Source organism: Anabrus simplex, chromosome 1 (assembly GCF_040414725.1).
Source record: "Anabrus simplex isolate iqAnaSimp1 chromosome 1, ASM4041472v1, whole genome shotgun sequence".
In the NCBI taxonomy this organism is placed as follows: Eukaryota; Metazoa; Arthropoda; class Insecta; order Orthoptera; family Tettigoniidae; genus Anabrus; species Anabrus simplex.
Genome location: NC_090265.1, coordinates 862,001,452 through 862,289,809, shown reverse-complemented (window position 1 = coordinate 862,289,809; position 288,358 = coordinate 862,001,452). Strand labels below are relative to the sequence as shown.

The 288,358-nt window shown below is 39.2% G+C and overlaps 2 protein-coding genes across 2 annotated transcripts; one reads left to right on the top strand and one right to left on the bottom strand.

Annotated features, from left to right (window-relative positions):
• Positions 1-56,637: 56,637 nt before the first annotated feature.
• Atg3 (Autophagy-related protein 3) lies at positions 56,638-107,777 on the bottom strand. Its single transcript, XM_067147874.2, has 7 exons — positions 107,576-107,777; positions 106,103-106,291; positions 105,880-106,008; positions 90,820-90,960; positions 79,532-79,687; positions 73,689-73,816; positions 56,638-57,965 (listed from the first exon to the last, which is right to left on the bottom strand). The coding sequence occupies exons 1-7, from the start codon at positions 107,645-107,647 to the stop codon at positions 57,815-57,817; spliced, it is 966 nt and encodes a 321-aa protein (XP_067003975.2). The 5' UTR covers positions 107,648-107,777; the 3' UTR covers positions 56,638-57,814.
• A 270-nt stretch (positions 107,778-108,047) lies between these two features.
• Rubicon (run domain Beclin-1-interacting and cysteine-rich domain-containing protein rubicon) lies at positions 108,048-286,579 on the top strand. The gene is made up of 14 exons (XM_067136464.2): positions 108,048-108,253; positions 126,639-126,870; positions 139,940-140,091; positions 146,260-146,443; positions 152,975-154,414; positions 162,335-162,509; positions 165,735-165,866; positions 167,232-167,440; positions 181,055-181,197; positions 191,965-192,147; positions 195,594-195,776; positions 216,040-216,193; positions 240,607-240,869; positions 281,872-286,579. Exons 2-13 carry the CDS (start codon positions 126,688-126,690, stop codon positions 240,799-240,801), a joined length of 3,333 nt encoding a protein of 1,110 aa, XP_066992565.2. The 5' UTR covers positions 108,048-108,253; positions 126,639-126,687; the 3' UTR covers positions 240,802-240,869; positions 281,872-286,579.
• The last annotated feature ends 1,779 nt before the right edge of the window (positions 286,580-288,358 follow it).

The window sequence follows — 288,358 nt, the reverse complement described above, 5'->3', positions numbered from 1 at the left end:
ATCATCATCATCATCATCATCATCATCATCATCATCATCATCTGTTTACTCTCCAGGTTCGGTTTTTCCCTCGGACTTAGCGAGGGATCCCACCTCTATCGCCTCAAGGGCAGTGTCCTGGAGCTTCAGACTCTTGGTCGGGGGATACAACTGGGGAGTATGACCAGTACCTCGCCCAGGCGGCCTCACCTGCTATGCTGAACAGGGGCCTTGTGGAGGGATGGGAAGATTGGAAGGGATAGGCAAGGAAGAGGGAAAGAAGCGGCCGTGGCCTTAAGTTAGGTACCATCCCGGCATTCGCCTGGAGGAGAAGTGGGAAACCACGGAAAACCACTTCCACGATGGTTGAGGTGGGAATCGAACCTACCTCTACTCAATTGACCTCCCGAGGCTGAGTGGACCCCGTTCCAGCCCTCGTACCACTTTTCAAATTTCGTGGTGGCAGCTAATCACACTAACCACTACACCACAGAGGCGGACCTCTTATTTTATCCCCTACCTTAACCCTAGCACTTTGTCTGTTATTCTCAGCTTCCTCGATTACAGAAAATTACAGTTTGATACTGTTTCTTTTTTTTTCCTCCGTATGTGTAATGGTGACTGGAAGAAATGAAAAAAAAAAATGCCTGAATATACGCATGTCTCTCTGAACACTGGAACAATCATTTAACAGCTCTTTGACAGACGACACACATACAGAGTTGTCCGTTAAAGGCAAATTGTCTATCACTGTCATGATTTCCTCAAGATGTTCTGCATAATACAGGGCAGCTTCCATCCATGAACCCCAACGGGTGATGATTGGCTGTGGTGGAAGGGTATAGAGGGGAGTTTCTCTCGAAAGATGGCTATTCTTGATGGAGCCTTACAGAACACTTTCTTCATTGTTGAAATGAAAGTATTTACTGCAGGAAACTCGGCCCTAACTGTTTCTGCGAATCTATGCAAGGCATGCGCCATGCAAGTAACATGAATTAAAGAAGGATAGAAGGTTTTCAGGAGAGGTGCAGTGGCAATCATGTAGGAAGCAGCATCGGAGACAAGGAGAAGGACTTTAGAATCATCAACACTCCCAGGATACAACAGTTGCAACCCCTTGTTGATGAAGTATGCAATGCTTTGACTATTGACTTTCTCAAGCTGTTTAGAGCAAAGAAGGTGAGCGTAGATGCCTGATTGGGTTCCAGTTTTCCTACTATAAGGTTATCAATGTACCTGCCCACAGAGTCGGTGGTTTCGTCCACACACAACCATATCCAAGACTCAACAATATCCTCCCTGATTGACAAAATGACCTCATTGTAACAAATATCTAAGTAGTTTTTCTTTAATGTAGATGCTGATGGGATGTGCTGCTTGGTGTATTTTTGCTTAAAAAAATTCTCTAAAAACCAGATTATGCACAGTATTCCAGGGGATATTTGCTGCAACTAGGGCTCTACACATATCAGCATAGAAACCATTATGGGTTGTAGGAGATATAGTTTGTGTGAGCAGAGTCTGTCTAATGTTACTTTTCATGGCTGCTTTCGCTTTGTGACTGGCAGTATCTGCATGCTGCTGAAGGTGGCATTTTTTCTCATGTGAAATCTAAAACACAATAAAGTGATGTCAATTAGAGACTAAGATGAGGAATAGAAACGGTGAGGTATTGAATAAAAATTGTAATTTTGAACTATTTAAATTAAGCCATTATTACTCTAAAGTTAATTAAGAACAAGAACACTACAGTCCCCGAAGGGCCTTGGCTTTCAATAACGGTTGCTGCCCAGCTCATGGCCTGCAGGTATTGGGTGGCATGTGGTCAGCACGATACATCCCTCAGCCGTATTGCCTTTCCTCCGTGACCCCTGCCCACTGTAGCTTCTCAATTGTCCTCACGATGGTGGGTCAACACCGTTCCAGACCTCATAGATTTCTAAATTAATGCCGATACTGGAAATCGAACCCAGGTCGCCTGGACTAGGTATCTACAATTAATTAGAGGAGCCAATATCAATATGAAATATTAATATGAAATTTCGGATATATGCACATACCTGTTTATTGCTGTACTGGCAGAAAATAATCTTCCCATCAAAAGTCATCCATGGAAATTGTACAAGCCATTGTTGTATAAGCGCACTCTTAGATGATTTCGTTTTAGGCATGATGAACTATATTTACTTAAAAAGGTGTTCTTTCACTGGCGACTTGACACAGTATGTCCCTTCTTACTACCTGCTCATTGTTCTTCCTAGATAATCCTCCCCCTCACCCCGTCACTCGACACAGTGCATCCTTTACTACCTGCTCGTTGTTCTTCTGAGCTAATCCTCGACCTCCAAACTTCACTCAGTATTCCTTTGGTGACAGTTGTCTGGGAAGAGCACATTTCTGTGAAAAACCCACCCTCTGTTGTTCTGCTCGTTCCAGGGATGTCCATTGTGTGATTGTAAAAATTATATAAGTTGAATTTTAAAAGTAGAAAATAGGCAATTTTAGGCACTAAAATAGTAAAATAGGCTCTAAAGGTCCAAATAGGCATTTTAGGGCACTATAAAACTATATTAATGTGAGGGATTTGTCATGAAACGTCAACATATTTTTTAAAAATCATGTTATTTCGCAAGGAACGAAATAGGCATTTGCCTTAAAATCCCAGGTCTAGTGATTAACCATGACTCGTGATTTTCTAAAAGGACGCTTTTGAGATTGTGAATGATCCACTGATCGCTTTGATTTTATATGTGATCAGTAGAAAGTAGAGGTCACAAGCTATAATTTGAGTGTTTTCACGTCATTGAAAGATTTCGATTACCGGACCTTCATTTTCAGCAGGGGCATGATATACCTCCCCCCTGATCATTTTGTCCGAAGGCTATAAGTTGAGCCAGGACCTAGATACAGTATCCCATTGTCATTTGTGTAGCTGCAGTACTCACACGTTAGGAGTGAACTTGGATATCAGTGTATGAAGTTTTGTGTCATAGAAGAAAAACATATCAGTGCGATGTAAAATATCGTGAAATAAGCCGTGTGCTACCAGATAATGTACAGTATTGATGAACAGAAGTCTTATCTCAACATTTTATATTTTAAATAACAAGAACAGTCAGTTGCGGCTCATGGTGCAATCATCAGTGAAAGGGCAAACGCGTCAGGTTGTTTAGAGGTAGTGAGACAACTAATTACGTTCAGTAATTAATATTGACCAATCTAAAGCATTTTATGAGTGAGTGACGTTCAATAAAATTAAAGAATTATTCCTGACAAAATTAGCATTTGCATACTCCATGGACACTCGTGGTGATAGACTGTGTCATTAATGGGGAAATGAACAGTGATTTCTACAAACTTGCCACTATTTTCATTAATCTATTTAAAGTTATTAGTGGATCTTCTCAACAGTAGATTCCTTTGAAAGTACATAAACAGTGTTTAATAACTGATTTCCCATTTTTGCCTGTATGTTCGTGAGTGGTCGTCGAACCCCGAGGTCTGCAGCCTACAAGAATCGTGCCTAAGTGCCTGCAGTCATTTCTACAAGGAACGTCCAGAGACTCAACTAGACCACAGTTCGAGGCATCGATCGTGGTAGGATGAAGAGGAACCCAGGATTATTAGAAAGAAGACCATTCATCATGATAGAGTAAAAACCTAAGGTGTACCTCGAGATGACGGCAAACCATACCCAGCATTTGATAAGTACAATTAATTTTGAATATATTAAACCACGAGATTTGCATGCCAGCAGCAATTTTTATTTTTGTAAATATTAGAATGTTATAATTAATAACAATATTAAATGTAGGGAACACTATACGCGTGTGACTGGGAAAAGATTATTTATTAATTTAATTAGAGTTTTCAAGTGATTTAAGAATAATCATTGATATTTAGCAGGTTTATTTGCATGAATTATTATATAGATCCCATAAATTCTTAGTGTATATGAAGCATATATTTTAAGAAGAATAGCGCTTTAGCTAAACTTCTAACGTTTTCGTAATGTTACTATCTGGTAAAGACTTACATAGTAGTTTGAAGATAAACTATATGTTTGCTTCAAGGTGATTCAGGTATTTATAAATCCCGTTTGATAATAGATGATTATTGAAGATGTCCCAAACCGAGGTATTATGTGAATTATATAGATATGCGAGAAGAATTAAATAACCTTTAAGAATAGAGTCTTCTCTGTAAATTAATAGAACGGATTTGAGATACGGTGGTATGATATAGATGGTAAAGCTTGTGAATTTTTGAGACGTTGGAATGATAAAAGATTATAATAATTATGACTGTTGTGATATATTGAATTAGGCTGAATATATAGCCAGATATGAATAATAAAAAGTAATGGCTCTCAAATGAATGCGTACTTGAGAATAAGCCGAGGTGATATATAAAGGAAAGAAAGAAAGAAAGAAAGAAAGAAAGAAGGAAGGAAATGACGAGTTCAATGTGTTTTTGTAGCCACGGAGCTGGACACACAGCTGCTGTCATGATTGACAGTTTTACTACGTGAGGACTTGTAGGGTCTGAGGAAGATTCTGTTGTCCCAAACAAGCTAAATGTTTACCTGCTTGATCCCTCGTTTGCCAATGCAGTCTCAATTCCATTCTAATGATATGTTATGAGTAACGCGGATAATGTTCTGATTTTGCGAAGGATAGATCTCTTCCCATGTTTATGCATTAAATTAGCTCGTGATTGGAGTTTTAAATGTTTTACCTTGGAAGCTGGAGAACTTGAGTTCGACTCATGTTGGAACGAAGAATTTAACCTGATACTATGGCTTGGTTGAGCTATAATCTTCGAGATGTATCGTGTGATATATGTTTGATATATTTCTATGTAATGTGTTTATGTGTTTTATTATTTCCCAAAGTGTTCTATGGTGATGGTTCGATTCCAGCGTTGGCTGATTTTTCTTTTAATATAATATTTTAGTTAAACCCAGGATACACGTATGTGTTCAGTGTAATATATAACTGTCATGGTCAAACAAACCATGTGCTTCATATGCGGCGATGCAATCTCGTGTGTAAAGTAGATGTACTTATGAAATAAATTCTTTCCAAATCATGATTAATAATTAATTAAAGACATGATTAATGATGATTTATGATAAATTAATTAATCAACAGGATGGATGCCATTTAGCGTCACTGTTATAGATAAATAAATCCACGTATCAGTGTGTATTAATCAAATGATTTGAGGTATGCCGAGGACCAACTACAACTATGAATAAACTACAAGGACATCAAGGCATACTATATAAATAATTTTTGCGTTATTCTCGATTGTTTCTTGTTTATGTGTTGTAGTATGGCAACATCTCGTGTGATTTTATCAGTATAATAAAATGTTTAGCAAATAATATTTCAACGAAGATTCTTCTCATTTAATAATATTAGTGTATTCCTCTCACATTATAGAGAATTCTACTTTCGTTATATTTCATATAGTGCCTATTTTCTTTTTCGAACATTCCATTGCCCATATGCTCTATGAGTTCGGCCGGTGACGCAATGAAAGTAGGGAGGACGAGACTTCAAGCCTGGTAAGTGACTTCTGGAGGTTCTCATCCAACAATTCCATCTATACATCTGTTTGTGAAACCGAATTATGTAATTGTTGCCCTAAATTACCCAGTATGGGTACACTAAAATGGCGCCCAGCGTGTTAAGGGACGGTTTTATATTACGTTACGGCACTAAAATGGCACTCACTGTGTAGAGGCCAGGTTCGATATTCACGTCACGGTACCACTTATATGATGCCGAACGTGTAAGAGGCAGGTTTCATACCCGTGTTGCGGTAGATTTTAAATGTCTTCGCAACACAAGGCGCTACAATATTTGCATATTTGAATCGCTGATAATGTTAATTTTGTTTCACAAATACATAGCCAGATATTAAGGCATGAGTTTGAATACCGCTACTGTAATAGGGGAATACCCAATATCAAGTAGTAATACCGAATTATGTAATTGTTGCCATAAATTACCCAGTATGGGTACACTAAAAGACAAATTGCGCCTGGAGAGGACGGAGACTAACCGGTGCCTTTCGCTTTCACAATTAGCTTGCTCCTACCGATGGAAGTGGACAGGCCACAGGGACATTGTATATACAGTGCGTTCGTTTTCTGTCCTCACCTGACGATCATATGCATGCAAGCTGTGAGGAAAAGCACAGATGTTACCAGCGTGGTGTATCGTGGTAGGGCGACAGGGCGTCAGGTCTAGGAAATATGAACTCGAAGCCTTCCTAGCCGCGAACACAATACACGTAGCTCTCCTAACAGAGACCTTCCTCCCTCCGGGGAGGAAGTTCACTATAAGAGGCTACAAAATGCACAGAAGCGATAAGGCTAATAAAGTTGGAGGAGTGGCAGTCTTGGTAAGGAAGGACATCAAGCACATGGAAGTAGACATACCAGAGCTGGTCACGCTGGAGGCATGCGGAATAGCCCTACCAGTGCAAGGAACACTTATAAATGTCATAGCAGCATACTCCAGACCGACAAGCCTAAACACTCAGGACATAGAAACAGTACTAGGGCTAAATCGAAACACAGTGCTAGGAGGGGACTTAAACTCGAAACACGCCACCTGGGATGCCTGAAACCAAACCCAGCAGGCACAAGGCTGTATAACCACATGCTATCCCAGGACTATGTGGTAACAGACCCCAGCGAACCCACGTTCCTAGCACCGAACGATCACGTATCCGACATACTTGGCATAGCCCTATTGCGACATATTCCTCCAAGGCATAGCATAAAGGTAGTGAACGACCTGGGGTCGAGGCACCAACCAGTGATATTTACACTAGATGCGAACCCAGAGGGATATGAGAAAAAACCCAGACGCCGGCTCAACTATAAAGCAGCCAACTGGGGCAAATTCGAGCGCAAGCTAGACACACTCCTACAGGGAAGCGAAGGCATGCTAATAGACAGCACAGCCCAAATTGACGAAGCAGTCAAAACCCTCGTAGAAGCAATTCGAACAGCCACAACTGCGAGCATACCGCTAAGCAAACACAGAGAATCCCCTCTTTTCGAGATTTCAGCGCACATAAAAGAGTTAATACGCAGGCGCAACAGCCACAGGCGTAACTGGGCTCGACATCACAGAGACGAAGACCGCGAGATGAAAAACGAACTAAACACGGAAATACAAACTCAACTACTGGAATACAGGTCGGAAAAGTGGAACAACCACCTCAAACTTTTCGACACCAACACCAGGCCAGTGTGGAACTTAGCGAGACACTTCACGCGAGAAACACACAACATCCCTACCATCAAGGGACCTAACGGCCCGGTATACGAGAACCGTGATAAAGCCGAAATCATAGCGGACTCCATAGAAGCGGCTTTCACTCCAAACGAAATACCATCTGACCCAGCCTTCATCAGGCAAACTGAGGCAAAGGTAGCAGAATTCCTTGAAAACGCACCTAAGCCGGAGGTTAAGAGGACAAATATACATGAAATTAAGTGGATTATAGGTCATCTTAACTCCAAGAAGGCGCCAGGCCCAGACGAGATCCAAAATATGATAATTAAGAAATTAACTCACAAAGCCCTAACACTACTTACCAGCATCTTCAATGCAATGTTCAGACTCCAATATTACCCTGAACAATGGAAAAGGGCTAGGATCCTCGTATTTGGAAAACCAGGCAAAGACAAGTCAGACCCCAACAACTACAGGCCCATCAGCCTTCTGGACGCCCTCAGTAAAGTATTCGAGAAAATACTACTGAAAAGGTTAATAGGGCATATCAAGGAAAAAGGTATAATTCGCAACGAGAAGTTTGGCTTTAGGAACGGACATTCTGCCCCACAACTGCTCACTCGATTCATAGAACAAGCCACCATAGGTCTCAACAAACGAAGAGACACAGGAACGGTTTTCCTTGATATCCAGAAAGCATTTGACAAAGTCTGGCACGAAGGCCTACTAGCGAAACTAATAGACCACGAATTCCACCCAGGCTATATAAGACTTATTAAATCTTATCTGGAGGGCCGATAGTTCAAAGCAGACGTACACAACACGCTGTCAAGTACACGCAGGATTAGAGCGGGTGTAGCCCAAGGGTCCCTTATCGACCCAATCCTCTTCGTCCTGTATACAAACGGCATGCCTACTAGAGAACTCACTACCACACACCTCTACACTGATGACACCGCTATCTCAGTTCAACATCCACAGCTAGCGTGCGCTCGAAAGAGGCTACAAGTAGCACTAAGAACTCTCGAGCCTTGGCTAACGAAATGGCGCATCAAAGTCAATGTTGACAAGTGCCAAGCAGTGCTGTTCACTAAGAAGAACAGACGCACACGCAGACCAGTCAACATAAAAGCGCTAAAGCTTTTCAACGAAGGGTAGTGTGGCATGACAAAGTCAAATACCTAGGAGTAGTCCTAGACAGAAAGCTCACCATGCTACACCACATCAATGATATATAAAGAAAAGCACACGTACGACTTAGCCAGCTATATCCTATACTGAACAAAAAGTCCAGTATAAACACGGAAGTAGCCATAAATATGTATAAGGCCCTAATCAGACCAATAATCATGTACGCAGCCCCAGCGTGGGGGTTCACTGCAATGACGAACCTGGATAAGCTGGAATTAATACAAAATAAATGCCTACGGGCAGCGACCAGACTCCCTTACGACACGCCAATACGCCAACTACGCAGTATTGCGAAAGTCAGCTCAATAAGGCACCAAATACGTAAACAGACACTAAACATGTACAGAAAGTCATGGAGTAATAAGATCAACCCGTTAATAAGCGGGATCGGACGCTACGACGTCGATCTGTACAAAAAGTATCCTACACCGAAGCACATTCTGTTCAGACACAGGGTTGGGTGGGCGAGGGGCCGATAGCCAACCCCCTCCCGCCAAGCTGACACCTATATACCACATAAACCCACACAATGCAGACACCTATGTAAATATGTAAATATGTTTCATATGTTTCAGCTGTCCTAGACCCAGGGACCAGGCGAGGAAGATTGACAAAAAGTACAACCTAAGAAGACGACGGCAACGCAGCCAGACGGCCAAGGACGTATCAATCCACCCCCGCCCCCCGACAGAGACATGGGAGCGGAACACCAGCCCGCGCCCTATAAACAGTTTAATAAGTTTAATAAGTTATCTCACTCCTATCTAGGTTGAACGCTGGACACGAGAGCAGGCAAACACCCGGCACTCCAATGTGAACTTGTATATACATATGTTATTAATAACCGTAGTTTTAGATCTGCAGTGACAAGTGTGTTCCAACAACACCGCATAGAGGGACATCGACAGGAGGAAGAAGATAGCCCCTTGCATGCAAGGCTTGGCTCTAATTCCCCCCTCTCCAAAAGGAGACTTGGCACCAGGGACTGCTGGCTGCTGGACAATGGGACGAACCTGTGGCCCAAAGCCCAGACGCTAGCAGACCCGAGCCGACCCGGCAGTGACAAGAAGGACTGATCCCCATAATAACAGAAAACTGCAAGGATATGGTTATGATTGCATGACACCTATTCCTAACTAACACAACCTCTGGACTTTATCCAGCCCACATCCTTGCATGTGCTATCACAAGATGTCAGGTTTTACATGTAGGCTCTTTCTTCTTTCTGCCTATGTGGTTTTTCCCTGACCCTTTAATACCATACTTCAACACCATATACCTAACACAAACTCTTGCCGTGGTAGCGAGTCTGACTCGGAAACCGGCAGATACTCCTTGTATCACTTCCCACTCCTCCCTGCTATCTCTTTCTTCTTCTTAGAAATAATAGCATGTCGGAGGCCATGTAGATTGAGTCGATGGTCACGCGGGGGGAGCGGGCTTCGGGGACCCCCCCGAAAAAAAAAGTGGTAGGGCGAGGAACAGGTTCCGAGGCAGCCCTAGCTTGACAATTTCCGTACACACTCAGACAGTGTCTGCTGGTCTGTGCCGAGTTATGTGCAGTGGTTTACATTTATATATTACACTACCAATTACCCGCGGCTTCACTCGTGCAGATTTCGTAATTTGATCAAAGTAATCGTTCCTCGGTATTATACTAAGACATTATCTGAAAATTCCTCAAGTATAAAAACTCACCCAAAAAGTGAGTTTCATTTACCCCAGAAATTCTTTGTAAACCATGTTTGTAGTATTACCTTTTGGGGCTAAGACGGCCATGCGACATAGAACTGTACATGTGAGAAACAATCTACTCTCAAGTCGAAAAAAATGAATACATGTTTATTTTTAAAGGAGATTCCAAATACCAATTTTCACATCCGTAACATCTTCAGTTTTTAAGATATAAGTATCCTCATGGAAAATAATTCAAATATTTTTCACTTCTTTTCACTCTCCGTAAAGTACCTCCTCCGAAAACAAACAGCTACATGTTCCTGTATTTTTAAAGGACTTTCCAAATACCAAGTTTCTTGTCTCTAACATGTTAAGTTTTGACGTATAATGTAGATATACCGGTACTCATTTTAAAAATTCGCCCGCTTTTTCAATTCTTTCCAGCCCCTTAACTGGATTTTCCGAAAACTAAAAATATGTGTTTCATTACTCTTAAGGAGATTCCAAATACCAGTTTTCATGTCTGTACGTCTGTAACATCTCCAGTTTTTGAGATAAATGTATACTCATAAAAATAATTCAACTTCTTCTTCTTCACTTCTTTCCACCCCCTCCCGCCTGAAATAGACTTTACAAAAACAAAAAAAATACGTGTTTCTTTATTTTGAAAGGAAATTCAAAATACCAACTTTCACGTCTGTAAAGGTCTCAGTTGTTAAGATAAAGTATCCTCATAGACATATTTCAACTCCTTATTACTTATTTTCAACCTCACACCCCTTATGTTGATTTTCCGAAAAAAAAACAAATGCGTGTTTCTTTATTTTTAAAGGAGATTCCAAATACTAATTTTCACGTCTGTAACATCTTCAGTTTTTGAGATATAAGTATCCTCATAAAAGTAATTCAACTCCCTTTTCACCCCTACCCTTCCTACCCGTTAAGTTGATTCCCCCTCCCCAAAAGTGTGTGTTTCTTTATTTTTAAAGGAGATTCCAAATACCAATTTTCACGTCTTTAACATCTTTAGTTTTAGATATATAAGTATCCACATACAAAGAATTCAACTAATTTTTCAATTCAATCAACCCCCTTAAGTGGATTTTCCAAAGACAAAAGAACACGTGTTTCTTTACTTTGAAAAAAATTCCAATCACCACCCTCACAGGTTAGTGCAGTAGTGAACCGTGTTGGAATTAAGTTACCTGTTTTCTGGCCAGACAGGCCGGCGCTATGGTTCGCTCAGGCAGAAGCGCAGTTCAGTGTATCCGGAATCACGCAAGACGCAACAAAATACCGCGTACGTTGTTTCCCAGCTGGACAGTCGCTATACCGCGGAAGTTGAGGATTTTATTATCAACCCTCCGGTGCAAAATGCATACGCGTATCTGCGTACCGAACTCATTCGGCGTCTTTCACTATCGGAAGAGCAACGCGTTCGTCAACTGCTCATGGAGGAGGAGCTCGGTGACCGAAAGCCATCCCAATTCTTACGACACGTTAGGTCTCTCGCGGGCAGCACACAAGTACAAGACAACCTCCTAAGACAGTTATGGATACAGCGCCTGCCGTCACAAGTACAGGCCATTTTACAAACACAGAGTGAGATGCCGCTAGATAATGTTGCCGTCCTGGCCGACAAAATTCTTGAGGTTTCACCCGTGTCACTTTCCGCCACTGTTCACGCCGTCAGTACACCACCAGTTAGTGAGGTGAGCCAGCTCGCGAAGAGGATAAATGAACTTTCACACCAGATGGCAGCACTCCAATCTTCCTTCCACGCACGCTCTCGTTACCGGGATCGGCCAAGCCGTCCCCTAGCAACACCCGCAGGTCTTCTCCGACAGCCGGTGCACAAGGTGTTTGCTGGTACCATCGCCACTTCCTCGAAAAGGCACAGAAATGCTAATCACCTTGTAGCTTTCCGTCAAACTCCAACGGCAACCAGTGACGGCGGTAAATGGTTGCCCAACAGATGGAAACCGCCTCTTTATCACGGACAAGAGCAGTAAACATCAATTTCTGATTGACACTGGGTCGGATTTGTGTTGCTTCCCGCATAAATTCCTGAAGGGGTGTCGCCATCAGACCAGTTATGAACTCGCAGTTGCCAATAATTCCACAATCCACACATACGTGACTCTGCACTTGAAACTGAACCTCGGACTCCGACGAGAACTTTTATGGAAATTTGTTGTTGCCGATTTCGCACTTCCCATCATAAGATCAGACTTTCTCGCCTATTACCACCTTCTGCCAGACTGTCGTAACAAACGCTTGGTCGACGGCATCACAGGCTTTTCAGTAAACGTCCAAAGTGCTAACTCTATACAGCCCAGTGTGAGGCTCTCAGTGTGCCGACCACGTTTCATGAAATTGTAAAGGACTTTCCTGATCTCACTCGTCCTTCTGGAACCCCCGCGAGAAGTACGCCATTCTATGGTACATTTCATCCGCACTACACCAGGACCACCTGTCTCCTGCCGAGCTCGTCGTCTCGCCCAGGATCGTTTCCAGATCATTAAGAACGAGTTTGATGCCATGTTTCTGGAAGGTACAGCACGACGCTCTGAGGGTCCTTGGCCGTCACCGTTCCATTTGGTACCGAAGAAGGACGAAGGCGGGCGGCCCTGCGGAGATTATCGTGCCTTAAACTCACGGACCATTCCTGACAAGTATTCACCTCGGCATCTCCATGATTTCAGCCATCAGCTCCGCGGATACACTATTTTCACCGTTATCGACCTAGTGAAGGCCTACACCCAGATTCCCGTGAACCCAAGTGGCATTCCGAAGACCGCAATCATAACGCCCTTCGAACTCTTTAAGTTTCCTTTCATGACCTTCGGACTACGCAATGCGGGTCAAACCTTTCAGTGATTCATAGACGAAGTACTATTTGATCTGGAGTTCACGTTTGCGTACGTTGACGACATCTTGGTTTTCTCTAAGAGTCCCGAAGAACATAGACGCCACCTGCGAGCTCTCTTCCACCGCCTCTCTGAGTACGGCATCCTCATTAACGCTACCAAGAGTGTCTTAGCATCTCCAAGAGTCACCTTTCTCGGATACGAAGTCTCCGCCGCAGGGACACGGCCACTGCCGGAACGCATCACAGCGCTGCAGAATTTTTCTCTCCCGAAAACTGCACGTGATGTCAGACGTTTCCTGGGAATGATCAATTTCTATCTCCGGTTCCTTCCCTCAGCATCGCAGTACCAGTTTCCACTCCACGCAGCTGTATCCAGTTTACGCGGCTCTCAACAGCTACCCTGGACACCAGAAATGGAACACATCTTTGCCGCCTGTAAAGAAAGCCTCGCTCAAGCTACCCTCCTAGCGCATCCCGATCCGCAAGCACCGTTCAGATTGTTCACAGATGCATCCAAAAACGCTATTGTATCTAGCCTCTACCAGTACATGGACGATGCCTGGGAGCCTCTAGTCTTCTTCTCTAGGAAACTATGCCCGAAGCAAACCGAATGGCCGGCCTACTATCGGGAGTTGCTTGCAGTTTAAGAAGCAGTGCAGCACTTCAGTGAAGCCCAGCAGTTTACAATTTATACAGACCATAAGCCCCTGACTTACGCCTTCCAGCAACGTCGCGACAAACTTCCACCTGTACAGCTGAACCAGTTATCGTTCATCGCTCAGTTCACAACGGACATTCAGAACATTGAAGGCTCCTCCAACGTAGTCGCAGATGCACTGTCTCGCATCAACGGAATTGCCAGTACCACCTTGGACTTCAGCGCTTTGGCACGATCACAGGAAGGGGATGCAGAACTCCTTGATCTGTTGAACCGCGAATCAGCACTTCGGTTGCAGCAAGTCCGTATACCAGGAACCAACATCACTTTGTTCTGCGACACTTCAACGCGTCGATCCAGACTATTTATTACTGAAACTTTTAGTAGACAAGCTTTTGACCGCCCGTTTAGCATCAGAACGCTTTGTATGGCCCCACATGCAAAAAGACTGTCGTACATGGGCACAAGACTGCCAGGCATGTCAACGCTCGAAGGTCACGCGCCATAACAATCCTCCACTTGGCAACTTAACCCCAGCGCCTGCTCGCTTCCAGAACGTCCATCTGGACATCATCGGCCCACTCCCTCCTGCTGGAAATTACAGATACTGTCTGACAGCAGTGGACCGATTCAACCACTGGCCAGAAATCTGGCCCTTGGAACGCATCACAGCCGAAGATGTCGCTGAAGCTTTCGTAGCATGCTGGATCTCTCGCTTTGAATCACCACACCGTGTCACGGCCGACCAAGGCAGACAGTTCGAATCTCATTTGTTCCGAAACCTGGGGATTCTCACAGGAACCTCACGCTCCCGATCAACCAGCTGGCATCCTTGTGCCAATGGCATGGTTGGACGTTTCTACCGTCAACTCAAGGCAGCCATCATGTGCCATCCTGATATGTCTTGGCTGCAAGCCCTACCAACCTACCAATTGTCTTGCTTGGTATCCGAAGTGCTCATAAAGAAGATCTTGGTGCTTCCTCGGCAGAGCTAGTCTACGGAGAACCAATTCGACTTCCAGGAGAAATGCTCAGTGCCACCACAAACAACCGCCTCGAGGACACTTCAAACTTCGTAGTCAGACTCCGCCAACAAATGAGTCGACTGCGTCCTTTGCCAGCCTCACGACATGATCAACACTCCACCTTCATCTACAGGGACTTGAACACTTGTACTCATGTCTACCTACGTGATGACACGGTCCGCGGCGCGCTACATCCGCCATACACTGGCCCACATCGAGTGTGAGATCGAAGTGATAGGATACTGACTGCAGATAAGAGGCAAGCCTGTCGGCGTCAGCATTGATCGCATAAAACCTGCTTTCCTCCTGGCTGATAACACACCCTTACCTGGACAAAATACCACACAGGATCATCGCATCAGTCCAGAGAACACTCCCCACAAAGACATAGCCGCAGCATCACCGGCACCTAAAAGTGCTCCACTATCCCGCGACTTGGCACCTACAACTCGCTCCGGCCGAAGAGTTAGGTTCACGGACTACTTTCAGCTGTGACTACCTCGACTCCGTGGGGGGCTGGTGTGGCGAAACCACGCCATCCCTCCGACACAAAAACCTAGAGGGCAGCAGCTGGAGTTCGCCACACTAGGCAACGCCGGTGAAAGCGTGTAGACTTCTTTATCTTTATGATTTCCATGGCAGCATAATTAAAACAAGATGGCTGACGCTTAAGATAGTAAACAAATACATGGAGTGCCTTATTACGTAATGATACACTGACTGACAGAGCAAATGCAACACCAAGGAGGAGTGGTTCGAAAGGGATGAAAGTTGGGGAAAAAACAGAGTCGGCACGGAAGAATAATTGATGTTCATTTCAAACCGATATGCAGGTTACACAATGCGCACGGCATCGACTCAGTAGGATGTAGGACCACCGCGAGCGGCGATGCATGCAGAAACACGTCGAGGTACAGAGTCAATAAGAGTGCGGATGGTGTCCTGAGGGATGGTTCTCCATTCTCTGTCAACCATTTGCCACAGTTGGTCGTCCGTACGAGGCTGGGGCAGAGTTTGCAAACGGCGTCCAATGAGATCCCACACGTCTTCGATTGGTGAGAGATCCGGAGAGTACGCTGGCCACGTAAGCATCTGTACACCTCGTAGAGCCTGTTGGGAGATGCGAGCAGTGTGTGGGTGGGCATTATCCTGCTGAAACAGAGCATTGGGCAGTCCCTGAAGGTACGGGAGTGCCACCGGCCGCAGCACATGCTGCACGTAGCGGTGGGCATTTAGCGTGCCTTGAATACGCACTAGAGGTGACGTGGAATCATACGCAATAGCGCCCCAAAACATGATGCCGCGTTGTCTAGCGGTAGGGCGCTCCACAGTTACTGCCGGATTTGACCTTTCTCCACGCCGACGCCACACTCGTCTGCGGTGACTATCACTGACAGAACAGAAGCGTGACTCATCGGAGAACACGACGTTCCGCCATTCCCTCATACAAGTCGCTCTAGCCCGGCACCATGCCAGGCGTGCACCTCTATGCTGTGGAGTCAATGGTAGTCTTCTGAGCGGACGCCGGGAGTGCAGGCCTCCTTCAACCAATCGACGGGAAATTGTTCTGGTCGATATTGGAACAGCCAGGGTGTCTTGCACATGCTGAAGAATGGCGGTTGACGTGGCGTGCGGGGCTGCCACCGCTTGGCGGCGGATGCGCCGATCCTCGCATGCTGACGTCACTCGGGCTGCGCCTAGACCCCTCGCACGTGCCACATGTCCCTGCGCCAACCATCTTCGCCACAGGCGCTGCACCGTTGACACATCCTTATGGGTATCGGCTGCGATTTGACGAAGCGACCAACCTGCCCTTCTCAGCCCGATCACCATACCCCTCGTAAAGTCGTCTGTCTGCTGGAAATGCCTCCGTTGACGGCGGCCTGGCATTCTTAGCTATACACGTGTCCTGTGGCACACGACAACACGTTCTACAATGACTGTCGGCTGAGAAATCACGGTACGAAGTGGGCCATTCGCCAACGCCGTGTCCCATTTATCGTTCGCTACGTGCGCAGCACAGCGGCGCATTTCACATCATGAGCATACCTCAGTGACGTCAGTCTACCCTGCAATTGGCATAAAGTTCTGACCACTCCTTCTTGGTGTTGCATTTGCTCTGCCAGTCAGTGTATATATATATATATATATATATGGACTTTATTGTAGGAAACAACAATGTAAAGTTCCGGGCAGAATAAATATGCAGTTCTATTGTAATGTTGTGTTTACTGTAGCTGGCAAGTCAGTAAGTGTAATAATCCCCACAAATGTAAAGATTCTATGGTGCTAAGGAAAGAAAGATAACTCTTTTCTGACTGCCATGACTTAGCAGCCTATACTGAAAAACAAAGATTTAATACAGGTTTTACTTGGGACAAATGTACCCTAAATATTCTTTCTATGACTGGATTGCAACCGAAAGGGTGACCGGAGTTAAGAAATCCCATGAAATCTGGGAGCAAGCTTGCCTGCCGGTACAAAATTCTTAACCATGACCTGAAATTGGTGGGTCTCCGTCCACGATCATATTTCTCTTTAACTTTTTCATGAGAAGCCTTAAGGTTACTTTTAGCCTCCTTCCACAGGCCCCTAATATTATCGGGATCTATTGCCTCTCGCAATATCTCATTGATGGACCTTAGATTAGACAACGGCGTGTTGGGAACAAACTTTAACATGAGAGAGGCAAGAGTGAATTTGTGGGACTCATGAACAGCCAAATTTAGAGCAAAAGATAAACAATGCAGAGAAGTATCCCACCTAGAATGATCTTCATGATGAAAAGCTATCAAAGCAGATCGAAGATTACGATTGACGCGCTCAGCCAGAAATGGCTGAGGGTAATAAGCAAAAGTAGTGACATGTGATACGGATAAGTCAAAACAAAATCTTCGGAATAAATTAGATGTGAATGCCTTTGCATTATCGGAAACTATATATTGACAAGGACCAAAAGATAGTATTAAGGCAAGAAATGGTAGATTGAGCGGTAGCCAGCTTAATCGGAAATAACCATGAAAATCTGATGAAGCCATCTACACATACAAGGATGAATTTATTCCCGTTCCCCTTAGATTGAGGGAAGGGTCCGACGTAGCCTATATACAAACGCCCCAATAGGGCGAGATGCTTGATGAGATGACAATAACCCTAGCTTTGTAGACAAGGTGGGCTTACTAAGCAAGCAAAATTTACAAGCTTTAACCATTTCTATGATTTCGCCATCCGTACTTTTCCAGATGAGCATTTCTCTGATTTCCTCTCTGGTTCTAAAGATGTCTAAGAGCCCCCCTAATGGGGTCTTATGATAGTAGTTGAAGATCACGGGCACGAAAACAGCTGGAACAACTACTTTCATCTTCTGATCGTGGCTCGAAGGGCAGCACAGAACCCCGTTCCTCAGCACACAAGGGACAACATGTTTCCCAAAGGGTGCCCATTATAGGAGCCAGCGCTGGAACATCCCGTTACTATTTCTCGATATCACGAAACAACATATGGGCGTCAGTCAAAATGGCATTAACACAAGAAGGTTCGGAAATGTAAGGAGAAGAAATGCCCTCCTGTGCAATGGACTCAATGTCACCAGAACACATGCGGGTTAAGCCATCTGCGACCACATTCTCTGATCCTCTGATGTGTCGCACGTCAAACTGAAAAGCTGATATACGGCTGGGTGATACGTCCAGTACGACGAGGCCTAGCTAAAACCCGACTTGAGGCCTGATTGTCAGTTTCTAACTCGAATTTAACAGTCTCCAGATAAAGGCGGAACTTCTCCAACAAACAGGACTGCAAGTCCTTCTAATCCATAGATGGAGTGCTTGGCTTCTTGAGCCCATAAGGTCTTAGACGCATAGGCAATAGGCCGCCTTCCGAGTTCAGTTCCTCAAAGAAGGACAGCAGCAACAGCAGATCAGTTTGAACTATGAATTTCTTAGAGAAATCTGGCATCGCTAATACTGGGGCGTTAAAAAGAGCTAACTTGAGAACTTCAGACTGCTTATTTATTTATGCAGAAAGCAATATATCCTGAAAACCCATAGCGTCTTCTTCTTTTCCTTCTTCTTTGTGTTTACAATCCAGGGTCGATTTTTCCCTCGGACTCAGCGAGGGATTCCACATCTACCGCCTTCCGGGCAGTGTCCTGGAGCTTCAGACACTGGGTCTGGGATACAACTGGGAAGGATGACCAGTACCTTGCCCAGGCGGCCTCACCTGCTATGCTGAACAGGGGCCTTGCGGGGGATGGGAAGACTGGAAGGGATAGACAAGGAAGAGGGGAGGAAGCGGCCGTGTCAGTTAGGTACCATCCCGGCATTTACCCGGAGGAGAAGTAGGAAACCACAGAAAACCACTTCAGGATGGCTGAGGTGGGAATCGAACCCACCTCTACTGAGTTGACCTCCCGAGGCTGAGTGGACCCCGTTCCAGCCCTCGTACCACTTTTCAAATTTCGTGCCGGAGTCGGGAATCGAACCCGGGCCTCCGGGGATGGTAGCTAATCACACTAACCACTACACCACAGAGGCGGACGAACCCATACCTGAAATATAAAAATACCCATGTCTGTGTATAGTGAAACTCGCACGTTCTATAAAGACTTCCAATTTGATTTCTGGGCGTGATACAAGGGCTATGTGTATTCATTTTACCTAGTATTATAACGAATGCTCCCGTATATATCTGTTGAGAATCTGAAGCTCGAGTTGTATTTATTTTGACTATTTACCTAAAACTTCTTTCTTAATTTGTTTACCCTCCAGGGTTGGCTTTTCCCTCGGACTCAGTGAGGGATCCCACCTCTACCGCCTCAAGGGCAGTGTCCTGGAGCGTGAGACTTTAGGTCGGGGGATACAACTGCGAAGGAAGACCAGTACCTCACCCAGGTGGCCTCACCTGCTATGCTGAACAGGGGACTTGTGGGGGTGGGGGTGGGAAGGTTGGAAGGGATAAACAAGGAAAAGGGAAGGAAGCGGCCGTGGCCTTAAGTTAGGTACCATCCCGGCACTTGCCTGGAGGAGAAGCGGGAAACCACGGAATATCCTTTCAAGGATGGCTGAAGGGAGAATCGAACCCATTTCTACTGAGTTGACCTCCCAAGGCTGAGTGGACCCCGTTCCAGCCCTCGTACCACTGTTCAAATTTCGTGGCAGAGTGGGAATCGAACCCAGGCCTCCGGAGGTGGCAGCTAATCACGCTAACCACTACACCACAGAAGCGGACTAACATTGAAAATGACTATTTAAAAACTAAGCTTCAACAGCAACTGAATATTTCTGAGATGACACACACACACCTTCAGTTGACTCAACATAGATGTAACAAATTCATAATGCACATAGCCCCCAGTCTTCAATGAAATAGTATAATATTCTTCAAAATTAAATGTAATTAAATAGAGCAACAATTAAATGTCACAATTGCACTACCTGATGATAGCTATGAAACGCGTTGTGGAATACAAATTAATTAACACTCTGCAGTAGCGTAGCCAGGATTTCAGTTGGGGGGGGGGGGGCATTCATTCAGAATTTTATTTTGATAGGTGTCCAAACTTCCATAGTTTAGGTGGTGTAGAATATCGAAAAAGGAAATGGGTGTCCTTGGATCCAAGTAAGAGTGGTGGATTCGTGCGGATTCCGGAAGCTAATAGTAATTTTCTTCTTACTCTTCTTCTTCCTATTCTTCTTCTTCCCCCGCTTTTCCCACATCTGTGGGGTCGCGGGTGCTAACTGTGTCGCACATGTGGATTTGGCCCTGCTTTACGGCCGGATGTCCTTCCCGACGCCAACCCTATATAGAGGGATGTAATCAGTGTTGTGTGTTTATTTGGTGGTTGGTAGTGTAGTATGTTGTCTGAATATGTTGGGACAAACACCTACTCCCCAGCCGAGAATTGTCCCCGGGACCGTCTTAACCGAAGGGCTCAACACTGATCATTCAGCCAATGAGTCGGACTCCGTAAGCTAATATTAATGTGTATTATAGCCTATATAAAATGCTCAATAAAAGTGCATTCGTTAAAACTCCTGGGGTGTCTGGACTTCTTGGACGACACCCTTCCCTCACCCCGTCCCCCCGGCTACCTCTGTTACTCCCATCCGAACATAACTGCAGCATTCCATATATTCCGAGTACAAGTGAAATGAATGCAAGAATAAACAGTTTGAGTAAGGATGTAATATTCTGGTTTAGAATAAATACGGTAATGTTATTATAATAATGGTCATGTGATAAGTAATAACGAAGTGACATTTTATACAAATAATGCGGCAAAGATATATATACACACACACGCGCGCGCGTCGAATACAGGTTTCTCGTCCTTCTTGTCCATGGCTAGATGATGAAGGCAAGAGAATGATGGCCCACCATGACTCATTATTTCGACATTATAAACAAACCCTAGATGGCACAGACTTCGAATCTAACCGCATCTTAAGAAATCGCACAAAGCAGTTAATCAGAAATTTAAAAAGATGTATATATTTTCGGAATTTAGCTAACAACTTAAATTCTAATCGCGCACGGGACCAGCTTAGAGCTCTGGGAATAGGAAAACATCAACAGAGACAGACAACTCCTGACATTCCACTTGACAAACTGAACGATTAGTTTAGTAGAATAAATAATCAACCTACCCAAATTAACTGCACCGACTCATCGCCCTCCCCTCCAGCCAATCCACCATTCACATTTCACAGTGTCACAGAAAATCAGGTTAAAAGGCTTTGTACTCGATTAAATTAAAGACTACAGGTGTAGATGATATTCCTATTACTTTTATACATAACATTATGGGTGCTAACTCGCCTATACTGACGCACATACTAAACTACTGTTTATTAAAGGGAACTTTCCCTACTGTCTGGAAAACAGCCAATATTATATCGGTACCTAAGAATTTAGACCGTCGGGCTGAGTAGCTCAGACGGTTGAGGTGCTGGCCCTCTGACCCCAACATGGCAGGTTCGATCCTGGCTCAGTGCGGTGGTATTTGAAGGAGCTCAAATACGTCAGCCTCGTGTCGGTAGATTTACTGGCACGTAAAAGAACTCCCGCGGGACCGTAAAAGAGAAGTTAGTGGGACGTAAAGCAAATAGCATTATTATTACTAAGAGTTTAGACACACAATCACCCTCTGACTCTCGTCCTATATCAGTACTGCCTGCGCTTTCTAAAGACTTTGAACGTTTAGTATACGAGGAAGTTCTGGAATACCTAAATAAAAATGCTCGTTTGTAGCCTTTACAATCTGAATTTGAGAAGGGTCACAGTACCGCGACTGCACTTTTGAAGGTTACTGAAGACATTAGAAACGCTATGGACAAACGACTGCTCACTATGCGTATCCTTCTTGACTTCAGTAGCGCCTTTGACACTATAGTAATTCCGACTATGATAAGGAAAATGGAACTGCTAAATTTCGACCTGGCTGTGCTTAAGGTTTTTAGTTCTTATTTGAGTAACCGTCAACAGCGTGTAACAGTAAACGACAAGGCCTCTAAATGGAAAATGAAAGTGTTGCCCCACAGGGCAGTATTCTACGGCCCCTAATTTTCTGTATTTTTATCAATGACATACCGTCTGTGATAGAAAACAACACACATGACCTCCGTGTTGACGATCTTCAAATATATAGACACTGCAAGACAAGATATTAACAGGGACCTCCGACGATTCGTGCTCTGTATATGCACAACGAAGCTCTCTTATACTAAACTGCAAAAAAACTCAGACAATTATAATTGGATCACGAAAATTACTGAGCTGCTCAATCAACTTCGCAATCCCGCCTATCCTACTGAATTATTCCCTACAGTAAAACGGTTTAAAATCCCGGCGTAATGATGAATGAAGCAATTGATTGGTCTGATCATACGAAACAAATACGTAAAAAGATTTTTGGAGTTCTTCGCCCTCTTAAACGGCAGAGGGATGTATTTCCATTTGATCTACAGGCCAAACGAATACAGACACTCATTCTCCCTATTCTTGATTATTGTGACGTTGTTTTAGTTGACATGACGAGAGAAGAAACACTTAAACTTCAACGAGCACTGAATTCCTGCCGGCGATTTAATTACAATATCGGGTACGATGTTCATATCACCCCATACTATCAGGCTGTCTCATGGCTAATGTCTGATAAACGTCGGCAGCTACACACTTTAACGATGGTGATCAGATTGGTAGCTGAAAGTCATCCAATGTATATTTCTTCTAAATTCATCTTTTTATCATCATTTCGCAACTTAAATACACGTTCTAGATTCATTCTTTATATTTCACTGCACCGCACAAATAAAATTAATAGATAATTTGTGGTGACTGTTGCCTGATTATGTAATTCCCTGCCAGTTCAGGTCAGAGAAACTAGCTTTTTTTAAATCACGATTTAAGATCACCTGCCGAGACTACCTGCTGAGGACAGCTGACTGAATGGTTGAAGTATGAATGTGTGCGTTCCTGAGGATTAGCCATTTTTAAGAGTTTTTAATATTAATTAGTTCTAATATTAATTTAGTAAGTTATTTAAATGTATTTTAATTCTATTAATTTATGTAGTTTTAACTATTTTAAGTATCTCAGTATTTTATTTAAGATTCTGATTAGTATGTGGTTAAGTGGACGAGAGGGCCTGAAGCCCTAACTTCGCCACTGTATTGAAGGCACTAATAAATAAATAAATAATTAAACAAACAAACAAACAAACAAATAAATAAATAAATAAATAAATAAATAAATAAATAAATAAATAAATAAATAAATAAATAAATAAATAAATAAATAAATAATGTAAAGCGTATGGGTATAGATATTTTGCTAGTTGGTAAAGAAAAACACGCGTTACGACATATGCTATGTAGGGTTTACCTTGTCCTATTAGTTTCCAACGCAGTTAGGGCCACGCAGCTGTGAGCTTGCATCCGGGATATAGTGGATTCGAACCCCACTGTCGGCAGCCCTGAAAATGTTTTCCCGTGGTTTCCAATTTTCACACCAAGCAAATGCTGGAGCTGTACCTTAATTAAGGCCACGGCCGCTTCCTTCCCCCTCCTAAGCCTTTCCTATCCCACCGTCGCCAAAAAAACCTATCTGTGTCGGTGCGACGTTAAAGTAAATTGTTAATTACTTTCCTCGCAAGCCTGGGATACAGAATATAGTAGTATAAAATTAGAGTTTTGTGACGCTAATATTCGTATGTATAGTTTTTATTAACGTGTCAGAAACCAACGACACTGAGCTGTTGCCATTTCAACACCGTTTTAAGGGTTACCGATCCAAGCCGGGATTTGAACCTGCGAACTCGGACTCAGAAGGACAGAGACACAACCAACTGAGCCGCATGAAAAGAAGGCGTTTGTGATTATTGTTATAAATAGATGCAGTTAGTATTTTTTACAAAGGTTTTATGAGGAGCATTTATTAAGGCGTACGTTTTCTTACTGTCCTAAATGCACGAGGCCGGACAGAAGAACTAGCTGGAAGCTAAGGAGCCTTGCAGGGGTGTCGCTTCCTTCTCTGTTCACTTTTCCAAACCAAACTCCATGACGTAACGGCCCCGAAGCGCCATCGCCCACCAAGCGACGGCTGTTCAGCCCGGAGGCCTGCAGATTAAGAGGTGTCGTGTGGTCAGCACGACGAATCCTCTCCACCGTTGATAATTACTTTCTAGACGAGGCCGCCATCTCACCGTCAGATAGCTCCTCAATTATAAACACGTGGGCTGAGTGTACCTCAAACCAGCCCTCAGATCCAGGTAAAAGTCCTTGACCTGGCCGGGAATCGAACCCGGGGCCTCCGGTAAGAGGCAGGCACGCTACCCCTACACCGCGCCGTGGGTCCGACTGTTTACTTTTAGGTCTCCTTATTTTCGAATTTGACTTAAGACATTCCGCATTCGATTCCCGGCACTGACAGAGTTAAGACAGGCATGGGATGGGGAGGACATAACCTTGTTTTTGGGTCAGTAGAGTTTTCCTTGAGTCTCCCGTAATCGAAATATCTCCGACCTGGAAGGCAGTCACCTTCACGGGGTGTAGTACCAAAGTGGTTCCTTTTTAAGAAGACAAATTAAGTAAAGATTCTAATTCCTCACAAACGAAGAACGATATTATAAATTTACGAACAATTTCAATAAAGCAGCCGGTGTATGTTAAGAGTACCAACAATATCTACTGAAGATCCGTCACCGCACTCGGTAGGACCGGCTTTCTTTTTATATCCACCGGACGAGTTGGTCGTGCGGTTAGGGACGCACAGCTGTGTGTTTGCATCCGAAAGGTAGTGGGTTCAAACACCACTATCGGCAGCTCTTAAGATGGTTTTCTGTGGTTTCCCAATTTCACACCAGGCAAATGCTGGGGCTGTACCTTAATTAAGGCCACGGCCGCTTCTTCCCACTCTCAGCCCTTTCCTTTCCCATCGTCGCCATAAGCCCTACGGTGCGACGTAAAGCAAATTCTAAATAAAAAATTAAAAAAGTCTTTTCACACCCCCTTCCAAGGAAAAGTTGTACCCACACTACTGGCCCCGACTTACATAAATTATTTTGTGGATACGCCACTGCATCCACTCACCATTTAAGGTACAAGGTAAGTCCGAAGAATGGTTGGATACTCAAAATACGCCACCATAAATGATGCGGTTCCGGCTCAAAAGTGCAAGGAAACATAAGGGACGGGATCTGTGTTATTAGTAGAATCCGTATCAATAGAACGTAACTTCCCATTTTAAAAATGTTTCATGTATCGACTGCGATTCAAGCCTGGGCCGTCCTGATGAGAAGATATAACCATTGGAACTGAGTTATCACGCCCGCCAATCACAGAATAGTTACCCGCACTTTTGATGGTGCCATTTGAGGTTCCAATCAGTCCCTGGGCATTTGACAAAATATTATAGGCCTACCTATCGAACTTAGGGACGACTCCGCGATTGTCTTGCTATTTTAAAAGTAAAAAAACTTTTTCATAACTTACCGAGTATGCACATGGTGTTGGCTCCTCAGTGACAGAACGGTCCCTCTTCAAAAAAAGTTACTTATATGGCACAAAATGAGGAACTAACGTGCAGCTCACAATCCTGTCACAGTCTTCCCAGCGCTGCAAATTAAACACAGCACATCTTTCAACCACGGTACAACCCGAGGATCCCTAGGACATTGTTGTTTCCTGGAACCGATATGCAAAAGCTGACACGATGTTGTAAGCTTGCAACTGTTTTTGGACGTGGCCCCCCGTTATCTCGGCGATCACGTTCCGGCCCCCTCCTGAGTAATCCCTTGCTAATTGCCCCTTTATTCATGTCTTGACATTTGCCAACACACGATTACATTCTCAATACTGAGGCCTCTACAGGGAAATATCCCCGCGCATCACAATCCTAAATGTCTTCCTTTCATTCAAGCAGTACAAATATGGAGAATTATGTATGGCCCTATTGACCCCTGCTAGTAGATTCTTGTCGCTACGTTAACTTAACATTTCAACGTACGGTTTTAAGTTGTTCGTACCGTACGTAAAACAACAGCTGATCCTCGCTCTAGTTTCAGGAAATATTTGGGGGGGGGGCGGCCCCACTGCCCCCCCCCCCCCCTTGGCTACGCCAGTGACACTCCGACTGGTAATTTTTTTTGCTAGTTGTTTTACGTCGCACCGACACAGATAGGTCTTACGGCGACGATGGAACAGGAAAGGGCTAGGAGTGGGAAGGAAGCGGCCATGGCCTTAACTAAGGTACAGCCCCAGCATTTGCCTGGTGTGAAAATGGGAAACCACGGAAAACCTTTTTCAGGGCTGCCGACAGTGGAGTTCGAACCTACTATCTCCCCAATACTGGATACTGGCCGCATTTAAGCGACTGCAGCTATCGAGCTCGGTGGTAATTATTTCATAACAAATAAATTACCTGTATTTAATTACTCTGGTCTTCCTTAAAATCGCATAAATTTTTCGCCTTTTACCTATATTTAACAAGATTGTCACGCCTACTGTAACTTGCATAAGCAATTCTCCAAACCACGAACCTACAACGTTAATGGGAACGGAACAGGACGAAGGAAAACTGAACACAAAGTAACTTACACAATTTGCGTTTTAGGTTGTTTGTTTTTTTTTTTTTTTTTTTTTTTTTTTTTTTTTTTTTTTTGCTATGGGCTTTACGTCGCACCGACACAGATAGGTCTTATGGCGACGATGGGATAGGGAAGGCCTAGGAGTTGGAAGGAAGCGGCCGTGGCCTTAACTAAGGTACAGCCCCAGCATTTGCCTGGTGTGAAAATGGGAAACCACGGAAAACCATTTTCAGGGCTGCCGATAGTGGGATTCGAACCTACTATCTCCCGGATGCAAGCTCACAGCCGCGCGCCTCTACGCGCACGGCCAACTAGCCCGGTCGTTTTAGGTTTATGTACTAACACAAATTTATTCAAAATCTAAAGAATAGATGAATACGCACATACGTGCATTCACTCGCGCTGAGAAGTATATTGGCGACCATTTTTTCAGAGTCAAGGCGCTATGTTCACACTAAGAACACATATTCATGAAATCCCATCCGTGTGACACGTGAAGTATTAGTATAGAGGAAGATATCAATCACGTTCATCATACAAAGTTACTACCAAATATGGTCCAGAATGCAAGTTAAAATAGAATGACATATTTCATTCTTGAACGTACGTAATCAGATTCTATCAAATCATACTAAAATGTTTATAAATGTGTAAAAAATTCATGGTTATTTCTGTTTAAATGCTTAGGAACTTGAAATCTGGACCTTGTCTTAATGAAGTTCTCTTTTCTCTCAACTCTTTTTTTCTTTTTTCTTTACGTCACACTGACACAGATAGGCCTTATGGTGACAATGGGACGGGAAAGGCCTAGGGATGGGAAGGAAGCGGTCGTGGCCTTAATTAAGGTACAGCTCCAGCATTTGCCTAGTGTGAAAATGGGAAACCACGGAAAAACATCTTCAGGGCTGCCGACAGTGGGATTCGAACCCACTGTCTCCCGGATGCGAGCTCACAGCTGCGCGCTCCTAACCGCACGGCCAACTCGCCCGGTCTCTCTCAATTCTAACATAGAATGCGAGGTGTTGAAAAACAAACTCTGTCATTGGTGCTAGTCCAGCTGGCTAGCCAGTTCGTTGACCTTCCGCCACACCAAGCCCTACACCCTGGTTAGGTCAATGACACGCTGTATTTTACTTTTAGGTGTGTTCTATTTTTAGTTCTCCCATTATTAGCCTCTCTTTCTTTCTTTCTTTCTTTCTTTCTTTCTTTCTTTCTCAATCTGTTTACCCTCCAGAGTAGGTTTAACCCTCGGACTCAGCGAGTGATCCCACCTCTACCGCCTCAAGAGCAGTGTCCTGGAGCGTGAGTGGGTCGGGGGATACAACTGGGGAGAATGACCAGTACCTCACCCAGGCGGCCTCACCTGCTATGCTGAACAGGGGCCTTGTGGGGGTATGGGAAGATTGGAAGGGATAGACAAGAAGAGCGAAGTAAGCGGCCGTGGTCTGAAGTTAGGTTCCAACTAGGCATTTTCCTCGAGGAGAAGTGGGAAACCACGGAAAACCACTTCCAGGATGGCTGAGGTGGAAATCGAACCCACCTCTACTCATTTGGCCTCCCGAGGATTGAGCGGACCCCGTTCCAGCCCTCGTACCACTTTTCAAATTTCGTGGCAGAGCCGGGAATCGAACTTGCGTCCCCGGGGGTGGCAGCTAATCACACTAACCACTACACCACAGAGGCGGGCTTGGAACAGTACTTGCTGTTTATTAAATACGGATAGCGAATTAGAACCTGCAAACATGTTTTTTTTTTTGCTATATTGGAAATAATTCGATCTTATTCAGTGCAACATACGCGAATTATTACAGTATTATGCCTTTCTCTTTCTTAATCTGTTTTATCCTCCAGGGTCGTTTTTCCCTCGGACTCCGCGAGGTATCCCACCTCTACCGCCTCAAGAGCAGTGTCCTGGAGCGTGAGACATTGGGTCGGGGGATACAACTGGGAGGATGACCAGTACCTCGCCCAGGCGGCCTCACCTGCTATGCTGAACAGGGGCCTTGCGAGGGAATGGGAATATTGAAAGGGATAGACAAGGAAGAGGGAAGGAAGCGCTTAAGTTAGGTACCATCCCGGCATTTGCCTGGAGGAGAAGTGGGAAACCACGGAAAACCACTTCCAGGATGGCTCAGGTGGGAATAGAAACCGCCTCTATTCAGTTGAGCTCCCGAGGCTGAGTGGACCCCGTCCCAGCCCTCGTACCACTTTTCAAATTTCGTGCAGAACCGGGAATTGAACCTGGGTCTCCGGGGGTGGCAGCTAAACACACTAACCACTACACCGCAGAGGCGGACCAGTATTATGCCAACTAAACCAAATTCGTTGCACTTGTGTGAATAGTTCTTACTAGGTCCATTCTCTTTTGCATTTCGTTACCCAAGATCTCAATACCACTGCGCTTTTGTAATGTATAGTCTCGGGGCAACGCGGTGAATTGCGGATACTGAATACTGGAGTTCAAATCCCAGTGAGGCGGAGAATTTTTGCTGAATATTAAATGGATATAGCCTTTAGTAAGAGAGTGTCAAGGAAATGAGTGGAGCAGAGCAGCCAATAGGAAGCTAGACGCAAGGGCTGAATAAATGATGTCATACCGTCGATATGCAAGACTGAAGGAACTTAGAAACGCATGTCTGAAAATGGTTTGGAAAAAATGAAATGGCGTATGGCTTTTAGTGCCGGAAGTGTCCGAGGACATGTTCGGCTCGCCAGGTGCAGGTCTTTCGATTTGACACCCGTAGGTGACCTGCGCGTCGTGATGAGGATGAAATGATGATGAAGACGACACATACACCCAGCCCCAGTGCAAGTGAAATTAACCAATGATGGTTAAAATTCCAGACCCTGCCGGGAATCGAACCCGGGACCTCTGTGACCAAAGGCCAGCACGCTAACCATTTAGCCATGGAGCCGGACAGTGGTTTGGAAGTAATACGATATGAGTAATGGACTGCGTTCAAGGGTTGGACCGAAAGTGAAGCATACGCCTGAGAGGTAGGCAACTTGCACAGTAGGAGTCAACGACGTATTGTGGATAAACCGGAGGAGTCCTCACTGGGGTCGGATGACAGTTGCCTTTGACATGCTCCCAACAACCGCCCTTATACTTCCACTTACCAGCGCGAATTGATTTTTTAGCTCCCTTATCTTTTGAACTTCATTAACCCAGTATCTCAATGCCAATGTTCGACAGTGATGTGTGTTAGAGGTAATGCACTACCGGTATATGATGAATACTGAACGCTGGAGTTCGAATCCAAGTACGGCGGAACTTCTTTCTGAATGGTAAATAACTCATTCTTATTTAAGTCAAACACATTCATTACGTATATATTTTTATAAAATTGCGCCTAACTAAATCAAATCCAGGCTACTTTCTTTCTTTCTTAATCTGCTTACCCTCCAGGGTTGGTTTCTCCCTCGGACTCAGCGAGGGATCCCACCTCTACTGTCTCAAGGGCAGTGTCCTGGAGCGTGCGTCATTGGGTCGGGGGATACAACTGGAGAGGATGACCAGTACCTCGCCCAGGCGGCCTCACCTGCTATGCTGAACAGAGGCCTTGGTGGGGGATGGGAAGATTGGAAGGGATAGACAAGGAAGAGGGAAGGAAGCCCTTAAGTTAGGTACCATCCCGGCATTTTCCTGGTGGAGGTGGGAAACCACGGCAAACCACTTCCTGAGGTGGGAATCGAACCCAACTCTACTCAGTTGACCTCCCGAGGCTGAGTGGACCCCGTTCCAGCCCTCGTAGCACTTTTCAAATTTTCGTGGCAGAGCCGGAAATCGAACCCGGGCCTCCGGGGGTGGCAGCTAATTAATCACACTAACCACTACACCACAGAGGCGGACCATGGTACTTACACTTGAGTGAAAGGATCTTTTTAGCTCGCTTCTCTTTGGAACTTCATTACCTAGTATCTCATTGACAACGTCCGGATAGTGATGTATCGTTTTAGGGTAACGCATTGGAGAATAGATGCTAAGCACTGGAGTTCGAACCCCAGTACGGAGCAGAATTTTTACTGAATAGTAAATGAATATAACTTTCAGTAATATAGTACCGGTACCGAAGAAGTGAGAGGTGCAGAGCAGCCAATAGGAACAGCTGAGTAGGTGTCATGGCGGCGACTTGGATGGCTTCAGAAACTTAGAAGCAAAATATCTGAAATATGGCGGATGAGAAAATATGAACTAAGGAATTCTGAAAAGCGACAATGTCAAGAAAATGGTTCAGATGGAATACGATATGAGTAAGGGAAGTTGTTCAAGGGTTGAACTGAAAATGGGGGGGTAGCGCCTGTGAGGTAGACAACCCGCATAACAGGAGTCAACGACCTACTTTTAAACAAACCGACATAGAGTCCTCCCTGTATTTTATACAGCTGGGTTAATGGCTCCGGTTTCCCCCCTGGGGTCGGCCGACCGCTGCCTTGGACGTGTCCCCAACCACTACGCAGCCCTTGACCGCACATTTATCAACAGGCCTGAAATCCAAGATTCGGTTCTGGTTACTGATTGGTTGTGAGCGATCACATGTTCACGTATGCGCACCTTAGCGTTATTCATTGCGAAGTAATTTCAATGTGATCTGCATTATTAACGTCGTATTCAAAGTTATTTACTTAATTATTTCATTTTTATCGTATTTACTCGACCGTGGGTATACGAGCATGATATTGTAGAAGTTCCTTTTAAATAATAACTAGGAGATATTTATTTACTTATCTGGTATGGTGCAAATGCTTTAGTTTCTCTCTCCAAATAGTTCTCAAGTCTAGCCCTAGGTAAAAGTTCGCAGTGCATCCGCTACGTTCAGATTCAGATCCTCTTATTTAACTGTTATGATCTGCGCTGCCTTCTTTACAGACTTGCCTACGTTTAACAGTAGATCACAATACCAGGATTTTGATAGCAAGATGCCTCTGTCATGAGAGTTTAGTGTTATGTACACTGTATTATATTTGCTTAAGGAAATTAGGGCCGTGGTAAGTTAAAGTTGAAATAATTATTTATATTTTAAAAACTGGATTATTTAAAGCATTTGTTCATTTTAGTTCAACGTGGAGTAAATAAGGACAGAAAGAGAGAGGATAGATGTTATATCACAACTAAAGGGTGGGACAGGCCACAAAGAGTGTTTTGCTCACACTGGTAAAAAAATAAAATAAAATGGCGTATGGCTTTTAGTGCCGGGAGTGTCCGAGGACACGTTCGGCTCGCCAGATGCAGGTCTTTCGATTTGACGCCCGTAGGCGACCAGCGCGTCGTGATGAAGATGAAATGATGACGAAGACGACACATACACCCAGCCCCCGAGCCAGCGGAATTAACCAATTATGGTTAAAATTCCCGACCCTGCCAGGAATCGAACCCGAGACCCCTGTGACCAAAGGCGAGCACGCTAACCATTTAGCCATGGAGCCGCTCACACTCGTATTGATGTGACATAGAAAGCCAAAAAAAATGAAAACATAACGAAAATATGATTATTATTTTACGTTCCGAATTTAATAAAGAATAAACACAAATACATGAAAAGAACTCGGCAGACTTTTGAACAATAATGGAAAACACGGAACTGTAAAATGAAATAGCAAGGTAGGCCTATCACAAAAACATTTTGTTTTATTTATACCGAATAAAACTAGCACATGGATACGTGAAAATTAATATGCCAGGCTTGAACACGGATATCTGGAAAGAAATTGCAAGGTAAAAGAACAATTTTCCTTTTAACACATAGAGTACAAAGTGGACTTGAATATGACGAGAAATGAGGGGTTATGGGGTAACACATACAGTATGAGTATAGTATTCTTAACTGCATACTCTAGACTGCTCTAGACGATCAATGTTGGAAGAGAGGATTCCTGTGTGTATTAGACGATGAATACCGGAATGAAGTGGCACCTCAGGAGTGAAAGAGGCGATTAGAAATGTAGAGGTGAATGGAAGATGTACAAGAGGCAACCCGTCACTTCTGTCTATGGCGATCGGTCACTGAATCGAGCGGGGATTGCAAGAATTGAGGAGATGGGGAAGTTATACAATAATTTTATTAATTCACTGTCGGGCTGCATGGCTAAATGGCTAGCGTGTTGGCCTTTGGTCACAGGTGTCCCGGGTTCGATTCCCGGCAGCGCCGGGAATTTTAAAAATCATTGGTTAATTTCGCTGGCACGGGGGATGGGTGTATGTGTCGTCTTTATCATCATGTCAATCGCATCACGACGTGCAGGTCACCTACGGGTGTCAAATCAAAAAGACCTGCATCTGGCGAGCCGAACATGTCCTCGGACACTCTCGGCACTAAAAGTCATATGCCAATTCATTTTTTTCATTAATTCACTGTGAATAATACCGAAATACCTTCCTAACAATGCGGAAGCGTGATAATTTAACGTCTGCCAATCAGAAGCCATAATCAGATCCTAGTGTTCTGGTATGGGGATTAAATGTGTTAGAAGAGCGTGTTGCGGTTGAGAATACGCGAAATGCTGTGGATCACCTCATCCACTACCTTCAGCTAACCCTTGATTCTTTGGAAGTTAACTACTGACCATTACTTCACAATGTACATCAGTAGGTTTTAGCCAATCCTCTAAGGATAATAACTCATTGACGTGTTCTTACCTCATCATATCCGGAAAACTCCATATCTGATATAGGCTTCCGTGATGCTTACACTTATCATAGGCGTATTCTATCGTTTAGGGGCTGCCTGGCCGAGGCGGTAAAGGCGTACTCGGCTCGCCTGAACGTGGGTTCGAATCCCCGTCAGGAAGTCGTGTAATTTAAGAAATGAGATTTTCACTTCCGGGGGTGCATACGGCCCTGAGATTCACTCAGCCTACACCAAAAATGAGTACCAGGTTAATTCCTGGGGCAAAGACGGCCGAGCGTAGAGCCAACCACTCTACCCCATCAAGTGGCGAGGTTAAATATAGACTAGTGGAAGCCTTTACCTTCCACCACTCCCAAGGCCTTCATGGCCTGTACGGAGATGACTTTGTTTTTACTTTGTATTCTATCGTTTCAGATAAGATGTCAAACCTCCGAAATCATTGCGAGCACTTATTGAATATGTTAACACATGCCCATATGAGCAGGTAATAGCGATTCTTTTCCTCTTAACGTGATTTATTTCTGAGTCCACAAACGAGTACTTTAATTACGGTATCTGAAGTTAACACGATAAGAATAATTACTATATGGACAGATGATTAGAATACACACAGTAGCGTAGCCAGTATTGGCCGACGGAAAGGGGGGGGGGGAATAGTTACAAAATTCTGATAGAACATAATGAAGGTACTTGTGCGTATGTGGTGCGCACATGATCGACTGTTGTTACAAGGAAACTAATACAAGTGAATTATGTTGATATTCAGATTGTAGGACAGGACAAAATCTTACATTAAAATACAGAACAAGAACAATACGATCAAGGTCAACAGTTTTACAGGCAATCCAACTTTTGAGGCTTCTTAGAAAATAGATTCAACAGATCTCTTGATTTTACAAGTATGTCTCTGTGAATGTTTATATAGTTACTTGATTGTTATCAGTTTCTGTTTATTATATTTTTCTAAAACCCATGGGGGTAGAGGGTTCTAAACCCTCCCCCACTGGCTACGCCCCTAAGAAATACACTGTTTTATTTTTGCATTTAAACCCTTCAGGCCGCAGTCTCCCAATAAGTCGGTTGCCGGCTTCATCAGAATAACATAGTTACATCCCTTTCATTGTACGCTCTGTGGTCAAATGTGTGCTATAAAGATGTTTCAGTGCGCTGTTCTGATTTTACATGAAAAAGAAGTGCATGTAGATGGGATAAAATGAAAGTGACAAAGCGATAAAATTCTGTCCTGAGCTGTTCTAGTTAGCTATTGTTGATTCACACCTCTCCTATATAGTAGGCTATTTAGATAGCACGGTGGCGATAAGACAGCTGCGAGGACCACATGAGTACCGGCAATGTACTCCTTGACATTGAATGGTTAAGTTCCTGATATTCTTATATCTGGTTGGTCATTCGAGCCATGAACTAAATAGCTGTTCTAAAACACGATGACGTTCAAAGCGCTCTTTTACACTATACTGGTTACTTCGTTGAAAGTGTAAACAGATTCAAGTAGGCCAGCCTCGGCTGCTGGATTGACCACAAACTAAATACGAGTGAAGAAATCAGGTCTAGGACTGAGTTACCGAGAAGCAAGCTTTTGCGAATGAAGCAATTACTCGAAGACCCTCAACTCATGGAGTAGAAACATTGGCTCTCAAAAACGCTAAGGAGCATAAGCCCGAAGTTTTGAGATATGGATATACAAATAAATAACCTCATCATCATCATCATCATCATCATCATCATCATCTGTTCACCCTCCAGGTTCGGTTTTTCCCTCGGACTCAGCGAGGGATCCCACCTCTACCGCCTCAAGGGCAGTGTCCTGGAGCTTCAGACTCTTGGTCGCGGGATACAACTGGGGAGTATCACCAGTACCTCGCCCAGGCGGCCTCACCTGCTATGCTGAACAGGGGCCTTGTGGAGGGATGGGAAGATTGGGAGGGATAGGCAAGGAAGAGGGAAGGAAGCGGCCGTGGCCTTCGCCTGGAGGAGAAGTGGGAAACCACGGAAAACCACTTCCAGGATGGCTGAGGTGGGAATCGAACCCACCTCTACTCAATTTACCTCCCGAGGCTGAGTGGACCCCGTTCCAGCCCTCGTACCACTTTTCAAATTTCGTGGCAGAGCCGGGAATCGAACCCGGACCTCCGTGGGTGGCAGCTAATCACGCTAACCACTACACCACGGAAGCGGACAAATAAATAACCTGTTGATGATAAATAAATCCATCTAGCTATAGACGTATGTTGAAAATTCATTGGACAATACGAATGACAAACCAAGAATTTCTACACAAAGTAAGATCAAAGAGAGAGCTGCTTCGCAGCATTAAAATACCTAAGAAAAGTAGCATGTTTGGTCACAAGATATGAATTGCCTTAGCTTGTATTGGAAGGACGGTCTAGGGAAGGAGATTAAAACGCAAGGCATCCTGGCTTTCTAATACACTGCAGTGGATAAGTCTAAATCTACAGGTGTCTCGAAAGTCTCCACACACAGGGAAGACGTTTTTCAGTTCCAATATACCGGTACGTATTTCAATTTTCATATTAAATGGGAATAGTCCTACTAAATAATGTAACTTTACAGAGCGTTCTCAATATATTGGCCATTAGATTGCAGACAAAACTCTACACGTTTGCGGCAGTTTGCTGAACATCTCGCAAGATGTCCGCGTCACATGGCTTCAGGCTTCAATGATGCGAACTTTCAAATGTGGTACGTTATTGACTTCCGCCTGGAAGACAATGGACTTCGAACATCCCCACAAGTGAAAATCAAGCGGTGTGAGGACCGGAGATCGTAACAACCATTCGACTGGTCCTCGCCTTCCGATCCAATGGTTTGGAAACTGCGCATGGTGCGCATAATGAGCAGCAGGACCATAAGTGCTGGCCGTTGGCCCGTTTCTTGAATAATGTTATTTGCTTTACGTCCCACTAACTACTTGTACGGTTTTCGGAGACGCAGAGGTGCCAGAATTTAGTCCTGCAGGAGTTATTTTACGTGCCAGTAAATCTAGACACGAGGCTGTCGTATTTGAGCACCTTCAAATACTACCGGACTGAGCCAGGATCGAACCTGCCAAGATGGGGTCAGAAGGCCAGCGCCTCAACCGTCTGAACCACTCAGCCCGGCGGCCCGTTTCTTTGATACGAGGTGGCTGCCGGTCGGAGGTTGTGACATCACTAGCCAGACAAGTTACGGTCCCGGCAGCTGATATCTAGCTGTGACTTCCTTTGTTCTGTTCCTCACCAGTTCTGCACGAATACTGTACCTTTAAGTGCTATCATACACCCCACTTCCCCTTCCTTCCCTGAAGCACAGCAGCGGGCAGCAGCTTGCGCTATGACGCAGCAAATACGGCAAGTTCGCCAATTTGAATCGCACGCCCGGAAGTAACAAAGTAACCGCATTTCCTAGAAAATAAAAATTTTCTCCACCAATCCGAATGCGCCCCCGGTTTCTTTTTTTTTTTTTTTTTTGGTCGGTATAATCTACATACAACCTGTATAAATGGTCCAAGACATTGGGCCAGATATTCAGGCATTCTCCAGAAAATCGGCTTTGACCAATTTCAAGTGCCTTATATCAACTAAACATTACCAAAGTAACAAGCAAGCAAGTGGCTTAGTGGGTAGCACCCGAATCTTGTAATAAGGTAAGTGCTTGTTTAAGTCCCTCTGTGTGCGTGTTTTTTTTCTTTTCTTCCCTGTTCTGTTTCATTCTATGTCTATTCTAGGTAAGAATATTTATAACGGTTAAAAGGTTGGGTACAAAAGTGAAAAATGTCCGCTAGGAAGATGAACGTTCTGTATTTTTCATATCAAAGCAAAATGAAATGCTTAATTTCCTACCCAATTTTTGAACGGTTAAAAATATTCTTATGTATAATGTAGGCAGAATGTAACATAAGGAGGACAAGAAAGAAAAAGAAACCCATGCATATAGTTGGACTTGAACTGGTGATACCACGATGCCTAGACTCTGGCACTACGCGCCCGCTTGCCACTTCGCTATGTTTAGTTGATATAAGGAACGTGACATTTATAAAAGCCGATTTTCTCGAGAATGCCAGAATGTCTAGCCCTACGGCTTTGGGACTTTCATATTCGAGGGAACACCTGCTATAGTGCTATAGTGTCATCATCATCATAAATCGGTTTACTCACTGCTGAGCGTCGTGACCTCATTTCTTCACTTCATTAGTAACTGCATCCTTAACGAAATTTTTCCATCCTGAGCGGTCTTCAGCTCTTCTTAAGATATTGTGAAGAGGTAGACCGGTGATCATCTTTGCTTGGTCTAACCATCTACTTGTTGTTCTGCCTTTTGGTCTGGTGCCTTCAATTGTGCCTTGCAGAATGGTCTTTTCTAAATTGTCTAAATTGTAAGTTTGGAAAATAATCCGTGACCCGCCTACCTGAAGACCCCCTTGTTAGTAAATTTGCACACATGGATGTGGTCTCTATCTCCTAGATTGTTAGACATCATTAATAGTACCTGAAAATGTAACCAACAAGTACTTATGGGCTCATGTAAGGCACTTATCAGTGTACTGAAAATCCTATTCCTTCCTACACACCATATTTGAGGTACACAGTGCAGGAACCACGGTTGACTGCAACAGCATTGCTATTCTGCATTATAACAATTACAATCTTTAATTACAAGTACACGATCATATCATTCAGTCAACATTGTTTTAATAGGAATTAAAAGTGTTAAATAATCAAGATGGATGAGGTCGGCAAAAGACAAGTCTTGAAGAAAAGAGGAATATTGAAAGCTGGTCTCAGCCACATAGAAACTTTCAACAACACAGAGTAAGATGACTGGTAATCTACCCTAATACAGCGAAATTAAATGGATTGTGATCGTAAAGCAGGTCACTCACGAGCAAATTTGCTGGCCAACATGCTCCACGGCATGCTTGTCAACATGTTGACGCAGCACCACACATGGAGCGATATGCTCAGCTCGCGTGGAGGCTTTTGGTTATTTCTTAACGAGCATGCAACTTGCTAGCAACTTGGCAGCATGTTGACCAACCAGCCCACACACAAGTGAACTAGGTGTCGCAACTTGTGTTGACAAGCATGCTGGCCAACAAGTTCGTGTTCCAAACAGTCTAATCAACTTTGGAACTAAATGGCGACACGGAAGATGCTCAGCATGACACGTATCAGGAAGAAATCAAAGACATAGGCTATGACTTATTAGGAGCTAAGCTACAAGACGCCGCGCAAATTGCAATTAATCTTACGAATGATGATATTTCCTCGCTTAAATCAAATAGTGTTAACCACAAAGGAAAACGGGGTTCCGAAAATTAATCTGCCAATTATTGACGATGATTTAACAACATGGTTACATTTTAGGGATACCTTTGAAAATCTTGTTGTAAATATGCAGATCTATCAAGCATTGAAAGATTCCAATACCTTCTCTTATCTTTGAGAGGTGAAGCTAATAATAAAGAATTCAAGTGTTTCATACACTAATTTCACAGTAGCATATGATCTAATAAATAGCAGATATCACTGTCCCAAACTTACTGTTTCTAAACACATCGAGCGACTATTAGAGCCCCCAAGTAAAGAGAGATCTACTCAGTCACAGCTATGTTTGTTATGTCCGTAATTAAGGTACAGCCCCAGCATTTGCCTGGCGAGAAAATGGGAAACCACGGAAAACCATCTTCAGGGCTGCCGACAGTGGGGTTTGAACCTACTATCTCCCGGATGCGAGCTCACAGCTGCGCGCCCCTAACCGCACAGCCAACTCGACCGGTTTAAAACACTGAATGCTCAGTCCAGTATTCAAGACCGAATCTTCAGCGAACTACGTATGTACGATTATCCTGTGTTGAAGGAAAGGTTAGCTTTAACGACCTTATTACATTTTTGGAAAAGAAATGTCATATCTAACAGTTATGCTTGTCAGTATCAAACTTCATTTTCGGAACACAGAATGCCTTCAAGACCGCAAAATGTTACGGTACCCAACAACATCTTATGTATCTACCAGTAGTCAATGCTGAATTAGTAACAGCACGCACAATCTCTACGCATGTTCAGAATTGATACAGAAAGATATCGGCGAAAGGTTTAAGATCACGAAGGAGAACAACTTATGCAACACCTGTCTTAGTTCATCACATACACTGACTGACAGAGCAAATGCAACACCAAGAAGGAGTGGTCAGAACTTTATGCCAATTGCAGGGTAGACTGACGTCACTGAGGTATGCTCATGATGTGAAATGCGCCGCTGTGCTGCGCACGTAGCGAACGATAAATGGGACACGGCTTGGCGAATGGCCCACTTCGTACCGTGATTTCTCAGCCGACAGTCATTGTAGAACGTGTTGTCGTGTGCCACAGGACACGTGTATAGCTAAGAATGCCAGGCCGCCGTCAACGGAGGCATTTCCAGCAGACAGACGACTTTACGAGGGGTATGGTGATCGGGCTGAGAAGGGCAGGTTGGTCGCTTCGTCAAATCGCAGCCGATACCCATAGGGATGTGTCCATGGTGCAGCGCCTGTGGCGAAGATGGTTGGCGCAGGGACATGTGGCACGTGCGAGGGGTCCAGGAGCAGCCCGAGTGACGTCAGCACGCGAGGATCGGCGCATCCGCCGCCAAGCGGTGGCAGCCCCGCACGCCACGTCAACCGCCATTCTTCAGCATGTGCAAGACACCCTGGCTGTTCCAATATCGACCAGAACAATTTCCCGTCGATTGGTTGAAGGAGGCCTGCACTCCCGGCGTCCGCTCAGAAGACTACCATTGACTCCACAGCATAGACGTGCACGCCTGGCATGGTGCCGGGCTAGAGCGACTTGGATGAGGGAATGGCGGAACGTCGTGTTCTCCGATGAGTCACGCTTCTGTTCTGTCAGTGATAGTCACCGCAGACGAGTGTGGCGTCGGCGTGGAGAAAGGTCAAGTCCGGCAGTAACTGTGGAGCGCCCTACCGCTAGACAACGCGGCATCATGGTTTGGGGCGCTATTGCGTATGATTCTACGTCACCTCTAGTGCGTATTCAAGGCACGTTAAATGCCCACCGCTACGTGCAGCATGTGCTGCGGCCGGTGGCACTCCCGTACCTTCAGGGGCTGCCCAATGCTCTGTTTCAGCAGGATAATGCCCGCCCACACACTGCTCGCATCTCCCAACAGGCTCTACGAGGTGTACAGATGCTTCCGTGGCCAGCGTACTCTCCGGATCTCTCACCAATCGAACACGTGTGGGATCTCATTGGACGCCGTTTGCAAACTCTGCCCCAGCCTCGAACGGACGACCAACTGTGGCAAATGGTTGACAGAGAATGGAGAACCATCCCTCAGGACACCATCCGCACTCTTATTGACTCTGTACCTCGACGTGTTTCTGCGTGCATCGCCGCTCGCGGTGGTCCTACATCTTACTGAGTCGATGCCGTGCCCATTGTGTAACCTGCATATCGGTTTGAAATAAACATCAATTATTCTTCCGTGCCGACTCTGTTTTTCCCCAACTTTCATCCCTTTCGAACCACTCCTCCTTGGTGTTGCATTGTCACTGTCAGTCAGTGTACATGGAAATCATGCCCAACCAAGACGATTTGCAAACAATGTAACAAGCGACATCACACCTTGTTGGGCCGATGACCTAGATGTTAGGCCCCTTTAAACAAGCACCATCGCCATCATCACACCTTGTTACATGATGAATGAATGAATGAATGAAATGCCTGTATTTTCCTCCGATCTACAGCATTGAAGCCTTATTGATCTATTAAGGAGAAAAATAATAATGCCCAACCTAGGCAGCTTAATCTAACATACACATATAATAATTCCTGCAAAATAAACATATCTAACCCAAGTAAATAATAATAATCAAATAGCAACGAGGCAGAATGGTCTGTTGTCCCTGGTATAAAACAGTATGGCAATATGGCAATGAGAAACTAAGCTGGTATCATATTGTTAGGTAGAGTACGGTGTTGTGACAGATTTGCATCTGCACTTTAAACAAGACAGTATGACAGTATGACAATGAAAAGCTAAACTGGTAACATATTGCTATGTAGGGTACGATATAGTGTTAGATTTGCATCTGCACTTTAAACAAAGAGTATAGCACTTCCGGCCGTGTTCGCACTAAGCATATTCTTCCTTGAACACTGATCTCACTGGCTTTCTACTTGAGTTGCAAACCTGGCTTCGTATTTCCTCCACTGTCGTGCCGGTGTGCAATTTTTCACCTTACGTTTCTTTACTGTTGGCCACTATTTGACTCTGTTCTCTCACTATATTCATTATCTTTAGAATCCAGACTACTTATCACATTAACTGAAGGCGTGTTCACTCACCATTAACTTGGACCCTCAGCTTATATACCAACCATCACCACCTATTAACTTTATCCTTAACACCTATCCAATTTACAATCACTCTCTTCCTCTTCACTGCACACTTTACCTCCTGCAAATTTAACTATTTAATCACTCTTGTCATAGTTAACGAATACCACAGAAACTCCGCTATTCTCATGTATACACCAATTAACTTTCTACTGCATATTGCCTTTTTTGCTTCTTGTCACTATGCCTTCTTCCAATTTGTTCTTACCCCATATCTCCCTTAGGCTCAAACTTCTCCCTTTCGCTAGGGCACCTCTTGCTTCTTCTTCCTGCCTCCCAGCCGTATTTTCACTCCGTTTGTGTGCTCTTGTCACATCTTGCATTTCCGTCCTCACCAGCCCCTTAATAGCAGCCCTGGTCTCCCTGGTTTCCTTCCTTATTTCCCTCCTCATCTCAGCTGTTACCTCTCTGGCTCCTTCTTCGATCGATTTGAAAATAGCATCTTTCAGGTTAATCTTTTCTTGCTGTGAGCTTAGGTCCAGTGTCTGATTTTCTTTGGTTCTTTATCTCCAGGTCCGTCTTCATCCACTTTACTGTCTCTGGCTTGCCTTTCTTCCACACTCTTCCCAACTATCTGTTCGTCCTTCCTATTCTCTTCCATTTCCTGTAATTTCTTCGCTGTCCACACTCTAGTCCATTGTCCATTGGATACTACTAGTTGTTGACCCTTAATATAGGCTCTTAACTCTTGTATTTTAGCCCTGACTAAATGTTTTTTCAGAGTAATTATATTCTTTACCCCTTCTCTTCCCATGTCTCTTTTAATCCAAATTTTTGTGCTTCGTATATTATCTGCGCCTCTTATCATTACTTCCGCCATCAAGGTGGAAAACAACTTCAGTTTTATCGGCCTATCACCCCGTTTTTTACCTATCCTTTCCACATCATCAATATCAACTTCACTAAAGTTAATTTTCATCATTTTCTGAATAACTTCCACAATTTTGTAGGTTGTCAGCACTTTGTCTTCCCCTTTGTCTTCCGGTACTCCATATATAAATAAGCATTTCTTCCTGCGTTCTCGGTTGCTATCTTCAATTTCTGCTTTCAGCTTCACCAGGTCTTCCTCCATCTCCTTTATTTTGACCTTTAATGATATCATTTCGCTCTCACTGATTTCCACTTTGTTCGTTGTTTCGTCTGTTTTTCCCTGTATCCAACGCCTCATATGTTCAAATTCCTTCATTTGTTCTTTCATCATGTTTTTAATCTGCTCAAACGGACATACTTCTTCCACCACTCTTCTTATGACCTCCACGTCTTCCCAGTTCATGTTACCACTGGAAGTCGGGCCAGGGTTCACCTCCACACTTCCTATGGCTAACAGTACCATAATCACCGCTGCCACCAGTATCATCTCGCCCATCATTCTTGTTTCCACTTTACCTCCTGTTTCCTTTTTCCATCTCCCCTGCCATCTTCCAATAGCTGCACGATATTGGTCCACACCAATCATCTTCCTCTTCCCTCCTGTCTTACTTATCCACTCACCGGTCACACTCCACACCGACTCTACCGGCAGCTCAACTCAGCACGACTGTCACCGAACGCTGACTAGGTTAGACTGCTGTTACATGATGATAGGAGTAGTTTCCCAAATCCACAATTAGCTACTAAGTCATCAGAATCCCATACACAACAAGAAACAACCCACCAATAATAACATATAATCAGTTTCATATTGACATCCACTATACAAATACAAAGAATGCAATAGTCTGTCTTTTCAATACAATGTATGTTCAGTGAATAAATCTTTCTTTTTTTTTTTTCTTAATCCGTTTACCCTCCAGGGTTGGTTTTTCCCTCGGACTAGCGAGGGATCCCACCTCTACTGCCTCAAGCGCAGTGTCCTCGAGCGTGAGACTTTGGGTTCGGGGACAGAACTGGAAAGGAGGACCAGTACCTCACCCAGGGTGCTGAACAGGCGCCTGGTGTGGGGATGGGAAGATCTAAAGGGATAGACAAGGAAGAGGGAAGGAAGCGGCCATGGCCCTTAAGTTAGGTACCATCTTGGAATTTGCCTAGAGGAGAAGTGGGAAACCACGGAAAATTACTTTGAGGATGGCTGAGGTGGTAATCAACCCCCACCCACTTCTACTCAGTTGACCTCACGAGACTGAGTGAACCCCGTTCCAGCCCTCGTACCACTTTTCAGATTTCGTGGTAGAGCCGGGAATCGAACCCGGGCCTCTGGGAGTGGCAGTTAATCACACTAACCAATACACCACAGAGCCGGATGTGAAACAAATCACAGGATATAAACTAGTAGTACATGTTTGATCCTAAATATTGAATATCTTCAGCTACTTGTTGTGTAAAGATTAATTCATAATTTAATTAATTTTTAAACTGTGAAAATTTAATGTCCTCTATGTTAAATATCATGCAAAATGGCCCATTAAGTTAATTTTACTGAGTGGAATTTATAATGCACAGCACTCTGACAGATTAAAATATCTAATCATTTTAAAAACTGGGCATTAGGTACATAAATATGAGGGAATAAATATTATAAGTCCTACGTGATAAATATTAAAGTCTTAATAAAGAACTTGTCAAAAACACTGATATGACACTGTTTCTGGATGAATTTGATCATTGTTCAAATTAAATGTTCACACAATTCTTATTAAAATATCATTTTGCATTCTCACTTCATTTATATACAAGCTTCCACACTTCTTAATATTGTATTGAAGGTGGAGGGATACAATTGATGGGTTGCTGCAATGAATCACTTGAAAAAAATCTTCCTGAAAGAAAATTACATCGGTTTATTCCGGTACAGTGAGTGTGCTCTTTTATGCTAGTTGTTTTACGTCGCACCGACACAGATAGGTCTTATGGCGACGATGGGATAGGAAAGGCCTAGGAGTTGGAAGGAAGCGGCCGTGGCCTTAATTAAGGTACAGCCCCAGTATTTGTCTGGTGTGTAAATGGGAAACCACGGAAAACCATCTTCAGGGCTGTCAACAGTGGGATTCGAACCCACTATCTCCCGGATGCAAGCTCACAGCCGCGCGCCCCTAACCGCACGGCCAACTCTGAGAGTGCTCTAAACTTCACTGGAAGAAGGCAACTTGGCTAGAAAACAAAGCATAGAAGCATCATCATCAACTTTGGTCAGTCATTCAGTACATCTTTTCCCTACCAGGTACAAATGCATCTTTATTTATTTATTTATTTATTTATTTATTTATTTATTTATTTATTTATTTATTTATTTATTTATTTATTTATTGACTTTAGCAGTGGCGAAGTTAGGGCTCGTGGCCCTCTCTTACACTTAACCACATAATTAATCTACAGATAATACATATATAAAAGAAATGTACTATTCTATCATAAAATCAAAGATAAGCTAAAAATTACAGATTTGGACAACATATAATGAAGAAAGAAAGCAGAGTTCAACAAATAAAATAGAATAAAATTCGGAGCGTATAGATAATGAGAAAGACAAAGTCATAATGAAAAAGTAAGATACAAACTGGAAAATATAAGCAATGCAGGGGGATCTCTTCCCGCATCGCGCTCACTTGTTTCTCTCCCTGGCCGCCTTCTGCGTGACGTCATGTGATATGAGACAGCGCTCGCCCGATTTGCTAACACGTATTACCACTACAGTCTAAAATGGTCATAACTTCTGAACCATTTATGCAAATAATGTCCTGACAAGGTTATTGTAATCCTTATAAAATACTGGAGGAGGCCAAACAATTTATTTTGATGAGGAACTCGAGGATAATATCGAAATATTTATTTAATTTTAAGGAGTTATATTTTTTATCACGGACTACAGAATAAAATCGCTTCTAGAGGGCAGCCGGTTGGAAATAGGTTTGTGCCATCCCGGACTGTTTCTATGCTCTACAATTCGTACGCTTACACTTGGGGTCTATCGTTGATGGTTCACGCAGCGTAAGCCAAGAAAGCAAGTGACCGACCGACCGACCGACATTTTTGTCTTTTTCTACGTATTTACTGTATATCGGATCACGGATACATAATGATTTTATAGTGGTTCACTACGTGAACGGTGTTCGTGTTGTCAGTATCTGAAGTAGAACCACTGCACTGATTAAAATGCAGTCAACATATTATGGAAACGTGTGTGGCGCTTTAAATTGTCGGCACGTAAAAGAACTCCCGTGGGACAAAATTACGGCACCTCAAGTCTCAGAAAACCATAAATGTTGTTAGTGAGACGTAACATAAATAACATTATTATTATTTTGCATATTATTAAGACAATAACGACAACAACCATCATAGCCAATTAGTTTGCTACTGTGATGTCATAACAATATTTCCTCGACAGCAATGCTTGGGTGTTGAAACACTTTGTAATAAACTCTTGCGTATCTCCATTATTACAGCTCGTACGGTAAAAAGGTGTCAGATACAAATGACTGAATGAAAATCATATTTCTATAATTATTGTCATGTGCTAATAGCCGGGCTGAATAGCAACTCAAATGGTAGAGCGCTGGCCTTCTTAGCCCAACTTGGCAGGTTCGATCCTGTCTCAGTCCGGTGGTGAAGGTGCTCAAATACATAGTTAGTGGGACGTTATATCCAATAACATTAACATTATTATGTGCTAATAACTTATATTTCTGAATATATTTCGAAGCTCGTGAAATAATACAGTATCCGTGATCCGATATACAGTAAATACGAAGAAATAGACAAAAATGTCGTGCGAGAAGAGACCTGTTACTGGATCTCGGTTATTTCAAAGTGGGGCTTCGCACATCCCAGTCATGAGTGGTTAAAAAACATAGCCCAGTTCGAAATTTCATTTGTGTTTCACGGTAAGGCTGTACCCAGATACAAAAACGTAATGAAAACTCTTATTTCTATTATTAAGTCAAAATTTCCAATATTCCATGACAAAATAATTTGTCTTTACGTAAGGACCAGGACATTTATTAGAATATGGCATTTTAATGCAAAGAGTAAGGAGTTAGCACTGAGAAAATATGCCAATAAGATGGCTAAGCTTTGGGCTGGTTCATCAAGTAATTAAGTCTCCTGACACGTACGTTTTAATAATTTAATATAATTCCATAAAGATGTCGATATGATGTATATTTTCCTACGCCATTTGATATAAATATTTACTTCATCAGGAAATAAATTATTTGAGTTGCATGGCAATATTTTATTTCTTATCGTATTATATGTTATGTATTTGATAGTTGATGTTCTACCTCCTCAGCATGTGACGAAATTTAACGCATTTTCACGTTTTTAAATCTATTGGAAGTGCCGTTACTTATCGAATCGGGCTAAACCAGACTATTATTTGATGAAAGATTGAGAAGATGTTTCACAGGCACAAGAATTCACAGGCTTGCTGTACTGCGACTGTGTACTTTACTCGCTATCGTTCATATCGCGTGACGTCATAGCGCTCCAGCCAATGGAAGCTTCAACCGCCGGAGTAGCCTACCTTTTTTTCAAGTTACCTTGTAAGCAATGCATAAAGAGAACACAATAAGTAATAAAGTAAATGGAAATATAAGTATGGCCATAAAAGTGATCTATGTACACGAGTAAGAAGCTAAATATTATGTACATTACACTATAATAATAATAATAATAATAATAATAATAATAATAATAATAATAATAATAATCACACAACCTATCATACGTCATCATACATACGAAATAATCAGCGGTATTCAATAGGTAATCTCTATATGCAGTCTTAAATTTCGATATTGAGTTTGAGTTCCTGACAGGAGCTGGGAGTGAATTCCAAAGTCGTGACCCAGCCACAACGAAGGATCTGTTATAATATTGAAGAGTGGTTGACAGGAATAGCGTGGGAAGTGCCAGATCTAGTGTTACAATTATGAAATTAGGATAATAAATGGAATTTTGAAGAAATGTATTTGGGTAGATTTTTTTTCTGAGTTCGATATATCAACGTAAGTACGTGGAATTTCCGTCGCCTCTCGGGTTTCAGCCAAGAAAGAAATGTGTAGCTAGGGGTTATGCGAGCATCGTAAGTTAAAAACAAATCGAAGACCAGAGTTCAATGCTCGTTGAAGTTTCATAGTTTGTTCACGGGTTGCATCAATGAGGACAATGTCGCAGTAGTCAAGTATTGCTAGTATCAAAGTTTGGAGCAGTTTTATCTTTACGTCTGGTGGCAAAATGTCCTTATGTCGTTTCAGAGGGTGTAGCGTCGCGTACATCTTTCTACATGTATTTCTTACGTGTACAAACCAGTCAAGAGTTTCAGTCAGGGTCATACCTAGGTTCTTCATTTTCTTACTGAACGGGATTACGGTGGCATTTAATGTCACCGGAGAAATAGCATAACTTTTATAAATGATGTTTAATAATTTCTGAGAACCGATAATAATTGTTTGAGTTTTTGGGGGGTTGAGGAGGAGAGAGTTTTCACTGGCGTACACACTGAGTTGTTGAAGTTCGGAGTTAATATCTCTTATTGCATTCGATATATCATTTATATTAACGTGGCAGTAAATTTAGAGGTCGTAGGAAAGAGGTGATATCTATTATACTTTATTTTAGAGGAGATATCATTTATATAAGAGGACAAACAAAAGGGGACCAAGAACAGAACCTTGGGGGGTTCCTGCCTTCTGGAGTCTCCACTGAGAAGCAGTATATTGTAACACGTTGCATACGATCTGTAAGATATGTGGTGAAAATTTTTAAAGCAACATTACCGAAAAACGATTTGAGCTTCATCAGCAATGTCTGGATGTTTATCATGTCAAAAGCACTGCTGAAGTCAAGGAGTGTGAGTATTGTCACTTGTCTTTCGTCCATTGCTTGTCTGATGTCCTCAGTCACTTTGAGTAAGACAGTGGCTGTGCTATGACCCTTCTTGAAGCCAGATTGCAGGGGGTCAAGAGAGAGTGAGCCTGAAGGTATTCCAATATTTGCGCATGTACCAACCCGTTCTTGCGCTTTGGAGAGAGCAGGGAGAATCGAAAAGGGACGGTAATCGGATAGGAGTTTCGAACCTGGGTTTTTAGGAAGTGGAATTACATTGGCGTACTGCCAAATTGTCGGTAATGTGCCGTTTTTGAGACAGTAATTAAAAATATGGGTGAGAATGGGTAGAATAGCGCCAATAATATTATGTATGAAAGTAATAGGAATTTCATCGAAACCGCTTGCTTTCGATTTAATAGAATACAAGACTTTCTTAACTTCATTAGTGCTGGCGATACGAAAGGCAAAGCAGGGGTGATTTTGTGGGACAGGTGCTGGGACGTTATTTAAGTGTGATCTGTTAAGCAGATTAGACTGAGCTCTCTCTTCCGTGAAATACTCATTTAAATCGTCGAGTGGAATGTCAGGTACCTGAAGCTGTTCATGTGTTTTTCCTATGCCCATGGTTCGGAGATGCCTCCAGAAACTATCCGTATTTAGGTTACTGATTCGCGAACATATTTAAATTTAAGATTACGGATGATTTGTTTAGTTTTATTCCTAATTATTCTATACTTTTCATAGTCATTAGGGTCCTGAGTACGTTTGTAATGTCGGTAAAGAGTATCACGTTGAGACATCATATTTTTAACTGCAGGGGTTAGCCATGGATTAGGTTTGCGGGATATTCTGATCTGTCTTTTCGGTGCATGTTTGTTGTATAGATTGTGTATTAACGAATTAAATGTATTTATTTTTTCATCAATGTCTGTCAGATTTAAAATGCTATTCCATGGAAGATAGTTGGCATCGTGTCTTAATTCATAGATGTCGATATATTTCATATTTCTGCACGTTATATACCTAGGTTTATATTCTGGAACGCGACGTGAGTACGCAAGAAATATAAGATCGTGGGTGGACACGGCCGGTACTGAAATTTGTCCGTGAGTTACCACTTTCTGAGGGTTGTTTGTTACTTTGAGATCTATTAAGGTGTGGGAAATGTTGTTGGCAGTACGTACATGGTTTGTAGGGTCAGAGGGAAGGATAGTCAAGTCACATGAGGAAAACAAGTCTTCTAGTTTCTTAGTATCGTATTTCTTCGTAAGTAGATTTGTACTGAAGTCGCCTAATATAATGATATGTTGATAGGCTGGTAGCAAGTTAAGTAGGTGCGTTTCAAACTCGGTCAAGTAAGATACTTTAGGTGGTCGGTAAACCACTCCAATAAGTATTTTCTGTCCACTAGCAACTACTTCAACGAAAGGCTGGAGAATAGAAAAAAATGCCATTTAAAAGCAAAAACTCTAAAAGCCTGTTGTGATGACCAAGTATAATTTTTAGCAAACTTGTAATGAGCTCTTGAATTTTTATCTCTTTTTTTGAAGTGTTCAACCATTTACTAAGGAAAATAGCATCATCTGAAAAGTATAATAATTGTAACATCACTTTGCCCTCTGTTAAGAGTTTGAATCCCATTAAGGGGGGAAAGTGGTTGAATACTTTTCATGAGGATACTTATATCTAAAAAAACTGAAGATGTTACAGACATAAAAATTGGTATTTGGAATCCCCTTTAAAAATAAAGAAACCACGTGTTATTTTGTTTTTGAAAAATCCAATGAAGAGGGGGTGAACGGGAGTGACAAGCGGGGGTGAAAATTTAAAAAAATATATCTAGGCCTACAATATACCTCAGACACTTAACATGTTACAAACCTAAAAACTGGTACATGGAACCTTCTGTAAAAGTAAAAGGACATAGATATTTTTTTCGGAAAATCCACTTAAGTGGAACAAGAAAAGGGGGTGAATTTTTTGAATGAGCATATCCACAGAATATCTCAAAAACTTAACATGTTACAGAAGTGAAAATTGTTACTTTTAATCTTTCAAAAATAACACACGTATTTTTTTAGTAAAAACCACTTGGGGGAGGGGGAGGGGCGTGTAGAAAGGACTGAAAAGTGGGTTCAATTATTTGTATTAGGATACTGATATCTCAAAAACTGAAGACGTTACAGACGTAAAAATTGGTGATTGGCATTTCATAAAGGAATGCATATTTTTTTATTTTCGGAAAATCCACTTGGCGAGGGTGAAAAAATTGAAAAATTAGTTAAATTATTTGTATGAATCTACTTATATCTAAAATCTATAGATGTTGCAGACATAAAAATTGATGTTTGAATCTCCTTTAAACGTAAAGTAACACACATTCTTTTGATTTCGGAAAATCCAATTAAGGGGGTTGAAAGAACTGAAAAATGTATTGAAACATTTGAATGAGGATACTTATATCGTATGAAAACTAAAGTTGATACCGACGTGAAAATTGGTATTTGGAATCTCCCTTAAAATAAAGAAATGCGCATTAAGGGGGAAATTAAACTCGCGGGGGGGGGGGGAGGTTGAAAGGGAATTTAATTCCTTTTATGAGGACACATATCTCGAAAACTGATGATGCTGCAGCCGTGATAATTGGTATTTAGAAGCTCCTCTGTATATAAACACTTATTTTTTGGTTTTCGGAAAATTCACTTAAGGAGAGAGAGAAAAAATTTAATTATTTTTATGTGGATATTTATACCTCAAAAACTGGTGGTTACAGACGTGAAAATTGGTGTTTGGAATCTCCTTTAAAAATAAAGAAACGCGTATTTTGGGGGGAATCAACTTAACGGGGGTGGGGTGAAAAAGGATTTGAATTCTTTTTGTGAGGATACTTATATCTAAAAAATGTTACAGACGTGACAAATTGGTATTTGGAATCTTCTTTATAAATAAAGAAATACATCATCTTTTGTTTTCGGAAATCCACTTACGGGGGAAAAGAATTGAAATATTCGTTGAATTCTTTGTATGAGAATACTTATATCTCTAAAAGATAAAGATGTTACAGGCGTGAAACTTGGTATTTGGAAACTCCTTTAAAAATAAACACTTATTTTTATGTTTTCGGAAAATCGACTTGGGGGAGGGGTGAAAATAAGTAAAGAAGGAGTTGAATTCTGTTTAAGGGGATACTTATATCTCAGAAACACATATTTTTTGTTTTCGTAAAGTACACTTAAAGGGAGAGGGAGTGGAAAAAGGGAAAAGTAAGTTGAATTCATTTTATGAGGATACTTATATCTCAAAAACTGAAATTTGGTACTGTATTTCAAATCTCCTGTAAAAATAAAGAAACACGTACATTTTTCGGAAAATTCACTTAAGGGGTTGAAAAGAATTGAGGAATTGAGTGAATTTTGAAAATGAGTACCTGTATATCTACAGTACATGTCAAAAAACCTAACATGTTACAGGCATGAAACTTGGTATTACCGGGCGAGTTGGCCGTGCGTTTAGGAGCGCGCAGCTGTGAGCTTGCATCCGGGAGATAGTGGGTTCGAATCTCACTGTCGGCAGCCCGGTAGGTGGTTTTCCGTGGTTTCCCATTTTCACACCAGGCAAATGCTGCGGCTGTACCTTAAGGCCACGGCCGCTTCCTTCCCATTTCTAGGCCTTTCCTATCCCATCGTCGCCATAAGACCTATCTGTGTCGGTGCGACCTAAACGCAAAATACAAAAAACTTGGTATTTGGAAAGTTCTTTAAAAATAAAGGAACACGTACTTTTTGTTTTCGGAAAAGGCAGTTAATGGGGGGTGAAAGGAGGGGAAAAAGAAGTGAATAATTTTTAATGAGGATGCTTATATCTCACAAACTGATGACGTTACAGATACGAAAATCAGCATTTGGAATCTCCTTTAAATGTAAAGGAACATATATTTCTTTTTGTTTTGGGAAAGACTGATAAAGGGGTTAAATTCTTTTTGTGGGGATTCTTATAACCTATCTCAAAAACTAAAAAAGTTACGACGTGGAGATAGATATTTGGTATCTACTTTAAAAATAAACATTTTTTTTTAAATTTGAGAGAAGGCTGTTTCTTATACAGTACAGTATGTACAGTTCTATGTTGCATGGTCATCTTAGCCCCAAAAGGCAATAACACAAACGTGGTTTACAAAGAGTTTCCAGGATGAATGAAACTGAAATTGTCTGTGAATGTTTATACATTAGGGATTTTCAGATAATGTCTTAGTATAGTACCGAGGAACGATTAATTTTATTATTTTACAAAATCCACGCGAGCGAAGCCGCGGGTAACTGCTAGTTTCATAATAAAACACATTACAGGTATAACGATTAAGTGTCCTACATTTCCCAAAAAGAAATCTGGTCAGCCTACTTAATATACTTTCTTCAATATTATTTCTGAGATAACAAGCATTTACCTGCAGTTTTCCATGCACTGAATTATTTCTAGTACATGATTAATTTCAATCAATAGTAGCGTGCACCTGTTTTTCTTTGAGACAACAAACACCACGTGAAGCTAATCAGTACAAGTATAGCTGGCAGAAGTGACACATTACAGTCCCTTGACTAGACTGAAGAAATTCAAATATTTCTTGAGAGGGTTACCTTTCCTCTCTATCTTCATCACCGTGCAAGTAGAAGGGGTAATCCTTCCATCTGCATTGCCTCCTTACTCGCACACAAGTGAGCTGAATCCATTGTTGATAAAGCATGCATAATTCCTTAAATACTTCCCAAAGCAATACTACTGATCGAAAATGCATATTGCAGCATATTCTTCTTTCGAATGGGCCCACTTGGGATGTGTACTCAATTGTTGGGCTTTGATCTTAACTCAGCATTTTTGCAACTTGTCCTAGTGTAGCTTTCTTTCCTCATGACATTTCTTCTTCAAAGGCTTTTTCCAGAAATCCATGGACTTTCTTCACGATCTGTCTCTCAGTCTGTCAGTTTTGTAAGTCTTCTGGCCTCAGTTCTTTTATGTCCTTCCTTCCCAGTGTCAATCAGCCAGGTGGTACAAAGTTTTTTTTTTCAACAGAAGGTAAACTGGCAGTAGCACACATTATAATATATACACTGCTGGAAAAAATTAATAAAAATGAACACCTGGAAAGACAATGTCAATTTTGACTTGATGATGCATATGCCACCTTGGGAATAGTACCTGGGTAGATTTACTGATGACTGTTTCACTGTTATCTGCCAGCAGGTAGTATCTTGTCCTGGTGTAGCTCCTTTCTTTCCTTTGACAAGAGGGTACCTTTCTTCTTCAGAGGTTTTCCCTAACAACCACAAATGTTTTCCAGGATCTGTCTCTGGGCATGTCAGTTTTAAGTCCTTTAGCCTCAGTTCTAGCAGACTGCCATCTGTGCATACCCTTTAAATGAGAATGCCCACTGCCACAAGGTTCAGTATGGTGCAAAGATGCAGAGCAAGCAGACACCATGCCATGAAGTTGTGCTTATGCTTCCTACAGCTAACAGAGAGTTTGAGAGGCCAAATTAGGGTCTTTTGAGTGGCGGAATGGTCCTTTTGGAGAATTACCACACAAGTTGGACGTGCAGCGATGCTGGCAACAGTGAACAAATGAACATTCTCACAGACAAGGTTCTGGATGCCCACATAACACAGATGCCTGCCAAGATCGTCATATTTTAAGGGCAGCAGTAACAGACTGTACAACTTCCATGGCACAGGTAAGAGCAAATGTGACCCCGGAAGTGCCAACACAAACTGTTGGGATCGAATTACTGGCAGTGGGACTATGGGCATGCACACCTCTAGCCCACCTTTCACTCATCCCACAGCATCAACTTGTATGGCTCGACTGGTGCTGTCACAGGATCATCTGGAGGGTGGAATGGTGAGCCCAGTCTTCAGCAATGAAAGCAGATTCTACCTGCATGCAAGTGATGGTTGTCTGCATGTATGGCATAGACCCGGTGAGTGTCTTCTTGTAGAGTGCATTTGTCCAAGATACATTGATCTGGTCTTCAGTGCAATAAGCTACAACTCTTGTTCACCTTTGGTGTATATGGAGGGAATGCTGACCAGCGCTTGGTGCATGTAGATTGTTGTTTAACCAGTCACTCTGCTATTCTTGCAACGGGAAGGTGATGTGCTGTTCCAACAACATAATGTTCTTCCAAACAGTGCCCGTGCAGCTTGGTGTGCTCTGCAAGACATGCAAAAACTTCCTTGCCCAGCATGAATCTCCAATCAAGCATGTATGGGACAAAATGAGATGACAAGTGACTCGTCCATCCACAACTCTTACAGAGTTATACAAACAAGTCAAGTAGGCGTAAAATAATGTATTCCAAGACATTATTCACCACCTGTATGATCGACTGCATACGAGAGTCAGTGCTTGCATCGCAACCTGTGGAGGTTACACATACTAGCATGACTGTTTCAGCATAGATCCTTACTTGGTACCTCGGAACTTCTCGAGCTATTGATCTGAAAACAATAATTTTATGTACTACATATGTATTATTTCTATAATAAATCTTGAGTGAATTCAAAAGCTACCACAGGATGTCCTGACTTTTTTTTTTTTTTTCTGGCCATGAATTGTTATTAAACTCTATTCCATACCCTGTAGTTCATTATTAGATCTTGGAGGTTTTTACATTGATCCATGCATTTTACCTATAGTTTTTTCAACTCTGTGGTGGATGTGAGACCACTCTCGGCCGCATTCTCAAAATATTCTTTTAAAAACATGTAAAAAAGTGCACTTTTCTGACAAATCATTAAGAGTTACACGAAAACCATTTAAGCATTTGTATAAGAAATTTCATTCTAGATCCAGTATGTATGCTGCTTTTATTTGTAAGATGATCATCTACTCCCTTATTTTGGTCTTCATTAGATGAAGCAAGCATCAAAACACAAGAAAGCACTTTTCTCTGGAAAACTATTAGGAAGAAAATGCATACTGTATCAACATTATCGTAGGAAACAGAATTCTAAGTACACTCGGCTACGTTTTTAATACCAATTGTTTAGGCAGTGTATTGACTTAAGGAGAGCCATGTATACATTTTTCTCCAGCTAGTAGATGATAATCATCATAAAAAACCAAAAGCCACTGTAAACAGTGCTGATGGCTTGATACACATATTAAAATTAAAAACAATCTATATCAGCATACAGTAAAATGTTTTGTCGGAATCTTAGTTCCATCAATGAATCATTAAAATCTACATAACTGTGTTGTCTTGATTTTAAAATGTAGAGGACAGTTGTGTTGTAATAAAAATAGAAAAATGAATAACAAAGCTAACATAACAGAACTTTTAAACCTAATGACTATACTTCAAAACATGCCTTGCATTGCTTTAAAGTGTTCCTGGTAATGCTGAGTGAATGTCTGGTCAGCTCGGCCTATGTAAAACATCTTACAATCTTCGCAAGTTAACCTGTATACTCCAGAGTTGTTTTAGGGATCATTTTTATTAACAATATTGGAGTTATAAATTTTTGTGGAACTTTGTTTTGAGACCTGTAAGCTAATTTTAGATCAAATTCCTTTAAAATATTTGCAACTTTAAGAATTATTTCCCAAAATGCGTGAACGTGACACATTATTTGTTAGTTACAACATTTTTGTTTTCTTTGACCCTTTCACTTTTACACATGATTTTATCAACCATTTCTGGACTGTATCCATTTGCTTTTGCAATTTGTTTTATTATTCTGACTTCTTTTGTTTTATTTTCTTCTTTCATAGGAATTTTCATCATTCTATTAAAGTACTGTAACTGTTGTATTCTGCTAATTTGTGAGTAGTTTAACTAGGTTCACATTTCCTTTTGCTGTATAACCCCTTTAAGAGCATGATAGTAACAGATATGTTACCGAAAGGTATCAGCTTGTCATATTTCAACTTGATTGGTCAAGTATTGTTTATGCAAAAGAAAGAAAGAAAGAAAGAAAAAAAAGAAAGAAAGATGGACAGACAGAAAAACAGAACAACATTTGGATTTACATACTTGTAAAAATAAAAGAAACTCGAGGGATGAGTGACTAGCAAATAACATATATATGTATAACTTTATTAATTCAACTTCTTAAAACAACAAAATCTTTTTAACTGAAATTTGCAAATTACATTGACTGGAATCTTAAATCACAATAATTATCAGGCAAATTTAAAACTTAACTCTCAAATAAACAGCTGATATGTAACTGTATATATAAAGGTACCTGTAGTAAAGAATAAAAAAAAAATCTTTCTACAAAGGAAAAGTATAACATCAAGAAACATAAAAAAAATATTTTGAACAATTCAGCAAAATATAAATAATACAAAAGTTAATTTAAACCAAGCTCTTACCTACAAATGTGCTTCTTGAGCATAATGATGAAATCTCTTAATATCATAATGATGAAAAATATCACAATAACATAGTAACATATTTCTATTCTGCTTTATAGAAAAACGACGTGCAGAATGAATGTGTACATAAGTGTCTGCTAATTGAAGTGCAAAGAGAAATGGTGATAAATAACCACACATCAGATTTAATACAGTAATTAAATTAATGTCAAACAGCAGACATTACGCTGAATATACCAATATCACCGACACAATACAACTGAAAACTAAGCCGTGTTCAGTAATTCAGATTTAAATCTTCCTTATCTCCTTTTTTCATTCTGATGTACAAAGTTGTCAAAAATTCTCTTCTCCCCTCTCAGAAAAAACATGGAAAATAACAATCAGAACAGTCTTTTGTCATAAACTTGTATACTGTAGTTTAAACAGGATTGCAAACCTTTTCTACAAATACAGTAGAATTATTTCTTGGATTACAGGGTTGTATTTCTCTACTGTATGGATACTGAAAGCACAGCTTATTCAGACATCCTATATTTTAACAAGACCGCCTATTTATGGCAAGATGATCGAAAATGCTACCTTCTCTTTACAATTGATTAGATAGGAAGAACATCATGTTTTAGCATACATTTCTTCCATGGTAGACTTTTAACAACTGACAGACTTTTTGTATAAATACAAAATATACAAGCTAGCATAAAAATAGTTCATTCTAATTCCGTAAGGTGAATTAAAGCACAAATCATTACATGCACAAAGCTCAGGCAGGCAATAGGCAGATATAATACATACACTGCTTGAGAGACATGGAATGCTTTTTGTAAACCTCTCTGAGATAATCTTCAGTAAGTTCCAGTTACTTTTTCATTGGTACATCACATTGCAAAGTTTTGGGTGAAGTCATACTCTATTGTAGGAATCACAGCTTGAACAAACTTTAAAAATATGATGAGGTACACGTGCACACCCAGTTCCCCTCCACCTTCCGTCACAGTCTGGATGATCTTTTTCATCACTTCTGCATGTCTGCAAGAAAAAGTAACCAATGACATGAGAACTGCAATGTCATTAAACTGCTATCACTACAAAATGTATCAAGTACAGAGAACTTCAAAATTCCCTCCTTTGCAAAGATCTTTACACAGTCCAAATTGTTAAAGCACTACACAGACGGATTCATACACCATTATCAACTAACTTGAAATATCAAGTCATACAGTATATCTATGTATTAAAAAATGTACAAAATGTATGTATGTATGCAAAAATGTTCCACATCTCCTCCTAAACTACAGGAGCAATTTCAACCAAACTTGGTACACACATGACTTACTATCTGGAGAAAAATACTGTGTGGGTTAAACACATGGGGTGGGGAGGGTGTGACAAAAAAACAACCAAAAATAGTGTTGAATCTATAGTTTTGGGGGTCTCTGAGGTGAATAGTGACATTCCAGATGTTGTTTACGTCCAAATTTAGCCTCAATAAGCATGGAGTGAGAGAAGGGGTAAAAAGAAAATGTCCACAATGACATTATGGATGAATGTGTGTATGCTCCAGCATAGCTCTCAATCAAACTACTAGTCTACACATAAGACTTTCCATCTGGAAAAATTACTGTGGGGGTAAGACATCCCTATCATCCCTAGGAGAGGGGGTGAAATGTAAAAATAATCAAAACCAACCAATATCAGTGTCGAATCCCAAGTTTTTGGGGTCACTGAGATGAACTGCAACACTCTGGATGGCATTTAAGTCATAGTTCAATCCCAGTAGGAATGGAGATTGAGAAGAGGTGAAAAAGAATGTCCAAAATGACAGATTATGGATGTATGTATGTATGTTCCAGTATACCTCCTAACCAAACTTTGTACACATATGACTTACTATGTGGAAAAAATACTGCGGAGGTAAGATACCCTTAGCATCCCTAGCAGTCAGGGTGAGGAGGGAGCGACGTGTAAAAAATAATTGAAAACAACCAATATTAGTACTGAATTCATAATTTTCTGGGTCATTGAGATGAATAGTGGCACTCTGGATCCCGTTTAAGTCCAAGTTCAATTGCCATCAGCATGAGGGTTGAGAAGGAAAAGAATGTCCAAAATGGCCAAGATTATGGATGTATATGTTTCTGCATAGCTCTCAACCAAACTTGGTACACATATGACTTACTATCAAGAAGAAAAAAAATACTGTGGGGGAAGTCACCCCTAGCACCCCTAGGAGAGGGTATGACATGCAGAAATTATCAGATCCATAGCGTTCAGGGTCACCAAACTGAAGTGTGACACTCTGGATGCCTCCATCGGCACAGAGGTTGAGAAGTGAAAGAAAATGTCCAAAATGACTGAAACTAGTGTTGAATCCTCAGTTTTCAGGAATGTTAAGCTGATTGGTGAGAGTCCCAGTGGAAGTTAGAATCGTGCACATCGTATGTAAATATACACAGTTATAACTTACTTTCCAGACAATCTGGGCTGTCACAAGGAAAAAGTTTAATGCAAAACCAAATAATCTCAAACTAAAATTTAAAAAGGATAAATGCAATGACAGGTCATTTTCAGAAGAGGATGCAACAGAAAATGAGAATGTCAAACATGAAAAGAAAAAAAAGGGGAAAAAAAGGACAATCTCCGATCTTTATACACACAGCCTTCACACAAACAGGTCCTTCTCACCAATACAAATTCTTATCAATACCAATTACCATTATACTAAACCAATTGGATAAGAGCGCAGATTTATTCCACACCCCTTCTAATGCAGTACAGAGGGCTCTCCTTAAGTATGGGACCCCAAAAATAGGACATACAGCTCACAAACGTAAATATCACACATACGTAGGTCGAGTCATAAGTCATGGCAACTACAGTATTTTTTTCTCGCAAACAGGAGATCTAAGATATGTATTTGGAAACGTACTGTATGTACTTGCGTAAGATGCCACTAGATAGTGTATGTAAAGAACAGTGTGGGTCTAAGCAAGCCTCCAAGTTCAGTGTGTGAGTAAGAGCATCACAAAATGGAAGTCAACAAGCAGGAGCAATGACTATATATTAAATTAGCAGTTCTCCGCGGCAGAAATGTGCGCCAATGCCATGCAGAACTGCAGGAAGCATCAGGTGTGCATGCCATGCCCTATAGAACAGTGGCAGGGTGGGTGGGAGACGTTTAAACATGCAGCGAATGGTATTCAGCGTCTGCCCCACCGTTGGCAACGCACAGTGGAAACCTTGGGTGATTATTTCAAAGGTCTGTAACCAGTGGAGACCTGCCCTTTGTACGTAGTCTTCTGTATTTGCTGTCTATACCATAATAAAACAATGTTTACCAATGGCCTGTGTTCTGTCACTTTCCTACAAGAATCTCCTGAAGTTAGAATTTGTCTTCAGGCACTATGCATAAGTACATGCCCTATATTTCCAAATGCATATCTTAGATTTTCCGTGTTGTCTCCAGTTCGCGAGAAAAAAAATAATTGCCATGACTTATGACTCGACCCTCGTAAATAGAACTGTATATATCATATAAATACTGCTCTTAGGTTTGAGTCTGCATAGCAGTCAAAGTTATATTTATTTCTGTTTTGCATTATTATACATTCTGTCTAATTAGTGGTTAAGTTAAATGAAATTGGCTATGGCTTTATTCTAATTTTATTTATACTGTTTATGTTTAGCAGTTAAGTTTAAACTAAGTTCTTTCTACCTGTCACATGATTTCATTCCCCACCTCATTATATCACCCGTAGTAGGAATTTATCCTGTTAGTGGTAAATATATCTATCAATCTATCTATCTTCTACATCTATTTCTTCTCGGCCCCTGATAAGCTTGTTTTTTGCTTCTCTGTTTCATCATGACAGCAGATTTCAACACTCAATGAGGGGCTATCTTGACAGATCTTCAGTCTTGAAGCGGAAAGTATTGAATAAGAAGAAAGCCACATAAACACATGAACAAACAAGTGACAAACTGAGTCAATTTAAAGTTAAAAATTTCATTGTTCCATATTGAAGAATATTACAGTTAAAATTGAAATAATTGATAAATAGATTCAACCTATTCAATACAAAAGGATAAGAAATGTAGTAAAATACATTCCCGTTTAATAATTAGAAATGGTACCGGTTTCGACCCTAGTCCAGGTCATCGGCAGCCGATTAAAACATGAAAAACAATGCATAGGAAAGGAAAAGATTAAGTACACTCCGGATCAGTAGAAGAGGCGATATAAACGAAAGGGGGTAGACACTGTAAAAATCAGAAAACCAACCCAAACAGCAACCACAATACGACAAGATTCTTCGCACCCTCAAGCACATAAACGTGCTACTTATAACAGCTTAATTTTTCGTGCCTTCAACTCCCCTATGTCTAAAAAAGATTTAAATAATGAATTGAACACCATCCGTAACATCGCTAAATTCAATGGCTTTAACAACTCCATCATCAACAAATTCAAACACCGTCCTAAAACCACTTTATCTAAAGACATAACAAAACCAACTGCATTTTCCACTTTCACTTAAGATGCTTACAAAAAATCTAATATTTTTAAAAAACACAACATGAAAATTTCTTTTAGAACTAACAATAGAAATTTAGATATTTTACACAACTCTAAATCACTAAATAAATCTAATGCTTTTTCTAAATCTGGAGTGTACAGATTTTAATGTAACAACTGCAACTCCTCCTACATCGGACAAACTGGCCGCAACTTCAATATCAGATACTCCGAACATATCAATGCCATTAAATACAATAGATTCTCCGCCATGGGACAACACATACAAGACTCCAACCATAGTTTCACCAATATTGAAAAAGACATGAAAATACTTAAAATCATAAACAAAGGCCCCCTCTTGAACACTACTGAAAATTGCTTTATTCACCTTGATCAATACTTCAACCCTAATTTCAATTTAAACGACATTTCTGAAAAACCCAATATCCTTTTCGATTTCCTAATTCTTCTTCTCAAAAATCCTAAATTTCAAAACCCCAATTCTATTTTCCATGCCTTACAAAGTTCCTACTACTGAAAATTGCTTTATTCACCTTGATCAATACTTCAACCCTAATTTCAATTTAAACGACATTTCTGAAAAAACCAATATCCTTTTCGATTTCCTAATTCTTCTTCTCAAAAATTCTAAATTTCAAAACCCCAATTCTATTTTCCATGCCTTACAAAGTTCCTACCCACATTTTCTACCTCCTATAACCCACCCTCCTAACCCACCCTAAACTACCCCTCCTTCATCTATATCCCTATCTTATCCTTCCTCAACACCATTTAATTTCAATTTCTTTTATTCTTATCTTATTCCACTATTCCTCTTCCTCTATTAATTTATTCTATCTTTTCTTTATTTATATAAAAACAATTTAAAAAAAAATCAATTCCACCTTCATTTCGGTTCTTCTCATTCATACTTAACTCCTGCCTTGCGGTGATTTCGACTACTTCAATCAAGACCTGAATTTTTTACGTTTTAAAAAATTGCGCACTGTGCATATACATTTTCATTTGTTTCCGGTATTGCGCTTTTTACTATATTTTTTCTCTTCACAATTGTTTTTTCACGTCAACTGTTCGAAGTATTCTATAGGAGCACAATTACTTATCCAATTATATTGAATTGTATTATATTTATCTATATACTTACTTTCCCACGACCGAGGAAAATTACTGGATCGTCAAGCTATTCTCCTTTTTACTTTGGCGTTTGAAACCACAGTGCCTGATACTGAATGTGTCGCACTGATCACCGGGAGCTGGCAAGTTGCTTCAATGGATCTACTCGTCTTCAACTCCTGCACGATCATGGATCTTCGATTGTGATGTGACTTTGTGCCTGACAGCGTTTAAAAACTTTCTTATTTAACCGTTCTCCACTATTCGCAAACATTGTGAGACTTTGCCGAGCGCTGCGTGCGCCATACTGCCGCTCAGAGAATTGCGCATTGTTTTCTTTTGACTGACTTTCATTTTACTTCTGATTTTTACAGTGTCTCCCCCTTTCGTTTATATCGCCTCTTCTACTGATCCGGAGTGTACTTAATCTTTTCCTTTTCCTATGCATTGTTTTTCATGTTTTAATCGGCTGACGATGACCTAGACTAGGGTCGAAACCGGTACCATTTCTAATTATTAAATGGGAATGTAATTTACTACATTTCTTATTCTTTTGTATTGAACAGGTTGAATCTATTTATCAATTATTTCAATTTAAACTGAGTCAAAGAAAGAAAAGAACATGAACACATAACAGATGAATACCATGATGGGTTAAAATTGGAAAAAAGAGGTACTGATGAGGACAGCATCTATCTTTATAAGATGGCAGTGCACGAAGATATGGAGACTGTCCTTGCCTCCTCTTCTACAGTTCCTTTTTCCCATGCTGACCTGTTATAATATTTACACTATTATGTAATCTTATTCATGTTTCCTATCTACCTATATACTGGAAATGGAACCCAATGAACTCATATAACAGCCCACCGAAAGACATTAGTACCCGATCACATATGGCCTTTGTACAAATATTATAACCTTCCAATGTATGTCAGGATGAGATTGGTGAACACATTGGAAGTTTATGTCGAGAAATAATGTCAATGAAATCTTATGTCCGGTTATCACACCTCCAGATGAATTAGAAGGCAGTTGATTTGTCTAATTACGTGAACGGCATCGCCGAATTGAAAAGATCAGCGGATTGATAACAAGCTCTAAACCCCGTGGTATCTCGGAAATATTAGTAGAAAGTTAAACATCGTGAAACATAGGGCAGGATTATATGAATAATACGTATTCTTCAAGTAAAGTTTCCGAAATGCATGAACGGCAGAATATCTATGACAGAATGTTACTGAGGGCCATGAAATATGTAAATAATAAATTCATATGAGAGGGCCATACCTTGTACATCTAGTCTCGCACGATCCGACGATCGAGATGAAGAAAAGAAACTGTCGATTACTAACCTAAATACGAGGCGGCAATTATTAAACAAGTTCCTTTGCTAGTACAGCTGATTTGTACGAGATCGTCTTGCATTATGTGTCAAATGTTTCCAATTGTCAAGAACATATGGGAGCTAGAAGCTGTAAAGAATTCTGAAAAGCAAACCGTCTGCAATTATTATGTGGTGGTAGAATCTGTTTTGTCTCTGAAGAAGTTGACATTCTCAATCTGCAACTCAGAAAGATCGGAAGCAAGAATTCATAGGGAAAAGATTGTATTGAAAGGAAATATTAGAGAGATATTGGCATATCATAAACATATAATATTGTAAAACAAGATATCTTGTTATTGTATGAAAAGGCAAGTGTATCACTTGAACTGTTAAAATTGTATTAAGGTGTATAACCTTGTTCTAATTGATATCTCTGAGTTTCAGGTAATATGGAACCGTCAGCAATTAATTGTTCAGATGAAATGAATGCACGTATCAACATGAACAACTAAAATAGAGGGACCTCAAAGGATCTGACCAGAAATGTGAAGGACAATACTTGATAATGTAATTGAGAGAGCTGAACTCGGAAGGTGACACCGTCGTGGAGCAATAACCCAGGATGAGTACTTGAATATCTTATATATTCCGCCACGTAATTGCTTATTGTAGTTGTAGAGTAGTATTTATTTTGTTGTCGATTTGACATGAACAATTTTAACTTGAAAGCGACCGTTATTTGTTGGACATTGCGTTGTAAAATTTATGATCGTTACATCTAGTGCGGTGAGCTAGTCTACGTTGTGATGATATGCGATGGCTGTGTAAGATTTCCTTAATGTTTGCTAGCAAGGTTTTACGAAAGATTTTTCGACATGGATGTTATTGGTACCGTAAAGATGTTAGGGTATGGAACGCTAATTTAACTTGTAGCTCAGAATACCTCGGAGGAGCTCGGTATTTTGCGACGTGCGATTCTGTGGTCTTCAAAATGTTATGTGCTTGTGTGGAAATACAGTGTTTTGATAATAGAAGTGTGATACTATTGTGGTGATATGGTGTTAATGCGGCAACGTATTTAGTAATTTTACGTAAATGCCTGAATAGATTGTTCTTTAGTATTGTGAATTCGCTGTGCATGACGAGTTGTGCGATGTAATAAGATGTTGGTTACGGTAGGATCTTTGAAAGTATTTACGTGGATAGAGAGATGTGATGATTATAGACGTGTCATTAGGATTGCGAATTTTATGATGATGTTATGTGAATGTCCTGATGATGGTATTGACGGTAGGAACTATGTTAGTCATGCGTGAATTTTGTTGTTGTCGTGATGAATAATTTATTTAGGTACGAGGCCGTATTTTTAGAATAATGTTATAGGATGTTGCACTCACGAACACTAGTAGTTGGTCGTCACATTTATCCTATTTAAATACAAGATTGACCAGAGCGCACGATATTAAAGGGATGTTTAGGATCTTCGCAAGATAATCGGTAACGTAAAGATATTGAGGACATGTCGTAAAGGAAATATGATCTTCTATGGTAAGTAAATCATTTCTTTGCTAGTTGGATTTTGTAGACCATTTGAGTTGACGCTTAGTGCTGATGTAGTTATTCCAGGTCAAACGTCGCAGTGGTGTCCGGAAGCGCAGAATCAACGTAGTTAGACAAGCTTAATTGTAGGCGTTGCAATGTCTTTTGATGTCATTTATCTAGGTGCAGTCGCCGATGAATGTACGGGAGGATCGAGTCTGTCTTTTAAATGCATGTCTTTGATGGATGTCATATTATGTTACGATCCTGTGTCTTTCAAACATTTCTATTGCATTTATGGTGATTTTATGAAGTTAGAATAACGGTATTTTTCAAGTTGCTAGATAGACAGATACCGACATTTAATGCGGTGATTTTTAAAAGAGAAATGACGGAATATTATGAGATATTTGGGTAGAAAATAGCATTCTGAAATGGACGATTCTATAATTCCCAGTGATTTATTTTAAAAATGCGAGGTTGATAACTGATCTTTCACTGTAAGCCTTCAGCAGAGGGACACTTTGTCTCTTTTATTTTTTTCGATTCATGATGTTGTAATTTATTTGTAACAAGAGCCTGAAGTTAGGTGTTTATTTTCAAGTTAACATAATATTTCCTTCTTATATTCGTTTGTGTTGCCGATAATTTGCTCTTAATGTAATTGATACTTTTGAAGTTATTTTAAAATCATTAAACGGGAAATCCTTCCATAAATAAAACATTTACGGAGTTTTTATTTAAAGTAGCGTAGGAACATTAGGTTAGTTATTTAATTTAAGATATGATTAAGTGATGGTCAATGTATCTTAACGAATATGCCAATATCCTCGATCTCTTAATACTCTATTGCGGAATATTCACGTAATTTAGGCAGAAATGATGATTACATTCTACGTTTAAAACCACGATGATAACAGTCCACTTAATTAACCTGTGACCCAACTCGTCGGACTTGCACGTCCCTTGAGTGGAGCCTTCATGGATCTCCGACTGCATTGCTTCGCCGCGGCCTAACCCAACACTGAGATACAGAATTTAAATTTACAAAATGGTCACAGGGATTGCTGTCAGGGCACAATATACTGTTCAGTTCATGCTCAAAATAGACAATCATTAGTTCCAAAGTTATTTCAATGACAAACTATGATTAATGGAAACAATCACAGCTGCGAATGACGCTACATTATGTTTGGATGAAGCATATATTACAACGATGAACAGATTCCATACATAACAGTCATAAGCCACAGCACTGCTGTTGCAGAGCCAAGCTGCCAGTGTGTACGAGTGGTGTAAGATGGGATGTTCGTAATTGGTTAAGCAGGGGCACAATCTCAAGCAACCTTTGGTGTTCATTTTGAAGAAAATGAAGGCAGCATTAGATGGCCGTCGAAGAAATCTGGTCCCATTAGATAGCCACCCTAGATCCCACACTAGACATTTACTCCCCACTGCATCTGAACCCAAATTGGGATTATCTGTGCTCCAATACTGTGCTGATTCACAGTGCCATTCTTGTGAAATTGCGATTCATCTGAAAACAAACCTCTCGACAAAAAAGGCTGCATCATTGGTCACACTGCGTAATGCCCACTGACAAAATGTCACACAAGCATTGAAATCACGTTCATGGAGTTGCTGGTTTAACTGCAGTTGGTACAGGTGAAATGTACTGATATGGAATATTCACTGACAGCTGGGCAAGTGTCCATCTATTAATACGAGTATTATTCTGAACAGTGCCCAAAACAGCTTCAACTGGACCAGACATTACAGGAGCATCTCTAACAGGAGCTACCCTTCCAAAAGTCTCAGTTGACTGCAATAGTTGTTCAATTACAGGTTATGAATTTCATTCTGTACAGACTGTTGAACTCTTACAAGATAATTTATTGCAATCTTCCTATTCAATACAAGATATCATGTAATAAGATGAAGTTTTTTCACCCATACATGTTTTAACTCTATGGCACTTCCAATACGAACTGTCAGTAATGTGTCAGACCTCAACGAGCTCGAAGACTGTTACTGAGCATGTCTTGATGCAAGTTGTCTCATTCCTCAAGGTTAGCCTAGATGAGAGCCTGAATCGTTACTGGTGGTTGAGGATGCAGGAAATAGCTCTTTTGAGGAACGACCACACATTTTATATGCAATTCATGCCAGAGGAACACACTCGCTAGTCCATCCTTCATATCCAGCATGGAAAACCATGCACAATCAGATATGCATTCAGAGCTTCCACTTGACAGGGTCAAGCATTATCATGGAGAGCGAATCCTTTGCCTATTGTGGCTACAAAGTACAATACCGTGGGTTGGATAATGTTGTGAATAATGTTGTGCAAGTTCCCCTGTGCAGTCATATTCCCTTGGATTGACACCAGTTGTGTACAGTGACCAAACACTATCTCTTCCCAGAACAGAACAACAAAACAAAACCTCCAAGCTGTTGGAGACGCTCTATAGCGAAGGACATTTCCCTTCACCCCTTCCATATGTGAACTATAACCTTCCAATGTATGTCAGGATGAGGTTGGTGAACACATTGGAAGTTTATGTTGAGAAATAATGTCAATGAAATCTTATGTCTGGTCATCATACGTCCAAGAGAATTTGAATTCAGATGACTTGTCTAATTATGTGAACAGCATCGCTGAATTGAAGATATCGGCGAATTGATAACAAGTTCTAAACCCCGTGGTGCCTCGCAAAATATTGGTAGATAATAAAACATCGTGAAACATAAGGCAGGATTAAATGAATAATACACATTCCTCAAGTAAAGTTACTGAAATGCGTATGAACGGCAGAAAATGTCAATGACAGAATATTACTGAGGGCCATGAAATGTGTGAATAATTTGGAATAAGCAAAGTTTATATGAGAGGGCCATACCTTGTGCATCTAGTCTTGCACGATTCGACGATCGAGATGGAGAATGAAACTGTCGATTACTAACCTAAATACGAGGCAGCAATTATTAAACAAGTTCCTTTGCCGGTACAGCTGATTTATACGAGATCGTTACGCATTATGTGTCAAATGTTTTCAATTGTCAAAAACACATGAGAGCTGGAAGCACAGAAGAATTATGAAAAGCAAACCGTCTGCGATTATTATACTGATGTAGAATTTGTTTTTTTTTGTCTCTGTGGAAGTTGACTCTCAATCTGTGTGTCTTAGAAGGATCGGAATCGTAAAATTCGTGGGGAGAAAGATTGTTTTGAAGAGATATATATAACGTGATATCGGCATATTATAAACAAATATTATATTGTAAAACAAGATATCTTGTTATCGAAAACGTAAAGGCAAGTGTGTTGATTGAACTGTGAAATTGTATCAAGGTGTATGACCCTGTCCTAATAGACATTTCTGAGTTTCAGGTAACATGGAACCGACGATTATTGAACACAGATATGAGATGACAACACGTATTAACATGAACAACTAAAATAGAGGGACCTCGAAGGATCTGGCCAGGAATGTGATGGACACTAACGGATAAATATTAATAATGGAGAGCTGAACATGGAAGGTGACACCGTCGTGGAGCAACAACCCAGGATGAGTATTTAAATATCATCTACATATTCCGCCATGTAGTTGCTTATTTTAGATGTAGAGTAGTATTCATTTTTTATGTCGATTTATGACATGTATAATTTTCAACTTGAAGGCGACCGTTATTTATTAATCATTGCGTTGTGTTGATTATGATCGTTGCGTCTAGTGCGGTGATTCGATCTATGTTGTGATAATATGCGATGGGTCGTGTGAGTTTTCTTTTAATGTATTCTAGCAAGGTTTTACAGAATGATTTTTCGGCATCGATGGTACTGGTGCCGTAATAATGTTATTGTGATGAACGTTAACCTAACTCATGGCTCAAAATACCTCGGAGGAGCTCAGTATTTGCGACGTGCGATTCTATGGTCCTCAGATATTATGTGCTTGTGCAGAATACGGTGTTTGATAATGAAATTGCGATATTATTGTGGTGATATGGTGTTAATGCGGCAACATATTTAGTAGTCTTTGACGTGAAGTGCCTGAATAGGTTGTTTTCCTAGGTATTGTGAATTCGCCGTGCATGACGTTTTGTGTGACTTGATAAGGTGTTTGATACGGTAGGATCTTTGAAAATATGTATACGGATAATGAAATGTGGATGGTTATAGACGTGTCATTAGGATTACGTATTTTAAGATGATGCAATGTGAAGGTCCTGATGAAGGTCTTGACGTTAGGAATTGTGTTGGTCATGCGTGAATTTTAATGTCGTTATGAAGAATGATTTATTTAGGCACGAGGCTGTATTTAGGATAATGTTAAAGGATTTCGTACTCGTGAACACTGATAGATGGTCGTCACATTTATCCTATTTAAATACAATATAGACCAGAGCGCACAGTATCAAGGGGATGCTAGGATCTTCACAAAATGAACAGTAACATAAGAATATTGGGTCATGTCTTAAAGGGAATACGATCTCCAACGGTAAGTAAATCATTTCTTTGCTAGTTGGATATTTTTTTTTGGTAGATCATTCGAGTTGGTGCCTAGTGCTGATGTAGTTATTTCAGGCCGAACTTCGCAATGGAATCCGGTGGCGCAGAATCAACGTAGTTAGAGAAGGTTATTGTAGATGCTGCAGTGTCTCTTGATGTCCTCTATCTAGGTGCAGACTTCGATGAATGTCCGAGAGGATCGAGTTTGTCTTTTAAGTGCATGATATTGATGGATGATATATTATGCTACAATCCTGTGTCTTTCAAACATTTCTCTTGCATGTGCGATGATTTATGAGTTTAGAATAACGGTGTTTTCAAGTTGCTAGGTAGACAGTTTACCGATAAATAATGCGATGATATGAGAGTGACAGAATACTACGACATATTTAAGTAGGAACAACATTTTTGACGTGGATGATTCAGTGATTCGCAGTTATTTATTTTAAAATGTGTGATGGATAATAGATCTTTCACTGTAAGTCTTCAGCAGCGAGACACTTCGTCTCTTTTGTTTTCCGATTTCTCTTGATTGATGATGTTGTAATTCCTTTTTGTAACAAGAGCAAGAAGTTAGGTGTTTATTTCGAATTAACGTAACACTCATTTTTCCCTTCTATATCCGTTTGTGTTGCTATTAATTTGTTCATTATGTAGTTGTTATTCGAAGTCATTTAGTAGTCATTAAACGGAAAATCCTTCCATAAATGAAACTTTTCAGAGAGTTTTCATTTGATGCAGTGTAGGAATACTAGGATAGTTATTTAATTTAGGATGAAATGAAATAATGATCAATGTATCTTGATGAATATGCCAATATCTTAAATCTCTTGACATTCTGTTGCGGAATATTTACGTAATTTTGGGTAGGAAATGATGATTACTTTCTACGTTTAAACTATACTGATACCAGTCCACTATAAAAACCTGTGACCCAACTCGTCGAACTTGCACGTCCCTAGAGTGGAGGCTTCATGGATCACCGACTGTTTTGCTTTGCCGTGGCGAAACCCAACACCGAGATTCAGAATTGAGATGTGCAAAATGGTCACAGGGAGTGCTGTCAGGGCTCAGAACAGAGTTGACATCAGGGAGAAAATCAATGCGCACTTTGTTGGTAAACGGAGTTCACATCTAATAATCTCATTTACAATGCTGGTGTGTTCTACCCCACCCGACACGAGCAGCTCTGTGATGTTGGTGTAGTGGAAGCACCATGTGTGGTCTGCTAGACCTCTATCCCCCCATTGTGGAGTCTATTTCGCACAGCTTGGGCACACAACTTCTGTCTCTTCTCAGAGTTTGTTGTGCAGACTGGTTGCTGTGTGCTGAAGAGGTCTCTGTGCAGATATGCGCATGTAGTGGTTTTGGACAGCTTTTGTTTTGCACGGCCGGCCCACTTGAGGTCAATATGCTACTGAATGGGTTTCTTGGAACATTCACCACAATCTAGAAAGAACATCATGATTCATGTAAACGAAGTTGGTAACGACCATTTGCTTCATATTCTGCTGCTTCAACATGATGATTTTGATGCGATCTGATATGGAAAGAACAAGCTGAGCCCCACTAGACACTAAAGAAGCATAACAAGTTGGCTGGCGGTGACTTCGGCATCAGTGTCTTGTGCGTTTTGAAAGGTGTACTACAACAGCGCCAGAAGGTGGAAATATGACCTAGCAGTTCTGCGTCAGCTGGTGGTTATTTACCGTGGCATCCAGTGGCTTGCATACTCTTAACACCACTCAAGTAGATTTGGTGATTGATGATCTGACTACACCATCAACATTTATCAGTTCCCATTTTGCAATTGAAATTGTAATGATTACCACTAATGGAACTAACAATTCTATGAATATCGATACAAGAAAGAATCTGGATGATGAGCATACTCCAGATGCTAAGAATTTAGAGCCTAATTTATTTTTCATATTTTACACTTAGTTTTCGTTTTTTAGGATATTTGTGGGCCTATTTATTCAGTTACGTTTGTGGTGTTCTTTTGAATTTTTCTGTTTCATTGTTGGGGTGGGTAACCAGTCAGAAATATCTGTTCTATATAGAGAAGAAATGCTGAGCATTCTCTCAGTTCAAACACTGAAACATTGCATAAGACTTCAACATCGAATCACGAGATCACCGGCTGCATATGGAAAGATATTTTAAAATCTAATTCTGTATACTTATTTAATGGTGATGTCAATGTTGGGGGAAAGGCTTTGTAACATCAGAACTTGACGAGAAGAGATGGATGCAAGAGAAACCTGAATCTGAATGCTGAATGACATGAATAGGAAAGCAGTTCATAGAATGAAGACCAGATGGGAGTGGTAAGCATTGAAAGTTGTTGCCTACCAGCACACACAGATATAATAGGAACGGTGACTATAATGTGCCGTGGATCAGATCATTCTATCAACTCGGTAACGTGAACAGAATTAAATAAATTGATTCAATAAAATGGATTAAATATCCCAGCACTACAACACAGTCTGTACTCCTCGCCACATGCTAGGTTCCATGCAATGGCAATATGCTAAACTTTCTTTGAGGAGTGTGTAGAAGAGTTCCTTTCTTTAATTTGCTTTATGTCGCACCGACAAACACAGGTCGTATGGTGACGATGGGATAGCAAAGGGCTAGGAGTGGGAAGCAAGCAGTTGTGGCCTTAATTAAGGTACAGCCTCAGCATCTGCCTGGTGTGAAAATGGGAAACCACTGTAAACCATCTTCAGGGGTGCCGACAGTGGGGTTCGAACCCCTATATCTCAAATACAAGCTCACAGCTGCGTGACCCAAACTCCACAGCCACTTGTTTGGTAGAAGAATGCCTAAAGAGATGTGTCAATTGGACACAAATGAGCAGGTACTGAACTGGGTAGGTGTAAAGAGAACAATTTGGTGATATTTAACTCAAAAGAGAGATTAAGTAGGTCGGTCATGTTTCGAGATATACAGGACTCATTCATTTTGCTTTGGAGGGAGGAGTGTGGCATAAAAATGGCTGAGAAATGGATTAGGATGGTGTAGGATGTGCTAATTATGACGTGCTGAAGAGATTTGTCCGGGATAGGGTAGTGTAGACAACTGCTCCAAACCGGGCCAATCAAACACCACCTTAATGCTCACACAGTATGTGAGCATGCTGATGCTGTGGTGAGATGATATGCGTGATGACCAAGTTGAGCATGGAGAGATGGCCTGGTTTGCTGTGAGATTGGTAGGTTGAATCTCAAAGGCCGGGCAGTCTTTAGAGGGAAGGTTAATACGTAATTGATTGTAAGAGTGGGATGGAATATAGTGAGGTAAGATGGATTGGAGAACTGCATTATTTAAAAAAAAGTTATCCTTTACCTTCACGCAAACACTTTGAACACAGCTATAAAATTGCTGTACTCATGTATGCAAATACTTCATATACTATTATGAATAATTTAACTTTTTTACAATCTGCTTTATGTTGCACTGACAGAGAGAGGTATTATGGTGAAGATTGGATAGGGAAGGGCTAGGAGTGGGAAGGAAGCGACTGTGGCCTTAATTAAAGTACAGCTTCAGCATTTGCCTGGTGTGAAAATGGAAAACCACGGAAAACCATTTTCAGGGCTGCCGACAGCGGGGTTCAAACCCACTATCTTCCGAATGTAAGCTGATAGCTACATGACCCAAACTGCACAGCCACTTACTCAGTAATAATTTAACGAAATCTAGACTTACTTGCATGGGTGGACAGAAGCCATTGGTGGCCCTGGTACATGAGGGTGAGTTTCCATGGTTACAGTCTTCTTTGCATGATCTTGACTAACATCTTCATACATCTGCTCTACAGTCAGAGGTTTGCGGTTCTGTAAAACAAACATATTCAAGAATAATGACAAATAAGTAAGTTATGGATGACAGAGTTCTATCAACTATTTTTGAGTAAGTTTTAAACCTGAATAGTAACAATGACTATCCAAAGATGATCATCGAAAGATCCAGTTTTAGTATATCGTCGTTGCGCCTGCAAAAGTCGCTATGTGACATATTTTAGCTCAGAACTTTGGCTGGTAAGGTTCTGTCATATAAAGTTCAATATTGTACGACAATTGTCAAAGAATTCTCGCTCTTAATATATGTGCTACAGGTCAGTATATTTCCAAAAATATTATGACATAGCAGTTTTAGCAGGTGCAACAACAATATATTATAATAAGTTCCCAGTAGGTGCCTGCATTTGTGCGAGCTAATCTCAGACAGATTTTGATGCTTGCTTTTCACCATTGCAGAACATTTATTGAAAGGTTTAGGTGTATGAAAGATCTTCAGCATACAAAAGTTGAGCAGTGGCGATTTCAGTGCCCTCAGGGGAGCCTCTTAACCTCAAGAGGATGCATCCCCAGATGGCGCATATGGGACCCACAAATATGTGGGCTGGTTCAGACACACCAAAAATGGACCCACAGACCAACCCATTTTCTGGGGGCTTAATAATAATGGGACACACTCTTTCTAGGGGTCATAAATATAGAGGGCCCTAGCTCAGGGTAATGAGTGAAAACCTCAATATCATCTATAGTGGAGAATATCAGTACAGTGTAAATGGTGGAAGAGGCAGCCCTGAACTCGGGTTCAACATGACTAAAAGGTTCCTCGTCATCAGTGAAAGCGGAGAAGATGAACTTCGGTACAGCAGAGCTGATGGAGGAGGTAGCACATTGTCTAGCGTTGAGTGGACATTTCCTGGTGGAGGGCAGCAGCTTCAGCAGTACCACATAGTAGCATGTGAGGATGGACTTCACTAGTGGCACTACAACAGAAGTGCAGCTGCAGCAGCCTCTATGGTTCCCATACGGTAGCACAGAAAGGAAGCGCAAGTCCTACTGCGCTATCTTCCCAAAACATTACATATGGTTATTGCTAGAATTACTAAAGCAACGGCCCTCAGTCTAGGGCATCCCTTAAGTGGGGAGAGGGTGCTAGGAATTCCCCTGAACACAATTAGAGATAAATTCCAAATTCACAACAAAAGAACAAGCGTTGCTATACGGAAAGTGCAAGTTTATACTAGATATATGGCTGGAAAGCTTGCAAATATTTAAGCAGAAATGCAGCATCTAGAGACTGAGATTTTTTTTTTTTTTTTTTTGCTAGTAGCTTTACTTCACACCGACACAGACAGGTTTTATGTCAACGATGGAATAGAAAAAGGGTTAGGAGTGGGAAGGAAGCGGCCGTGGCCTTAAGGTACAGCCTGATGTGAAAATGGGAAACCACGGAAAACCATCTTCAGGGCTATTGACAGTGGGATTCAAACCCACTATCTCCCGGATGCAAGTTCATAGCTGCGCGCCCCTAACCACACGGCCAACTCGCCCGGTGAAGAGATCAAGATTTTGGGCCTGAGGGAAGTTAGATGGCCTGGACCAGGGACACAAAAGACTAAACATGGGGTATATATATTATCCTATATATTACTCTAGTTGTGGTGATCCTGAACATCAGTATGGAGTAGCTGTGCTGCTCTCATCTAATCTCATGAAGTCACGGTTTTCACTCCCCATTGAAAATTGAAAATCATGTCATGAACACTGTCCAGGTTTATGCTCCATCAGGTGATCAAGAACCAGGTAGACTTCATTCTCATTAAATGTCATCTGCAAAGGTTTGTGAAAGCAGCTAAAACCTACCAGACACAATTTGGTCATCATGGATTTCAAACTACATTGCTTTATCAAGACCAGATGCTCTGAAAAAATTAGGCATACTGATATAAAGAGACTTGACAACCTTGAAGCTTGAAGAGCAGATGAGTGCAGTAAACAGTGCAGGAATCATTGAAATTGAATCACAAGGGATACTCGAGAAACTGACATTGTATATTCAAGCCGCCATCAATGACAGATGAATATCACAACTTGTGGAAGAAAGACAGAAACTGAAGCACAGGGATACAGATCAGTGTGAAGAGTTGAACAGGTCAGTGAGGAGAAAATGCAGGGAGGCAACAGAACTTTGGCTGGTGGAAAGACGCAGAGATATAGAATAACTCCAGGAGAAACATGATTTATTTAACATCCATAAGAAAATCAAGGAACCTGCAGGGAAATACCTCAAGCCATATAAAGCTATAATGAGGGATGCCAATCATTTTACCTTGGTGGGATCTGAAAAAAAAGCTGAAGTGCTGGAAGGAATATGTTGAAAATCTACCTAAGATGTACAGTCAGACAAACCACCCTGTATTCACGAAGGCAACTGAGCAAGTCCTGACATAACAAAAGAGGAAATATTATATACAATCAAGCTCAAAAAGAATGGTCAAGCTGAGGGCCTGGATCAGATACATACAGATACTCTCAAACTCATTGCTCAAGATGATGCTAAAGGCCTACAACTTCTAATTGCACTATTCAACAGAGTATATAAAACTGAAAGAATTCCAACCGACTGGTTAAGATAAACTTTTGTTACCCTGACTAAAGAAAAGACTAATGCATCCCATTATGATGATTATCGCATGATCAGCCTAATCTCCCATGCCATACCATACCACAGTCCGACTCCATGGCTAAATGGTTAGTGTGTCGACCTTTGGTCACAAATTCCCAGGTTTGATTCCCGGCAGGATCGGGAATTTTAACCATCGCTGGTCAATTTTGCTGGCACGGGGCTGGGCGTATGCGTCGTCTTTATCATCATTTCATCCTCATCACGATGCACAGGTCGCCTATGGGCGTCAAATCACAAGAACTGCACCTGGCAAGCCGAACATGTCCTCGGACACTCCCAGCACTAAAAGCTATACGCCATTTCATTTTCATTTACGTACCACTGACACCTGTATCAACGCAAAATGTAAACACCAAACTGGTCATACCCAGTTTGGTTTTAGAAACGGACTGGAAACAGGTGAGGCTCTTTTCTCTTTGAATGTTTTGACTAAGAGATGCCTGGATATGAATGTCGACGTGTATCCACAGTTCATCAACTACCGAAAAACTTTTGAGTGTGTATATCAAGCAAAAATTGTTGATCAGGAGAGGCCAGACCCTGCGTCCATCTGATTTCAATGAGGCCGTCCATAGTCCAGCCACTCTCTGGACACTCCAACACAACTCGTGCACACCTCGGTGGGACCGACAACCAACACCTCTGTCACCCTCAGCCCAGTCACCGATACCCAACACACTGAGTCTCACACTGACTGAGTCAAACACTGACTCCGCTATGGAGTACAACACTGACCGCGAGTCCAGTGCCAACAATAACTGATTGTTTGTGGCTAGCCTCTCTTTTTATATCTCGGGTGATGTGTACCAGCATATTCGCGATGTGGCTAGAGACGGAACATTCTCCCTGCATCTCCCAGAAACTCACAGGTAAGCAAGCCGACGAGAACAATACATGGAAAAGCGGGCCCCGCCCTCCAGGCAATACCAACAGCAATTATCATATTAAACGTTTCATACTGATTCTCATGTAATTAGAAACACACTGACCATTGTATAAACATGAGAGAAATTCCTTCCAGCCTTGTTTAACTTACAACCAGCAATGGATCTGGATCTCTCAACAAGAGACTTATAATATTCACTACCCACCAAATTCATACAAGAACATTTTTCTAGACTATGAAGAACAAAACATATTCCTATTTTTAAAAAAATCTTTTTTATATGTCATACATACATACATTATCATTATAGACTGTTATGCCTTTCAGCGTTCAGTCTGCAAGCCTCTGAGAGTTTACTAAACGTCGCCACAATCCTCGATTTGCAACTAGTGTTGTGGCCTCGTTTAGTTCTATACCTCTTATCTTTAAATCGTTAGAAACCGAGTCTAAATTTTTTTTCATCGTATTTTCTTATCCAACATACTTTATTTCATGAATGATAAGACTTTCTCCTGCAATCACTAACCGAAGATGACCCACACGAATTGAAACACATTCTAGTTTTAATATGACTATACATACCCTTTAGTTTTAAATGGACAGTGTTACAGTAAAACCTTGTTAATTCAAAGTCGTTGGGACTAAAAAATCGGACTTCAAATTACATGATTTCGAATTAACCGCCAATTCGTAATTCAGAAGTGCCAACCCTTGCCGCGTTACAAAATATTCTAAGGTACGTTACTGCATGCAGTTAACCTTGATTCACAGTTTAAACCTCTCAAATGCCATGGAAAAAAAAAAAAAGGAAAAAAAAACTATTTCCAAAGTGGATCCAAGAAGGTGCATTTAGAGTATTCAAATAATGCACTTGGATAACTCACTGACAAACATAACCTCTCACAAAGAAAGAAAGAAAGAAAGAAAGAAAGAAAGAAAAAGAAGCACAATTCAAAGACAAGGAGAAATCTATGCTGGCTCCCATGTGCAAGTGCTTTTTTCATTGAATTACTGTACTGTATGCATTTTAGATGTCCTGTACTTGCACAGAAAGTACCCGATGCCCTTAAAATATCATGGCTAATCGAACTTTCCTATGACGAGAGGGAAAAGTCTCTCACTTCCTTCTGCATGACAACACAATACAGTCACTCTATCCTTATACAATTTCTCGCCATGGCACTTGTCTCGTACTTCAGAAATGTAAACACTTGCCACGTCACAAAGTACCGTATTTACGCGAATAATCCCCGCATCTTTTTTTAAAAATATTTGAGGCACTACATTGGGGTGGGGTTTTTATTTGAGTCAATGTTGGCATTTTTTTTTTTCAAAATGGGCCTTCCTAAGGTTAGGGTGCGGGGATTATTCGGTGGCAGGGATTATTCGCGTACCCCTTCCATTTTTCCTCTCTGATTAGTGTTATATAGAGGATGGTTGCCTAGTTGTGCTACCTCATAAAAAAATAATCACCACCACTTGGTGAAGCTGGGAAGCAGAAAGGATCTCGTAAAGGATGAGAAAAGTAGATCTAGAAGAAATGGGTTTGATGGAGAGAGAGCTAGTCTCTTTTGTTACTTTTTATATTACTAATATACTTTCCCCTTAGACGGTTTGAGAGTGTTTGGTTTGTTAATGTGGATATTTTGAAATCAGACAAAGTTAAAGACCTGTAATCACTATTTGTTTGTTCACTAGTACCAGACTTAACTTTGCTGCTTTGGTTTCACTTGAATTTAGCATGCCCTCACCAGATTAGGATAGTGCTCCTTTGTAGTACCACTGTCCACTAGGTAGGCGAGGTAAACGACCTGCTATTTCCTGCCGCTACCCTACGTCTGCAAGACGGTTGCGTAACGAAAGACAATGACATAGTCGGTGCATCTAGCACGATATGAATTTCTTGTGTGTGTGTGTAAATATATGTAGGAGTGTTTCTTTATTGTGTATTTCGTATGCTTTTAAGTTGCATAAATATATTTGTGTTAATAATTCCACAGGGATCCAGCGATATGAACCAGCTATCTACCTCGTGTTATATACCTACAATCCAGTTCTTTCCTTGTGCTATCCTTAGCTAAAACTTGTATACATCCTAACCCCACGTCTTTCACTATTCATCTCTCACTAATTAGTTTTAATTGCTTTGGAGATGAGTATGCTTAACACATTTCAAACTTACTTCATCATAACCAAAAAGCCACAGACGAGGAGTTTGATAATATTTATCATAAGTTATATGCAGGTCATAGGTTCTAGTATGGATAATTTCTCCTCCAGCTTGAGAACTAGACTCAGCAGCATCCTTCTTGGCATTGTCAGATGTCTTCAAAGTAGCCTGCAATATACAAGAAAATTATCTTTAAAAAATTTCCTGATAGGCTGGTAAAGTAATACAAACTAATATACAGTAAAGGATATGGTCTATGTTAACAATGGATTAAAATCATTATTGCTTGTTGATTAAAAACTAGCTGATGTACCCGTGCTTCGCTACGGAATTACATTGTATACAGAATTCTACGTTAGGTAGTGTACATGTTGTGTGCAGGATTGTATTAAATTGCATAACTCTTAACGTTATCCTAGAAACGTGACGGGGAAGTCACCAAACGTCTTTTCTCATATGAAGACTGGGTTAAGAAATTTTCATTGGAATGATAGGCCTGCTTGCCTGCATCAGTCACAATCAGGTTGGGGAGTTTTCGCTATAATGGCAGATACCTGCCTTTTTACATTCTCAGAAAGACTGTCTTAGTGGTTTTCCCAACTGAAATGAACACAGGTCATTACAATGACGTCAGTAGGAATGGCACGATTAAAAGTAATGCTTTCATATGAAATACTCTATCAAATGGAAAAAAAAACCACATTTTCTCACTTTTAACAAACAATACTACACGGCCGATCTAACAGTCCAAAGTTCCAGAGGTGAAACAATCAAGCTTGCAGATGGCCGTGATCCATGAACAATCTTCGTCTTTTTTCGGCGGGGGGTTCGAGTAGCGGAGAGTCCCAGGGCAAAAACTATGCCCTTTTACTGATCTTTTTTCTAGAAGTACCCGATGAGTTGGAAAATCTCACTTGACTACACCGGCGGTGGAAAAATCTATGTGACTTTAGGCAAATTTTTCCTCCAAGCCAGAAGAGAAACCCCCTCTTCACTGCTAATTTGGAATAAAATGAATGTAAAATTTAATAAATGTGAAGAGGAAGAAGCTCTTCTTAAGAAACGGCTCTTTTCAGGGTTGATTTTTAAGTTATTTAGTGAACTGTGGTGCTATACTTTGGAATAGGCGTAAATAGTAATTCTGGACCAGGTCATAATACTACTAAGTGAGCCTCTGCCTTAGGCCTAAGTGTGCACACTGCTCATTCAAAACAGCGCGTCAGAGAAGGGATTGAATAGCTGGAATACTATGATGAACCAGTGTGTTATGTACCAGCAGTATCAGAAAATGTATGAACCAGAGGAATGGCATGCTAAAGAAGAAAGCTTCCTAACTCCCCAGCTATTTCCCGCCAATATTAAGTCAGGCTGTTATACTCGGAACTCAGCAGTAATCCCATCTATTGGAGTTTAGTGGCAGCAAGAGACAAAGAACATCACAACAAACAATGGTCAATGCAATTATTATTGATCAATGTTATCCGTGTTCGATATTGTAGGACTTCACATTTAGTTTTCTTCTGACTCTGAAATACCACTCTTATCATAGTCGATACGGTAAAACCGAATAAAATATAAATGATCGGAAATTTATTCTGTATAACTTTTGTTATATAATACTTCGATAGGACCAATAACATAAGTATTTAAATATTAAATTTTAGGCACCTTCCCCTAAACTACAATTTCATCCAGGGAGAATGAAACTGCTTATAGCTTAGACTGTAGTTTCTTATTCCCCGACTGTATATACCGATTTTCATTAAATTCTGTTAACCCATTTTCTCATGGCTCGGCGTTGATATAGACTTAGCAATAAAAATACAAATTCATGAGTATCTGTGTTATCATAGCCAGTACGGCAAAAATGTATGACGTAAATGATCAGAAATTTAATTCTATATAACTTTAGTTATGTAGTATTTATCGATAGGACCACTAATAATATAAATATTTGAGAATTGAAAATTTTTTTTGCTAGGGGCTTTACGTCACACCGACACAGATAGGTCTTATGGCGACGATGGGATAGAAAAGGCCTAGGAGTTGGAAGGAAGCGGTCGTGGCCTTAAGGTTCAGCCCCAGCATTTGCCTGGTGTGAAAATGGGAAACCACGGAAAACTATCTTCAGGGCTGCTGATAGTGGGATTCGAACCTACTACCTCCCGGATGCAAGCACACAGCCGCGCGCCTCTACGCGCACGGCCAACTCGCCCAGTGAATTGAATTTTAGGCCTTCCCTTAAACTACCATTTCACTCAGCGTGAGTAAAATGTTTTATAGCCTAGATTGTAATGGCTCATCTATCGAGTTTGCATATTGATTTTCATCAAATTCTCTTCAGCCGTTTTCTCGTGATGCATGTACATGCATACATACAGACAAATTACGGAAAAGTAAAAAGGGCATTTTCTTGTTACTTTGGACAGGATCGATATAGAAATACCACTTTTCATATTCTGAGCAATGTACAGACAAAACTCTTATTTTATATACATAGATTTACTGGTATATCATTCTTTTAAGAAAGAATGAGAACGAAATGGTAGTCAAACATTGTTTACATAATTATTTACTGGACAAAATTTGTACCACTTATTTTCTAAATACACATATGCAACCAGTAGATATTTTGAGGATTCTTGGTTGTATCTCATTCACCATCGAACAGGTTGTTTATACTCATATAGACTGAATAACGCTTCACTTCATCATCCTGAAGATCACAAGATGCTTGCTCTCTCGAGTGAAGTCTAGGTGTACCCAAGGATCTTTTTCCATCCAACTGTCCATTTAGGGCTGGATGAGGTAACTAACTCTTTACTCTCAAGAATATGGCTAAAACATCTCACACTTCTGCTTTAGATTATAACAATTACACCTGGCTATTATACAAAATTATAATATCTCATGATTACTGATTATGTAATAGCCTAGTACATGCCAGAGATCTGCATAATGTGCAAATTGCAAGAGCCGTTATGAGTATTATGACTGGACTGACCACCAATTGATAAAGTCAGTAACAGCCTTATATGCTTCTCAAAAACAAGGGAAGCAAATGAAACAAACAAGGCTTTAAGTGAACACTGAACGTCTTAAAGATGAGGAGACAAAATCTATCCTTCAGACTCTTCTGAATGAAAAACCACCGTCCGAACATCCAGGTGACATTGAACAGCACTCGTCAGTATTTAAATCCACAGTATGTTTAGTGAAGTGATCAAACGAGCGGGAGAAGCTATTCTAGGCAAAACCCCCGGTAAAGCTGCACCTAGGGACAAAGAAATATGGGGGTGAAATAATGAAGTAAAGGAAGCAATCAAGGCCAAAAGGCTTGCCAAGAAGAGCTGGGATCGATCTGGGTCTGATGACGACAGAGAACTTTGCAAACAGGCAAATAATACCACTAAATAAGCTGGAGAAAAAGCAAGGTCAACCCCATGGGATGATGTCTATGAGGAGCTGGAAACTACCAAAGGAGTAAAGAAGCTTTTCAGGATAGCGAAGGCAAGGGACAAGGCATCGAAAGATTTCACGCATATCAAGCGGACGAAGAATCAAGCAGGAGTTGTTCTTGAAGATGAAAACCAGATCAAAAAAAGATGGGAAGAGTATTTCAACCACCTGCTTAATGAGGAAAATGAAAGACTGGTTTTTGAAGATGGTGTCCCCAATCAGGGTTTAACAACTGAAATAACTATAGAAGAAGTGATGGTTGCTCTTAAGGTACGATTCGACTATCTGCGGCAAAGGGTGACATGTAGCATATGGCTGGCAACAACTTAGCATGCGGCTTGTTGTCGGTGGGGCAGAAAAGATGTGGCATGCTACATGTGTTGCCGGGTGTAGCATGCGTCACTTTTGGAGACGTGCCGCCAACTACAAACGTTATTCCATCAAGGCAACAGTTCCTCATCCGACTTTGCAGACTATTGTGGCAGCAGCGTACATTGTTATTCAATATGGTCGTAGGAGAAAATAGCCCTGATTGTAGCAGCGTCTGGCTTGGTGAGGAAAGCAACGGGAAACTACCTCACTCCTCATTTCCCTAGTACGCCTCTTCAGTGATGCCTAGGCCATCTATGACAGCTGATGGCGGTGCTGTTGAGGATCCAGCCAGCCTTCGGGCTGAGGACTAAACATACATACGTGGAAGCGAGAATTATTTGTTCGATCAAATCAAGTACAGTACAGCATAAATTACTTGAGAAGTTGTTGGCTGACGACAAAGCGCATTTCAAAAGTTTTACTCGGATGAGCCAGAAAGATTTTGAATTTTATTAGAGAAGGTTGGACCGATAAGTGCAAAGTCCAATATTGGTACCAATTTTCATAAAGCAATATCACCAAAAGTTTTACTGTTGTTTACACTTTGATTTTTGGCTACTGGTGACAGCTGTATCCTTGATGTACTTGTTTCAAGTTTCTCATCCTAGCATCACACAAAATTATCGCGGAGTGATCCAAGCTAATAAAGACATGGAGCCCTTTGCAAACAAACCACGTTGGAATTCTCAAGAAGCGAAAGCTACTAGGGATGAGTTTATGGAGTACTGTCCATAAAAAGCATAGACAGTAAGAGTGTATGTGATATCCATGTTTACTTTCAAACCCCGCCATGTCCACCTGTGACTTTCAAAACGCCTATGTTCAAGATAGATATTGCCCTATTACAAAAATGTAGAGATGAAACAGCACAAATTTTGTGCATCTTTTTCAATATGAGCTAATTAAATAAATAAAAGTAAAGAAAATGTTACAAAGGAGTGTAAAATGCAGTCATGGCAGTTTTTTCCCCTACCTGAAATCTTTTTTCCTTGGAGATAGGGGTTTTTGAAACTACACGAGTCATATACTGTATATGTTCAATATTCACCAACTACAAATCCTTTTTATAATACTATGTTCTTACATCTTAATTTAACAAACTCACATGATATCCACTATATTACAAATTATTTTACTCAAATATCCTAACCTAAAATCGGGAGGTTATACTTTGTATGGTTACAAGTTGGCAACACCACTTTTTTTAATAACTGCAGTTGATGCAGTAAGGTTTACTTCAGTAACCAGGAAGCAAATTCTGCACTTTGAATTTCTGCAGCAGCTAGGGTATGCGACACATTTAGTGCTCGGTTCGCTCAGCAATGAGTTCAAAGTGATGCATATGTAGTAACCGCTTCAGTATGCGAGCTCGGTACGCTGAGGACTCATCGCTGCTCTGCGTGACAGCATGCTGTAGCAGTGTGATCAGCTTTGTGCAGGATTATGATAAGCGATTTATTGTAATTTATTGTAATTTGGTTTAATGCCAAAACAACATTTGTAAGGGACAGCCGAAAGCAGTGAAGAATTCTTTAAAAGTACGAGTATCGAGTTCGTTTCATAATGCAAGATTAGTTTCATTTTGGATGTATAACTAGCCTGTGTCGTGAGTGTGCTGTGTTTCTATGTAGGAGTTCTCACTGCTGAATGGGAATTGTTTCTTCTTCATTGTGACTGGGTCACTTAGGACCACACAGAATTAGCATTTGTTGGCTTTTTCTTTTAGCCCAATATTCCTTCATACGTAGTGAATGGTTTTCATTGCAGCGATAATACATGACGGGTTAGTCTTCCTTTCATCATCCTCAAAACTCCATGTGGGTATGATTTTTCCGATTTTATCTTGGCCTAGTAAATTTGGTAATCCTAATTCCTTCAGGTCTTTTTCTATCTGTTTGTACCAATTTGATCTCGTGGTTTTATTCTTAAGAATGTGTAAATTCTTTGAGTCAGTCTGAGTCCATTCTTTCTAAGTGCCCCATGAATTGTATTCTCCGCATGCGCATTGTTACTGTAATTTTGGAGATTCATTTATATGTTTCTGGATTTGGTTTTGGAAAATGTACTCCATCTTTGATTCTTGGTCCTATGATTTTTCTCATTTTACGTTCTTTCATTTCTAATTGTCCTTTTAGTATTTCGTGTTGGAGATTGAGAGTTTCTGATGTGTAGAGAGCTTAGAGTTTGATTATTGTAGTATAGTCCGACTCGTTGGCTGAATGGTCAGCGTACTGGCCTTCGGTTCAGAGTGTCCTGGGTACAATTCCCGGCCGGGTCAGGGATTTTAACCTTAATTGGCTAATTCCAATGACCCAGGGGCTGGGTGTTCGTGCTCTCCAACATCCCTGCAACTCACACACCACACATAACACTATCCTCCACCACAATAACACGCAGTTACCTACAAATGGCAGATGCCGCCCACCCTCATCGGAGGGTCTGCTTTACAAGGGCTGCACTCGGCTAGAAATAGCCACACAAAATTATATATTGTAGTATAGTGTCAGATTTTGCAGTTAAAGGAGAGATTTTTTGGTTGTATTTTTGTTAACTGAAATGCAGTCTCCATTTTCTGGAGTCATGATTCAATGGATTTCTTTTCATTACAATTTTTAGTAATCCATTAACCTAAATATTCAAACTCTTTCACTCGAGAGATGTGGTTGGAGCCAATTTGGAGTTAGTTTTGATGTCTGCCATAAATTTTGTTTTTACAAATGAAATTTGTTACTCAATTTTTGCTGCTTGTTCTTGCATGAGTTCTAGTTGGTTTTGTGCATCGGGGATGACTTGGGTAATTACTACCCTGTCATCTGCAAATGCTAAACAGTCCAATTCTATGTCTTTATGTTTTGGTCCAATACGGTGTATTGGTCCATCTGCTTTTTGCCATTCTCTTACAACTTTTTCAAGCACACAACTAAAGAGTAATGGGGACAATCCATCTCCTCGTCGTACTCCTGTGTTTACTGAAAATTCTCTCCTCAATTCTCCCATAAATTTCACCTTAGATTTGTTCCCTATATTTGTTGTCTTTTGATCTAGTCCAAATTCTGTTAGTTTTTCGAATTGCTTCTATGTTTCAGCTATCGTAATATTTGCGATGGCTGACTCAATTTGTACGACAGAATAACGGTTGGACAAACCGTTTTATTTTAGGAGCTTACATGAAAAACTAGAAATCGTTCAGTCTGGAAAACCTCCTCCAGAAATGCTCTACCTTAGAAGGATGCATAAAAATATTCGTCATTTTCAAACTTCACAGTACAGTAAAACAGAATGGATTAATGGAAGTTCAAAACGTAATAAACTGTTTGCTGGCCACGTTTACCATTGGCAAGAGAACAAAATGTTTGGTCGATACTGGTTATGGTATGAGTAATTTGTGCAATGCCTTTAAAAACACGAGAAATCAGTCGCACATATTTGCACTATAGGTGGGCCGGCACAAGGTTGCACTTGACAGTTGTAAGTCATGTTGGCACCACTACAAAAATGAAATGTTAGAACGTCACCCGTCAATCAGAATCACCAATCTACTACTTTTCATGTCAGATACAGTTACGCATTTTATTCATATTCATTCGTATTTAATTCCGTTTAGTGCTTATCATCTTTTATTTGCTTACACAAATATGAGCATTTAAAAAAATATTATAAGGTTCAAGCAAGCCACAAAATAAATACGAACTATTTTCAGTTGATTGTTGTTGGCAATATGGGTAGTATAGTGGTGCCATCTATAAGTAGCTGGACTACCGTATTGAAGTGTTGCCGTTTTTTCTGTCACCGCTAGCACGTGTTCAGGTATGATTCGCGCGTAAGTTTTGTTTTCATTGTGAGATAAATGTGAAATTTTATTTTAAGTAATGCAATGCGATGTCTCAGAAATTACAACATAGTCATGAAGCGCGAAGTGATAATCATTTGCGCTGCAGAGTGTCCCTTAATAGTGAGGCATTAGAATTAAGTGCGGAGAACTCGTCAGTTTTATGAGAGGGAGAGGAAATTCTTAAGCTTGTATAGCCGTCTCTCTGTTCCTGCAGATCATGTTGTGGAACGCATATGTCAAACATCAGGGCTTTCAAAGCCTAGTGTTATTCAGAGAGGTGTTCGCCTCCAAGAACAGAAGGAAAAAGTGACTGGGGTACATAGCAGTAGCGGAAAAGGGGCTGATAGTAGGGACTTGTTTCACAGCACTCCAGGAAAGAAACGAATTAAGCTATCTCCTGCAACAGGAATTAATTCTTTCCGGGCTGATGCAATACGAAGACACGAGTACGATTATTACAGCTCAAAGTCCCTTTTGTCATTGTTATGGACAATGCACCTTACCACTCCGTAATAATGGACAAGACCCCTACTTCGAGTGCCCGTAAAGAACTGTTAGCGGAATGACTGCAATAAAGAAATATCCCAGCGCATAATATGTTTATAACTAAATTAGTCGACATCGGGCGAGTTGGCCATATGGTTAGGGGCGCGCAGCTGACAGTTCGTATCCGAGAGATAGTGGGTTCGAATTCCACTGTCGACAGCCCTGAAGATGGTTTTCCGTGGTTTCCCATTTTCACACCAGGCAAATGCTGGGGCTATACCTTAATTAAGCCACGGCCGCTTCCTTCCCATTACTACGCCTTTCCTGTCCCATCGTCACCATAAGACCTGTGTCGGTGCGTCATAAAGCAAATAGAAAAAAAAAAAGAAAAAAAAGAAAGAAAAAATAGTCGATGAGGTAGTGAAGGAACAAGGGCACGAAGTTATTAGGTTGCTGCCGTACCACTGCCACTTCAACCTCATTGAATTGGTGCGGTATGGGGTGAAGTAAAACATTACGTACGCACTAATAACCAATCTTTCACAGTTACTGAAGTGGAAGGACTGTTCCGGGAGAGTATTGCTCGAATGGATGCGGCTTTATGAAGGAAGAAAGTTAGCCATGTCGCAGCATTCATTAACTCGGCAATGGCAATACATGGCATCACAGCGACTCTCAGGATTTGATGATCAGCCTAGACGATGACAGTGACAACGGAGGCGACGGTAGTGATGGCAGTGATCTGGAGGGTATCGATCCTCTACCTTTGTGAATCAAGTTTGACAATAAGGTTTCTGAATTTTCGTAAATTTTATAGATTTTACTTGAAACATTTTGTGTTAGCACCGGTGTGTATTATTCTAACATTTATTGGTATATTTAAAGTGAGATCATTGTCGGGCGATTTCTCCGTATTTTCTAACATCGTGATAATAAGATATTCATAGTATATTTATTTCGTATAATTTTGTGTGATGAATAATCGGTGAGTTGAAAGTTTGATTTTTGCCGGCTGATTTCATTTGTATTGTGTATCATCGCGATGACATTAAAAACATTTCTCTCATGTTTTTAAAAATTCATGTGTTGTGCAATCAGCTGTTGTTACGGCGGCAACATCACTTTGTGCGCCATTGCAGTGTGACCAACATTGTGCACAGCTGTCATGTGCAACCTTACGCCGGCCCACCTATACTGCAAGAACTCTTTCCTAATGACATATTTAATCTGATTCTGCCGCAGTCAGTTCCCTGTATCAAGGAATGCAGAATATATTTTTCAGATCTTTACACTTCACTCCCATAGACGCCTTAAGGCGTTTAAAAGTTGCCTATGTGCGGGACCGTATCCGAGTTAAAGCGTTTAAGGCTGAATTTAGCGCAAAATTCGCACAAAGTCGTAGTTTGTGGTGAAAACCCTAGATGGCATATAAATGACCAGTCCCTCGCACTGACTACCTGACCAGAGGGTACATTCCAATGCTTTCTTTCTTTTTTTTCTTTGAGTAAACACAGACCCAAGCCAGTCGTGATATTCTTGTGAGGGTTTGTAGTGAAGTGAGTTTTTGTGTCGCGACAAGATGACGAGTTACAAAGACAATATTCGAAGTGAGGAAATTGAAGACATACTACTGAATGATGATTCCGGCGATGAACTCATCCCTGATTTCAGTGATAGCGATAGCAATTCCGATGGTGACATACCAGACTATGGGCAAAGTGAAATTCAGCACATTCAAATAACCGATACGCATCCGTCTTATCGCCCGCCACCAATCAATTTCACTGGCCGGGTAGGATTAAATGCTGAGATCGAAGATAGCAACGAAATTATGTCTTTCGTCAATTTATTTGTAAGTGACGATTTCCTTGAATATATATGCGATCAGACAAACCTTTACGCAGAACAAGTTATTAGTGCAGCGCCGCGTCCTTTCACTAAACATTCTATATTTCAGATGTGGAAACCGGTCGATGTAAATGAGATGAAAAAGTTTTTAGGACAAATGTTTGTAACGGGAATAATTCAAAAACCAGATTTGAAAATGTACTGGGACAGAGGACACTATTTTTGGGTCGCGGATTTTTTCGAAACCAATGGCATGAACCCGGTTCAAAAATGTCGTTCTTGCACTTTAGCGATAGCAGTCATTATGAGGGGAAGCACTACTAGTTATCATCCTAAAGGTATGTTGAAAATTTCAATATTGTACTTACGATAGTTTTCTTATAGTAACATTTAATGTAACATAGTGCGCTATAGAGCTGAGAGGATTTAAAAAGCCTGGGCTGGAGGTTTAAAGCACCCGCTGAGGAGCCGGTAGTGAACGTGTTAATAGGAAATTAAGCCAGTCTGTTTGTGCTGCTGAATATTTTTTAAAAATATATTTCCTACACCAACACCAAAATTAGTAGCCAACTCTCTTTGTATCATGGAAGCATTCTGAGATAATGCTACAACTGCACTACACTTCCTAGGAGTCGTATCCATTGAAGATATAGGTATTATTAACCGTACAAGGAAACTTTGAAATTCCTCAAAAGCGGCACACATCGAAATAAATACACTTTTAAACACTTTTAACCTAAAACAATTGTCACACAGATTGCTAGTTGCTTTACGTAGCAACGACACATATAGGTCTTATGGCGACGATGGGACAGGGAAGGGCTAGGAGTGGGAAGGAAGCGGCCGTGGCCTTAAGGTACAGCCCCAGCATTTGCCTGGTGTGAAAATGGGAAACCACGAAAAACCATTTTCAGGGCTGCCGACAGAGGGGTCACACAGATTAATTACCAATGAATAACAATGCAAAGAATGCATAGAGAGCATGGGATCTAAGAATAGGCAATGTACTGTATAGCACCAACTATTGGGAAAAGAATGGAAAAAAAAGTACCTTGTTACGGTTAATTTGCATAGTACTGTACACTTGTCTAAAATAAATTTCTGGGCCACGCTATACCAAGTATAAATTAACTCAGAATAAATGTTAAATAGCCAATTCTTTATTTTTATCTTACAGGCAGTGCTACCTAGCAACTGTAATTATAGGATTTATCACAAATTCTGTTAAACAAAACCTTACCCAGAAAAGAAGGTGAGGAGAAGATAAAATATTATAGCTTTTATTTCATTATGCATAAATTACCTCATCATCCTGTTCAAGAAGTCCACTTTCTTCAAATTTCTCCATGTCTTCTGCTTCTTCATCGTCATCATCGTCGTCATCATCATCATCACCACCTGCTTTATTGTTATTTTGCATATTTGTAGAATCTATACAGTCTCCCTGGAAATGTAATCAACAGACTATATCAGAAGTCATATTTACAAGTTTCAAATCCATTACTGTACAGCATATTAATATAGAATTACTATGTTGTGATAATGTGTTATCAATTCTTGAGTGAAGCAGAATTTCAAAACCAATGAAAATTTGAGTACTTTCTTGAAGAGTTCATATGCTTATTTTGAAATGGTTACATTGAGTCTTTATGGATTCTGGGAAAGAGGAGAGTCAAAGAAGAAAACATGAACTATGTTACAAGAATGTAGGAACAAAAACCAAAAACAATTAGTTGTTATTTCCCTACAGAACACTGGTAGATAGAAATTAATGTTCTAAAAAGGAGGCAAAGGAGAATAGAAATGTAACGTTTTAGCCTATTAATAGAAAATATGTTTGTTGAATGAGAAATAAAAGTCTTTTAAAAATGTGGAAAAGAATAGAAGCACATAACCATATACTGTATCACACGAGTCTGGCACCTTGGTTGAATGGTCAGCATAGTGCCCTTCAGTTCAAAGGGAACCATGTCCAATTCCCAGTTGGGTCAGAAATTTTAACTACATGCATCACACATCTTCATTATAGACTGTTATGCCTTTCAACATTCAGTCTGGAAGCTTTTGTGAATTTACTAAACACCTCCACAATCATCTGTAACTAGCTCTGTGGCCTCATTTAGTTCCATACTTTTTATCTTAAAATCTGATATTGGACTCTGTTTGCTTTGCAAATTTGGTGCAGTTGGCTTTTTTGAATTTCCATCTTGGTTTAGGAAGTGATCGTAGAACAGGAATAGACATCCCCACCTCCAAGATAACAGATCTGTGCCGACTATGTGGAAAATCATCGAGCCCTGTGCATCGCACTTGACTGAGTGAATTACGAAGCTGAGTTGTGAAGCATAAATCTGGAGTATAGCCTCGAGACCAGCGAGCTGAGTAAGAAGTAGGCAGATCTTTAGCATTATAAATTAATTTCATGTGTTTGGTTTCCATCCAGTCTTCAAGAGATTCACCATTAAGGTCATTCTTGTTATACCCTCAAAGATGATGATGACTGTTGAAATCAATGAGGAATATAGTTGGATATTGCAAATTGTGACTGTGGTGCCTCCTTGAAGACTGTTCACAACACTGTTGCTGACTTCCCTCTTTGTGCTTTCAGAGGAACGAAACCGTACATCCATTATACATCAGTTAAAGCAATAAAATGGGTCAGAGAACTAGACCTAGAATTGTAAGATTGTACGAGCTTGTGACTGTGCATATTTCTTCACAAACTTTGTATATAACTTTGATTTATCATATGATAAATAAATAAATAAATAGGCTGGTTTGTGTGTACTAATTTATCTACCGAGTTCATTCCTAATTTAGCCTCCTCATTCCCAGACCTACATTTATTATAAAAGACCTCGCCATTCCACCAGAAATCCTGTCCGTGCTAATAACTCCCCTCTCAGCCACAGAGCGCTTGTATTCGCCCTGCTTGGAGCAGTCTGCAGTTGGCTATTGCGACGTGCCGTGTGTGGTATTATTATTTAGTGACATGGCCCACTGTTATGGTTTACTGTTGTGTTTCACTATGTAATAACTAGGGTCAGGATTTATAGGCACTAAACACTTAAAAGTAGGCAGGCATATATGCACTAAAATTAACCAATAAAAGCATGTAAACAGGCATCATTGTGTAAAATAGTCATGAAAACATTACTTATAATTTAACAGTAGACTTTCAAAGATTTTCCTGGAAGTCACACAGAAGTGGTTCCGCATTCACAATGTGAAGAACAGAACGTGATCATACCCATTCTCATGACAAGACTTTCAGGCACTTCTTTGACACCAAGGACCCTACATTTGTTCTTGTTCTAAGCAAGTTTCTGAGAGTGTATGTTATGAATGACTTCAAGCGATCCATAGAAGCTATGAAAATAAGGAGATATGCCCTAAGAAATAAGCCATGGTCAGGGAAAGAACACAACGTCGAGCTACACAGAATTATTCAATGTATATTATAATAAAATATTAAGATAGGAAGTATATTTGTACAGGTAGACATTTTAGATAGATTAGGACCAAAAAACTTAACTGTATTAACTTATGTTACCCATCTTAAGAGTTCATTAATGTTTGTATATATTGTATATAATGTATATATTGGTATGTTTATATTGGTTAAAAAGGTCCCAAACCTTGACCTAAAGGTTGTTTACAGGCTGAAGATGCCCAAAATAATGGGTGAAACATGTACCTGACCTAAATAAGTCTACATAAAATCATGTAGATAACAACCACATTAAACGTGGAAAGTATTGCATAGATGGTTTTTTATTAAATTATCCTTGATATCTATGCCTAACATTTTTCTTCACCGGTGCTGTTTATCTTGGTTTACGTTCGACGAGTTTTATCCTTAATAACACACTGTTTATTTTGCACATGTACACTTGAGTCTTCTTTGATCTTTAGTAAGTTTACTTAATGCTGTGAAAGAAGGGTTGAACCATGGCTTCTTCCTTCACATGAACAGTATACAACTGTGAGATACGGCCGAATGCTAGTGCTAGCTCTGAGAGAACTCCCAGGTGGATATCACAATGCATTGTCCAGCAAGGGAGTCGGCAGGTCATTTGTAATAAAAGTAGGTCTAGCTCATTGCAAGTACTCTCCTGCCAATGTTCCCACCCGTTTGTACCTGTGATCATTCTTGCTATTTTTGTCTTTTACTTCCATCTAATAAATCTGGAGGCTTTTGATGTAATTCTGTTTTGTAGTATCTGCATTTGTAAGATGCAGCGATGAGAGATATTCTCACCCAACTCACTTTGGAATAATAGTATATTATGTATCAAGGAAGGGAAATACGTGATTATTCCCGTGTGTGAAGATGGCAGATCGAGACGTAAGCAGGGGGCAAAATTCTGTTTTCTAGAAATTTACAAATGCAATATATTAAGAGTGTGAGGGAAGTTTGATTGCGCATAAGACAATAGAGTTGCTATCTCAGACCACTGAAACCGAAGTGTTTTAAACCCCAGTCCTCATCCGATGTTTATGTTGAGCTGTCATTCCTTTTCAAGATAAACTATAAACTAGGTTGATATAGTCAGTTGTGCTTGAGACACTTCCTTTTTTTTTTTTCATTACATCGCACCAACACAGATAGGTCTTATGATGACGATGGGACAGGAAAGGCTTAGGAATGGGAAGGAAGCGGCTGAGGCCTTAATTAAGGTACAGCCCCAGCATTGGCCTGGTGGGAAAATGGGAAAACACGGAAAACCATCTTCAGGGCTGCCGACAGTGGGATTATAACACACTATCTCCTGGATGCGAGCTCACAGCTGCGCGCCCCTAACCGCACAGCCAACTCGCCTGGTGCTTGAGACACACCCCAAAAAGTAAGTGTTTAGTGTGTCTTTTACATTCATTTGTATCAGTGCGTGCGTGTGTGCAATAATGTGAATAGGCTATAAAAACTGTGTTTCAATCGATTGTTACTCATGAAACTTTTATAATAGTATTTTTACAGCCACCATGGCTAGTGTATCAGGGGTGCACAGAAGGCAGTGTAAACAAAGTCCTCAAAAGGTTTGCTACATTTGTGGAATTTGTGTGTTCGATGCCAAGCTGCGTCAAATAGACTCATTTGTCAAGAAACTTTATTTTTCTTACTTCCAATTGAAAGTTGGAGATCAAGACAAATCTTTTGCACTTCATATTGCATGCAATACCTGTGTCGAGGGACTTTGTTACTGGTATAAGGGCAAACGAAACGCAATGCCCTTTGCCATACACATGCAATGATGATAGTATAACAATCATTACAACTTATTTTTTGCATGACCAACGGTGTCGGTTACAATAAGAAAAATACAACAACAGCTATTCAGCCCGTTCCTCATGGACCTGCTAACCTGAGTGATCAAATTGAAAAAAAAGTTCCTTACAATCAGATGCTGAAGAGAAGGATTTCAAGTCACATCAATATGATAGGATATAAACTCCATGGTTTTGATCCGTACTGAATTGTGATCACTATAATAATTAAACTTTTTAATGTCATGTTGTGTGTGTGTTAATATAGTGTGATGTACCCACTCTTACCAACAGATGTGCGACAATATGTGACGTGCCGGGTCACCTTAATTTTAATATAAATACATACTTGCTCATATACTTCTCCATAAGCAATATCCCATGGGTGCCAGCCTTCAAAATTATGGCTTGAAGACAATAGTTGATAACTAATAATAATAATAATAATAATAATAATAATAATAATAATAATAATAATAATAATAATAATAATAATAATAATAGGTAATGAGACTCTAAATACACCCAGAGATGGGGTGACAGAACACTAACCATTAAGTACACACTAACTTAGAAATTAAGGATCGTAAATAAGAATTTCTCCAATAACCAATTAAATAACTATTTATTAGGATGAAAAATGTGACGGCACATATACGAACTCAACTTACGAAAGCAAAAGAAAAACTGAATGAAATAAAATTGAATAAACTGAACTGTTGCGCGGAGACTTTCAGTAATTTATGCCATTAGCTCACCATTTGTAGACTCTGTTATCTGGACACGATCTACGTAGCAACTGATGTTCGATGGACCTCTCGTGCTGGCGTTGTCATCTCTCATTGTAGGTACCAGTTCTATTTCTGATTCGTGCATAGCTTACTAACTGAACAATGACTTTCCTGACTAACACTTCCTACAGTACTCCTTTCATAAAGTTGTAATGAGTCCTAATTTTAACAGCAAAACCACCTTGGGTTACGTTCATGGAGAGAATACACTTGTATTGTTCCGTATTACAGAACTGTAATGTAACTAAATACATAATATTCTCCTGTCCTATACCAGTCAAAACCGGTCTCTTGTTCACTTTAACTCTCGTCATTGAGATAATCAGGTCTCAATGAGAGTAATTTTGAGTAGTGCTCTACTCAGATGTGAAGTGAACTAAGTTAAAATCTTCAGCAGTTAAGATCTTCTCCGATGTCCAGACGTACAGCCCTCCACCGATGTACTGATAGAATAGATTAGGATTGACCGATAGCTTCACCTCTCCAGCTCTTGGCCTGGTTGTATACGTGCTCCAAAATCTTCCTCCATGTACCACATCACAGGTCCAGTAAGATCTGATGTACTATCCCTTCTCCTCCCATCATCTTGTTCCATAACATCTATTCACATAGGTTGAACTTTCCCAGGCAATCAAAACGTCTCTTCAGAGTATGGTAATGGGCTAAAATTAGCATGGTGAGTCCGGTCACCTGACCTCGGCTACTGGAAATTTACTGCAAGCTATTAATATGATGGATGTCAAGAAGTCGTTCGTTCAGAATACGTTATAGCCATGATACAAAAAATGAGATGTGACATGGATGACTAAAAACCCTATATATAAACAATAATTAAAAATGACCCACCACTAATTAAATATATACTACTTTCCAATTAATTACACAGTTCGATAATTTTGTACATGCTGTAATGTTCCAAACATCACATTAGTATTGAAAAGGCGCACCATTATGACAGAAGTTTAATTATTATTGACATCAATATGACACACCAACAAATTTACACAATCTGAACTGAATGATTTGAAAAGAGATTTAGAGTTAACCAAAGAAAAGAGTGAATTACTTACAGATGTGAACAGTTATTTTCCAGGAGGAAGGTCAACAAATCTCAATTCTCATCTCAGCTAACAGACATGCATCTCAATGCAGTGATGAAAATAGTGTATACCAGCACCATCAAGTCTAACATTAACCAAATTATTGCCAGCAAACGTCAGCAGGACTCAGGAAATGAAAATCCACAGGCTGTTTCCAGTCATTCGACCGGGTCAGGAATGGAACAAATGAATGAAGCCCCCATCTAGCGGCGAGGATAGGAAATGTGCCAGCTGCCGAAGCCTTTCGCACTCCTCTGGGGCAATGATAAATGACTGACAGATGAGATGAAAAGTTAATGGAGAGTGTTGCTGGAATGAAAGATGACAGGGAAAACCGGAGTACCCGAAGAAAAACCTGTCCTGCCTCTGCTTTGGCCAGCACGAATCTCACATGGAGTGACCAGGATTTGAACCACGGTATCCAGCGGTGCGAGGCCGGCGCGCTGCCGCCTGAGCCACGGAGGCTGTGAATCAGGAAATAAGTGAACATAAATGGGTTGCTTTTAGGCAACTTTATTTGGTTAATGCCTGGAGTGTTCTCCCCAGAAATTTTCATCAGCTGGGTGGCAGGAATGAGTAGCTGGGCGGGGAATACTACGTAAAAACTGAATATGATAAAATTTCAATTTATTCCCCTCAGGGCATTAACAATAATAGGCAGGTAAACATTAACTGCAAAACTGAACTATTTTAGTGTTATCATGAAGAAGACACAACAGAGTATCTTGAACTTCTAGTGTTGTTCTGCTCGTTCATAATCACTCGGTTGCTGTGGAGTGCCAGATGGGTTTACTCATTCGGGACAAATATTTCAGGTTCCCTATGGGAATTAAGATCTATATCAACGTCCCAGGGAATCGAGTGCTCACATGCGATTCCACGCTAATCCAGACACTGCTAGCGCATGACACTACATGATAAGCTAAAAATGTAAATTCCGATGTAACTTGTGCAATTACGTTGACAATAATAAAGATTTTTCATTTAAATAATTTAGAGTACAGTGCACTCCCGATAATTCGTGTGTGGATAATTCGCGGGTCTCGGACAGTTACTTTTTAAAGTATTAATTCTTACACCCACTAATTATCATGCTGAGTAAAATTATCTCTGCCTAGTTTAAAAGAATTTTAATGCGATGCATGGAGACAAAATCATTGATATTTGAGGAGACTGGACTTCGTTTCTCTACGATGTAGCAGTAGGGCTGTATGCACACTGCTGCCAGAATGCTGCAAACTTGGAAACATTCGAGCATGCTGCTGCACGTGGCACAGCACAGATTACCGTAATCTTGGAAGCAGAGACAATGAAAGAGGAATGCATTCTGAATTTACCCTCCCTTTCTTCACAGCCCAAGGTCGCTGAACTGTAAGCCAAGTGAAGGGTAGGTGCGCCAGCAGCGAGTGTATTGTAGGCTACTGTATAGTACTTGAGAAATGTGAACGGAATGCGGAAGTCTTTCCGAAGTTTCGAATAAGTCAGTAGTAAGAGTTTTCAATATGAGTGGTTGAAAAATGAAATATAAAAGGTTAACAGTCAGTGAAAAACTGAAAGTTATAGAAAGACTGGAGAAAGTTAGCCTGCAAGTTTGCTGTGAGTGAAACAACAGTGAGAGACATGAAGAAGCAAAAGGAAACCCTCATCAAATTTTCTGCTAATTGTGATCGTTCATCGTTCCGGAAATCAATGAGAACATCGGACTATGCAAATCTAGACAAAGCCATGATACGGTGGTTTAATCAAAAACGAGCGGAAGGTATTCCTGTGTCCGGCCCAATGTGTGCTGAGCAAGCAAAACATTTTCACGATGCTCTTGGCTTAGAAGGCGATTTTAAAGCATCTTCTGGCTGGCTTACGCGGTTTAAGAAACGCTACGGAATACGAGAAATTGCTATTCATGGAGAGCGTCTCAGCGCAGACACGGGTGCTGCTGAAAAGTTTGCACAGGAATTTCAATCATCCATTGAAAGAGAATAGCTCGCACAGGAATTTCAATCATTCATTGAAAAAGAATAGCTTGACCTTAGACAACTTTACAATGCAGACAAAACAGGGTTGTATTGGAAATGTTTACCGTCCCGAACATTAGTGATGCAACAAGAACAGCAAGCCCCAGGCTGCAAAATATCCAAGGAAAGAATAACCATTATGGCGTGTGCTAACGCAAGTGGTGATCATAAATTAAAATTATTAGCGATAGGGAAATCCAGAAAACCCCGTTGTTTTAAACGAGAGAATGTACCTTTGCAGTACTACCATCCAAAGGCAGCATGGATGGACATACAGATATTTAAGGATTGGTTTCACAATAATTTTGTGAAACAAGTGACAGCCTACCTAATTAAGCAGTCACTGCCAATCAAAACAGTGCTCTTGATTGACAACACGCCTTCTCATCCACACGAAAGTGAACTCAACACTTTCAACACTATGCCCGTACGGGATACGGGCGCGCTGCTTTCCTGCTTCTGGACAGTGCCCGTATCTGATACGGGCGCGATTTTCTCGTGTGTTTATATCCAGCTGCACGTATCACGTACGGTTCCCGTCCCTTGGTTGGAGGTAATAGTTCATCTAGTGACCACTAGAATGCAGCAGTTATCGGGAATTTCGAACTGAAACAATAAACAGGGTATTTTCTCCTTGCCGTGACCTCTACCGAAGCACTCGGTGTGCCGTGTGCTGCGCGCGCCAAATCTGTCATGCTGTCAGCTGTGTTACTGTGTAAACATGTCTTCACGCCGGCTCAATGATAGTGATATTTTGGATATTTTATTGGGAGAAGCGGGTTCAGAGATGGACGAAAGTGATGACGACCCTGCTTACGAACCGGATAACGTATCAAGCGATGTAACCTCTATTCTCCAACATATGGACCAAGGCGTTATTGCTGCTTTAAAGAAGAACTACAGGTCATCTCTGTTACAGCAATTGGTTGAGGAAGGCATCGATATTCCAACATTTTGGAAGGTCTTCAGTTTGTTGGATGCTCTTCATGCAGTCAATAAATCATGGGACAAAATTACCGCTACTACGCTCGCACGATCATGGAAATCTGTTCTAGGTGAAGAGCAAGCATTTGCTGGCTTCAGTGATGATATTTCGAACGGGCAACGTAGTCTCGCTACGATGATATCATTACTGAAAAACCTGGATAAATGCCAAGATGCATAAGAAAGTGACATTTATTGAGTGGTTAGACGTCGATAAGGACGATTATGGTTTCAGCCATGAAAGTGAGGAGGATACTGTACAGAATTTGACAGTTGCGAGGAAGACGGAGATTCAGATGATATAGTGTGTGGGAGTGATGCAACGGAAACTCCGAAAGTTTCCCACAGCCAAGCTAGTGGCTCTATAGACACACTTATCTCTTACATAGAAAAGAGAGATGAATTTTCATTTTCAGATATTGTTTTTTCGAGAAATGCACAATCCAAAATCAGGAAAAATGAACAATCGTCTAAGAAACAAAAAGTGATGAAAGATCTTTTTCGTTAGATACGAATGTTGGCATAATCCACATGGCATTTTGAAATTTTTCTCTAGTGTGTCTTACAATACAATGTGAAGTGTTATAATTATTTTCTGCTTGTTCATAAAATACATTTCATTTTTTAACCTATGGGTTTCTTTACCAGGCTTAAAAATGACTGTGGATAATTCGCGGTTTTTGATAATTCGTTGAAGTGTGTGCATTAATTACTGCGAATTATCGGGAGTGCACTGTATTTACATTTTAACTTGGAACACAAAATTACTCAAATATGTATCGTTACATAAACCATGCGAGTTGGTCATGCGGTTAGGAGCGAGCAGCTGTGAGCTTGCATTCGGGAGATAGTGGGTTTGAACCCCACTGTCGGCAGCCCTGACGATGGTTTTCCGTGGTTTCTCATTTTCACGTAAGCTAAATGCTGGGACTGTACCTTAATTAAGGCCACAGCCGCTTCCTTCCCACTCCTAGCCCTTTCCTATCCCATCATCGCCATAAGACCTATACGTGTTGGTGCGATGTAAAGCAGCTTGAAATATTATGTAACTAGCAGCACATATCTAGGTTATGATAGCCAGGCAGTCAGTGAAAACAGTTGGGCACCAGTGCGCCCATTCGAAAGATCATAGGAAGAACACTGGTCGGTAGTGTTTAAGTAGCCTACAATTCTATTGTCTTTGTATATACCATTAATGTGTTTATTATTATTAGTTCATGTAAATTAACAATTTACGGAACCTTATTAATCATACTGGTGAAGGACAGTTCTCATTTTGAGGTAGCACAATTTGTTCGCAATGAAGGAAGGAATACTGTACACCCCTAATGCATCTCCTTCGAATTTCTCCGCTCAAGTCAGCGTGTGCCCGCTGAGACACACAGAAGTAAAGACAACCTGCATGCAGCTCATCTGACATGCGCTTAACCTTGGCATGCCTGCTCTATACAAAGAAATTGTAAGAAACACGTTGGACAAGTTTAATCAACTCTGTTGTAACATGAGCCTAAAGCTTCAGGTTTTAGTGCCACATCCGGACTACTTCCCTCCAAATTTAGGAGCCGTAAGTGAAGAGCGAGGTGAAAGGCTCCACCAGAATCTCAAAGATGCACAATGACGCTACCAGGGAAGCAAATATGATGTTCAATTGCACATGACGACCTTCCAGAGAGCACTCACGAACTTAAAACACACGCAAATTCTACAGGAACCGAAAAATACAATCGAGTAAATATGAGTAGCTTTCAATTTATGTATCATTAACTTTGCTTACTAACTTAGTTAGATTGTATGTTTCATCTCTCTAATCTGCATGCATGATTCAATCAAAGCTAAGTGAGCCACACTTCGTGGTTTTCAAACGAGATTGTAGTTTTTTTTTTTTGCTATTTTGCTTTACGTCACACGACACAGATAGGTCTTATGGCGACGATGGGATAGGAAAGGCCTAGGAATGGGAAGGAAGCGGCCGTGGCCTTAAGGTACAACCCCAGCATTTGCCTGGTGTGAAAATGGCAAACCACGGAAAACCATCTTCAGGGCTGCCGGCAGTGGGATTCGAACCCACTGTCTCCCAGATGCAAGCTCACAGCTGCGCGCTCCTAACCGCACGGCCAACTCGCCCGGTGAGATTGTAGTTTATGATGAATTCATATTGTTACCAAACAGCTGTATCCTTCAGTTATGGCTGCCTTGGACTCACTAAGCGAGTCTTTATCTGAACTTGTCAACGTGACCCAATGTCTAGAGATGGCATACTCCAGTTACAGCGGTCATGAAGGTATTTCTTTTACCTGACACTGGACCGTTTCTTCTCCTTGATTTGACCTAGTGTTCGAAAAATGATGCCGAATTGCATTGACACGGCTTTTCTGATTTACAAACATTTTATGAAAGTTTTAAAAATGCTATCATAAAATCTCCCATCCTCAAGAGATTTAATGTTCATTCATATCTTCAATAAACTCAAGGTACTTGCACTCTCAATCTTACGATACTTTAGAACTGCCTGTTTTGTGTTGTCTTTTGTTGTCTTTTAACCTGAAATGTTAGCATAATTATTCTTGAGATTTAAGGTTGCGTCTATATTTTTCCTGACTGCTCGACCTTTATATGATTTCCTCCTAAGGCATATATGATTTTCTTCCTTACTCTTATGTGTACAAGTCTCGATATGCATCCTTTTGCCTTGTACATGTGGTAAAGTGGATGTCTTGTGTACTTGTGTTTTGAGACCAAAGTACGACTTACCATTGGAAAGATGGAAAGTGCTCATGCCAAGATGTTTTGATGTTGACATATTTTTGTTGTCTGCTGATCGCAGTTCAAGCCGTACAAAGTTTGCTCTGTAATGTATGGGATGTGTTGGCAGAGGTTGTCAGTGATGGCGAGATATTGAAAATAAAAGGAACGGCTGTGGTGGCAAACCATGCATTATTAAAGGTCATTCTCTCTAATCTTTCGAGTATTTGAATTGGTGCCTTCATTATAATGATGGGTGAAGGTAGGTGGATGCAGGCACTGGAATGCTGTTTTCAGTCCTGATTTGGTATTTGGATGTCTGGATGGGTGTATGTGTGAATGGAGATTTATAGGGACATATATCAGCAGAGACAGGATTTCCTACGTTGCCATTGATGCTTTCCTATGTTTTATTGTGTGTTACGGTACCTTCTTTTATTACAGGTCATTATCCTCATGTTTGTTCCATATTGAATGATGTTGATCACAGCAATTATAATAAGAAGTATTTCTTATCCACCTATTCAATACAAATCACCTTTATTGGTGAAACATGTCCCTTAGAAGAATTAATTGTATAAAAATGTAAACACATGCCCCTTAGAAGAATTAATTGTATAAAAATGTAAACACCAATAAAGGTGATTTGTATTGAATAGGTGGATAAGAAATACTTCTTTTTATAATTGCTGTGACCTTCTTTTATTGTCGGTGAGTTTTGCCTTTTATTTGTCTTTCTTTTAATGAAATGGCCCTTGAGTCCCATTCTTTGTGTACATTTCATTGATATAGGTAACTACTTTTTTTTTTTTCTCTCTTTCTGGTGATCAGTGCCGCTTTGTTTCATCTCCCTGTTCAATCCCTGCTTCTGCCATGATCTTTTACTATTCCTTAGGTTCAGAGAATTTTCTTGAAGGTGCGAGGAAGGAATAAGTTTTAACTTTACCTGGTGGAAAGGAAGTACTCTAAATAGAACGATTTATCTGTAGATAACACCATCTTAATTCTATTCCCTTTCTGTCAATGGCTTCCAAATCTGGCACATCAGTACTGGGTATGTCATGAAGACAATCAGCTGGTTTCAGTGGTTTCAGATCGTGTAACTCATCGGATACATATGTCAATAGCCGTGAATTTATAATAGCTTCAGAATCACACAGTATCGCTAGTAACCGAAGCCTTGCCCAAATTACGACGAAGCAGTTCTTTCACCATTCCAATAAGCCTTTCCCACCACCCTCCCCACCATGCAGCAGTGGGAGGGTTGAATTTCCAAGTTATTCTTTCTACAACACAACTGGAAACTATTTCTTCCCAGTTTAACCCTTGCAAAGCGTGGTTAGCCCCTGTGAAGTTTGTGCCATTGTCGGAGTAGATAACAGACACCCTGCCCCTGCGAGCAATAAATCTTCGTAGGGCTTGTAGGAATGCGTTTGTTGACAGAGACCTGACAAGCTCAATATGAACTGCTCGAAAGACGGCGCAGGTGAATAACACGAGCCACGCCTTTTCTCCAGTTTTCAGATACAATGGTCCAGCAAGATCTACCCCGGTGACTTGAAATACTGCGGTGAAGTTAAGTCGCTCCTTGGGAAGTGGGGCAGATTGTGTATCCATTGACCTGGACCAATACCTCTTACATCTGACATAGCTCATTGTGATTCGCCTACCCAACTTTCTTCCTCCTATGATCCAGAAGTCTTCTCTAAGCATTGTTAACCCTCGAACCGGTAGCTGACGATAGTTCGGCAGGTGTGCGCCTATCTCAACCGCCGCTGACGATAGATCGTCAGGTCCACTTTACCAGTAAATACAGCTAGAAGAAGTTGTGAATATTTCTGTTAGATGGCAGCATTCACCAGGCATGTTTTCTCCTTGGAATGTGGAATGTTTCGTTGTAAAATACATCCATTTATGTGTGATATCTTTGAAACAATTGAAGGTCGCAATTCGCACAGCTTTGAAACACGTGTTGATTTTGTCGTGACTTGCTTTCATTGTTTACTGTGTGTTATGCACACACGACGGCTACATTTTCGGATTTAAATGATGAAGATATTGTAATAGAATTAAATTCATCTGTAAATTCAAGGCCTACTCCAGCAGAATGGATGTGCTGTGCCAACTGATTTAGGTTATGAATGCCCACCGGTTAGAGTTCTATCAAATACCGTACTTTTGATTGAATAATTCCTGAAGTATTAACACTATTCACTTAAAATTTGCATACCTATAATCGGAATTAATTTCTCTACAAAATATATATTTTAGAAATTTTATGAAACAAATATTCGTCATTTATATTTGATGTGTAAGTAAAAAACATTTCCTGATTTTTTTGAGGGGGCATTTAACGGGGCGGAAAATAAAATAATATTACATTAAGTGTAAATGCAAAACACTTTTCAAATAGTGCAGTTCCTGCTGAATGTTTTGGTATATTATATGTGCATATTCTGTGAATAATACATTTGTCAAAGTGACATACACCAGGTACTGCAAATTTGTGGTGCACACCCACCGGTTAGAGCTATTTCAACTACCGGTTCGAGGGTTAGTAAAGTTTGAAGTCCAATGTGCTTAGACAACGACGATGTTATCTGATGGCAGCACAATGCGGTACTTGAAGTTTTCTTTACAATCACCATAGGCTAACTTTGTTCGCAGCCTTAGAATTCCCTGACTATCTCCAAAAATCTGAGTTTTCCTTTTCATCTTTTGCTCTATGATCTCTCTCGCTAAGGCCTCACCTCCACCAACAGATAAATTCACTTGAAAATTATTTTCAAACCTAACCTTAGCTTGTAGCCAGTTCTCCCGGTACGTTTCTGCCGTGTCGAATTCCTTGGCGTCGTCTTCTTCTGTCGTTTCTTTGACACCCCTAAGTGCTTGAACCTTTTCATCCAAAGATAACATCCGCATTGCCTTATCTTCTAAAATAAGAAAGTATGTCAACATTTCTTCCGCATCTACGACTGCTTCCGATATTTTTTTATTGAAACTCGCCATGTGCTCTCGTAAATAGTCTACATATTTGTGATCTTTCCTTATTATACTGTTTAAGCTCCTCCATCTTAACTATATCCTGTCACGGTTGCCAGAAAATGTTCCTTAATAATACATTTGGAGCTTAATCTATAAGGAAAATAATTTATTGTACAGAAATATTTCCTAACACCATTATTGTAAAACAAAAACTTCCAATAGACCAAAAAAAATACACGCCTTGTGCACTTCACGACTGTCATCTCTTTTGAAACAAAACTTAAGGAAGGGCTGCCATGATACCAACCACTACAAACACATAACAGGATAGAAATCAAAATTCTCTTAACAACTAGGGTGTCCATCTATCACTAAAAGCTGCGCGAATAGTAGTTAGTGGAATGTATAACCAATAACAGCCTATTATTTGTCATGTTCTGTATACTGAAATCAGTCTCTTATTCATCAAAGATTGTTGGCTTACCTTATTTTCTAGGGTCATATCGGAAACTTTCTCGTCAAGTCCAGAAGGATCATAATGATGTGTGTCAACCCAACCACCATCGGGATCATCTGGTTCTATAATCTTTTCTTGTTCATCACAATACTCCATCTGCAAAGTGCAAATCCAACATTACAGCGTAATTACCTGCTCGTTTACCAGTTCAAATACTGAATAAATCTATTTTTTTAGAACAGTAACTTACTTGTTTACAGCGGCGAGAGCATGGGACATTGCGAGTTATAAGAAACTGTTTGTTCTGAGGAAGGTACGATTTTGCACGACTCTCATCCCCAGTAGCCCATTGCCAAGTGGGGCAGTGATGCACAAGATGATCTCCAGCAGCCACAAATTCCTCAGGAGTTAACACACCAGTCTCACGAAACTTTGATTCCTGTTTGATTGATCAAGAATAAAACTGTCAATACATCCCATAGTTATACTGGCATCACAGACAAATTTAAGAAACATGTTCTGTTTAATAGTAACATTAAAATGTTTCATTTCATGGTTATACAATAAGAACTTAACTAATGGCTAACTAATGATTTTGTTACTGGTAAGGACATAAAATGCAGACAAGCACAAGCAAGGAAGGCCTTTCTTAAAAAGGAAAAAATTAATTTGCTCACTTTGGAATTAGAAATATATTGCTTGAAGACTTGCGTCTGGAGCGTGGAATTGAATGGAAGTGAAACATGTACAATAACTAGTTCAGAAAAAGAGAATAGAAACTCTTGAAATGTGGTGTTACAGAAAAATGCTGAAGGTGAGATGGATAGATCAAATCACGAATAAAGAGATACTGAATAAAATTGGTGAGAGGAGATCGATTAGGTTAAATTTGGCGAGAAGTAGAGACAGAATGATAGGACACATTTTAAGACATCCAGGACATTTTTTGCTTCACGTCGCACCGACACAGATAGGTCTTATGGCGACGATGGGATAGGAAAGACCTAGGAATGGGAAGGAAGCGGCCGTGGCCTTAATTAACGTACAGCCCAAGCATTTACCTGGTATGAAAATGGGAAACCACGGAAAACCATCTTCAGGGCTGCCGACAGTGGGGTTCGAACCCACTATCTGGCCGCACTTAAGCGACTGCAGCTATCGAGCTCGGTACATCCAGGACTTGTTCAGTTGGCTTTTGAGGGAAGTGTAGGCGATAGAACGGTAGGGTTAGACCAAGGTATGAATATGACACGCAGATTAGAGCAGATGTACAGCGCGCGAACCTTTTCTTGAGCCCTGAGCTCCATAGTGCTAAATGGGAACTAGGGCTCAAGAAAAGGTTCGCGTAATATAGTAGGTACGTAGAAATGAAAAGGTTAGCACAGGATACGGTAGCATGGAGAACTGTATCAAAGCAGTCTATGGACTGCTAACTCAAACAACAACTTTTCTAGCTGTCTACTGCAATCCCCAGAAGTTCAATGACAGAAAAAATATTCTTATGGCTTTAAAATGTTTGCAGACCAATCTAACTAATGCCGAAAAACATTTTCAACTAGCTATACCTTTTTATAACTACATTAATGAATCATAACTGTCAAAAGACGCTTGTTTCAGTTATGAGGAATTCGATAACGGGAAGATTTTCATCACATAGGTTTGAGACTAGAAGCCCAATCTAACCAATGTCGAAGAATCTGAAGAACTCATGAATACATCTTACCTTCAAAATTGGTGTCCAATATTCTGCCACCCCCAGAGCTGCTCCTTTTACGGTATTTACAACATTCTGCATATTTACAAATTAAATTTTGGATGTCCTACTCAAAAGACGGTGTGTATTAGGCAGCTGTCAAACACAAAATTAAACAATTTCTAAATAATCTAACCAGTGCTCGTCACAGTCCTTACCACTGTGACGGTTACAGTCGTACTCTGATAATGCCAGAAATATACAAGAGAGTGCGCTAAGAAACTAGGAAATTATCAGGCTGCATCCACTATTAATTTAAATATGAATATATTTCAATGTAGGAAATTATGTTTTGGTACATAACTACAAAATTCATATATTAGATAATTTTACTTTTTAGATTTATTATACTAAATTAAACAAGAGATCGTGATTTCGTTATCGCTTACTACGTTCATGCCGTTCGTGGCGATTTTGTTTTGTTTCTTTGGTTATGGTCAGATTTGACGACTTGTCAAGGATTTTCCTAATAGCAATTTTTAAACTGTGACAGCTAAAAAAAATGTGTTTGATGACTAAATGAATGTTCACAATCACTTCAGCTGAACTTCGATATCATGGGGTGTGGTGTAATTTAATTATTTAAAAAGCAGTGTAGTGACAGATGGAAAATTTGAGAGGAGTACTTCCATAAATAAATGATGAAAGGTCAGTGGAATTACTCATTTTCTTAGAGAATGTTTATATTTCGTCGTTTGTGATATAATATTATTTTCGATAGTGTACAGGTAGGTTTTTACAAGAATTATTTCTGAGTGACGACTTGTTGAACGTGACAAACGCCTACTTCTTGCATTGGTTGTACTCGACCATCGTTTTTTCTAGCAGTTATTTCAATTATCTATAATCTGTAAGTTTTAAAAATTGTCAAAATAAACACTGGATTTGCTTTTGTTTCGTATCGTAACCAAAAACATGAAATTTGTATATCAGGAAATAGGACAGGCAACACTCCTGGAAATGCATTTTAGTTATACACTTGAAATGCTCTGAAGCAAAGGCGGGCGTGGTAGCACAGTGAACTGGGCTGCTGCGATTTGAATCCTGACCAGAATATATATGATTTTTCGACATGAAGCCGTGTTCTTGTTCGGATCCGTTGTAAACCTGCAGTTTCTACGGTTTATAAGATTAATGTCCACTTTAAATATCCAGTTTATTTTTGCTCTGTAACAGGGGCGTTAGAGGAATTGTTTTACACCATTGAAATCCTATTTGCTATATGGTAAGAAGTCAGCATTTATAGGCCTAATATTTGATAAATGATGATTGGATACTTACTTTAGTTTAAATTCAACTGGTTGGTTTTTCAACCCATGAATTAAAAAGAATTGGTAGATTATTTTTAGTCACTCTTAACCCATTCCCATAATCGCAGATATGGTATACTGTATTATTTCTTAACCAAGAGCCTTTTAAAAGTGTTGACATTGCAGACTAAATCATGTTCATTCAGCTACCATATACAGGAGAAAACTATAGAGGCTACGAGGGCAATACTCAACATACAGAACATACTCAGCTCTCTTTAGCAATGGCATTCTGAAACCACAATATCATCTGTAATTAGCAATAGGCCTATATGGTCTAGAATTCATCTGGGAAAAATTATCTAAGTGATTGTGAGAAAGAAAAAGTGAAAGCTTGTTTCCTGAAATGTACATTGAGAATAGGGAAACAGCTCTATCAAGACAAGCTAAGGAAACATTCTTGTAGCCTACTTCTGATTACCACTACCTTCTACTGTACATATAAGGCACTTCTGTGCAAGAAGAGGATGGAAATAGAAAACGACTTTCACAGTTGGAGTGCTGTGCTCAAAAGAAAGTGGGCAGAAGAGAATCAAGACCAAAGAAAATGTTGTTACGAGATATACTGTTCACGGTTTCCACAATAATGTTTGTAAAAAAAAAATGATGGTATTATCCTAATAAGAAATGTATTTGTGAATTGTGACAAAAATGTGGAGGATATCCTATAACAGATTGCCCACGTAGGACTAAATCTCTACACGATTGTAGCAAAGATTAATCCAATCAGTCAATCAATACTGATCTGCATTTAGGGCAGTCGCCCAGGTGGCAGATTCCCTATCTGTTGCTCTCCTAGCCTTTTCCTAAATGATTTCAAAGAAATTGGAAATTTATTGAACGTCTCCCTTGGTAAGTTATTCCAATCCCTAACTCCCCTTCCTATAAATGAATATTTGCCCCAGTTTGTCCTCTTGAATTCCAACTTTATCTTCATATTGTGATCTTTCCTACTTTTATAAACGCCATTCAGACTTATTCGTCTACTAATGTCATTCCACGCCAACTCTCCGCTGACAGCTCAGAACATACCATACTTAGTCGAGCAGCTCTTCTTCTTTCTCTCAATTCTTCCCAACCCAAACATTGCAACATTTTTGTAACGCTACTCTTTTGTCGGAAATCACCCAGAACAAATCGAGCTGCTTTTCTTTGGATTTTTTCCAGTTCTTGAATCAGGTAATCCTGGTGAGGGTCCCATACACTGGAACCATACTCTAGTTGGGGTCTTACCAGAGACTTATATGCCCTCTCCTTTACATCCTTACTACAACCCCTAAACACCCTCATAACCATGTGCAGAGATCTGTACCCTTTATTTACAATCCCATTTATGTGATTACCCCAATGAAGATCTTTCCTTATATTAACACCTAGATACTTACAATGATCCCCAAAAGGAACTTTCACCCCATCAACGCAGTAATTAAAACTGAGAGGACTTTTCCTATTTGTGAAACTCATAACCTGACTTTTAACCCCGTTTATCATCATACCATTGCCTGCTGTCCATCTCACAACATTTTCGAGGTCACGCTGCAGTTGCTCACAATCTTGTAACTTATTTATCACTCTATAGAGAATAACATCATCCGCAAAAAGCCTTACCTCCGATTCCACTCCTTTACTCATACCATTTAAGTTATATATATATAAATCGTTGGGGCCATCAAGGACCACGTTAAGTCTTATTGCATTTGACACTGAACTTGGCCTTCTTTAGAGCCCAAATTTCCCTCATTCTTTGTGAGTGGGCCTGCTTACGCTCCTCTGTCCAAGGGGCACCGTGTCTTCTCTTCGGTTGCTCGTTTCGGTTTAGCCCGTTCGTCAATATTTTCTTGCGGAAGAGATCTCTGTTAAAGGCGTCTTCAGCTGAGATATGTAGCATTTGCAGGTCTTCTTTGGTATTTCTAAACCAGGGAATTGTGGTTTTGGGGTTTGAATCAAAAAAGTGAAAGATTTCTTTAGTTAACTTTCTTCTGTCCATTCTTTTCAGATGACCGTAAAATTGTGCCCGTCTTTTTCTGATTGTGTCGGTAATTTTCTCTATTTTGCTGTAGACTTCCTTGTTGGATCTCTTTTGATGGATTCCATTTCTGTACTTTGATCCCAAGATTCCTCTCACAATTTTGCGTTCTCTTTTCTCCAGTTCTTTAAGGAGTCCTTTGTTGGCATTTAGAGACAGGGTTTCGGCTGCATATAGAACTACTGGCTTCAGAACTGTTTCATAGTGACGTATCTTGGTGTTTTGGGAAAGGCATTTTTTGTTAGATTGTGCGGGATGTTTGGTAGGCTATTTCCAGTTTGTGTACTCGCTCCTGAAGTGCTTCTTTGTCCAGTCCATTTTTCATGATGATCTCACCCAGGTATTTGAATTTGTCTACTCGGGCGATGTCCCCGTATTTTGTATGGAGTTTTGGTGGAGCCTCTTTGAAGTTAGTCATTACTTCTGTTTTCTCAAACGATATCTGCAAACCAGTTTGTTCGGCAATTTCCTTTAAAATTTCAACTTGAGCTCTAGCGGTTTCTATGTCGTTTGAGAGAACAGCAATATCATCGGCAAATGCTAAGCAGTCTGTTGCGATCCCCTTGGATTTGGTTCCTATTCTCAATGGACTGTAGTTGGTTTCCTGTAATCTCACCCGCCAGGTTCTGATGACATACCATTTATATATATAAGAAAACATAAAGGTCCGATAATACTGCCTTGAGGAATTCCCCTCTTAATTATTACAGGGTCAGATAAAGCTTCACCTACCCTAATTCTCTGAGATCTATTTTCTAGAAATATAGCAAGCCATTCAGTCACTCTTTTGTGCACTCATTTTTGCCAGTAGTCTCCCATGATCCACCCTATCAAATGCTTTAGACAGGTCAATCGCGATACAGTCCATTTGACCTCCAGAATCCAAGATATCTGCTATATCTTGCTGGAATCCTACAAGTTGAGCTTCAGTGGAATAACCTTTCCTAAAACCGAATTGCCTTCTATCGAACCAGTTATTTATTTCGCAAACATGTCTAATATAATCAGAAAGAATGCCTTCCCAAAGCTTACATACAATGCATGTCAAACTTACGGTATGCAACTCTTATTCCTTTTCAAGTGAATCTTCATAAATTTATTATAATCTCAAATTTGAATATTTTGTTTTGTTTGTTCATTTGGTAGTCAAACTATTTATTAAACAGCTGTTTTCCAGCAGCATTGCCTTCAGAGAAATCTTGGTGTCTCATATCATGATCATATCACAAATGAAGAGATATTTCAAACATCACTCTTGAAACACCTGCTGGCATTTGAGACTGAGTGCTGGATGCAACTTACTCTCACATTCTCCACATGGCCAAAATTTGACATCCGAAAACTCCATGGAGAGGAAAGAAGAAAAGGACATCTTTGAAGACCTTGGTGTCACATATTTCAAGAGAACCTCAGAACAGTCAGCATCTCTTTAAAACAACCAGTACAGAAGCATTGGAGAATTCTTGCTGCTCTATGTGCTTTGCACAGGACTATGTGACGATGATTATCATTATTATTAAAGATCAGTCATGGAGTGTTGCTCGTCAGATCTGAAGATCACAGATTACAGGCAGTTTTTGTGGACTTCATACAGGCATATGACTCCATTGACAGGAAAACATTGATGGGTGTTCTAGAAGAGTTTGGAGTAGACAAGAAAAGAAATTTAATCAGGCAGAAAATCAGCAATACTTACTCCAAAATAAAGTTCAGGGGAGAGATCTCTGAGCCTTTCAAAATCAGAACCGGTGTAAGACAAGGAGATGAACTCTCTACAAACATGTTCAACTGCGTTCTGTAAAAAGTCGTTAGGGAATGGAAGAAGGGAATTCCTGACAAAAAGACTTTCAGGATTGGGAGAGGTAAGGAGAGTATACTTATAAACTGTTTGGCATTCACTGATGATTTAGTGATACCCTCCAATGACATAGCAACAACTAAGGAAAGGACTGAAGAAATCCAGATGATAGCAAAGAAGACTGGGCTTCAAATTTGTAACTCATTCAGTATAATTTATTAAATTCACAAATAAAGGAACAAAGAATACATAAAATTAATAGGTGACCAAGTACAGACGTCCTTCGCTCCTTTTTTTATGGAGTAGGATTATTGTACTTTGTTTCCGTTCCTTTTGGTATTTCTTTGGATTGGAATATTGCGTTGAACAGTCTAGTGATAGCTAGTACGAGCTCCTTACCCCACTGTAAGTATTCGTTGAATATATTGTCGTTCCCTGGGCATTTTTAGTCTTTTTTGCTTCTTTTATCGCTTCACTCACCTTGCCGGGGAGGATGGGCAGTAACTTCCCTTCTCGGATGCCCTCTGGATTTTCATGCTTTTGGATCAAATTTTCTTTTTCAAGGGTGCTAGAGTACAGTTTCTCATAGAATTCTATGACAGTGGCATGCAGCGCTCTTGAGGCTAATCGTTTTTCATTTGTCCTCTTCACTCCTAATATCCAGTGTCTGCTATCCATCATCTTTTTCCTAATCTTTCTTATTGAAGTCGATCTTTCCATAACTTTCTTGACCGTGTCAGTGTCATGCTCCTTGATGTCTTTCCGAATTTCTCTTTTTTGTACGCTTGACATACAGACATCGCATCCCTGGACCCTTCTGTATGCAGATGATGTACTTGTCCAACAAACACGCCATGGACTCCAACGCCAGACACAAACTTAGAGCGAAAAATTAGCTGAGAATGGTCTGCGCCTCAACACTCAGAAAACCGAATACCTAGAATGTGGCCCCCAAAATAGTGGGACCATAAGGATCAATAATCAAGACTTGCAGAAAACCATGCATTTTAAATACCTAGGGTCAGTTGTCACTTCGAACTGTGAAACCACTTTTGATACCCGAGCGCAGGTAAATGCAGCTTGGCTCAAGTGGAGACAAGTCACCGGAGTCCTCTGCGATAAAAAGATACCTCACCATCTAAAGGCAAAAATTTACAAGACCGTGGTACACCCAGCAGCTCTTTACGGGGCAGAGTGTCGTCCAGTGACAAAAAAGCATGAGCAGACTCTTCATACAATGGAAATGAAGATGCTTCGATGGACTCTTGGACTGACTCAATGTGACCGCATAAGAAATGCAGATCTTCGACAAAGGCTTGGCGTCGCTCCAATTGTGGAGAAAGTGAGGGAAGCACATCTCTGTTGGTACAGTCACGTTATGAGAAGGCATGATGGCTCAATTGCAAAAACAGCTCTCCAAGCTGATCCGGGAGGAATATGATCACGTGGAAGGCCTTTAAAGCGGTGGACTGTCAATATCAAGGCTGACATGCATGATGTTGGTTTAAAACCTGAAGATGTCAGCAATAAGATGAAATGGAGGAGATGTTGCAAAACAGCGGACCACATACTTTGGGATAAACGCTAGGAAAGAGAGAGTTCAACTCTGCATATTCAGACTTTTTCTAATGGTTGACTTCTGTCCCCGGTTTCAATTTCTCTCTCTCTTCAATCAATCTTCTGGTGCTCTCCTTCAGCTTATTTATCTTTCCTGCCTCCCCCCTCGCCCCCCACCCCTCCATTAAGGATACTTTTGCAGTGTCTGTTATGCACTTACTCAGTTTGTTATGTAGGTTCTGTGGGTTAAAGCCCTTTTGTTAATCTAGTTCTTGCAGATTCTTCATCAGTTCGTTTTTATACTGGCTTTAGTTGACCCTTCCAGGGTTGTCCCTTTGAGCTTTGAAGTATAGGGGTCTTTTCTTTGGAATAAGCATTTTCAGGCGAACCATTCTATAATCAATGTCTAGTTTCAGTCCATTGATAACTTGGATATCCTTAATGCCCTCTAGCTTGTCTGTCAGTATGAAGTCTATTTCATTTTTTATTTTCCCGTTTTGAGCTAGCTATGCCTATCTATTACTTGTTTTCTTTTCCCTTGAAAAAATTGTATTTACGCCAGGCTGAGTGGCTCAGACAGTTGAGTCACAGGCCTTCTGAACCCAACTTGGCAGATTTGATCCTGGCTCAGTCTGGTGGTATTTGAAGATGCTCAAATACATCAGCCTCGTGTCGGTAGATTTACTGGCACGCAAAAGTACTCCCATGGGACAATATTCCGTCACCTCGGCTTCTCCGAATATCTTTAAAATGTGCTAGTGGGACGTAAAGCGAATAATATTATCATCGTTAAAGATGTTTACGACTTTTAATCTTTGCCCCCTGTGCAAACTGTATTAGCCTCTCCCCTCTTTCATTCCTTGATCTGTAACCTTAGAGTCCTATCTGTTCTTCTTCATCTGTTTTACTGTTGAAGTCCCCAGTTTCAATGGTTTTATCCTCTTTTTAAAGCCTAGTGTGTCTTGTAGAAGCTCATAGAAATTTTCTATTTTTCCTCTATGCTAACTTCTGTAGCTGAGGATAGACTTGGATCATAATGTGTGTATTCCTATTTAATTTCAGGGATAGTACAATTATTCTTTCAGAAATCCCTCTTATTTCTTGTATGCAGTGTTTTAGTTGTTTTATTATTATGAACCCCATCCCTTTTTGGCCTTTCGTTTCACCTATTTCTTCATATTTTCTCACCTCACTGAGATTTAATACGTCAAATTTTATGTCGGTGCATTCTGGAGTACTGTTTCTTTTTCTTCCGTTCTCAGAGATCTTACATTCAAGGTGATGATTATTAGCTCTTCCCTGTTCACATTGTGTAGTGTTTTAGTACATTTCACCTCCTGGTTTTTTGTATTGAAATCTTTCCAGTTTATTCATTGACCGTTTATAAGGATCTTCTGATAACCTACTTTTACATCATTGTTGCTTTTCCCTCTCTCTTCCCTAGCTTTCCTTCTTAGTGCTGCTTGGATCTCCCTCTTGGTCTTGTAAGGTCATCATCTATATATGCCTCCCCTAACATTGTCTTATTTTTAAATGTTCTTAACTTGTCTTCAAATTTCTTGAAGGTGACTCTCACATTCCTCTGTTGATTTTATATTTTGCTATGTAGACTTCATTTTCTGTTAAACCTACATCTATCATACCCATGATCTCCTTAGCCTTGCATCAGACTAATTACTTGAGATCTTAAAATTAGTTTTTGTTTGTTATATGGTTCATTGCTAACACTAATTTTCACAGAGATACATTGGATGAACCATGTGAGGTATGCTAGTCCAAGCTTAGAAATCTGAGGTATGATCATTAAGGTTTACTTTGCAGTCTGACACCGTGGTTAGCTGGTTTGAGTCCCATTGGTGAAAAAAACTGTCACCATCAGAATGTTGATTGGCAGAGGAAGAGACATGGTGGTATAAAATTCCTAATTACTAGATTGCATGCCAAAAGCCTGAGTTCAATTACAAACCTCTGAAGTGTTCATATGAAATGAGGGCATATGTCGCTGTTGATGGTGATTTGTCTGTCGGACCGAGCAAGTGGTTGCGTGGTTTGGGTCACATAGCTATCAGTTTGCATTTTGGAGATAGTGGGTTTGAACCCTATTGTCGGTAGCCCTGAAGATCGTTTTCCATGGTTTCCCATTTTCACACTAGGCATGCCGGTGATGTACCTTAATTAAGACCATGGTTGCTTCCTTCCCACTCCTAGCCCTTTCCTATCCCACAGTCATCATAAGATCTATCTGTATCAGTGCGCCGTAAAGCAAATTGTAAATTGTCATCTGGGGAAGATGAGTCTTCAGCAGAACCATGTTATTCAACAAGAGTAGGCTTTGTGCTGACACCAGATTTAACTCTCTTCCCACCTCATCACAGACACATACGTGCAGGTCGCCCTTGGGTGTCTACTAGAAAGACCTGCTCTAGGCTTCCCTAGAGGCCACACAATCACCTGAGATATAGTTAGATGGCAAATATAAGTGTATTGTGTTTTGGTCCACAAGTAGACTTATTGTAGCTGAAAGTGATGCGACATAATACACCTATTTGTTCTACAGAAAAACTTCAGTGACTAAAAATTGATTTATTTATGTTCTGCTTAAAATAACAAACATCACTAGGAGAAATGAGTGGATTTCCAGGTCTTTAACTGCCATGTTTGTAGTGTATAAGGGAATGAGTTTGGTTTCAATTTACAAAGTTGATCATATTTTCAGCAAGGTAAAAATCATGCAAAAATGGTGTGAAATGATATTTAAAGTAGATGAGAGGAGAGATCCTTCCTTTATGCTTGCCATGGACCCACCAATCCAACCTTAGAAATTGTTGTTGTTGGAGTCATAGGTCCATAGACTGGTTTGAAGCTGCCCTCCATGCCACCCTATCCTGTGCTAACCTTATACATGGGCTTGTCCTTCCTAAGTCGATCCTGTACGATCAGACGTAAAGTCAGGATTGCTTCACATGTTCCTACATTATTCTGAAGCCAAACTGATCTTATCTAGACTTAGTTTCAACTTGTCTTTCCAGTCTTATGTAAATAATACATGTTAAAATGTTGCAGTTTAATTACAAACTGACCAATAGTGCAATAGTTTTCACACTTGTCAGCACTTGCTTTCTAGGGAATAGATATAAAACCATTCTGCCTAAATTTGGATGGCACTTCTTCTGTATCATACAGCTTGCACACTAAATAGAATAACCTCACCATGCTGGTGTCTCCTATATAAGGAAGTCAGTAATTCTAACGGTATGTCATCAGTTCCAGGTGCCTTGTTCCTACTTAGGTCTTTCAAAGCTCTATCAAATTCTGACCCCAAAATTGTCTCTCCTATATCAACAGCATCATTAGTCTCTTCTTGTTCCTGAACCATATCATCTACTTCTTTCTCTTGATACACCTGTTGGATATGTTCCTGCCATCTTTCTGTCTTGTCTTCTTTCCTTGGAAGTGGTTTTCCATCCAAATTCTTAATATATACAGTTTTCACTTCTCCAAAGATTTCCTTGATTTTCCTGTATGCAGCATCTACCTTTCCCAGTACCATACAACCTTCTATATCCTTTCACTTCTCTTTCAGCCATTCTTCCTTAGCTGTCCTGCACTTTCTATATTCTTCATTCTTTAATCACCTGTATTTCTTTCTGCCCTATTTTGTGCATTTTTGTACTTTCGCCATTCATCAGTCAGGTCTAGTATCTGCTGAGTTATCCACTGATTCTTAGTTGATCTTTCCTTTCTTCCTAACCTTTCTTCAGCAGCCCTACTGATCTCATTCTTCACAACTGTCCATTCTTCCTCTATTGTGTTTCCTTCTGTCTTTTCATTTAATCCTTGTGCAACGTGTTCCTTGAAACAATTCCTCACACTCTTTTTTTCAATTTGTCTAGATTCCATCTCCTTGCATTTCTTCCTTCAGTTTCTTCAACTTCATATGGTATTTCATGACTAACAAGTTGTGGTCAGAGTCCACTTCTGTTCCTGGGAAATACTTGCAATCCATTCTGCATAATCATAATGAAGTCTATTTGATACCTTCCAGTGTCTCCAGATCTTGCCCACGTATACAGGCGTCGTTTGTGGTGTTTGAACCAAGTATTAGCAAGGACTAATTTACGATAGGTGCAGAATTCAACCTGCCGATTTCCTCTTTTATTCCTTTGTTTCATTAAGGGTTATGAACTTTGTTTCAATACAAATTCTCCTACTGTATTACCTTCTCTTCCTTGGCCTACCACTACATTCCAGTCTCCCATCACAATTAGATTCTTGTCACCTTTTGCATATTGTATTAAATTTTCTATCTCTTCATATATTCTTTCACCGGGCAAGTTGGCCGTGCGTGTAGAGGCGTGCGGCTGTGAGCTTGCATCCGGGAGATAGTAGGTTCGAATCCCACTATCGGCAGCCCTGAAGATGGTTTTCCGTGGTTTCCCATTTTCACACCAGGCAAATGCTGGGGCTGTACCTTAATTAAGGCCACGGCCGCTTCCTTCCAACTCCTAGGCCTTTCCTATCCCATCGTCGCCATAAGACCTATCTGTGTCGGTGCGACGTAAAGCCCCTAGCAAAAAAAATATATATTCTTTCGATTTCTTCATCACCTGCTGACCTAGTAGGCATATAGACCTGCATTATTGTGGAGGGTGTTGATTTGGTGTCTATCTTTATGACAACAATCCTTTTACTATGCTGGTCATAGTAGCTTAGCCGCTGCCCTATTTTCTTATTCATTATCAGCCCAACTCCTGCATTCCCCAGTTTGATTTTGTGTTGATAATTCTGTAGTTGCCTAAGCAAAAATTCGGCTCTTCTTACCAATGTACTTCACTTATATAAACTACATCTAACTTTGGTCTATCCATTTCCCTCTTCACATTCTCTAACCTACTTCAATGATTCAAACTTAGTATCTTCCTGATGATTGCCGCCTCTTGTGTAGTCCCCACCTAGAGATTCGAACAGGGGACTATCTTACCTCCAGAATTATTTACCCGGAAGGAAACCATCATCAGTACATCATTCATATGGAGAGAGGTGCATGTCCTCTGGAGTTAGTTACAGCTTGTAATTTCCCATTGCTTTCTGCCATGTAGCAGTAGCAATAGATATGCCATGTTAAATATTATTACAGGCCATATCAGTCAATCATCTAGACTGCCACCCTTAAATCTTCCGAGAGGCTGCTGCCTCCCTTTCAATGAACCATTCGTTAAACTGGTCTCTCTACAGATAACCCATCTGATATGGTTGCACCTACAGCTTGGCTATATGCTTCACTGAGATGTACAAGCCTCCCCACCACAGCAAAGTCATATGATTCACAGCGGATTACCTTAGAAATATTCTTACTTATATAGAAAAATGTTTTTGACAGGTGTTACAAAAGGGAAGGGCAAAGTGTGGTTCAGCGCTGTTTGTCAGCAATACAGTACTATTGTACACAACAGTTTCTTTTAGGCATGTAAATCAGAGAATGATGTGGGTAGGTGCGGCAGGTGGAGGAATTAGGACAAGAATTGTCTCGGTGGATATGAGGAGGAAATTGACAAGTTTTATTAAGCACTGAGTGACATCACAGTCATGGTCAACAGCAAGAGTAGGATAGTGCTAATGGGCAATTTCAGTGCAAGAGTTGAAAATAGAACTTAAGGATATGAGAAGGTGATGGGTAAATGTGGGGAAGGAATAGATGCTTATAGGAATGGGAAGTGTTTACTGTACTTTTGTGCTAGTATGGAATTAAGTTATGAATACATTCCAGCACTTACCTGACCGCTGCAGATGGGAGGGTAGGGGCACCAGATCAATAATAGACTATATCATAACAAGACTTTAAATTCAGGAAATGTGCGGTTATTCAGGAGATTTTTTGATGATACAGATCACTGTCTGATCTATAGTGAACTAAGTATTGCTAGGCCTACAGTGGAGAAAGTGAAATATGTCTCGAGAAGTATAAGGGTAGAAAATCTCGAGGACAAGAAAATTAGACGGAAGTACATGGATACAGTATCGGTGACTAAGGAGGGCGACTGCCCCCCCACTCGGCCCCCTCCCCCCCCCACTCGGCCCCCTCCCCCCCACTTTGTAGAGAAAACATCACATTTTTATTCCATTTTAGCCAGCTGAAACTAGGAATTATAGGAATTATTAAAAAGCAATTTGTGCAAATTTTTAATTATTAACAAAATTATTATCAATAATACCCACAAAATGTCGTTCGTTGCAGCTAACCATTTTGTATAGCGCCAAGCAAGTAGTGGAGACTTCGCAAATGCTATGAGGAAGGGTAACAGGGGTATATTTTTTGCCAAGGTCGTGGACACTGAGGTATGATTCACCTGCTTGCCGCGTGCATTCGTCAATCTGGCAGTCTCTTTAATATTGTCTGTTAGTTTCTAAGTGTGTAGTGAAATACTAAATGATTTTTTTAAATTTTATAATCACATCATACGTCTATTTAATTGCAATGCATGTATAATATTGTTTCTTTGGAGAAAATTTTATTGTGTAGTACTGAATCAAAACTCAAAAAGCTATTATTGTTGCACTTAAGTTAGTAAACTGTCAACCTTTACCTCTCTGTCGAAATTTGCTCTAAGAGCATCAAAAACTTACCATTTTGTTGCTTTTTTGTTCAGTTTTGATGTGTATATCCCTCAGTCTGGCTACTTTCTGTTGTCTGTATATTTTTTGCCCCCCCCCCCACTTCTAATTCCCAATCGCCGCTACTGCATGGATATGGTTAATAAAATTCCAAACAATAGACAGTAGGCAAGTTCAGAATATAGACAGAGAATGAGTGACAAATAGGGAAGCTATGGTAGAAACAGCAAGAAAATGTCTAGGAACAACTGTGTGTAAAGATGGGGAAAAGCAGATGTATTGGTGGATTGATAAAGTGAAAACAGCTTGTAAACGTAAAAAGAAGGCGTTCAGAGATAGCTCCAAACAAGGACTGATGCTGACAGGGAATTGTACGTAGATGAAATAGAGTGAAACAAATAATTGTTGAATGTAAGAAGAAATCTTTGGAAGATTTCAGTAATAATGGGCGAGTTGGCTATGCGGTTAGGGGCACGCGGCTGTGAGCTTACATCCGGGAGATAGTGGGTTCGAACCCCACTGTTGGCAGCCCTAAAGATGGTTTTCCGTGGTTTCCCATTTTCACACCAGGCAAATGCTGGGGCTGTACCTTAATTAAATCCATGGTTGCTTCCTTCCTTTCATCCCATCATCGCCATAAGACCAATCTGTGTCAGTGCAACATAAAGTAAATAGCAAAAAAAAAAAAAAAAATTGGTAACAACCTCTAACGGCTAGGTCAAGCGGCAGGGTTACCTTTCTGGGCGGTAACAAAGAATCCTAGAAGTGAAATGGCATATGTCTTTTAGTGCTGGGAATGTCCGAGGACATGTTCAGCTCGCCAAGTGCAGGTCTTTTGTTTTGATGTCCATAGGCGGCCTGCACGTCGTGATGAGGATGAAATGATGATGAAGATGACGCATACATCCCGCCCCGTGCCAGCAAAATTAACCAATGATGGTTAAAATTTCTGACCCTGCTGGGAATCAAACCCGAGACTTCTGTGACACCAGCACGCTAACCATTTAGCCATGGAGCCGTGAATTCTAGAAATGAAGGGAAAAAAAGAAATGAATAATGTTTTTAGTAAATCAGGTGAACTCGTAATAGATACCAGGGTGAACTCATAATAGATCCCAGGTAATCACTGAACATGTGAAGGAATATTTTGAAAATCTTCTCAGCATAAAAAAATCTTACTGGTGACGTCGCAAACAACCGAGCTGATGGTAAACAAAGATATTGGTGAAATTACGCTTGAAGAAATGGAAAGGATGGTAAAAACACTCCATTTTCAAAAAAGCAGCAGGAATAGATGGAATGAGGCCTGAAATGGTGAAATGTAGTGGGAAGGCAGGGATGAAATGACTTCATGGAGAAGAGATTAGCATGTATTTTAGTAAGATACCTTCTGATTAGATGAAAGCAGTAACTGCACCTGTCCACAGTATAAGCAAGGGAACAAGAAGGATTGCAACAACTCTCACTGTATTTCATTGATCAGTATACCAGGCAAGGTGTTCACTGGCATTTTGTAAGAGAGAGTGCGTTCAGTGGTTGAGAGTAAGTTGGATGAAAACCAGTGTGGTTTCAGACCACAGAGGGGCTGTCAGGATCAGATTTTCAGTATGTGCCAGGTAATTGAAAAATGCTAAGATAGGAATAAACAGTTGTTTCATAGATCTAGAGAAATCATATGACAGAGTACCCTGTTGGGGGACTATGGGATTAAGGACAGATTATTAAAAGCAATCAAAGGCATTTCTGTTGACGATTGGGCTCCAGTTAGAATTGATGGTAGAATGAGCTCTTGTTTCAAGACACTTGCAGGGATTAGACAAGGTTGTCATCTTTTGGCTTTGTTGTTCATAATTTACATGCGTCATCTACTGAAAGATATGAAGTGGCTGGGAGGGATTCAGTTAGGTGGAAATGTACTAAGCAGTTTGGCCTGTGCCAACAACTTTGTCTTAATGGCAGATTGTGCTGAAAGCCGGCAGTATAACATCTTGCAACTTGAAAGTAGATGCAACGAGTAAGATATGAAAATTAGCCTTTCCAAGACTGAAGTGATGTCAGTAGGTAAGAAACCTAAGAGAATTGAATGTTGGATTGGGAATACAAAGCTGGAACAAGTAGATAATTTCAAGTATTTAGGATTGAATCAAAGTACAGCAAAGCTAATATAGTGAGTTCATAGTTGCAATCAACAGTATTCTGTAAGAAGGAAGTCAGCTCCCAAACAGAACTATCTTTACACTGGTCTATTTTCAGACCAACTTTGTTTTACGGGAGTAAAAGCCAGATGGACACGTATATATTATTCATAAGTTACAAGTAACAGGCATGAGAGTAGCAAGAATGATCGCTGCTACAAACAGGTGTGAATCATGGTAATAGGGTACTCAGAATGAGGTGATAAAGGCTATGTTAGGAATGAACTTGATGAATGAAACTGTACGCATAAATGGGCTTCGGTGGTGGGGTCATGTGAGACAAATGGAGGAAGTTAGGTTACCTGAGATAATAATGGACTCAGTTATGTGGAGGGGCTAAGAGGAGTACAGGAAGGCCAAGACTGATGGTTAGACTTGGTTTGTAATGGTTGAAAGATGAGAGGTATAGAACTAAATGAGGCTACAGGATTAGTTGTAAACAGATGAGTGTGGCGGTGTTTAGTAAATTTGCAGAGGCTTGAAGACTGAACAGTGAAAGGCATAAGTTAACAGTCTATAATGAAGATGTATGTATGTATGTATGTATGTATGTATGTATGTATGTATGTATTTAAGACAGCCGTCATGTTTCCATGAATGTGAACCTGTGGTATATGATGGCTGAAGATAATACCTGTCCAGAATAGTGCTGAACCTCCGAAATGTTGATGACATATTACTGAGAATGGTTCATTGTAACATTCCTCTCTTGCTCAACATATGTGCAGAGAATTGTCATCAGGGTGTAAACCAATATGTACTTCATCAGTGATGAACGTTCTGGATCTCTTGTACAAGTCTGATTTGCTTTTGCCCATCAAACGTGAGTTGTTGAAGTGGAGGCATCTTGTGGGGTCTTCTTGAATACAGTTCCTCATCACTGAGTCTGTTGCGCACAGTTTGGGTACCATACTTACAGTAACTTCTGTGGCGTCTCAAAGCTTGTGGTGCAGAGTATTAGCTGTGCATGTAGTGTCTACGTGCAGCAGTCTTGAGCTGCTGCTGTTTTGTGTTTATGACCCCCACGATATCAATCTACTACTTTAAGTGTTTTGGAACTTTTTGCGCAACCTCAAGACAACACTTTGATTCGTATGAACAATGTTGGCAATGTAAGTAGTCTCATGTTCTGTTGGATCAAAGTGACAATTTTGATGTGTATGACGAGGCATTTAGGGTTGTCATGATTTAAAGAACACACTTGCTATCCAACTATAAATGAAACATAGATATTTGACATTGGTGGGTAAACGACAAATATGCTTAATTATTTCAATGAATGTGCCTGCACAAGATATTGTGAGTCCACCCAGCCTTCACTCCCATATAGTAGTCGATTTGAAAACAGACTGATGTAAAGATAGTTTTATCCGGAATTGATTTCTTTCTTACGGAATACCATTGATCACAACCGCAAGCTCACTGCATTAGCTTTAATACATCTTGATTCAATTTCACTTATCATATTACCATCCTGAATACTTGAATAATCCACCTGTTCCAGTTTCATATTCTCTTCCTGGCATTCAGTCCTCATAACTTTCTTCCCTACTGATATCACTCTAGTCTTGGAAATACTAATTCTCATTATCGTACTTTTTCACCACAATGTCCTATAATCTCATATACTCATTATAAAAAGCTAATGCATTACATTGCTGAACAGATATTTTTTACTACCAATAATGATTGTAACAGTAACTTGTTCTTTGATTTGACATGAATGTCAAAATCTTGTGGTTGAATAATAAGCTATAGTAAATTACAGGGTCTTTTTTTTTAGTTCGCTCCACAGCATTACTCAGAGCACGGCACGACTGGCGCAATGACACTCCGTCACTAGCCGATATAATGCGCGGTTTTCCTCCCCACTACTCACGGCAGTCCATACTTATAGAAAGCTATTTCTAGTGAAACTATTAGTCTAAAACCTACTAGGCATTACATTTGATGTTCAAAATGTTGTCCCTCAGCTGTCAAACACGCCTGACACCTCGTAAATTGGTTTGCAGACACTCGGGGAATCTCAGCCCATGTGATGTTCGAAATACTTGTGTAATGTTCTCTTGTAGTTCTTCTCTTGTGTGAGAGTTGTTCACATACACTTTTCCCTTCGGCATCCCCCACAGGTAAATAATCATAGGGATTAAATCAGGAGATCTAGGGGGATAATTAACCACACGATCTTCGAAAACTTCCCGTATTACGTCTATAGACCGATTAGCAGTGTGTGCCGTTGCATTGTCTTGCATGAAGTAACCATTACTCCTTTCTTCTTCCGTCATCTCTTGAAAGAATGGTCTGAGAATGAGGACTATATATCGATCAGCATTTATTGTTTCACGGAAAAATATAGGTCCTGTAATTCTGCGAGCACTTATTGTGCACCAAACTGCTATCTCCACATCATGAAGTGGACGGACATGCAGCTGGTGGGGATTTTCTGCACACCAGTAGCAATTGTTTTGACTATTTACATAGCCACTTAAATGTAGCCATGCTTCATCACTGTAAAATAAAAGTTCTGGGTCAACATACCCGTCGTGAACTGACTGAAGCAACCAGTTACAATACCAAACCGTAGCGAAACTGTCAGGTCCTCTTAAATATTGGGCAAGGGTGGGTTTGTATGGTTTTGCTTTTAACAGTTTTGTTGCTTTGTGGGCAGAAGATGACGACACATTAGCTTGTACGGCAAGATGAAATGGAGATTTTGTTGGAGTTGTTTCCAAGAGATCTCCTATTTCAAGCTTTTCCTCTTAAAACGATTCGTCTCCTGCGTGATTTCTTGTTAAGAGTGGACCCGGTGGTGCGGACCTTCTTTACTAATTTATGTACCGTAATCCGATGGGGAGGGAGGATGCCAGGAAATCTGCAAATCAATTGAAAGCGGCACTGTGTATAAGAAGAATGCTTTTCATAGCACAACACAATGAATACACGCTGTTCTACTGTATATATCACTCATAAAGTACATGATTACTTTATTCCTACAGAAATGACACTATTTTAAAGCAAACACACTGAACATGCTACCAGTACCACAGATGTTAAACTAAACTATTGCTGCGAAGCAATGGTTATTGCTAGTGTACTGGATTAGATCATCTTAGCTGGTCTTGAAGCAATATATCTCTCGGCAAATGAGTCACCCGGCCACACTATCACCTTCTGTGCATGTTCTCCCGACACATGGAGCGAGCTAAAAAAAAAAGACCCTGTGTTTTAAGAATCACAATAAATGTTATTCAAAGCTACATATGTAGTGAAGGTTCCATAATTAGTACTAGTGAAGTAGATACAGTGCGATGTGACCTGGTGTCTCAAAGAAATTGTGCGTGTTATGTAATGCAGTAGTATGATACCACTTACCTTGGCTTGAAAATGTATCTTCTGCTTCATTGTTAATTTGCTAATCATTGATTTTTCCCATTTCTGTAATTTTATATCTAGTTGGTCAAGAAATACAGTCACAATATATTTGTTCTGCATGTGGGGGTAAGGGTTTTATATGATACATTGACATCTTTTACAGCCTCAGTTAAGTATGAACTACAAAAATGAGTTCTAATTGAGAATCAGAAATGGGACGAGAAGATAATCACCTTGAGGAATATCGCCGGCTTCTTCAGTCATTGAAAGGAACTGCTGAAGGACTATTGATTAGCCAAGTTTCAAATGTTTGGAATGTTTATGGTGGCTTGAATAGACTGCATCATGTGATGGAAAATATATTCAAACATGGATGTCGAGTCTTTAACCAAGATGTGAGTTATGTTTTTAAAAATGATAGTTGCAATTCTAACAGAATATTTTCAAAGTAGGTACTTTTTGTTGGCATGTTTCTGTGTAATGATTAACACAATGTTTTAATTTGTACCAAGGCTGTCGTTAAGGCAACAGTCCTATTAATATTTTAATTCTTTTGCATGTTCTACTAATAATTTACTAGGGAATCTATTTAGATCATTTAAATATATTCTTTATTTGCTATTTGGACTGTATGCATGATTTTATAATATCATTCAATTTTAGATATGCTCTCAGGTTTTAGCCTACATGAAAAAATATGGTTTATGATACAGTAAAACCTGTCTTAAACAGAATTTCAAGGGATCAGACCATTCTTTTGTTAAAGCCAAATTTTCATTTAATGAAGGTGCACTAAGAAATAAGAATTCTCCGTTTATTCACACTAGATACACTGTCAAACATAATTAAACTGATCAGTAATCTGATCACTTTTCTTGCTGGTAGAGTAGACACTCAAATACACGACAGTTGTTATCAGAATGCATAAAATTGATAGGTTTTCTTGCCGGTACAGTACTATTCTCCAGCTATCAAATAGAGTTTTCTCAGTTGCAGTGGCCTTAGTCTTGATTGTGTGGCTTTCTGTAAAAATTTAACCTCAGAAATTACAAAGAACATATCTGAACAGTTCTGCCTGAGGACAAATTCCTGTAGCTCCTTTAACCTTCTGATGACATCTTGATTAGTCTTCAGTCCGCACTGTCGTTTTTCCTCTTCTTCTTTGTCCCATAGTGAGAACAACTGAATCACTGTTGGAGAATTCCAGAGATGATAGCTATTTTTAGAGTAGAATACCATATGGAAAGTGGATTGTCCAGATGGTCCAGCCAATCAAAGGAAATACCCAGCAGTTAATCCGCAAAGCAGAGAGACTGGGAAAGAAGGAATGTACTCTGCCGCATGCAGCATACCTGTCCTTTCATCACAGACCTCTAGATTGTATACAGGATGGCTAAAATATTGCTAAATGATCTACTAGGAGGATTGGAAGTTTTCCATGTAAGGGCATATTTTGGCATTCATTTCTGCATTTGACAGTTTCTGCTTAATCCAGAGTGATTTGCATTACATTCAATCAGTCATTACTGATCTGCATTTAGGGCAGCTGTCCAGGTGGCAGATTTCCTATCTGGTGTTTTCCTAGCCTTTTCTTAAATGATTACAAAGAAATTGGAAATTTATTGAACATCTCCCTTGGTAAGTTATTCCAATCCCTAACTCCCCTTCCAACAAATGAATATTTGCTCCAATTTGTCCTCTTGAATTACAACTTGTACACCTAAGTCAAGAGAGTGAAGTGATTTCCCATTAAAGGCAAGTTTCCACTGAATAGAGGGTCCTTTTAAGGTTTCACTGTATACACAGAGAATCATCGAAAACATTCACCTCAAATAACTCATGAACTGTTTAAGATACCCGAAATCTCATTTCATTTTCAGTAATGTTACCAAGGGGAACATGTACTACTATTCCAGATAGCAGTGCCAATATTTTTTAAAGAAAATGGAACCAGAGTGTTTTATGCACCTAGCATTAGAGTTGAGGATATTGTAAATTCAGGGGTGTGCATATTTTTCAAATCCATTGAGTACTTCTCAAATATATGGAATGATTTCTAACCTGCTTCATCTGCGAGCTGTCCAATTCGATTGAATCACTAACCAGACAGCCAAGGCACGCACTGCATTTGGTTTACGAGATGTTGACACCTTGTTTCAACTTCTACTGATAGCAAGGTATTCACTCTGCTGTGCCCATAAATACATTCCGACATCCTGTGGTGTAGAAACCTTCAATATTGTCGTAGATAAAAGGTAAAGGAAAAATCAAATATGCAATGGGTTCTGTGGAACAGTAACTTCATTCTGATGTGACATTAATCCAGTGCTTTATTTATTCCGTAAGCACGTAACATGAATTCAACAATGAGAGGAACATAACAAACATGAGAGAGAATGATTTACATATTCTGTAATAATATGAATAACAACTGTTCTGAAAATCTGAAGAATCTGTACATCAACAGCTTGTGATTCAAACGTAGTGCATGCTATTGAAGCCTGGTTAATGATTGCATCCGATAAATTCATCGGGATTCCGTATTGAAAATTTGCAATGGAATAGAAAAAACGTTAATATATTTGTCCACCTTGTCAATACAATTACATTTATTTACAATTTTTAAATTGCAAAATCGCTACATAACTAGGACATATTTCAGCCTCTTTTAGACCATCTCCAGCTACATTAGGTAAAGGGTTGAAATACACATACCTATTATCTAAACAATCCAGTGGCATATTCTGAAGGTTACCAAGGCTATCGGTGAAGCCCAAACCTCAAATGAGAAGGATGGAAATGTAAAACACATAAGCGTATGACACATTGTTCCATTTACAATACTTGAAAGCAATGAGAAAAAACGTCGCTCGTATTTCTGAGTGCAAGGCATCGGAGACTGACATTGCAGCCCAGGCACTGCGTCCCTCTCCCCTCGACTCACCTCAAGCGGCTTGTTGCTGAATATCCAAATGGTGCGGGGACCGAGGAGATAGATGTGCAAGGCTTCGCTCCATCAGTTCGCCACTGTTAACCAGGGAGAGAGAGCAACCATGCATTCCTTATCGTATATACTTCCTCACCTCATACTCCTGACTTAATTATACAGATAACAGAGTGCTAGTATTTCACTCTGCTCTAATTCTGCATCTTTGTAGGAAGACACTGCAATGTCTGCTGCTATAGGAGTAATATTTTATTTTTATAGGTAGATCTACTAAAATGAAATCCTATCTTTCAGGTTTGGTATTCTCGTTTGTTGTTTGGAATCGAATCCATGATCATGGGTCAGACACCAACACTCATCTACCAAGGAAGTTAATAAACCAGTGAACTATGGGTATGACCGCTTGTAACACTAAAAATTCTATATGTTAATTTGATGATGATAATAATAAGAAGAATGGTGCACAGCCTGGGGAAAGGCATGGTGTTGACCTAATGAGGATGTCGTAAACACCCAGTTTCCAACCCAGGGCAACTAAGAGTATGAGGAGGTTGATTCTGAGAATTGAACTAGCGCCATCGACCCAAAGGCAAGCATTCTACCCATTTAGCCACAAAGTCGGACTTTAATTTGCTAAACCTGAGGCTACCATTTCCACTTATCAGGTATTGAGTATTGGCAGTGGCAGAGGCCAGGGCAGTAGCGTGTGAAACAGCCTTGACAACACAGCAAGCTACTGCAGTGGCTCAAAACGCATAAGGCTTGACATTCACTAAACCAACAGTTGAAAAAAGAATAACACTAGCCAACATGATTTTGTGGTAAAATAGAAAATATGTAATTCTTATGGAAATCGCTGCCCTGATTCCGAAAATGATGCTATTTTTTTTTTCCTATAACGTCTAGTTTTGATGCAATTCGGTGTTTTAGTATCTGCATGAATTCGTAAGATGTAATGTTAAGAGATGTTCTCGTGCAACATTTTTAGAATACAATTATGTGATTTGATTTGTTGCTGTTTGCATTTTATTATAGGTTTATTGCTGTCTAAATTTTCATTTTGCAGCTGGGAGTTTCATGGTAAATTCATAACAAACTCCCCCAGATACGCAATAGACCGCGAGGTATGTAGGATTGAAGATAAGACAGTTGAGCGTTTTTCTTTCATCTTAGACCACTTGAATAAACAGACGTGTTAAAAGCCCCAGCCCCTATGCAATGTTTATGATGACCTAATAAAGCAGTTTCCTTTCAAAGATAACAGTCCAAAAGTATTATATTCACGAAGATTAACTTGTATTTTGTACGGATGTTTCAAATCTTCTACGTTAATTGGGAGAGAAAGAGTATGATCCTAGTAACTGGCGTGTTTTTATTGACCCTTTGCTTCATAATACAAATGTTCTGGCATCCGTACCACTTGCACACTCCACAAAAATGTCTGAAACATACGAGACCTTAAAGTTGGTGCTTGAACAGATTAAATATCACGAGCATGGATGGCAAATTTGCGGTGATTTGAAGACCACTGGATTGTTGCTGGGACAACAAAAAGGCTATACAAAATTTCCCTGTTTCCTATGCGAATGGGATAGCAGGGCACGAGATAAACACTGGGATACAGTGAATTGGCCAGAAAGGAAACTACAACCAGGATCCAAAAGTGTCTTGAATGTAAGTCTTATTGACCATGAAAAAATCCTTCTTCCACCCTTGCACATCAAATTAGGATTGATGACACAGTATGCCAAGGCATTAGATAAAAGTAGCCTTGCTTTCAATATTTATCCACTAAATTTCCCTCATTATCAGATGCAAAAATCAAAGAAGGCGTATTTGATGGACCACAGATTCATAAACTGATGAAGGATAAAAATTTCAGACACGATGACCAAAATTGAGAAAGAGGCATGAAACGCATTGAAAGATGTAGTGACTAAATTCCTTGGCAACATTAAGGACCCTCAATACAAAGAAATTGTAAGGAAAATGTTGGTAAAGTTTAAGGAACCCGGTTGTAATATGAGCCTTAACTTCATTTCCTAGCTTCGCATCTGGATTATTTCCCTCCAAATTTAGGAGCTGTCAGTGAAGAACAAGGTGAAAGGTTTCACCAGGATCTCAAAGATGCAGAACGACGCTATTAGAGACATTGGGATGAGAATATGATGGCCGATTACTGTTGGTCAATTGCACAAGAAGACCCTTCTAGAGACCATTCAAGAACTTCAAAAACCCGGAAATTCCACGGAAAACGGGAAAAGACGGAGGTATGAATCTAACCTGCACATAATGTAAGTAACAAAACTGTGCATGTTTCACCATGTAATTTTTATTCAAGGTACGGTTATATTAATTTAAAAACAACTATACAGCCGAAACTAAATAGGCGCTTTATGCTTCAGTTTCACGAATTTCAATATACATTAAAAATATAATACAAACCATCTACTTGCTTACAAAGCAGCATTTATGTGTATTTAATGCATGCAAAATATGATTACGTTTTGCAAGCTGAAATTTACATTAATATATCAAATTTAATCAATACTAAGTATCAACAATTTTACGTAAGAACAAAATAACATTTTTTTAAATTGCCACTAAACCAGACGTGATATGCCAAAACTAATTTTTTTCTCGAATTCTGCGTTAAGAAATTCATAAAACCCACCTATTTTCGTTTTTACCACACAAAAAAAAGTGTTTTTTTTTTTTTTTTTTTTTTTTTTTTTTTTTTTTTTTTTTTTTTTTTTTGCAGGCTAGTGTAACCTAAGTGTAGTGGTGATGCTTGTTGTTTTAAGGGGCCTGAAGGTCATCGGCCCCAAGTGTAGTGGTAGCCCATGTCTTGATCGGAGCATACGCCACTGAAACACTCAGAATATTACACCATCATTGTTATTCTTAAGTGATAAAAGGTTCATGCATTACAATGTCCTTGTTTAAACAACACGAGAAAAATGAGCAGAAAAATAAAATTGAATTTGTAGTCCTTAATATATCAGAAAGTCCATAAAATCTTATAGAAGTTTAATAAAAATTCACCCTGTTTGGGAACTGCACATTCTTCACTTAACAAATGTTGTCAAATCTCTTGCTAAAAACCAGCTTATGAAGTTCTATATTGTGGACATCAGCTTGTTAGCTCTTTCTCAGAAAGACTGAAAAACATTAAAATTTGAAATTATCAGTAACATAACCATGGTCTTATAAAGGTGTAAAAAATATCTATAAAAGAACAGAGAAAAATATTAAGAATGAAGAAGAAGGAAAGAGAAAAAGGCAAAGGTGTAATATGAAAATTATACCTCATTAAGCAGAAAACTCATAGAAAATGTTTGAGAACTTTCTTAGGACGAAAGATAAATAAGAATATTGAAATTGAATGATGAGGACTATTTAGAACGAGCTGTGTTTGGGTAAACTCTCACGAATACTGAAAGAAAGAATCCACAGTGTCTTAGGGAAAAAAAACCAGCGAGTGCATTCTGTCAATTTCAACCTTTGGAGCACAAACATAGATCGTTTTTGCTAATAGTACACACATCACAAACAGCACAGAGAGGAATGGAATGGTCTATGGTAGACATCTCACTAAGGGACTGGTGCTATAATGAATAGATCAGGTAGAGAACAAAAGTTATAGACATTTTAAAGAAAATACTTCTAAAATAGAATTCTGCAGGTCACATAGCCAGAATTACAGATTGTAGAGGGAACATCATCAGCTGGGCCGAGCGAGTTGGCTACGCTCTGAGCTTGCATTCAGGAGTTAATGGGTTTGAAGCTCACTGCTGGCAGCACTGAACATGGTTTTCCCGTTAACAAGATATTAGTCTCATTCCATATTGCCGGTTTACACTTTACAATAGAAAAGCTTTTATTACTTCCTCCTATTCAATACATAGGTTGAAATGATTTTTAGCCAAACATGTTTCAGTTCATGTTTGAGCCATCTTCAGTGAAGTATATTAAAAAGTTACATGAATTAATGTTGAATAAGTAACACTAAAAACAATGTGAAGGAGCATGCAAAATCTGAGTAGAACATCTATATATATATAAAACTAGCAAGATACCCGTGCTTCGCTACGGTATTATACTGAAATTTATAACCGAATGCTTATCGTTTTATATATAACCCGCCGATATTCGCGATCTGACTCGTTTTCTGAGAGATTACGGCAACGTTCCCCCCATTTTTCAATCTTTTTTCCAGCAATAGATTTCGTACTTCCCGGGCTAGGTCCAGGTATTCCTCCCGGTCAGTTGAGTCCCTAAATCTTTGCCATGTTTTCCTATGAGCATTTTGAATGTGGATCAAATCCTTGAGGAGATCCGGCGTGGTGTCGTCTTGGGTGCCTTGACGGTACTGAACTGGCGGCCGGACTGCATTCTTAGTCATTACCCGTCCAGGACCCGTTTCCAGCACGGTCCGCACATTTGACGACGGTCCAGAACATTATTATTATTATTATTATTATTATTATTATTATTATTATTATTATTATTATTATTATTATTATTATAGATGTTCTGGAACCCACAGCAAGATGCCAAGACCGCTACTGGGCCGTAAATTACATCTGCTGCCATTGTCATTGTTGACAATGTGACCAGCACCATTGTCGCGCGTAGGCAAGTGTGCGGGATTTCTGGCGATACGAATGACATGCTTCCGTGCATTATTGACCTTATTATAGAGGTGAATAATTGGACGGTCAGTCTCATTCCTATCGTTTATTTCAAATGTGTTTAAATTTTTATTTATATGCCAGGGGAATCTACTGTAATCTAAGAACGTTCTCCGAAGGAAAAGATGGCTCCTGAAAACGAACCCAGGAAAGATAAAAAATGATCGGTTTATGATCAGAATAAGTACATCGAAAATTTTCAGCCTGTTTCCAGTCATTCGACAGGGTCAGGAATGGAATGAATAAAGCCCCATCTAGCGGCGACAATAGGAATTATGCCGGCTGCCGAAGCCTGTCGCACTCCTCTGGGGCAATGATCGATGAATGACAAATGAAATGATATTGGACAGTGTTGCTGGAATGAATGATGACAGGGAAAACCGGAGTATCCAGAGAAAAACCTGTCCCGTCTCCGTTTTGTACAACATGAATATCACATGGAGTGACCGGGATTTGAACCACGGAACCCAGCTGTGAGAGGCCGGCGCACTGCCGCCTGAGCAACCGAGGTTCCTTATAAGTACATTATGAACATTAAAATCAATTGGTCTCACCTCCTTTTACACGCCACCGCCGTTAAGTTTATTTACCCCCCCAAAAAAATTAAAAGAAGCAGTCTTTCTTCATGTTTAAAGGAGATTCCAAACACCAATGTTCACGTCTATTACCTTCAGTTTTGAGATATAAGTATCCCCATAAAAATAATTCACTTTCTTTTTCACTTCCTTTCACACTCCTCCCCCGCCCCACTAAGTGAATTTTCCGGCAAGAAAGACTTGTTTCTTTAATATCAAAGGATCTTCTAAATACCAATTATCACGACTCTAACTTCTTCAGTTTTTTATTTATGTGTCCTCGTGAAAGGAATTCAACTCCTTTTCACTCCCGCCCCCCAAGATTGTTTCCCCCCAAAAACGCGTTTTTCTTTGTTTTGAAGCAGATCGAAATACCAATTTTCACGTCTGTAACAACTTTAGATTTATTAGATGTATGTATTCTCATACAATTAAGTCAATTAATTTTTCATATCTTTCACCCCTCCCCCCCCCCCCCCCCCCACACCTTCATTGGATTTTCCGAGAATAAGTGTTTCTTTACTTTTAAAGCAGATTCCAAATATCAAATTTCACGTCTGTAATATCTTCAGGTTCTGAAATATTAGTAGCCTCATTAAAGGCATTCAACCCATTTTTTACCCTTTTCCACCCTTCCTGTTGGGATTTTCCGAAAACAAAAAAATACGTGTTTCTTTATTTTTAAAGGAGATTCTAAATACCAATTTTTATATCTATAAACTTTAAAAGTTTTGAGATATAGCTCCACTCATTTTAAAAATTCACCCCCTTCTCACTCCCCCATTAATTGGATTTTCCAAAAACAAAAAATACGTGTTTCTTTATTTTTAAAGGAGATCCCAAACACCAATTTTCAGGTCTGTAATATCTTCAGTTTCTGATATATAAGTATCCTCATTAAAGGCATTCAACCAATTTTTCACCCCTTTTCACTCCGCTATTGGGATTTCCGTAAACAAAAAAATACGTGTTTCTTTATTTTGAATGGAGATTCTAAATACCAAATTTTACATCTGTAAACTTTCCAAGTTTTGAGATATAGATGGAATCATTTTAAAAATTCACCCCCTTTTCACCCTCCCACTAATTGCATTTTCCAAAAACAAAAAAATACGTGTTTCTTTGTTTTTAAAAGGGATCAAAAGTAGCATTTTTCAGATCTGTAATGTCTTCAGTTTCTGAGATATAAATACCGGTATCCTGATGAAAGGCATTCAACCCCTTTTTCACCATTTTCACCCCTCCTATTCGGAGTTTCTGAAAACAAAAATTAACGGGTTTCCTTATTTTTCAAGAAGATTCTAAATACCGATTTTTACATCTGTAAGCTTTTAAAGTTTTGAGATATAGATACACTCATTTTTAAAATTTCACCCCCCTTTTCACCCTCTTAGGGACGGAATATCCAAAAATCCTCTCTTAGCGAGCACCTACATGTTAATATGAATATATCCCCAAAATTTCATTTCTTTATGTCCAGTAGTTTTGGCTCGGCAATGATGAATCAGTCAGTCAGTCAGGACAAGTTATTTTATATATATAGATAAGAGTTTTGTCTGTACATTGCTCAGAATTTGAAAAAAATGATATTTCTGTATCGGTCATGTCCATAGTAACAAGGAAATGTACTTTTTACTTTTCCGTAATTTCTGTCTGTCTGTCTGTCTGTCTGTCTGTCTGTCTGTCTGTCTGTCTGTCTGTCTGTCTGTCTGTCTGTATACCCATTACGAGAAAACGGCTGAAGAGAATTTAATGAAAATCAGTATGCAAATTCAGGGAATAAGCCGCTACAATCTAGGCTATACATAATTGGATTCACACTGAGTGAAATGGTAGTTTAGGAGAAGGCCTAAAATTTCATGCTCAAATATTTATGTTATTAGTGGTCGTAGTTTGATGAAAATCTGTATGCAAGGTCGGGGAATAAGTTGCTATAATTTAGGATATAAATAATTGTATTCACGCTGAGAAACATGGTAGTTTAGGGGAAGGCCTAACATTTAATTCTCAAATATTTATGTTATTAGTAGTCCTATCTTTAAAAATCAGTACGCAAAGTCAGGGAATAAGTCGCTATAATCTAGGCCATAAATAATTTTATGCACGCCGAGCGAAATGGTAGTTGAGGGGAAGGCATAACTAAAGTTATACAGTATTAAATTTCTGATCACTTACGCCTTATACATTGTTACCGTACCAGCTAAGATCACAAAGATATTAATTAATTTGGATTTTTGTTACTAAGTCCATATCAGCGCCGAGTCACGAGAAAGTGGGTAAACAGAATTTAATGAACATCGGTATGTAAAGTCAGAGAATAAGGACCTACAGTCTATGCTATAAATAATTTTACAAATCACAGAATCGAAAGAAAATGTGAAGGCCTACAGTACAGAAAGCTCATAACATTGATCAACAATAACATTACATTTACCATTGTTTGTTGTAATGTGCTTTGTCTTCTGTTGCCACTCATCTCCGGTAGATAGGATTACTGCTGATTCCGAGTATATTTTCATTTGCCTTACGTCGCACCAACACACATAGGTCTTATGTCAACGATGGGATAGAAAAGGGCTAGGAGTGTGAAGGAAGCGACTTTGGCCTTAATTAAGATACATTTCCAGCATTTGCCTGGTGTGAAAGTGAGAAACCATGGAATACCATCTTCAGTGCTTTCGACCGTGGGGTTCGAATCCACTGTCTCCCGGATGGAAGCTCACAGCTGCGCACCCCTAACCACACGGCCAACTCGCCCAGTCATACAGAGTGTAACAGCCTGCCTGCATATTGACGGGAAGTAGATGGGGAGTTAGATAACTTTCTTCTTTAGCATGCCATTCCTTTTGTTCGTAACTTTCTGATACTACTGGTACGTAACACACTGGTTCATCATAGCATTCGAACTATTCAGTCCCTACTCTGAGGCACTGATTGGAATGAACAGTGTTAATATTTAACGGAATAATGGCAGAGGAGTGTTCACGGCAGTCTGCAGCTTGGTCATTCCAGCTCTGGAACTTTGGACTGTTAGGTTGGCACCATAGTACTGTTCGTTAAAAGTGATAAAATGTGGATTTTTTTATTTGATCAAGTATTTTATTTGATTACATTGCTTTTAATCGCTACATCCTACTGGCTTTTTTGTAATGACCTATGTAGACTTCAGTTAGGAAAACCACAAAGCCAGTCTTTCTGAGAATCCCATAGTGAAGCACGGGTACATTAGCTAGTGTTTAATATATCAAAAACAAGCAGGGTTATAGAAAGTTTGGAAACCTCCATGTCTAAAAATATTTTATACCACTCAATGTGTCCGCTGGGCATACAATCTGGAGGGCAACAGAAGCCATTGAACGTAGAATATGTGAAAAAAGGGCCTGGTACAGAGTTGTATAACTCAGTTAGTGGAAACTGTCAATATGTTGATCTTATAAAGTCTAGATGTGATCCGTAATGGAAAGGAGGTGAATGAATGTGTGTAGAAAGTTGAGGCTGAGAGACAGAAAGCAATAGTGAAATAAACGTGTGACTTGCTTATTGAGTAGTTGGCCTCTCGAACGGCCTGACCTCAATGGTCTGGAGGTCTTGTTTCCACTAGATGTGTACGGCTGGCTCAGCTGTATTGGTATGGATAGATTACAAAGTGGAGCGAGTGAGGGAGGGAGGCACTAAACGGGTGGGAAAAGGGAGGGGGAGGGACGGTGTTGTGTTGATGAGCTGGAAGCAGGGTTTGTTCTTATTATAAAATTGTTGGCAAATAATTGGAATGAACATATCAAGTAAAATGTTCTTTTTTTTTTCATTAATCTCATTTAAATTGTGGGAAGGGTTCCTATATTGGTCAATGTTGATACATTCACTGGATTCTGTTGCCCTCCAGATCATATGCCTATGCAACATATTGAAGATTGACAGTTCCAACTTTATAATGGAGATTTTACCTTTCTTTTAGAGTGATATAAAAAAATTAGACATAGAGGTTTCCAACCTCGCTATAACCCTGCTTGTTTTAGATATATTAATCATTTTATGTTCAGATTTTATATGCTCCTTCACATTGTTTTTAGTGTTACTTAACATTAATTCATGTAACTTTTTAATATATTTCACTGAAGATAGCTCAAAGATGAGCTGAAACATTTTTGGCTAAAATCATTCCATCCTAGGATGGATATATGTATTGAATAGGAGGAAGAAATAAAAGCTTTTCTATTGTAAAATTGTTTTCCTTGGTTTCCCATTTTTGCACCAGACAAATGCTAGGGCTGTACCTTAATTAAGGCCATGGTTACTTCCTTACCACTCCTAGCTAGTCCTTTCCTATCCCATCTTCGCATAAGACCTAACTGTGTTGGTGTGACATAAAGCAAATTGTAAAATTTTAAAAAGATATAAAATATGATCAGCTGGAGACCTTGGGAAGGAAGAGGCAAAGGAAGATCAGTCACACATTAGTACGATGATATCAAAAGAGTGGGAGGCCTGAAGTGGATAGAAACTGTGCAAAACAGACAGAACTGAAAGAACAAGAGAGAGGTGCAGGCTCAATTCTGGGTGAAACAAGGCTTAGAAGAAGACCACCTTAAACAAAATTAAAACTGAAGAAGCTGTATTTTTCTTTTACTAAAGAACAGAATAAGCTTAAGGATTATATTTTTACTTGTAGTTATAACTTGCCTTAATGCACAAAACACTAATTTTGTTACACAATGTCTGGGAGGCTGGTGTCAAGGAGAATATCCAGTTTTTTTTTTTTTTTTTTTTTTTTTTTTTTGCTAGGGGCTTTACGTCGCACCGACACAGATAGGTCTTATGGCGACGATGGGATAGGAAAGGCCTAGGAGTTGGAAGGAAGCGGCCGTGGCCTTAATTAAGGTACAACCCCAGCATTTGCCTGGTGTGAAAATGGGAAACCACGGAAAACCATCTTCAGGGCTGCCGATAGTGGGATTCGAACCTACTATCTCCCGGATGCAAGCTCACAGCCGCGCGCCTCTACGCGCACGGCCGACTCGCCCGGTAATATCCAGTTTTAAATGCCTGATCTTATGTAATACACATGTCTGAGAGGAAGGAATGTAAAGAAAGATTTATGTACATTTTTGTTATTTAGTTATGCACTCTGGAAGAAATTGTATTAATATTATTGTCACCTTTAAAATGTAATCGTTTTTTAGATTTCATTGGAAGGTTTAGAATATCAGAAAACTTTGTGCTGATATTATAATCACCCTTTCTTTTGCAGGGAGATCCTGATTGTTGGATCTTCATTCAAGGTTTAAGTTGGCTTAAACCATCTTTAGCTGTTTCTCCAACGTTTGTGGCTGAAATTGAGGAAAATAATCATCAATTACCTCCAAATGTGAATGAGAAAGCACTAGTATGGCTATACAAAAGGTATATATGTAATCATTCACTTGATATCAGATTTGTTTGAAGAAAGATTTCCGTTGATTTTGAACTATTTAATCTTTTTTTTCAGGGTGTTATCATCAGTTTACAGTTCCATTTTTCTGGGTACTGTTGATAAGTCTATTTCACTCTCCGTTATTCATATGTGTTTTGTTGTTCATGTTATCATCCAGTGCCCTTCTCCTAGCTGCAATGTTAGTCTTCACCATATCTAGTATTCTATAGATTCAAAATATTATACAGTATATAAATGTAAAACTTCACCTTACTATTTCCTGTATTGATATATGAAATATGAAAGTATCTTTGCTTAAAAATGAGGCTTGCTTGACTTTTCCCCATTAAGTAAATAGTTATTTTTTTATTATTTTTGTTTCCACATAATTTTTTCAGATGGGATGTTTGCATAGTTGTACTTCCTCTTAAAACAAAAATCCCCACCACCACTACTTTTAATTTTAGAGTATGCTAATGTTCTGATATACTGTAAATGGTACTAGCAATGTATGTCTACCCCTTAGTCCCATTTCCTGATACAGGGTTGGAGATGAGGAGAGATAAAATTACAGTGCATGGCATGTTTTTTTACAGCTGGATGCCGTTCCTATCGCCAAACTCAAATGAGGAGCTAACAAAGATGAAATGAATGATGGTGAATGAAACTCGGTGAGAGGGTAAAAGGAATCGGCTGTGGTTTATGAATAGGAATTATCTCGACATTTGCTTGCAAGTGAAAATCAGAAACCACAAAAAACCATTCTCAGGACAGCTGATGGTGGGGGTCTAATCCACTTATGTCCTGAATGCAGAGCTTGGCTGCCTAGATAATACAGTCTGTTAACACACATGGCCACTCAACTTGGTGGTGGTGGTGGTGATGATGATGATAATAATAATAATAATAATAATAATAATAATAATAATAATAATAATAATAATAATAAAAAATAAAACCCATGGCACAACAGCCCCGAAGGGCCATGGACTACCAGGTGACCGCTTCTCAGTCCGAAGGCCTGCAGATTATGAGGTGCCGTGTGGTCAGCACAATGAATCCTCTTGACTATTATTTCCTAGATCAGGGCCGCAATCTCACCGTCAGATAGCTCCTCAATTGTAATCACGTAGGCCGAGTGGCCCTCAAACCAGCCCTCGGATCCAGGTAAAAATCCCTGACCTGGCCGGGAATTATCAGAATAACATGAATAAACAATGGTGAAAGAAGAATGACAAGAAAAGGAGATATCAGTGTTAGAAATGGAGGAAGCCATACAAAAGATCCAGAGCAGTAAAGCAGCAGGAGTGGATGAGGTAACTATGGAAATGATAAAAGCAGCAGGACGAATAGGGATACAGTGGTTGTATAGATTATTTAGAATAATCTGGAGGAAGAAAGAGATCCCAGAAGAGTGGGGAAAGTGTTTAATTATCCCAATATTTAAAGAAGGTGATAAAAAAATAATGTAATTAACTACAGAGGGATCACCCTTATTGCCCATGTAGCTAAGATATTTCAGAGAGTGTTGGGAGGAAGCTAGAAGGAGAAATGGAAGAACAGTATGGTTTTAGAAAAGACAGATCAATGTTTGACCTGATCTTTACATTAAGACATATGATGGAGAAAAGATGGAGGTTTGGAAAAGACATAGTGATGACATTTATTGACATTGAGAAAGCATATGACAGTGTGTCCAGGGTATGGGACACATTAAGGAAAAAACAAGTGAACAGAGTGGAAGTCATCATCATCATCTTCCTTCCAAGTATTGGGCCATGTGACCCGTTACGGTCTTGCATTTTACTTTTTGCAAGACTTGAAAGCAATCAAATGTCTTCCGACGGGTTGCTAGCCTGAAGGAAGTAGTGTGAAGACTAGTATAGGAAAAATGAAGTGGTTTAAAGTTGAAACTGGTCTCCGACAGGGAAATGTACTATCCCCCATACTATTGATCATAGTCGTGGGTGAAATTCATAAGAACAAACAGAGATTGGGAAGACAGGCAACAGAAGCCATGTTGTTTGCAGATGATATAGTGATATGGTATGAGGATGAAACAGAAGTGCAAAAACAAGTAGATGTATGGAATTATGAGATAGAAAAATTTGGGATGAAAGTAATCACAGAGAAAAGTAAAACAGTAGTGATGACAAGGGGAAGGAAGGAAGGAAGAGGAAAGATAAAACTGAATGTTAAAATTCAGGAAGTGGTTAAAAGTTTCAAGTACTTGGGAAGTGTGGTCGCAGAAGATGGAAAGATAACCGAGGAAATTGGGTAAAGAATACAACAAGCAAACAGCTTATACCAGAGTGTAAGGGGTATTTTGTGGAACCAAGATGTCCTGAAGAAATGTAAGAAAGTATTACAAGGCATGTTTTTAAGTAAGGTCCGTTTGAAAATAAGTACACAACGTAAGGTTATTTCAAAAAAGTAAATTTATTTTCAGAAAGTACATACTTCACTCTATTTTTTGACATAATTGCCATGTTTGTTCAAACACTTATCATACCTCGTAGCCAATTTTAAAATAACCTCTTCATTGAAACTTGCCGCCTGCTCCGATAACCAAGAGTTCACTGCCGTTTTCACGTCATCGTCATTGTAATTGTTGCCACTGAGGTGATGTTTGAGGTGGAGGAACAGATGGTAATTGCTCGCTGTAGGGTGGGTGGTCTAAAACTTCCCAGCCAAAAGTGTCCAATAAATCGCGGGTCTAACCTGCAGTGTGAGGTCTTGCATTGTCGTGGAGAAGGACAATTCCCTTTGTCAGCATGCCGCCTCTTTTGTTTTGAATTGCTCTGCGTAGCTTTCTCAGGGTTTGGCAGTATGGTTCTGCATTGATAGTGGTTCCTCGTTGCATGAAGTCGACCAACAAAACACCATGCCTATCCCAAAACACCGACGCCATGATTTTGCGCTGGGACAGAGTCTGTTTGGCCTTCACCTTTACAGGCGAGTGTGTGTGTCTCCATTCCATGCTCTGTTGCTTCGATTCGGGCTTGATATGCGAAACCCCATGTTTCGTCTCCAGTTATGATCTGACTCAAGAAGCCGTCACCTTCTTCGTCATAACGAGTCAAGAACATCGCACACTCAAATCTTTGGTTTTTGTGGTCCTCTGTTAGGAGTTTTGGGACCCAACGGGAGCATAGTTTCCTAAACTTTAGGTGTTCAGAAATGATGTTGTAAAGCACTGATCTCGACACGTCAGGAAATTTGTTTGAGAGACCTGTTATTGTGAAGCGCCTGTTCTCACGAATCTTCGCTTCAAATGAAGCCACCAAATCGTCTGTAATCAAAGAAGGGCGACTGGAGCAGTCCTCATCGTGGACGTTGTCATGGCCATCTTTGAATTGTCATACCCACTTACGCACTGTGCTTTCACTCATAACAGTATCACCGTACACTTCGCACATCTGTCCATGAATTTCTGCAGCAGACAGGTTCCTTGCTGACAAAAACCGTATCACTGACCGAACCTCACACGTGGCGGGTGAGTTGATAGTCTTAAACATTTTGAAAGCACAGAACAGAACTGTACAGGTTAGCTACAGAGCTGAAACTGAGCGCAGTTGTTCCCGAGGCATGCCGGTACACGATATGCGCATGAACTACTAGTGTCTACAACAAAATGGACCTTACTTAAAAAATACACTTCGTATATTCAGTCTATTATGAACCTGTACTATCCTATGCAGCTGGATCGTGGACTACAACAAAACAAGAGGAGAGTAGAATACAGGCAGCATTGATGAAATTTCTAAGATGTATCGAGGGCAAAACCAGAAAGGATACAATTAGAAATGAGGAGATAAGGAAAAGGACAGGAATCTTGAAATTTCAAGACAGGATAGGAACAACAAAGCTAAAGTGGTATGGGCATATGATGAGAATGGGCGAAGAAAGATTGCCAGAAAAAGCTTTTGCAGAGAAGTTAACAGGAAGGAGACCACGCGGAAGACTCCGAAAGAGGTGGACAGATTCAGTGTGGGAGTGCATAGAGAAGAGGGGAAGAAACCCATAAGATGTACTTAAAAAAGGAGAAGAGTGGTGGAGAGACAGGCAGCGATGGAGGTCCTTGATTCACAACTCGACCTGGAAAGCTGGATACGGGAAATGAAGATGATGATGATAATAGACTAGCAGTAAAAAACAAACAGTTATTGGAAAGTGGTATTCTGGATTCAAGCTAACCTTAGTTAAAATAATGTACCGGTAGTTTACATTCATTGACCTCCTGTGGGTGGAGGGGACACAGATGAAGAATACACCCACAGTATCCCCTGCCTGTCGTAAGAGGCAAATAAAAGGGGCGACCAAGGGATGATGGATTTTGAACCATGGGATTTCCTGTGATTAATACCATCACGTGAGAAACACCATGGGTCGACTTTATGATTAGTACCACTATGTGAGGAACCCCATGGTACTGTGATTAGTATCATCGTGGGTGGATGATCACTATGGGTTTACAGTACCCGTGAACACCATGGGTTTAAGTTATGTGAGAAACACCACGATTCTCATCACTAAAAGAAGCGTGTTCCTCTTTGATTTTTTTCTTCTTTCATGTATACTCTTTTGTCGGTGTCATGTAATAATTACTATACACTGCTTTTAGCTGCATATGCATCTACCTGCATCCTCCACCTTCCTTTGTAATAAAGCATGCAACAACTTATTTGCATTCTCTTGACTGGAGGGCATGCGAATTGCCATCAATGGTAATGGCTCATAATGTCCTAGTTGAACATCTGTTACATTACTTGGTGCACTTGCTTCCTTCCCATGGAAAGAAAGGCCAAGATCACCATCTTCGTCCTACAATCGTGAGGTGGTTTTTAAAATATTAGTCCTTATATCTCTAATCTGTGGTCTTCTACCATTGCTTGCTGACAATTATGCCCTTTCACAATTTTGATCAATATTTTGATGACAGTTTTGTATTTGTGCTGCATTTTGGAAGTAATTTTGGATCATGAGAAAAGATTAGTAGTCCAGACAGGCTACAGCTTCGATTAGTTCTAATAATCAGTCAATCAGGGTCATCAATGATCTGCATTTAGGGCTGTTGCCCAGGTGGCAGATTGCCTATCAGTTGTTTACCTAGCTTTTTCCTAAATGTTTTCTAAGAACTTGGAAATTTATTGAACATTTCGATAGATAATGTATTCCAGCGTAACTTCATTGTAAATACAATTCATTAGTTTTGTTTTCATCCAGATATTCAATCTTTTTAAATAACTAGTAACATAAACGTATCATTGTTCCAAAATCACTGGGCGAGTTGGCCATGCAGTTATAGGCGCGCGGCTGTGAGCTTGCATCCGGGAGATAGAGGGTTCGAATCCCACTGTCGGCACCCCTGAAGATGGTTTTCCGTGGTTTCCCATTTTCACACCAGGCAAATGATGGGGCTATACCTTAATTAAGGCCACGGCTGCTTCCTTCCAACTCTTAGACCTTTCCTTTCCCATCATCGCCATAAGTCCTATCTGTGTCGGTGCAACGTAAAGCCACTAGCAAAACAAAAAGTTCCAAAATCTTAGTCAAAATTGCAGCATGTATAAAAGTTACTCTGGAGAGTTTTGCTTACTTTCGCATTTTATTGAATTCTGGTGGTGATACAGCCTGGAATTGCTGAACGGTTTAAATCAAAGAAAGGAAGAGACTTGTAAAAAAATATATTTGTGATATCATTCTTTAAAGCTGTCCAGTAGTGTAATTCCTCTCTTAGAATTATCTTAAATTATAATCTGAAAGGGAGAAGGACTTGACATCTTTGCTTGTGTTATTCTGAAGCCAAATAAGTTTTGCTACTTTGATTGGAAATGGAGAATAACAGACTTCTCTGCTTGTCTATGTGCCAAGTTGTCTAAAATATATTGCAGTGCCATGAATATCAAGATTTTGTGGCTAAAATTGAAAAAATCTTGTATTTTTCATCTTGAAGATTTCAACAAAATTAGAGACCAAAGTGTGATTCAGTGTGATTTAATTTGGAGTAACCTAAGTAATTTTTCTCTGTGAAGTTCATCAACCTTAGAAATTGAACTGGATATTGAATCATGTATTATAATAACATATAAGAAATGAATATCTATCTTTTTCTAACTCTTGGATGATAAACACCTGTTGTTATTATTATGTTCTAGTCTGGAGGGTCATACTTTATCCCAGAAGCTATCATGGCTTTTATCGGACAGGGAACATCTTCTTTCATGTTTTGAAAAGACTGCCTATCTATGCCAGGAGAAATATGGCGAGGCAACTCTCATTTGTTTGAGGGCTGTGGAACAAAATCAACCTTCTTTGCTCACAGAAATAGACCCATGTTTGGTAAGAACAATATTCTTCATTCTTTATTATAGACTGCATGAGATGGAATACCTTGAATGCACTTCACACTTTCTGATGGTTTCCTCCCAACCCCATACTTTTCGAAGTATGGTAATATCAGCATGAATTATGGTATAAAAATCACTCAGCTCCACAGATCGTAGTCAGTGATGAGACTAGGGTTGGTTGGTGTTTTTTCTTGATAACAGTTGCTCTGAAATGTTAAACTGTGTTCTTTGTGCCCCCACTTTATCCAGTAGTTTGTTCACATTGACTTGTTGTGTACTTCTATGGAAGTATGTTTCTCTTTTGCTTTGATAAAGCCTCTTCCCATTTTAGCTTTCCTTTCCTCATCCATCCTGTTGCATTTAAATGGAAAAAAAACCTTGTTATCAACATATGGCTGCTTTAAACCTAACCTGCTACTGCATCTTTCTTTGTTTTTCTATATAATGCTGTAATATATGCAGCAGACATACATGGATATATATCATAGAACACAGTATATATAGATTTTTATTACTGAGCTCTCTTGTGCTTGAAAGCTGAGGTCGGGAGTACAAAACTGAAACAGGCAGATCATCTCAAGTATTTAGGAAGTGTATTCTCCCAAGATAGTAATGTACTAAATTAAATTGGATCAAGGGGCAGCAAAGCTAGTGCTGTGAGTTGCTGCAACATCAGTCAGTTTTCAGACCAACTTTGCTGCATGGGAGTGATAGCTGGGTGGACTCAGGATATCTTATTCAAAAGTTGGAAGTAACAGACATGAAAGTAGCCAAAATGATATCTGGTACAGACAGGTAGGAATAATGGCAGTGGTATACTTGTTTGTTTGTTTGTTTGTTTGTTTGTTTGTTTGTTTGTTTGTTTGTTTGTTTGTTTGTTTGTTTGTTTGTTTGTTTGTTTGTTCAACTGTTGTCCCATTTCTCTATGGATGGGAAATGAGGTGAGATGAATCCGTCGTGGTGGATTTTTATGATCGGATGCCCTTGCTGACGTCAACCTCACCAGAGGAGTTAATGAGTTGAAATGAATGACGTGATGTATGATAGTAGGAAGGTAGAGGGTGAAACCTGGTGCCGGGACATAGCCTACTCCTGACGAATAGCACCAAGGGGTCTGCTCAAGGCTTAACGTCTCCACCCGACGGACGAATTGCCATCAACAGTGTCATATGCCCTCATTTCATATGAGCACTGCAGAGAGATTTGGAATTTAATCCAGACATCTGGCACACAATCTAGTGATTAGATATTGTATACCACCACCTCTTCTACCCTGCCAGCCAACATTCTGATGGCGAAATTTTTTCGACCAGCAGGACTCGAAATGGCTAACCATGGTGTCAGACAGTTTAGACTTCAACATCTTAATGATCATGGCCGCCAGGTGGGCTAAGGAGATACTTGAAATGAGAAAATAAAGGCTAAGTTAGGAATGAAATCATAGAATGAAGCTGCGCATATAAACTGGCTTTGGTGGTGGGGTGATGTAAGATGCATGGAGAATGATAAGGTGCCTAAGGGAATAATGGTCTTGGCCGTTGAGAGTAAGAGAAGCAGAGGGAGACCAAAGGTTACAATGGTTGAACTCTGTTTTTAATGATTTGGAGATAAGGGTTGTGGATTACTTTTTATTTCAAAATATTCATGCAGCACATACAGGTTGTCTTGATGACAAGAGTACCAAATATAAATATATTACTATGTTACTAAACCATTATGGAGCAGTGTTCTTAAGGTCCACAAGTATGGTTCCTAAAATAATATATCAATGTTACCTTTGTATGCAATTTAAACAACTGATGTAATAAAGTCTTTGGTAAGGCTGAATCTTGTGCTGAAATCGGTGAAGAATTAAGGGATAGTTCCTCTCACTCCTATCATTAAACCAGTGATAGTCATAGATTTCAGATGAAATATTTCTTTCAAATATTTAATGGTAGGTTCATACATACATCTTTTTTCTGCATCAACACTTGGTAATTGTGGGTCTCGAATCTGATGGTGGGGTCTATAATGTATCCCCGGGGAGAATGTGGGTGAAAAGCAATGATATCACTCCATCTATTGTTGCCATAGAAAGATGATGCACCTCTTCATACACGTTTTTTTTCTTCAATGCATTGGCGATGTATGATCTGGCTGTGGAGTTCCATAAATATTCACCATGTGGACAGGCTCCCAAAACATGGGCAGGTGTTGCATTCTTGCTGACAGAGGTTGCATTCTGGGATCTGTCTGTTATACGACACATTCGCGGTCATTTTAATGCCTTTTCTCCATTCACTGCATGATAATCCCTTAGTGTCCTCAGATCCATTGTTGGCTGGAGTGTACTGCTTAAATAGGAGTACCCTCAGCTCTTTCTTATTCCAGTTCTCAAAAGACTAATCGTAACACTTGATGTACCTTGCACATGTTTATATGGCTGCTTTGGTTATGAATCACTGCATTTTCTGTCACAGAGAGTTGCAAATAGAGGATAGTGAAGGCACATTGTTTATTCACAGAAGCTTAGAGACTGAAAGTTGAAAGGCTTACCAGTCTCACTATAACAAAGATGTTTGTGATTCAAGCCTACATTGTCATCTAGAAACTGTTTGTCTAAATGTGGCACTGATATGCAAAAATACTTGAAGTAGCATTGGGATAGTGTTCTTTGAAGTAAAATATTGAGAAAGGAAGAAAAGTAATTTGATTTGACTTGACTTGACTTGATTTGAAATAATATTTGAATAATGTTCTTTGAAGTTAAATATTGAAAAGTGGTTTGATCTGCATTATTGCAAATAAATAAAAATTGTTCAATTTATGATATTCAAGGTCAGTTTTTAAATTGGTGTATAATTTATATTTTCTATTGAAAGACTCTTGTAGCCCTCCTGGTGGCCATGATCGTTAAGGCGCTGAAGTCTAAAATGGTCTGACACCGAGGTTAGCTGTTTCGAGCCCCGTTGGTCAAAAAAATGATGCTGTTGATGGTGATTCGTCCATCGGATGGAGACGTTAAGCCTTGAGCAGACCCCTTGGTGCTATTCAACAGGAGTAGGCTATGTGCTGGCACCGGGTTTCACCCTCTCCCTACTACCATATATCACATCATTCATTTCATCTCATTAACTTCTTTGATGAGGTTGACGTCAAGAAGGGCATCCGGTCATAAAAACCCGCCACAACAGATTCATCTCGCTTCATACTCGACCCCGTAGGGACACGGGACAAGGGTTGGACAAATAAACATTGAAAGTCTCTCTTGTTTTTAAATATTTTAACAGTTTAATTTTCAAGAAAATCTTATTTTTTTTACAGCATTTATTTTGTGTAATAACTTCATTTGCTACCTATTCCTATGACAGAATGGCCCCTTTTGAGTGATGATTTTCATTTTTAATTTTTAAAAAATAATATATTAAGCCATCTCTTTTCAGTTTTGACTGCTGGCCGGAAGCGCTGGCCTTCTGACCCCTATTTTGTAGGTTTGATCTTGGCTCAGTCTGGCGGTATTTGAAGATGCTCAAATACGTCAGCCTCGTGTCAGTAGATTTACTGGCACGTAAAAGAACTCCTGTGGGACAAAATTCCAGCATCTTGGCATCTCCAAAAACTGGCAAACTTAGTCGGTGGAATATACAACAAGCAATAACATAATTTATTATCTAAGTGCAACCAGTATTCGGGAGATAGTAGGTTCGAAACCCACTGTCGGCAGCCCTGAAAATGGTTTTCCGTGGTTTCCCATTCTCACACCAGGCAAATGCTGGGGCTGTACCTTAATTAAGGCCACGGCTGCTTCCTTCCCACTCCTAGTCCTTCCCTGTCCCATCGTCGCCATATGACCTATGGTGCGACGTAAAGCAACTAGCCAAAATTTATTATCAGTTTCGACTCTGTTAATTTATAACTGTTACATTCTTCAGTCTGCCAAAACTAATTTTGAGTAATAAATTTATAAACTGTCTGCTTCTGTGGTGTCTTGGTTAGCGTGATTAGTTGCCACCCCCAGGAGCCCAGGTTCAGCTCCTGGCTCTGCCACGAACTTTGAAAAGTGATGCGAGGATAGCTGGAACAAGGTTCACTCAGCCTCGGAAGGTCAACTGAATAGAGGTGGTTCGATTCCTACCTCAGCCATCCTCGAAGTGGTTTTACGTGGTTTCCCACTTCTCCTCCAGGCAAATGCCAGGATGGTACAGTAATATCACGGCCGCTTCCTTCCCTCTTTCTTGTCTATCCCTTCCAATCTTCCCATCCCTCACCACACACAAGGCCCCTGTTCAGCATAACAGGTAAGGCCGCCTGGACAAGGTACTGGCCCTCCTTGCCAGTTGTATCCCCCGACACAGTCTCATGCTCCAGGACACTGAGCTTGAGGCAGTAGAGGTGGGATCCCTCGCTGAGTCAGAGGGGAAAAACCAACCTTGGAGGGTAAACGAATTAAGAAAGAAATTTATAAACTACCTGAAAAGGACAACGTATCGTACCAGTATTATACTTGATAAAAAAATAACTTAATTAAAATAGAATGACATGTTGTTTTTTTATTTTTTATTTAAAAAAGTATAAACATTTATGTTTATTTCAGTTTAAATACTTAGGAACTTTAAATCTGGAGCTTATCTTAATGATGTCGTATATTCTCAGAATTCAGAATGTGTGGTGTTGAAAAAATCTGTTGCTCTGTCAATGGTGCAAGTCCAGCTGGCTAGTAAACCCAGTTATCATTTATCTATCAAAATAATGTCTTACAAGGCATTAATTGAGTTGTTTTATTTTCAAGTATAATTCTGTTACGATATATATTTTTTTCAGGTTGTTTATAAATTTATTACTCAAAATTAGTTTTGGCAGACTGAAGAGCCTAACAGTAATGATGACTTTCTGTTTTTTATGCCAGTGGTATAAAAGATAAACATAAATTTGTTTGACACTTTCCTGGGTTTTTGGTAATGTACGTGTCCTCACATTCTTTGAAATGGCACAGCTCTTTTCAGGCACACTCCAAACCTCTTCATATTAGACTTACGATCATCCCCTATATCATATTTGCTGTCCTCCCAGATTGTGCTGTTTCTCTTTCAGTTAAGCTTCAGTGACAGCTGAATAAAAGATGATGTTAAACGAATCTGTGTTCGATGCTTACTAAGTACAAAAATGTTTTATGAACCTTATGAACTTGTGTACCAAAAGACCAATACAAAGCCATACACACTCACGCTCAATCTCTGTCTCATTAGTTTATTTACCTAGTAAACAGCAAGTAAATTAGGGAAAAAGAAGTAACTATCTTCCGCATGTACATTAAATTCATCTCTGGCAAAGGAATTAAAATATAAATGAAATGGAGTCATAAACACTGATGTAAGAAAGCTAACAGGAATAATATATATATAGTATAGGAAACCGGTGGAAAGCTGCAACTTTTGTGTAAGTATAACCTGTTGAACACAAGATACAAATTTATGAAACATACTACATACCTGAGATAGAAAACAGTTTATTACTAAGTAATAGAAGTAAATGTTTAGTTCTATAAGAACATCCTTAGATTCATTTATGATCACTTATTTGCATGTATGGATATGTACTTGTGTATAAAGTACCTTAATAAAAGCAAAAATACTTCATGAATTAATCTCAGTGCAGTCTAGCTGCTGTAGTCCATTTCTCATTTTGTTCAGCACTATCTGACACTTTGACCAAAGATATTGTGCACAAATAAATTATTACAAACTGCCCATCATGATGATCAGTGGACTTGTATAAATGCCTGGATAGAAAAAAACACTCATTGAACAAAAATTTTACAGTCATTTAAGTGCGGCCAGTATTCAGTATTTGGGAGATAGTTGGTTTGAATCCCACTGTCGGCACCCCTGATGATGGTTTTCCGTAGTTCCCCAGTTTCACATCAGGCAAATGCTGGGAATCTACCGTAATTAAGGGCATGGCCACTTCCTTCCCACTCCTAGCAGTTTCCTGCCCCATTGTTGCCATAGGAACCATCTTTGTCAGTGCGACATAAAGCAATTTGTAATAAATTTTTTTTTTAAAAAAACCACACACACACACACACACCACCAACCAGAACTGAATTGCTGATGAGATTCATTGCCATAAACCTTGCCTGAAACATGAGCTTGCAGGGCGAGTTGGCTGTGTGGTTTGGGGCATACAGCTGTGAGCTTGCGTCCGGGAGATAGTGGGTTCGAACCCCATTGTCGGCAGCCCTGAAGATGGTTTTCCGTGGTTTCTCATTTTTACACCAGGCAAATGCTGGGGCTGTACCTTAATTAAGCCCATGGCAACTTCCTTCCCAGTCCTAGTCCTTTCCTATACCATTGTCGCTATAAGGCCTATCTGTGTAGGTGCGATGTAAAGCAAATAGCAAGCAAACATAAGCTTCAATGAATTGCCAATGTCAAACTCCTAATCTTGGTATTGTAACTTTTAACTGGGTATTGGTTACCTCAATTCAAAGGAGATTCAGAACTATTAATTTTGTATATAATTATTTTTTTCTTTGTTGCAGTACCTATCTTCATGGAATCCCAAACCCTTCCACAAGAGCCACCGACGATGTTCATCTTTTCCTGAGACGCAGTATAGTGCATGGCATATGATTCGAAATAGAGGAGTACGTTTTGAGAAGCAACCATCTGAGGACTCGCATCTCCTTTCAGCTACAGCATGTAGCACTGTTGACAACACCCCTGCTGGTGATGGCAGAATGGTTACTTTAAATGGCAGCAAAGACTTCGGTGATAGTAGTAATGTAGTAGATAAGCCTGTGAATTCTGTTAACAGTGGTAGCTCAAACAACTTGACTGAAGGTGAAAAATTACCAAGTTCTAGTGTTAGTGATACTAGTTGTCATTTATTATCTGAAGGAAAATTGACTGACACGCTGAGTAATCATGCGAATATTACATTAAAATGTGACAAACAGGTAGAATGTGTCGCTGCAAGTTCTAATCAAGTGAACGTGAATGACATAGTTGTTTCTGTTGGTGATGTAGACACAGGAAAGATGATAGAGCAGGATAACGAGAGTTTATGCGAAGAAGCTATGGATTGCACTGTTCTTTGTGATAGAGTTGAAGAGAAAAGTGTTAATGTTGAAAGTGAATGTAGGGAAAAAATAAAACCGTTAAGACAATGCAAGAGTTTACCTAGTATACTGAGATTGTGTAGCACAAGTGAAGATGTGGCAGCTCGTAGTTCTGGTAGTAAAACCTTGCCTTCGTCCCCAATTAAGTGCCCATCTCATTCACATAGCACAGTCTTCTCTTCTTCAGAACCCTCCACATCCCTGTCTGAAACAATTCCATCACCTCCAAGCTCAAAACTTTCTCCTAGTATACTAAAAATAGATTATATGTTGGAAAGTCACTCTGATGTGGACCATGGACATGTTGGTAGGGACTGGAGACCTGTTCCTATTAGATTTACATCTAAAAATGCTACAAACATAAAACCAGCCACAGTGGAAGATACTCATGTGAATAGTAATGTTCCTGTTAAACGAACTACTACTATGAATAGTAGTGGTAGTTCTGATACCTTAAACTTGGATGTTGGCAAATCAAATGATGAGAAAACAAGCCACCCTAAAGAGATTTCTAAACCTAACATACGCCCAAATGAACTGAAACTCTGGAATGTGGAGGATGAGGATGGAAAACGAAGAAAGAAAAAGAATGGTGTGATAGGCTCTGCTCCGGAGTATGCAGAAGAGTGGTTGAGTGGTGGTAACATTGTGTTGGGACACAGGCCACTCAAGAAGAGCTTCATAGAAGATGGAGGAAGTAGTGTTCTTCCAATGGCTACAGGCTTTTTTCCACGACCACTTCAGGGACAGTCACTCACTAGCTTTCTTTCATCTGGCCAGTTTGCTAGACCGTCTGCAGAGTTGGATCGTGAAAACGCACACTTTAGTATTTCAGAAGCAATGATTGCTGCTATTGAACAGGTAATTATCAAGTGGACAATAGCTTAATATTTTCTTTCTTTTCTTTCTTAGACTTCTTGCCTCTTCTTCTCATTGGTTCTATTATGCCAGGTCTTAATTAATTCTTCTTAGTATTTTTCCCATGCTGCTGGATTCTCTTCTCTACATGCTGTTCTCCACTTGTGCCTGTTGAAGGCAATTAGGGGACACATTGATTGGTATCATGTCCTCTCTCAGCTGATCCTGCCATCATTTCTTGAGTCTTCCATAGTTTCCTTCCTGTTGAAGGTATAAGGCTATTTTGGCCACAAACTGCTCATTGCTGTGCAAAACATGACCATACCAACACAGATGGGTTTCTTGCATCTTGTCCTTTGTGGGTGCCACTCCTATGACTCATCATACATCATTGTTTCCAACATAGTCCAGGTGGGGGATCAAGTGCCCTTTGGAAGATATGCATCTTCATGACAAGTAGGGTGTTTTCATGTTTCATGGAGGCTAATCAGCATTCATTTTGTAAACAGAAACTATGCATAGTGCATTTTTGAAGATCTTGGCCCTCAGGTGTGCAGGCATCCAGACATTCTGTGCTTGCACAGAACACGAATGATGTGCTTCCATTTCAGATAGGTAGAGCCCTGCATGGATATACAACATAATATCCACATCCGTACTTCCTTCATCCGCATCCGCAAAATGGTTATCCACAGATAATTTAAATATCTAACTACAGTATATTACACCCAAGGCACTGAAACATATAGATCTGTTAACATAATACAATCGACCTGGCACCAGAACCCCTACAGTCGCAGGTTTTTGAGGGATTTCCTCTTGCAATAACTACAGACATATTTACCTTTGTTCCTTCCTTCCATTAATTGCCGGCAGGAGCTAGTTAGGCTTACGTCAGATTTACGGCTTTATGGTTTCAAGGCTCTTTCTATATCACTATTCTCCCATACCAATGTCAAGGGTCACCTAACCACAACCAAAAACAAGAGTATACCTGAGTGAAAATCAATAAACGTAATTATTTAGAAATTATCAGCAAAATTATTCGCACTGCTATACAGTTTGTATCCACCAAGACACTTACTTTGCAGATATCCGCATTCGTGCAGGACTCTACAGATAGGCTGCATTAACATGTGTTGGAGTAAGATAAACATAGCCTGATATAATTGTGATTTCTACTTAACCACCCAACAAACCTCGACATCGGCAACCTAGTCATTGGCCCCAGCTAAGCCAGGGGCAGGCATCCTGAAACAGAGTTAACTTGCAGTAGGGTGGCAAGTTCATTTCCGTTCGATCTTTACTTGAAGAGGTGATTATAGTGACCTTTCTTATCATAGAATACCATTGTCTTTGACTTTTTCTGCAGCTCCTCCTGTTTCGTGAATGCCTGCTTGCTCAGTTGTTCGCTCACTCACTTACTGACTACATGCCACACTAAACAACGTGTATGAAGAACATTCAGTGCAGTAGTTGTAGTAATGGTAGTTATGATGGATTTTGGGTCTAGTTATGTTAGCAAGAGATCAAGCAAGTGGTTATGCGTTTTGGGTCACAGCTATCAGCTTGCATTTGGGAGATAGTGGGTTTGAACCCCACTGTCGACAGCCCTGAAGATCGTTCCCTATTTTCACACTAGGCCAATGCTTGGGCTTTACCTTAATTAAGACCACAGTCGCTTCCTATCCTATCCCATCGTCGCCACAAGACCTGTATGTGACAGTGCGACATAAAGCAAATTGTTAAAAACATTAGCAAGAGTACAGATTGCTTTGTTGTTCAGTCCACCTGGTGGCCATGATCGTTAAGACATTAAGTCTTCCAAGTCTTTGTGGTCTGGCACCATGGTTAGCCCATTTTAGACCAATTGGTGGGAAAAAAGAAAAAACATAATCGGAATGTTGGCCTGAGGGTTAGGAGAAGTGGTAGTTAAAAGCCTCTCTTCAGTGCTCGTGTAGAGTGAAGGGAGATGATAACAGTGTTGATGGCAATTTGTCTATCTGATGGAGATGTTAAGCCTTGAGCAGTCCCCTTGGTGTTGATGGACAGGAGTAGGCTACATGCCATCACTTGATTATGCTCTCTCCCTACATCATCATCATCATCCACTACATAACATATAATAAGCAATCATCACATTAGACACAGAAACACACATACTTGCCTAATGATCTTCCCATCTGAGGCAAGGAGTAACTACCAAAAATGGTGTGGTACTCGCAAATAGAGTTTGCAAATCACCCATCACAGTCACTGGACTCACCTTCAAGAGCATGGGCATTTGAACAGTAATTTGTTGTTCATATGAATGAATCCTTAATTTTTTTTGTGGGAAGGAAAATGGGAATTTGTGAAAAAACATTCTTCTCTAAGGATTTCTATTCTTATGCAAGGGGAAGTAGTGTCTTTGAGTGCTGTCTGTTGTATTATTCCTTTAGATTAGATTTCTTTCCTGACATCTTGGGTGTAATTGTGCAAGGTATTTCTCTCATTTGGCAGGGGAGCAACATGTTTTTTTAGAGTTCCACATATGTGTTGTGTTTTATCCACAGATCCATAGAGGACCTTAACATGGCAATAATGTACAATATACATGTTTACTTGATTTATATGATCTCTTATAGAACATACTCTCTGTTAATATATTTGTTTGAATTTGCTGAATCGTTCTACAATATTACTTTGTATCAAAACATACATTGGGTAAGATTTTCATCCTTTGGATGAAACAGTTCTTCTTGTAGTGTGTTGTATACAAAGGTCTTCAGTTCCTAAGACAGGATTTTTTTTTACAGCCTCATTGGACCACGTTTATTTAGGTTACGTATGTATTCTTGCCCACATGTCCTTCATTCTCTTAATGTGAGTGTTTCTTCTGTCCTTTGATTAGGGAAGGTGTTTCGCTGGTTTGAACTCATCCTCAGGTACCCTCCAATCCTGAACTTTGTTTTTAAAGATGTGTCTATCTAGGACATCTTGTTCCATTATCCCACTCAGCCTCGAATCTTCAGCCACTCTATGGTGCCATCTGGGTTTACCTTTGAGATTCCAAACTTGTGTTGGGATCTGTTTCGTCAATCTGCTGTGTGTATTTTCTATTAACCTGTTTTACAAAATGTGCCGTCATGAAGAAATTAAGGCTATGGCTAGACAGGTGTTTTTAAACGTAACATTCATTTGTTAAAGAACCAAGAAATATGTATAGACTCGTGCAATATACCATGGCTAAAGACTGAAAGTTACCATGCAATAGTGACATACAAGGCCTTCCTCAAAGTCAAAATGCCCACAAATGGATCATGGCCCACAGTCTTCCAGTAAAGAATGCAATTTTCAGTGGCTACACGTACATTAAGTAACGTAGTGTTTGAGTGATCAGGTCGATTGCCAGTTATTTAACATATCCTCCACTTTCTCTGCCGTTGTTATTCATGTCATCATTTGACAACCAGTAATGAAACACTTGCTGTTGATGTAATGCTTAATTCTGTAATGACATTTAAAAACACTTTATTTCTTAAAAACCGAGCTCGATAGCTGCAGTCGCTTAAGTGCGGCCAGTATCCAGTATTTGGGAGATAGTAGGTTCGAACCCCACTGTCGGCAGCCGTGAAAATGGTTTTCCGTGGTTTCCCATTTTCACACCAGGCAAATGCTGGGGCTGTACCTTAATTAAGGCCACGGCCGCTTCCTTCCCACTCCTAGCCCTTTCCTGTCCCATCGTCGCCGTAAGACCTATCTGTGTCGGTGCGACGTAAAACAACTAGCAAAAAAAAAAATATATTTCTTAAAAAATGCATGATGGTCTACAACAAAGGCAGCTACTTAAAAAATACATTGTGCAACAGTCTTTTTGCATCATTTAATGCATAGATAACTGCTTTATTTAACATACAGTCTAGCCAGGTTGAAGAGAATAAAATGTTACGTTCATTTCTCAAAAAAAATATTATTACGTTTAACAATACCTGTCTAGCCACAGCCCTATTGCTTCAATGGTCAATCGTCAGTCTGTACACAGCAACTGAGTAGCGCAAGAGGCAACACTGCAGTTGTAAAACCGCTTGGCTAGGAGAGTTTTGCATAATGTAGGTGTAGGCACGGTGCATGCATTGCTAGTATGCTAGTAGCAAGCCTGTCTCTGTGCTAATTATTTTTACATACGTAAGTGAATAGTGGTTAGTGATGCATAAGGAAAATAGGTGCTAGAAAGCAGAGTTTAACCTATTTCAGGCCAAGGTTAGAAATAATTACAAAATACATGCTTTTTGTTACTATCCATTTATTTAAGGGTCATTTATTGCAAATACAAAGAAATTTCAAAAATAATTGAGAGTGTGTACAGTAGTATCTACAGCATGGGTCATTTTTGACCCCAGCATTCAATTTGACTTCCAAAGCACTGAGACAAACTTTCTTGATAATTTGTCTCTATACAAGAAGAAAAATAATAGTGATATGTTTGCATTGTATCCTAACTGGAATTAATTTCAAAAACTGCTGGGCTGAGTGGCTCAGATGGTTGAAGTGCTGGGCTTCTGACCCCAACTTGGCAGGTTCGATCCTGGCTCAGTTCGGTAGCATTTGAAGGTGCTCAAATACGTCAGCCTCGTGTTGGTAGATTTAACGGCATGTAAAAGAACTCCTGTGGGACTAAATTATGGCACCCTGGCATCTCCAAAAACCATAAAAAATTAGTTAGTGGGACATAAATCAAAATATTATTATTATTATTATTATTATTATTATTATTATTATTATTATTATTATTATTATTATTATTATTATTAAGGGGGATATTAAAGAACTACAAATAACAATAGACAATCTCAAAAACAAAACAAAAAATTAAGATACTTAATGACACACACACACACCAGGCTACAGACCAAGATCAATAAAAGGTCTAATGAGAGGGTATTTTCAACAAAACAAAGGAGGCAGCATCTCTCAGAATGAAAAAGTATTGAGCTGATAGGAAGTCAAGAAATCCTTTGTATAATTGACTAGAGTGGTCCAATGTAGGCCATAAAATATAAAATAAATAGAATAGTAATAATAATAATTTTTATTATTTCAAAACTCTTGTCTTCCAGTAACCTCAAAATAGGTTTTATACAGCACTTCCGAAAGTCTACATGCTTAGGACCATTTCTTGAAAATAAGTATATGCATTCTGGAATGCCTCTTTTGTATTAGTGAGTGATCATTACTGTGGAAAAATAACATTGTATGAGAGAAATAAAATTCAAGCACTATGGGTCGTATATGACTTTTGTGTAGAGTAATCTCATGTACACTACTGGTGTAAATTAAAAAAAAGGGAGAAAATTCAGGCCAATATGCAGAAATTGAGAAAAGAACTGTTGAAATTTGTAACTGGATTACAAAATGACTATTCAGTTTTGCATGAAATACTACCGTTAAAGGTTTTGAAGATCGAGACAAAATCATTGTAGGAATCTTGCAGTTAAAAGCAAGCAAAGAATGGCTGTATAGGTTCATGAAGTGGAATAACATTTCTATTCGAAGGACATCTGTATAATACCAATATAAATGGTCCGTTATTGGACATCATAAATTTTCCAGCTTACTCATTCCTGGTTGCCAGCGTTTCGCCCCCCATGTGCTAGGTTGGGCTCATCAGTTCGTAACTAGCACACCTACCAAGACGCTGGCCAGTGCATACTGTGGAGGCCACTGCGTAGGCTAATTGTAGCCACCGGCAGTGCCAATGCACTTTGAGAGACTTTGTCTCATTATCCAATAACGGACCATTTATATTGGTATTATAAATTTACTCATTCGGAAAAAATATTTCAGATTTCCTATGGGAATCATCATCTATATCATCTGATGGCCAAGCAGGTATCAATTTTTGATAATGAGACAAAGTCTCTCATAGTGCATTGGCATTGCCAGTGGCTACAATTAGCCTACGCTGTGGCATCCACAGTATGCACTGGCCAGCATCTTGGTAGGTGTGCTAGTTACGAACTGATGAGTTTGATGCAAGTTTGATTTTCAAAATGAAAGTCATGCATGATTGGTTTAGATGCCATGTAATGCTGTTGGTGCTGTGGCTTGGTGTTCGAGAGTGATAGTACTCCAAACTTGCTTTGTTTTCAATAGATTAATTGTAACTGGGAGGAATTGTGTATGTTTCAAAGTGGGTCATGATTAGTAATCTGTGTTCATAACATATCGTCATTGCAATTGAAAGGCAAAATTCTGACTCTCAGCATGTACATGAGTAAGAAAGAATTCTTTGATATATTTATCAACTATATTGAACCTTACATGAATGACAGAACCTTTCCATCCAGAGTCCTAAGCTGAAATATTTTACATAGGAGGTTTTTGTAGAAGCAAATGTTATCTTATGTCTATTCATTGAAAACATTGTGCTATTATTCATGATAAAGGCTAGAGTGTCACTTCTATAATTGTCAGCTAGAATAGCCTTTAGTCTTTTACCGTAGATAAGCAAAGCATTGTGTTTTGAGGAAAATTCAAACAGAAACGCATTTTAGTATTGTATTATACCTAATACGATTAAGACTGTATTGGGATTATATTTGTCTTCTCTTCTGCAGAATTAATGTAAGCGTTTAAGTGTGGAAGTTTGTATAACTTTAAGCGCTTCTATGGCAGAGTAGCTTTCCAGGATACTCCTGTGTAAACTTTTTCATAAGCAGATAATCCAGGTGATTCAGGTGAAATTCATGCTGTTCTTGCTAGTCAAGTGATGAACAAGATTAGATAAAACCAGCTATCACTTCTGTGTCTGTTGAGAGCTGAAATTACCACGTTTCATTTTTGTTTTGAGTACTGGTATTCTGTCTGTTATTAACTCTTTCGCTGCGCTATTTTTAAGCAGAACACTTACAGAAAAATGTAATTTTTTTCGTATTTTCCAAATGAACTGAAACTTTTTTTTTAAAGGTTAGTGACATTCAACACCAATTGCACCATTTTTAATTTTGGCAAACTAGCAGTGACATTTGACCTTGAAACACACATTATTGTGATACATCTCTGATCATGGAACTGGACACATTGCAGGCTGTCCTGGGCAATTCTTACAAAAAGATACTGTCTGTTTTCTCTTGCACAGTCCCTGTCCTTTATTTGAACATTTTGCTGTTAATTTGGAACAAACAACACAATTAGGTTTGTGACTTGTCCTGCTGCTCCCCATGAAAATGCCTCTCCGTCAGGCACGCTTGAGGTATATAATCAGAAGGTCTTCGTTTCACTGGTGGACTGTGCTGATACTCTCGTGGAAGTCCCATTATCACAGAATTTCTGAAGTCAGGAGCACTAATTGCCCTTTTTTTGAAGCTTATTATACAATATTCTTCTGTTCATTTCTGCAGTTTCGATGTCATCACTAATATCCCGCAAGTCCGATACAAAATGATCTTCCTCGTTGGCACTTTCTTCCAAACAATTACTATGCACATCATCACTTGTTTCATTGTCCAAATTTACTGAACAGTCTAAATCGGAATCGGCCACTAAAAGATTGAAGATTTCTTCACTATCATTACTAATGTTCCACGTGCTCATAGCTGTTGAATGAAGCCTGCTATCAGCCAGACAGCTGACAGGAATGTTGGCGGGCGGGCGGGTGAAAGATAACAAATAAATATAGGTCCAGTATTTGTGGCAAAGTTTTCAAACAATGCTTAGTACATAGTCAATACATGACTATAGATGTTTGTATTATTAAATGAGCCTTTATTAAAGAAGCATGCGGAAACTATAGCAGGAAAGTACCAAGTCGACAAATGTCGATTACCGCAGCAATTGCAGAGTTAATATTGTCATTATGAAGAGTTACTAATCATTAGTAAATTTATTTATAATTGCATTCCATATAAAGTTTATTTTCATCAGTTTGATTTGGCTCTACAGGTGAAGTGCAACCGGCAGTTACGAGTTGCTGAAGAAAGAGGTGAGGTTGGGGATGAAAGTGATGAAGAAATAAACCACTTGAAGCAAAGGATCCGCCTGAGACGGCGCCAGCGGCAACAGGAGAAACAGAATCATTTGTGGGGTGTGTCGCTGCTCAGCGATGGGAAGACTGATAGTAAGTAGTTTGTATTAATTAGGGATCAAAGGGTTTTACCAATGCATATCTTTTAAGGTGGCCCAGATTTTCTCTTTGTTATTTCTGTATTTTCTATGAAATGATCTCTATTGAAGTCAATTTAATGAGTTTGTTACTCCTCCTCAACCTCATAAAGGAAACAAAAGTTTACTTTTATTTGTTCATTTTCCATTACGTACGAAGGCGGATCAAATATAAACGGGAATTTGAATGTACCGCTGCTGTTAGTAATAATTCTGAGGTGGGGCTTTGCCAGGATGTTAGTAGGGGTATCTGGAGAAGGGTTTTGCATGCGCGAACAATGGTGGAGAGCTGGGCTGCTTCAGTACGCCATGAGTGAGCAAGAGGTGCACACGTCTGTTGCGCAACACATCATTATCAAATTTCTTGCAAAAGAGGGCACCAAACCTTCCAACATTTTGAGATGGCTCCACACACAGTTTGGGGAAGAAACACTTTCACAGACTCGAGTGTATGAGTGGGCTAAAAAATTTGTGGCAGTAAGAGAAGCTGTGGAAAATAAACCTTATGAAGGAGACTGTGGACAAGCACCACTGCACACAACACAACATTCATGACATTATTGGTGAAAATCAGTGAATAAAAATTTTGCAAGGTATAGAGGTATAGAACTAAATGAGGCCACAACACTAGTTGCAAATCGAGGATTGTGGCGACGTTTAGTAAATTCACAGAGTCTTGCAGACTGAACGCTGAAAGGCATAACAGTCTATAATAATAATGTATGTATGTATGTTTTAGCTGTAGGAATAAGTTACGGAAGTGTTCAAACCATCATCCAAGATGAACTCATTTTCAGAAAATTGTCTGTCAGGTGGGTTCCTAGTCTCCTCAATCAGGAACAAAAAATTTTATGCCAGGAAGTTTGTCAGAGACTCCTATGTCGCTACGAGGAGGAAAGAGAGGATTTGTTGCATAGTATTGTGACTTGTGATGAAACTTCGATGCATCATTACACCCCAGAGTCAAAGCAAGCAAGCAAACAAGCAAGCATGGAATGGCATCGAAGAGACAAAGCTGTTCCGGTCAAGGCCAAAACACACCCGTCTGCTGGAAAGTTGCTTGCAACCATTTTCTGGAACTCTGCGGGCGTTTTGCTGGAGGATTTTCTTCACGAACAAAGGACAATTAATGACGCCTTTTACTGTTGCTTTTTGGGTGAAGCAAAAGCTGTGTATCACAACGAGTGACACCAGCAACCGATCCAAAACGCCATTCTTCTCCATGACAATGTAGGGTCGCATACTGCTGCTTTAATGCGGGGAAAAACTGGAGGAAATTCACTGGACACCTCCGGAACACCCTCCTTACAGCCCAGATTTATCGCCCTGCGACTACCATTCGTTTGGACCGCTCAAACAAGACCTAGGAGGATAGTGATTCGATGATGATGCAAGTGTAGAAGAGTTCGTGCGCAACTGGCTCTGCACACGTTCCTCTTCTTCCTATCAGGAGGGCATCAAAAACTTACCAATCTGCTGGAGAAAATGTGTATCGAAGGCAGGTCACTATGTAGAAAAGTGATCTCTTTATGTGGTTTTTTTTTTTTTTGATGCAATAAATTTTTTAAAAATAATTTCCGTTTATATTTGATCTGCCCTCGTATTATTTACTCTTATCTTGTGAAGAAAGCCAAACAGTATGACCGAGGATACCCTTCCGCTGACTACGTGTGTTTTCAACATCGGGAGACCAACTGGCTGGGCAGCTTTCATAGTGATGGGCCAAGGCTCTTAATTAGTTGTGCAGCCACTGTGTTTTTAAAATGTATATACACCAAACTTTTCTTTTTCCTTCTCTGTTTGTCCTGTATTCTTCATCTTCTGTCATCTGTACAAAAACCTCTTCTTTTTGTCTAATCCTTTTTTTTTTCTTTTGCTGGAAGAGTGGATCAGATGGTAGAAATTCTGGCCTTCTGAGCACAATTTGGCAGATTCTAGTGGTATTTGAAGGTGCTCAAAAACAGGGTGGTCATAATCGAAGTTACTCAGTTTGTAGAGAGAGAACCACTGCTTGTAGACACATGCAATTTGGTGGATATATAATGTAGGCCATAAAGAATTAAGACAATGGCATATTCATCCCAGCACTTTATACATATGATACATATGGGTCCATGTGACACCATATAGACTACATTAGGTGTTCAACATATCATCCATCCATCCATGTTCAGGACACATTGCAAACGTACTAGTGCCGGCGCTACTATTGGATGAAGCATCTCTGCTTAGATATGTGTCACTTTCCGCGTGATGCACACCTTCACATCGGGAACCAATGTATTATTGCATATTTTTAATCATCACCATCTTGAACAGTTACCAGCCTTTGACTTGATTCTGGAGCAAAATTTTATGACCATCTGCCCTTGATGATACTAACCCTCTTTGGGATCTAAAAGCTGTTCTTAACCTGGAGAACAGACACTCTTGTAGCTGCCCCTAACCTGGGGTACAGATGCTACATGATGGTTTTTGGAAGTTTTACCTCCTTTCAGGGACACCACCCTCTCGAGGGCTCCTCTGCCCGAAGCTACTGGTCCTCTCAAGGTGTCAGATTATTTCCCACCGCTCAACACTCTGCGTTGAGTCACTGTCTCTGGCTGTATAGTCTGCTCCATTATCACAACAGGGTCACCTGGCCAGACACAAGCTTTTTTATATTGCACACGTCATTTACTTTCCTATGTGTCAAAATAACTACTATCTTTTAATTTTAGGAACCTTAATTTTGATTAATGCCAGACTGAGTGGCTCAGACGGTTGAGGCGCTGGCCTTCTGACCCCAACATGACAGGTTCAATCCTGGCTCAATCCGGTGGTATTTGAAGGTGCTCAAATACGCCAACCTTGTGTCGGTAAAAGAACTGCGGGACTAAATTCTGACACCTTGGCGTCTCCAAAAACCGTAAAAGAGTAGTTAGTGGGACGTAAAGCAAATAGCATTATTATTATTATTATTATTATTAATTTTGATTAATATGTATCAAAGACAGGCAGCTAGGAAAGGTCTATGAACACATAGGATAAACTCACTTTTTTGATACTGTGAACAGAGAGAATACCAAAAGAATAAACTTGAGAACACACATTGAGAAGGTCAAACTCTTTGGTTGTTTCTATTACCTGAACTATTTTTTATTTTGAGAATTTAAGAAATGATGAAGACTGCTTATTTCAGCTACAACTACTGACCAGAGTGTAAGCCCCCTGTCGTCATCTCCTGGAACACCATCTGAGAGTATTTCAACAGATGATGTGGATGACCTAGAGGTAGATGAAGTGAAGAATTTGGCTCAGTTGAGGAATTCAGGTGAGTTGAAAATTGTAAGTGACTTCAAAGTTCCAAGGAGCTCCAGTTGAAATATTTACAGTATTGTATCGGTTGTCAAAAAATTAAGTACACTGTGTGAAAATATTGCTTGTATACCTCATACATATCAGTGGAAATAACTTCATCTCAATGAGTGAGTTGGCCATGCAGTTAGGAGCGCACAGCTGTGTTCTTGCATTCAGGAGATAGTGGGTTCGAACCCCACTGTTGACAGCCCTGAAGATGGTTTTCTGTAGTTTACCTTAATTATGGTAATGGCCGCTTCCTTCCCACTCCTAGCCCTTTCCTGTCCCATCGTCACCATTAAACCTATCTGTGTCAGTGCAACATAAAGCCAATTGTAAATACCTCATCCTGTAAAAAAAAAAAAAAAAAAAAAAAAAAATAAATAAATAAATAAATAAATAATAATAATAAGTAGTACACACTGCAGAAATATCCCCTGTATGTGCCATGCACTTCACATCATATTGGAATACTTCACTGATATAGTGTTATTTCTCTTTCATAATTGTTTATGCAGATTTATCACTTACCGAATCTGAATTATTATTATTAACATTATTTTACACACAATTTTTACATTGAAATACCATATATGCATATAATTTGCACCATTGAATAATCCACACATCCTAATTTTAGAAGAGGACATTCTAAAGAAGATTAACATTAATTTGTGTTTCATTTGAAGGAAATGAATCTTGTATAAAATATCTATTTGTTTTCAAACACACCATAAACCTTGTTCGTGGGCTATAGCTAAAGCTTTTACCTGGCACATTTCACTTATAACTATGTATCTGCAATACCATTTTTCATTCATATATTTCATTGCCTATTTTCAATGTCCAGATGCTTTGATTTTTGTCCAAGAAATATCTGGCAATTAAATATCTGTTTCTTGAAGTCAGAGTTTTCTTCTTTGCCAGTTTTGAGTACAACTGGTACTGTACTTTCTTCCTGCTGCATAATTTCCAATTTCTCTGCATCTTCAATGACATGAAGCTTTTTCTAGTCATGAATGACCAATAACAAGAACTTGTTGCACTTACAGCTGGATGTAACATGTGATTCATAACTCTCTTCTAACTAGGTAATCAACGCCGTGTGTAATGCTGAATGAGTTTCATGTTTTACGAAGGCGATATAACAACCTTATTCTGAATAATGCTTACATCTGCATTTTTCAGTGCCAACTTTAAAATAAAATATGCAGTGAGTATTTGTGTGTATATGGTAATTTGTTTCGAGTTTTTTGTGATTCAGACAGACAAAAGAGAGAGTTAGTTTCCTTATCTGTAAACGATTTCAAGAAAATGAGAGACCAGGTCATCTGTGTAGGTCTGTCCGTGTCAATGGCTTCTCTGTACTCGGAAGCTGATCTCTCCAAACATCCTCCTGCACGCACAGGCACAGATTTAGCTGTTACAGAATCTGTGGTATCAGCTGAAGGAGTGGCACTATCTTTGCTTCGTCAGTTCAGTGAAAAGCAGCTTCCACGAGCCTCTGATTTGGAATGGTTGGTCTCCGAACAAGATGCTCCACAACAGGTAGCTGTTAACTTGCTTCTTATAACTTAGGTGTGTAACTTATAGTACTTTAATTTTCAGATTCTCCTTATGTATTGGGAATGTCTAGGTATCATTAGTACTGATTGGGATATCATTCAAACTGTGTGTGTTGTTTCCATGACTTTATATAACCAAGGGATTGTATAGTGTTTCTTATAGATTTTTATGTGTTGATCATGACACAATACTAGTCCAGTCTCACCGTTTGTAAGAGGAGGGAAGAAAGAAAATTTGAAAGTACTCTATGTGCAAATTCTTATAATATACTTAAAATACCATAAACTCTTAGTTATTCAGGCTAATGAAGGGGGAAAACATGCATGAAAAATCAAAAAAACATGGATAATCCAATTTCAGTTTAATGAAAATTCATGGAACAAGTGATTTTTTTTTTGGCATAACTACTCCTGTACTTTCTTCTTCTGAGCTACATTAGAAGTGCAACATTGAATTCTTCATAATATGGTGTACAGTCCAATTGATGTAAGCCACAAAAAGCAAATTTTTCAGGATAAACAGAAGACAGCTTGCACCTCACTACAGGCATTGATCTCTCTTAATTGTTGTTTATTTGAATTCTATAATGTATCTAAGATTGTAGTCTGCTGGAATATATGATATGGGGTCATATATTTTCTTGAAGTTAATTCTTTAACATGAAGTGTGGGGGGTTATGCCATTTGACTGGTACTGATACTACTTCATTGTCCGTTACAACAGTGTGTGTAGTTTGGGTTACACTAATTGGAATAAAAACCATGGTAAGCTGTTTATTAAGTGAATGAATTATAATTAATAGTAAGAAAACTATTATAAAACACAAATTTTCTATCCTGATTTATTTAAATAAATTACCTTCACAGAATTAACACTCAAATTCAAAAGCTATTAGACGTTGGGATATCAGAACATTGAGTTATCTGAATAAAACTTAATAATAATTGAAGAGTAATAATCTGCACAATAATGAATGACACTTATACACTGGCAATAAATTCTCACAGTAGTGATGAAATTCAAGGCTTTTGAGATGTGGTGCTGGCGTTGACTCCTAAGAATACTTTGGACTGACAGTCACAAACAAGAACATTCTTAAAAGAGCAAATGTGAAACGCACCTTGGTTGAAACCTTGAACAAAAGATGAAATAGCTTTGTTTGCCACTTGCTTTGACTTGTGAACTACCCTGTTTGAAAGGAAAATGGAAGGTAGAATGACCAAAGAATGACCTAGAGTGCAATTTATAGACAATATTAAAGTTGAGCACACCTGTCAAAGAACGGAAATGCTTGGAAGACATGCATGTTACCCACCAACCTTAGGGTTGAGGAGAATAAGAAGTAGTAGTCTTATAGAACTTCCAGTTCTTACACACATTATAGGAAGAAAAATCATAACAGAATTTTTCCATTTCTATTTTTATCTTAAATGGTATGATTCAAGATAAGCTCAGAATAGCACTAGAATATTGGCAGAGATGACCTGTCTGACCAGCCTCACCCTGCTATGGTAATGGAGTAGACCATACAACCAGCGTCTCAACGCCGAATGTTGGGTGGTGGAAAATAACCTGACCCCCGGGGGACCAATGGCTATGTGCGGAGGAGCCCTATAGGTGGGTGCTGGACTCATCAGGTGGAGGAAATGTCACTGGAATCCAGCATGTAGTGTTTGTTCTCATGGTCAGGGTGGCTACAACATGCGTCTGTTCTCCAGGTTAGGGGAAGCCTAAAATAAACTCTGGAGCTTACAACCCAGTTTTAGCTCTGAGGAGTGGGCTATGCCCACCCTCCCAATTTTCTTCAACTTAAGGAATGATGGAAACACTTTCGGTGAAGACTACTCCAAGAAGTAGCCGGAAATGGAAATCTTCCACCGCCCTGAGCTGGGCAATCAGGCCGTCAGATTCTGGAGAGCCTGGAACATCATGTAGGGAAGAGTCAGAGCTTCCCAGAACCTCAATGCAGATACAAACCAAGCAAAAACACTGGCTAGGAATGCTTAACATCAATACACAACTGAAGACAGGAAATTTAAAACAAGTGACCAACATTTTGGAAGACCAGAACATCTGTATACTGGCACTACAAGGGACCAGATACCTGGATGAAACCCCAATAAATTCAAAAGGGTTCAGAATCTACAAGGCAAAACCTGTGGTAAAAAGTAGCTCCAACATAACGATAGTAGGGACAGCCTTTGTAGTTAAAAGGAACATAATGGAGTCATCATAGATTTACTTCACCATCAGAGAAGATCTCGCTCCTCTCCTTTAGGCCTAGTAATAAAGCCTGTACAATTATCAATGTACACACTCCTATAAATGAAGATAGTAAGAGAAACCCAGAAAAGATGGATGACCTTTAGAAAACTCTTGAAGACATAGCTTCCAAAATCCCTCAACATCATGTAAAAATCATGCTCGGTGACTTCAATGCTCAGGTTGGTAGGGAAAGGAAGTATAGAAAATCGTCGGGTACTACCAAGCACAGAGCCAAATGAAATTGAAAAGAAATTCTAAACACCAAAGTAAGAAAGAGCGCAAACATTGGCTTAGACCACCAGGTTAATGTCAAAAAGACAGACCCAAACCAAGAGCGAGCAAGAAGCCCAGAATCAATACAGAGATACTAAAGCAGAATAAAGATAAGTATCTTCAAAACCTGTCTAACCTGGAGATGAATTGCTGGGAAGAGACCAGAGAATCCTTGATCAAAGCATCCGAAAGTTTGGGAAACCCTCCATGAAAACTGAAGCACAGGTGGTGGAACGAAAAGTGTGACGAAGCTCTTGAAAGAAGATAAAAATCCTGGAAAAGAAGGAATTTCAGTACGACCAAGGAAATGTGTGAAGACTTCAAGAATCAAAGGAAGGGAATAGCCAAGATTATAAGAGCCGAGAAGAGAAAATATGACAAAAATAGGGTGGAAAAGGTGGAAAAATTGTTTAGAAAGAACAACACCAGAGAGTTTTACAGAACCTTCAAAGAGAAGCTACAGGGATATTAACCACCAAGTCTGCTTCAAGCGAACAAATGGAAGTACAGTTACTGATAGTCTAATAAAGAAACCTGCCAGCTCTTGGCAGACTATTTTAAAGTGCTGCTGAACTGCGAAGAACCTCTGGAAAGACTAGATTCCCAGAAACAAATCCACGACAATCCAGATTTCAGCCTTGATGAGATCCAGCTGATAATCAAGGAGCTCAAAGATAACAAAGTACCAGGTGAAGACGGCATTATAGCAAAAATGTTGAAGATCGGAGGAGAAATCGCTGCAGAAGTAATTTGAAGACATATGGAAAACTGAAAAAATCTTGAATGACTGGAAATGTGCGCTCATATACTCGTTCCATAAGAAAGGTAACTGAACGGACCCAAAAAACTACAGACTTCCAGTTCCCTATAAGAAACACTCTAAAGTCCTGCTGAACAGAGTGAAGATCAAGCTGATCACCTCATTGGAGAATACCAAACTGGTTTGCGAAAAGGGAGGTTATGTGCAGAACAGATAGTCAACCTTAAAAGCATTCTGAGAACAAGAGCAGTAAGGAGCCAGAACACCATGGTCATCTTTATTGACTTCCAAAAAGCATATGACTCGATTGATAGACATTTATTTAGCGTCTTAGAAGAGTTTGGAATTGACAAGAAAACGAGAGAGATAATAAAACTAACACTAACGGACACCATCTCAGAAGTAAAAGTTCTTAGGAGAAATCTCTGCTCCATTTGAAATAACAACAAGGATCACACAAGGAGACAGATTATACCCAGTCCTCTTTAATATTGTATTGGAGAAATAATGAAAACCTGGGAAGAAGCTCTGAAATTGGAAAGAGTAAGTGGAAAACAACTGGGGAAGAAAGGACAGAAACTAGAAATCAAGTGTTCAGCTTTTGCAGATGACCTTGCTATCTTAGCCAGAAACCGAGAAGAAAGCCTGCATGAAACTGCCAAAAAAGCGGGTCTTAAAGTTATGAAAATACAGAAAGTGAGAGGTATATTGAGGTAAAACATGGGAAGATTAAAAGGGCAGAGAAGTTCAAATACCTGGATGAATGGATTCAACCCAATGGATGGATAAAGAGGCAAACAAGGCAAGAGCCAGAAAATTAGATCTGGCCAACAAGCTAACACGTAACATTGATAACAAATGGGAAATATCTTACAAGGCCAAAATCCGACATGATTTGGTAATAAAACCGGAAGTATTGTATGCTTCAGAATGTCTTATTTTAAATAAAAAGGGGGGAGCTGCAAGAACTCGAAAAGAAGGAAAGGAAGATTCTGAGGAAAATTCTGGGACTGCAGAGGACTTGAAGGAAGATAAGGAGAAATGAGGAGTTCTACAAGTACCTTGAGAAGAACACGGATACAATACAGAAATGAAGGCTGAAATTCTATGGACACCTAGTAACAATGGATGACAAACAACTGACCGAAAAGATTTTCAGCTACATGGTGGGATTATAGGCCACCTTCAAGTCGGTAGAAGAGGTCAAGGGGGATGTGGAAGAAGTTGGAATTACACTAGAGATGATCCACAATAGAAGAGAATAAAAGACAGTCTAAAATCATTTCAAGAGAAACCACTGAAAAGGAGACCCAAACAGATCATTTCTGAAGAGGAGAGAAAGATGTGAAGCGAAAGAATGAAGAGGTTCTGAGAAGAGAAGAAAGGCCAAGAAGCCTTAAGTTCCATGCGGTCCATAGATGGCCAAATTTGGAAACAAAATTTTTTTGGCAGAGATAACACAATAATAAAAATGGAAGAGAAACAAGGTTGGTTATTAGAAGTTGTAAATTTTAACTGAAATAAGAGCCATGTCAGACTAAACAATACACTGAATTCTTTATCTGTCTCTGGAAGTTCATCTGGTAGAGAATGATTAGGAGACATCTGTACATACTCATTATGATACCTCACAGGGATTACTGGATACAAACTTTACCAGGTCAGTATTCTTTGCAATTGGTATTGATAGTTTTGAATTGTAAACACATTTAAGTGAAACTAGTAAGCTCTGTTTAGTATGCATGTTCCTTACAGTCCCAAGAGTCACTGTTTTCTCATCACCTTTAGGATTATGTGGGTATTTCAGCTTTATGACTGGTGAAAAAAAGCACTTTTTTAATGTATTTAAATGTTATCTTTTCTCCTCAGGTTTGATTCCTGGCCGGGGCAGAGATTTTTGCCTCAAATGGTTAATTCCCCTGGCTCGGGGTCTGAGTGTTTGTAATGTTCCCTACATCACACACAACACTATCCTCCACTCTAATAAAACACAGCTTCTCATACGTGGCAGATGCTGCCCAGCTTCCTCAGAGGATCTGCCTTTCAAAGACTGCACTAGGCTGGCAATAGCCATACAAAATTATTTAAGGATAAGAGGTGTAGAACTAAGCAAGGGCACAGAGCAAGTTGCATATAGACGTTTATGGAGGTGCTTAGTTAATTTGTAGAGGTTTGCAGACTGAACACTGAAAGTCATAACAGTCTATAATGAAGATGCATGTTTTTAGGTTGCACAGATAACTTGCAAAAACATATAACCTGCACACAAATAATTAGGATTCTGTGTATGTATGTACTAAAAATTATGCTGATTCCTATAGCTATCAGAACTGCAGGGAAATTCAATTGCAATTTCTTCCTGAGCAACAGTCAGCTTAACAATTAAAAGTTGAAGCATACATGAATAGTGAATTTCATTCATCATCATCATCATCATCATCATCATCATCATCATCATCATCATCATCATCATCCTAAACCATCTCCAGTTTCCCGGGTGTGGTATATGAGCCTCCTCCATCTCATCCTGTCCTTGTACCATTCTTCCTCCACCAACTTGTCCCAATCATGACCTCTCAGCAGTACATCGCTCTTAACTAAATCTATCCATTTCCTTCGTGGCCTTCCCACGGGTCGTCTTCCTTCTACCTTTCTGTCAAATTCCTTCCTTGCAGTTCTGTTTACTGGCATCCTCTTCATGTGACCAAACCACTTCAGTGTTGATATCTGAATCTTATTGAGGAGAGAATCATCTATTCCTACTTCTTCTCTAATTTTCTCATTCCTAATCTTGTCTTTCCTGGTTTTCCTGATCATAGTGCGTAGGAATTTCATTTCAGCTGCCTGAAGTTTGGAATTATCTCTATTGGTTAGTGTTGTGGTTTCGAGACTGTATGTAAGAATTGGTGTATAATAGGACTTGAACAATGTCATTTTTGTTTTCATGGGTATTTGCTCATCCCACAGCAGGTGTCTTACCTGGTGGTAAAATTGTGTTGCCTTATTGATTCGATTGTTCACCTCATGTTTTGCTAGGTTGTCATTTGATATAACGCTACCCAAGTATTTGAAAACTGGAATGCTGTCCAGTTGAGCTTCATTTAACATGACTATTGGTCCTGCTCCTTCCCCATACACTTTCATCACCACCGTCTTGGTCTTGCTGATGTTTAAACCATATTTCTTAAACTCCTCATTCCTGCTTTGTATTCTCTCTCCCAGTTCCTCTTCTGAGTCACTCCAGATCGCAACATCATCTGCAAATGTGAAGGCTTTGATATCTCCATGTTCTTTCCTTTTAATAGATTTCATTACTACATCCATTACAATAATAAATAGAAGTGGTGACAGTGAGCTGCCCTGCTGCACTCCTCTCTTTGTTTCAAACCAGTCCGACAAACCACATCCTACTTGAATACAGCTTCTGTTTCCACTATACAACATTTTCACTTTGTCTATGAGGCTGTCTCGCACTTGAAGTTCTTTCATGCATTGCCAAATTCTTTCCCTTGGTACACTATCGTATGCTTTCTCAATGTCCAAAAATATTAGAAATAAAGGCTTGTTCTTCTGCCAGTATTTTTCCATTAGCATCCTAATTGCAAATATAAGGTCTGTAGTTGACCTTCCTGGTCTGAAACCATACTGCTCTTCTTCCAAAATTGGTTCAACAATATCTCTGATTCTGGTCTCTATTATTTTTTCCAATATTTTCAGGACATGGGACAGTAGTGTGATACCACAGTAATTAGTACATTTTCGTCGGCTTCCTTTCTTGAACAGAGGTACAATGATGCCCATCTTCCAGTCCTCAGGAATAGTATTTTCCTCCCATATCTTGTTGAGCAGTCCATAGAGCCATTGGATTCCTGGAACTCCCGCTGCTTTCAGCATATCTGCACTTAGTTCATCTATGCCCACTGCCTTTCCTTTCTTCATGCTCTTGAGTGCATTTTCAACCTCAAGCCATGTAATTGGTGGTTCAGTTGTGGTTCCTCGACTTGGCTCTCCTCTATCCGTTGTTATGTTTTCTGTATCTCCATTCAGCAGCTTTTCGAAATAGATCTTGAGTTCTTGTTCAATTTCTCCCTCTTCTTGTGCCAGAGTTCCATCATCACGTTCTATTGCTTTTATGGTCTCTTGATCCCTTCGCTTGTTTTTCACTACTCTGTATAGCAATTTCATATTTCCTCTACTGTCCTCTTCCAGTTTGTCTGCAGACTCATTCCATTTCTTCTCTTTTTCTTCCCTTACAATGTTCTTTACAGCAAGTTTCTTGTTCCTGTATATTCCTTGAAGTCTTTGTATTTCTTGTTCATTTCGTTCTTGTCCCTGTTTTTGTTTTTCCTTGTCCAGTGCCTTCTTTATTTGGTATCTTTCTTTCACCGCTGTTTTCACTCTATCATTCCACCATGGTGTCTCCTTTTTTCTTTTGATAGAACTTGTAACTCCACATAGGTTTTTGGCTTCTCCCACAAAGGTGTCTTTGAAGGCCTTCCATTCTTCATTAACGCTGGTTACTTCACACTTCGGCAAACTCTGTTGAATCCTTAGTTTGTATTCTTCCTTTATTTGGACTTCTTGCAACTTCCAAGTTTTAACCCTTGGTTTTTTCATAATAAGTTTCTGCGTTTCATTTGCCTTATGTTTGAAGTCTACTACCAACAATCTGTGGTCACTGTCCATGCTTTCACTAGGGATGACCTTTACATCTGTGATGTACCTGCCACCATCTTTATTTGTGATTACGTAGTCAATCAATGTTCTATACTGGCCATCTCAACTGTACCTTGTTATTCTGTGACTGTCTCTTTTTTTGAAGAATAGATTTTTGATTATAAGATCATTTCTTCTGCACAGATCTAATAGTTGTTCTCCTTCTAGGTTCCTTTGTCCAAATCCATGTGGACCAATGATGTTCTCGTACCCAAGTCTGTCTATCCCAACTTGCGCATTTAGATCTCCAATAATAATAACATTTTCCTCATTAACTGTATCTTCCAGGTCTTGCCGAAATTTCTCTTTGTCTTCCTCACTGCAGCCTGTCTGTGGGGCATACACTTGTATGATGGTGTACTTAGTGTTCTCCAGTTTCATGAACATTTTAATGATTCTATCACTTTTGCAGATAACTTCAGCTGTAGCACCAGTTAATTAAGAATCCAACACCATTTTTCGCTACCTTCTCCTGTCCACTCCAGTATAATTTATAACCTCCACGAAGTGTCTTACTTCCAATCCCTTTCCATTTGGTCTCACTTAATCCCAATATTGATATTTTTCTTCTATCCATGTCTAGGAGTTCTAGAATGTTCATAGTTCCAATTCGGTATTTGGGTCTCTTTTTTATTTGTGGTTTCCTTTCAGAACATTGTATATCATCAGCCTTACGGTCATCATACTTTACAATTGTCTGAGAGGACGTGTCAGTCCGGTCTATAATGTTCTTTCCAAGGCTCTTTTTCTTATTGAAAGCAACTGTACTCAATACTCTCCTGCTGACTGGCCCGTGTAACTATTCATGAGGTATATTTTGGGCTTATGCCGTGTAATTAATTGTAAACACACACTACGCGTTTCGAAAGAAACCTTGCCATTCTACATCAGGAGACAACAGAGAAATGAAACGACGTATTAAAGGTTGCCAGGAGAAAGCAACAAGGAACTTTTGAAATGGTGCCCTAAAGATGTAAAAGGGATGCCATTTTAGCCCCATGCTAGAGACAACGAATGGCAACAGCAAAGCATTACTCTCTAATGGTTCTGAATATAGGTAGCCATGATTCACTGAGGTTGTAACCTGTATCGCGGTTGAAATTATCTGGGTGTTTACGTACTTCAACCGCCTCCCTGATAATTCTTGGGCGATATTGTTTTATAGGGGCAAGAACATCCACTTCTGGGAACAAGACATCATGACCAGGTGTTAAGGCATGATCAGCAACAGCTGATTTATCAGGTTGGTTGAGTCTGATACATCTGGTTTGTTCTTTGATGCGAGTACACACGGTTCTCAAAGTCTGCCCAATATAAACCTTGCCACAAGTACAGCGAACTCTGTAGATACCAGGTTGTTGCAACTTAGGCAAACTATCCTTAGTTGGTCGTAGGAATTGCCTAATCTTAATAGATGTTCCAAAAACAGTTCGTACATGGTTGTCATGTGTTTGAGTCATCAGTCCAAAGACTGGTTTGATGCAGCCCTCCATGCCAACCTATCCTGTGCTAACCTTTTCATTTCTACGTAACTATTGCATCCTACATCTGCTCTAATCTGCTTGTCATATTCATACCTTGGTCTACCCCTACCATTCTTACCACCTACACTTCCTTCAAAAACCAACTGAACAAGTCCTGGGTGTCTTAAGATGTGTCCTATCATTCTATCTCTTCTTCTTGTCAAATTTAGCCAAATCGATCCCCTCTCACTAATTCGATTCAGTATCCCTTCATTCGTGATTCGATCTATCCATCTCACCTTCAACATTCTTCTGTAACACCACATTTCAAAAGCTTCTATTCTCTTTCTTTCTAAGCTAGTTATCGTCCATGTTTCACTTCCATACAATGCCACGCTCCACACGGAAGTCTTTAAAAACATCTTTCTAATTCCGATATCAATGTTTGAAGTGAGCAAATTTCTTTTCTTAAGAAAGCTCTTCCTTGCTTGTGCTAGTCTGCATTTTATGTCCTCCTTACTTCTGCCATCGTTAGTTATTTTACTACCCAAGTAACAATATTCATCTACTTCCTTTAAGACTTCATTTCCTAATCTAATATTTCCTGCATCACCTGCCTTCGTTCGACTGCACTCCATTACTTTTGTTTTGGACTTATTTATTTTCATCTTGCACTCCTTACCCAAGACTTCATCCATACCATTCAGCAACTTCTCGAGATCTTCTGCAGTCTCAGATAAAATAACAATATCATCGGCAAATCTCAAGGTTTTGATTTCCTCTCCTTAGATTGTGATTCCCTTTCCAAATTTCTCTTTGATTTCCTTTACTGCCTGTTCTATGTAAACAATGAAAAGGAGAGGGGACAAACTGCAGCCTTGCCTCACTCCTTTCTGGATTGCTGCTTCTTTTTCAAAGCCCTCAATTCTTATCACTGCAGACTGATTTTTATACAGATTGTAGATAATTCTTCGTTCTCGGTATCTAATCCCTATCATCTTCAGAATCATAAATAGCTTGGTCCAATCAACATTATCGAATGCCTTTTCTAGATCTACGAATGCCATGTACATGGGCTTGTCCTTGATTCGATCCTCTAAGATCAGACGTAAAGTCAGGATTGCTTCAAGTGTTCCTACATTTCTTCTGAAGCCAAATTGATCTTCTCCCAACTTAGCTTCAACTTGTTTTTCCATTCTTCTGTAAATAATACATGTTAAAATTTTGCAGGCATGAGATACTAAACTAATGGTGCGGTAGTTTTCACACCTGTCAGCACCAGCTTTCTTGGGAATAGGTATAACAACATTCTTCCGAAAATCAGATGGGACTTCTCCTGTCTCATACATCTTGCACACTAAATGAAATAACCTTGCCATGCTGGTTTCTCCTAAGGCAGTCAGTAATTCAGAGGGAATGTCATCAATTCCAGGTGCCTTGTTCCTATTTAGGTCACTCACAGCTCTGTCAAACTCTGACCTCAAAATTGGGTCTCCCATTTCATCAGCATCAACAGCCTCTTCATGTTCCAGAACCAAATTATCTACATCTTTACCTTCATACAACTGTTGGATATGCTCCTGCCATCTTTCTGCTTTGTCTTCTTTCCCTAGAAGTGGCTTTCCATCTAAGCTCTTAATATTCATACACCTAGATTTCCTTTCTCCAAAGGTTTCCTTGATTTTCCTGTATGCAGCATCTACCTTTCCCAGGACCATACAGCCTTCGACATCCTTGCACTTCTCCTTCAGCCATTCTTCCTTAGCTACCTTGCACTTTCTATCCACTTCATTCTTTAATCGCCTGTATTCTTTTCTGCCCTCTTCATTTCTAGCATTCTTGTATTTTCGTCGTTCATCAATCAGGTCTAGTATCTCCTGAGTTATCCACTGATTTTTAGTTGATCTTTTCTTCCTTCCTAACATTTCTTCAGCAGCCCTATTGACTTCATTTTTCATGACTCTCCACTCTTCCTCTATAGTGTTTCCTTCAGCCTTTTCATTTAGTCCTTGTGCAACATGTTCCTTGAAACAATCCCTCACTCTCTTTTCTTTCAACTTGTCTAGATCCCATCTTTTTGCATTCTTTCCTTTCTTCAATTTCTTCAACTTCAGATGGCATTTCATGACCAACAAGTTGTGGTCAGAGTCCACGTCTGCTCCTGGGAAAGTTTTGCAATCCAACACCTGGTTTCTGAATCTCTGCCTAATCATAATGAAGTCTATTTGATACCTTCCAGTGTCTCCAGGTCTCATCCACGTATATAGCCGTTTTTTGTGGTGTTTGAACCAAGTATTGGCAAGGACTAAATTATGATCAGTGCAGAATTCAACCAGCCGACTTCCTTTTTCGTTCCTTTGTCCCAATCCAAATTCTCCTACTGTACTACCTTCTCTTCCTTGGCCTACCACTGCATTCCAGTCTCCCATCACAATTAGATTCTCGTCACCTTTTACATATTGTATTAAATCTTCTATCTCCTCATAAATTCTTTTGATTTCTTCGTCATCCGCTGAACTAGTAGGCATATAGACCTGCACTATTGTGGTGGGCATTGGTTTGGTGTCTATCTTGACGACAATAATTCTTTCACTATGCTGTTCGTAATAGCTTACCCGCTGCCCTATTTTCTTATTCATTATTAAACCAACTCCTGCATTTCCCCTGTTTGATTTTGTGTTGATAATTCGGTAGTCGCCTGACCAAAAATCTTGTTCTTCCTGCCAACGTACTTCACTTATACCAACTACATCTAACTTTAGCCTATCCATCTCCCTTTTCAGATTCTCTAACCTACCACAATGATTCAAACTTCTAACATTCCATGCTCCGACTCGCAGAATGTCAGTATCCATCTTCCTGATAATCGCCCCCTCTCGTGTAGTCCCCACCCGGAGATCCGAATGGGGGACTAGTTTACCTCCGGAATATTTTACCCGGGAGGAAGCCATCATCAGTACATCATTCATACAGCGAGAGCTGCATGTCCTCGGGAGTTAGTTACGGCTGTAGTTTCCCGTTGCTTTCAGCCGTGTAGCAGTATCAACACAGCTAAGTCATGTTGAGTATTATTACAAGGCCGTATCAGTCAATCATCTAGACTGCCGCCCTTGCAACTACCGAAAGGCTGCTACCCCCCTTTCGATGAACCATTCGTTAGTCTGGTCTCTCAACAGATACCCATCCGATATGGTTGCACCTGCGGCTCGGCTATCTGCATCATTGGGACACGCAAGCCTCCCCACCGCGGCAAGGTAATATTTTAGCAATACGATCCTTCGTGATATGTACGTAAGGTAGGTAAGCAGTTCCTTTTACATCTTTTACCTTAACAGGCGTCCGATTATTTGTTGATTCCAGAACCCTTGAGATCAAAGCTCTGCTGTAACCGTTGCTCTCAAAGGTGGTTCTCAAGGTGTTAATTTCCTCTTGTAGAGCTGACACTTCATAAATCCTCCTGGCCCTGGTAGTCAGAACATACCAGATGTATCAGACTCAACCAACCTGATAAATCAGCTATTGCTGATAATGCCTTAGCACCTGGTCATGATGTCTTGTTCCAAGAAGTGGATGTTCTTGCCCCTATAAAGCAACATCGCCCAAGAATTATCAGGGAGGCGGTTGGAATACGTAAACACCCAGATAATTTCAACCGCGATACAGGTTACAACCTCAGTGAATCATGGCTATCTATTATTAGAACCATTACAGAGTAATGCTTTGCTGTTGCCATTCGTTGTCTCTAGAATGGGGCTAAAATGGCGTCCCTTTTACATCTTTAGGGCACCATTTCAAAAGTTCCTTGTTGCTTTCTCCTGGCAACCTTTAATACATCGTTTCATTTCTCTGTTGTCTCCTGATGAAGAAAGGCAAGGTTCCTTTTGAAACCCGTGGAGTGTGTTTACAATTAATTACACGGCATAAGCCCAAAATATACCTCATAAAATTAGTCCATAATTTTACAGTATCGGAGTTGGGCCATTGACTAATTGCTATTGATTTATTTATTTTTCCCTTTTTACAACGTACATAGTTTTGATTGTTCTAATCATACAGTACGCATCTATCTTAAGGTGAAAGAAAAATCTTTATGTATAATTCATAGCATTCTTTTGTCAGTTATTGCCACTGCCTACTAGCTGGCCCATTAGCCCTGATGAAGCTGAAGATGCAGACATGCGTCAAGCTACACCCCTGCGAGGAACAATGGAGTGGGCTCCTCCTAGGCCTCAGGTCATCTTTACTGCACATCCTACACCTGTGTAAGTATAGACCTCATTTCCTTAACTCTCTTTGTAGTATTCAAAGACTTTTGTTGTGATTATATCAGTCATCTGGTTCAAAAGTAAGATATCTCAAAACAGCTAGTTCTGAGCTATATGAGACTGAAATTTCACGTGTGTCTATAAAATCAGACATTATTGGTAGCATCTTATTCTTTTATTCTTCTGAGCCACTGTAGACAAATGACACATAACATATTGTTTCTGCTCAAAACTATTGTATTTTGAAAAGGTGCACTTGTGAAAAATTCAACACAACAATTGTGGACATTTCCATTGTAATTTTTTTTGTTTAGTTCAGTTTTGATTAGTGATATGACTTATTGCAGTACTCAGTCAGAGAGAGCTTTAAAAATAGAAGAGAATGATATAAATACTGTATTTACTCGTGTATTAGACCCCCTCGCGTACTAGACCGCCCTTGGCTTTTCGAAATGAAGAAAATTAAAAAATTAAATTTTGCATACAAGACACACACACACACACCAACATAATTCGTCAGAGAACAACGATTCCACTTCGAAGCAGCTACAAGCCTTATGCAGCTTTGATGGCATCACACAAATTTGTGAATAGTTTCGTCCGCACGACCCATGCTATGAAAACACGTGTCAAAGTTATGCGGTACATCTGTGTTTCTTAGTTAAGAAATACCCGCCTCCATAGCGTAGGCCTGCTGCAGCTCTGATGACGTCACACAAATAGGTGAATAGTTTCATGTCCGACCCGCGCATTTCAGTCACATATCAGTCATGCATATATGTCTGTGTTTTGTTGTTAAGAATGTCCACTAGCATAATGGTTAGCACAATTAGCTGCCGTTCTTTGAAGCCTGAGTCGATTCCCGGTACCGTATTGCCAGAGATTTATGAATGGCAGGAAGGTTGATTTGTGGTAAAAATGGTACGTGCAACTCCCTTCCACTGGGGGCCTGTCTAAAAAAGAGCTGCACCACCTCAGGATGAGGAAATGAGTATACTTTAGTTAAGAAATATTCACGGTTGTTGCTAGGCCTATAATATAGGCAGGTGAGATCATTAACAAACTGATCATTTAATATCTCGTGTGTGTATGTTCAGTCTTCAGCCCTAAGGCTGGTTGGATCCTCAACAGCTCTGCCATCAGCTTTCATAGATGGCCTAGGCATCACTGAAGAGGTGTAATAGGGAAATAAGGAATGAGGTAGTTTCCCATTGCTTTCCTCACTGAGCCAGAAGTTGCTATTACATATCAGTCTGCCAAGCCCACTGAAATGCATGCACCAACCAACCGTATGAGCAACATTTTCAGACCATTCATAGCAGAGACTGGCTGCAGAAGGAATGGCATTACTAGCATCGCTCATACCTCAGTCCTTTCATATTGTCAAAACCAAGGACAAGACAGAGACAGATCAATGCAAGTAACAAAGTACTCTAACCCATACCAGAAAACATAGTGCACTGTAAACACTAGGTCCTGCCAGCAAAGGCAATAATATCAATATAAGGTTTTTTGGGAGAGAACTAGGTTTAAAACCTAACAAATAATAATAATAATAATAATATTGATTTTTTTTATGTCCCCACTTACGGTACTTTCAACGATTTTCGGAGACGCCAAACAAAACATACTAGGGTATGCGTTAATAAAAAATGGGAGACAACGAACGTACGAAATTAAACATTATGATAATAAAACACAGTACCGCCACACCTCTAAATATCCATAAATGCAGCAAAATTTCCTGTTATTTATTTTTATTCTTTCCGCCGTGGAACTTTTGGCACTATCCGGGCGATACCATACCTAACCTAAACAATGCGGTCTCTCTTATCTCATTTACAGCTGTTTAGGTAAATCCTGATGTGATAAATGTAGAGAACAAGCATGAAATATACTTAAAAATAAGGGTCTGGCTTTCAACAGCCGTAGTTATCAAAAGAATGCTTTCAGTCACTTACATTTGGAAATGCAACTTGTAACATACGCTACTCATCAGCTGGTGGTTTTGCACACTTGCAGCAATAAGGCTTTATTCAGAAGGAGTGGCTTCTGCTACACATACATCAGCTGGGAATATTGGAGACCATCTCCAGAAACTATTTGGGAATAGCTTCACTCAGTTTGGACTCTGTAGTCGGGAACAAAACTATTTTTAAAAGGTTCAAAAAGATGAATGCTCTTGGTCTTGATTGCAGTGCATGGCTGACGAGATGGCAATGAAGTTGACGTCATGTGGAATGACGACACGCTGGTAGCAGGGAACTTAGCCGCGCAAGACAATTAAAATGAAAGCAGTGATCAGGTTTACTGTGTGGTAGTCCTAATGCTCAACTGACAGAGACAAATGACTGGCCATTGAGTTATTTTGTATCAGTATTGCATAATATGAGAGCCTCCGTGGCTCAGGCAGCAGCGCGTCGGCCTCTCATCGCTGGATACCATGGTTCAAATCCCTGTCACTCCGTGTGAGATTTGTGTTGGACAAAGCGGAGGCGTGACAGGTTTTTCTCCGGGTACTCCAGTTTTCCCTGTCATCTTTCATTCCAGCAACACACTCCATTCTCATTTCATAGCATCTATCAGTCATTCATAAATCACTTTGGGAGTGGCAACCCCATTGTAGTAATAGCCTACATATGTTTCATTCATTACATCCCTGACCCGGTCAATGACTGGAAAACAGGTTGTAGGTTTTCATTGCATAATGTGATAGCCGGGATGAGTGGCTCAGACGGTTGAGGCGCTGGCCTTCTGACCCCACTTGGCAGGTTCGATCCTGGCTCAGTCCGGTGGTATTTGAAGGTGCTCAAATATGTCAGCCTCGTGTCGGTAGATTTACTGGCATGTAAAAGAACTCCTGCGGGAAAAAATTCCGGCACCTCAGCGTCTCCGAAGATCGTACAAGAGTAGTTAGTGAGACGTAAAGCAAATGACATTATTATTACATAATGTGATAATACCATACCCTTATCCATTTCCTCTATGGGGTCGAGTACGAAGCGAGACAAATCTTCATAGCGAGTTTTTATGACCGTATGCCCTTTCTGACGTCGACCTCATCGAAAGAATTAAGGAGATGAAACGAATTACATGATATGAGCAACTGAAATGGATTATAGTTACTTTATATGTAGGCCTAAACTTCGTGTTCACCATTTAGTGACTTTTTTACATTTAGAAATACTAACTTCCAACGAAAATAGCCAGTATAACTCACATACAGTGGAACTTCTATTCTCCGTTTTTGGAGGGACCATGAAAATAAAACGTATAACACGGGAAAGCGGAAAATCCGGGAATAAATGAAAAACCATAAAAATTTGTCTAAACATCACAAAAATAAAATATGTATACCAGTAATTATAATCTTACAAAAACTCCTAAACCAGACCAGACTACAGCCCCAATGGGCCTTTGCCTGCCAAGCGACCGCTGCACAGCCTGAAGGCCTGCAGATTGCGAGGTGACACATGGTCAGTGTGATGAGTCCTCTTGGCCGATATTCCTGACTCAGGATACTGTGTGGTAGGCCTAATGCTCAACTGACAGAGACAAATGACTGGCCATTGAGTTATTTTGTATCGATATTGCATAATATGATAATACGATACCCTTAACCCTTTTCTCTACGCCATCTCACTGTTAGTTAGCTCCTCAATTAAAGGTAGTCACATAGGCTGAGTGGACCTGAAACCAGCCTTTTTATCCAGGTAAAAATGCCCGACCTGGCTGGGAATCGAACCCAGGCCCGCCGGATGAGAGACAGGCAAGTTAGACTGCAAAACTGCATTAATTACTGGTACATGAGTTCAAAATCTTGATACTTTATGTTCAGTTTTACAGGGGAATCTTTGTCAGTTTCCCGTGAAAACTTCTTTCAGTTCAGCAACTTTGATACGCCAAGCCAAACGACAGTCGACCACAAGTAGTTTTTAATTCTCTCATCTAATGAAATAAAGCACATTAGATACAAAAGCACCCAAAATGATGGCAAAATCCCTTCTTGTCTTAATCTTCCATTGTAATTTGTTTTCTGGTATACTGTTCATAGTCAGTTTCTGGAAAACTTGCACTGCATAAATTAGGCCTACATCGACTTTCAAAGTTCGTTGAACTCGAGAACAGGGTTTTGTTTGTAAGTATCGATTCTCAAACGTTCTCAGATGTATTAGATTCAATTCTGCCTGTCACTAATCCAATCAAACATACATACATACATTTTCATTATAGACTGTTATGCCTCTCAGCGTTCAGTCTGCAAGCCTCTGTGAATTTACTAAACGTCGCCACAATCCTCGATTTGCAACTAGTGTTGTGGCCTCATTTAGTTCTATATCTCTTATCTTTAAATCGTTAGAAACCGAGTCTAACCAACGTCGTCTTGGTCTACCTCTACTTCTCTTACCCTCCATAGCAGAGTCCATTATTCTCCTAGGTAACCTATCCTCCTCCATTCGCCTCACATGACCCCACCACCGAAGCCGGTTTATGCGTTCAGCTTCATCCATCAAGTTCATTCCTAAATTAGCCTTTATCTCCTCATTCCGAGTACCCTCCTGCCATTGTTCCCACCTGTTTGTACCAGCAATCATTCTTGCTACTTTCATGTCTGTTACTTCTAACTTATGAATAAGATATCCTGAGTCCACCCAGCTTTCGCTCCCGTAAAGCAAAGTTGGTCTGAAAACGGACCGATGTAAAGATAGTTTCGTCTGGGAGCTGACTTCCTTCTTACAGAATACTGTTGATCGCAACTGCGAGCTCACTGCATTAGCTTTACGACACCTTGATTCAATCTCACTTACTATATTACCATCCAGGGAAAACACACAACCTAAATACTTGAAATTATCGACCTGTTCTAGCTTTGTATCACCAATCTGACATTCAATTCTGTTGAATTTCTTACCTACTGACATCAATTTAGTCTTCGAGAGGCTAATTTTCATACCATACTCATTGCACCTATTTTCAAGTTCCAAGATATTAGACTGTAGCCTTCGGCACAATCTGCCATTAAGACCAAGTCGTCAGCATAGGCCAGACTGCTTAATACATTTCCACCTAATTGAATCCCTCCCTGCCATTTTATACCTTTCAGCAGATGATCCATGTAAACTACGAAGAGCAAAGGTGAAAGATTACAGCCTTGTCTAACCCCTGTAAGTACCCTGAACCAAGAACTCATTCTACCATCAATTCTCACTGAAGCCCAATTGTCAACATAAATGCCTTTGATTGCTTTTAATAATCTGCCTTTAATTCCATAGTCCCCTAGTATGGCGAACATCTTTTCCCTCGGTACCCTGTCATATGCTTTCTCTAGATCTACGAAACATAAACACAACTGCCTATTCCTCTTGTAGCATTTTTCAATTACCTGGCACATACTGAAAATCTGATCCTGACAGCCTCTCTATGGTCTGAAACCACACTGGTTTTCATCCAACTTCCTCTCAACGACTGATCGCACTCTCCCTTCCAAGATGCCAGTGAATACTTTGCCTGGTATACTAATCAGTGAGATACCTCGATAGTTGTTGCAATCCTTCCTGTTCCCTTGCTTATAGATAGGGGCAATTACAGCTTTTGCCCAATCTGAAGGTACCTTACCAACACTCCACGCTAATTTTACTACTCTATGAAGCCATTTCATCCCTCCCTTCCCACGATACTTCACCATTTCAGGTCTAATTTCATCTATTCCTGCTGCCTTATGACAACGGAGTTTATTTACTATCCTTTCCACTTCCTCAAGTATAATTTCACCAACATCATTTTCCTCCTCCCCATGAGCTTGGCTGTTCACACCACCACCAGGATGATTTCCTTTTACATTGAGAAGATGTTCAAAATATTCCCTCCACCTCTCCAGTGATTCCCTGGGATCTATTATGAGTTCACCTGAATTACTCAAAACACTGTTCATTTCCTTTTTCCCTCCCTTCCTAAGATTCTTTATCACTGTCCAGAAAGGTTTCCCTGCTGCTTGACCTAGCCTTTCCAGGTTGTTACCAAAATCTTCCCATGACTTCTTTTTGGATTCAACAGCTATTTGTTTCACTCTGTTTCTTTCATCTACATACAACTCCCTGTCTGCCTCGGCCCTTGTTTGGAGCCATTTCTGATAAGCCTTCTTTTTACGTTTACAAGCTGCTCTCACTTCATCATTCCACCAAGATGTTCACCTTTTCCCATCTTTACACACAGTTGTTCCTAGGCATTCCCTTGCTGTTTCTACTACAGCATCCCTGTATGCCACCCATTCACTTTCTATATCCTGAACCTGCTTACTGTCTACTGTTCGAAACTTCTCACTAATCATATCCATGTACTTCCGTCTAATTTCCTCGTCCTGGAGATTTTCTACCCTTATTCGTTTGCAGACAGATTTCACTTTCTCTACCTTAGGCCTAGAGATACTTAGTTCACTACAGATCAGATAGTGGTCTGTATCATCAAAAAATCCCCGTAAAACTCGTACATTCCTAACAGATTTCCTGAATTCGAAGTCTGTTAAGATATAGTCTATTATGGATCTGGTACCCCTAGCCTCCCATGTGTAGCGGTGAATAGCCTTATGCTTGAAGAATGTATTCGTAACAGCTAAACCCATACTAGCACAGAAGTCCAGCAAACATTTCCCATTCCCATTAGCTTCCATATCTTCCCCACATTTACCAATTACCCTTTCGTATCCTTCAGTTCTGTTCCCAACTCTCGCATTGAAATCGCCCATTAGCACTATTCTATCCTTGCTGTTGACCCTGACCACGATGTCACTCAATGCTTCATAAAACTTGTCAACTTCATCCTCATCTGCACCCTCACATGTTGAATACACGGACACAATTCTAGTCCTAATTCCTCCAACTGACAAATCTACCCACATCATTCGCTCATTTACGTGCCTAACAGAAACTATGTTCCGTGCAATGGTATTCCTGATAAAGAGCCCTACCCCAGACTCTGCCCTTCCCTTTCTAACACCCGTCAAGTACACTTTATAATCTCCTATCTCTTCCTCGTTATCTCCCCTTACCCGAATATCACTTACTCCTAGCACATGTAGATGCATCCTCTTTGCTGACTCAGCCAGTTCTACTTTCTTTCTTCCATAAGCCCCATTAATATTGATAGCTCCCCATCGAATTCCATTTCGTTCACCAAGTTGTTTCCAAGGAGTCCCTCGCCTGTCAAATGGGAGTGGGACTCCATTACTCCCATAGGTCCGAGGCTTGCTTAAAATGTTCTGAGCTCGGTCGATTCATGAGGCAGGATGCTACCCTACTTGCACATAGTCCAAGTGAGGATCTCTCCTCTAACGGGTTATGGACCACCGGTGGATTGTATAGTCCTAGCCGCCTGAGCACAAGGATGGCCAGGACTCAGAATATGTCCGAGATGCCCACTCCCATTCCATAGCAACTGGTATCCCGACTCTCAGGACCACTTACTAGGCCACTCAGCCGTTGCCCATGGTTCATGAACTAGGACGTGACTACAGTAACCCACAAACATGAATTGGAAAAAAAATATCGTCAGAACTTTAGAAATTGTTATTCATGACCTTGAGCTCATCTGGAAAGCGCGCTTGCTGCACGTGTCAGTACGAGTTGGAAATGATACAAACCATTTAAATGTAACGTGCACAAATAAAACTAGTGTGGTTTTTGGCATTTTAACACGAAAACTTAATATTCCCAGTCTTACATTAGGACCAAAACAGTAATAGGCAATCCCAAGACCTCCCATGGCTTTCTTTTATGTAAGGTGCAACATCTGTTCTGGTCTCGATAACATAATCATGTACGATAATATTAAAATACTAGATTTGTGTTAAGAAGGAGCTGTTTTAATTCCTGCCTGAAAGTCCAGTTACTATGCAGTGCCGTAAGGAAAGTGCCAAAAACCTGTTCAGCAATACTATCGAAAAAAGTGAAAATATATTCATCTAACCCTCGACACAATGTGGACGTTTTATTATAAGTGTGAATATTTCATGAAACTTGTTCTGTCTTCAAGCAGAGCTGTTGAAATACGCTCTGTCTCCTTACAATTGTTGTGGCCACTCTCTGCTTTATGATTTCAGAGATTCTCTAAACAGTACCACCCGAATGCGGTGCTAAGATGGTCCCTTATGCAAGTTCACTGCCGATCGCTTTTCCAGTACAGTACTTACTCCAATTATTGCAGTGACGGGGCGTTAACGCCAAGATCTGAAAGTATGACGTAGCAGTCATTTCGTCAGATGCAGTTTATTGAAAAGCGCTTGATGGAGGATTTAGCGTTGATGGGACTGAAATTTCTGGACAGTTGATCCAGGAAATCGTTTCTTTGAGGAACGGATAATGTGGGATTTTTACAACTTGATTTAATTACAATGCTTGCGGGACCACGTAATTTGAACCTATAATCCAGGAAAACTTAGTTTCCGGGAACGGATAATTGAGGTTCCACTGTACATTCATAGGTTTGTTAAAGAACAGTGTAGAATGTTTACATGTACAATTTATAATTCTGTATAGCCTAGAAGTCATGTGTTCACTGTACAAAATTTAAGGTTATTGGATATTCATACCTGCCAAGTATTCCGTTTTTTCCGTAAAATGTACAGATTTTGAGTGTGTTTTACGGTTGTACGGATGAATGTTATTGTACGGTTTTTTAATATCCGCGCTTGGTTTCGCTTTCTGCGGTCAAATTGGACTTGTTTGACTTTCAATAGTAGCTGGTAATATGAGAGTGCAGTGTTCGAAATTCGACTGGTAAATGTATCGATAATCACATTATCGATTATCCCCGTGCTTTTGTTACCTATTTGACCTCAACTGCAACTTCATTCAATGAGATGTTTCCAACCAACTAGCAGGCTGCGATTTTGAAGAAAATAAATCCGTGAAAATCTGTGAATGGATATAAAACAACTTTAGTAACTGTGTGATGCTTTGTAGCAGCTGAAAGGCTTTGTTTGTGTGCGTGTGTAACATTGGCGTTAGTTCTGAAACTTGTGGAGTTGTGTGACGAATTTCTAAGCGATTTAGTATTTTTAGTGGTGTTCGTAATTACTAAGAAACTATATTATCAGTCTTTTCATGAGGCATATACTGCTTAATTTCCTTGCTTTGTACGATCACGGAAAGTGTTCCCAGTGTTTAGTGAAAACAGATGAGCACTCATCAAGATGTAACTTTGTGTATTTAATTTCAGGTTTTAATCATAACATATACAGTAAAACCTCGACGAATCGTTTTTCAGGGGCCGGGGGAAAATTATGACAGATGCGGGAAAACTATAAATGCGGGCAACATAAAAAACAGGAGGGGGGGGAAGCAAAATAATAAAATACGGGTACTGTATTGGGACATTTTTCGTTATGTAAATATTATTATTATTATTATTATTATTATTATTGTTATTGTTATTATTATTATTATTATTATTATTATTATTATTGTTGTTGTTGTTGTAAAAACAACAATAATAGCACGTGGCCTCCAGAGCTGGGTGCAGGTCTTTTGAGTTGTTGCGTGATAGGCGATCTACGCGCATATGAATATGCGGCCCTACCTAAGATGAATTCTAATGTTTAATTCAGCGAACAGACAGGCCCTGAACTGATGGAATTAACCAAAGAAAGTTAAAATCCTCGACCCAGTTGAGACCCCTTGAACCAACCATATAGCTCATACTATACATAACAGTATCAAAATATTGCAACCACGATATAGGCCTACGAGGTGAAAATTAAAAGCGTGACTTTTACGCCGTTTCGTATCATTGTTCTTTACACATTTCGTATTAATTGAAAACCTTTTAAGTTCAGTTCTCTTATTGCAAATTAAAGGATATTATGGCGATAACCTGTAATTAGGAAAAGATTCCGTACAGTGCATCGTTGAATTTATTCGGTCCCAAAAATGTTCCATATAAACCAATGTTACATTTCTCTGCATCTATTGTTTCTCGAACTATCGTTTTATCGCATCGATCATCGAAAAATTATTTGTCCTGCAGTGCTCAGCATATACACGTCTCGAACATCTCGCCACTTTATTGCTAGAAGGTGTTCTTTCTGCAATGACATTTTTTCACCCTTTTTCAGTTTTTTTGCGAACTCTGATTTTGGCATTCCTTTCTGATTTGGCATCACGGTGCCAGCTGCTTTAGTCTGACAGTCCCACAGATGGTCATAATTATACAGAGTAAATAGACTACTTGAGAGATGATTGCAGGCTGTTGCCTCACTACACTTTCATTCTAAATCTGTAAAGTCATATAATCTATCATTAGAACACACGCACATAAATTTGAACTTATCTAACCGGAGCGCGCGTGGAATACGTATGTCAGCAATTACGTAAGATCTAACTGAGCGCACGTGGCTACGAAATATCGTCCCTAAGTTGCACCACCAGTCACTATTGATCGATAACACCACCTAACGATAGTAAAGGTAATCGACAACATGTCAAAGCAAAAACTAATTCGATAACATGAATAGCTTTCGAGTGGCTGAATTTCAAAGATCGTGGTAGTAGTATTACTAACAGCGGCACTCAGGCGCACGCCGCGTGGTAGTAATATTACTACCGGCGGGCGCATAGTGCTAATACGCGAGTAAATACGGTAACTCAAAATAGATCATTTTTGAGTTGTTGCACTTTTGAACCAGATGATCAATATTAATTTTATCTGTTCTCTTTTCACTCGGGATATAGCGCATACATACTAATAGAAGAAATGTTGGTTTATTTTCAGACGACGGGTATTGATGGCAAAGCAGAACTACCGGTGTGCGGGCTGTGGTATGAAGGTTGCCATGGAGTACTCTCATAGATTTCGTTATTGTGAGTATCTGGGGCGTTACTTCTGTACTGGGTGCCATACAAATCAAGTAGCCCTTATTCCTGGTCGTGTGCTAGCAAAATGGGATTTCAATAGGTAAGACAATGATATGTGGATAGTTCCTTCTTCCTCCACACTTTTTGTATATTATATAGTTCAAATCAGTGTCTGTAAAAGGGTTTCATTTCCTCATGTTAAAATATGGATTTTTTCTTGAATGCTATTATGGTGACTGAAAGCAAATGTTACTACATAATGAACGATTAATTTTTTGTTGTTTTCCATTTTGAGTTGCATGAAGGTGTCCTGTTGTTGAAGATGAACAAAATTTACAAAAACGCAGTGCACTATCAAAAATTCTGTTTTTTACTTTATAACAACTAGATGTATTAAATTAACTTCTTGCTTTTCAACGGCTGAGAGCATTACATATACATCAGAATATCTGTATAAGATGAAATTACGCTACTATTTTTCTTTTTTCCTTCCCCCTCCCCAGTTTTTGTTTTTCATCATGTCCAGTTCCTTATACTTTTAACTTCATTTTAAAAAAATGTATTGAATTTATCGCTACTTGTATTCACGAAGAGACCCACGTTTTATATTTTTTACCCTTAGTCAGGGCATGGCATTAAACTGTGTCCATTGTGTAGGCAGGATTCCCCGGCCTTGGTGTAGGCAGCCTGCCTAGGGGAAGGAAAACCCTGAGTTACAAGTACTTAGAAGTGTCTGTTCCCCAGTTTAGTACAGCTTTGAATGGCATGTTCCCATGTTACGGGTGGCTGAACACAGACCCTGATGCCAGGCTATTTTAACAACTGCTAGGTGTCATTAGACTTTAGATTATATCAACTAAAATGTTTTTGTTTTTAATTGTGCTTGTTTCATGTAGATAACAAGATTGGTGCTCGTAGATACTATTAACTGCAACAATTGCATTGTAAAAATTATGTCTGCAAATAATGATTTTAAGTATTCTTAACGTGATTGTTATCTTTGTGATTTTAAGTTAAGATTTCAAGGAACTGAAGATGTCACCTATAGGAAACGAAACATGTATTCTATAAAAATAATCCATAAAAAATGTATGATAAAGTGTTGAAAAGGTGGACTTTTTCACTAGACAATTGGCAAGCCTTTTGGTATCTTGATGGTAGAGGGTCCAAGTTTCACAACTGTAAAGCAGTGTTCATATGACAATAACACAGTTAACCATGATCTTGGTATGCGCTGTAAAGTTCTTATCCATGAAGGCATGTCAGGATAAACATCCAAATGCTGAGTGGGCAGCATCATTTCTCCTATCCACATCTTGCAAGCAGTTAGCATTTGTTGAGAGAATACTTCCTATACCTCTAATAAATAAAGATGAATTCTGACAGGTAGGGCTGGAGGGAGAAGCATTGCGTGTGCCATTTCACGATGTTGCCACATTCCAGCATTCCTTTCCCTTTCCCCTCGCTTCTGGCTCACTTGTTCTCTCGTTCATTTTGACCGCTGTGATCTGTTGTAGACTACCTGGCCAGACTGTGACTGACATGGTCTCATGTTCCATTATCTTTAACAGGGACTGGGCTGATAAACTCAAACAGTAGAGAGTTGGCCTTCTGATCCCAACTTAGCAGGTTCAATCCTGGCTCAGTCCGGTGGTATCTGAAAGTGCTACAGGACGTAAAATCAGTAACATTATTCTTTAACAGGGGTGGTACCTATAGCCTGACAAATCCTTCAACATGCCCTTTGTCCTATACTTTGTCTCTGTACACCTTATTGACATAAATATAGAACGTAAAACAATTTCTCTTCCTTGGTGATGAATTGTCACACCACGGCCGGCGATATTTTTTTCACAAGGTGGACGAGTCCTTGGCCTCCCTCTCCCTCAAGGAGTATTCATCATACTCGAAATATATATTGAAATACAATGATTGTACGGAATTAGTATTTAAAATACCATTAGATACTAACGGCCACAAAACAGAAACAGAAATCTAACTCAGAAGTGAGAGGTTTAGCAACTCCAAGCAAGAAGAGCTGGCCAGAAGATTCATCTCCTTGTCAACCGCAGTCGCCCCACCCTCGTTTTCTTGGCAACCATACCCCCCCCCGGCAGGCAGTAAACTGACCTCCCTCTAAGAAATGGCAGAATTCAACTTTAGACATTAGAGGTATAGATATAGAAAGTGGTCGACCTGCTCCAGTGTAGTATGTGCAGTGGGGATATTGAAAACTGGGAGGTTTGACCCGGATGCAGACTGTACGAGTACTTTTGTTTTCTGAACCTTAATGGAGATACCAAAACGATCGCAAGCACTGTTGGGACAATTTACTGACTGTTGCAACTCCTCAAGTGTGAGAGCAGGTGCAGCAGCATTATCTGCATATTGCAATTCCATAACAGAGTTAACCTTAGTGAGCTATTGGCAGCGAAGTCTAGCTAGATTGAACAGTCCCCCAATGAAGCGATATCTGACTTTACGCCTTGGTTGTCTGTAGATGTTCCATATAGCATAGCAGATAGGTAAAGAGCAAAGAGTGTTGGAGCAAGCACACATCCTTGTTTCCATCCATGAGTGATCGAAAATGGATCAGAAATATTATTTTGATGAATGATTTGCCCAGACATGTTATCATGAAGAGCCGTGAACAGATCTACAGAATGCTGTTGACAGCCAAAGTGTTTCAGTACTGTTCAAACAGCTGGTCTCGAGACTGAGTCAAAAGCTTTTTCCTGGTCATAGAACACTAGGTAGAAAGGAGTCTGTTGCTCTCTGCATTGCTCCTGGACTTTTTTTGCTATTGTCTTTACATACAGCCCCAGCATTTGCCTGGTGTGAAAATGGGAAACCATGGGAAACCATCTTCAGGGCTGCCGACAGAGGGGTTCGAACCCACTATCTCCCGAATACTGGATACTGGTCGCACTTAAGCAACTGCAGCTATTGAGCTCGGTGCTCCTGGATTTGCCTTGCACAGATCATCATATCTTTTGTGCCTCTGGTGGTTTGAAAACCACACTGCGACTTGGAAATAATCTGTAGGCGATTGAGCAGAATTCTAGCAAGAATTTTACCTGCTATAGATAGCAATGATATACCACAATGGTTGTCACAAACACTACGATCACTTTGTTTGAATATTTTATATATTGTAGTGTGTATGTGAGATAAAGTATTATTATTAATAATAATAATAATAATAAAAATAATAGAAATAGGTATCTTCAAAAACCATAAAAATGTAGTTTGTGCGACATATAACCGGTATTCATCAAGCACAAAGAGAAAAAAAATTCTGAGACTTTCCAGTTTACTTCATGAAACTTTGAAGTATCTGTTAAAAGTTTGATAGGATCTTTTCATCGATAAAACCACAAAGAAGTATGCAGAAGTAGTTTTCCTTAAGTTTTCACTAGTATTTATCTATGCCTCACTATCATAATTTTAACAGAATAATATATAGCTTTTAATTGGATGCAACTAAACCATTCTTATTCGTTTTACATCTAGTTCCTCTGGTAATTACATCTTGTTTTCTTTCAGATATCCTGTTTCTAACTTCTCATATCGTCTACTAGACCAAATGATGGGTGATGCTCTATTTCGAATTGCAGACCTCAACCCCTGTTTGTATCGTAAGACACGGCAGTTGGAACGCACCAGACAACTTCGGTTACAGCTTTTCTACTTAAAAGACTTCATTCTTTCCTGCAGATTTGCAGAGTTGTAAGTGTGTCTTGAGTAAAACTTAGAAGTAAGTTATTGTGTCAGGTACAATATAGAAATGTAATGCATTTTTAAATTCTGCTTTCAAAACCTAGAGTAAAGGATTAGTCTAAGTAACTATGCTATGAAAATTGGAACAAAACTAAGACTGCTTAATCAATTGTGATGTAGTCAATCGGTGTATGCAAAGCAAAATTCGGCTTGTTCGAAGGGTAAACAGATGCGTTGATGTGTCTGGTGCTGACACTGCAAGTACTGTGGCAGGCAGATTATTTAGAGATTTAGGTTTTCGACATTAGTTTATCATTGAAGACACGGCCCTTACTACTTTTTTGAACAGTGCAGAAGAAATTACAAATCTCACCTCTAATTTTTTTTTTATGCTTAGGAGAATTTTATAGTCCATAAAATGTAAGTGATTAAAATATTTTGGAAACTTCAACCATTCAGAAGGAAAGACATTAATCCTGTAACATTTTTACAGTAGATATAAATTTGAATTTTGCATAAGAAATTTCTCAACTTAACCCTCTTAGTGCTGTGGCTATTTACATTGGATACATTAAGAATGCCACCCGATTTACAGCCTGATTAGCAAGACTGAAAGCCAAGCTGAGTAGCTCAGTCTGTAGAGTGGTAGCCTTCTGTCTCCAAGTTGGCAAGTTTGATCGTGGCTCAATCAGGTGGTACTTAAAGTGCTCAAACACGCCATCCTCATGTTGCTAGATTTACTGGTATGCAAAAAACTACCACGGGACAAAATTCCAGCATCTCAGCGTCTCTGAAAACCATAAAAGTAGTTAGTGGGATGAAAAACCAATGACATAATTATTTTCAAGGCTGAAGAAGATGAACCATAAGTACAGTACATGTCCGCTATACTGAGTACGGCATATAGGGAGAACTCTGTTATAATGACAGCTTTTTTTCTGTCCCTTGAACATCCCTGTATTAAACTGTATTATCCTTCGGTAACGAGAACCCTATATTTGATGCATCCGTTATTATGAGCGATTAAGCGTGCGTAATTTTTTCCGTTATCAATATTTAAGCACTCCAGCTATTATATTGAATGTGAATGATCATCTTCGGTATAGATTTTTCACAAGCTCTCTCATCGACATTTAAAATCGAAGGCAGTATCGAGTCGATTAGTACTATCATAATTTATAAGTTTCATATCCATATTGATTGTAGCTACACCATAAGATTTATTCTGAAGCCTCCACCTTATCAATACATTTGTTTACATACTATCATTCACAGTACCGGTTTCGACCCTACAAGGGTCATCCTCAGCTGACAATTACAAATATAGTTCTTAAAAAAGCATCACAATAGGAAATATTGTACAGTCGTGACAATTGTCCAATCAACAGACCATCTAAAACAAATGATACAATTAAAATAATAAAATGAGTCCTCTTTTCTTGGATTATAAAAGTATTACGTAGTATAAAAAGACATGTCCTTTGCAAATGTTTTTGTAATTTTGATCAGCGTAAAAATTGGAACTTGCAATGTTATATGTGCACTGATAGTAGTATTCTTGAAGTGTCCACTATTTTTGCGTTAAAACTTATGGCTAATTGATTAAAACATTTCGAATGTTTATTCTTGCGATAACTATATTGTTTATTTCACCATGTTCCTTTGCTGGTAGTATGAGCGTCTTGGAATGACTTGGACACTCTTTTTGAGGAAATGGGTAGTTGTCTAGTGTTCAGTTCGAGGCATTGTCAATATATATGTACAAGATTCATAATATATACTAATGCTGAGTTGATAGTAAAATGCGTTTTTAAGAATAAAAATTTTTGTTTTTAGTGACGTGCTTCTTAATTTAATGTTGTATAATTTTGTCAAGTGTCAATTTGTTTTACAATACTTGATGTCTTGAATTTTGAAAGATAGCATGAAGGCAACCCGCCAAAGATAAAAACAGGAATGATAATTAAACCCCATGAATATAACCAAATGAGCACAAGCAGCAAAATACTTACCATCGAGCAGGAGCAGTATTAACAAAACCAGCGTGGAGGGCACAGAACATAAGGGAAAGGACAGGATCGAACTAACTACCTGAGGGGTTGCCAGGTCAACATTGCTAAATGAAAGCAAGATTAATGTTTAAATAACTTGAACTTCACTTAAAATTAGGAAAAATTTAAACAGAATTTAGGAATGAAAACTGTAGAACAAATAAAATTTGTAAATAATGTCTTTAAATTATAGATAAAAATCAATTTTTAAAGCAAAATATACTATGAGTGCGCACTCGGATAACAACATAAAATAAGTTTTATGTAGTAATAAATAAGTAAATAGAAGAAAGATAAAAATTGTAATAATTCAACTCGTGAAAACACACTCAGATTACAAGCTACAGCTTGCCTGAGAATCAATGAATGACAAATGTTAAAACGGATCCGTGCATTAAATATTAATTAAATAACTGGCCAGCTTTTCTTTGTAAGTATACTACAATTAATCACAATAAACTTGAATTTGCTTCCAGAACCAGTACACAAGGATTTCAATCACCCTGAAACACGGAAACACACAATATTTAAGACAACGATAGCAGACCCAAAAAAAAAAAAAAATTCCACACGAAAATAATTGAAAGGACACAAGAGAAAATTGCACGAACCCGAATAAAATATGTCTCAAATAAACTACAAAATCCGAAGGGAAACACTTAAAATTCCACACACAACAAAACAATTGTACACATGAAGCATACAGCTTCCCAAAAACGAAGCCAACATCCAACTTAAAGAGACAATAGGCAAAAGCCCACACAAAATTAGCGTACCGGAGATAAGATAAAAAACATGGCACGCAATTACGAAAGAAGAAGGAAAGAAAAACGGACGCGAATAATCAGAGGAGGGCAAGGTATCATCAAGAAATGGGGAACAAATTCCAGCTTACTGTGTGTGTTGAGTCATCAGTCCATAGACTGGTTTGATGCAGCCCTCCACGCCACCCTATCCTGTGCTAACCTTTTCATTTCTACGTAACTATTGCATCCTACATCTGCTCTAATCTGTTTGTCATATTCATACCTTGGTCTACCCCTACCGTTCCTACCACCTACACTTCCTTCAAAAACCAACTGAACAAGTCCTGGGTGTCTTAAGATGTGTCCTATCATTCTATCTCTTCTTCTTGTCAAATTTAGCCAAATCGATCTCCTCTCACCAATTCGATTCAGTATCTCTTCATTCGTGATTCGATCTATCCATCTCACCTTCAGCATTCTTCTGTAACACCACATTTCAAAAGCTTCTATTCTCTTTCTTTCTGAGCTAGTTACCGTCCATGTTTCACTTCCATACAATGCCACGCTCCACACGAAAGTCTTCAAAAACATCTTTCTAATTCCGATATCAATGTTTGAAGTGAGCAAATTTCTTTTCTTAAGAAAGCTCTTCCTTGCTTGTGCTAGTCTGCATTTTATGTCCTCCTTACTTCTGCCATCGTTAGTTATTTTACTACCCAAGTAACAATATTCATCTACTTCCTGTAAGACTTCGTTTCCTAATCTAATATTTCCTACATCACCTGCCTTCGTTCGACTGCACTCCATTACTTTTGTTTTGGACTTATTTATTTTCATCTTGTACTCCTTACCCAAGACTTCATCCATACCATTCAGCAACTTCTCGAGATATTCTGCAGTCTCAGAATGACAATATCATCGGCAAATCTCAAGGTTTTGATTTCCTCTCCTTGGACTGTGATTCCCTTTCCAAATTTCTCTTTGATTTCCTTTACTGCCTGTTCTATGTAAACATTGAAAAGGAGAGGGGACAAACTGCAGCCTTGCATCACTCCTTTCTGGATTGCTGCTTCTTTTTCAAAGCCCTCGATTCTTATCACTGCACACTGATTTTTATACAGGTTGTAGATAATTCTTCGTTCTCGGTATCTGATCCCTATCATCTTCAGAATCATAAATAGCTTGTTCCAATCAACATTATCGAATGCCTTTTCTAGATCTACGAATGCCATGTACGTGGGCTTGTCCTTCTTGATTCGATCCTCTAAGATCAAACGTAAAATCAGGATTGCTTCACGTGTTCCTACATTTCTTCTGAAGCCAAATTGATCCTCTCCCAACTCAGCTTCAACTTGTTTCTCCATTCTTCTGTAAATAATACGTGTTAAAATTTTGCAGGCATGAGATACTAAACTAATGGTGCGGTAGTTTTCACACCTGTCAGCACCGGCTTTCTTGGGAATAGGTATAACAACATTCTGCCGAAAATCGGATGGGACTTCTCCTGTCTCATACATCCTGCACACTAAATGAAATAACCTTACCATGCTGGTTTCTCCTAAGGCAGTCAGTAATTCAGAGGGAATATCATCAATTCCAGGTGCCTTGTTCCTATTGAGGTCACTCACAGCTCTGTCAAACTCTGACCTCAAAATTGGGGTCCCATTTCCTCAGCATCAACAGCCTCTTCATGTTCCAGAACCAAATTATCTACATCGTTACCTTCATACAACTGTTGGATATGCTCCTGCCATCTTTCTGCTTTGTCTTCTTTCCCTAGAAGTGGCTTTCCATCTGAGCTCTTAATATTCATGTACCTAGATTTCCTTTCTCCAAAGGTTTCCTTGATTTTCCTGTATGCAGCATCTACCTTTCCCAGGACCGTACAGCCTTCGACATCCTTGCACTTCTCCTTCAGCCATTCTTCTTTAGCTACCTTGCATTTTCTATCCACTTGATTCTTTAATCGCCTGTATTCTTTTCTGCCCTCTTCATTTCTAGAATTCTTGTATTTTCGTCGTTCATCAATCAGGTCTAGTATCTCCTGAGTTATCCACTGATTCTTAGTTGATCTTTTCTTCCTTCCTAACATTTCTTCAGCAGCCCTACTGACTTCACTTTTCATGACTCTCCACTCTTCCTCTATTGTGTTCCCTTCAGCCTTTTCATTTAGTCCTTGTGCAACATGTTCCTTGAAACAATCCCTCACACTCTTTTCTTTCAACTTGTCTAGATCCCATCTTTTTGCATTCTTTCCTTTCTTCAATTTCTTCAACTTCAGATGGCATTTCATGACCAACAAGTTGTGGTCAGAGTCCACGTCTGCTCCTGGGAAAGTTTTGCAATCCAACACCTGGTTTCTGAATCTCTGCCTAATCATAATGAAGTCTATTTGATACCTTCCAGTGTCTCCAGGTCTCGTCCACGTATACAGCCGTCGTTTGTGGTGTTTGAACCAAGTATTGGCAAGGACTAAATTATGATCAGTGCAGAATTCAACCAGTCGACTTCCTCTTTCGTTCCTTTGTCCCAATCCAAATTCTCCTACTGTACTACCTTCTCTTCCTTGGCCTACCACTGCATTCCAGTCTCCCATCACAATTAGATTCTCGTCACCTTTTACGTATTGTATTAAATCTCCTCATATATTCTTTCAATTTCTTCATCATCCGCTGAACTAGTAGGCATATAGACCTGCAGTATTGTGGTGGGCATTGGTTTGGTGTCTATCTTGACGACAATAATTCTTTCACTATGCTGCTCGTAGTAGCTTATCCGCTGCCCTATTTTCTTATTCATTATTAAACCAACTCCTCCATTTCCCCTGTTTGATTTCGTGTTGGTAATTCGGTAGTCGCCTGACCAAAAATCCTGTTCTTCCTGCCAACGTACTTCACTTATACCAACTACATCTAACTTTAGCCTATCCATCTCCCTTTTCAGATTCTCTAACCTACCACAATGATTCAAACTTCTAACATTCCACGCTCCGACTCGCAGAATGTCAGTCTCCATCTTCCTGATGATCGCCCCCTCTCGTGTAGTCCCCACCCAGAGATCCGAATGGGGGACTAGTTTACCTCCGGAATATTTTACCCGGGAGGAAGCCATCATCAGTACATCATTCATACAGAGAGAGCTGCATGTCCTCGGGAGGTAGTTACGGCTGTAGTTTCCCATTGCTTTCAGCCGTGTAGCAGTATCAACACAGCTAAGCCATGTTGAGTATTATTACAAGGCCGTATCAGTCAATCATCTAGACTGCCGCCCTTGCAACTACCGAAAGGCTGCTACCCCCCTTTCGATGAACCATTCGTTAGTCTGGTCTCTCGACAGATACCCATCCGATATGGTTGCACCTGCGGCTCGGCTATCTGCATCATTGGGACACGCAAGCCTCCTCTCCGCGGCAAGGTCACATGGTTCGCAGAGGAGGTCGAGCTTATTATAACCAGAATATTACAATAATTATGTATAGTCTTTTAAATTTAACATTTCTTCCAACCAAAATATTAATAAAGGATTTAAATGCCGGTTACACAATTTTAATTTTAGGAGGCCTTGGATAACGGTAATGCCCAAATAAGACCGGAAATAAACCATCCCATTAAGTAATTAAACAATGAGCCATTACAAAAACAATACTAGTACATAACGTCTTTCAAAACATTGTCAGCAGTCCATCGGATGCCACAAATATGAACCAAGAAAAGTAGAAAGAAATCCACCAACAAAATTAATAATAATAATAATAATAATAACTTCAAGAAACAGAAAAAGGCAGCACAACGATAATCTCAGTTAAATAAAGTAATGGAATAATAGGTCTCTCACCCGCGCATATACCATGTTCCAGAATTACTCCATTATAATAATTTTGATATAGAACATTACCAAAATCACATTAAGTTACATTTTAATATTTAGCAGATACAGTTTATATCATTAAAATGTCTGATGAAGAAGAAATTCCAGCTTAATTTAATGAATAAACGGTGGTCGCCATGTCCATAAACTATAGGCCTAATTTCAATTACAGTAGCGGAGTAGAGACGAAGTAATATTAACAGCGTTGCCAAAACATTTCTTCTAATATAATAGTTGTTGCAGATAGCTTGATACACACGTTCTTCTCCAAATAATCCGGCAGCAGAACAGTTTCGAAACAATTAAGAAGATACTTGTACTTATATTTTGTGTGTCCAATTTAATATACTGTAATCTAATAGCTTACGTTCTAGCCCATTTTGTAATGAAGAACCCTCCTTCAGATAGTTCGGTCACACTAATATTAAAAAAACTGTAAATATGAAACACACAACATTATTGCGCTACAATTAAGGCAATGCCTGAATTAACGAGGCAATTAGCCTGGTTTATCAAACTCCACTCCAACAACTTTCAATCGCATTTTGTACACAGCTTCTCCAAACGCGTCCATCTTGGCGATCAGCCAGGAGCAGACTGGTGTTCAGTGCAGTCAAGCCGCGTGTCGCTCAGTTGAACATCGACACTGCGCACGCTCAAATCAAAAATTTGCTTATTGAGCCAATCAGAATTTCGAAGCAACCGACGTAACAATGGCAAGAAGATGCATTTTAAATCTCCACAGTTTCAGGCACATAATTTAACAGCAATGCAACCAATGGCCGAGAATTGCAGATAAGGTCCCCACACACAAATATACATGTCCAACAAATGAGGGTATCGTAAATTATTGTCTCAATTCACAGTACCGGTTTCGACCCTACAAGGGTCATCCTCAGCTGACAATTACAAATATAGTTCTTAAAAAAGCATCACAATAGGAAATATTGTACAGTCGTGACAATTGTCCAAATCAACAGACCATCTAAAACAAATGATACAATTAAAATAATAAAATAAGTCCTCTTTTCTTGGATTATAAAAGTATTACGTAGTATAAAAAGACATGTCATTTGCAGATGTTTTTGTAATTTTGATCAGCGTAAAAATTGGAACTTGCAATGTTATGTGTGCACTGATAGTATTATTCTTGAAGTGTCCACTATTTTTGCGTTAAAACTTACGGCTAATTGATTAAAACATTTTGAATGTTTATTCTTGCGATAACTATATTGTTTATTTCACCGTGTTCCTTTGCTGGTAGTATGAGCGTCTTGGAATGACTTGGACACTCTTTTTGAGGAAATGGGTAGTTGTCTAGTGTTCAGTTCGAGGCATTGTCAATATATATGTACAAGATTCATAATATATAGTAATGCTGAGTTGATAGTAAAATGCGTTTTTAAGAATAAACATTTTTGTTTTTAGTGACGTGCTTCTTAATTTAATGTTGTATAATTTTGTCAAGTGTCAATTTGTTTTACAATACTTGATGTCTTGAATTTTGAAAGATAGCGTGAAGGCTTCTTCCTTTTATGTTGTAGGCCGTATTTATCTTTAAGTAGAACCAGAGATACAAGGAAATGCCATTTGGACCTTGTTTCAATGACGGTGAAATCCTAACATTCACCTCCCCATGGTAGAGAGGGGGCAACGACTGCATATAAAAATTATATTTTATATGCAGGCGGCTAACGAATGAAGGGACCGATTATCTCCCGGTATAAGGAGATCCCCTATACCAAGTGCCAACAGTCTCTTTGAGAGTGGATGAGCGGGTATGGGTAAGGGCACTCTATTATCCTGGGGACAAGAAATTGTTCCCAAAGGCGGAGGAACCAGTTTGGTCAACGGCATTAGGATACAGAAGGCAACGAGAAACCACTGCATTAAAGATCCTGAGAGATATTCCAATAAATTCACATGGCATGGCTGCAACGTCAAGATCAGAGCTGGCCGTGTGGATTGTCTACCTCCGTTTGGAGACGACGTCTTAAGAAGAAGAAGAAACGAAGTGTGTGAGAAGTTGCGTCTACTAGGTTTTAAGTTAGAGGTAAAAGAGTGTGTGTTGTACTTACAATAGATGTTGACACTGTTGTGCATTACACGGCAGGTCATGCGCTGCGGTCGAACGCCAAAGTAGAGTGGAGAATGTTTTGAAGGTCCAGAATTTGTCACGGTTGCGGGAAGTTAAGTATGCATGACCTTGAATGTGCCGCGCTGATCACCAGGAGCTGGCGGCTTTCTACTACAAATCTATTCGTCTGCGACTTCAAGTTATTTTTTATCTTCGTATATTAGTTGATAGTGTTGTGACTTTGTGCATGACAGAATGTGGTGTCGTGTCTTTGTGCCTATCAGAGTGTGAAACTGACCTCCAATATTCATAAACATTGTACATGTTTTTACGGCTGATGATGACCTGGACTAAGGTCGAAACCGGTCCCATTTAAATAGGAATGTGATTACTGCATTTCTTTCTTTTAAGTATTGAATAGGTTGAACCTCCTTTTCAATTATTTAATTTTTAACATTAATTGCAGGGTAGACTGACGTCACTGAGGTATGCTCATGATGTGAAATGCGCCGCTGTGCTGCGCACGTAGCGAACGATAAATGGGACACGGCGTTGGCGAATGGCCCACTTCGTACCGTGATTTCTCAGCCGACAGTCATTGTAGAACATGTTGTCGTGTGCCACAGGACACGTGTATAGCTAAGAATGCCAGGCCGCCGTCAACGGAGGCATTTCCAGCAGACAGACGACTTTACGAGGGGTATGGTGATCGGGCTGAGAAGGGCAGGTTGGTCGCTTCGTCAAATCACAGCCGATAGCCATAGGGATGTGTCCTCGGTGCAGCGCCTGTGGCGAAGATGGTTGGCGCAGGGACATGTGGCACGTGCGAGGGGTCCAGGCGCAGCCCGAGCGACGTCAGCACGCGAGGATCGGCGCATCCGCCGCCAAGCGGTGGCAGCCCCGCACGCCACGTCAACCGCCATTCTTCAGCATGTGCAAGACACCCTGGCTGTTCCAATATCGACCAGAACAATTTCCCGTCGATTGGTTGAAGGAGGCCTGCACTCCCGGCGTCCGCTCAGAAGACTACCATTGACTCCACAGCATAGACGTGCACGCCTAGCATGGTGCCGGGCTAGAGCGACTGGGATGAGGGAATGGCGGAACGTCGTGTTCTCCGATGAGTCACGCTTCTGTTCTGTCAGTGATAGTCACCGCAGACGAGTGTGGCGTCGGCGTGGAGAAAGGTCAAATCCGGCAGTAACTGTGGAGCGCCCTACCGCTAGACAACGCGGCATCATGGTTTGGGGCGCTATTGCGTATGATTCCACGTCACCTCTAGTGCGTATTCAAGGCACGTTAAATGCCCACCGCTACGTGCAGCATATGCTGCAGCCGGTGGCACTCCCGTACCTTCGGGGGCTGCCCAATGCTCTGTTTCAGCAGGATAATGCCCGCCCACACACTGCTCGCATCTCCCAACAGGCTCTACGAGGTGTACAGATGCTTCCGTGGCCAGCGTACTCTCCGGATCTCTCATCAATCGAACACGTGTGGGATCTCATTGGACGCCGTTTGCAAACTCTGCCCCAGCCTCGTACGGACGACCAACTGTGGCAAATGGTTGACAGAGAATGGAGAACCATCCCTCAGGACACCATCCGCACTCTTATTGACTCTGTACCTCGACGTGTTTCTGCGTGCATCGCCGCTCGCGATGGTCCTACATCCTACTGAGTCGATGCCGTGCGCAATGTGTAACCTGCATATCGGTTTGAAATAAACATCAATTATTCTTCCGTGCCGACTCTGTTTTTTCCCCAACTTTCATCCCTTTCGAACCACTCCTCCTTGGTGTTGCATTTGCTCTGTCAGTCAGTGTAGATTATATAGAACACCAAGAAATCCAAAAAATAGACAATATTCTATTCTGGTGTAGATTTGTGGATGATATATTTGTCATAATAGACAATAGATACACTAATGAAACCAAAATCTTAGAACAATTAAATGCAGTAGACCCGCATATAAAATTCACCATGGAAACAGAAAACAATCACACCATAAACTACTTAGACATATCTATAACTAGGCACGATAATCATTTATCATACAAAATATACAGAAAGTCCACACGTACATCCAATACAATAAAAATAGACCCCACCCACCCCAACGCACACAAGAAAGCAGCATACTATAGTATGATATATAGAACCTTTAATATACCACTAACAAAAGAAGAACTAAATAAAGAACTCAACTTGATCCTTGAAATAGCCAGACAAAACGGATATAAAAAAGAAATGATCAACAAAATCATATACAAAATAAAAAATCAATCCAAATTAATCAGAACTGAAAAAAACCAAGAAAGATTACGTACTATTTACCTACAACAACACCTATATATATCCCATAACGAACATCTTCAAGAAACAAGGCCTAAAAATAGCCTATAAAACTACACACAGTAATATCAGCGTCCTACACAATTCCAAATCTATTAACAATAAAAATCAATACAGCCACTCAGGAGTCTATCGCACGAAGTGTAACGACTGTGAAGCCAGTTACATTGGACGTACTGGGAGGAACATCCAGATACGATACAATGAGCATATCAATGCAATAAAACATAATCATTTTTCAGCCATAGGACAACATATCGAAGATCACAAACACAAATGTACAAATATTGAAAATGACATGCAAATTCTAAGTACTAACCGCAAGAGCCCCTTACTCAATATAATGGAAGAATTTTATATAAACCTAGATCAATATGTCAACCCAAATTTTAATTTGAATGAAATCACAGAAAAAACCAACATTCTTTTTGATGCAGTCATCCCTCTCTTAAAAAATAATTACCTAAAAAGAGTTAAGAAGCAACACCCAATACACATAAAAGCACTGTCAAGGGATAACCCCCACTCAAGTCTCACTCTCCCAGCAGCCGCTCCTTCTACCCCTTCAAACTTCCCCTCCGCAGCCACAAGCAGCAGCTCTAGACAAACACGCAACAGTACTCAACGTGCTGCCGTGTAATGCACAACATTGTCAACATCTATTGTAAGTACAACGCACACTCTTTTACCTCTAACTCTAAACCTAGTAGACACAACTTCTCACACACTTTGTTTCTACTTAAAGATAAATACAGCCTACAACATAAAAGGAAGAAGCCTTCCCGCTATCTTTCAAAATTCAAGACATCAAGTATTGTAAAACAAATTGACACTTGACAAAATTATACAACATTAAATTAAGAAGCACGTCACTAAAAACAAAAATGTTTATTCTTAAAAACGCATTTTACTATCAACTCAGCATTAGTATATGTTATGAATCTTGTACATATATATTGACAATGCCTCGAACTGAACACTAGACAACTACCCATTTCCTCAAAAAGAGTGTCCAAGTCATTCCAAGACGCTCATACTACCAGCCATGGAACACGGTGAAATAAACAATATAGTTATCGCAAGAATAAACATTCGAAATGTTTTAATCAATTAGCCATAAGTTTTAACGCAAAAATAGTGAACACTTCAAGAATACTACTATCAGTGCACACATAACATTGCAAGTTCCAATTTTTACGCTGATCAAAATTACAAAAACATTTGCAAATGACATGTCTTTTTATACTACGTAATACTTCTATAATCCAAGAAAAGGGGACTTATTTTAATTGTATCATTTGTTTTAGATGGTCTGTTTAATTGAACAATTGTCACGACTGTACAATATTCCCTATTGTGATGCTTTTTTAAGAACTATATTTGTAATTGTCAGCTGAGGATGACCCTTGAAGGGTCGAAACCGATACTGTGAATGATAGCATGTAAACAAATGTATTGTTAAGGTGGAGGCTTCAGAATAAATCTTATGTTGTCGATTAGTACTACTCGTCGACTGGTGTTCTGTATGCACAATTCAAAATGAAAGAGAACAAGTTTTCGTAATAACTGCGTAAATAACGTGGCCAATAGCAGAAGTTAACTCGTTAGAAATAAAGGCTGAAGTAAATGATCGCTGCCGGTAGCTCCAAATAGCCTACACATTGGCCTCCACGGTATGCACTAGCCATACGTCTTGGTGGGTGTGCTATTTACCAACTGATGAGCCCAACTTAGCACACTGGAGTGAAACGCTGGCAACCAGGAATGAGTTAGCTGGAAAATTTATAATGTCCAATAATGGACCATTTATATTGGTATTATAAATTTATTCATTCGGGAAAAATATTTCAGGTTCCCTATGGCAATCAACATCTATATCATACTGGTACTTGTCGACAATACAACAGATGGACGATATCTAATAGCATGATCACTTGACTGCCTGGACAGGGAAACACTCCCAGTTCACGTGATCAGCTCTGCTGGACGGATAGCGATAAACATATTGACGAAGACAAAAGAGTGGCAGGGAGGGCTGAATGTGACTGACTGGCTGGCTAGGAATGCGGCCTTGGGGTGGGGGTTTGTGAGTTAGGTATTTTTTGTTACAACAGCTGTCCTCAACTGTTCTGCTGGTAGAAATAAATGCAGATTCTTCTTGTGCTGTCGTGAACAAAGTACCGTAACAGCAATTGGTACAGTTCCGATATTTAATGTAAGCACATCCTTGGAATGCCCAAACTTTTATTTCGTGTATATATCATATGTCTTCATGACGTCAGAAATTAATGCGAGTTATATGTGGGGATTTTTTTCCCTGCAATTTCAAATGTTAATTATGGGGTGCGAGATGTATGCGGTAGCAAGTTACATGCGAACAAATACGGTATTTGTTTTTCATGTCCTACTGACTATTTGTTCTATTTCTTTACATGCCACTAAATCTGCTGACACGGGGCTAGCATATTAGAGCACCTTCGAGCACCACTAGATTGAGCTGGGTTTGAACCCACCAACTTCAGCTCAGAATGGTAGTGCTCTGTCTAAGTCACTCAGCTGCAGAAGTGAAAAATAAAAAGTAAACAGAATGTAAATAAAAGCTTTCCACTTAAGACATTAATGCATCAGCATCATGAATTATGAATATCAACTCTTTGCATAAAATATATTTTTAAAACCTAGGAGCAAGTTAAAAGAAGTAAGAACCACACAGGTAAAGAAACTCAAGACCTGGAAGCTGAAGGACAATGATAGAATAATAGAGTTCCAAGAAAACATCAAAACAGTGATACCAAAGACAGATGAAAGAACAGTTGAGGAGGAATGGAAGGATCTGAAAGAAAATCTAGTAATGATAACTGAGAAGGTTTGTGGACGAACCAGTGGCACAAGAAGATGGAAGGAAACTCCATGGTGGAATGACAGAACAAGAACTGCTGTCCTGAACAAGAACAACATGTTCAGAAAATATTTCAAGAACCGGACTGATCATAATAAGGAACTATACAGGGTTGCTAAAAAACAAGCAAACAAAGTTGTTACAGAAGAACTAGAGAAGTGGTTGAACAAGTGGAGTGATGAATTGAAAGAGGATGTTTATGGTAATAAGAAAATGTTACATGGGATGATGAAAAATAGAAAAAGAGATAAAGAACACTCCAAATACCTAAGAGATGATAATGAAAATCTGATTACTGAAGATGAGAAGATCAAAGAGACTTGGAGGACTTACGTTGATGAATTACTAAATGTGAATTGCATGCAGCCTACACAAAAAGACAGTACCGGTACTACCTCCTGCAAGTCTGCCTCTGACAACAGGTTAGAATTAACATGGACTGATGTAGAATATGCCTGGAAACACATCAAAACTGGAAAATCAGCAGGGGCTGATGAAATTAATGGAGAAATGATCAAGGCAATGGGCATTTCTGGAAAACATTGGATCTACAGACTCTTTCATAAGATCTGGAAAGAAGGTTACATACCAGTCGATTGGAAAACAGGCATCATAATTCCAATCTTCAAGAAAGGAGACAGAAAGAAATGTTCCAACTATAGAGGCATCACTTTAACATCTCAAGTTGGTAAACTTTATGAAAGAATTATAGAGCGTAAAATCAGACCCCTTATTGAAGAGAACCTCTTCGAAGAACAGTATGGATTCAGGAAGGGGAGATCAACAACTGATTTAATCTTTACAGTCCGTCAGTTAATGGAAAAATACTATGAACACAACCGAGATTTGTGGTTAGCCTTTCTGGATATCAAGAAAGCATTTGATGCAGTGAATAGAGAGAAGGTGTGGGAAGCACTGAAGAAAATTGGAATGCAGGATGACATGATACACCGGATCAAGAATTTGTATGAAGATACCCGAAGTAAAGTCAAAACACCTGTAGGACCGGGCGAGTTGGCCGTGCGCGTAGAGGCGCGCGGCTGTGAGCTTGCATCCGGGAGATAGTAGGTTCGAATCCCACTATCGGCAGCCCTGAAGATGGTTTTCCGTGGTTTCCCATTTTCACACCAGGCAACTGCTGGGGCTGTACCTTAATTAAGGCCACGGCCGCTTCCTTCCAACTCCTAGGCCTTTCCCATCCCATCGTCGCCATAAGACCTATCTGTGTCGGTGCGACGTAAAACCCCTAGCAAAAAAAAAACACCTGTAGGAATGACTAAAACCTTTGATATAAAATCTGGGTTAAGACAGGGTGGTGTTCTGTCTCCTCTTCTTTTCATCATTGTGATGAATGAGATTCAGAGAAAAGTTCACCAAACCATTGGAGGTAAGAAAATTAAAGTTATATTGTTCGCGGATGGTATATGCTTGTGGGGAGACTAAAGAAGATCTTCAAGGACAAATAAACTCCTGGGCGGAATCTGCTAAAGAATATGGACTCATCTTCAGCCAAGAGGAAAGTGAGGTTATGGTCATGAAGAGATACGGGCAACCAATGGGACACATTGAAATGGAGGGGAAACAGCTACAGATGAACCATCAATTCAAATATCTGGGAAGTGTTATCTCTGATACTGGTTCTGTAGATAAGGAAATTTCCCACAGAATTCAGGCAGGTAGCAACTTTTACAAAATAGTTAGACATAATATGGAACAAGAAAATACCAACAAAATGTAAGAGAGTCATATATGAAACTTATTACGTACCAATCCTGACCTATGGTTGTGAAACATGGACCATGAGAAACAAAGATGTTAGTAGAATCCAGGCAGCAGAAATGAAATTTGTCCGTAGCATGATCGGCAAAACACAGAGGGACAGAGTCCGTAATGAGGAAATCCGCAAGCAGGCTCAAGTTGTAAGACTGCAGGACAAAATAACAGTGCAGCAACTGAGATGGTATGGACATATACGACGCATGGGTGATAACAGATTACCAAAAAAATGTACGATCTAAAACTTGAAGACAAAAGACCAAGAGGGCGACCAAGACTCAGGTACAAGGACATGGTGAAGATTGGCATTCAACAGAGAGGACATACTTTGGAAAGCATTGAAGAAGGAGAGAAGTGGAGAAGCCTCGTTTGCCGACCCATCGCTTAAGATGGAACAACGTGGGATATGTATGTAGGAGCAGGAAAACAATTACATAGTTGAAAATTGAAGATTTTTGCATTTTTGGGGTTAGATTAGATTAGAGAGTGGGAATATAAATTTGTTCTCTGGTTTGTGATTCAGTTAGAATGTTATTGTTGTTTCATATAAGGGTCATGGAGCACTGCAGTCAGCAGCCCCATGTACTTCTGTGTTTCTGTAATTGATTGGGACTAAAATTGAAAAGGAAGAAACTGTGGTCTGTGTGTTTGGAACACTCCTGAAATATGGCTGTAGTTGAAGTGAGAAACCACAGAAAATCACTTCTAGGATGGCTGAGAGCAGAATTTCAACTCACTCGTCTCCTCAGTTGTGTTCGTGAAGTAGAGTGTAAGTAGGCTTGCTATACATCCCGAAGTGCTTTTCAAATGTCCCAGGTTTGATCAAAATAGAGATTTGCTCCATGCAGTGGTATGTTAAAAAAATAAATATGCATTTATGCACATGTCTATTGTATGTACATTATTTAATATCAAAACTGTGAAAAACTTGGATGCATTCCATAAATGAGTCCATTGAGTCATTATGATGTCAAAATCTTCCAACTACTGTAACTGGTTTGTTATTTACGAATCAGGTGTTATTTCGACTTAAATTCAATCAAACTCTTAAAAAATTCTGAGAATTACAGATATTCAGTCGGCAACGCGTCGGCCTCTCACCGCTGGATAACGTGGTTCAAATCCCGGTCATTCCATGTGAGACTTGTGCTGGACAAAGCGGAGGCAGGACAGGATTTTTTCCGGGTACTCCAGTTTTCCCTGTCGCCTTTCATTCCAGCAACACACTCCATTCTCATTTCATAGCGTCTATCACTCATTAATATATCACTTTGGGAGTGGCGACCCCATCGTACTAATAGCCTATATATGGTTCATTCATACCATCCCTGACCCAGTCAAAGACTGGAAAACAGGTTGTAGGTTTTTTCACAGATATTCAGTACCAATCAATTCTTGGACGTTCAAAAATAAGATGGTATCACATTAGCTTTACTGCTTTTATGTCTACAGTGCTTGAAGTCTCAACAAAAAATGTAAATTTACTTTTTTAAATGAAGAGTGAGAAGATGATGGCTATAGAAATTTTTTACAATTCACAATTCACTTATTGATAAAATTCAAGATAGGAAGACTGAACATGTTCTAACCACAAATTCATTCCTTGCTTTACACATTACTGGAGGGAGAGGAATTTGATTGACATAATTTTCTCCGTCAACGTGATGAATTTTATGATGTATGTATGAGTTATATTAAAATTGGGCTAGTCTGTGTCATCTACGCAGCCTTGGGTGTTTCTGGCGTGACAACGTTTGCCCGTAACGAACTGCTAGTTGCTTTACGTCGCACCGACACAGATAGGTCTTATGGCGACGACGGGACAGGAAAGGGCTAGGAGTGGGAAGGAAGTGGCCGTGGCCTTAATTAAGGTACAGCCCCAGCATTTGCCTGGTGTGAAAATGGTAAACCATGGAAAACCATTTTCAGGGCTGCCAACAGTGGGGTTCGAACCTACTATCTCCCGAATACTAGGTACTGGCCGCACTTAAGCGACTGCAGCTATCGAGCTCGGTGCCCGTAACGAAAGAAATGAAACTCTATTTACAATGCAGTCAGGAAGATAGACTTGAAAGATCTTTGGTTAAAAGGAAGTTTAACATTATTATAAAGACAAATATTGCCATTGATGCTTTCACTACCTGTACTTATAGTCATGATACTGTATAGGCTTTTGGGCTTATGCCGTCTAACGTCTAAATTTAAAGAGTCATTGTTTAAGGAGCCTTTCTCGTGGACAATCGAGATTTCTTCTGATGATGCAGAGCACAGTTCTCTGCGAAACATAAAGAATTTCACCTTATTTTCTTGACACGGCATAAGCCCAAAAACCTATATAGTATCATGTCTATAAGACAAATACTGTATTGTACATAAAATCAACATTCATAAGTCGTCTACATTCTCCTTGAGCATTAAATACTGTTGTCATGCCTCAGTGGCCCTCTCTCATGACGCTGAAGGCAATGATGATGCAGTGGCTTTGTGTGACTGAGTTACCTGTGCATGGCTATTAAATCCTTTGGCACATAACTTTTGATTGGATGGAGATCTCTCTGCTATTCTTTCACCACCTTGTTTGTTTCAGTGTATTCTTTTCATAGCATCTAATTTGGTTGGTAAGTGTTGAATGCTTGCCAATATAGAAATGAAAAAGAAAATTCTGTTGCAAGTTTTCAGTGTTCGCGTTCACTTATAATGTCACATGTTTGTTAGCCTGCTTATTAGTGAACAAAATGAGACCAGAAAGTTTTAAATAGTTCAACATGTTCATTCACTGCGGTACTCTGAAGTGTACAAAGTAGACTTTTGGGCACTGAAATCACGAGACCCTCACAAGGAGAAGTTACATCAGAGCGCTAAATTTATAATTGTGTCATTTCGATTAGGTCTTCAGTTATGTGATGATATCTGAATATTGAACGTATCGCATTTACTTCACCAGAAATAGTCTATGACAATCAGGCTGATTATTGTAACACCAACTTTGTGTGCATGCAAACCTGCAGAGTCATTCACATCAAAAGGGTCGTTCAGAATCATACTTGGGACCTGATGTCTTTATCATGGCTTTATTTCACATGTATTTACTGTACATGGGCTGTTGCCAAGTCTACAGTTTGTGAAATTTCAAATTATATATACGGTAATGTTGAGGAGAAATATTTTTAAAAATGCACACTAGATGCAAAGGCTCTAATTTCAGAATGGTCAAATATGAGGTGTGATAATAGTCTTCACTTCCTCTATGGTGTGTGGATTTGTTGTGTACACTTTACTCTATCTAAGACAAGATGTGCACAAAATCCTTTAAAACTATGAATTTTTTTTTTCATTTCTGAAATTGCTAGCTTCTCTCACGACATTGAATGCAATGATAATGCAGCAAATTCGTGTGATTGAGTTACCTGTGACTGACTATTAAATTCATTGGCACATAACTTTTGATTGAATGGAGATCTCTTTGCTGTTCTTTCACCACCATGTATGTTTCAATGAAATCTTTTCATAGCATCTAATTTGGTTGGTAAGTTTTGAATGCTTGCCAACCAAAAAAATGCAAAAGAGAATTCTGTTTCTGGTTTTTAACCAAAGATCTAATTTCAAAATGATCCAAAGTCCATAAAATTACATATTTTGTAATTCCCTTGCAGGAAAATGTGTGACAGTGTTTAGCCTGCCTGTCTGTCAAATTTCAGATTGAAATATTTTGTAGTTCAAGAGAAAAATACTTGTTGGGAATCTAGTCCCAAAAGGGTTTTGTTGACTTCAGTACCTAAGCGCACTTAAAAATTTAAATTCCTAACACATGCGCATCAAGTGCTATGCTCCTCTCTCTGCAGTGTTCATATAGAGTTAGTGCATATGACGCTGTTGATGGTGATTCGTTCACTGGATGGGGATGTAAAGCTTTGGGCAGCCCCCTTGGTGTTATTCGACAGGAGTAGGCTACATGCCAACACCGGGTTTCAGTCTCTCCCTACCACCCTCTTACCATCATCCCACAACTAGACAAGCAAGTCGACCATGGGTGTCAAGTAGAAAGACCTGCACAAGGCAAACCAAACCTGTCCTCTGTCACTCCTGGCACTAAAAGCCATACTGTAAGTACTGCTGCTGCTACTGCTACTAGCCTCTCAATGTTTTTATCTTTTGAGTGTGTTCCTATCCCTTCCTAGTTTCACCTTCTCCCTACCTCATTATCATCCCACATGTAGACATGGGAGAGGATTATGCGTAGGTCATCTATGACAGCTAATGCTGGAGCTGTTGAGGATCCAACCAGCCTTCAGGCCGAGGACTGAACATACAATAACATAAATATTACCCCTTCAGACTAAAATATTTTTATTTATCCTTCTATCAACCATTATCAGTTAGAATGGACGTTAAAAAAGTAAATTTTGCTTTCTGTTTGAAGCCTTGTAAAGTTTTGATGTCTTGGCGAGAAATGTCTTTACTGCCTTGTAACTAGTCTCATTTTAATTATATGCCTTATGTTCTAGATTGCAAGATGAACTACAGAAGGAAGCTCCATATGTTCTCACTGAGCCTGATGTGTTTTCTTTGCAAGACCTACTTCAGGTGAAAAGTGGAGAACTACCTACAAGATTACGTGAACTCATAAGCTGCTGTTCACAGCATGTTGCTGACTGTCAGGTGTGTGTAAATTTTGGCCCTTTTTCCTTTGACCTGAAGGTGGTTTTGCCTGCAGGAAACTCTATTACTTTGTTCACTTGAAGCATTTTCTATTGAAAATTAAAAAATGCACACTACAGTGTTTTTAAAACTGTGTGGAATTCATGAGATTTGATTAAATTTCTTCATTAAATTCCTTCATTGAATATTTAATACAAAATATTTCCATATAATTTTGAATAACTTTATACAGTTTCTGTAAGAAACATGAACCCTTTGCTGCTTCCTATTAAGGACGGCTGCCCAGCTGGAATTACCATGTTTTCTGATGGGTATTTAAGTGCCAATAGACACAGCTGCATAAATGCCACCCTTTAAAGAAAATATCATAGAATTCAAATGAATAATGATATAAATGTAATTTCTTTTGGTATTAGTTTCTAAATTATCAATGTGTACGTATTTGTACTCGCCTGATTTTGAATGTTAAATATTGCTCAAGTTTCCTAAAACCATTTGAGTGTTATTGCCTTCCTTACTAATGGGCGCATGCAAAAGTCTGCTAAAAAGTAATCATCAGTTTCCGGTAAAACAACCAAACCCATATACACTGACTGACAGAGCAAATGCAACACCAAGAAGGAGTGGTTCGAAAGGGATAAAAGTTGGGGAAAAAACAGAGACGGCACGGACGAATAATTGATGTTTATTTCAAACCGATATGCAGGTTACACAATGCGCACGGCATCGACTCAGTAGGATGTAGGACCACCGCGAGCGGCGATGCACGCAGAAACACGTCGAGGTATAGAGTCAATAAGAGTGCGGATGGTGTCCTGAGGGATGGTTCTCCATTCTCTGTCAACCATTTGCCACAGTTGGTTGTCCGTACGAGGCTGGGGTAGAGTTTGAAAACGGCGTCCAATGAGATCCCACACGAGTTCGATTGGTGAGAGATCCGGAGAGTACGCTGGCCACGGAAGCATCTGTACACCTCGTAGAGCCTGTTGGGAGATGCGAGCAGTGTGTGGGCGGGCATTATCCTGCTGAAACAGAGCATTGGGCAGCCCCTGAAGGTACGGGAGTGCCACCGGCCGCAGCAAATGCTGCACGTAGCGGTGGGCATTTAACGTGCCTTGAATACGCACTAGAGGTGACGTGGAATCATACGCAATAGCGCCCCAAACCATGATGCCGCGTTGTCTAGCGGTAGGGCGCTCCACAGTTACTGCCGGATTTGACCTTTCTCCACGCCGACGCCCCACTCGTCTGCGGTGACTATCACTGACAGAACAGAAGCGTGACTCATCGGAGAACACGACGTTCCGCCATTTCCTCATCCAAGTCGCTCTAGCCCGGCACCATGCCAGGCGTGCACGTCTATGCTGTGGAGTCAATGGTAGTCTTCTGAGCGGACACTGGGAGTGCAGGCCTCCTTCAACCAATCGACGGGAAATTGTTCTGGTCGATATTGGAACAGCCAGGGTGTCTTGCACATGCTGAAGAATGGCGGTTGACGTGGTGTGCGGGGCTGCCACCGCTTGGCGGCGGATGCGCCGATCCTCACGTGCTGACGTCGCTCGGGCTGCGCCTGGACCCCTCGCACGTGCCACATGTCCCTGCGCCAACCATCTTCGCCACAGGCGCTGCACCGTGGACACATCCCTATGGCTATCGGCTGCGATTTGACGAAGCGACCAACCTGCCCTTCTCAGCCCGATCACCATACCCCTCGTAAAGTCGTCTGTCTGCTGGAAATGCCTCCGTTGACGGCGGCCTGGCATTCTTAGCTATACACGTGTCCTGTGGCACACGACAACACGTTCTACAATGACTGTCGGCTGAGAAATCACGGTACGAAGTGGGCCATTCGCCAACGCCGTGTCCCATTTATCGTTCGCTACGTGCGCAGCACAGCGGCGCATTTCACATCATGAGCATACCTCAGTGACATCAGTCTACCCTGCAATTGGCATAAAGTTCTGACCACTCCTTCTTGGTGTTGCATTTGCTCTGTCAGTCAGTGTAAATTAGAACACATGTATATGCCCTTATTTTGTCAGCATTAATATTCTTTGTAAATATTTGCCATGCATATTTGTCTGCTTTGCTACTAGTTCATAAATTCCAATCCCACAAATAATTCAAAAAAATATATAAGATCTGGGAGTGTCTGAAGGAAAGAAATGTGCCTGAAGGACTGGTAAGGAAAATTCAGATGTTGTACAAAGACTGTACTAGCTGTGTACAAATTGGGGAAGGTCGATCACCATGGTTTGAGACCAAGAGTGGAGTTCAGCAAGGAAGTGCACTCTCCCCACTACTGTTCATCACTGTTATGGACAATATAATGAATGTCAAAGAAATGTTAGGTGAACTGAATGCAGTGGCCTTTGCTGATGATATCATGATTTGGGGTGGAACAGAAGAGGAAGTACAGACCAGACTCAATGTATGGAAATCCCAGTTCCAGGAATATAACCTTAACTCAGCGAGATCAAGACATTGGTGATGGCAGTCAACAGAGAAGCACATCCAGCAAGTGTAAAACTAGGAGACAACCAGGTTGAGTGTGTGGATAGTTTTCCTTACCTTAGAAGTGTAATCTCCAGTGATAATTTGGTCAGAAAGGAAATTACAAACAGAGTGCAAAAGGGATCTGAAATCTACCAACAAGTAAGAACACTTTTATGGGATGACATGATTTCAAAACCGGCCAAACTGATGATGTCTAACAGCTATTTTATACCAATATTGATGTATGGTATTGAAGCGTGCACCCTCACAAAAAGAAATTCATCAAGACCGCAAGCATCAGAGATGAAATTTCTTAGATCCGCCATCTAGAAGACCAAGATGGACAAGTTAAGAAATGAGGAGGTGAGGAAAGAAGCCAGAATAAAGACATCCCTATTAGACCGAATCAGGACATCTAGACTACGGTAGTACGGGCATGTGATGTGGATGGAGCCTACAAGAACAGCCAGAATAAATTTTGAAAGACAGGTGGAAGTAAAAAGACCTGCAAGAAGACCTAAAACCCAATGGATGGAGATGATCAAGATTGATCTAGTTACCAGAGGATGGACAGTGGATGATGTTCTCCATGACAAGTTGTATATGGACAGAAAGAAGTGGAAGAGGCTCATTAACAGTACCCGGGAAACTGGAACTGTACAATGATGATGATGATGATGATGATGATGATTTCCAAAATCCCAGAAGGTAAATCGTGTTTTGGACCATCATTGTTTTCTGTATTTCCTGTTCATCAGAACGATTATTGCAACTCTAGATATCACTAGTAACATTTTTCTTCACCTCTCTCTCTCTCTCTCTCTCTCTCATTCTTCACATAATATTTGTTCACGATTTTCATGATTCTCGGAATCATTACTACTACATTCATCAGAATTCAATTCTCAATGAACCACTACCAGAAAATTCTCTAGTTTCTAACATATCTCCAATACAGTTGAAACTGGTTAAGACATCCCTCTCTACACGTTTCCATGGTTATAGCATAATTCTTCCAAAGTCCCAGTCCATGTCCTATTAAATACATGCTAAAGAAACCTGGACAGTACTTTTTTTGCTAGTGGCTTTACGTCGCACCGACACAGATAGGTCTTATGGTGACGATGGGATAGGAAAGGCCTAGGAGTTGGAAGGAAGCGGCCGTGGCCTTAATTGACAGTACATTTACGTCACTCTTTAGTATGTTTGCAACTCCCACCATAAGAAATTTAAATTAGCGATGCGCCAGCAGGACGACTAGCCTGGATAACAATTTGGTAGAGAACTTAATTTCATGTCCCTAGCACAACAGTAGCTCGTGTGATGTGTTGGTGCTTAATTTTACGTTCATAAGTGAATTATGTAACAACGTCCGTAAATTAGGCCTACTGTACATACGTATACAGCTGACATGTTGGTGCTTAATCTTATGTTCATAAGTGAATTGTGTAACAACGTACATAAATTAGGCCTACTGTACTTACGCATAGTGGTTTGCAGAACATTCATTTGTGGAGAAGAAGAAAGCTAGACAGTTTACAAATCCACACGTGAAATGCGTGCAAATCGCCCAGATGTTGGACATTCCTACGATAACTTGAAACATAATTGTAAGCAACCTATATAGTTTGCGTCTCTGAGAATGTTTTTCCTTGATATTTTACTGTGATGGTGCGCTTAAAATGCATTATTTCTTTATTTATTTCATTAATTAAATTGTAAACACTTGTTTTTTTGTTTCATTGTAATTATTTTTACGTTCAAATCTAACCTTAAATTTAACAGCATAATTTTTTTCATTTTCAGCACATTATCTGGCTCCATGGCCAAATGGCTAGCATGCTGGCCTTTGGTCACAAGGGTCCCAGGTTCAATTTCTGGCAGGGTCGGGAATTTTAACTATAATTGGTTAATTCCTCTGGCATGGAGGTTGGGTGTACGTGTTGTCTTCATCATCATTTCATCCTCATCATGCTGCGCAGGTCGCCTACGGCTGTCAAATAAAAAGACCTGCATTTGGCGAGCCAAACTTGTCCTTGGATATTCCCGGCACTAAAAGCCATTTCATTTTCCTTTAAGCACTTCCCTCTTTATGACGTTATTTTTTTTCGGTCCCCGCAAAAATGTCCGGACCAGTTTTGGCTGTATTGCATTGTTTTAAACCTCTTAATAGTACTCTGCAATAAGTAGTAATCTCTAACTGGAAGCCAATGTTTATAAACTAGATTTGCTTGTGAAATACACACAGAAAAGACTGTCAATAAGGTGGAGCTTGCAGAGTCACGGGAATGCAGAGTGGTTTCTGGAGGCCCTTCAACATTTCTGTCGACACACACCTAATGACCACATGTGTGACGAGTGCTTTGGAGTGTTCAGCCATGGCAGGCGAGTCATAAAAGGAACGGCAAATTGTTAATACATTGAAATGGAACATTTGACACATGTTCAAGAGGGGGAATATTTGTAGTTTGGAAGAGGATGTCGTCTCTCTCTCTCTCTCTCTCTCTCTCTCTCTCTCTCTCTTTCTTTTTGTTAAGTAACTCTGGAGTTAACTCCAAAAGTGGCAGTTTTAAATCATGTGGTGGCAGCCATCTTGAGCAGGTTTTATATGTTAAAGTGTAAAAACAGTTCCACTTCTTCTTCTTCTTCTTCTTCCTCTTCTTCTTCTTCTTCTTTTATGACCACATAGGATCACTTTAGTCAGTCCGTCGTTCAGGTCTCTTTGAAGGGATTGTTCGGGCTTTGCGGTCCTCCCAGTACTTCTTCAGACGCTCCGATCTTCGTGCCCTTTCCTCAGTTGAAAATGTGCGTGTTGTTGGTTTGTTTTGTGTAAGGGTAAAGCGGAGGTTTGTATTCTTGAGTTTTGTATTCAATTTTATCTTATTTTTTGTGTCTTCTGTTGTAAGGCCTATTTCCTTCAGATCCTCTCTTACTTCTCTGATCCATTTACATCCTGTTGTGGTATTTTTTGAGACGAGATTGTGTTGTACTAGTTGTTTCAGAAGTCTCGAGTCCTGCATCCTCATGATATGTCCAAAGAATCCCAGTCTCCTCTTACGCATAGTATCTGTAATGGGTTCTAGCTCTTTGTACACGACTTTGTTAGGTATTAACCGCCACTGTCCATCTTTCTGATATTTTTTGTTGATACAGGTTCTTCCAATCCTCCTTTCAATTTTCTGAAGTCTGTCAGTCTTTGATTGTTTATTCAGGTAAAAGAGTGTTTCTGCTGCATATGTAGCTTCCGGTTTTATAACTGTGTTGTAGTGTTTTATTTTTGTATTTATTGATAGACATTTCTTTTTGTAGATATCCCATGTTAATTTTTGTGCTTTAGCTAATCTATTTGTTCTTACTTGGATTGAGATTTTTTCATTTAAGTTATGTGTTATTACTTCTCCAAGATATTTAAACTGAGTTACTATTTTGATTTTATTACCATTTATGGTGACTTCTTTTAGCTGTGTTGGTTTTTGGGGCATAATTTCTGTTTTTTCAAATGATATTTTGAGGCCAATTTTATTTGCAATGTTTTGAAGTTCTGATATCTGGGTTTTTGCTTCTTTTATGTCCACTGCTAGTAATGCTAAATCGTCAGCAAAACCCAGGCAATTTGTTTTGATTTTTCGGCCAATCTTTATTTTGGGGGGACATTTTCTAAACCATTCCCTCATTACCATTTCTAGAGCACAGTTAAATAATAGTGGTGAGAGCCCATCTCCCTGCCGTAGTCCAGTTTTAATTTCAAATGTCTCTGATGTTTCACCCCTAAACTTCACTTTTGACTTGGTATTGGTGAGAGTCAATTTTATCATGTTTATTAATTTGGGGTGTAGTCCAAGGTGTCTTAAAATTTTAAACAGAGATTCTCTATGGATGCAATCATAAGCTTTCTTGAAATCTACAAATGTTATCACCATATCTCTGTTTCTTCTCCCGTTATAGTCCATTATCAACTTAAGACTCATGATCTGATCAGGACAGCTCCTCCAGGGTCTGAAACCTCCTTGATATTCTCCTAGTTCTTTCTCAAGTTGTAAACTTATCCTATTAAGGATGATTATTGAAAATATTTTGTATGTTATATCTAGGAGAGAGATTCCCCTGTAGTTATTAGGGTCGGTTTTGTCCCCTTTTTTGTGCAGAGGATGAATGAGGGCTGTTGTCCAGTGTTCTGGTAGTTCTTCTTTAATCCAGATAGAGACAAGTTGTTGATGGAGGGCAACTTTTGCTGAGTTTCCTGCATATTTCCAGATTTCCGCAAAGGTCTGATCTTCTCCTGGCGCTTTGTAGTTTTTTAATTTATTCAGAGCCTGGTAGACTTCCTTTATTGTGGGGGGATTGATGTTTTCTGGTGATGTTTTTATCGGGGTGTTGGTGTCCAAATGAAGGAGTTCTGTAGGTTCCTCACAATTTAAAAGCTTGTTGAAATGTTTAGCCAGAATTTCTGCATTGTCTTTATTGTTATGGGCCAGCTTACCATCTTATCCTTCATCAGTAGGGTCGGGGGTTCATATTTTTGGAGCTGCTTTCTGAAGGTTTTGTAGTAGTCCCTTGATTTAGTTTTACTGAACTGTTCTTCAATTAACTGCAGGGTGTCCTTATGATGTTGTCTTTTTATTCTTCTTAAGACTTGGGTAGTTTCTTTTCTCTGTTTTACTAGCTTTTGATAGGATATTTCTGTCTTTTGGGACTGATGTAATAGCCATGCCTGATGTCTTTTCTCCACTGTTTCATCACATTCACTGTTCCACCATTGGTGTTTTTTACGTGGTTTAATTGGAGCTAGGTCTTCTGCAATTTGTTTAAGGTTGTGTACTAAGTCTTCAAGTTTGTCTGTGATTTTTATTTTTTCAGTTGCTTTCTGGTAATTTTTGTTGTTGATTAGCTGGGTAGGATCTATTTTTCTTTTAGTTTTAAGGGCTTGCTTTTGTTGTCTCCTCTGGGGAGTGAGTTTAATTTTAATTTTAACTACGTAGTGATCTGAACCTGTGTCTATTCCTCGGAGGACTTTGACGTTATAGATCTCTTTGTGGTGGTATTTGTCCATGCAGACGTGGTCCAGTTGCCATTCTCCTTTAGTGTAGTCAGGGTGTTTCCATGTTTTGAGTTTTTGAGGTTTCCTCTTAAAACATGTAGATTTTGAGATTAAATTATGGTTTCTACACAGGTCAACTAGTCTCTCTCCATTTTTATTTGTTTTCTTGTGTGCTGGCCATTTTCCGATGATGTCACGGTATTTTCTTTCTCTGCCTAGTTGAGCGTTGAAATCGCCTATTAATAATTTTATATGGTGTTTGGGGATGTTATCTATGGTCTGGTCCAATAGGTCCCAAAATTCTCCTGTTTCCTCCTGGTCTTTTGAGGAGTTGTTTTTATCATTAGTGGGAGCATGGGCATTTATTATAGTATAGATTTTATTAGATGCCTTTAAGGTGAGCGTTGAGAGTCGTGGAGATTGTGATCTGAATTCTTGAACTGAGTTTATTATTTTAAGGCTGACCAAAAATCCTGTTCCAAATTGTGGGACATTCTTCATCACTCTCTTCCCGGGTATACCTTTATAAAGTCTGTACCCTTGAGATTCCAAGGCATCCTGGTCAGTGTTTCTAATTTCCTGTAATCCCATGATAAGAATTTTGTGTTGGTCCATTATGTCGGTGATCACTTTTAGTTTACCGGTTTGCATGAGTGAGTTTATGTTGTGTGTAGAGAAGTATGTTATCTGCTTTGGTTTGATTCTTGATTTTGTCTCATTCGTGTATGTAGTACTGGGGTATTTCCGTGCCTCCGACTTCACGGTATCTTTCAGGTGGCAGCCCACCGTATCCGAATGCTGCCTTCTCTGAACTCTTGGTTCAGCCGGTGGAGTATTCCTTAAAAGACCTTCCATGGTTGACTGTCAAGGTGTCACCTGTGTGGGACTAGGTCCCGAATTACAACTCTGGATGTGATCCAGTGAGGTGATAATGAGGCCGCTCCTCTGGAGTACAGACGCCTTGTGCAGCCGCCCCTAACCTGGAGAACAGACGCTGCATAATGGATTCCAGTGGCATTTCCTCCACTGTGGGGACCATCACCCCACCCAAAGGGGCTCATTCGCCCGAAGCCGTTGGCCCCCTTAGGGAGTCAGGTTATTTCCCGCCGCCCAACACTCGGCGTTGGCAATTTTACAGCTGGGTGCCAGACCAGCAAACCCTCCTCCTTTCTCATTCCGGACTTGGGACTGGACAATGGCGGAGTTCCACTATATTATGAAAGAAATTTAAAAGCTAAAACAATGGGGACTATGATGTTGTTACCAAATATTTATCATCCTACAAATGCTACAGTCAGTTCAAAAAGCATAGAACCTAAATTAGTTAATTTAAAAATTAAACAGAAAGCATACTGAAAGTGAGTGGAGATATGCAGAATGTCAGTAATGTACCTGAAATGCACCATACAAAAATTTTCAGCTGTTTAAACCTGCATCCGCATGATGCGCTTTAGTATGCCCTCGAACACATGCCTTCAGTGCAGGGAGAAAGGAAAGTGAGGAATGATATGACCTCACATGTTTTTTTCTTGTCAGTCCTATTCTGATTTTTTAAAATGTCCAAAACTAAAATGGATCTTCTTCATCTAACACAGGGCCTCTCAAACGCCCAAAATCTCATGCGTGCAAATCGAGGCGCAGAGACTCCGTGCACAGTGCACGGGCGCATGCACTCTGAGAGGCCCTGATCTAACATAAGGACAATTAGGATTAACAATGGTCTTAGGTACGGAGCATATTCATCTGGGGGCTCATTTGACCCACTTATATAATTTACTTAATCGTGCCGAAACCAGTGTTGAAATATATTGTCAATCACAATTCATTACAGATAATCTTAAGATCCCTCCCACGGCCAAGTAACACATCAACGGGAATGATTATTCTCACAAGACTGTTTTTAAGTGTCTAGGATGTTCCTTCACAATTAAGCAGCAGCCTAAAATTGTATTCTTCACAATTCATTTTCAACACATTTGACAGGAAACCAGATGCTTATATTTTCATTCACAACAAAATTTAATGTAGTTTTAAACAGTCTTATCCAGCCTACATAAAATAATCTGTTTTAAGTCTCCATTCGTGATTGTGACGGAAAAATCCGGGGTTTGCCCTGGAACTCGAACCCGTGGAACGCCACTGAATTAGGGTCTCTGAAAATCCCTATCTGCATTAGTCATGAAGATTACCAAACATACTAGTCTGGTGTTCCATTTACTCATAGCTTTACAGCAATAAACATAAAACAATTAAAAAGAAATCTTCCAATGCGAACTGAATTTTCGTGAGCCCCAGCATTCCTTTCATTCTGTGTGCAGACTTGACATTTTCTTTCCGTTGCAGAGTTCTTCCTTAACACAACACGGTCGGGTCGCTCCGTTCCGATGACCTTCAATCACTTATCACATTGTCCTGCCTCTCATGTCAGGCCAGTAACCTACTCTTTAAAATCTTCTCAACAGCGAAGCATATTTTCAAGGCATATTGTGGTAAATCTCATTTCAACCACTATCATCATATCACATTTGAAAGCTTCATTTACTTAATGTTCTCTGCACATTTGCTTCTCTTTAAATCACGTCAAGCCATTATTCATCTTATCTCTGCACATCCTTTACTCATGGATGACCCGGGTTCACGACTAGATGATCACACAGAAAATCAACGTACGGTTTTCTATAATGTGTACTTAATAAAAATCTCAAATGGACATGACATAGCCATTGACTTTAGTCTAAATAAAAGAAAAAATATACACTACTTTACATGAAAGAAAAACTGTATCTAAATTGGGAGGACGTATGTTCAAGCCCAGGCATGTCACACATCACACAAATTTATACAGCCATTTCTATCTTATAATCATGCAGATTTACTTTAAAATCAGAGTTCATTGCTACTCCCACGATTAACACACCAATACAGGCATCTTAGATGACCCTGCTGTCATGCATTACAAATATAAAGTGAATATTCCAACATAAAGATAAAGGTTAATTATACGGTTTGAAATCTTTAAAAAAATCTACACTTTACTCTCTTGATCTAAAGCACTCTCGGTCTTCTGATATGTAATCTTTAATTCATGCTCATGCTTTGCTTTTGATAAAAATTCTTTATGCTTGAAATTTATCCCATTTTCCATAAATTCCATTCCCCTCTAGATTAACTTTACTTAATAAAACACGAAGACCACTACAAAGCTGCTCCCCAGTTTAAAATAAATGCATTTCACTCTTACAGTCCTATCGTACGTACTTTACATATTTACATGAAATTAACCCCCACATTTACAAGACTACATAATATTTCAATTCAGTGTACTTATCGTCATGTTGGGATGTTTACGGCCCGAGCCTTGGAGAGGCCCCCGGCGAACGTTTACGCCATCATGGCGCTGGCACGGATCACTGGTTCAACTCCTCTTGTGGTCATCCTGGGCACCTCCATAGTCCTGGGATCGTATCCACTGGAAAAAGGCTAATGTAAATGATGTTCAATTAAATTCAGTCTTCCTTTGACACAGTTTATGAAACTCCAGTTATGGTGGACTCTACTTATATTTTCACCGACACAGTTTGTGAAACTCCAATTATGGTGGACTCTACTTATATTTTCACCGACACAATATATGAATATGATACATGGTGAAATCTACTTTAACTTTCCACCCACACAATGTACAAAGGCGATACAGTCCCCGCGGTCGTCTTGACAGCGATACGATCGTCTGTTAGCCCGTTCGTATGTTCATATTATTTGAGCAAGATTACGTTATATTTTAGACTTGAAACCTGTCTCTAAGGCAGCATCACAACACATTCGATCATTCACTTCCACACAAAGAAATACTTGCTGAGCCACGACGTGGATGGCACATCCGTCTGCTCTCAACACTCCACGGCAAGTCGACGCTTCCCTACAGGGTGGCCTCTTAAATAATTTCACCCCGATTTGGAGGGCGGATGGTGAGCAGTCCCCACCACATTTTGCATATCTCCTATTCTACGGGTCCTCTGACATCGGCGATGTGGTCAAACGTGTAGCTCAGAAATTCTATTTCTTCCAATCATACGCGGAAAGCAAATCGATCGGTGATTTATCTTATATCTACGATCAAATAAAATGCTTCTTTGGGGATTCCCCGTCCAGAGTCTGAGTTCCCAGCTAGCATGGGTATGCTACTGACGCTTACATCATCCTCTTGCGACGCAATTTTACACACATTGAAATTTTATACTCATTTATAATTTTGGCAGAGGTCTAATAAATAAACATATGACATGCAGATGCTTCCCTTATTAAGTAATGTGCTTATCTATAAATATTCCTCCACCTTCTCAATACTTAAAATCATACAACGTTTAACAAAACATCACAATATGATAGTGTCAGGTACTAGTTTCGGTCCATATCCCGGACCATCATCAGCCAAGCCGAAATTGCAAGTAAAAGACATAAACTAAATTAATATGGATGAACATGAGAATGGATGGTAGTGGAATGACATACAAGTAAAAACCTTATACATAAGTTACAATAAATGTGATCAGAATGTTAAAATTAACAAATGAATAAAATAATTGTGATGTTGTTTAAAATTTCTTGATGCCAAAGTCTAGGTTGATGGTTGGACTCAAGTTGCACATTTGAATTCAAGTGAAGTCTTAGTTTTCTGGAAAGTTCTGAGGGCAAGTTCCACGATGGCGCAGAGGGAATTGTCCAATATGACCAATATAGACTTGACGAATTGAGAAATCTGGACTTGTTCTATGTAGCTTAAGCAAATGCTGTGTTTGAAGGAAGTCTCAATTCAGTCAGAACCCAAAGAACCTGAAGAACAAAATTAGAATTAACTCGGAAAATCTGATAGAGAAATTACTAAGGGAGGGAGTGTGTGTGTGTGAAATAACGAGTACTCACCTTGCACTTGTTTTGAACGAGCTATTGGAAGGAGTGCAACAGACAGAGTGAGCATCACGCAGCGTAGATCAGCAAGAGAGGAGAAGGGATGCGGAGGGGAAGCATGAAGTAAGTGTGGAAGGAGACAGGGAGGGAAGGAAGGGGGAAATGGTTCAGGGCGGGTTAGGAGAGAGGGAAGTTATTGGAATTTGAGATGGAAGGGGACCCTTAATTGATTTAAAGAAAGGTTTATTAACAGTTGATTTGTTTTTCCTATAATAGGAAATGAAAAGATCAAATAAAATGTTGGGTTTCTCAGTAATTTCTTTAAGATTGTAGTTGGCATTGAAATATTGATCCAAATGTATGTAAAAGCTCTCAATTATGTTGAGTAGAGGTCCCTTTTTTAGCTATTTCGAGTATGTCCATGTTTGTTTCAATGTTCGTGAAACTATGGTTATAATCGACCATATGTTGGCCGATGGCTGAAAACTGAAAATGCTCAGAGTATCTGATATTGAAACTCCTACCGGTCTGCCCTATGTAAGAAATATTTGAACATGTGCTACATCTGATTCTGTAGACCCCTGATTTTGAGTATCTGTTTATTTTATTAATATGTGAAGTGTTATGTAATATTTGCATATTGTTGTTGCTGGTTTTGAAGGCTATTTTCATGCCTTTTTTCTTTAAAACATTAGTAATTATGTGAATTCCATTGACATAGGTAAAAGTGGAGATAGAGTCGTGTTTAGAAGGTTCTTTTTTAAGTGTGGTCTTAGGTCAGAATTTGTGTTTACTAATGATATTTTCTATGAACTGATTATTGTAGCCGTTGAATTTAGCGATGTGACGGATAGTATTCAGTTCCATGTGAAGATCTTTTTTGTTCATGGGTACGTTAAATGCTCTATGTATGAGACTGTTATAAGTTGCTTTTTTGTGGGGGAAGGGATGAAATGAATCTTGTCGAATTTTGAAGGCCGATTGAGTGGGTTTTCTAAATATCTTGTAGGTTAGGGATTCCTGTTGTCTAGTAATGGTGAGATCCAAAAAATTGATTTTTTGATCTATTTCTGACTCCAAAGTGAACTTAATGTAAGGATCAATGTTATTTAATGTTTGAAGTGTAGTATTAGCGTCTTGTAGATTCTCGTTAATAACTACAAGGACATCGTCGACGTATCTAGCCCAAAAGAGGATGTTATCAAATTTATTGTTGATTTTTGTATTCTTGAGAAAATCTAGATAGATTTCCGCGAGAATCCTGGAAGCCGGTGAACCCATTGCTAGACTGTTTTGTTGGTAAATAGTACCATTAAACGTAAAAAAAGTTGTTGTTAACTACCAATTTAAGCAGTGTGATAAAGTCTTGGTTTTCCAGTTTACTTAGGAGACCGTTTTTTTTTTTTTTTTGTAGATTATTTTTGATAATGGGAATTAATTTAGAAATTGGTATACTGGGGTACATATTATTAATATCGAAAAAATGGAGTGAATAGTCAGGTCGCATATTGAAGTTATTGAGTTTGTCTATTAATTCGAAGGAGTTTCTAACAGACTTCTTAGATGAAAAAAGGTAATTTTTACTTAGAAACTTTTGGATAAATTGCGTAGTTTTATAAAGGGGACTCGGTCTGAAGTTGATAATTGGGCGAATGGGTATACCGGCTTTATGAATTTTAGGGAGTGCTCTAGCCGTGGGAAGTCCGGGGTTCATATTAATGAACTGGCTTTTTTCATGTTCAGTGAACAGAAAGGAAGAATTTTTTAAGGTTTATTTTAGGAGTCTCTGGATTTTTTGTGTGGGATCTTTTTTAACTATAGAGAAGGAACTATCTTTAAAGAAATCGAATGTTTTGCTGATATATTCATTCTTATCTATGATGACCGTCGTGTTACCTTTGTCAGCCTTGGTTACGATTAAGTCGTTATCTTTGATTTTCTTTTTCAGGGCATGTAGGAGTTTTAGGTCAGTTTGTATGTTCTTGTTGTTAGAATTGGGAAAATTAGGTGAGTTCATACGAGAGAGGAAGTTGTTAAGCTTCTCTTTGATTTCGTATCTTAGTTCGTCCTGTGTGTCTGATGGTGTTTTAGAAATGGCCAGTTCCGATTCTGTTATCATTGTGATGATTGAGTTGGTTGTGTTCGAATCGGGCCAATTATGTTTTGGGCCCTTGGCTAAAATTATTTCTTCATTTGCATTTAAGGGAGTATGTGATAGATTGATTACGGGTGAATGGAATTGGTTACAGTCATTTGCTGGTCTATTATTGCGTTTAATTCTATGGTCCTGCGATTTGGATTTCTTTAGTTTTGCCAATTTATTATGTAAAGTAAGTTCTTGTTCTTCAGGTTCTTTAGGTTCCGACTGAATTGAGACTTCCTTTAAACACAGCATTTGCTTAAGCTACATAGAACAAGTCCAGCTTTCTCAATTCGTCAAGTCTATATTGGTCATATTGGACAATTCCCTCTGCGCCATCATGGAACTTGCCCCCAGAACTTTCCAGAAAACTAAGACTTCACTTGAATTCAAATGTGCAACATGAGTCCAACCGTCAACCTAGACTTTGGCATCAAGAAATTTTAAACAACATCACAATTATTTTATTCATTTGTTAATTTTAACATTCTGATCACATTTATTGTAACTTATGTATAAGGTTTTTACTTGTATGTCATTCCACTACCATCCATTCTCATGTTCATCCACATTAATTTAGTTTATGTCTTTTACTTGCAATTTCGACTTGGCTGATGATGGTCCGGGATATGGACCGAAACTAGTACCTGACACTATCATATTGTGATGTTTTGTTAAACGTTGTATGATTTTAAGTATTGAGGAGGTGGAGCAATAAATCTTGTATTCATTTTAAGTTAAGTCTTAACTCAATACGGAACCCAACCATGAAGTTTATTGCTTTAAATATAAATATTCCATCTCAAATCAAGCTAGCACGTTGGCATTACGGTATTTTGGCCATATTTAGTGGGTGGAGTTATCAAAATGTGTCTTCCCTCCTTATCCTTTTCTTAGCTAGCGTTCTCTCTCTGGGGATTTTTCAAGCTATGGCATACTTAAGTCGGCACCACCAGTCGGAACTGTTGCGAAATCAGATGCAGCCTAACTTCCACGTGGACAAAGAAGCTAAAAAAAATGTCTCCATTCCCTCAATCAATTGCCACTTACTTATATGTATTACCGATATGGTTACAATATATTGAATTGTTTTTTATTTCTGTCATGCCTCTTTTGTTTTTCATTCTTTCATGTTTTAACACACTTTTAACATCTGTTATAACTTTAACCCCCTTTTTGCACTGAAGATGGCTCAAACGAATCAAAACATGTTTGACTATTTTTACTCCAACTAATGATGGAGATGTGTTTGTATTGAAAGTAAATATTATCATCATCATCATCATCATCATGTCAGCTATCCAACAAGTGTCACATGGGGACAATCAGTCTTCCAGAGGATTACAATTTGCACTTAGATGAATATGAAGACAGAATGGAAGAGGCATCCTACCTATACTCTGTGAGACTTCGGCATCACAGGATTCTGATTTTGCACTTGAATCGCTGGATAAATCACTTAAACTTACCGAAGGTGGACTAAGTGATCTGGGCATCTCAGAAAAGTGTAAAAGTAGTTAGTGGGACGTCAAGCAAGTACTAGATTCCTGAAACAACTTTTTGATTTCTTTTGGAAATAGTAAAACAAAAAACACGTGGTTTACAGAATGAATTGAAAATTACTAAAGATCAAATTGAAAACAGAGAAGAGAAACAGATTCTAAATAAGAAGTACAGAAGACTACCACTAAAAATATCGCAGCGTAAGCAATATGCGGCAGAAGAACGGGCCGCAATATCATCCAGAATGAAGAAGTTTTGGGAAAGGAAAAAGTTGTCGTGGTGAAAGCTGAACTTATTCTTTGAAGACTTCATTGTATAAGGTTTGATTTTGGTGCTCCAATGTGGGCGTAAACAGTGTAATTAAATCAATCTAAGTGATCTGATTTGAGCTGGATCAGTCAAAAGACAAAGCTGAGCTTCTGGGTTCTATGCTCAAATAGTAGAATATTCTAGAATATAATATTAAATTTCAGTGTACAGGAGTTGGCAGAAAGATTTGTTTCCATATTTTCAGAACGAAAGTCATAACCTAGTTGCCTGCTATGACGTTAATCGTTTGAGTGACAGCATTGAATGTGAAGCCCAAGCCACAGGGCTGGAGGCTATTCATAGAATCATCAAAGCTTAGTTTAAAAGCTGTTTTGCTGCACAGTGGTAATTCTCTTCCTTCATTATCTGTAGATCTTGCTGTCCATATGAAGGAAACATATAACAGTATGAGAATATTTCTGGAATCGATTAAGTACAAAGAGCACCAACACCAGATCTGTGACAACCTGAAAGTAATTGCATTAGGCATGCAGTTGGAGTACACCCAGTGCTACTGTTTCCCATGTGAGTGGGACAGTCAGGCTTGATCCTCACTCTGCAACAGAAAAGACTGGTCTCCAAGTGAAACCCTGGAACACAGTCATCTGGTTGATCGAAGCAAAATTTTTCTGGCCCTTTTACACATCAACCAACTTGAGAAGCCTTTAAAAGTATTGTGCATGGATTCTTAGTTTACAAAGAACTGGAAATTAAGTTATCCTTGTATACTCACCCAATAGTTACAAAATTCTTCTTCCAGATCTATAATAATCATAAGGATGGGATTGTCTTCCTCTATCCAGTCTTACCAGGTCAGGTTCTAGATTTACAAAGGACACTCCATGTCATTCAATGTAGACATGTAAAATATCTCTGGTGACATGCTTGATGATGTTTGCCTGACAAAATACAGTAAATTAAGAACTTGGCCATGTCAAGCATCCTAGTTGGCATCAAATTAAAATGCCAGCACATGGTATTATTATTATTATTATTATTATTATTATTATTATTATTATTATTACAACAACAACAACACAGTGTTACAGGTGAGTCCCTTAGGAATACTGTGTTCAGTTTCATTTGTTAGCAAATGAAAAATCTGTATTATGATTGAGTTCTCCGGTTTGTTCAGTGTGCGTGCCTTGTTTTAACATTTCTGCTGATTTAACCAAAATAGAATTAGGGCATTTGAATTTTGAATTTGTATGTGTGATATACAGATTAAGGGTCGATTGCAGAAACAGTATTTAGACCATGTTTACGGTTAAACAATGTCCAAGTACTACTGCCGCATTGCAAAGACAATATTTATCACTTAGACACTGTTTAAAACCGATGTTCAACCGGCCATGCTTAAACACTGCCGAGAACACTGTTTAACCTCAAATTTGAGGAGTGAATCGCAATAAAGAGGTTATGTACCATGAATCGTATGACACAAGTGCTATACATCCATATCGCCCGATTGTCAGAGGGTTGTCACATACGTCAACTGGAAGGGATTCAGTTATTATATTTACTGGTGACACAAAAAATATAGGTTGTGTGTGTGGGTTTTTTGCGGGTAATCGTCGTGATAATTCAGGTAAGTTTTCAGCAACTATGAGATAGGAAAAGACAAGGACTGGGAGGGAAGAGCTGTAGCCATAGTAACCGTCCCAGTATTTGCCTGATGTATAAACGGGGAAACTATGGGAAACAAACTTCTGGCTACCAATGCTGTGTTTCGAACGTATGATCTCTAAAATCAAGCTACATCTATATGGCCCAGACAACACATTCAGTTGCACTGTAATATAGTTTCATCTTCCCTTCGCAGAAGCTATTTAGATTACACTCACCGTAACAACACTATAATCAAAGCTACACTTACTCGTACGGTGGCGTGTCCCTTTATTGTTGATAATATTATGAGATTTTATTTCCTCCGAAAGTGATATTCTTATCTGTGGGAAAGTCATGCTTATGCTTAGCCATATTTGAGTAACATGTAGCAAAGAGAATAAGTGATGTGTAGGAAAACGACAGCTGACTAAAGTTTGGCGCACGCACCGACAAATTTCATTGGTTGCAACAAGCAAGCATTTGCGTGGAAGATACTTCTGTTTCTATATTCGAATGAATATTGAAACTTTAAACGACATCTAGCTAAACACTGGCTGAACATTGTTTATGCAGTGTTAGATTGTGCTCTACTTAGATGTTGTTTAGGTAAACATTGTCTAAGGTTTAAAAGTTTCTGCAATTGGCCCTAATTGTATTGCAATTGGCTATTCATGTACTGAGCTGTATTTTCTCTTAACCTGGCAGGACGCGCAGGCAAAACGCGTGGATGCTGGATGGGTGAATATTACCCACAAGATAAAATCCTCTAATTCTAAATCGTAATTATTGAAAACCATGTAAATGGTGATACATTTATATACCAAATCAGTTGTAATAATTTTGAAGTAGTCCACCTGGTGGCCGTGATTGTTAAGGCGTCAAGTCTATATGGTCTGACACCATGGTTGGCTGGTTCAAGTCCGGTTGGTTGAAAAAGTGTTCATCAGAATTTTGGCCAGCAGAGTAGGAGAGGAGGTGGTATACAATTTATAATCATAAGATTACATGCCAAAAGCTGTATTCTATTACAAACTTCTCTGCAGTGTTTGTATGGAGTGAGAGCATAATGTGATGCTGTTGATGGTGATTTTTCTGTCTACCTTGAGCAGACTCCTTGGTGTTTCTTGACAAGAGTAGGATATGTGTCGACACTAGCTTTCACCCTCACCTTACCTCATTATCATCGTCATCCCACATCCAGACATGCAGGTTGGACAGGCAGCAAGTAGAAAAACCTGCATCAGGCAAACCGAACAAAAGTCCTTGGACACTCCCAGGTCTATTGTACAATGTCATCATTTCTGGCTTCTTCTTGGCTCCAGACGCTTCCTCGGTGGACGTTAGGAGAACCACTCTGCCCTTTAATTGGGATGTAAGAGTTACGTGCTTAGTGAATCCAAACTTGAAGGAACAAACTTCTTTTTCCTTAATATTCACAAATTCAGGTGAAATTTCTGTTTTGTTCTTCCATCCTGTACTTGCACATGTGATGCAGTGATTTATAAGTAAATATGTTAAAAACATTCAAGCTCTACAGGCCTTTTCAGTCGTGAAATTACATACCAGTGTTTCGCCCCATTGTAGCAGTGGGCTTTTCAGTTGGATTGTGACACCTTTCGAAGATGCTGGTGGCTAGTACTTTGTTGAACCACCACTGCAAGTCTCCTATATAGGACAGTGCAGTGACGATGCACTAGGGAAAGTACTGTATGTATCTTTACATTTGCAACAATGAAATTAAATGATGGTTTCCTTTTGGAAACTTAATTTTTTAATAAAATCTGTTATTAATGGTATGCTCATGCACCAATTATCCAGTCAAGTTTCCTCTGGTTTGTTGATCAGTTCTATGAACCTAATTACTAAGGACGACTATTATTATCACATCTAAAGGCTCCCTTAGGCTGTAATCCAGCATATGTTTGCATATTTCTTGTGTAAAATATCTGCACAAGCTAGGATAAATATCCATATGCCATACTTTGTTGCTTTACTCTTAATATATTGCCTGAAACTGCACAGTCTTATGAATGGCTGTAATTTTTCATCCAGTGGGGCATATTCTCCAATTGTATATTATTTATCTTTGCATTGAACACTTAATAATTTCTCTGATTGGAGAAAACTTCACCAGTAAGTTAAAAGAAAGTGTAAAATGGTTCAACCTTTCAATACTATTAAAAAAAAAAAAGAAATGTAAGTTTACATATTAGTGAACTCACTTCAATATGGAACAATATGAAATTCTTATCTCTTAATGGAGACAACTTGTCGAACTTTCTTCATTCTGAATGTTTGTGAATATCATGAAACCTAATGCTCTTGAGCAGAAATTTAAAAAAATCTCTTTCTGGACATGGAAGGAATAAATATGTCTATTCTCTTGCCATCAGTTGCCCAGAAGTTGTATGTATAGAAGTGCAGAAAGCAACTTTCCAGCATAATAAAGTAATCCATAAAGAGGTTTCACTTCACTCCTGGTAGTCTGTGTCACATCACGACCATGAGAAAATTGGTCTTTTAATTTTTCAATATACTTTCATGTATCTCACGATCAGATTTATAATTGTGTCATCCATTAGCAGGATAAATGCTCAGTTGGAATTTGTACAGATCGTGCCCAATCCTTTTTTGGCCTTCTAAGTGTTTAATAATGTTTTGAGCCCTAGTTCTAATGTTTTTCAGGGCTAGGTCATCGTACTATTTCATCTCACCATAGCCTTCATAAAACAGGATATCTTCATTATCAGTTTCATTGGCACCCATATCTACACTTTCACAGTCACTAGAGTCACTACTCTCTTGTGCTTTCTGAATCATGATTTCTTTGATATTGTCAATTTCTGAGTCATCACTCGCCTCAGTGTTGCAATATTCCTTGGGATCATCTAGCCTGTTTATAATTTTGTTCTGTCTCAGAGAGCAATAATCTTCAGTTTATGAAATTCACTAAAGTTTCAATTGAACTTGCCGAAAAAACATACACATACTATAAAGTACACTTGTCTTAATATAACTAACTGCACTGTTGGTCTGTAAAAACCAAGGCCCCACACCGCTGGCTGCGCAGAAGCGTATGACAGGGGAAGTCATGTCCATGCGTGTACCGCCATGTTGCGGGCGCTCCTCAGCTTGACGAGATCGTATAGAATTCATGCATGAACTTTCGCACATATGAAAACACCCGCCCTAGTAAATTAATGACAGCCTATACCAACTACCGTGTACACACGCAATAAATATACATATCAAGACTGTGGTAATATTAAAAGGTACTTCTGTGTAAAAAAAACTGAACAATCTACACAAATCCTTTGGATAGCCCATAGGTGGCGCACAAAAAAAAAATTTAAAAAACCTGTAGGAGACTGAATCACTATCACTATCAGCCATATTCAATCGTTTTTACGATGTGGCCTCTTTAAGTCCGAAGCAAGGTAGGTTTTCATGAGGTCTCTCCATCTGGGACGGTCTTGAGCGATGTTCTGCCAATTGATCCCAGTAATCTTCCGGATGTCTTTATCCCATCTGTCCGGTGGTCTTCCCCTTGGTCTGAGATGGATCTTTCGGACACCACTCAAGCACAAGCTTTGTCCACCTACCATCAGTTCTCTGAGCAACATGGCCTGCCCACTGCCATTTTAGGGTAAATACCCTTTCTAAAATGTCACTGACCTTTGTGACTGACCTGATGTAATCTGCTCTCTTCCTGTCTTTCTTCGTCAAGCCTAGCATGAACCGTTCCATAGCTCTTTGGGTTGTTCTGAGTTTTTGCTTAACAAACTCGCTCAATGTCCAGGTTTCACAACCGTAAGTCAGTACGGGGAGAACACTCTGGTCAAAGACTATCTTCTTTAGGTGGGGTGGCATGTTGAATTTGAAGACTGAAGAATTTCTTCCTTTAAGTCAAAAGACGGAGACTGAATAAGACTGAAAAATACACTACTACAAAAATAAATATATAAATAAACACATTCCCCGAAAACAGAAAAAACAGTATACAGGCCTACGGGTACCTCATAAATGATAATGTCGCTCATTTTAATATAAGGGTCATGTTGTAACTGTTTTGTTTGAATATTCAGAACAGATACATGTAATTGAAACCTAGGCTCTACACTTTTGATTTATTGAAAATACGAAGTCATGTTCAAATGACAGCAGTCTACAACTTAAGTATGATTACATATCATGAGATAAAAATTGCCTGTCTCTTAGCAGACTGGAGGGCACATTAAATATTTCTGATAGCAATAATCTTCAATATCAGCAAAAAGGAAACCTGTGAAATAAAATCTTTCTATGACAGGCACATAGCTTATGATTTCTCTTTTATAAGTCATTACAGCAAGTTTTACTCAATTCTCTGAACATTTTGTTTAAAAAATGTACATGACTGCAGAAATCTTTCTAAAACGATCAGATACATTTCTTGTCGTTTTATGAATATGAAATGCCGGCTCCGCTGTGTAGGGGTAGCGTGTCTACCTCTTACCCTGTGGCCCAGGATACAATCCCCGGTCAGGTCAGAGATTTTTACATGGACCTGAGAGCTGGTTCGAATTCCACTCAGTCTACGTGATTACAATTGCGGAACTATCTGACGGTGAGATGACGGCCGAGAGGATTCGTCGTACTGACCACACGACACCTCGTGCAGGCCTTCAGGCTGAGCAGCGGTCGCTTCGTAGGCCAAGGGGGTTGGTTTGGATATGAAATAACGTAATTGGATTAGTAGAAGTTAAATTGTCATTTCTATGTGATTTGCACTTAGGTAAATGCTGCCTGACATTCCTTACACTGGCGCTAGTCTGCCTCTATTGTGTATATCTTAAAATTAAATAAATGTCTAGGGTTAGTCTAAGTTTCTCTGAGTCGTTTAGGCTTAAGTAAGAAAGTTATAATTTAAGATGTGAAATCCTCCTCATAATATTATCTTTTTAAATACCCGCATTACTGTTTTTACAAACTCAATCTGAATTAACATTATCTGAGCACAAATAAATATTGAAAGTGCATTCTAATTTTTCTCGAAGATGGGCACCATGATTTACACCAGAAAAAATGAAGTTGAATGTAAAACACTTGCAAGAAGATTAATGTCATAGTTAAACAGTTGTTTTGATTAGGGTTTTCTAATACAGACTAGGATTGACAAGTTTATAATGAGCTTTATTTAGACGTTATATTGTCATTCCATTCCATTCCTGACCTGGTCGAATGACTGGAAACAGGCTGTGGATTTTCCTTTTTATTTTCATTGTCAAATGTTTGTGGAATAGCGTATTAACAATTGTATTCATTTATTATAAAGCAAGTGTAAAAAAAAAAATTAAGAACTTAAGACATACGGTACTAATAAATCATTTTTCAGATAATTTGAAGCAGTACTTAACCCTAATATTAAAAGCGTTATATCAAGCTTTATCATTCATGTCTTACGGATTCTAGGCCCAAGTTTATCAAATTTGTAATAACGGTAGGTCTACACAGTCTTTATGAAAATCACGTAGTCTTTTCCAGAACAGCTGTTTAGTTCTAAGCAATTATCCCCGATGAATCGGAAAAGGGCAAACAAGAAGAAGCCTAAAAATTCTAAATTTCGTGTCCTCCTGCTCTCTGAATCATCCACCCTATAACCTGTTTAGTTCTCGATTATGGTAATTGAAAGTTATTTTATAACAGTTCAATTTCTACTCGCATGCAAAAAGAAATACCAGATACCTTCTGATAACAATCTGTACAAATTAAGGTTGCACACGAATTTACATTCGTGAATACCTTTCTATTCCACACGTAAGGCCTAACTTTATGCCTAATATTGCCGATCAGTTTAACTACCGTAATGTATCAACTCCCACATTTCTTGAAAATGTTTGACAATATATTATCACTCCGTCACATATAATACTACAACAGATCCACTAACCATGATTAAAATGGAAAACGTGCACGGGACTGTAAACATTATCACGTGCTACCCATGCATTCGAAGCTGAAGTGCCCGCAACATGGTGATGCGCGAAAGTGTTCAATATTCCACATAGCATCAGCGCGCTCTGTGAGTCTAGATAAGTAATATTAAAGTCTTTGGTAAAAACAAAGTAGTAAACAATAAACAACAGTGGCATTCTGAAACGAATTAAGTTTTTTGCCCAGTCTATGTTTTTCTCACACTATGAGTGGAACTAACAGCCATGCAGCTGATTCAAAGTCATGACATTTCAGATACACTTGGATAATTTTTACCCATATGCATGTATGTACAGTTTAAACTCAAAGTTTCACATTTCCTTCTATAGTGAAAAAAGTGTACAGTTATTTATTGAGAACCTAGTACTGAAAAATGGCATGTAAAGCACAATGTTATATGAAAATTTGATGTATTAAATATAGTATTTTGTTTTACAGCTCTGTTCAGCGAGAGGATTTGTATGTGAGCTGTGTACCTCCCAAGAAGTGATCTTTCCCTGGCAGCTGACCAAAGTGACGCGTTGTCCGACATGTGGGGCATGTTTCCACGCAGCTTGCTGGACACCTTCGCCTTGCCCTCGTTGTAGACGGCTGACTGCACGGCGAACAAGCCGTTCAGAAGAGGAGCTGTGACACTGGGCTACTTTTGATGCACTTGTCTGTGATATTGAAATTGAACCAAAGATTGATTATATCATAAGGTAGGGTAATCATCCTTGTAAATATGTTATTTTATGAACTTATTGGCTTTTGTCCTTTGGTCTAATTTGGTCATAAGTGGAAGTTACTTCTATTTACTAGAGTAGGTTTTCCTGTTTAGACATTGTTTATAATTCAAAGGCTCCTTTAGTTAAATTTTATTTCATTTTTAAAATTGTACCCATTATGTAGGATGTAGTATACTCTTAAATTGCAACAGTAGGATTTCCTTATGAAAATTGTCTATATTGTAGAAGGAAGGGAAATCCACCTTCAGTGCCTACACCCTGCAGACGGGCCAACAACTTCCACCAAAGATGGCATGACTTTTGTAACCACCTTTTGTAAAATTATAAATGTGTGTTATTACTTGAGGGAGTAAATCACATACTTCACATTTTTAGTACTAACTTTTCGGAATACAAATCTTACTTGATTTTCTCAGGAACAAAGATTTAAGTCATTATCGCCATCACAAGCAGCAGCATCATGGTCATCAGGATTATTATTATTAAAAAATGTACAACTCTTTCATGAAATGAGAATTTAGATCATCAAGGGGTCCAAACTTATATTAGATTATTCTTCAGTAAGAGAGAATTACTTTGTTTATACAAATGCACAGTTCTTGCATATGAATTAGATTCAAGTAAACTCTGTCCAGATCTAGTTTTTACTGAACGTTTGATACCATGCTGGAAAAAAGAAACAATCTGATTGGCTCAGATGACTCCAGGGGCCTATTTCACAAAAGTATGGTCTTGTACATTACAATTTACTAGTGTGGGTTCTTGTAATGTATGGAGTTGTACATTTCTGTTCCACAAAAGATTGAAAGTCTCTTGTATATTACCAGTGAATTGTTACAAGTTTTACAAGTGATGACATATCAATAAACATACGATGTCATAGCACGAATCAGCTGTTTATCTTCATATTCCGTTCTTTGAATTAGGTTGTACTTGCCTCATTTATCATAATATCGTATTTTAAGGTGTTATGCAGCAAAGATTCAAAGAACTCTAATATTTCTATGAATTTCTTAATGCTACGATGTTATTTTTCAGTTTATTTCTTTGATGATAGGAAATTACTCCGTTATCACCCATTCTGTTCTTCCGCGATCCTCGCATATGTTTCACGATAGTCTGACAGACCTTGGTCTGTCATTAGGAATCAGATACCACTAATAACGATATTTGTCCGCCAAACTTGTTACGAAATTGCAAACTCTGCATGAATTGTTAAAATGGTGTCAAGAGAAACAAAGTTATTCATTTGGAGGAAATAGAAAGAAGGAAAGATATTCTTTTCGGTGCATTCAGCGAGATTCTGAAAAAACAAGACAAAACAAATGGTTGGATAGAAATATTTGACTTGGGAAAAGCTCATGGAGCTCTTGAGGGGAAAAGTTCGACATGGGTAAGAGATATTCTGCTCATTAATGGTTCCAGGAATGTTCTTCTTGGAACATGTTTGTTCAGTATTTTCAGGCCAGCAAACAATTTGAGGAAATTTTATATAATTTATTGCAGCTACTACAGAATGTATTGACCTACAGACTGAAGGTTTTGCCATCCCATGCATATCTGCAACACCATGGAACTGCCATGTAGTGTTGTTAGTAACTGTTAGAGATTTATTTCTGTTCGTAGGATGTTTTAACCTATGCCCAATATTTATCAAAAGTTCTTCCACTTGTATTGTGCTTAACCTAAAATGCTCATTGTATTCAAATACAGTGTTAAACTGGAAGTTTATTCTTTCCCTATACAGACGGTAGTTTTCATTTTCATCGCCATCACTGTCACTACTGCTAGACCACATATTCATCAAAATGTATCTGAAATAAGTATATTTAAATAGCACTAGTACCTTTATATATTATTGTCCTTTCACTGGTAGAAAATACTTCCCAGTTCACTAGTAAGTTACAAGTACTAGTACTTTTGTGGAACACACCCATAAAAATTCACTGGTAATTTGTAAGTATGGAGTAGTAAGTTACAACTGTAGAAAATTCTTTTGTGGAACAAAATCTGGTGATTTGTACTAGTTACTACAGAATTTACTTGTAATGTACAACCGGGTGAGTTGGCTGTGCACGTAGAGGTGTGCGGCTGTGAGCTTGCATCCGGGAGATAGTAGGTTCGAATCCCTCTATCGGCAGCCCTGAAGATGGTTTTCCGTGGTTTCCCATTTTCACACCAGGCAAATGCTGGGGCTGTACCTTAATTAAGGCCACGGCCACTTCCTTCCAACTCCTAGGCCTTTCCTATCCCATCGTCGCCATAAGACCTATCTGTGTTTGTGCGACGTAAAGCCCCTAGCAAAAAAATGTAATGTACAAGACCATACTTTTGTGGAATTGGCCCCATGTAGCTGATTATGTTTATTGCTTAGAGCACATGGCTTTGTTTGCTTGTTTGAAAATGTGCCTCAACTAGCACTGTGGTGAACACTTTGGTGCGATTTTGTTTAAATATTTTGTTATCACTTAGTTTACAATTTTTTTTTTTTGTGATATGTAATATATATGTGTGTATTTTTATTCTTTGATTAATAATGTGTTCTTTTGCTGGTATGTTATAGTGTAATATTTATATTTTTAACTTGTGCATTCGACAGACAAAAAACTTTCAAGTTACATCTAGATCATTGGCCCTGTATTTAGTGTACTGTTACGTCTACAGCTATATATTTTAGTGAGTTTATTGAGTAATTTTTAATTTACGGTAGTTAATTGTAGTAAGGTTTTGTTTTAGTATTTCCCATTCCCATTAGGATATTGTTATACATTTTACTGATTGTTTGAGGATCTTCATTACTGATTTGTTTTCTGTAGGTTAGCAATGTAGCTTTTTTTACAGTATTTGGAGTTAAGGGATTGGTATGCAAGTTTGAAGTTTATTTTTCATGGGAGCCTGAGCGTGTGTTTGAACAATGTCTGACGATAGGCCTTGAACTCCGCCTGTTTCGTGTCCCATAACAATAATACTGACAATAGGTAAAAAATATAATGCAGCAAGCTCTATGTGAACTTGTGACAGCTGAGAGGTAGGCACGTGACAGGATAATGAGGTACAGTAGCCTTCGTGACTCAGGCGGCAGCGCGCCAGCCTCTCATCGCTGAGTTCTGTTGTTCAGATCCCAGTCACTCCATGTGAGATTTGTGCTGGACAAAGCGGAGGTGGGACAGATTTTTTCTGGGTACTCCGGTTTTCCCTGTCATATTTCATTCTGGCAACACTCTCCAATATTTCATTTCATCTGTCGATCATTAATCATTGCCCCAGAGGAGTGCAAAAGATGCCTTTTGGGCAACAATTGACTAAAAGACTGCTGAGGTGCTCCCAGAAGATTACCCTATTATATCTGGTAGTCTAAATGGGCATGCAGGATATTGATCACTATGTGTGCATAGACGATAAGGACAGTCAGTGATTACAGGACAAACAGGACACCCTCAAATGTTGGCAACAACACTTTGAAGAGTTTTCCACAATGAGTTCGCACATCCTCCTATTCCAGAATGTAATGCCGTAGTTGACTCTGGCTCTGTTCCCAGTGATTAGGCTACAAACATCACTGTGTCTATCTTTAAGCCAAAAAGATATCCAGCAGAACGTGTAAATGACTGTCCAATTTGCCTCCTGTCTCACACAATGAAGATATTTAGAGAATCCTCGATTGACGACTGAGCGACATCATCAGCATTATTTCCAACTAATACAGTTTTGTCAAGGGTGCTGGAACATCCAGTGCAATCCTCATTACCAGAATGCTCATCAAAAAGCACCAAGAGAAACAAAAGCCACTACAAATTGCCTTCCTTGATCATGAAAAGGATTTTGATCGCATTCCACATCATGTGATCTGGTATGAACTTCGCGATCGCGACCATGGTGTACCAGAAATGCTTATCGATTGGATCACAAAGTTATACACGAACACCGCAAGTCATGTATATTGTGCTGTCGGCACCTTGAAGAGCTTCCCGGTGAAAGTCGGTGTACACCAAGGTTCCGCACTGTCCCCATTGCTCTTTGTCCTCATCATGAATACAATTACATGGGACCTGCAGAAGAGTGTCCGTTGGACTCTGTTATATACTGATGATGTCCCCCTTGGTGATACCACTAGAAGAAGATTGCAGCGTCAAGTTGAAGAACGGAACAGCCGTCTCTCTCTCAGTGCGGTTTTAGACTGAACAAAAAGAAGACCAAATATCTGGAAACTATCCCAAGCAACAGCTACATCGAAGTTGATGGAGAGACCGTAATAAAGACTGTAAGTTGCAGGTATCTAGGATCTCGCCTACAGACTGATGGTGGGATAGACGATGTAGTGCGAAGTAGGATGAACGCAGAATGGATGAGATGGAGGGAAGTTGCAGGTGTTCTGAGCAACAAGGATGCCACTACATCTGAAGTCCAAAGTATACAGTACATTCTGTTGCTTTATACGGTGTTGAATGTTGACCAGCTGACAAAGCTATGGAGTGCCAATTGCACACCATGGAAATGCGTCTGTTCTTTTGGTCGATGGGCATCACACTCCTGCATCATGTCCAAAATGACACTGTTCGCCAGCAAATAGGCATTGCACCCATCAGTTGAGAAGACACGGAAAAAATTTCTCCAATGGTATCGTAACGTCCCGCATGATGCACGTGGAACAGTTGCCCATTTCACTCATTCCTTTGAAATTAATGGCTTACATCCATGTGGATGTCAAAAGCAGCGCTGGCATGACACAGTAAAAGCTATCGTAGGTTATGATCTTCATTTCCGTGTTGACATTTAACTAATAAGATAGAGTTTGAGGGATGTTCCACCATTCGACACATTGTAAAATATATTCATTTATAAGAAGGCTGGTTTCGACTCCCTTGGAGTCATCATCAGTTCTTGTTGAAAATCAAATCAAGGGGAATCTGATAACAGTCATCATAATAAAAAATTATATACCTAAAGGCGATTGACTGGAAACACATCAATGGGTTGCGAAACATTACCTTAAAATGTAACGTACACATGGTAAGCTGTACCTGGAACTTAAAAAGTTCTTAGTTCTGGCTTAAACTGTCTTGTGTTCATGGAACACGGAACACTAGAAACATACACTGCTTGAAAATATACACAAATGCAACATGAACACTTATAACGGTATGAAACAATTCACGCTTCAAGAATATTCTTGGTCTTGATAGTCTTGTTTCTATCTGAATAAACTGGATGAAATATATATATATATATTGAAATAAAATGTACAAAGACATAGTTTTGGCTTAAACTGCCGTGTGTTCATGGATCACGGAACACTGGAAACATTTGCACTGGTTGAAAAAATACACATACGACATGAAACACTTATAAATGATATGACCCAGTTGGCGCTTCAAGAATGTTCTTGAGCTTGATAGTCTTGTTTCTATCTGAATAAATTGGATGAAATATATATATATACAATGAAATGAAATGTACAAAGACATAAACTGCTTGGCATTTAAAAAGTTCTTGGTTTTGGTTTTAAAAAATTGTCGTGTGTTCATGGAACACAGAATAGAACTGTTAGTCTTGTTTCAATCTATTGGAAACAAATGCACTATCGTAGTTGAAAATGTACAGATTAACTGAAATTTTATACACTGATATGAAACACATGACACTTTAATGTTCTTTTATATGAGTAAAAATGCTGTCGTATGTTTGTATAACTCGGCACCAACTTATCAATCGGTCTTGCGACAATCAACTGGAATATAAAAACAAAACTGGTTGACTATTATACCACACAATCACACGAAATTTTTGGTCATTTATGAAAGTTCTTGGATCTGGGCTAAAACACTGCACGTGTGTTTGAAGATGCGGAGTAGACTTGTTGGACCTTTCATCTACATGGATTCATGAATCAGCTGAAATTTTACATTGACTTGAAATGCTTAGTATTTTAAGAAAGATCCTGGATCTAATTTGGAATTAATACCATGTGTTTGTGGAACACGGAACATAATTTTCGGCCCTGTTTCAAACAACTAGAGTATATGACACAGTTGAAATGAAAATACGTTTGACAGTGAAAATATTTAGAACTTGCTGGTTTTAGTTTACATAATCTTGCAGTGTTTTAGGATAGTATGGAATAACTTCTTAGTAGATTTAAGTTGGTTGAAGAGCTGGGGGAACATCCTTCATTATGGAACACTTGCTTATGCAGCTGTAACTGTCGTCAACTATTGTTGATGTAGAATGATGATGGCATAGCCTTGGCTTATGGAAATGTGCATTGAAGGTGGATGTCTGAAAGAAAAAAAAAGGAAAGAAAATGAGAAACTGTTGTGTGTGTGTTCGAGTTAAGTTGAAATGATATTTGTATTACTTACTCACTCTGTTCCCTCTGGTGCTGACCTGCTGTTAAAATAGTGGGTTGCGATCTGTTCAACTGTGCTTGTGTGTGTGTGGTGCTATTGTTGGCTAGGGGAGGGAGCGGGGAGAGGAAGGGGGAAGGGGTGTGGCTTGCTTTGGGTTGGTTGACGTGTGGAGGGGGTGTGTGAGAGAGAGGAAGTGCTTTGTTGTCAAGCCGTTCTGTCTAGATATGTCTTTATAATGAGGGGATGAATGGCTTCGTAAAGAATTTTTGTTTTTTCGGTGGATTCGTTCAGATTATGATTAAAATTAACTTGTTGGTTTAACGATATATAAAATATGTCTTTGATATTGAGTAGGGGTCCCTTTTCCATGGTTTCAATAATTTGCAGGTCTTTGTCTATGTTGGAAAATTTATGATTGGATTCGTGCATGTGTAGACTCATGGCTGAATATTAGGTTTAACTGCATTAATGTTTTTGGTGTACCTGGTGTTAAAGCTCCATCCTGTCTGTCCAATGTAGCTAAGTTGGCAAATCAGACATCTACAGATCACAGTGCCAGACTTGTTTAGCAAGCTACATAAAACACCTCTTCATTCGTGACTGGCGTTCGCTGCATCTGTAGGCCGACATGCTAGCGCCGTGAAATTAAGTTCTCTACCAAATCCTCACCCAGGCCAGTCGTCGCTGGTGCATCGTGCATGCAACGTGGCCAGGAACGCTAATTTAAATTTCTTATTGTGGGAATATTATGAACGTAATAACCAGGGAAACGCGCTAGGGGCTGACATCTTAACCAGTTTCAACTGTATATTGTGTTAAAGTTATTTCCTATAATAGCAGTTGTTAACTCGTTAGAAATGAAGACTAAGTAAACGATCACTTAATTTTAATACTGTACACTGAAATTAAATAAGATTGCGATACACCTCAAGATATGGCAGAGCGCATCACTGATTTGAGATGTTTTCTCGTGTTAAATTTTGTAGAGGCTATTCCCATGTATAGTGGGAATGTTATTTCTCTACCGGTGCTTGGAAATAGTTTTCATGATACATATAGTATGGTTAAGTTAGGTTAAGTGATGCTGTTTGGATAAGAAAACTGAAACATTTGCCCCAAAATGCTATCGATCATCTTTGGTACCATATTGTTTTCTTGCTATGTACACTTGCGTGCTCTCTCGACATCGAAGGCGATTACATGTAATAAATATCATTTTTGGTCCGTATTGATGATGTAGATTGAAATAATAACATTAAGTTATTTATTAGACCACCTAATCAATACAAAATCGTCTTGGATGATTTACATAAATTTGTTAGCTAATAGTGGGACATGTTTCGCCTTCTCTGAAGGCATCATCAGCCATAGTCTTAACCTTAAATTAAAAATAAGCGTCTAAATAACATGTAGTGATGAAATGAATTTTAAAATCTTGAAGAGATTTGAAGTAAAATAACATTAAAAATAACAATGATGGTTTGAAAATACAATGTGATGAGATACAATAGTGGAAGTATTAACAAAATTAACCTTAGAAGGCTGCTAAAATAAGTACAATGGAATAAAACAACAGATTGTTATACAACAAGTAGTAAGATTGCATAAAAGTAAAGTTGATAGTAATGGCGGTTATAATTAGACGATGGCGAAAAATCTTATGTAATCAAAGTAAAGAGGAGAGAGTAAAAGTCAAAGTTAGTCGAGAGATCCGAAGTTCATTATGATCTTGAAGATAAAGGATGAAAGTCAGATGCATATGGTGAAGTTGTAGAACACGTTGAGGATATGAAGTTGGTGAATAGAAGTTGAAGAACAGTTTCAAATAGGATCACTATGGACCATCTCAAAATTTGAAGTGATGTTCAAATGTTGTAAATTGTGAGTTTGTAGATATTCTAGTTGAAAAAGCATATACAAGTGGAATCTGTAAATGGAAGCAAGAAACGTAGAGTTAATTGTGTGAAAAGATATTTGAAAAATCTTGAAGTAGAATCGTATGCACTTACCACTTGACGGTGACAAAGATAGCTTGTAATATTATGAGTAAGAAGTATTTGCAACAGTAGACTTCTTGCTACGTGTGTTATAACTGAAGTTTTGTGTTGGAGGGGGATCTGTTTGCGTTGACGTAACTATTAGAGGGGGGCTGCTATTGGTGGGAGGGAAGGAAGAGAGTGTATTACTGCGCGTGTTGTAACGGTGTAAGGCTATTGGAGGGAGCGATGTTCCGGTGGGTGTGGCTATGGGTTTATTGGTTGTATTTGAATTAGAGGTACTAGCGGTGGGGGGAAGGGAGGGGGGTATATTAGCTGTAGGGGAGGTGGGAACTCTAATTGATGTGAGGTTGAAGATTTTTAAGAATTTGTTGGTGAGGGAAGTTGATTCTCGTAATAAAATAAGAATCTGTTCATACAAGGGGCTTTTTTTATCAATAGTGTCATTTAGATTTTTATCTTTATTAAAATGTTGGTCGAGGAAAATAAATAAGTTTTCATATTCTGTCATGAGTTTGCTTTTATCAACTCTTTTTAGGATATGGAGGTCTTGTTCTATTGTGGTGAATTTATGCCCGGTGTCCCTCATATGGTTGGCCATTGCGGAGAATTTGTTGTGTTTTTGGGCATTGTAATGCTCGGCGTATCTGGTAGAGAAGCTGCGGCCAGTTTGGCCAACATAAGAAAAATTACATGTAGAGCATTTCAATCTGTATATTCCTGATCCAGAGTAACTATTGTCTGTGATGTTGATAGAGTTGTGATTGAAGAATAAATTGCGATTAGTGTTTTTTGTTGTGTAGGCTATTTTTATTTCGTGCTTCATTAATGAATTGGTTATCGGGTAAATGCTATGGTTAGTGAACGTGAATTTAGCGTATTTTGGTTTGACGGGTTTTAATGGAGTTAAATTGGTAGCTAGTTTTAGTTTGGTTTTATTGATGATTTTATCAATCATATTCGTGTTAAATCCATTGAATTTAGCTATTTCCTTGATGAATAGTAATTCTTTCTTTAAATTAGTAGAGGACATAGGGATCTTTAATGCTCTATATATTAAACTGTGATAAGTGGCTTTTTTATGTGAGTTGGGATGTAAAGAATCATTTTTTATGGTTGTTGGAGAAAAGGTGGGTTTTCTGTATATTTGGAAGTCGAATTTGTTCAATGCTCGTGTGATTTTGATATCTAAGAAGTTCAGAGAGTTATTGAACTCATCTTCTTTAGTGAATTTAATATTATTATCTAAGTTGTTGAGGAATGATAGTATGTTATTGCTGTTGTTGATTTGTTTATCAATGATAGCTATGGTATCATCAACATAGCGATGCCAAAGACAGAGTCCGTTGATGTTATTAATAATCTTACTATGTTCGAGATTATCTAAGTATATGTCGGCTAGTATTCCAGATAACGGGTCTCCCATCGCTAGACCTTCTTGTTTGTAAATTTTCTTATTGAAGGTAAAATAGTTGTTGTCTAAAACGAAATTAAGTAATTTTAACCATTCATCAATTTCGATTTTACTCAATGTGCTATGTTTCAACAGATTGTTTTTTATGATGTTAATAGTATTGTTGATAGGGATATTAGTATACATGTTGGTGATGTCAAAAGAACATAAAACGTGGTTTGGTTGTAGACTGAACTTATTTAGGGAATTACAGAGTTCGATCGAGTTCTTTATGGGGTTGGAGTTGTGAAATTTGAAGTGTTTTTTTAGGAATTTGTGTAGGAATTGAGAGGTTTTATAGGTAGGACTATTGATACTATTAATTATAGGTCGAATGGGGACATCTTTTTTATGAATTTTGGGCAGTGATCTGACTGTAGGTAATTTTGGGTTCATTACAGTTAATTTCTGATAATCTTGATCATTTAAAATGAAGTTAGAATTTTTCAGAAGGTTCTTTAAGTTACGCTGTATTTTGTTTGTAGGATCTTTGTTAATTAAGGTATAGGTATTGTCTGAAAAAAAGGTTTCAGTTTTATTGATGTAATCTTGTTTGTTCATTATTACTATGGTGTTGCCCTTATCTGCTTTTGTAATTACTACGTTGTTGCTATGGATTTTGGATTTCAGGTTTAGAATTTGTTTCGAGACATTGTGGTTATTATTAGATGTTATCTCATTAATCAAAGTTGGGAGTTTCTTTTTTACTTCATATCGTACGTCATTCTGTTTATCAATTGGGATTTGTTTATCGATATTAGTTTCGGTTTCAGCGATGGTAGTGATGATGTCTTCTGCCTTTTTGTGATTAGGCCAATTATGTTTGATGCCTTTATCTAATAGATTTAATTCTTGGTTAGAGAAGGTTGCATTAGATAGGTTGATTGTAGTGGGAATGTTAGTCAAATGGGAAGGGGACACTTTGTTGTTTGTATTTTGGTCAGGAGTTTTACATTTGTTTTCTTGAAGACTAAGTAATTTATGGTTTAGGGTTCTCTGTTTCTTGTCTAATACGTAAGATAGTTTGAGGTCAGTGTACCTTAAAAATGAGCTCCATTCAAGTGGGGGTAATTTCTGAGAGATGGTCAAATGAGTCCTATATAATTGTAAATTTAGTAAAGATTTCTTCTTGTATAATAGTTTAATTTCATTTTTCAACCATATGTTGTTTACTTTCTTTTGAGTGGCATTAGATTTTGAATAGGGATGACTTTTTCTTTGTAAAGATTTGAGAAATTTAGGTACCAACTCTAATTTCAAGCAATCTTTAAGAAACTTGATATCTCTAGAAATCTTGCCTATTTTAATTTTTAGGTTTAAGTACTTGTTAGGTTTTACTATTGCCTGGTTGGCATTGACATTACATGTAATAAATATCATTTTTGGTCCGTATTGATGATGTAGATTGAAATAATAACATTAAGTTATTTATTAGACCACCTAATCAATACAAAATCGTCTTGGATGATTTACATAAATTTGTTAGCTAATAGTGGGACATGTTTCGCCTTCTCTGAAGGCATCATCAGCCATAGTCTTAACCTTAAATTAAAAATAAGCGTCTAAATAACATGTAGTGATGAAATGAATTTTAAAATCTTGAAGAGATTTGAAGTAAAATAACATTAAAAATAACAATGATGGTTTGAAAATACAATGTGATGAGATACAATAGTGGAAGTATTAACAAAATTAACCTTAGAAGGCTGCTAAAATAAGTACAATGGAATAAAACAACAGATTGTTATACAACAAGTAGTAAGATTGCATAAAAGTAAAGTTGATAGTAATGGCGGTTATAATTAGACGATGGCGAAAAATCTTATGTAATCAAAGTAAAGAGGAGAGAGTAAAAGTCAAAGTTAGTCGAGAGATCCGAAGTTCATTATGATCTTGAAGATAAAGGATGAAAGTCAGATGCATATGGTGAAGTTGTAGAACACGTTGAGGATATGAAGTTGGTGAATAGAAGTTGAAGAACAGTTTCAAATAGGATCACTATGGACCATCTCAAAATTTGAAGTGATGTTCAAATGTTGTAAATTGTGAGTTTGTAGATATTCTAGTTGAAAAAGCATATACAAGTGGAATCTGTAAATGGAAGCAAGAAACGTAGAGTTAATTGTGTGAAAAGATATTTGAAAAATCTTGAAGTAGAATCGTATGCACTTACCACTTGACGGTGACAAAGATAGCTTGTAATATTATGAGTAAGAAGTATTTGCAACAGTAGACTTCTTGCTACGTGTGTTATAACTGAAGTTTTGTGTTGGAGGGGGATCTGTTTGCGTTGACGTAACTATTAGAGGGGGGCTGCTATTGGTGGGAGGGAAGGAAGAGAGTGTATTACTGCGCGTGTTGTAACGGTGTAAGGCTATTGGAGGGAGCGATGTTCCGGTGGGTGTGGCTATGGGTTTATTGGTTGTATTTGAATTAGAGGTACTAGCGGTGGGGGGAAGGGAGGGGGGTATATTAGCTGTAGGGGAGGTGGGAACTCTAATTGATGTGAGGTTGAAGATTTTTAAGAATTTGTTGGTGAGGGAAGTTGATTCTCGTAATAAAATAAGAATCTGTTCATACAAGGGGCTTTTTTTAATCAATAGTGTCATTTAGATTTTTATCTTTATTAAAATGTTGGTCGAGGAAAATAAATAAGTTTTCATATTCTGTCATGAGTTTGCTTTTATCAACTCTTTTTAGGATATGGAGGTCTTGTTCTATTGTGGTGAATTTATGCCCGGTGTCCCTCATATGGTTGGCCATTGCGGAGAATTTGTTGTGTTTTTGGGCATTGTAATGCTCGGCGTATCTGGTAGAGAAGCTGCGGCCAGTTTGGCCAACATAAGAAAAATTACATGTAGAGCATTTCAATCTGTATATTCCTGATCCAGAGTAACTATTGTCTGTGATGTTGATAGAGTTGTGATTGAAGAATAAATTGCGATTAGTGTTTTTTGTTGTGTAGGCTATTTTTATTTCGTGCTTCATTAATGAATTGGTTATCGGGTAAATGCTATGGTTAGTGAACGTGAATTTAGCGTATTTTGGTTTGACGGGTTTTAATGGAGTTAAATTGGTAGCTAGTTTTAGTTTGGTTTTATTGATGATTTTATCAATCATATTCGTGTTAAATCCATTGAATTTAGCTATTTCCTTGATGAATAGTAATTCTTTCTTTAAATTAGTAGAGGACATAGGGATCTTTAATGCTCTATATATTAAACTGTGATAAGTGGCTTTTTTATGTGAGTTGGGATGTAAAGAATCATTTTTTATGGTTGTTGGAGAAAAGGTGGGTTTTCTGTATATTTGGAAGTCGAATTTGTTCAATGCTCGTGTGATTTTGATATCTAAGAAGTTCAGAGAGTTATTGAACTCATCTTCTTTAGTGAATTTAATATTATTATCTAAGTTGTTGAGGAATGATAGTATGTTATTGCTGTTGTTGATTTGTTTATCAATGATAGCTATGGTATCATCAACATAGCGATGCCAAAGACAGAGTCCGTTGATGTTATTAATAATCTTACTATGTTCGAGATTATCTAAGTATATGTCGGCTAGTATTCCAGATAACGGGTCTCCCATCGCTAGACCTTCTTGTTTGTAAATTTTCTTATTGAAGGTAAAATAGTTGTTGTCTAAAACGAAATTAAGTAATTTTAACCATTCATCAATTTCGATTTTACTCAATGTGCTATGTTTCAACAGATTGTTTTTTATGATGTTAATAGTATTGTTGATAGGGATATTAGTATACATGTTGGTGATGTCAAAAGAACATAAAACGTGGTTTGGTTGTAGACTGAACTTATTTAGGGAATTACAGAGTTCGATCGAGTTCTTTATGGGGTTGGAGTTGTGAAATTTGAAGTGTTTTTTTAGGAATTTGTGTAGGAATTGAGAGGTTTTATAGGTAGGACTATTGATACTATTAATTATAGGTCGAATGGGGACATCTTTTTTATGAATTTTGGGCAGTGATCTGACTGTAGGTAATTTTGGGTTCATTACAGTTAATTTCTGATAATCTTGATCATTTAAAATGAAGTTAGAATTTTTCAGAAGGTTCTTTAAGTTACGCTGTATTTTGTTTGTAGGATCTTTGTTAATTAAGGTATAGGTATTGTCTGAAAAAAAGGTTTCAGTTTTATTGATGTAATCTTGTTTGTTCATTATTACTATGGTGTTGCCCTTATCTGCTTTTGTAATTACTACGTTGTTGCTATGGATTTTGGATTTCAGGTTTAGAATTTGTTTCGAGACATTGTGGTTATTATTAGATGTTATCTCATTAATCAAAGTTGGGAGTTTCTTTTTTACTTCATATCGTACGTCATTCTGTTTATCAATTGGGATTTGTTTATCGATATTAGTTTCGGTTTCAGCGATGGTAGTGATGATGTCTTCTGCCTTTTTGTGATTAGGCCAATTATGTTTGATGCCTTTATCTAATAGATTTAATTCTTGGTTAGAGAAGGTTGCATTAGATAGGTTGATTGTAGTGGGAATGTTAGTCAAATGGGAAGGGGACACTTTGTTGTTTGTATTTTGGTCAGGAGTTTTACATTTGTTTTCTTGAAGACTAAGTAATTTATGGTTTAGGGTTCTCTGTTTCTTGTCTAATACGTAAGATAGTTTGAGGTCAGTGTACCTTAAAAATGAGCTCCATTCAAGTGGGGGTAATTTCTGAGAGATGGTCAAATGAGTCCTATATAATTGTAAATTTAGTAAAGATTTCTTCTTGTATAATAGTTTAATTTCATTTTTCAACCATATGTTGTTTACTTTCTTTTGAGTGGCATTAGATTTTGAATAGGGATGACTTTTTCTTTGTAAAGATTTGAGAAATTTAGGTACCAACTCTAATTTCAAGCAATCTTTAAGAAACTTGATATCTCTAGAAATCTTGCCTATTTTAATTTTTAGGTTTAAGTACTTGTTAGGTTTTACTATTGCCTGGTTGGCATTGACATTACATGTAATAAATATCATTTTTGGTCCGTATTGATGATGTAGATTGAAATAATAACATTAAGTTATTTATTAGACCACCTAATCAATACAAAATCGTCTTGGATGATTTACATAAATTTGTTAGCTAATAGTGGGACATGTTTCGCCTTCTCTGAAGGCATCATCAGCCATAGTCTTAACCTTAAATTAAAAATAAGCGTCTAAATAACATGTAGTGATGAAATGAATTTTAAAATCTTGAAGAGATTTGAAGTAAAATAACATTAAAAATAACAATGATGGTTTGAAAATACAATGTGATGAGATACAATAGTGGAAGTATTAACAAAATTAACCTTAGAAGGCTGCTAAAATAAGTACAATGGAATAAAACAACAGATTGTTATACAACAAGTAGTAAGATTGCATAAAAGTAAAGTTGATAGTAATGGCGGTTATAATTAGACGATGGCGAAAAATCTTATGTAATCAAAGTAAAGAGGAGAGAGTAAAAGTCAAAGTTAGTCGAGAGATCCGAAGTTCATTATGATCTTGAAGATAAAGGATGAAAGTCAGATGCATATGGTGAAGTTGTAGAACACGTTGAGGATATGAAGTTGGTGAATAGAAGTTGAAGAACAGTTTCAAATAGGATCACTATGGACCATCTCAAAATTTGAAGTGATGTTCAAATGTTGTAAATTGTGAGTTTGTAGATATTCTAGTTGAAAAAGCATATACAAGTGGAATCTGTAAATGGAAGCAAGAAACGTAGAGTTAATTGTGTGAAAAGATATTTGAAAAATCTTGAAGTAGAATCGTATGCACTTACCACTTGACGGTGACAAAGATAGCTTGTAATATTATGAGTAAGAAGTATTTGCAACAGTAGACTTCTTGCTACGTGTGTTATAACTGAAGTTTTGTGTTGGAGGGGGATCTGTTTGCGTTGACGTAACTATTAGAGGGGGGCTGCTATTGGTGGGAGGGAAGGAAGAGAGTGTATTACTGCGCGTGTTGTAACGGTGTAAGGCTATTGGAGGGAGCGATGTTCCGGTGGGTGTGGCTATGGGTTTATTGGTTGTATTTGAATTAGAGGTACTAGCGGTGGGGGGAAGGGAGGGGGGTATATTAGCTGTAGGGGAGGTGGGAACTCTAATTGATGTGAGGTTGAAGATTTTTAAGAATTTGTTGGTGAGGGAAGTTGATTCTCGTAATAAAATAAGAATCTGTTCATACAAGGGGCTTTTTTTATCAATAGTGTCATTTAGATTTTTATCTTTATTAAAATGTTGGTCGAGGAAAATAAATAAGTTTTCATATTCTGTCATGAGTTTGCTTTTATCAACTCTTTTTAGGATATGGAGGTCTTGTTCTATTGTGGTGAATTTATGCCCGGTGTCCCTCATATGGTTGGCCATTGCGGAGAATTTGTTGTGTTTTTGGGCATTGTAATGCTCGGCGTATCTGGTAGAGAAGCTGCGGCCAGTTTGGCCAACATAAGAAAAATTACATGTAGAGCATTTCAATCTGTATATTCCTGATCCAGAGTAACTATTGTCTGTGATGTTGATAGAGTTGTGATTGAAGAATAAATTGCGATTAGTGTTTTTTGTTGTGTAGGCTATTTTTATTTCGTGCTTCATTAATGAATTGGTTATCGGGTAAATGCTATGGTTAGTGAACGTGAATTTAGCGTATTTTGGTTTGACGGGTTTTAATGGAGTTAAATTGGTAGCTAGTTTTAGTTTGGTTTTATTGATGATTTTATCAATCATATTCGTGTTAAATCCATTGAATTTAGCTATTTCCTTGATGAATAGTAATTCTTTCTTTAAATTAGTAGAGGACATAGGGATCTTTAATGCTCTATATATTAAACTGTGATAAGTGGCTTTTTTATGTGAGTTGGGATGTAAAGAATCATTTTTTATGGTTGTTGGAGAAAAGGTGGGTTTTCTGTATATTTGGAAGTCGAATTTGTTCAATGCTCGTGTGATTTTGATATCTAAGAAGTTCAGAGAGTTATTGAACTCATCTTCTTTAGTGAATTTAATATTATTATCTAAGTTGTTGAGGAATGATAGTATGTTATTGCTGTTGTTGATTTGTTTATCAATGATAGCTATGGTATCATCAACATAGCGATGCCAAAGACAGAGTCCGTTGATGTTATTAATAATCTTACTATGTTCGAGATTATCTAAGTATATGTCGGCTAGTATTCCAGATAACGGGTCTCCCATCGCTAGACCTTCTTGTTTGTAAATTTTCTTATTGAAGGTAAAATAGTTGTTGTCTAAAACGAAATTAAGTAATTTTAACCATTCATCAATTTCGATTTTACTCAATGTGCTATGTTTCAACAGATTGTTTTTTATGATGTTAATAGTATTGTTGATAGGGATATTAGTATACATGTTGGTGATGTCAAAAGAACATAAAACGTGGTTTGGTTGTAGACTGAACTTATTTAGGGAATTACAGAGTTCGATCGAGTTCTTTATGGGGTTGGAGTTGTGAAATTTGAAGTGTTTTTTTAGGAATTTGTGTAGGAATTGAGAGGTTTTATAGGTAGGACTATTGATACTATTAATTATAGGTCGAATGGGGACATCTTTTTTATGAATTTTGGGCAGTGATCTGACTGTAGGTAATTTTGGGTTCATTACAGTTAATTTCTGATAATCTTGATCATTTAAAATGAAGTTAGAATTTTTCAGAAGGTTCTTTAAGTTACGCTGTATTTTGTTTGTAGGATCTTTGTTAATTAAGGTATAGGTATTGTCTGAAAAAAAGGTTTCAGTTTTATTGATGTAATCTTGTTTGTTCATTATTACTATGGTGTTGCCCTTATCTGCTTTTGTAATTACTACGTTGTTGCTATGGATTTTGGATTTCAGGTTTAGAATTTGTTTCGAGACATTGTGGTTATTATTAGATGTTATCTCATTAATCAAAGTTGGGAGTTTCTTTTTTACTTCATATCGTACGTCATTCTGTTTATCAATTGGGATTTGTTTATCGATATTAGTTTCGGTTTCAGCGATGGTAGTGATGATGTCTTCTGCCTTTTTGTGATTAGGCCAATTATGTTTGATGCCTTTATCTAATAGATTTAATTCTTGGTTAGAGAAGGTTGCATTAGATAGGTTGATTGTAGTGGGAATGTTAGTCAAATGGGAAGGGGACACTTTGTTGTTTGTATTTTGGTCAGGAGTTTTACATTTGTTTTCTTGAAGACTAAGTAATTTATGGTTTAGGGTTCTCTGTTTCTTGTCTAATACGTAAGATAGTTTGAGGTCAGTGTACCTTAAAAATGAGCTCCATTCAAGTGGGGGTAATTTCTGAGAGATGGTCAAATGAGTCCTATATAATTGTAAATTTAGTAAAGATTTCTTCTTGTATAATAGTTTAATTTCATTTTTCAACCATATGTTGTTTACTTTCTTTTGAGTGGCATTAGATTTTGAATAGGGATGACTTTTTCTTTGTAAAGATTTGAGAAATTTAGGTACCAACTCTAATTTCAAGCAATCTTTAAGAAACTTGATATCTCTAGAAATCTTGCCTATTTTAATTTTTAGGTTTAAGTACTTGTTAGGTTTTACTATTGCCTGGTTGGCATTGACATTACATGTAATAAATATCATTTTTGGTCCGTATTGATGATGTAGATTGAAATAATAACATTAAGTTATTTATTAGACCACCTAATCAATACAAAATCGTCTTGGATGATTTACATAAATTTGTTAGCTAATAGTGGGACATGTTTCGCCTTCTCTGAAGGCATCATCAGCCATAGTCTTAACCTTAAATTAAAAATAAGCGTCTAAATAACATGTAGTGATGAAATGAATTTTAAAATCTTGAAGAGATTTGAAGTAAAATAACATTAAAAATAACAATGATGGTTTGAAAATACAATGTGATGAGATACAATAGTGGAAGTATTAACAAAATTAACCTTAGAAGGCTGCTAAAATAAGTACAATGGAATAAAACAACAGATTGTTATACAACAAGTAGTAAGATTGCATAAAAGTAAAGTTGATAGTAATGGCGGTTATAATTAGACGATGGCGAAAAATCTTATGTAATCAAAGTAAAGAGGAGAGAGTAAAAGTCAAAGTTAGTCGAGAGATCCGAAGTTCATTATGATCTTGAAGATAAAGGATGAAAGTCAGATGCATATGGTGAAGTTGTAGAACACGTTGAGGATATGAAGTTGGTGAATAGAAGTTGAAGAACAGTTTCAAATAGGATCACTATGGACCATCTCAAAATTTGAAGTGATGTTCAAATGTTGTAAATTGTGAGTTTGTAGATATTCTAGTTGAAAAAGCATATACAAGTGGAATCTGTAAATGGAAGCAAGAAACGTAGAGTTAATTGTGTGAAAAGATATTTGAAAAATCTTGAAGTAGAATCGTATGCACTTACCACTTGACGGTGACAAAGATAGCTTGTAATATTATGAGTAAGAAGTATTTGCAACAGTAGACTTCTTGCTACGTGTGTTATAACTGAAGTTTTGTGTTGGAGGGGGATCTGTTTGCGTTGACGTAACTATTAGAGGGGGGCTGCTATTGGTGGGAGGGAAGGAAGAGAGTGTATTACTGCGCGTGTTGTAACGGTGTAAGGCTATTGGAGGGAGCGATGTTCCGGTGGGTGTGGCTATGGGTTTATTGGTTGTATTTGAATTAGAGGTACTAGCGGTGGGGGGAAGGGAGGGGGGTATATTAGCTGTAGGGGAGGTGGGAACTCTAATTGATGTGAGGTTGAAGATTTTTAAGAATTTGTTGGTGAGGGAAGTTGATTCTCGTAATAAAATAAGAATCTGTTCATACAAGGGGCTTTTTTTATCAATAGTGTCATTTAGATTTTTATCTTTATTAAAATGTTGGTCGAGGAAAATAAGTAAGTTTTCATATTCTGTCATGAGTTTGCTTTTATCAACTCTTTTTAGGATATGGAGGTCTTGTTCTATTGTGGTGAATTTATGCCCGGTGTCCCTCATATGGTTGGCCATTGCGGAGAATTTGTTGTGTTTTTGGGCATTGTAATGCTCGGCGTATCTGGTAGAGAAGCTGCGGCCAGTTTGGCCAACATAAGAAAAATTACATGTAGAGCATTTCAATCTGTATATTCCTGATCCAGAGTAACTATTGTCTGTGATGTTGATAGAGTTGTGATTGAAGAATAAATTGCGATTAGTGTTTTTTGTTGTGTAGGCTATTTTTATTTCGTGCTTCATTAATGAATTGGTTATCGGGTAAATGCTATGGTTAGTGAACGTGAATTTAGCGTATTTTGGTTTGACGGGTTTTAATGGAGTTAAATTGGTAGCTAGTTTTAGTTTGGTTTTATTGATGATTTTATCAATCATATTCGTGTTAAATCCATTGAATTTAGCTATTTCCTTGATGAATAGTAATTCTTTCTTTAAATTAGTAGAGGACATAGGGATCTTTAATGCTCTATATATTAAACTGTGATAAGTGGCTTTTTTATGTGAGTTGGGATGTAAAGAATCATTTTTTATGGTTGTTGGAGAAAAGGTGGGTTTTCTGTATATTTGGAAGTCGAATTTGTTCAATGCTCGTGTGATTTTGATATCTAAGAAGTTCAGAGAGTTATTGAACTCATCTTCTTTAGTGAATTTAATATTATTATCTAAGTTGTTGAGGAATGATAGTATGTTATTGCTGTTGTTGATTTGTTTATCAATGATAGCTATGGTATCATCAACATAGCGATGCCAAAGACAGAGTCCGTTGATGTTATTAATAATCTTACTATGTTCGAGATTATCTAAGTATATGTCGGCTAGTATTCCAGATAACGGGTCTCCCATCGCTAGACCTTCTTGTTTGTAAATTTTCTTATTGAAGGTAAAATAGTTGTTGTCTAAAACGAAATTAAGTAATTTTAACCATTCATCAATTTCGATTTTACTCAATGTGCTATGTTTCAACAGATTGTTTTTTATGATGTTAATAGTATTGTTGATAGGGATATTAGTATACATGTTGGTGATGTCAAAAGAACATAAAACGTGGTTTGGTTGTAGACTGAACTTATTTAGGGAATTACAGAGTTCGATCGAGTTCTTTATGGGGTTGGAGTTGTGAAATTTGAAGTGTTTTTTTAGGAATTTGTGTAGGAATTGAGAGGTTTTATAGGTAGGACTATTGATACTATTAATTATAGGTCGAATGGGGACATCTTTTTTATGAATTTTGGGCAGTGATCTGACTGTAGGTAATTTTGGGTTCATTACAGTTAATTTCTGATAATCTTGATCATTTAAAATGAAGTTAGAATTTTTCAGAAGGTTCTTTAAGTTACGCTGTATTTTGTTTGTAGGATCTTTGTTAATTAAGGTATAGGTATTGTCTGAAAAAAAGGTTTCAGTTTTATTGATGTAATCTTGTTTGTTCATTATTACTATGGTGTTGCCCTTATCTGCTTTTGTAATTACTACGTTGTTGCTATGGATTTTGGATTTCAGGTTTAGAATTTGTTTCGAGACATTGTGGTTATTATTAGATGTTATCTCATTAATCAAAGTTGGGAGTTTCTTTTTTACTTCATATCGTACGTCATTCTGTTTATCAATTGGGATTTGTTTATCGATATTAGTTTCGGTTTCAGCGATGGTAGTGATGATGTCTTCTGCCTTTTTGTGATTAGGCCAATTATGTTTGATGCCTTTATCTAATAGATTTAATTCTTGGTTAGAGAAGGTTGCATTAGATAGGTTGATTGTAGTGGGAATGTTAGTCAAATGGGAAGGGGACACTTTGTTGTTTGTATTTTGGTCAGGAGTTTTACATTTGTTTTCTTGAAGACTAAGTAATTTATGGTTTAGGGTTCTCTGTTTCTTGTCTAATACGTAAGATAGTTTGAGGTCAGTGTACCTTAAAAATGAGCTCCATTCAAGTGGGGGTAATTTCTGAGAGATGGTCAAATGAGTCCTATATAATTGTAAATTTAGTAAAGATTTCTTCTTGTATAATAGTTTAATTTCATTTTTCAACCATATGTTGTTTACTTTCTTTTGAGTGGCATTAGATTTTGAATAGGGATGACTTTTTCTTTGTAAAGATTTGAGAAATTTAGGTACCAACTCTAATTTCACTATTCCACTATTAGCTAACAAATTTATGTAAATCATCCAAGACGATTTTGTATTGATTAGGTGGTCTAATAAATAACTTAATGTTATTATTTCAATCGAAGGCGATGTCGGAGTTGATTATTAATACGTGTCAACTGCTGTTCTCTAAAAGAATGAAAGAGGATAACTTGTTTTCGTAATAAATGCATAAATAATGTGGCCGATAGCAGTTATTAACTCGTTAGAAATAAAGTCTGAAGTAAACGATCGCTTAATTTTAATGTTATATACTGAAATTAAGTAAGAATATGATACACCTCAAGATATGGCAGAGTACACTACTGATTTCAGATGAAAGTTTATAATTTCTCGTGTCTAGTTAAATTTCAGAAAGGCTGTTCCCACGTAAATTTGTAGCGAGGAGGTTATAATTTCTCAACGTGCGCTTGAAATATGTTTTCATGATACTTAATATACGGTTAGGTTAGGTGACTGTGTTTGAAGAAGAAAACTGGAACGTTTGCTACAGAGGCTTCTGGAGTGATACTATAATTTTTTCAGAATGAAATTAAGCATACACTTTAAAGTAGTATCAGATTTTGAAAAATAACAAGCGAATATACAGTAGTGTGTATATCATCCACGAAGATGCAAGTTTTGAACAAACTGATTGGCATTTCATATTGATTTTATTGTGTATGGGGTTTTCCCAACTTTTACGAAAAATCTGATACAACAACAGTCCATTATAGCGAGTAAATATTTTGCCATTATGAATTCTCACTATAACAGACTTGTACTGTAATTACTATGTTGCAACATTATCATGAAAGATATCAGAAGATCATATAATGAGGCAGAATATGAAGCCAGCACAGAATCAATATATGTCCTGAAATCTTAGGGTGATTTTAGTGGAAATTCTGACCTATTCTTCTTTTTGTTTTTCATTTGCTGTTTCCAGTCTTCTGGGGTGGGTTGTGAATCAAGGACCTCCACAATTGCCTATCTCACCACTCCTTCCTTTCTTCCTTCCTTCCTTCCTCCAGTATTTCTTCTACTTCTCTTTCACTGTATCCATCCACCTCTTTCTGGGCCTTCCTTGTTCTCTTCTTCCATCTGACCTTTTATGGAACATTATTGGACAAGGGTGAATTTTAGCATAAGATGAATGGAACATAAATTATATGATTTATTGTACTTTATCCAGATCTAGTTTTTACTTCCCATTTTAATAGATGTTGCCAAGTTTAAAACAAGTGGTAACCAACTTTGTTTCCATGTGGTGTCAACAATTGACAGTCACATAAACTGCATGAATCACTTATGAATGTAAAGTTAATTTGGAAAATTCAAGATTCCAAACAGACCATTAAACAATTGCATGTAAGCACTTACATTACTCTGGAGATTTGTGTATACTGTATTTATGAAACACAAAAATGAAGAGTTAGGATTGGCAAGTAAAATATAGAATTACACACTTACTAAATCAGCATAAGAAAAGTAACTCGCATATACAAATAGATGCAAGATGCTACGAAATGACACAGTTGACAATGAACATAATAATAACAACACACAATAATGCACTTGCTATGACTATATTGAGGCTGTCTGACAAACAATTCCAAGAAATGACACGCAGAGAGAGCAAGGTGGGAGAAAAAAGGATTCATTAATGAAAATCCACAGCCTGTTTCCAGTCATTCAACCAGGTCAGCAATGGGATGAATGGAGCCCCCATCTAGCGGCAAGGATAGGAACTGTGCCGGCTGCCGAAGTCTGTTGCACTCCTCTGGGGCAATGATTAATGACTGACAGATGAAATGAAATATTGGAGTGTGTTGCTAGAATGAAATATGACAGAGAAAACTGGAGTACCTAGAGAAAATCTGTCCCACCTCCGCTTTGTCCAGCGCAAATCTCACATGGAGTGACTGGGATTTGAACCACGGAACTCAGCGATGAGAGGCTGGCGTGCTGCCCCCTGAGCCACGGAGGGTACTGTACCTCATTATCCTGTCACGTGCCTACCTCTCAGCTGTCACAATTTCGCATAGAGCTTGCTGCATTATATTTTCTACCTACCTTAAATTGTCAGTTTTATTGTTATGGGACACGAAACAGGCAGAGTTCAAGGCCTATCATCGGACATTATTCAAAGACACGCTCAGGCTCCCATGAAAAATAAACTTCAAACTTGCATACTAATCCCTTAACTCCAAATACTGTAAAAACAAATCAGTAATGAAGAACCTCAAACAATCAGTAAAATGTATAACAATATCCTAATGGGAATGGCAATTACTAAAACAAAACCTTACTACAATTAACTACCGTAAATTAAAATCACTCAATAAAATCACTAAAATATATAGCTGTAAACGTAACAGTACACTAAATACAGGGCCAATGACCTAGAGGTAACTTGAAAGTTTTTTAGTCTGTCGAATGCACAAGTTAAATACAAATATTACACTATAACATACCAGCAAAAGAACACATTATTAATCAAGGAATAAAATGCACACATATATATTACACATCACAAAAAAAAAAATTAAATAGGTTGTAAACTAAGTGGTAACGAAATATTTAAACAAAATCGCGGTCCCAGGAATTAACCTGGGAGGAGTTCTTGTAGCTCCGGGCAAATGGGAGTGAAATGCGTCGTTGCCGGGTATTTGCAACATAAAATATTGGATTCAGCAAGAGAATGTAACTAGCCTCTTTCACTCCAACTCCAGCATGTAACCTACAAGAGGTGTCCCTGTTAAGCTGAGCAATGCAGTGGAAGGTTGGGTAACCAATCCCAGCGGGAAGCTGGGTCAGTGAACCGATCAGTGCTGGGGGCTTCAAGGTTTACAACCTTGAGAGTCAACAACTTGTCACTTTTGGGTGACCAACTATACATACTTGTGTGATAGACTGTATCAAACATGAAGTACGAAAACAATAATGATAGATCCCCAGGTGGTAACCAATCCACCCCCGTTCATGACTGGGCATATAGGTCGTCGGATTCTGGGGGACGTATGCCTTCATGTGACTGAGTCAGAACTAAAAGAAAAAGGAACATCACATACGTAGCTACGATCAATATTAACTCCCTGATCAAGACCGTGAAACTTAAACACACCCTTGAAATCCGAAAGACAAGAACATCAGCATTGCAGCCTTACTAGGTTCCCAGATGAAGATGCCATGGAGTCTCAAGAATATAGAATATATAACGGAAAGCCTGGTAAGAGATTCAAGGAGAATGTAGACTTCCTGGGGACAGGGTTCGCAGTACACCACAAACTAGTTGCTAGCATATTTGGCTTCTCTTTACCCAATGACAGATCTTCAGTAATATCCTTCAGGTCTAGTAATAGGGGATACTCTCTGGTTAACTTTCATGCTTGATGGTTATGAATTTCATGTTTTTGGTCCGTATTGAACTGAGAATAATATATAAGTAATAATAATAATAACGTAAACGTTTCCACCTTTTCAATACTACAATATATTCACAAAATTACAAATTATACGGTACTAGTTTCGACCCATCTAGGGGTCATCATCAGCCGTATTGGAGCAAAGATCATTTGTGGCGAAATCCTAAGACAATGTTATTTTAAAGAATAACAAGTGAAATGAGATGTTATGGTAATAGTTAATAATACAAGGAATATACATACTAAGAGGTTTTTAACAAAGAATAAAGTATAAATGGGGTGTTGTAAAAATTATAATCATGGAAATCAGTAAGTTCTTGTATTGTAATGAAATATGGCTTAGGAAGAGGGCTTAAGGTGGGGCTGAAGGGTGCGGGAGAAAGTGTAATTGTCTTGGAAAAGTACCTTTGATTAAATTTAGGATTGAGTTTATGTTGGCTGCATTATTGTTTCTGAGGAAAGTGATAAATAGATCGAAGAGTATGTTGGGTTTCTCTGAGATTTCATTGAGATTGTGACTGGCATTAAAGTATTGGTCTAGGTGTATGTAGTAATTTTCCATTATGTTCAGTAAAGGGCCCTTGTTTGCTAATACAAGGATGTCCATGTCTTGTTCAATATTGGTGAAATTATGGTTATAATCTTGCATGTGTTGGCCGATGGCTGAAAACTTGTTGTATTTTATTGCGTTAGTGTGCTCGTGGTATCTGATAATGAAGTTTCTCCCGGTTTGCCCGATGTAGGTTTTTTTACAGGATCAAATGTACCACCTGTAAAAAAAACCTACATCGGGCAAACCGGGAGAAACTTCATTATCAGATACCACGAGCACACTAACGCAATAAAATACAACAAGTTTTCAGCCATCGGCCAACACATGCAAGATTATAACCATAATTTCACCAATATTGAACAAGACATGGACATCCTCGTATTAGCAAACAAGGGCCCTTTACTGAACATAATGGAAAATTACTACATACACCTAGACCAATACTTTAATGCCAGTCACAATCTCAATGAAATCTCAGAGAAACCCAACATACTCTTCGATCTATTTATCACTTTCCTCAGAAACAATAATGCAGCCAACCTAAACTCAATCCTAAATTTAATCAAATGTACTTTTCCAAGACAATTACACTTTCTCCCGCACCCTTCAGCCCCACCTTAAGCCCTCTTCCTAAGCCATATTTCATTTCAATACAAGAACTTACTGATTTCCATGATTATAATTTTTACAACACCCCATTTATACTTTATTCTTTGTTAAAAACCTCTTAGTATGTATATTCCTTGTATTATTAACTATTACCATAACACCTCATTTCACTTGTTATTCTTTAAAATAACATTGTCTTAGGATTTCGCCACAAATGATCTTTGCTCCAATACGGCTGATGATGACCCCTAGATGGGTCGAAACTAGTACCGTATAATTTGTAATTTTGTGAATATATTGTAGTATTGAAAAGGTGGAAACGTTTACGTTATTATTATTATTACTTATATATTATATTAACTTTCATGCTCCTACTCTAACAAGGAAAACCCAGAGACTACAGATCAGTATTGGGACACCCTTGAGGAAACCCTAGATCACATCCCACATCATATGACAATTTTGCTAGGAGATTTCAACGCTCAGATTGGGAGAGATTAGAAATATCGGAAGGTTGTAGGAAGGGGAATGGGGAACAGCTTATCAGTCTGTGCACCAAGTATGGATTACTCTTGAAGTCTGCGGCTTGTAAACGCCTACCTAGGATGGCCATGACGTGGTGCAGCCCAAACAGCATGATGGGCGAATTCCAAAGTGACCACGTAGCAATAGACAAGAAGCACCACTGCGACGTTATGAACATAAAGGTTTTACGAGGAGCTAACATAGACTCCGATCATTACCTGTCCATGGTTAAGATGAATCTGAAACCACTGTACAAGACCATGGCTATGCTTATGAAGAAAAAGAAGATTCGTAGGTTTGATATCACCAAACTTAAAGAAGACACTGAACCTGAGAGTCTGAACCAACACATCAATAGGATTAACACCACTACAAAATGGGACCCGCTTCAGGATGCTGTAACAGACATGGCTCAGAAGATGATCCCCAACAGACTAAGGAAATAAGCACCCATGGTGGTCTAACAAATGCGATGAGGCTATAGAAGCCAGGCGACTAGCATGGCTCAAATGGAATCATCATAAAAACGAGCCAACCTACAAGCCTTTAATACACAAAGAAAGAACACCTCCAGCATTATAAGAGGGGCGAAAAAAAAATACAACAAAGAACTAATTAAGCAAGCCGAGGAGGATTTTAGAAGATACAACTCTAGAGACCTACACAAAGGTCTAAAACAACAGATGACCCAGTTCACACCCCAAATTTTACACCTCCACGGAACAGACGGATCACTGTGCCTCGATGATGACTGCATCAAGACCCTAGCTGATTATTTCCAAGGACTTTTAAATGCTGAAAAACCTGTGCAGCGCCTCCCAGTTAGAGAACCAGCTAACCCAGACACGAAATACATCCCTCCTCCCACCTATGAAGAAGTAAGAGACCATTCAACTTCTCAAGAGCAATAAAGCCCCTGGAGAAGACGGAATAGTAGCAGAAATGTTGAAACAAGCTGGTGAGCAAACATTCAGGTACATACATAAAGTAATCCTGGACATATGGGCTAAGGAAAGGCTCCCAGATGATTGGACATCAGCCGTTATCCACCCAATCCACAAGAAGGGAAGCAAAACAGATCCCAGCTACTATAGAGGAATATCACTCCTTTCAGTATTGTATAAAGTCTTTTCCAAGATTCTGGAACGGCACATAGCAAGACAACTGGATAAACAATTAGGGGAATATCAAGCAGGGTTCAGAACTGCAAGGTCTTGTGCTGAACAGATACAAAATCTGAAGACCTTCCTTCAATATAGCAAGAAAAGATGCCGACAGTAGGTAGCTATCTTTGTTGACTTTCAGAAGGCATATGACTCTGTGGATAGAATCACACTCTTCAACACCTTAAGAGAACTGGGACTAAATGAAGAAATTAATAGGTTGGTGCAAGCCACCCTGCATAACACCACTTCCAAAGTTAAGTTTAGAGGTCAATTATCAGAAAACTTCACAATCAAAACAGGGGTGAGGCAAGGAGATGGTATCTCATGCATATTATTTAACTGTGTCCTGGAAAAGATCATAAGAGAATGAACCAGGTCATTACCTGAGAACACCGGATTAAGGATGGGGTTTAAAGCAGACAACTTGGGGATTCCACGCCTGGCCTTTGCTGATAACCTTACTTTATTAGCAAACGACGTGCATGAGACCACTATGTAGCTTCAAACACTGCACTGTATAGCAGCTTAAAGCGGGTCTCATGATCAACATTGGAAAGACAGAGTTTATCACCAACATCAAAGATGTCCCTACAACAATGGGAGGCAGTGATACAAAGCATATCAAGAGAGCTAAAAATGTGAAGTACCTCGGAGAGTGGATATCAGAGGACCTAAGTGAAACAATGGCTCTTGAACAAAAGAAAATCAAATTTGACAAGGCCTACCATGCCTGCAGAAAACTATATGCCTCAAAGCATTTATCAAAGAATGTAAAACTGAGACACTATAATGCAGTAGTCAAACCATCAGTCCTCTACGCAGCAGAATGCCTATCCCTAACTAAAAAGACCCCACTAAGAGCCCTGGAAGTGCAAGAACGGAAATTCCTGAGAAGAATAATAGGGCTAAGGATCCTACCAGATGGAAGGCAATGGTACAAACCCAACAATGAGAAAACCTCATAGATGCCATCAGAAAAAAAGTCTCACTTTCTATGGACACCTATACAGAATGGATCCTAATAGATTATCCCATAAGATCTTCAAGGTTGGTAACAAAGGAAAAGCTACTGGATTCTTTTGGACCAAGCAAGTGGACAAAGATCTTGCAGAGCTTAATATTAATCAAGCCGCCATTAGTGATGGGAATGCATACCATTTAATGGTCAAAACTAAACCTTTCCTAACATCCCTTAAATCAGCTAGCCACAAAGGAGCCGGGAATTGGTCAGAGGAGCACAGGAAAGAATTCGGCGTGAAAATGAAGGAATACTGGGCGACCAGGAAGGCTCAAGAGGCCACTAAGAACACAATCCAGTACGCCACAAGGGGCAGACGACGACAAAAACACAGCTAGAACACAAGCACCATGGTCCACAGATGGCCTAAACGCAAAGAAAAAAAATCGCACCAAAGTGTTAACCACAGTGCTAGTTGAGGCACATCTATAAACATGCAAACAAAGACATGTGCTCTCAGCAATAAACATAATCAGCTACATGGAGTCATCTGAGCCAATCGGATTGTTTCTTTTTTCCAACATGGTATCAAACGTTCAGTAAAAACTAGATCTGGACAGAGTTTACTTGAATCTAACCCATATGCAAGAACTGTGCATTTGTAAAAACAAAGTAATTCACTCTTACTGAAGAATAATCTAATATAAGTTTGGACTCCTTGATGATCTAAATTCTCATTTCATGAAAGAGTCTTACATTTTTAATAATGAAAGTAATAATCCTGATGACCATGATGCTGCTGCTTGTGATGATGATAATGACTTAAATCTTTGTTCCTGAGAAAATCAGTACGATTTGTATTCCGGAACGTTAGTACGAAAAATGTGAAGTATGTGATTTACACCCTCAAGTCATATACTCCAGGTAATAACACACATTTATAATTTTATAATTTATAAAAAGCAGTGGGGGTGGACATCTCGGACATATTCTGAGTCAAGGCCCTCCTTGTGCTCGGGTGAGTAGGACTATACAATTCACCGGTGGTCCCTAATCCGTTAGAGTAGAGATCCTCACTTGGACTGTGTAGGTAGGGTAGCATCCTGCTTCATGAATTTACTGTGCTCAAAACATTTTAAGCAAGCCTCGGACCTATGGAAGTAACGGAGTCCCACTCCCATTTGACAGGTGAGGGACTCCTTGGAAACAACTTGGCGAACGAAATGGAATTCGATGGGGCAGGTATCAATATTAATGGGGCTTATGGAAGAAAGAAAGTAGAACTGGCTGAGTCAGTGAAGAGGATGCATCCGGATGTGCTAGGACTAAATGTTATTCGGGTAAGGGGAAATATTGAGGAAGAGACAGGAGACTATAAAGTGTACTTGACAGATGTTAAAAAAGGAAAAGGCAGAGTGTAGGGTTGGGCTGTACATCAGGAATACCATTGCACGTAATATAGTTTGTTAGGCACGTAAATGAGCGAGTGATGTGGGTAGATTTGGCAGTTGGAGGAATTAGGACGAGAATTGTCTCGGTGTATTCACCATGTGAGGGTGCAGATGAGGATGAAGTTGACAAGTCATATGAAACATTGAGTGACATCGTAGTCAGGGTCAACAAAGATAGTGCTGATGGGCAATTTCATTGCGAGAGTTGGAAATAGAACTGAAGGATACAAAAGGGTGATTGCTAAATGTGGGGAAGATATGGAAGCTAATGGGAATGGTGAGCGTTTGCTGAAGTTCTGTGCTTGTATCGGTTTAGCAGTTATGAATACATTCTTCAAGCATCAGGCTATTTACTGCCCACTACACATGGGAGGCTAGGGGCACCAGATCCATAATAGACTATATCTTATCCGACTTCGAATTCAGAAAGTCTGCTAGGAATTTATGGGTGTTCTGGGGATTTTTCGATGATACAGACCATTATCTGATCTGTAGTGAACTAAGTATCTCTAGGCCTAGGATACAGACAGTGAAATCTGTCTGCAAACGAATAAGGGTAAAAAATTTCCAGGGCGAGGAAATTAGACAGAAGTACATGGATATGATTAGTGAGAAGTTTTGAACAGTGGACAGTAAGCAGGTTCAGGATATAGAAAGAGAATGGGTGGCATACAGGGATGCTGTAGTAGAAACAGCAAGGGAATGCCTAGGAACACCTGTGTGTAGAGACAGGAAAAAGTGAACATCTTGATGGAATGATGAAGTGAGAGCAGCTTGTGAACGTAAAAAGTAGGCTTATCAGAAATGGCTTCAAACAAGGGCTGATGCAGACAGAGAATTGTACGTGGATGAAAGAAACAGAGCAGTAGAAGTCCATTATAGTGAGTACCGCATATAACAAGAACCTCGTTATTACGCCGATTTTGTGCTGTCCCTTCAAAGTTCCTATATTAAACTGTGTATTATCCTTCGGTTACAGCGAGAGCTAAATCACTGACACATCCATTATTACGAGCGCTTAAGCGCATGCGATTTTTCCAATTACCAATATTTATGCACCCCAGCGATTATGTTGCATCCGATCGATTACCTTCGGTATTGTTTCCTCACTATTTCTACTAGCAAGTTCTCTCGTCGACATTCGAAGGCTATGTCGGGGTCGATTAGTAACACCCGTCGACTGCTGTTCGGTAAAGAAAATTTGAAATGAAAGAGGACATTTTTGTAATAAATGCGTAAATAACGTGTCCGATAACTGTTGTTAACTCATTAAAAATAAAGGCCGACTGAACGATCGCTTAATTTTAATGCTAAATACTGTAATGAAGTAAGAATGGGATAACCTCGAGATGACATTGTGCATAATTGATTTCAAAGGTTAGTTTATATTTTCTCGCATCTGGTTAAATTACGGAAAGGCTATTATCTACATGCATTACAAATATGTTATCATGATACGTATACCGTACGGTTAGGTTAGGCAACGCCGTTTCAAGAACAAATCTGAAATGTTTGCCACAGAAACCTCTGCGTGATACCATATTTCTTCGAATCCAAGACGACATTTTTTCTCAGAATTTCATTCGAAAAAAATCAAGAGTTGTCTTGCATTCCCGGCCTAACAGTAACGAATACCACTGGCAACTACTGTGGTTACCATGCTGCTTCTTTTCATTCCCACGCGCGCACGTATACATGAAACTCGTTGACAATAAACGATAGCCTCTTTACTATACATCGCTAGCCGCGACAGCCGGTTGTACAGTGCCTGTAACATCACTGGATCTTGGGAAATAGTGAAGAGAGAATGACGTTCTATTAGCCTATACAAAAACATTTCTCAAATCTACAGAATGGCATCAAAACATGCGAGCCTTCGAATTCTTAGAAAGGCCACGGCTACTCACTGGCAGAGTTATAACGTGTCTACTGTACCTAACGCTTAGTAAAATTAAGTTTTATAGACAGCAGGAACATTTTCGTGATGGATAGTCGTTTTGTAAAGATACGCGGAACAGGTATTGCCGTCATATTAACAACGGGTTCTCGTTGATATTATGATGCCAATTTTAAGTTAATGGTTATTAAACATTCGGAAATGTAGAATAATTGTGCAAATGCCTAACTAAAGCCAATATTTGACAGCATGAAGACAAAGATAGCTAAAAAATATGCATACTGTACAAAAAATGTGACAAGGACGCTTTAAAGAAGTCGAAGATGAAATTGTGAGGTATGTGCACGAAAAACTCAAGGGCAGAATGGCCATACTGTGGCGCAATAAACTCTTCCCTTGACCTTCAACGTACGCGATTAGGCCTGTACATCGCTAGCCGCTGAAGTTGGGCGAACCCGGCAAGCGAGATGTGTGCGTAGTGGTTGCCGATTCTATCTGACGCTGAGTAAAAGTGACAATTTTATAGGCAGAAAGAATATTTGCCTGATGGATTTTCGTATTGTAGAGATGCATGGAATAGGTATTGCTGGCAAATTTTCAACCGGTTCTATTCAGTATTACGATGCCAATTTTAAGTTAATGGTCATTAAACCTGTATAAATAAAGAACAATTGTGCGGCCGCAAAAAAATACAGCATAACGAAAGCCAGTGTTTGGCATTTAAAATGCGTACTGTACAACAAAGGCATTCATGTGATTTTACAAAGCACTTTTTGAGCCTGATTTACATTTGTAAAGGAAAAAGTGGGGTTCGTCTTGGCTTCGGAGAAATACGGTACCCTACTATAATTTTTTCAGAATGAGATTAAACTCACACTTTCATGAAAGATAACAAACAAGTAAGCCGTAGTGTGGATACCATCTGCGGAAACGCAAATTTTGAACAAATCGATTTCCTTTTCATACTGATTTTCCGATTTTTGTACAAAAATCAGGTATAACGACAGTCCGCTGTAGTGAGTAAATTTTTCGCCGTGATGAATTCTCGCTGTAACGGACTTCTACTGTAGTTGTTGAATCCAAAAAGAAGTCGTGGGAAAATTTTGGTAAACACCTTGAAACTCTAAGTCAGGCAGCAGGGAAACCTTTCTGGACAGTAATAAAGAATCTTAGGAAGGGAAGAAAGAGGAATTGAACAGTGTTTTGGGTAAATCAGTTGAACTCATGATCTCAGGGAATCATGGGACAGGTGGAGGGAATATTTTGAAAATCTTCCTGGTAGTGGTCGCGAACAACCAAGCTCATGAGGGGGAGGAAAATGATTTTGGTGACATTACGCTGGAGGAAGTGGAAAAGGATGGCAAATAAACTCCATAGTCATAAAGCAGCAGAAATTGATGAAAATAGAGCTGAAATGGTGAAGTATAGTAGGAAGGCAGGGATGAAATGGCTTCATAGATTAGTAAGATTAGCATGGAGTGTTGGTAAGGTAGCTTCAGATTGAATGAAAGCAGTACTTGCACCTATCTATATGCAAGGGAACAGGAAGGATTGGAACAACTATCGAGGTATCTCATTGATTAGTATACCAGGCTGAGTGGCTTAGACGGTTGAGGCGCTGGTCTTCTGACCCCAAATTGGCAGGTTCGATCCTGGCTCAGTCCGGTGGTATTTTAAGCTGCTCAAATGTGTCAGCCTCGTGTCAGTAGATTTACTGGCACATAAAAGAACTCCTGTGGGACAAAATTCCGGCACCTCGGCGTCTCCAAAAACCGTAAAAGTAGTTAGTGGGACGTAAAGCTAGTAGTAGTAGTAGTAGTAGTAGTAGTAGTAGTAGTAGTAGTAGTAGTAGTAGTAGTCACTGGCATCTTGGAAGGGAGGGTGCAATCAGTGGTTGAGAGGAAGTTGGATGAACACCAGTGTGGTTTCAGACCACAGAGGGGCTGACAGGTTCCGATTTTCAGTATGCGCCAGGTAATTGAAAAGTGTTAGGAGAGGAATAGACAGTTGTATTTATGTTTCATAGATCTAGAGAAAGCATATGACAGGGTACTGAGGGAACGATGTTTGCCATACGGGGGGACCATGGAATTAAGGTAGATTATTAAAATCAATCAAAGGCATTTATGGTGACAATTGGGCTGCAGTGATAATTGACAGTAGAATGAGTTCTTGGTTCAGGGTAATCACAGAGGTCAGACAAGGGTGTAATATTTTACCTTTATTGTTCATAGTGTACATGGGTCATCTGCTGAAAGGTATAAAGTGGCAGGGAGGGATTCAGTTAGGTGAAAATGTAGTAAGCAGTCTAGCCTATGCTGACGACCTGGTCTTAATGGTAGATTGTGCTGAAAACCTGTGCGCTAATATCTTGGAACTTGAAAATATGTAGGTGCAGTGAGTATGGTATGAGAATTAGCCTTGCTAAGACTAAATTGATGTCATTAGGTAAGAAATTCAACAGAATTTATTGTCAGATTGGTGATACAAAGGTGGAACAGGTAGATAATTTTAAGTATTTAGGTTGTGTGTTCTCGCAGGATGGTAATATAGCAAGTGAGATTGAATCAAGGTGTAGTAAAGCTAATGAAGTGAGCTCACAGTTGCGATCATCAGTGTTCTATAAGCAGGAAGTCAGCTTCTGGACAAAACTATCTTTACATCTGTCTGTTTTCAGACCAACTTTGCTTTACAGAAGCGAAAGCTGGGTGGACTCAGGATATCTTATTCATAAGTTAGAAGTAATGGACATAAAGTAGCGAGAATGATTGCTGGTACAAAGAGGTGGGAAGAATGGCAGGAGGGTACTTGGAATGAGGAGATAAAGGCTAAGTTAGGAATGAACTCGATGGATGAAGCTGTACGCTTAAACTGGCTTTGGTGGTGGGGTCATGTGAGGCGAATAGAGGAGGATAGGTTACCTAGGAGAATAATGGACTCGGTTATGGAGGGTAAGAGAAGTAGTGGTAGACCAAGACGATGATGGTTGGACACAGTTTCTAACGATTTAAAGATAGGAGGTGTAGAACTAAATGAGGCCACAGCACTAGTTGCAAATGGAGGATTGTAGCAACGTCTAGTATATTCACAGAGCCTTGCAGACTGAAAGCTGAAATGATAATGATTATGTATGTATGTAAAAAGCGTCATTGATGCAATATTCCTATCCTAATGCATATATTTTATCATATTTAATCAGTGCCTTGAAAAGTGACTTTTCTTGACAATGTGGATGTACAGTATCATCATTCCCATTCTAAGAAATATTCACGTAATGTATCATCAGACTATGCCCTATATCCATTCTACCCCTTTCCAAATTATCAACCAATCAATCAATCACTACTGATCTGCATTTAGGGCAGTCGCCCAGGTGGCAGATTCCCTATCTGTTGTTTTCCTAGCCTTTTCTTAAATGATCGCAAAGAAATTGGAAAATTATTTAACATTTCCCTTGGTAAGTTATTCCAATCTACAACTCCCCTTCCTATAAACGAATATTTGCCCCAATTTGTCCTCTTGAATTCCAACTTTATCTTCATATTGTGATCTTTCCTACTTTTAAAGACACCACTCAAACTTATTCGTCTACTGATGTCCTCCCACGTCATCTCTCCTCTGACAGCTCGGAACATGCCATTTAATCGAGCAGCTCGTCTCCTTTCTCCCAGATCTTCCCAGCCCAAACATTGCAACATTTTTGTAACGCTACTCTTTTGTCGGAAATCACCCAGAACAAATCGAGCTGCTTTTCTTTGGATTTTTCCCAGTTCTTGAACCAAGTAATCCTGGTGAGGGTCCTATACACTGGAACCATACTCTAGTTGGGGTCTTACCAGAGACTTATATGCCCTCTCCTTTACATCCTTACTACAACCCCTAAATACCCTCATAACCATGTGCAGAGATCTGTACCGTTTATTAACAATCATATTTATGTGATTACCCCAATGAAGGTCTTTTCTTATATTAACACCTAGGTACTTACAATGGTCCCCAAAAGGAACTTTCACCCCATCAACGCAGTAATGAAAACTGAGAGGACTTTTCCTATTTGTGAAACTCGCAACCTGACTTTTAACCCCGTTTATCATCATACCATTGTCCACCGTCCATCTCGCAACACTATCGAGGTCACCCTGCAGCCGCTCACAGTCTTGTAACTTATTTATTACTCTGTACAGAATAACATCATCTGCAAACAGCCTTATCTCTGATTCCACTTCTTTACACATATCATTGATATATATAAGAAAACATAAAGGTCCAATAATACTGCCTTGAGGAATTTCCCTCTTAATTATTACAGGGTCAGATAAAGCTTCACCTACTCTAATTCTCTGAGTTCTATTTTCTATAAATATAGCCACCCATTCAGTCACTCTTTTTTCTAGTCCAATTGCACTCATTTTTGCCAGTAGTCTTCCATGATCTACACTATCAAATGCCTTAGATAGGTCAATCGCAATACCTCTTTAGTATTACTCACATCCCCTATCTGGACATTATTCTTGTAACCAACAATCTCTACATACTGCTGACTGAATACTTCTGCCTTTTGAAGATCCTCGCATACACACTCCCCTTGTTCATTAATGATTCCTGGAATGTCCTTCTTTGAACCTGTTTCTGCCTTAAAATACCTATACGTACTCTTCCATTTTTCACTAAAATTTGTATGACCACCAATTATGCTTGCCATCATGTTATCCTTAGCTGACTTCTTTGCTAGATTCAATTTCCTAGTAAGTTCCTTCAATTTCTCCTTTTTACTTCCATAACCATTTCTAACGCTATTTCTTTCCAGTCTGCACCTCCTTCTTAGTCTCTTTACTTCTCTGGATCCTTACCATTCCTTACCACCTTTAAAGGAACAAACCTACTTTCACATTCCTCAACAATTGCTTTAAACCCATCCCAGAGTCTGTTTACATTTTTATTTACCATTTTCCAGCAATCATAGTTACTTTTTTAAAACTCCCTCATGTCTGTTTTATCAGCCATTTGGTACTGCCTAATAGTCCTAATTTTAATACCTTCCTTTCTTTCACATTTATTTTTAACTACGACAAAAACAGCTTCGTGATCACTAATACCGTCTATTACTTCAGTTTCTCTATAGAGCTCATCTGGTTTTATCAGCACCACATCAAAAATATTCTTCCCTCTAGTTGGCTCCATCGCTTTCTGAATCAGGTGCCCTTCCCATATTAACTTATTTGCCATTTGTTGGTCATGCTTCCTGTCATTCGCATTTCCTTCCCAGTTGACATTTGGTAAATTGAGATCACCCACTATGATCACGTTCCTTTCCTTATCGTTTCCCACATAGCTGATTATCTTATCAAATAATTCTGAATCAGTGTCAGAACTACCCTTTCCCGGTCTGTACACTCCAAAGACATCAAGTTGCCTATTATCTTTAGAGAAGAGCCTTACACCCAGAATTTCATCTTTTTCATCCTTAACGTTTTCGTAGCTTACAAATTCTTCTTTCACCAGAATGAATACTCCCCATCCTACCATTCCTATCCTATCTCTACGATACACATTCCAGTTCCGTGAGAATATCTCTGCATCCATTATATCATTTCTCAACCATGATTCAACTCCTATTACAATATCTGGTAAGTATATATCTATTAAACTACTTAATTCGATTCCTTTATTTACAATGCTTCTACAGTTGAGCACTAACATTTTTATGTCATCCCTACTTGATTTCCAGTTCCCTGTTCGCTTAACACCGCTCCCTAGGCCAGCCTGTTTCCCTGAATGTACCTGCCTATAACCCTTCTAAACAAGTTTCCTAACTTATATGTACCACTGCAGTTTAAGTGAAGGCCATCTGGGCGCAGATCCCTGTCTCCTACCCACCCATTAGGATCTAGAAATCTCACTCCCAGTTTCCCCACATACCCACTCCATAGTCTCATTTAAATCCTCAATCACCTTCCAGTCAATATCCCTCCTGCAGAGTATTCCACTGATAACAATCTCCGCTTCCTTAAACTTCATCCGTGCTGCATTTACCAGATCCCACACATCCCCAACTATGTTGGTACTTATACCTGCTTGCCTTACGTTGTTGGTACCAACGTGAAACACTACCACCTTCTCCTTTCCCTCTTCCTTCTCTTCTACTTTCCTCAACATCTGCCTCAACCTAATTCCTGGATAACACTCTACCCTGATTACCTTTCCTCCGCACACTTTCCCCACATGTCTAACGATGGAATCTCCCATGACCAGAGCCTCAATTACTAGAATGCTTGGTTCATGAGCAAGTCCTCGCGTACTTAACGAACTACTTACTGATTGAGCATTACCAATCTGGTTTCAAGAAAGGATACAGCACAGCATTTGCAGGAATGAGGAATGCACCGGAGAAAGTAGTCAAGTCACGCAACATCTTGGTTGAATAACGACAAAGGGGAAATCAAAGACTTAACATCTGGAAGGAGTGCAAAGAAAAGAGAATAGGTTTGAGAGATAGAAGATCTGGTGGATTGTGTCAGCATAACGAATGAAATAATAATCATATAGCTTCAATTATTTTGTGTAGTCGGTTTGATTTGATGCCATTTAGGCTGTCTGCATGTCAGTCCCCTTTTACTCTGCCAAGTGGCAGAGAAATGGAGCTCTCTTGGATGAGCTATGGCTGAGTTTTAAGTAACTTTGTTGGGTAAACACTAAATATGTCACCAGTGATCTTTTTCATGTCAGCTTTGTACAACATGGAGTGCCAAATTGACTTTTTTCTGCTCTTCTGCTTCTGCTGGGTTTGAATCTATAATCTTAGGATCCAGAGCCTGACACTCCACCACTGATCCACACAAGGAGCTCTACTCTTCTGATAAAATTGTAACACTGACAAATTTCTTTATTATCATTCTAATGCACAGTGTATATTTGTGTTGTACCATTGCTTTTACTTTAGGCAGCTTAACTGTAGATTGAGAAACTTCCAAAGAAAAGTACATCCATTTGCTCAGAGGAGGGAGAGGGGTGGGGGTGGGAGGGAATCTATCAATGCTGATTCCATATGTCTGTCAACTTAATTGATGTGACTTGATTCCTATATTCATTCTGCAGTTCATTTTGCCCTCATTTTCTTGACTGGTTTTTTTTTCTTCTTTTTTTTTTCTTTTTTTTTTCCTTGGAAGTTTGATAGTATTTACCCAAGCTCTGAAATCTGTTGCCTCTCTTAAAGGTAAATGTATACCCATTAAATCTATTATAGCCATTTTCATAAACAACCCAAGATGTGAAAAATACTTACACAGTATTTGGTGGTAGGATAAAAGTATGATGACTTATAGATGTGGATAAATATTCAAACCCTATTGTAGTGTTTTAGACTACAATTCATTATTGCTATAAGTAAGATTTGGAAGTTTATGACTTAAAAAAGTACAAAATGTTCAAGCAAATATGCCCTAAAAACTAGCTAAATATGACCTAAAAAGTAGATAAAATATGACTCAAGCATTTTAGGAATAGGTAGCAATTATTAGGATACTGTTCACATTAAACGTGCCAAAAATGTGATTTGGCAATAAAACAGCACACACATTTAATCATGCAAACTGACAGAGCTACAATAGGTACGTCAGCATAAGAACCGTGAGGTGCAGTTCACACTTTCCTTAAAAAATAATAAAAGCACAAAAAAACTTAGTATTGGCATGGTTTTTGGTATCTATTGGCGTACATTCACATAGCATCTCTTTCTCAGAATCGCATCTTCTAAACCTGCTACCTATCTATTTCGGAAAAAGAAAGAAAAGAATACATCTACCGCAGTATTTTGAAATTCTGTGTTTGAAACTCTATGCAGATAACATGAACCTTAATAAACTACGCCTCATTTTTTAAAATATCAAAATATAAACATAAGTGAACTTATATCATTGAAATGAGCATAATATGACCAAAACAATGGAAATGGCTGAAAGATGCATATATATCCAACATAAACTTGCTTTAAATTGTGTCAGGGACCCATCATTCAGTTATTTTTCAGGTTTCAGGTGAAATGAGCTCAGGGAAGAAATATGACTTTTCCTTAACATCCGACCCTTAGCTATAACATACTTTACCAAGCAAGTGGCTGCGTGGTTTGGATCGCATAGCTATCGGCGTGCATTCGGGAGATAGTGGGTGAGAATTCCACTGTTGGCAGCCTTGAAGAGGATTTTCCATTGTTTCCCATTTTTACACTAGGCAAATGCTGGGGCTGTACCTTGCTTCCTTCCCAATCACGTCGTCGCCATAAGATCTATCTGTCCAATAACGGACCATTTATATTGGTATTATAAATTTACGCATTTGAGACAAATATTTCAGGTTCCCTATGGGAATCAACATCTATATCATGTATCAGTGAACCGTAAAAGAAAATCGTAAAAAAAAAAAAACACATGTTATTTAATGAAAGTTCCCTTTTTTTAAAATTTGTTAAGTTACTTATATTTGACTGATATCGTTCCAGGTGAAATAATATGCACCTTCAACAGTCTGTATATTCTGGTGCTTGCTGCTGTCAGCATCCTGTATAAGTTTATGTTCCAAGTCTCTCAAATGCACTTCAAATTCCAGCAAACATCGACAATGGTTCAACTTTGGAATTGTCTCCATCATCTTTGCTACAACAACATTTTCAGCAACATTATGCACAGTGCTGCCTCCTTTATGCATAAAACATCCATATAGAGATCTCTACTTATTAACATGTCATGTTTACTTTTTCACAGCCATCACATTGTTAAATTTGCTCCTTGTAGACTGTAGCCATATTTACAGAAACAAAGCAAGGGTTATCATAATCATTAAATAACAATAAGTTTCAGAAGAGAGAAATAAAGGATTAACAGTAACATTATAACAGAATTATTAACCTTCACTTTGAGGAACAATAAATAACAGTTTAAACTTTTGTTCAGAAATTATGAATCATATGAAAATGCAAGCTTATCTTTGTGTGTGATTCTACAAAATCAACACACACTGTATAGACTTATATTTCAAAATTGGAAAATGTTAAGGACTAATTGCTGTCACTGCATATTAATGTTATGTTGAATATATCTTTTTGAAATTGATCATCAGAGTTGAAGGTTTTTCTGGACTGAGATGTTTAGTCAGATAATTTGGGAAAATAACACTCATTCATGTACTCATTCAGTTTGCAATAGGAATATTCTGAGAAACAGAAAATGTTACTTATGGGTATATTAAACTTCATTCATAGTATCATCAGAATTTTGAAAGATGGTTATGTTTGTTATATAAACTGTGTATTTATTTTTGAGACAGACTTTAGCAATAAGGATGTGATACAGATCTGTTCTGATCATGTACAGAAAGTTATAATACATGAATTACTTCCAATTGTTCTAGATTTAAAATATTATCCTATATGTTGACTGTTTATTACATCAGTATTGAAGAATGTGAGAAACTGTAAGTGGTGTACATGAATATTTCTTTCCTTGCTGGTATGCACAGTTGAATTATGTTGTACTGAATGTTCATGATGATGTCCTGATGATTTTATTTATATAATATTTTGTATGGTGTATTTCACCATTAGTTGCCAGAGCTTCAAGTTCAGCGAAGATATATATTTGTTATGCAACATCTTTTTAAAAAACTATTATTATACTGTATAGTACTATTTAAGTATACCTATAATTGTCATGGAAGATTTAAGAATATATACTGTATATAATTTTTTATAACCCATGTTTTACATGCTTATGAAACTTGTAAGAAAATACAAGGAACAAAGTTATATTATTTTTCTTTAGAACTTGTTACACCTTTGGAGTTCAAAACTGAATTCTCTCAACTTTTGTGCAAGTGCAATGAACAATATAGCTACAAGCTATACAATCACATTTTACACTCTGTGACTGTTCTAGCAAATTGCATGTCAAAAACCTGGGAGCATTCAGAAGAAAGTCTGTAGGAGCATACATCTGCCTTTCTTGACTCAAACCTATTTATAAATATGTTATGGTGGTATTAGTTGGCCTAGGATAGCGTTTACATGGTGAATGGCTGCACCACCATGGGTTTGCGTTGTGGAATCAAAATACCATGCTACACCCAGATGGTCGTGACACCTGGTTCCCTATGTTTGGACGAGTGTACAGCACCTATCAGCAGGATCCAACAATGTCACATTTTTATTTTAAATTTTGTTATGTCATCCCAATACAGTGGAAATTAAATTTGGATTCATCATCATCATTTTACAGTACTGCTGGCGAGCCTCTTCCATTCTATCTTATTGAGACACGTTCTGTTATTAATGATGTCCTCCAGTGTCCTTCCCTGATCTGCAATGTACATCTTTACGATAATGATCCAGTGGGTTCTTGGTCATCCCACCATCCATTTCCCTGCCACATGTCGCTCCAAGTTAACATATGCTGTCCTTGTTGGCTCCATCCTCATTCAGGACATGCTGATCCGATCTAACAAGGATGTAACAATCCCAGCTTCCTTCCTAACATCATTCCTCAATTTGTCCAGTTTGGTTTTTTGAATTGTGGACCTAAGGAACTTCATCTCGGATGCCTGGAACCTTGATGAGTCTTTCTTAGTGAGGGTGCAGGTTTCATTACCATAGGTTAAGATTGATATGAAGTACTGATTGAATATCACCAGCTTTGATTTTGTTGGTACTTTGGGATCCCAGAGGAGTGTTCATACTTGCTGGTAAAAGTGAGAGCTCTTCTGCACTCTATTTGCCACCTCCTTTGTGGCCTTTTGGATTAATAACTTAAATACAGTGGAAATTAAATTTGGATTAATAACTTAAAATATTAACAAAACAAAACTAACCAGTTTGTATTATCTGCTTCCAAACCTCGGAGTAAGGTGTACAAAAATTGAGATGCCTGTGGTTTTAAGGATTTTTGATACAGTAAAACCCCATTGACGTTTCTGGAGAGGACAAGGAAAGAGAAAGTGTTTAGTGAGAAAACGTATTATTAAATACACAAATAAAAACTATCCAATAGGGATATGGAAGCACTTGATATGTTTTATTTTTTCTACATGCGTGCATTTTATGTCGTGTATGTGCGGGTCCAGGCTATCTACTGTTTCTAAAGATGAGATGAGAGTATTAAAACACATGAAAAGATGAGAACAAATACAAAAAACTTTTCCACTGGGGTCTATTAAATAACAACAGTGCATTAAATGTTATGTAAAACACCAGACAACAGATATGAAAATATTTGCATAGGTGCCCATAAAAGTATCATTGTATTATTGCAGATCACAGTCTTTCTGAAACAAATGTTAGCTGAAATGTTATATTTCAGACCAGTGGGTTCTTAAACATTGTTTTCTGATCATACTCTTCGATCATGAATCATTTGGAGGTTAAACTTGGCCATGTGCGAGTGAATGACTTTGACTGCCATCTTGAATGCGACAACTTCGATCGACTCTAGTCGAAACTCGAAGATGCGAGTTTCAGTACATGCGCCACCGGTAAATGATGCGGATACCTGTCCACTTGATTTTAATTTTGTCTTCATTGGTAACAGATTTCAAAACCTTTTCAGCATCCATCATTGGGCTACCACAAAAGAAATATGCACCACGATAATCAACTTCACAGGAATATGTTCATAATCCGTTCGTAATGCGACAAATATTCGCAACCCATCGCTTGTCAGTATTAATTTCTAACTTCTGAATGGGATGCAAAATACAAACACAAACAGGTTTATTGAGTTATTAGGCAATATCACACAAAAACGGCAAGCAAAACTGGTCTTCGTTAGGCTAACGTTTTTTTCCCCAAAGGTATAATTTACCCTGTAAAGTTCAGAAATTTAAGACCTTTTCCTGTTTTTGTGTAATTTTCCCCAATGTGCCTTGTGGTGATGAGGACTTTTATCCTTTGTCAGAAATCATGTTTCTATCACAAGAGATGCCAAACAACATTTTCAGGGCTACAAAAAAATGTGATTCTACAAAGTAGTAAAGCAAGAATTTGTGACGCGTTGAGTTATTTTTATATAGATTTAACATGGTGTGAATAAGGACTTCGAATTTACGACGTGCTAAGTGAGAAAACGCCTTAATGAGGAACGCACTAACAAGTTTTCACTGTATTTGTTAATCCATTTCATGTTTATTTTGTACTTCATTTTTAGCACTTTCTCTCGAGAATCTACACTGCCTCTTCAATACTTTTGGTTGAGCTGGAATCTCATTCAGTGGAGGTCTCTGTATCATTGTGTTCGAAATGAGCATCTGCATTCTTGGTGTCAAATTTTTCATTTTCAATACCAACATCAACAATTATTCATTCTGTTTGTTTATTGCACAGTATTTTAAGACCATTTCTCTTCATCACAAAATTCTGATGGCTCTGTATATCAGTCTTTGTATTTGACTACGAAGAGTAGTGGTCTTCCATTACCGGTACATGTTGAGATGCACCTGTGTAGATGCTGTGCGAGTATATTTCCTTCTCCCTTGTCCTCTGTTTCTACTTGCCACAACAGCATGGCAGGTAAGCGCTACTCTTGGCATTCTAATAACTCCAGCCTAAATTATGATCTGTGTAGTTGCTTGTCTCCAGTGCTGGAAAACTGAACTCTAGACAAGGGCTCAAAGTTAAATTGATCAGGTTATGAAGATAAGAGCAAGTGGCTGCTATATTTTATATTTTTATATGCCTGGAGAACCAGTCTTATTAATATGTTGAACTGTGAAAACATAATTTGAAAATCATTCTCTCTCATTGGTAATCAAATCAAATGTTGAAGCCATGTGATTATTCATGCAGCTATTTTGTTTATTATATCAGTTAATTATTATGAATAGCACTTATTTCTGACAAATTAAACAAGTTATATTTGTACAACTGTAGTGAATTTGACTTATGTAACATCCACTAATTCTTAATGTATAATATGAATGTATAGATTTGATTTAGAGTCATTCTATGCCACATAGTCACAGAAAATCAATTTGATCATCTGATTTCCATGAAATTTAAAAGGCTGATAATGAATTTAAGGTAACTTCACATGAAAAATGTTACCCCTTGGTGATGCACGATATTCATATAGCTGGATTGCAAACATGATTAAGAAATGGAAGATTTTTGCTAACATTTTTATTAAAAAATTACTTTGAATTTTGATGGCATTTTCATTTTGAACATTTTTTTTCACATAAATGTTTTACATTGAAATATAGAGTATTTCATAATCCTTTCAGGGTCACATTATATGACATACTTGTGTAAGAATTTGATATTCAATTTGTGGGGGGAATAAGATGTTTTATAATTAAAAGCGAGTCTCTTCTTTTTTCACACTTAATTTGGTTTCAGATTGTCTGTTGTTGTTGTTGTTGTTGTTGTTCCTTTTTCATTATGTCCAACTAAGGAGCATGATTGAACTTATTTAACTGATGTTGTTGCCTTTTTCTTCTCCCAAAATCTCTTCATCTTCTTGCTTTGGCTTTTCTTGCAATCTTCTGACCAGGTTTTCTAATTATTATTATTATTATTATTATTATTATTATTATTATTATTATTATTATTATTATTATTAATCGCACCGACACAGATAAGTTTTATGGCGATGATGGGATAGGAAAGGACTAGGATTGGGAAGGAAGCGGCCTTGGCCTTAATCTCTCAGCGTGGGACGACTTTCACTACCTGGCTACCCTGTGCTGCAGGAGGAGTGGAGCTCCAAGCATACTATGAGTGCAGGCTTTTAGTTAATCGGGCGTAAATGAAAAGCGGTTCAATGAATTTTACCAAAATGTTCAGTTTGTTATTAGTGCATAAACACAAAACAGTTCAATTTTTCACACGGGATATAAGCAGTTCTTTGCAGCAGTCTGAGGCCCATAACCTGCCGTAAACATTTCTCTTTGGCCTCTGTAATTATCCATGTCTTCTCACAAAAACCCGCCATCAGTAACATTACGGCCGATATTTTCCCATGTATCAAAAGCAACATCAATGTCACGATCACTACTTTCACTCTCAAATTCTATATCCTAGTCCCTGTTTAATGAAACTAAATTTTTTGTTCCATCATTCGGCAAAACATTGTTAATTTTCGAATTCGCTATCACGAGAAAACTTGTAGCTGTCATGATGTCAACAAGAGAACTTGTTGGTTTTTTAGACGCAATATGTCAAATGTAATTGATAAAAACTCAGTAGACATTCGCAACAAATCAAAGATCGATGCTTCATTTATAGATACATCTTATTACATTTGTAATAGTTCAAGAACTATTCGCTAGATAAAAGCACAAAGCATCAGCTGCTATGCGCGTGCAGTGTACGTCACTCCATGACAGAGAACGTTGGGGAGTCTGCGTGCAGTGTACGGCACTCCATATTGAGTGGTTAATTAAGGTACAGCCCCAACATTTGCCTGGTGTGAAAATGGGGAAACCACAGAAAACCATATTCAGGACTGCTGACGGTGGGGTTCGAACCCACTACCTCCCTAATGCAAGCTCACAGTTGCGGGTCGCTAACCGCACAACCACTTACTCAGTTTTCAGATCTTCTGAAATGTAATTTTCAGGGTTTTACAGTTCGGGGTCATCTGTGTATGTAGTCATTCTAAGTTGATTAAGGATTCCCACAAAGTCAAAGGGTCTACCATATTTCATGGTTATTGTAGGAATGGCTAGGACTTCCTTGTTATATTGACTTCAGATCTTCACATAACAAGCATAGGCAAGATTTAGTCATCATCTCAGAAATGGGTTTCACTTTAAAGCTCCCACTAACTTATATATTGTTTTAACTTTCGGTTCATGTTTCACCACAACTCCATTGTAGCATTTTCATCTATGACATGGAGTTTCTGCTCCTGTTATTTCTTAAGGTGTGAACATTGTGAACCATAAATCAGTACTGCCCCAACAGTTGCCATCTTGTAAATCATCCCCTTTACTTAGATGGG

Coding starts and splice junctions, on each gene's coding strand:
- Atg3 (XM_067147874.2), bottom strand. CDS start 107,647: ATGCAGAATGTTGTAAATACCGTAAAAGGAGCAGCTCTGGGGGTGGCA. Junction 90,961..105,879: donor ATATGACCCTAGAAAATAAG/GTAAGCCAACAA, acceptor TTACATTTCCAG/GGAGACTGTATAGATTCTAC. Junction 79,688..90,819: donor TTCTTGAACAGGATGATGAG/GTAATTTATGCA, acceptor TGTATATTGCAG/GCTACTTTGAAGACATCTGA.
- Rubicon (XM_067136464.2), top strand. CDS start 126,688: ATGGGACGAGAAGATAATCACCTTGAGGAATATCGCCGGCTTCTTCAG. Junction 162,510..165,734: donor CAGCGATGGGAAGACTGATA/GTAAGTAGTTTG, acceptor TGCTTATTTCAG/CTACAACTACTGACCAGAGT. Junction 195,777..216,039: donor TCCTGCAGATTTGCAGAGTT/GTAAGTGTGTCT, acceptor CTTATGTTCTAG/ATTGCAAGATGAACTACAGA.